The following is a 243,793-nucleotide window of genomic DNA, read 5'->3' as shown; positions in this document are numbered from 1 at the left end:
ACTGTTCCATGAAGTTGCACATAATTACAGAGTGAGCATCAACTGCTTTTAAAAGTTATTAATTCTGGGTTGGTCTTCCCTTTGGGGAAGTAGCAATTTATATAGCGTACATACAGCTTAGGGAGAAGAGAAATTGTCAATCATAACAAGAAGGAAGGTCTATGCTTTAGGTGGTTGAAGTCACTAGTGATGTATCCCAGGTTTTAATACTGGGGCCAGCACTGTTCACCATCTTCATTAATGACCTGGATGAAGGAGCAGAGTGCACTTTCAGCAGGTTCACAGATGATACAAAACTGGGAAAACTGTTTGATGTGCCAGATGGTGGTGCCACCACTCAGAGGGGCCTTGACACGCTGAAGAACAGGGCAGAGGGAAATCTCATCAACTTCAACAAGGGTAAAGGCAAAGTCTTACATCTGGGGAGGAATAACCCAAGGCACCAGTACATTCTGGAGGCCCACTGGCTGGAAAGTGGCTTTGCTGAGCAGGTTCTTGGAGTAGAAGTTATCCAGGAGGTGGATAACAAGATGACCATGAGACAACAATGTACCCTCATGGCAAACAAGGCCAGCAGTCTCCTGGGCTACATTAGTAAAAGCATTGTCAGCAGGTCAAGGGAGGCGATCCTTTTCTTCAGCACTGGCAAGGCCACATCTGGAGTACTGTGTCCAGTTCTGGACTACCCAATACAAGAAAGATATGGACTTACTGGAGCAAGTCCATCGCAGGGCCACAAAGATGATTAAGGGACTGGAGCATGTTTCATATAAGGGGAGGTTGAGAGAGCTGGGACTGTTCAGCCTGGAGAATAGAAGGCTCAGGGAGAACTCATCAAGGGAGGGAATGAAGAAGAAGCAGCCAGATTCTTCTCAGTAGTGCCCACTGGCAGGAAAAGAGGCAATGGACATGAATTAAGGATCATGAAATGCCACCTGAACACAAGAAAACACTCCTTTCTTGTGGGGTTGGTCAAGCACTGGAACAGATTGTCCAGAGAGGTTGTGGAGTCTCCATCCTTGCAGATATTCAAAGCCCAGCTGGACACCATCCTGGGCAACATACTTCAGCTGATTGTGGTTGAGCAGGGACATTGGACTACATGTTCTTAAAAAGTCCCTTCCAACCTCATCAATTCTGTGATTCTGTGATTCTATGAATTGATCCTATTATTTGATTAAAGTCTGTGTTGTGGGTTAACCCCAGTATATAGCTAAGCACCACACAGCTTCTCGGTCACTCTTCCCATGTTGGAATGGGGGAGAGAATCAGAAGGGTAAAAGTGAGAAACCTCATGGGTTGAGAGAAATACAGTTTAATAGGTAAGCAAAAGCTGCATGCACAAGCAAAGCAAAATAAGGAATTAATTTTCTGCTTTCCATTGGCAGGCAGGTGTTCAGCCAACTCCAAGGAAGCAGGGCTTCATCATGTGTAATGGTTATTTGGGAAGAAAACCAATATAACTCTGAATGTCTCACCTTCCTCCTTTATCCCAGCTTTTACTGCTGAGCATGACATCACATGGTATTGAACATCCCTTTGGTCAGTTGGGGTCAGCTGTCCCAGCTGTGTCCCCTCCCAACTTCTTGTGTACCCTCAGCCTCCTCACTGGTGGGGTTGTGTGAGAAACAGAAAAGTGTTTCATGCTGTGTAAGCACTGCTCAGCAATATCTAAAACATCCTTGTGTTTGCAACACTGGTTTGGTCACAAATCCACATAGCACCATGCATGCTACTATGAATTAACTCTCTCCCAGCCAAAACCAGGACAGTCTGTCTCCAAGGGTAGTGATGGAGAAATATAAAAAAGTATCTCTTTTTAACATTTGAGTTGTTGACTGCTTTGGAGATCAGATGACTTCCTTAATATCTAAAGTGATAATGATTCCTGTCACTCAAATCCCATCCTCAAGTTTTGCCCTTCCCAGTAGTGCCTGAAAGATATCAAAGACCACTAAGATGAAAATATGTTGAGATCAGAAAAAGTTCTTCCATACAGAAATGAAGATGTATGGGTAATTATTGGGAAATTACCCATATTACCCAATTATGCTTTTAATAGCTTTTCCCACATATGTACATGTAGAGATTTGAGCAAGGTGCGATTTGTAGATGAGAGGAATGCTAATGCAGTACTTCAAGAAACTTAGGACATACTCTGAAAGGCCATAGATGGTTCCTTCTAAGTGTTGGCAAGTCCTTTTAATTAAAATCTTGGGGACACTTATCTTGTATTAAAAAATCTGTAGCTGTTAGGACAGTGGAAATACTCTGCTGAAGGGGTATTAATAATAACAATAAGACTGACTTTACAAAGAATTTAAAATATTGATTTTGAGGTGTGAATTGTCCTTTTGTTTCAGTAGTTGTTAAATTAAGATGCCAGCTTTAAGAGCTGATTTCCTGACTGGTGTAAACCACCTAACAGCACACTATGACTATGAGGTGGTCTTGCCCTATCCTGTATCTTTCTTTTTTGCCATATGTTTTGCTTCAGTTGTTTTGATTGTGAGACTTCCGGCGAATAGGATTCATTTACTGATCTGACTGAGGCAATTGAAGGGACTAGTGGAAGAAGATGGCCAAGGACAGGACAGGGAAAGCAGAACTGTTCCTTTTGTTGGGAATGTGGTAATAGATTAGTTTAAACTGATAATGAAACCGCACCCTTGCTGTTCACTGCAAAACTTATTGTCAACACCCGTTTACTGGATCACTGCACTGTACAGTTAGATAAGTGACAGAGATACTGATTCATGACAAGCTTTGTGGCGTTTCCTGAACACTGACGTTACAAAACCCTGAGAAAAATTGTGTTAAGATCCTATAACTGATTCTGCATGAACCTCAGATGGCTGCCTGTTTGTGGCATTGTCACCCTTCCTCATCCTGTGCATTTGCCTTTATTTGCTCCTTCTGCAGCATAATTCAGATGTTCATCTGTCCCAGTCACAAGCCATGTGAAAGGAATAGTTGACATGCCACACATTGTTCATGACATAGTTCTCATCACTGCTCATCCTGTTTCTCTTCATTTGATTGCAGTTTTTCTAAAATGTAAGATTTCTGGGGAAAGAGTTGTGCTATTTTTTATATAAACACTTCTATCATTGCTTAAAAAACAAAAGGAAACAATCTTTATATACAAGTATTTGCATTGTCAGTATATGAGATCAGACTGATCTTTGACCCTCTAGATCCTTTTCTGCTTTCTTCCATTTTGTCTTTGACATCCTCCTCCTTCATTTTTATTTCAGCTGCTGTTCAGTTACTTTGCTACCTACTTCCAAATTTCAGTCTCCATCTGCTCTGCTTTTTCCAAGTTGCACTTGCAAGTCATGTCCCCACTCTTCTCTTTTTGTGAACTAAGTTTTGGTCTGGCTAACAATGACTTTTGTGTTTTTCATGGTGCTCTCTTACGACCTTTCGAAGGGGGAATTTAAAAGATATATTTTCTCAAATAACTAAATACTGGACTTTTTGGTGCTGAATGTTTCTATTATAGACAATGTTGGATAGCACTGTAAGTACTGTAATATAATGTCACAGGAGAGATCCAAAATCTAACGTATTTACCAGGTGGGAGAAAAAAAGCAATTTAAAAACATTCCCTAGAGAGTGAGGTTGAATCCTTCCAAAGACTTCAGTGTTATTCGTAATAATGGCAGGCTGAAGTTTGTATATACATTGTCCTCTGCTAATTCTATTCTCCTATATAAAGCAAGAGATTGAAATGGATATTCCAGTCATCTCTTGTGAAATCCATTTAAGAAAGATTGCTCTCATTTTCAGTTGGAATTATCCTTAGTTCCAGTAGGATACCCAGAAGGAGAAAATACCCAGTAGTTCTCTAAGGCTCAAAGCCAATGCTATGTGAATAAAAGATTTTAAATTATGTCCATTCTCCCTACAGAACTTCTGAGAAACAAGAAAATTTAGGTTCAAAATCATGTAACTTTTGCCCAGATTCGTGGGAACTTGCAGCCCAGACTTTGGACTGTGGTATTTCAGACCTTAAAGTGCAACCCTAGCAAATAACTTGTGTACGTCTCTGAGTGGAGAAATAGTTTGATTCAAGTGTTGCTTCTCCTCACCACAGCTATTTTTACAGAAACCCACAAAATTTTACTGGCTGGACTCGATGGCATGTGAATTCTGCTCTCCAATGGATGTGAAGAACAGCAGTTCTGGCAGTTTCTTTTCGTGACTAATGGCAAAAAAAAACCACCAAACAAAAAACCAGAGAAAGCGACCAGTGTGACACATAACTGCTACACTGGATTTTGTGATATCACTGAAATAGAGGCAGGGTACAGCTCAGCTGTTTGTAACCACAGAAACAGAAAATGTTATTTGGAAGGAAGGAGGAAGTACACCAAATCTACTATGTCTCAAACCTGACAGTGTCTCTTTAAAATGTTCTTAAACCTGTTTAACACACCCCTACTTTTCACCACTCCCTGGAAACAGGCACCTCTTATAGCAACTTGTAAATCAAGAAAAACCAAACCCAGCAATTTATTCTCCAGTGTGCGGTGGCTATTTACACACACCCAACCTGGCCATGTAATTAAGCTACAACATAGCTCGCTGACTTGGAACATTCTGCTTCAGCCTAAAATGAGATTAGCACTATGAGTTTAAAAGTTTCAAATATTCTGGAGCAGAATTGTGTATTTCAAAATGAAAATTAAGGAAACATAAAGAATTCACAGATTGTGTTTTAGGCACAATACTATGGAGGTTCTTGCTCACAGGTTCACAGAAGATGCCAAACCCCATTTATACTGGCTTGTCTGCAGCTCAGGGTTCTGAACAGAGTGATTACAGTTACTTACAAATAAAGCAGCTAAACCCCAAAATTCAAGTCTTAGTGTTGCTATAGCTAAAGGGTTCAAATCCAGAAAGATCTGATATATTCCTTCTAAAAATAGAAGGAATATTTCCTTTGTACCTGGGAATGAAAGGGACGGATCTGCCATGAAAGCACAATGATTTTTTAGTTTCTCTCTCTCCTCTCATCTTGCGATTTCTCTGTGGGTCAGAGTCCCACATGGTCAGATTATAGTTTCCTTGTCACACTTTTTGTGTAAGTGGTCACAATGCAGCAGTGGAACTGTTTTCTACAATGCATCACAGGACGTGCAGTTTGCTTGAGAATCAGATGAATTTTGATGTAGTATAGATGCAATAGTGCTGAGGCGGCAGAATAAGCTTTGTGACTTGAATTTTGGCTAGACACAGAGAAAAAAAAATTTGCATGCTTGCTTCCTTTTCCTTTTAATTTGGCAAGGAGTCATTGCTTTCTCCAGAGCAAAAATTTTATTTGAAATCCTGCCATTACATGGGATTTATCTGACGTTGTCTAGGTGTTTACAGTGTAGATGCCTACATCTGACTTGCCATCTTAGACTCCCTTTCAAGACAGTGGAGAGAAATAGTAACTTCCAGAGCCCAATACTCTGACCTACTTTAGTCATCTACATTAGAGTGAGATTACATTAGGGGTGTCTTGAGTGACAAATGTAGAGGTAGGAGCTTAGCTTTTGATGTAGCCTAGCTTTTTTGTTAAATAAGGCCTGTGATGGAAAGTCTCGCCCAGCTCTCAGGAAACAAGTGTTTGAAAATAGTTGTCACCAGTTTGGCTTCTCCTTTCATTGAGTAGAATTCAGATTATTTACTTAGACATTAATTGGCATTTAGTTTTCTCAGGCTAATAGCCTGCACAAGGATCCAGAGCAGCCCACACTTGAAATTACTGGGTGCTTCACAGTCTGCTCCTATAGCACCATGACAGGATCTGGAACTTCAGGAACTGATCTGGGACTCCATGATTACATCCAGATAATTATAATAATTCTGTTCTGACTCTTTCCCTTATAATATCACCCAAATTATTTTGAAATCATCCTGTTTTAAAGCCCAGCCTTGTTTTCACTGCACTTAGCAATTACAGCAACAAAACCAAATGAAAGCACCTTCAACACAATTCTTCATGTACTGAACATTAAGAGTCATGTAAAAGATTGTTTCTGCCAACATTCTTTCCAAAGTACTCACAGTTTTGAAAACAATTACTCAGAACAATATAATTTACTCAGAATAAAAGGGAAGGAGAAGTTGATATTTAAAATGTACTAACTTCCTCATCATTGTAACAGTCTATTGGCTGGTTTATATCAAAGGACAAGTATTTTGTAAAAGCAAGAAGAGAGTTCGGTTGTTTCTTCAGCTTCTTAGCCCATTAAGCCTTACTTGCAGATGTGTTAATTTAGGAAATGTATTCTCCTTTCTTTCACATAATTCTGTTTGTGATTGAAATCTGCACCTGAAATTTATTCCTTGGAATGTGTTTGGAAATACTTCCAAACTAGTTCTACTTCTGTGCATAAAGGAGGACAATGAGACAGCTGAATTCTTCTTCAGAGAAGCTGGGAGGGGAATGTGGAGGGAAGATGCCACTTCTGTGATACCATTTTCTATTTTACTCCTGCAGATCACCTATGTTTCAACACATAATAAATCTGCCTTGCAATTTTATCTGTTATTTGAACAGATGAACAATTTTATTTGACTGCAAAAGTATTTACGAGTAAGGAGAGGGTCTTAAACATGTGCTAACAAAATACAGTGCTCTCCATATTTACATATATACATACTCTCCATATTTGTCATGTAACTAGAGAAGAAATTCAGTCTGAAGAAACTGAAATGACAATGCTGAATGACTCTCAGCTGAGGGGCTGAATGACAGACCCTTCACTAAGGAGACTGGCTTACTTTAATACCTAAAGCATCAACATTCTACAATAATTTGATATCACCTTGATTGTATTGCTAATTGCTTACATCAACATCAATGAACAAGGAAATAATTTTAATGTAATTTTAGTTACATGCCTTATACAAATTTTGAACATAGGGGCATAACGTAGGAGTGGCAGTCGCTGGTCAGCCCAAAGGTCTATTTAGCCCATATTCTGTCTCCAACAGTGGCCAAAAGCAGATGTTCAGGGAAGAGTGGAAGAACTGAGAAGGCATATACGTTGCTTTCCCTGAGTGTTCTCCTGAGTCTATGTCAATTTGCATGTTAGGGCCTTTCTTAGCCAAATGTAGTTTCTCTTTATTTAGTAACCATCAATGGATTTCTCTTCCACAAGCTTGTCTTGTTTCTCATTGAACTGTTTTATGTATGGATACACACACATGCATATATAAGTATTTGTGTACATACATGCACGCACACACAAGTACACAAACTGTTGCATTTCTTAAACTATTGAAAACACAGCTTCCTGCAGCAAGGACCGCTTACATACATACTGTAGGAAGAAACACCTCTTTTTTTTCTATTTTTTTTTCCTTTTTTTTTTCTTTTTTTCTTTTTTTTCTTTTTTCTGGTTTTTTTTTTTTTTTTTTTTTTTTCTTTTTCTTCATACTGGCTTAATTTTGATGTCAGATAGCTCTTGTACCAGGGGAGAATTGAAATACACCCTTCTCATACTCTTTGTGATTTTTTAGACCACTTATACCTCCTTCCAGATATCCCTTCACTACACTAAAAAGGTTTTAGCTGATGCATTTGTTCCTTTTGTGGAGAAGTAATTTTGTATCTTTGATCATAATTTTTGCCCTTCTCTGAACTTTTTTAAGTTTAACTCCATCCTTTTGGAATCCCATTTTCGGCCTTTGTCTTATTTCTGCTGTTATTGATTTTGGAATGCATTTTCTAATAACTCTTCTACAGGAAGCTGTTCTGTGCTATCTGTACCACAGCCAGCATCTTCCAGGAATGGGGGAAAAACCTACCTTTGTTCCATGCTCATATTCAGCTTTGATGTGGGTAGAGAACAGGATCACAATCTGTTACACTTGGCTGGCATGCATAGCAGTTATGTGTGCTGATAACACTAGTGTGTAACCCACCTGTCAAATGAAGACTTCATTAAATAGGTGGGATATTGATTCACTGGAGGGTTTTTGATTGGTATAAAATTTCCGTATAGGTTTTCAGATGACAATCAAGTTCTCAGTCAACTAATTTGATCCAAATAGTAAAAGAAAGAATCCTTACTACAAGAGAAAAGGCTGCTTAGCCCTAGCAGATGATCCCAGTACAATACCAGGACAAGGAGAGAAACCCAATCTATCAGATAAGTGCAATTTGAAGTTCATCATTTTATGGGGCAGATACATCTCCTTATCTGCACCATAAGAAGAACAGCCTGGAGGAGTTGTCTTCTATGTATTTACTGTCCCCATGACCAATTAACTGCTAGAAGAATATTTCAGATAGGGAGCAGGAAGAAACTTTCCTCCCCTTAACTTCACCGTCTCTAACATCTTTTAACAAGATGGCTTTCCCTGAGATCAGCACTGTTGGTTCTTTACCAGAGCTCTCTCAGTGGAGGTTTTTAGGTGACAGGGATATTATAAAGTCTTTCTTATTCTTTAATGAAAAAAGCACATCTAATCATAATTCTCACACTCCCACTACTATTGGTCAGAACATGGTTTTCATTTCTTTAGCCACACATATGAATGCTCTTTGTTAATTCAGATGATGCTAACACATTAACAAACAAGCTATTTATCAATAACATAAGCTACAAAACTGGTTACAGCCATTCAGCTGGTACCACACAGATGTCGTTTGACTTAGCCAGATTTTCAGGACAATTTTCCATAGATTTTATCAGTAACTCTTTGTATTCTTTAGCTAGAGTAGTAATGGCAGTGGTGCAAGATCAAGATACAGAAGTTTAGCATACTATGGACCAGACTTTCAGGGACTTCTACAGGATATTTCAGTCATTTGCAGAGTAGAGAGGTATTCATATTGTGGGAATATCAGGCCCACTAACACCGAAGACTGTGTATCTCCATGAAATGTGCTGGCATCTGCTATGATTAATATTTTTTCTCTGCCAAACAATTTTAGAAAGGAAAGCAGAAAACACTGCTCAGCCATTTTCCATGGCAATTAGAAGCAGTGAAAAGGCTTAGACATTTTGCATACTATTTAAAGCATTTTTTCTTCCTTCTTTAGTTTATGAACTTTGCCACACCCTTTGGGAGAACAATGGACTGCCAAATACATCTGCATTGTCACTAAGGTTTTCTTAGCATTTCAAAAATGCATATGAAAAAGCTCTGAGAGTGCTCCTTCCTGTATTCAGAAGGGTGTGGTTAAACAACCAGCCTGCATACCTTACACTAACCAGCTGAAAGGTCTTCCCCAGGAATGGCAAACTGAAATAGCAGTAGGAAATGTAAGCTGGCCTGGCAAAAGTGAATCCGTAAAAGACAACGTTATCTCTGGTGCATTCTGGTGTTTCATATCAGACTTACTGAAATGTTGTACTCAAGTGAACAGCAACATAATCTAGTGAAAGTGGCTTTAAGTTGTTCTCCTCTGCATAGCAGCTGTTGCTACATGATATTACAAAATTACTCTTTACTTAATCACTCAATAAAATATATTAATATTAATAATTATGAAATGTATTAAAAGTATTAAAAATTCTGAAATGTAGAATATAAAAAGAAAAAGGAGAATTCCATGTATAATATCTAAATATTCACATAGGCAGTGGTGGGAATAATATCTGTATGTGATAGCAAAAACTCTCTTCAGTGAGTATATAAACTTTAAGGAGGTAGAAAAACTGGTAATTATGTTACCTCCCACAAAAAATATCTTGTAACTCAGTGGTTAAGGTAGTCTGCTGGTAAAAATGGGCTGCTGTCAAAAGAAGGAGTGATTTGAACTTGGGTTTAGTCATAGGCTAAGTAACTTTTCCAACTGGTAGGCTGTTGTTTTCTTGTTCTGTTGTTTGAAAGAGCTAGGCATGCTTGGAGATGAGTCGTGTGTGGATTAGGCAGAGGAATTCTGACATTTATGAGCACCAAGGGAGGAACAAAGTTGTTTAAAAGGACCCCAGGCACTTGGCACTGCCGGTAGTTGCTCTTTACAAGGCTGCCCAGGACATTGCTTATTTCCTGCATCATAGTCTGACCTAGGATGCCCATGGAGAAAGGAAGTTTCCATCTTACATCAGATCGGTAGTTTTGTTTATTTTGAGATGTCTGTCTAGGAGCAGAAGGACCAGAATCTTAAGGGAAAGTTACAGAAACCCCATGAGAGTCTAATGATAGAATAACTGGCCCGTGGAAAAAAAAATCATACTCCTTATTTCTCCCTGTCCTTCCTCTTGCAGTCATAAATGCTACTGGGATTCACACAACCATTTCAAATCTGGTCCTGAGTCACACATACCTCTTAGTAAGTGGGTACCCATAGGCAATAGGTTCCCGTGGATAATTATTTTGACCAGGGGTGAAAAGTACCTCTGTACATAGAGGTAACACAAGTCTCAAGCATTCCTTTTTTTTATGTAGGGCTGAACCAGGATTTAAGGGAGGAGTACTCCTTGTGTTAGTCACCTTCAAGAGGAAGGTGTCACCCTATGCATGAGCACCAGTTCCTTTTCTGTGTTAAGTAGTATTATATTTGCTGCACTGAGTTCTTTTTTCCTTTAATGACTCTTGTCCTTTTGACATAACCTGTTAGAAGTGCTGGCTACATATATAGGTGATCTTAGACCAAGCTTGAACAAGAAAAATGTGCTGGTGGCACAGATGTGCAACCCACCTCCCAAATAAATGTTACATTAACTAACTGTGTCTGCCTGCTAAATGCTGCCTGACAGCTGGCCATCATCCACTGCCAACACCTATCTGTATGTTTTAGAGTGGTTAGTTTCAGTCATCTTTTAACACCAGTTATGTTGAACACAATTCACTTCAGAAAAATCAGGTCCAATGAATAGGACCATACTACATAACTAAGGAGGATTAGGACCTGGGCTTGAGCTATATCCTCTGTTTGTCTTTGCCATTATCATGCACACTCCTTAACACAGTTTTGTTCCTGCCAATTAATTATCTCTGAAAAAAAGTCTGGGTCTCTCTAGTACAAGCCCCAGTCTGTTTCCAATAGGAGTGTGGATGAGGCCACACACGACTTTTTGGAAAGCTAGTTTAGTGATATAGATACAAACCACGCTGTGCCACTTGCCCTCAGGCCACAGATTGGGCTTTGATATGTTTAACTTAATAGGATAAGTGTAGCTGTTTTATCTGTATCCTGAAACTAAAAAGTTTGAACAACTATTTGAAAATTTGAACAGAACTTGCTAGAATGTCTTTAAATCTTTTGGATGCCCCCATAATAATAATAGTATCTGATAACCCGTGAAACAGTAGTTTACCAATCCTACCTGGAAGGTCTGAAGTATTAAAGGACCTTTCTTCTGGAAGACTAGGTATATGAAAAAAAAGTATGTAGTAATGTATTCCTCCCTTTGTGGGAGAAGTCACAGAATGGCATTTGTCTAAAAAGTTGCCTGCTGAGTCATTGCACATTCCCATCTCTTTCTTGTGAATCTACATAAAAGCTGAACAGGGCTAGGCTACATTATGCTATTTTCATATGACGACCATCTTATAAACCTTAATAAGGATGTGGAGGTAGCACAATATTTTTCAGTATGTTTTGTACTTAAGAATGGAAACTCAACAAAAATTGACAAGAAAATCATGTAGATAAAATGCATCTTACTAGCAATCAAGGGACATAGACTTTGTAAAAAAGTATAAACAAAAGCTAAGTACACAGAACGCGACCATCTTGTTCAGAGAACGGTGGGAATTGGGAAGTACAATAATGTATTGCCACTGTAGGGTGCTGCATGCATTTGACTTTAATAACACTGAATAAACCATTCAAATCTAAATGATGACATTTCTGAACTAGTTATGTTCACTTTTCTGCCAGTGCTACTCTATTTTAAAAGTCAACATCCCCTACTGGCAGTTTCTTAGGAGGCATTTTAAGAATTCTTTGGATGACAAATAAGCCTAAGCCTCCGTTGTTGATGAGGTATTTAAAATGAGCTTGCTAAAAATGGCCTCCAAAATATGCTGGCAGTCTAGGCAGCAAGAGATAGTGACCTCTGATTACTAATCAGCATTGTATCCCTATAGCTTGTTATTAATAAATTAAAGAGGAGTTAATGTAGGGAGAAATTCTAAGACATTTCTTATTTTCTCACAGAAATCATGTCAGGCCATGCACTCTGCTAATCAAGCTATATCAGAATGATTTTGGTGGAGTTATATTCCATTATATCTGCTGAGGATTTGACCATTTATGTTTGTATCTATTTTTCAGAGAAGTTCCTCTTTTTTCTTGTGAGAATGTCAAACAAAAGCAGAGTATTTGCCTAACTCCCAACAAGCAGACTACATAGATATTATGGTGGTATGTAGATATGAAATCAGTTACTGACATCACCAAATCACTCTACTGTTTGAACGAAAAAGAGAATTCCTTCAATTCTGTTAAATCAATAGTAAAGTATGGCCCAATGTGGTGAACTAGTAGATTAGGTAAATTACATCCCATGATTCAAAGTCGTTCATGGACAACACAGAGGCATATACACGCTTGTATTTTTTGCATTGCTCTTTTCTGACACTGCTGAAAAATCTGTGTCCAGAATGTTATCTGTTTGTGTTACAACTGGGGAATTTTCTTGTGAGCGAGAAGGGCGATAAGTGAGACATAATTCAAATTCTGATATAGTCTGAGCAATTAAATTTCACTGTATCTATATTTCTGACCTTTCTTCAGTTGAATCAGGATCTTAAACTAGAGAATGAAAACAAAACTGTTCTCTAATCCTGACTGCAGAACAGTTCACACAATCTGGGGATAGCTGGATTTGTGACACATCTTATTTGTTATCCTGAGAGCCAGAGGCAAAGTTTAAGTTCCTCTGAATTTCTTCAGAGTATGGGAAGTTTTTTCGTGGAAAATAGTTATGGGTCACTTTCACTGTATGCTTATGCTGAAAATGTTCAATTCATGTTACATGGCACTGTATCATATATTCTTTGTTCACCAGGTACAATACTTGTATGTGATACCATAGAGAAAATCAGACAGAATGATTAGCAGTAAGTCAGATTTGCTTTAACCTTCAAAAATACTTTAACTTTTTACTTTTTCCAGCTTTGAAATATTAAGTAATCAGCATAGCTAACATCAAAAATGCACCATCCATTGAATTTACTGGTTGTTGCAGATCAGTCAATAAAAGATAGATAGCCTGCTTTATTCTTGAGCTGAGGTCAGTACCATTGTTGGAATTTCTTATATGTATGTATTTTCTTGTAGATGGTCTACTCCATCATGCCAGCCGCTAAACACTTAGCAAGGACTGTCTTTGAATAAGCCTCTGTCTTATTCTGGGTAGTAATTAATATAATCTAGGACCTGGATTGTGAAAGAAAAGCACTTCAAAACAAAAAGGTACTCCTAGTCTTAAGTGTTATTATTACAAATCAAAGTTATGTGACCATTTCAATTCAAAGCATATGTAGATTTTTTAAAGCTAATTCCTATTGTGCATTGCTTATGAGGAAAGACATATGTTTTATTTGGGAGGCATGTGTGTTAAAATTGTAAAATCATAATATGTCTGCAAAGAGATGCATTCATAAAATCTTTTTGATTGTAAAAAGGTAAACATATTCAGTGTACCTGAACATGCCAGGACTTCTATAAGTATTTTTCACTTTCAGAAACCTGGAAGATGAGATGTACAAAGTTCAGAAAGGTTTGTTTGTTTGTATTCATTAATTCTGAAACTTGTGGTAGTTAGTAGTTTATACTTGGTATTTTCTTGTCTGCTGCTCTGCTTCATCAGCTGTATTTCATCAGATATAACCGACGTTTAGACAAAAACTTCATGTTACTAAGTACCAAGCCTATGAAGAGATAACCATCAACAAAAATAAGGACTAGAAATATGGCTAAGGAGACATTTACTAAGATAATTTGTGTCAGTTTGCTTTTCTGTGTTGAAAAAAATTCTTAATTTTCACAAAAGACAATAGGACTAAAGGTTACTCAGAATCTTGTATAACCACATCTTCCATATTTCGTTACAAAAGCTCCTCAAATATAAAATGTGTGGGCTTGTATAAAATACTTTAAAACCAGACTCTGTATCTTAAACAGAACCAGAGGGTCATATACAGCATTCCTATAAGGCAGTTTATGTTCCTCATTGCTGTATGTATTAATAGTAAGGCCGTTCTTAGCTCTTCTCTACAGAGAAACGTATTGCAGCCATTGTAAAGGAAAAAAAAAAAAAAAAGTGAAGGCAGTCTCTTCTTTCTGTTTATTACTGGCTGTACTGAAGGAGAATGCAAATGTGCACAGATAAGAGGGACTTGCAACAAGATCTCATGTGGGAGGGTTTTCCCCCACAGATCTTTTGCCTCTGCCCACATACTCAAACCTCGCAAATACTTAATGTGTATCAGATTCCAGTGTGTGTTCCTCACGTAACATTTTTGCAGAATATTCCTTTGATGAAATATGATGTTTCTTCATGTTTGCCTGTGTAAATATGTGAAACACTCCAGCTGAGAAGCAGCCCTATAACTCTGCAATGTATTTTTCTGTGGAAAATCCAAATGAGTGTAGTATATTTCTTCCAAAGAGTAATTGCTTGGTTTTCTGTTTCAAGGTCTGTAAAAGCATTTCATTTTGTGAAACCCAGCCCTACCACACTTGAAAGGTACAGCAAGCACAGATGTATAACAACTCACTGGTACTTTTAATTGATCTGGTATTTCTACAAGGTGCCACCCTTTTCCACACCTCCTACCTCCTCCTTAAGTGACTCAGCCTCTGAAGGAGAAGTCTCTTGAGTTTTCAGACAGCTGGATGGGGAACGACAGTTCAGCTCTCTGTTTGCTTTGATTGTACCTCACTTCCAGATATCTCCAGGTTGACTTATCACACAGCTGAGCCACGTTAGGACACTAACTTCTACCATACCTAGGTAAGGGTGTTTACTTCTATGTTTTTATATACCATGTAATGAAAGTCCTACTTTTTTAGATGTTTTGTGATTTTTTTAGTGTCCAGCTAAGGATCCCACTTCAAAGGATCTGATTTTCAAGAAGGGTAGAGAACTTGACTATGAAAACCCAGCTCTTAGGTGTTCAAATTCCCCAGACCTTTCTGAAATGTTCTCTTGGCCATACTATCTTAATTACTTTGTTACACACATTATATTTCTAATTGTAATTTATTTTAGTGCTATTTCTCTCATAACAAACTCACTGTTCAGACCACTTCTCATGAATAGCTGTTTTAATGTCATTTTTGCTCTTTGGTTAACTTTATTGTTTCTTTATTCTTTCCTTGGAATTTTTATCAACAATTAAAGAGTATTAAATTTTCATTTACTTGTATTTGCTTCAAGTATATGATTTTGAAAAAAAAAAATTAACAACAGTTTGTTTTTTAAGAACAAACTACTTGTGAAGTATCAAGAAATCATTTCCACCCTTTCTAAAGGTATAGCAAAAATACCGATTCTGCTTTGATACAATGACTTATCTGTACCATGAATGGAACCCTTGTATAAACAGGAAGCATTCTTCATTAAAAATATATCAAAAAGCAATCAGTTGAATAAAAGAATCTAAAATTATCACCCCATTTCTACACTCTATTATAAAAAAGTCCACCTTTTAAAACTGATCATATATTTCTAATTTGAAAACACATAGAAATTTGGGTTCTGACTTAGCAGCTGATTTTACGTTAGTGACAGTTCCAAAGCTTAATTTCTTTCAAAACAGAATCTCCTCCGCCCACGTCCTGAAAAACCAGTTCTGAGAGCTCTTTCTGCTACAAATAGATGAATGATTTTTGTCGTACATTCACGTGTTCTCTAGTCCTACCTTGCCTGTTCTAACCTTGACTGTTTTCTCTTTTACACACATACATGTTATTATTCTTTGTGAGGGTTGTTATCAATTCTGTGGCCTACACTGTATAGAAAAATGCTCATTTAAACACAAAGTATTTTAGAAGTTTATAAATGTATTATATGGCTATTGCTCTGATATGCAACTATTGAAAAAAAATCACTCTAGGAATATGTTTTTGTTACCCTTCAATGTCTGTAAAATAAACGTAGGTTTTTTTATGTGTAGTTTTCAGAAAAAGGACAAAAAGGCTAACTAATTGCTAAATAAACAGAATCATGTTACTTATAATTTTGAAGCATATAAATGATATTCCAGTGTTTATTTGTTAAGCTCTAAGTACACACTTGGTACTGTGCTGAGTTAGTAACACCATTGTTCTTTCTACCGCATGTCCTGACCTACAGTCTTGAGGTACTGCAGTGGACAATAGTGACAATTTTGGAGGAAAGAAAGTGCAGCATCAGTTATACATACAGATCTGCACCTGAGTGGGTCTTTAGGGCTATTATTTAGGAGCTCATATGCTTGACTAAAATAGCAAGTTTGGAAATGTGAAGGATAGTACAGCTTTTGGTGGCTCTAGCTGTGATGGTGATTTGAAAAACAGCCTTTACCTGCAATCACAAAGTGAAGCCATGTTTAGAGATAAAAATTCTTATTAGAGTTGAAGTATAGGTAGCCAGATCTGACAGCCCAGTCACAGCACTTCTGATATCTGAGGGGATAAATGATGGATGTAGAGAACAACAAAATTGGTATTAAATTCCAAACCAGAAAGATTTCACCTCACACAGTTATGAATGTCTAGAAGAACAACTGTAATGATATGTCTTCACAGTGCCTTATTTCTAAGGCTTGGAGATCTTTATCCTATATCAAGTCAGAATTACTGTAATCAGTTGCTTGTTCACAGATATTCAGATATATTCAACAGAAATGATGGGGAAAATAACAAAGTTTGCTGACCTGACATAAAAATTGTTAACTGAACGCAAGGAAATATAGTGTGCTTTGAAACTGTGATTAAGTAGGATCAAATGTACTTTCGTTTAAAATGTCATATTCTCCACATTCATCTCATATAAATGAAAGATAAGCCATGTAGTATAGAATTAACATTAACAGTTCCAATGGAGAATAAAATACCAAAAAACAAAACTAAAAAATAAAGCTGAAGTAAGCCTTCATTTTATTCTCTCACAAATAGTTATTCTACCCAAAATTTCTTCTGGACTGCAGTGAAAGCAAGCCAAGGTTAAAACACAAAGGATGTGGAAAATTAATTTCTTAACCTTTTATTAGATTTCTAATGGAATAATTCTAAAATTTGGAGCTCTGAGTACACTCAAGATAATAAATGTTCAGCTTACTTCAGAGCAGAATAGTCCTTCAAGGAGATGAAATTTTGGTGGAAAGTTTCATATTTGAGATAATGAAAGAACAAAGTATATGTTTATTTTCTTCTTCATATGGCAGATACTAGACTTTTTTGAAAAGCTGAAACTTTAAGGATGCATAGCAAACAGTAGTCAGCAAGCTGTGACTGTGTAGAGCCATATGTAAGAAACCTGTTTGTTCCAGCTGGCATTTTATGTGGACATGCTAAACTCAGTGGGTTCTCTACAGTCCAGGCTGCTTTAGCAATGCAGCACAAGTAGTTGGAAGATGGGAAAATTCTGACACTTTTTTGTTTTAAACTAGCTGTTCATCTACAACTTTTTGTATCACCCAGTTCATTAATAATAGTAGGAAGTTTGATATTTTAGGCATTCACATTTGGCCATGCTTTATATCAAAAAACTTCAGTATAAAAACCAGATGTTTTGACTTTTGAGAGGTGTACCTCACTTGACACTCCCTCGACACTCTCTCAACATCTACTATGTTGAATTACTTATTATACAGTGTGATGATATGCAGTACCTCTTAGCTGTGGAAAGAAATATTGTTTATTAAAAGCAAAATACATATAAACTGAATATTTATAAATAAGGTCTTAATCACTGTCATAGCTAGAAGCCAAAGAACAAAGACTTTTTTGCTTATAACTAGTTCAGTCTGATGTGGAAAACATGATTCTTACAGGAAATGTTTGTATTATTCTTATGTATTTTTTTAAATACAGCAATGCATATATGTGAAACATAATTACATAGAAAGCTAGAGCCAAAAACAGAAGAAGGAAGGCAAGAGGACTCTATGTTGGGAGAATGGGTGTGTTCAGTCCAGCTGAAAACTAGAAGGTCTAGTTTTGAGAATTTAAGGCAGGCCTGAGGTCTTCTGCTGATCAGTCACTGCAGGATGTGGAAAGGAGATGTAGAAGTGTGAATATGGCTATTTGTGACAAAAATAGAATTTGAGACCTGTGCTGTTTTCTGAATAACTTGCTAGCAGCTTGGAGGGGCATTTGACTTTCCCTGAAGTCATGTCTGAAGTTTTATCTTTGGGATTGTATTTGGATTTCCCCCCCAAAATGGGGGAGGGTCTGAATCCAGGATTGGCATGTCTTAAATCTTTTTGGGAACTGCTCATTGGACTGGCTGGGGCAGTTTTAATTTTCTTTTAAAGTTTCCTGACGCTGTTTTTAAAATCAAATTACACTGGAGCTGCATTCCTGTTTGTTTTTGTTTTGCATTCCAGCTGAGTTGTTTTGCTTCAGTGGTTGAGATCTTATTAAGAATGCCTGAACATAATTTACTACTATACTATACTATAGAAGCCTATAACTTTTCTTTCTCACAATTTCATTTACGAAGTTAAAAACTTTTTTTTTAATCTCCCTCTAACTATAGGCTGAAGATAAGCAGTTCATTGATCTGTGTGAATAATGTGACGGTTTTTAAACTAATGTGATCCTCACAATCTTCTGTTCATTCCTCTTTCCACATACACAGACACACACACACTTAGTTCACAACAGTGAAGACCAAGAAAAAAATGCTTTGATGAGTTGTATTCTGCCTGTTTATGCAAGATTCTTTTCATTTCTAAGATCTTGAAATTTAAATCTTACTCTGATGATTCTTGATTGTCTGTGCTAGAGATGAAAGTAGGATTTTTTTAAAAATTTGCATTTTAAATTTTAATGGATTAATCTTTGATATACAACTTGAAAGTTTGGAAGCAAGAAGTAAACCTTGAGGACAATATGGCAGTATTCTGTAAGACTAACATGCCTGGGTTTAAAATTTCAGAATGCCTGGCACATTTTCAGTGCTGACTATAAAAGGGAGTGTGCCTGTTTCTTATATTCATTTATGCATATTACTTTTGGGCTGGGAGACTAAGTAGTAGTTTATTCCAGATGCCATATACATGTGCAACAGAAGTATTCTTTTGCCCTAAAAACATTAGAAAATGACTATAGGACAAGAGACAAAACAGAGTTTTAATTAAATGATGGAGGATGAAAGAAACACACTTGCTGGACTTTCTTTTGTCATGCATGGATAAAACCAGGAGTTGCAAACCTGCTTTCCAGTTGATTTTCAGTGTCTCAGTGTCATTAATGTATTTGTAGTTGTTCTGTAGATTTTAAGACAAGCCTCAAAATGTATGGATTTTTTACTTTGGTGATAATTTATATTTCAGAACAAACATCTGAGGCTTTCTCATTTTATCAAAGTTGTATGTTACTTCCTTGACAGTTCTGTGAGAAATTTCAGATTCCATCATGCATCTATGGAAAGGAAGGCTATAGTATAACATGAAGTCTATATAGAAGTTTCCTGTAATTTTTAATAACAAATATTTAAATTGCAAAATGTGTATTTTTAGAAAGATATTCTAAGCCTTAGAATGACTGTATTTGGTTTAATTTCCACAAAAGAAGGCTCCATTTTCAAAGTTTTATGATCCAGTTCCCTTAGGAAATGGCTTTAAAAGTCTTTATTAGAAAATAAATCCAAGTTTCTTCTATATAAACTACTTCTTCTTCTCCAGATGAAGAACTGCCAGCACTCATTGCTTGTGAAATATACTGAAATATCAAGCTTCCTATTATCTTGGGACTGACTGAAATACAAACCAGTATCAGATGTCCAGCTGTTGCTAAGCTGAAAACATAAATAAATCAGAGTCTTCTCTATCATCTTGTGACAGTTCAGGAAGATTTATAGCACGATTAGTTATTATCTGAAACTGATTGCTCGATAACCTACCTGAACAGTTTCTAGGAAATTCAGTGCATATATGCTTAAAAAGATATTTTATAACCTATTGCAAAATAAATAAGGCTCACCACAGCCCTGAGCATATTTTTGTTGGGTGGGAACCATATCCAGCAGTCACATGTTTTCTACACACGCTGTGCCAATGCATGCTTGATACCAACATCTAAGGTTAAGAGAAAGGAGTGTGGGTCAGAGCCTTCCAGTCAACATTCCAGTCAACTTTAAACTCTTATAAACATCTGGAATTTCACAAATGGGTAAGATTTATGTAGACTTTTGGACTCCAATATTATTTTTGTATTTATATCTTTATTTTCTAAAAAAATCTGTGTTTACATCCAGATTTTGGTTTCCTGCTTTCTTTTCTTGGTAATCATAAACTTTTTAGCAGTTGTCTGTCAGAAAAAAGATAGAAAAGAAAAATCTGCTGTAAGTGCTATTCATTGTGGCATCCACTACTTTTATATGTTTCATTGTCAGTATGACTTTTAGTATTTTTTCTAAGCTTTTGCCAAAATTGTTGACCTTCTTCACCTTCCGTCAGTAAAGAAAGAGCCACAGGCTCCAGTCTCTCAATCCACTCTTTCTTAGGTGAATGACTATAGAACTGGGAATGTTTCTGATTTTTAACAACTGCTTCTGTCACAAAAACTGTTTTCCGGTGCTTCTGTAAATTTTAGAAGCCTGACCAGTGGAACTGGTTGGGAGCTTTCCAGTTTAACATTGTTTTCTTGGAAAATGCTGCTTTTCGAAAAGGAATCCATTTGCTAAAGAGGCTCAGTTTTGTCCACACTCAAGTCAATGATAGGTTTGCTTTTTTTTCACTCGAGGGGGAATTTTTTGTCATTGACATGTCATTATGTTCTGCTTGAGTCTTTCTCTAGGAAAGCTGATGATATTCAAAATCCAGTTTCAAAGCATAACATGAAATCTTTAGAGTGGCTCATCTCCCAAATAATTTTTTTTTTTTTTAAGTCAGCAGTCTTGAAGGCTCATTTTTTAACCTGATTTGGGATAAGGGAAGAAGACAGTGACTGGAAAACTGCGGCAGGGCAGAAGAACTGCCTCTGTCCTGGACCCCCCGAGTTAGCTGCAGGCCGCTGAAGCTGTGAGACCCGTCAGCAGGGCTGGGTGAGCCCATGTGCGCTCGAGGCGCTGCTCTGAGCCACAGGTTGATATCATCTTTCCATTAAGCTAATCACCTCACCCCATTCTTCATTACTCTGTCTTGTCCTCTGAAGGCTCTCACCACCCTATATGTTCTCAGGGAAGGAGCTCGCGACAAGGAAAATGAGGGACAAGCAGTGTGACAGGCAGAGATGCAGGGCAGTCATCACCACGTAGTCATCACCAGGGAGGGAAAAGTCACCACCATGCCTGAACTTCAGTTTGAAGAGGGCTGCAGCTAATGCTAAGTCATTCAACCCCATCAGACTAAACTTGCGCGAAGTGACCAAAGTGGCAAGCAAATTTAAATGGTCTTTGGGGCTGATTCCTAATCTCACCACCAACTTTGTCTTTTTTGTGTTTTCTTTTAGATTCCCACAGGACACTCCACTGAACAAAATGTCAGCTTTCAGCATACGAAAACAGTCTCCTAATCAAAGCGGTAATACTGAGTCTTATTCATTTTCTGATCTCAGAGCACTTAGAGGTTGAGGTGTAGCCTTCCCTTCTTTCTAAGCATTGCCATGCCCATTGTGCAGCTCCCTCGCAGTGCACACTGCCACTCCAGCGATGACAGGCTGGTTATTAAACTCAGACTAGGACCCACTTCAGCTGCAAAGCTAGCAGTGTTGTGCATAAGCTTTTGCTGGCAGACATTCAGGCCAAAACACCACACCGGGCATAGCATGGTGGGGCCAGGCAACCAGGCAGTGTGGTGCAAGGTGGCGGTTCCCTCTGCCGAGGCTTGTGGTTGCTCTGGAAACCCCACAGGAGCATGGTGGCTGGGAGTGGGCATAGAGGGCATCCATCGATCTCAGCAACATCTCTTTGACTTGCTCAAGGGAAATGAGGAGAAACTGAAGAAAACTAGAGTCAGGGAGTGGAGAAAAAAGCTATTTAATCATTGTCAGATGGGGTTGTTTATTCCTCTGGGGGACAAAGCTTGAGGAGGCCTGGAGTTTGCTTTCTATGCAGAGAAATGACCAGAGGCAAACTGGAAACACAGTAAAATTTTCCATTTCCTGGAACCTACAAAATACTTCTAAAGACTGAAAGGTTTTGACGTGCATGAAGATCTGGTTTATGTGGCACATGCCAGGCCTAGGTACACCAAAATGGGTACAGCAGCTTGGCTCTACCGTGTTAAGGACATTAACTTTTTATTGCCAAAATAAGAAAGGGATAAGCTCCGTCTGCCTTTGCTCATGTGACCTGAACTGTTGTATCACATCTATATTTAATTTTTTAATTGAAACTTGGGAGACAATTCATTAGACTGGAAATGAGTACTCTTCAGCAAACCCAAGGCCTCATGCTTTAGCAAATTGCTTGTTATGTTTCTTGAAAAGAAAACACAATATAGATTCCTTGGCTACAACCTTTATAGGCGATTTCCCAAAACCTTGTTTGCACTAAACAATTAAGAAAGCCATGATTTCTGTGAAACCCAAGTGATTTTTGGGTAGGTGATAACAGTTTTCCTAAAATGCTATTAGAAAAGGACAGGAATGCATATACTTGAACTCACATTTTTCCTACTTTCAAAAATTAACTTTTTTTTTTTTTAATGCAAATGATTGTACCAAACCAAACATATCTAAATATTTATGAAAATGGGAAGGTACAGCTTTTGCTATTGGATCTTCATTCAAATCCTTGTTTATTGAATGTTGCAAAATTTTTTTTCCATTTATGTCCACCCAAGTCCCTGTTACATCCTGGTCATCACTAGTATTATCAGTATATTCAAAACAGTAAATATTTAGGGCAAATGCACTTAGTATATTCTTGTTTGCTAATTACAACTATCTCCATTCTTGACAGTGACTATGAGACAATGCTGTTGTTTAAACTGATGGAGGTCCCTCCTCTTCTGTTTGCAAGAAGTGTTTATTTTAATAGATATTTTAATGAACCACTGGAGCTATGCAGGCGAGGCTGGGATGTCTTCATTTTTTTAAGGCTTTAAAGTCAGATTTTGATAAATATTTTTAAGAGAAAAACTAGCTCAGCAGTAAACAGGCTGATGTAGAAATCATGCAGTAAGGATAGATGACTTTTTGTTCTTAATCTGCTGTAATTGTCAGCACATTCTTACAGGTCTCACCTTTGATGTGCCTGTTCATTTCTTAATGGTCTCAAAGGACTGAATCTATGCTACTCAAAAAAGAAAGCCAAACTTTGGCATCAGGACCAAGAGACAGCAACACACATCTGTGCTATCACAGCCATGCTTCTTAAATGTTTGTCACTTCTCTAGCAGTTCAGTCTTGAAGATAGCTAGGCCAACACAGAGCCAGGGAACATTTGCAACTAGGCAAACAAGAATGATGAGTCCAATCCTTTAATTCCTTCACTGGCCTTCTTTTATTTGACAGTATGGACATATCTACAGTGAATTGCAACATGTAAGAGCGGATATAGTTTGGGTTACAGTCAGATATATGTTTGTAGACTGAATTTTTATCTCTGTACTGCAGTGTTTTTCTTTCATGAGAAAAATTTATTTAAAAAATCAGTCCTGGCCACTGTCACTTAAAATAGATGTTTTGGTGTTTTATTATGATTTGGTCTTTCACTCACTGTAGCTATTTGTCATTTTTCATGTTATCACTACAGCTGAAGTTCTTGTATTAAAACCAAGAACTACAGTTTCTTATAAATCACATCAGAATGCCAAAGCACAGCTCTGACAAATGATACAATACTGACTGCATGTATTTTCTGTGAAGTGTGGTCTTTCCATACACAATCTTTATGGTCAAATGTCCTTACTGCACACCAGATAGTGATGTCTCCTGAAATCTGTTGGTGTTGAACTCCTTTTGCTTGGATACTCAGAGACTGAGGAATTTATCGAGAAAATCATGAGGGTCCCTACAGGAAAACCCAAGAAACACAGTATTCTTCATCAGTCAGTTTGTTGATTAATTGGTTGCTATTGACAAAGGTTTTGCATATTTTATTTTTCAATTTCATTTTCTGGAAAAGTTTGGGGCAAGTATCACAATCAAAAAATGGACTTTCTATTTTGGCTCAACTTCTAGTCTTCCATTTTAAAAGGGAATGTAACAGCCGCTCACCTCAAACAGGATGATGATCTGAAACCTAGGTGGGAAGAAAAAGAACTGACAGTACAGGACAATGGTCATTGAATATTTTTGCTTGCTTCTGGGCCAAACTCCTCATAAAGGGAAACCAAAAGAGATGATAAACATTAGCTTTCTAATACAGTGAAGAATATATATTCTCACAAATCAAGTGAAGAGCCAATTGTTAGTTCCTTAATATACTAAATATCAGCATTCTTGGGCAAAGAAATTTTAGGTTGTTTTCATAAGTGAATAAGGCTTCCATGTTCATACAGTGTGTGAGTGTACGTCTGTCTGTCCCTCCAAATAACCTTTGAAACCATTCACCAATTTTAGTTAAATTTGATGTAAAGATATAGATCTTAAAGGTATTGCTTTTATTAAAAGTTCAGTAAAACTAGGTAGCTTGTTGAAAAGAGATTCTGTTCATTCAGTCACCGAGGAAGAAACTTCCGAGGGAGTCTGACCCTTTTGAGAAACCTGAAAATCCACACATGTTGGGCTGGATGTAGGTGGAAAACCACGTGATCATCTCAAGATTAACTTTCGTTCGGAATTTACATCCTGTCACACATCTGCAAATACAAAAACCACAGAAAACACCCCAGGAAACATGATTCATTAGTCTGACTTCCCTGGAATTACTGTTGTATGTATATTTCATAATTCCTTTCTCAGATCTCTGATATTTGTTTACATTAAAAATATATGAAGCTGTTTCATATTAAGAATGAAACTGAATTTAGTATGGTAAACAGGGCTTCTGCAGTACCTTCAAGGTTGAATGGATTAAGACACAAGCTTTTCAAGGAAACAGTCTGCACTAAACAGGATAGCTGAAGTTTCAGTCTGTGCTAAACTTTTACATATTTCAGCCTTTTTAATAGTACTTTGAGTATCCAAAGTTATCCCATACGTTCATTTTCAAGACATGTTTCCCTGCATTTGCAGATAATAAGAGCCCCTCTGTTGCAATTAAAAGCAGACAACAGACTACTCACGATATTAATAAACGAAGGACCCTTTTGCAAGATAACAGCTGGATAAAGAAGAGGCCTGAAGAGGAAAGGTAAGAAAGCTATGAAATACAATTTTTTCTGTATTTAGTTCAGTATGCTGTGTGCATTTTCTTGGAGTGTCTGCTTTTTCATGAATGATATCAACCAGAATGATATTAATTTAATCAAATAACTATTATTTGATTATCTTGATCCTTTTGGAAGTATTAGTTTGCTGGACTTTCACTGATGGTTTTCATTGGGACTTTTGAGGACTGAGCATTTAATGAGATATCAGGCTTCTCCTCTACAAGAAAAATCCCACATGTCATATATTTTGGTTTCAAGAATACAATTTGACTTTTTTTTTTTATGAACATGAAGATTATAAATCTTGGCAAGTTCTTTTAAGGAGCTTAAGTCAGAATAAGTAGAAATTTACTCTAATGCAAACTAGGACTTGTGTTACAGTAGAAATTCCACCTTGAGACCAGGTCCTCATTATTTCATCTGTGAACAGCATGTAGGAAGAGATAATTCTTACTCCAAAATGTCTAGAGTCATCTAATGCAGAGATCTGTAGCTGGTGTTGTTACAGTGGTAGTAGACAGCTAGGAAATCTGACCAAGGACAGAAATCTTTTGCCAAGAAACAACTTTCTATTTTTAATATTCAAATTTTAACTAATCACTGTCTTTTTTTTGCTTGAAGTGCTGATGAAAACTATGGAAGGGCTGTGCTTAGTCAATACAAATCCCAAGATAGCCTACACAGGTACAGTACAGTATCTGAACACCTTTCTAATGATATTGCCAAAGGAAACTAAGTATCCTTTTACTATATCCTGTTTATAGCAAGAGGTTGCTTTGTTCGATTTTAGTCTATACATGTTTCCACCGTTAATCTGATTCCAATGTCAATAATTGTTAAGTCAATCATTGCAATGGATGCAGTGTTGGTTCTGTTGACACCTGGTCTGAAATCCTGTATGATACTTCAGTTCAAGACATGTATTGTTTTATTGCTGATGAGTTTTTTAATAAAAACAGTGAATAAAGTGGCTTTTCTAACCTTTTTTTTAACAGTAACACAAATGAAAAAGAAGATCAGAAAGCCGTACTTGGACGATACAGGTCTGATACTACCTTGGACAGGTAGGGCTTTTTTCTGTATGTATTGTATTTTGTGATTCTCATATCTGTGAGAGATCTTAAAAATGAAAGCATGACTGAAAGAGGTGAGTTTTTAAAATTTTGTTATTTATTAAGTATCTAAGTAGAAGACTTTGAATGATTTTTGCATGAGTTGTCAATGAGAAAAATTGAAATGTGATTTGAGAAAACATTCTTTTGACACCCTGCTCTTTTTCTATATCAATTTCTGCGTATTCTTGCCCTGATAAATGTAAGTATCTCTGTACAGATGATAACCATTCCTCCCCAGTTTCCTGCTTTTCAAACTATAGATCAAAGTCCTACCTCCAGTAGTTAAGCACAACACAGCTAAACCCCTAGTTCTTTGCAAATCTTTGTTTCCACTTCATATCATGATCAGAACTGTATGCTTATCATGCTTGTGTTTGCAGATTCTTTCTGTGTTGCACCTTCAAAATTCAGCCCCCATTAACATCTGGTATCCACAACATGCTGAGGCTATGAGTACCAGCACTTAAATGCACACTGTGGAAAAAATGCACTTGATTTGTTGGATCTTGGCACTGTGTTATTTAGTTTGATGACCCTTACTTCTGTTGTAAGAAACAACAAAAAACTTGTTATATAAAATTTACCTTCTCCATAGAAGTCTGTAACAGGATAGGCTACAGAGCTGTGTGATATCACCCCTCCATCAGTTCTTCTTCAGGCCAGTGAATCCTGCTGCATTTGTTCACTGATCACGAGGAAGCCATTCTATAACTTCAGTTTATCTATTGCTTATCTCTGTATCTTTTCTGTTTCCACATTAGTCTTTTTGATCTCGGGGTCCAAATTTCCATGCAGGTGTTTAAGGTGGGTGCACACCTTGTATATATAGAGGAGTATAACAATGGCTTCTAGCTCATTTGCTATTCCTTCCCTCGTACTTCATAATATTGAATTTGCTCTTTTGAGTGCTGCTGAGAATTGAGCTTTCATTTTCATAACATTATCTATATAAATCAAAGACCTCTTTTCTGAGTGATAATAGCTAGTTCAGAGATCAATTGTTTTTCTTGGCAGGCATTACTTTGCATCTAAGAAAAGTGAATGTCATCTGCCATTTTAGAAATCTGACATCTTAGCAGATGACTTCTGAAAGCCTTGCCAGTCGGCATTTGTTTTGACTACCATGAGTTAGTGTAATTGGCAAGCAACATCATCTCACTCTCCTTCCTTCCAGATAATTCGTGAACATATGGAAAAACACAGGTCTTGTACAGATCCCTCCTTCCACTCTGAAAAACTGTCTTTTTTCAAACCTTTGTTTCTTACTTTTTAACCAGATATTAATGCATGAAAGGACCTTCTCAGTTACCACATAGGAGAATAGTTTATTTAAGAGCCCTTAAAGCAGATTTCTATGAAGCTCTTTGGAAATTCAAGTAGTATATATCAGCTATGTCACTCTTACCCACATGCTCATTGACTTCAAAACAATTTTTAAGGCTTGATTTTCATGCATAGAAGCCCTGATTACTAATTTGGAAGTCATAGGACAATTCCAGTTTCTACAGTGCTGCTGAACAACATAGTCCTTTTGTAGTCTATGTCTTTTTGTTTTATGCTGAGATACTGAGATATCTGAATCATTTTAGCTTGTAAGCTGGTGTTGTGTTTTCATATACACAAATATCTAACATAAAGGATTAATATGCAACAGATGAAAGAGAATATAAAGAAAATATTATGTACACTTCTGTTAACTAAAGCAGAATATGTCCATAAATGGAGTGAATAATGATGGTTCTACCTTAAAATCATCACAATGAGGAAGCTGCAGTCAAGTTGCTTATTTTTTCTCACTGATCACTGGTCTTCTTGAAGCTGTAATATAGCCATTCCAGGATTAATTTGTGCACACCCATTGCCAGCAGGCATCTCTGTAAGGGATGACCACGTGTTCTGCATCTCCTCAAACCTGCAACCTAAGGCATAAAAGGGTGTGGTGATGTATTTTCTCTTAGCACCTTTTTGTAGCCTGCAGTCAAATTTGGTACTTCTGCTTCCACTTTGAAGGATGTTCTCCACCAGGTACAATTCGCTTGTTTTCTTATAAATTATGTCTGGCAAGCATAAGTACAGAAGTCTCCAAGCTTAGAATAGACCTGTTTGCAGAACAGCTATATTGTTTAGTTGCCTGTGTGAAAAAGAAGCATTCATTTTTTTTCCTGTTCAAAGCTAAAAGGCAGAGTTGAAAATGGAGTATGTTCCAGGAATGTAGAAGTCTAAAGGACTGCTCCTAGTAGACCTTGGTATTGGAGATCTCTCAGAGCTGTTTACAGAATTTTTGTAAGTCATGCTGTCTATATGGAAAATAATTGTTGTCTGTGTAAGATGCTGTAAAATGGTAGTCTTCTATCCTGAAAAAGGTCTTTGGGAGTTACCTGTTTTCAAGCTAGATATTGGAACATCTTTCCACAATTCTGCTTTGCATCTCTTCTGGCCATGACTGTAATATTCCAAAAGACAAGGATTTAAAGAATCTGGATTTATCTGGATGGATGTCTCTTCAATATCTAGTTTTCAAAATGGCAAAATAGCCACTGAAATTTTAATTAAAAAAATACAAAATAAAATATTTGAGGAGTCTAGGAGTAATTTTGAATATAGGAGTAATTTTTTTTTAGTTGTATGTGTAAATGTGACAATGAAAACATACCTAAAAGCCATATTAAGTACAGCTTTTTGCTTCCTGGATACTGCCATATCCATGTTCAAAGAATGTATTGTTTGATACAAATTTTGCCTAACCCAGTATCTGTAAAATTTGAACACAGGTTTCAGTATTAAGGACCTGGGAGAGATGTTGCAAGTGACAACATGCAATTGCACCATTGGCTGCCAGCACAAGGAAATACCAAGCACTGTTACATTGTTAACAGAAATCCATAGCTTGGTGGCAGTAGGTGTACATATACTGGTACTGGCATGTAGATCTACACATCACAACCCAGACAACAATTGCACTGTGCAGACAATCACAGACATCCTTTCTGGATGGAAGGAAAAATTTTATTTATCCTTTTATTTCTCTCTTATTATTAGCAACTAACTAAATATTTGACAAAAGATGGGAGAAAATTTAAAAATCGGATAGTGATGATGAAAAAAATTACATTATTATTTTTCCAAGTACTAAATGCTACTAAGTCCAGAACAGCTTCCAGGAGGAATAAATCCTAGCTCCATTTACAGCAGTTAGACTTGAAGGGATGGGACCGAAGCAAACAAGACACTTTCTTTGTCCACTTTATTAATAATTTAATCCTTTGGAACAGTAGAAATTATTAGAAAATTAACTGAGAGCAAACCAGAAACCGCTGTTCAGTCATGGTATGAACCTGTTTTGCATTTCTTGAACACTGTATGTAGCATCTCACTTATGTGAAGGACTACGATAGAACCAGAAAAATTTAAAGAGGATGGTGAGAAAGGATGATCACAGGGATTGAATAGCTTTCACGTGCAGGATGTCTCAAGAGACAAAGATTCGTCAGCTTGGAAAAGAGTGATATAGGGAAAGTGAGTAAGGAAGGAATATTTGCTGTTTCTTGAGCTGTAAGAATGAGGAGATATTCTATAAAATGTTTAGGTAATGATTTCAAGAAAAAAAAAAAAAGAAAATAGAAAAAAGACAAGAAAAAGAGAAGAAAAGAAAAAAAAAAAAGAACATTTGTTTTCCCCTTAACATATGTATTGATTATATGAGTCACAACCACAGGATATTATGAAGACCAGAAACTTAAATTGCTTCAGAAAAACATTAGATGGGTTAATGGATCATTGATCTAAAGGTGTCTGTTGGAGACAGCATTCTGGGTGCAGAGAGAGGGTATTCTTTGACCACTGCTTATCAGAAGCTGAAAAGTTGTACAAGCAGAAGGTAACATACCTACCTTTCTTTCACTTTTTTCAAAGCTTCTGCTACATTGGGCAGCAGTGGAGTAGGATGCCAGAAGGACCCTTTAGGTTTTTAAAATAAGCAAATGCAGAACTACTTAAAGTATTGTGCTGAAATTTGAAAATAGGACACGAAACGTGAAAGAAATGCTGGTTCATCGGATCGTTGTGAATTAGAAGAAATTCTCATGTTTGCAAACCAAAGTAATGCTAGTAGCAAGTTTAGTGAGACCTCTAGTGATCTTTCGAGTAACTGTAACTGCCGGTCACAGTCACAAGCTCCCCGTGACATGAGATAGTTATTTGCACAATTAAACTTAAGATTTGAAAAAAGTCACAGAGCACATGCTGGTGCAGATTGTCTTACAGCTCCTTTGAAGGCTTTCCATTAAGTACAACAGTATTCTGTGATACTTGGCTGAAGGCAGGATACAAAATGTTTTGCACATAATATTGGATTATAGTTCTAGGATTAATTATTTTGTACCTTCAGTTTATAGATGTTTGTAGCTTCAGTACATAGATAGGAATAGATAACTAAAATTAGGTAATTTCTATATGTAAATGAAATGCTGCTCAAAATATATTTCAGCTGTTTTAACTAAATATTTAAAATAACCCTCTCAATTTAGTATTTGTAATCTACCTCACTGTACATCACTTTATATTTGAGCTTCTCGGAATCCCCTTGTCCTTACTAAAGGATATTCAATATATGGGAAGAAAGTTGAAATAAAATCAGTACTTAAGCTTTTTCAGCTACTATATCTACATGGTGCTTTCTGAGAAACATCAGAAGGGTTTTAGGCAACAACTGTAGAATCCGTAAAAGGCTTGAAAAATCACATGGTTGCTTCTTAGTGTAAATTTCATGGCTTAATAAAATTAATTCAAGCACAAATAAGTTCTTTGTTATGTGTTATTCCTGTAGGTCACTACCATGCTTTATCTGGGATTTTACATGAGTATTTTCAAATCACATTGATCTCTTAAAGCTGTAAAAAAGATAAGACTCTTGCATTTCGCAAGGGATGGTGAGGGAGAGGGAAGGGGAACAGTTTATGTACTGCTTGACTGAACATTCTTTTCTTTCTAGTATTCTCATCTAATTCAAAGGAGTTGTAATAAATTAACTGTTAACAATGAGACTTGATACAGTATGCCAATTAGTGTTTGAACATAACCTTTTAAAACAGTTCTTTACAGTGAGCTACTTAGACTCTTCAGATATTAATGCATTAAACTGATATTAATTCAGCTTCTGTTCTATACCTATCTTGATACTGGGGAATTTTTAATCTGTACACAGGGCAAAGCGATGCTCCATCTTTGAACTTTATTGAAAGTGTTTTTTTTAAAAAAAAAAAAAAAGGATCTAGAGTGTATATTATAAATAATTTCTGTGTTTCTGACAGAATTCCAACCAGAAGTGATACTGATAAAATAAATAAGTCCCCAACTCTGAATAATAAGCAAAGCAACAGGTATGAGTTTTGGAAACTTTATCATCTAAGTATTTTATATTATAATTTATCATGTATCACATATCATTTATCATGCATTATCATCTAAATATTATATATTATCATAACTTTTGATTACATGTACATACCAAGAAAGTATAGAGAAATTATTTGTGTCATATGGCCTAATACTAGGCTTCATTTCACCACCTGACATCTGGAATGCAGGCATCTATATCTAGGTTATCATAGATTCTCTTTATAGCCAGTGAGGAGAAAAAGGGTCTTTTGGAGGACATTTTATCTGATGTTTCTCAGGTATTTTCTTTAAAATAAGAGGAATTTTTCTTAAAAATGTCTATTTCTCCACATAGATTAAAAGAAAGACCAGCCCAGATTACACATTTACTCAGCATAGCAATTATTTAAGAAACACGGTATTTTACATTCAAAAAAGAAAGAATGAATGTTTTGAAAACAGTTCAGTGTGGGTATGTTCTAGAGGTCTACATTTCTCTGCATGAATTCTACCCAATATAATATGTATTTATGAGGAAAGACTACATGAAAAAATTCTAATTAAAGTTTCCACTGTAAAGTGCCATTGAACATTGCCAGTGGAAAACTTGAGTACCCAAACATAGAAAATACTTTTTTGATATACAGGCTAACTTATTTTTCCAGTGGAAAGCTTTTCTTTTGTCAGAAGGTCAATTTTTTTTTAAACCAGGTTGAAACCAATTTTTAATTTAAAATAAGTTAGCACAAAATTGGCATGTTATTAGAAAAGCTACTATGATTCAGAGATGGCCACTTTATATAGGTAATACGACTACACAAATCTGAACATTTATTTTCTAAGGAACATATAGCTCTTACCTAAATGAAAATTTTACTTAGAAAATGAAAGTCAGAAGAGCTCAGGCATTATATTTATAAATGTAAAGGGACAAATATATCACTTTGTGCCTTCATCAATGTCAGTAGTGTTCTATCAGTAATAAATTACACTGAATATGGTTGCTAGTGAAGACTGAGCACAGCAATTAAATGTCATTTTGTGGAGTGTTGAGATATTACTCTGAAGAGCAAATGAGTATCTCTGGCATTTAAAGTTCAAGTGAGGTCATTCTTTTAAATTATGATTTTGCACCATTATGTTGTAAATCACAGTGATGATGACACATGAAACATCACATAAATTGGATTTTATGTTAATTTGTCTGAAGATTATTTTTTAATAGATCCACCATGAATTCTGAGGTGGGATTTAAGTGAGACTTAAGTGGTATATACTTTTTCCTGCCAGAGATCAGTAAAATGATTTGTAAAGCTCTGTTCTTCAGTTATTCTCTTTACATTAAGAATTGAAGAGGACAAGACAATAACTTTTTTATAAACTTTATGAGAAAAATCACTGGCTTGGAATTTATATAGTTAGGTGTATGAGGAATACCAGCTTCTTTTGTAGGCATATCATAAAATAGAGTAGCATTCACATAACTGAATAAAAACCATAAGGTTTAAAGTATGAAAAATAAGGATATTAATATTTTAGTGATTGGAGACTGAAATGCAGGTACAGAAGTCAAGATTTTAAGAAATAAGAAATTACTTTGGATATAAAGTAAAAACACATCTGTCTTCTAAACATCGGAATCCCTTAAAGTGTCACAAATCTTGTATCCTTTGAGGTATTTCCAAAATTTCAGTTGGCATATATAAACATTTACTATACACAGTTGTATCATTCTGATAGTAGAAATACAATTTCTTTTCACTTTTTTTTTTCATTTAAAATGATACAGTTATTGAGGATTAATGAATTAAGTATATTTCCCTAACAGACAATCATGGACTCCTAATGCAGCATCCACAAACACTGCTGCGACTTCTCCAATCAAGAAAAAAAGGTATTTATTACCACCATTGCTTTGTTGCCAGAGGATAAATAGCACTCTGTTAAACCTCAGTAATGTATCACAATTGCATAAAAAAAACATTACCTACTTTCTCCTCTAGCACACTTTTAACTCCTCAGCAAGCTTCAAGAATTAAACTTTAACGTTCTCTGGCTTCTTCCATGGAGTACTGTATTGCAAGGCTGTCTCTGTAGAGCCATTTTTGTGAGTCCAGTGGACATAGCACAACAGATGCTAACTCTTCACTACAGCCCCTAACTCAGCGAATGTATGCCTTTTCAGTGTCTAAATTTAAAGCATTGTAGCTCACTGTAATTGCGACCAGCTGAAATCTCTGATGCTGAACTTGACCCTGTGCTGTTGCAGTACATATGAACCACACAGTTTTCTGCATGATATACAGCTAGCTTTAAACACTTGGATTTCAGATAGTATTATCTGGGCAAGAATAAAAACAGAGTGTAGAACCAAGAACTATGTTTTAAATTTAAAATATAGCACTGGTGATAGACATATTTTTATGCATCCTTCCCAGCCACAAATTCTATCTGTTTGTGATTTTCTCTTCCATATTTCATGTGTAAAAATTGTGATCAGCAGAATTATGAAAGTAGAAATTAAAATGTCATAATTTTCATATTAACAGCCCTGCTCGTTCAGTGGAAGTTTATGTTTTTTTCAGCCCAGTAGTTCTCTTCAGGCTCTATGAAGATGTGAAAGGCTATCACTGAATTATGAACCACTGTTTATGGTGAAATTGCTTTTTCCTCACAATTTCTGGAGCTATAGTTTTGGGGGGAGAAAAAAAAAAAAAAGAACTGAACGTGCTTGTGATTATGTGAACTCTAATACCAGCCTGAATGTGGTTTTTGGGTTGATACTGGACACCCTTTCCTTTGTGCATTCTATTTGGTTGTCCTTCCCATGAATGATCCATTTATTTGTACCATTCAGGTTGCAAAAAGAACACCTAGCATCAGAGAACACATTTTTCACAACAATAATTAAAATTACTATATTATTTCCAATTCCATTTAACTGTCTGGGAAAAAAAAAAAAAAAAAAAGGTCTAAAAAGTATCTGTGTGAAGTATTTCAAAATACTAGTAATTTAAGAAAAGTTCCAGGTATTTCTACATCACTTCTGACATTCTAACATTCGCAGTATGCTGTTCAGCCCCATAGCATGAAACTAATACTCAAAAATTTATCGGTTAACACTGTCAGGCAATCTTGGATGCCTCCCCCGGTTTCAAGTAGTAAGACCACAACAGAAACAGTGGAAATCAAACGGTAAGTACTGATTGTTAGTTGTTTCCTAGTGCTTGGCTAGAGCTGATTTTGGAAGTGAGCCAATAGGGCAATTCTTTGAGGGACTGAGTTTGATGAGTAAGATGGCATGGGAAGGGAAAACATTCCATACCTAAATACTTGTTTGGGCTCCTAGCAGCTTGATGCCCAGCATTAACTGAGGTCTGTGTGCATGAACTGCCAGAGACTTGAGGTTACATAAGTGCTCCCAAAGTTTTTCTACAATGCTTATATGCTTTCTTCATGGTTTTGCTTTGGAGTATTCCAGTTAGCTCTCCACAAGACAAATCTGCTATAGAGCGACTAGCCATAAGGGCAGGAACCTATTGGTGCTATTTGGTCTGACAGCCAGGGACTAACCCTAGGCCCTTTTGGTTAACAGTGTGGACAAAAACTCAAGATCTCCTTAGTCAGTTCTCAGTGAGGTGTCTAAGAAATAATTTAGAAGAAAATCTCAGACTAAAGTTACTTGCAGATGAATGTTTAATGTTTATTTCTAAAGTTGTGGTTGCTTTCTGGCAGGTCAGAAAGAGAACAGAGAACATTTCTTGTGCTCTCATCTAAAAGCAGACTATGGATGGTTTAAAATATTTATGAATGAACTTTCATGATATTCTTTGCTTAGGTCCCCTATTGGCTGCAGCATGGCCTTGTGCTTCCCTAGTTTTAATCTTGAAAATTTCCAACATGAGTCTCACGAATATCAATGATGAAAATTAAACAGAAATGAATGGGTACATTGCAATGTTAGGTATAATTCCTTGGTAGACCACTGCCTAGGGAGTTTATGGAATCTCTGTCACTGGAAGACTTTAAGATGAATCCTTAAAACCAAGTTTAGCAATTATTTTTAATCTAATTCTGTGTTTACTACTGTCCATCTCTTTGGCCAAGATTCGAAGTCACTCACCACCCAGCAGAAAGATAGCTTCTAGATGCTAAAGTTTATTTTCTTTTAAGTCAGTGCTTACTAGATATTTTTAATATGTCAACTGTGATTATTTTATCTGGCTTCATTTCAATAATCTCACTATGATCATGGTAATTTTGAAAGTATAGGATAGGATGCATCCTGTATATGACATTTGCTCAGCTTCCAACAAAAAGCTGGGATTCCTGTGTGCTTCTCAACACTAATTATCCAGTTACTCCTCTACTCTCATAGCTCAGAGAAGACTGAAATACAGGCTTATTCTTTCTGAAGTTTTCACAGCCCTTTCTGGATCATCTAACAACAATGTCACCAAGGACAGTTGGTTAAACAGTGACGTGCATTAAATAATTAATTTGTTTATCTTTTAAAAGTGTTTGAAAATGTGAAAGCTATTTCAAATTGTGAATATTGCTGCAACCAATAATAGTTGCCAAAGGAAAGCCTTCTACTCACCTGTGAGTTTCAGGAAATAGAGTGCTAATAATCACAGTTTTAAAAGGTCACTATCAGTCTTAAAGATGGGTGGAGCAAAGAGCTGTGTCTTTTCTTCAAATATGAGAATGGCTGATTGTTCTGCTATCCTCAGGAAGGGAGTTCAGCAATCATGGGTTTGTGGGGTTTTTTGGTCAGGGTTTATTATTTACTTACCTTTTCTGATTCTGAGACCTGATTCTAGCCTTCTATACTCAAGCATGACATGTAAACTTCTAGAGTGCTTTGCCTCAGGTCCAGGCTGATCAAGCACACTTTACAGAATGCTTAAAAAAATTGCAATTGAAACCAAGAATGTAAGCAGCTCACTGTAACTGAGTTTTTGGGTTGTGATTTGTGTGCTGAAAACAAAACAGTATTGATCAGAGTGATTGACTGGAGAATGTTAATTGAAGAATGATTGTCTTAGTAACATATAAAGAATATGATTAGAATTTAGTATTATGCTACTTGAGTTAAACAGGTTATGTTCCACATTAAGAAACCAAGAAAAATAACATCTTGGAAGGAAGGAAAACTAAAATTAATTGCTCTTGGCTGATCTGAAATCTTGCCAAGTGCTTCGTTACTAGCATTTTGCTACTTGGTTTCTGAAATGTTTATTCTTTTCTTTCTGTAGGACCACTTCAGAAAATTCAGAGGCTCCAACAATGTATGTTTTGCTTACTTTGCTTCTTAGTAGATTTAAAATTGCAACACACTCCTGTGCACAAACCTTGATTATTATTTTACATTTATTTATAATACAAAGCCTGTATAATTTACCTGGGAGGGTTTCTCCATAGTCAATGTCACAGAAGCGCATGAAGAAGACTTCCTTCCTTGCAGAATTGTAAATATTTTCACATAGCTTAGAACATTTCACTGGATATTTATTCAAATTAAAAAACCAACTGTAACTGCATAAAAAATTAAAAACTGCTTCACAATTTTAGTTCACAGTTGTATATGTTACTAATGCAAATACTCCTTTATATTAAATTGATGCTTTAAAGAGAGAGTGAAAAACAGAGCATGAGCAAAGTGAAGAAAAAAAAAGTAGCAAATTAAAAAGCTGTGCACATGCAATGGCTTGTAATAGAAGGTATTAACATAAGATGAATTGACGTAAAGTACTCTAAACTTATTTGAGTGTGCAAAGATTGCTCAAATTTTAGAAAATAAATTTATTAAAATAATTCATTAATTAAATGTACATTTCACATGGTCTAAATGAGGAAAAGGTTACTTAACAAACCTGTAATTTCATGGCTTATAATTAAGACAGCTACACAACTTGTCATGGTTTAGTTGCCATCCTAAAAGAAATATTCTCTAAAGAAGCATGTAACTCTCATTTCTCACTTTATTGCCTACCTTCTCCCTTTCTTATAATATCTTATAATTTCAGTATTCCTTTAGTAACCAATCTGACTGTTCACACAAATAAGTAAAAATAGGGAAGTGAAATTGATCACTTATTTAGCTTTTTAAAAATCAGTACTTTGTTAAATAAGTAAAATGTTAGTCTTTACTAAATAAGTAAGATTTATTTAGTAGGTATAGAAAAGTATTTTAAAGTTCCTTTATTACTAAAATAATTTTGAAACAGTGTAAGAACCACTTCATTACTATATCCATACTAGCAAAACATCTAGTCTTGGAATACTAATTTTCAAAAGTCTCAGTGGATGGAATAATCTAGTCAAGTAAAGCATTACATAACTATATATATTTTTTATATATATAACTTTATATATATATTTAAATAAAAAACCAGAAAATAGTTTCTCAAAGAAAATCCAAACTCACTCTAGTTACACTTGTAAGAATTATAATATCAACAATGATAACCCATTTAAATGATATAATGTGTTTCCAAATATCTTCTTGTGCCTTAAGTGTGTTTTTACCATTCTTATTGCAGGGTTGCCTTTTCATCAGAACAGGTGACCCCTCAGAAATCAAACGCTGATGTGGACAATCAAGATACAGCAAGGTAACATAAGCACATGTACTCAAAACAATGCTTTGATAAACATTGATAAATGTGATAAATGCTATATTAAGTACACAGTTTGTTTGATTTCCATATTTGATAGCTCATTTGGACACAGTGTGTGATAAATGGAGCACTTATCTAGTCCTACCAATTGACCCAAAATACAAACTTCAAGCTCCATCTCACTGACTTGCTAAGTTATCTCAGATGTTTAATTTTTTATTCCTTCAGTCCGTCTAGCCTTCATCTTTAAGAGCAGTATATAGATAGTTGCTGCAAATGTTTGGAAACAGATGAATTGGAGTTGTATGGATTATATAGTATATTTTCTTTGGTCTTCAATAAATTGTAGGAGAGGTAATATCTGCACACTACTATGTATATATATAAAAAACCTAAGTTGTACACTGCACTGTTAAAATTTTAAATAGTACAAACCCAACACATACCATTTACTGTGACAAAATTAGTATATCTAAACAGATGGACTTGTTCTTGTGGTATGAGTTAGATGGCATATGTACTAATGTATCTTGGAAAGTGTACAGGATACCATGAAAACTATTGGTGGAAAAGACATAGAATTTTTTTTTTTAACTGAAATTCCAGAAAATTGTAAGGTTCTCTACTGATGGAGATGTCACATTTTCCAAAACAATCAGCAATAACCATGCAAAAATTTGACTCTGTGACCTTGACCAGAATAAAATGCTTGAATATGCAATTAAAAAGTGAGTGAATTAGAAACAGATTTCTAGGTATGCACTGAGAATTACAGTAGCTCATTTTGCAGTTTTCACCTGGAAATATTAAATGGTGCAGACACTAAAATCAGTTTAAATCAGCTAATTTTATTTAATTAGATTCATAAAGTACAGTTTTCTGAGATCTGAAGCCACAGTCCATATTATTTTGAATCGTGCCCCTCTCCCCTAAAGCCCCCAGTATATAAAACCAGTACAAAGTAATTAAGAAAACATCCAAAAGATGTCTGACAGTGTAATCCCAAGGAAAAAGCAATGTTTCAGTGAAACATTTTCTTGCCAACAAATGTGGGAGATCTTGAAGTATTAAATGTCACTGTATTAACTAGGGAAGTCACAGCCATTCTTCACTCCTAAAGGCTTGTTAAGGTCTGTCTTAATCCCCACCCTCAATCAGTTCATATTCATCATCCCTTGGTGGTTCTCATTACCATATCAAGCTTTGTATTCCTGTCCCTCCATTGGCGGAGAGCTGGAGGAACATTTTACTGGTCTACAAGTTTCTATGGTAACATTGTGCTGCTACAGCTATTTCTGTCAGTATATAAACTATAAGTAGCCTGTAATCTTAGTGGGCAAAATTCAGCCCTCTCTGCTTCTGCTATAATTCCTTCACATTTGACTGGTGCTTCAGATGTCATCCATCTGCTGCTGCTGTATTAGCTTCACAAAACTACAGATTTTTGTTAAATTTGTGCTAACCAAAAATGCATTAAGCAGCTGTCAGCAGAAGTGCCTTTCTTCTATTAAAGATGTCATATAAATACTACACTTTTGGCAAAAATTGTGTCACACGGGAAGTAAACAGTACATGAAGAGTATTTCTAGTAACACCGACATTTATTAGAATATTTTATCTTACATCCTTTAATTTCCTGTATTTTTACTTAGAGTGGAAAGATTTTCAGGTCATGCTTTTTAAAGTCATACTTAATTGATTATTTGTCTTTTGTTCAGGATTCTGATAGGGATGTTAAAGGAATAATGAATTCATTTCAGTATAAAATAAGTGGAAAATGCCAGTTTGTTTTCTCTCAAACTGGTCAGTGATACAAGGAAAATCTTCTGGAAGGTATTTACCTGAAAAAGATGTCAGATACTATCTCTTTTGGCTAAAAGTGTAAGTTTCACTGTATACTGTTCCATGCAAGGCCTAACACTGATTCTGTTAAAGTAATTTTTGCATTGTTTTCAAGTACAACAGTTAGACGTGGCACCCATCTTAAAACACAGAGTATACAATAATATATCTGGAGGCATGGATATATGGCTCTCCAGTTTTTGGATATGATTAACAGAATGGAATAGGCATCTCATGATTAGTTAGGGCATCTATAGGTACCCTAGACAACATAAGTAGGCTAGGATCCAGCAAAAGTAAAGATAACCACTGTCTAATAATTGTGTATTTTTCAGAGCATAATAGGTCGCCATCAAATCAGGTCTCTTGGTATCTTACCAATGCAGCAACATATGAGCACTGCACTCTGGATCCATACAGAGACATTTTTTCTGATTTACTCAATGAGTCTTTTATTCATTGCTTGTCAAGTACTTTTTGTGTTCTCTTTCCATTTCAGTGGAAATGCAAGATTCTTGCTCTGTGTTTTTCTGTTACAGAATTGTAGCAAACATTAAATGCAGGTGTTTAAAAAACTGCGGTTTTTAAAGAACCATGTTCTGTGAGCAATCTTGTTAAATCACTTCAAACATCCAGAGGGTGTTTAACAGAGCTTTAGTCAATCTTTCATTAATGATTATAGTTAGGATGCAGAAACATGTGTTTCTATAAAATGCTTTTATATGGGATTCACTTGTATTCAACTACGCTGCTTCCTTGTATATGATCTATACAGAAAACAACAGTATTCGGCATGGAGAGCCACATTTACCATGGCAGTAACCAAGATATTACCACCAAAAGATGCAGAATAATCAAAAAAACATATTTTCAAGAGTTCATAAATTGTAGAAGTAATGAATTTATCTCTTAATTTGCATAGATACATCAGAATTTATTTTGGACATACTTGAGGAGAAGCTTTTGAGATAAGAGTAACAGGGGTTATACAAGAACTTAGAGATCTCACTCAGCTCTTAAAGCATCCCTATTGAGATTATCTACCAGTGAATGACTATGAGCCTGTAGGGGCACAGGCCATATTGTAGACACTTTTACATAAGCATGTCTTTTTGGTATGTCATCAACAGCAGAGTTAGGTTGAAGAAAATGTTTCAGCTGTGTATTTGTATGTATGTGGGTGAGAGAGTCATCTAAATTTCTAGAGAACAGAAACAAGGAACTAGAATATTTTTTTCTGACATAATTAAGCAGATACTATATTCTTGGCTCTTTAGCATTTTGTTTTCTATGAAGTACAGTACACTGTATAATAGTTCTGTACAGGATTTTCCTATATTGTAGAGGGTAATTCACTATAATTACTCCTGTCAGTAGCAAATTTAGACAATGCTGTAAATATGTTTGTATTATGCATCCTTTTAATTATATTCCTATTTGACCTGAGATGTGCTGCCAGTTTTCATTATAAAAGATCGTGAAAGAACAACACATTAATTACCTGTCCTTTAACTATCTGTTGTAACAAGGGCACATTTTTCCATGTCTATCAACATTTGGAAACTTTTAAGAGTGGAAAAAATTAAATACAGATTTTTTTCAAATTATTTTAAAAATATGAGTAAATTGGTATCAACTTGGAATTTTTCAAACCAATGGAATTAAAATCATCATGTCAGGTCTCCTAAACTAACACTTATTGATAAAACTTTTATTGCTCTAGAGCTGCAAAGAACACAAAACTGAGAGAACATGTAGGTGCATTTTGAGGCATTGGCCAATTATGTGTTCCTATTACATGAAAAAGAGAATTCTGGTCTATGGAGAGAGACAGGCAATTCCAAACAGCCACTAGAAACATCTTAGAGAATTATCTTAGGTTGGGCTAAGCTTAGATGACCAAAATTAGAAGGCATGACTCCCACATAAGGTATTCCTGTGTGACTTTTCCATTGTGATGTCTTTTTTATTTACCTTCATTTTTTAGTGATACCTTCAGGAGACCTCTAAAATGTTCTGGAGGACATTGGTGTCACTCAAATGTTGGAAGCAAGGATACTAAAACAGAACTCACGTAGGCATACTCATAATTCAGTAGCTGTAACTGCAGCCAGATCCTGCTTTGGCTACAATGACGATTTTTTCCTTATGGCAAATTGAAGTGGCTTTACACTTTCTAAATTGCTTTTGATAGTACAAATTAATACACAGTCATTTCTGATGGTGCATTTTTGCATTTCAGCAGAAGGTACTTCCTGGTGACCAGGGACCTTCTGCCTCCCAATTCTGACATATTCAGCATTCAGTGGAATGCTGGTTTACAGCTTTTCTGCATGTTGATATAAATGATTTGGTGTTGCAGAGCTTATGTGAAGAGATCCAAGCCCATTATTCCTAACTGAAAAGTTAATACTGTGTTTACAGGGTCATACATATCCTCCAAGCAAAACTGAATAAGTTTTTGTTCTTTTTCAGTGATCTTTCCTAGTCCACCTCCTATAAAACCTTCTGATCAACAGCTTCTTCCTCTGTATTTAACTCCAAAACCCCCTGGGCTAAGCATTACACTGGTTTTGGCACAGTATAAATTGGCTTTCACAGTTGACTGCAGACCTCTTCTGTTCCTTCATCCTCGGCTGTTATTGATGAAAGGTCTGAATGAGGGCTTCTGGCACTGATTAGTGAGCATAGCGGTGTGGAAGGAAATGCACCCTGCTTCAGAATAAATGCCACTCTCTTCTCAAAGTACTTCTTTATTCATTCTCAGTTATACATGACAAAGTCTGATATAGGGACTGTAAAGCAGTCACGGATGGCAGATCAAAATTCAGTCAGGCCCGTGATGTTAAGCTTTATCCAGTGAGATGCCTGACATACTTAATATACTCTAGACCCACTCTTTTAGTCCAGACTTGGAAGGTCCAGTTGGCAATCAGTTGTTTTTGTCTTCTTCTGTGCTGACATGACTAGATCAGAAATGCCTTAAGGTTTTAGCCAGACTTGGTTAGTGTGGTCTTTGCATATTCCGTCATGTCAGAAGAAGCAGCTGTTGATTAGAATGCTTTGTAGGAGGTCAACTGAGAGAGATCACTGAAGAAAGGACAATAGATGCAACTTGTTTGGTATCATGTTTAGGAATATTATATCTATCTTATAATACCATCTGTTAGAAACAGGGAGTCACCTTAGTAGTTTTTATAATCCTGCTCAGGGCTTTTAATGAGAAAACAGATGGAGACCTATTGTACTGTGTATGACTCCTTTAATAGGTGTGCCTCTGGATTGCTGATAGCTGATTGATTGATTCTGGATGATGACAGAGTGAGTAGATCTGAAACCTCACTGAGTATCCTGGGATTTGACAGGAAGTGCTCCACTGATTAAAGACATTACAGCAAGTCTTCTGAAATTTGTGTGGTCCTTCAGTTTTCTGGTCCATAAAACAACATCTACATATTGGTGCTTTGCTGATATACATGTATATATGTATATCAGCAAAGAGGGATGATGAAATTCTAGGTAAGAAGGCAAGAATGCTTTCAAGAATTAGGGAGTATCTTGAACTAGAAATTGGCTCAACAAGACTTTTACAGGTTAAGTAAACACTCACTGAATGACTAGGGAGTCGTGGGCAGATACTCTCCTGCTGGACACTTGAGGTTCAAGAGCATGACTGGGGTTTGTTTAAAATTTAGTTTCTCACTGTCTTTCCTATACCTGTCGAGGATCAACTTCAATTTGGCCTCAACATAAGGACAGTCAGAAAAATGTGATCAAACTTTTTAAAACCTATTTTTGTTGACTGTTTTCTTCATTGCCTTCAGAATTTGCAGATACAAACATTTTATCAAGCAATCAATGACATCACTAAAGCTCTTTTAGTTCACGTTTCCTGTTTCTATGCCATTTGAAACTTTATCTGAATGTTTTCAAGTCTAAAAAACCAACCAAACAAAAACTATTAGCTGTGCTTGAATGCCTGGATGAGATTCATTTGTGTTTTCCATTTTGATGGTGATCTGACTTGTCACCAGTTAAACCAGAATTACAGAACTATTATCCACCAAAAAAGTGAGATTCACAAACATATCTCACAGAGCAGAAGGGCTGAAAAGTATTAGATCTTTATCTCAAGTGAACTGAGTTAGAAATCAAATGCAGACTGAAAGTCAAACCAAAATGTAGACAACTCATTTCTCTGTTTCTATTTGTGTCTGAGAGGCATAAGGGTCTAAGATATGGCAGAATAAGAGTGGTTAAACTAAACCACAAATTTTGCATGCAGCCTGCCTTGACAGCTTTTTTTAAACCTATTTACTTATCTTCTTTGCTAGCCTTCTATTTGCTGGACTCTCTTCATTAGTTGTCAAATTTCTAATCCTATTTTACACAGGCAGCTAGAGGCAAAATAGTAGACAGCAGCCACAAAATTCATGGTTGATAAGTTTATAGTATGAGGCCCACAGTAGCTTGGTTGCACATAGGTTTTTCTGCCCTTCAGAGTGGGGCTTTCTTGTAGATTCATAGTGCTATTTTAAGCATTTTTCTGCAAGGGGATGTTAAAGGCAGAATGAACTTTTTTCCTGGAGGTGGTCACTTACAAAGAGAAAGGTAAATGAAGCAGTAGAATTGTCATCCATACTTTTGTGATGATAACAAGCACACCTAAGTCTTAATCTAAGTGTTAATGTTTTTATTTTATAATAAATTCATTAATTTTTTCAATACTTGATCCTTTTGTACAAAATGTGATACAAAATCCTCTGTATTGCTGTTCCAAGTGTTTTTATACAGAATACAAAAATATATATTTATTATCCTGAGTTAGCTGCTCCTAAAAAATTCCAGTCATGTCCTATGGCTGTATTAAAATATTTCATCTTCTTGAATTCATGAGCAAACTATATATTCTCCTCCTGACAGGCTGTCTGACCTACCTCATTCTCATCCATTTTGAAAAATACTCACCCTAGGCAGAATGTTCACAGTGATGTAATGGCTGTCTCTGAAAATACTATGCTTGGAGGTGGCATCCTTTGGAATGACCTATGAAAAATGTCAGCATCTATTGCAAGCCACCTACCATATTTGAAAGATATTTCCCCAGATTTGTCTAAACTGCTTGGTGTAGAAGTTTTATGCTGCTGTTTTCCATCATCATCTATGTTTTAAAAAATTGTTAACAAATTTAAGAAGTATGAATTCAGTTCAGCCAGCCTTGGACACTGAAATAGTTTATTTTTGCAAATGACAGTTATACCTGCAACTGGAAGGACTTCACTGCACCTGATATTCTGATATTCAAGGAGCTTCTTTAGTGTATGAATATATAGGTTAGTCTCTTCCCCACTTTAATATTTTACATCTCTTGTAGAAGTATTAGAAAAGGTATAAATCATATTGTGGATTTTTAGCATGCTAACAACTTTCAAATGAAACCTAAACTGAAATTCTGTTTAGGCTCTGTATATTCACTCTAATTTTTAATGTGAGACTGGGTTATATGGTGATATCAACACCGGTGCCCACTGTGTGCTATTGCTAAAGTAAATGTAGCTTTGTTAACAATGACAGATTAAAAAAATCAGCAGAAGTATGCCCTGAACCTAATCAGATAAATTCTGACATATCTACTATGTCACGTAGCTTGCCCTACTTTACATTTTATCCTTTTATAAATAACAGCTCTCAAACTTTAACTTTAATTGTTAATAACCTGAGCTATGTTTGAACCAGTAGCCTGAAGTTGCGTATCCCATGACCTCTCCTTTGCACTAGCCAGACACCTCAAGGCAAAGAACTTGCAAGGCATTAGCCCTGATTACTTGCTGCAGTAGTGTCAAGCAGATGTTTCATGAGGGTGGAAGCTCAAGAAGTGTTACCAGTGCAATAAATTATACATCTTCTACAGGTTATGTTTCACAGAAGTTTTGTTCCATAGGAACCATAAAGTGTAGCTGAACAGGACAGTCAGCATGTACTTTTGTGCTATTATCTGCAGCCACAACTGTTTCTGTTCACTTATTAGGACTCTTCAGTGTTGGCGTTCTATAAATCAGGCTACTAGCTGACAAGGAGTGCACATGCAGCATAGACTTTTATTACTTTTGTTACTATCCCTTTGGACTGCAAGTAGAATCTTCCTCTCAAGTCAGTCAGCGCATTGGGATACTCAAAGCACTAAAAATAATGTATGAGGAAGTAAAAAAATGCTGTTGGCTGCAAAGTCATGATGATTTAAAGTCTACAGAAGGGAACTAACTCATCTGTCCTTTGAGTTGGACCAAGGATTAATATGGGCCACATTTCTGAAGGAATGATTCTCAAATGCTTGGAAGTTTGTAAATCTCATGGTTTGGGTTTTTTTCATTATTTCCAAATAGGCAGTAGGTCAAGGTTGAACCATTTTAGATAACTCTTTTTTTGTTTGTTTGTTTGAAAACTCTGTGCAAAGTGAACAGAGCAATCTAAGGTAAAGCAAATCTGCAGTTACCTGGGAAGAATGTTAAAATACATGTGAAAATGTAAAAAGATCATGTTTTAATGCCAGAATCTTTCCTGCTGGTCTTGAGGGAATTTCTTCCTTCCCTGTTGGTAGAAAAATGTTACCTACAACAAGAACAAGTATATAAATGACATAACTTCCCAGTGTCCTACAATCAATTTCTTAGCATTATTAATTCAATTATGTAACATCTGTTACAAAAACACTAAAATATTTTAACATTTCTTACAAAGATTAAACCAAAAATTTCTAGTATTTGGGCCTTGTGGTGTAAGCATATTTTATAAGCATTATAGTTGGTTATTTTTATAGGAAGGTGTCTTTAATTTATCTGTTTCTGAAAGAGGAACTCCCCCAGGAATTATTAAAAAATATGAAACTGAAAATTGTAAAAAAGTGAATACAGTATTCTATATCTATACCGTGAGTAAAAATTTCAAACATCTGTTATACAGAGCTAAGTCTCATAAAAAGCATATTGGAATTTGGTTCTCCAAATGCTTATACTCCTTGAAAATCAGACATAGAAGTGTACTGGCCTACAGGACACAGCTTTGCTGCTGTATGGTGGTTTAACCCCAGAGAGTAGCTCAGCCCCACACAGGCGCTCTCACACTCCCTTCTGGTGGGATGGGGAAGAGAATTGAAAGAGTAAATGTGAGAAAACTCATGGGTTGAGTTACACACAGCACAAATCCAAAATAGCCCCATACTAGCTACTATGAAGAAAGTTATCTCTATCCCAGCCAAAACCAGCATATACTGTTTCAGCCTTTCTTTTGCTTCATGCTGTGAAAGTCAGCAGAAGTAAGAGAGGCTACTGATAACCCTGATGAGTAAACTGCATATAACCCCATGATTGCAGCCAGAACGAACAGGAGTCCCACATCCTCTGCTTTCTATGTTTTGGGTGAATACTCAACACTGAGGCCAATATATATGTGAGGGTTGCATAACACATAATGATCATAATTGAGGTAGCTGAAATTGCAAGGCTTCAGCAGGCTTTATAGAAGACTTGAGATGCATATTTTGAGTACCTCTAAGAACATAAAGGAATGGAGGATGCAGGAGATAAGAATAATAGTGTATATTTTACTCAAGCCAAACACATGCACAGCTGGAGATTTTTTCTTAATTAAATTGCAAAAAATATAAGCTAACAAAGTAACTACCTGAGGTCTTATTAGACTTATCATTTTAGTGTTGCTACGTCCAAGTACTGAGCAATTTGCCATCCCATTCATAAAGAAAAGGATATCTTTGGATAACCACAAGACTCCAGCTTCTGGAGGAAAAGCATAAAAAGTCTGAAATCTGGAATATAAAGAGAATTTTCAAAAGTACTTAATGTGTAGATCTATTAATGATTTGTATGGAATTCTAGCTAAATGACAGTAGATACTCCTTGCATCGAACTGGCTTTGTTTCATTCCTAAATAAATGGAGACGTTGATAATCTCATCAAAGGGAGCCCCAAAGCTGACAAATGTGACCAAGAAGAAATCTGGAAAGGCTGTCTTTATCTTTCACTGAGATATTGTTTCATGATAAAACTGTTCAGAATGAAATGTCAATAATGAGATGTATCGAACATTGTTGACTATCAGGTTATAGAACAGGTTCTACAGCTGGGGCACTGTCATGGCATCATGGTCATCACTCTTTTCCTGTTGCTTTCTTTTGAGGAGTCAGTTTTTCAATTTTTTTTGGTGAGTTAAGGTTAATAGGTGGCTACTTTTTAGGCAAAGTTGCTGAAAGTTTTTAAGTAGGGGAGTTTGCAGTTGGAAAATGCATTTTCATGGAAATTAAGTGTTTTATAGAAACATTAACACCAGTGCAATCCTTTGAAGGGAAATAAAGGCAGTCAAAACAATGCCCCATGTTTTGACTTGATCCTACTAAATGTTCGATTCAAAGAGTATAAAAGACATTGATTTACACTTTTATTTTTAATAGTTATGTTACATTAATATATATTATGTTTATTATGTTAGTATACATTATTAATTAGTATATATTAATATACTAATGTTTAATCTTAGGATATTGAAAAAATAAATTTACCAACAAGATCTAATTTAGGGAAGATTTTTTTTTCTTATATCAGATAATAATAGCAAATCACATCCTATCTCTTTTACGGAAGTTCAGGAATCAGTGGATGCAACCAGTTCTCGGCATCCCTCAGTTTAAATGTGAGATTTCTTGTGAGCAGGAAGAGTTTATTTGGGAAGAAGCTGGTCTAGATAGCCTACCAAATAGACTAATGGATTTTTTTGACTGATTTAGCTGGAAATACTTAGTCCATAATTACATTTTAGGTAAGAAATTGTTCATGCACATATCTGGAATACTTGGCTGATTGTATTATCTGGTAAAGATTTTTGCTATATCATAGCATGTTAGATGTCAGGCAGTATTTGAAGTTGGCCATGATGCATGTTCAGCAGGAATTATCTTTTTTGACATAAATATTAGGTATAACATGGTGTTTCCAAAATATAATTTGGTCCTCTTATTCCAGGAAGAGTGTGGGCTTATGTGCATATGGGGGGCATATGGCTGTGTCTATGAATATCTTTGAATTACTAAAATTATGTATGCTTTGAACTTTTCATCAGTTTAATTTTGTCTTTCATAAAGAACATGTCAATTATAATTTCCTTTAAAGTGAGTATTTAATTTGGCTAATTGACAGCTGGCTATACTAATTGTGATTTGATCTAGTTTTTGTTGTGTCTCTAAAGGAACCAAGATCTTGATAACCTCATCAAAGTGAATCCAAGTTCTTTCACAAGTGACAAGAAGTAAGTCTTCAAAGCCTCTCATGCCCTATGTTTCTAAGGCAGTGAGTAGTTTGTAACTATGAGAATGTCAGAAAGGTAATGTTGCAAATCTGTAAAATGTTTATAGATTAATAAGTAGCAGTCCTTATACAGAATGATGGATAGAAAAATACAGATTAATTAACTGGCATGTGCACTATCAGATGAACAAATAATATCTGTGGCAAGCTTCCATACATGCCTTATATGCTTCCCCAATAAAACCATTAAAGAAAAGTTTTAATATGGTTAGAGAAACAGAATTATACAAAATATTGTTGGACTCATGGATGACGAGTGTTGCCCCAAAACGGTGTAGCAAAGCATTTCAGTCAGCAAGGGCACTGATCCATAAAGAACAGCTTGAACTGACATTTTTGAACAGCACATCAGTTCAGTGTGTTTCAGGCCAAGTATCTTGCGGTCTGTACATAGCCCTTCAGCATACGAAAAGGGAGGAACTGCCAGGGTACTGTGATAGTAAGAGCTGTGTAATATTTGTCACACCTAACACTGAAATTCTACAGAAAACTTCAAGAACAGTACCGCACATAAATATTGCCAACATGTGTTCATCTATTTTACAGTAGACAACCTCACATATATGCATACATACATATACATATATGTACACTTAGCACTAAGCTATGTAGTAGTACACTTACACTGTAAGCTGAGTATGATTTTTTTGCAAATTTTCATTCACAGAGAATTTATCATGACAGAGTCCAAGACTTTGGGACACTACTGAATTTTAGGAGACATCCAAAGTTTTAAGATTAATAAATCTATTATAGATTGAAGTGACCAAGTTCACAGTTTCACAGAGCTAACAGCCTTTTGCTTTTGCTCCCTACTTCTACCTAAAGAGAATGAGGGGTTTTTTACATTAGTTAGAGTGCTTTTCATAGGTCATTCCGTTCTCTCATTCACTGAACCATTTTAAAATAATAAAAAAAAAAAAAAAAAAAAAACAACAGAGGAAAAAATAGCCACTAGTTTAAATGTATTTATGAAATTAAAAAAAATATTTCCTCATATGTAAACTTTGTGAGTCTTTGGATGCTTACATTTTCAGTATAAGTACAGGCATAATCAGTGCTTTAATTGTTAACTATGGTGACACAGGGAGGTAATTTCTTGTAATTCCAGAATCAAAAATATGTGGACATTTGGACATATTTTTAGGTGTCATCTTAAGAAGTACAAGTTTCTTATTTTAAATAAAAACTTTTTTTTTTTTTTTTTTTTTTTTTTTGCAAATTAATGATGCAAACAAGGATTAAGCTGCTTTGGAGCCTGTAAATTAATACTAAGTTCTTTGAAAGTTCATGATTCTCCTTCATTATCTTCACTGGCAAAGAACAATCTTAAACTACGGCATTGATGTGATTAAACAAGGCCTTTTTATTTTCTTGGTTGTATTAGATAATATTTTATATCTAATTGTACAGAACTTTACCTTGCTAGTGGAAAATTGTAAACATATTTTCTTATTATAAGTACTTATACGTATAATATAATATAAATAATATAATAAATAATATAATATAAATACTTATAATAATATAAGTATTTGCAAATTTTTAACATAAACTTAACTAACAATTTACTTTTTTCTTTGTAAATGTGTGCATAAATATATTTCTTTCTTTTACCTATATTTTCCCTCTCCCCAGATAGGGGGAATATTTTAACAGTTCTATTTGTCTGTTATTTCAGAGGAAAAGACCTTGAGGATTTTACTGGAATAAATACTGCTGGTCAGAAAAATAAGAGGCAAGGCTGTCATAACCTTTCTCTTATATACTTATAAAATATTTGTGGTTGGTTGGATACTAGTATTAATAGGTTCTATTCTGTAAAAATCATTAGAGGAGTAAAAAACTAATATTTTTATTTGATTGAAACTCTAGATAACTTTTTAAAATTCCTCATTAAATACAGGCTAGTAAGCATAAAAAATTCCGTGTGGAAGAAGGTAGTACTTGACTTTATCTTACTGGAACTCTAAACAGCCAGTGCATGACCACTCAAGTTCTTTAAATTAGTGTGAAATGATCTGTCAAACTAAAATTTGTCCTTTAAATACAAAAGAGGAGTATCATAAATAAATTTTTTAAAAATCCTTTTTTTTCTTAGTATCGTTATTCATTTTCAAATGAGAAACAGTGTGGCTTTTTCTTAATCTTAATTCTTCAATGGATAGCATTATTATTTTTAATTACAGACCATTTAATATAAAATATTAATGTAATTTTATACGAATATATTCTATAGATTGCATCTGTTAATATATGAAAATATGAATATGGGAAAATATATCAAATCAGCTTTTTCACAGCCAATGATTTACAAGTTACTAGTATAAATGTGGTCATATGGTCCTAGAGAATGTATACAACCCTAGACAACAGCAGTTATAAGAGGGATCTGGGCTGGATATAATGGCAAAGCAATTAACACACTTTGGTAGCCATTTCCATAGCTCATGGTGCTGATGCCTGCACCGAATGAAATTATATTATCAAGTTAAAATGATAGAGCCATAGTCAGTTTAGAAGATGTAGGCAGGCCGTTCGCCTGTAGCATGGCAACACAATGCAACACAGTGACCATGAACTGAAACGAGAGATTCAGACTGGATATTAGGAGGACTGTCCTGCAGTGGAGCAGGTTGCCTGGAGAGGTTGTGCCCTCTCTGTCCTTGGAGGTTTTCAAGACCCAACTAGAAAAAGCCCTGAGCAACCTGGTCTGACCTCAGATCTGCTTCTGCTTTGAGCAGCAATTTGATCTAGAGACCTCCCAAGGTCCCTGAATTCCAACCTGAATTATCTTACAATACTACAATGAAATTAGCATTTTTTAGTAGTTTATCATTCTTTTGTAGTGCCACACTGGAGAGAAACTGAAAAATATTGAAGTTTGAACTGATAACTCTTACTTCATAACTAACTAAATACTTATGATATGAAACAATTGTGATACATACTCAGTGTAGTTAGGAATCTTCCTTGTGAAATGCATATAATGTCTTCTTCTTAAACATAAATAACTCAACCCATTTAATATGTTTTGGCTGAATAAAAAAATTGATTAATTCTGAGGTCTTTCTCACTTTCACAGAGATGAGGACCTTGGTGGTCACACTGAAGTAAAGTCTGCTGATGACCAAAGTAAAAAGCGGTGAGATTCAATTCATAGTTCCCTCTAAAATTTAAAGAGCCAATATCAAGAGTTGTAGCTGTTTAGTGTGATACCAGAAAATGTGAATTCCTAATACAAGCAAGCAGAATTTTTATAACTTGATTAAGATATCTGTATTATTTCTAAAATGTGTCTGGTTAACCAAATATAACAATACAGATGCATGCATTTTGATAATAAGCAATGACTCAAACCTATAATCTCTTGTAGTGAATGAAAATGCCTGGTGACCAGATGCTCCTAAGTAGTTTTGTGCTTATCTAGGTGTTTTGTGAACTCGGCTGTTCAAAGCTTTCTCAAAGAAAATAAAGTAAATGCATTCATACTTTAAAAGTTTCACTGCTACTACATTTCATTATTTGCAAAAACTAAGATACATTTTGGTCAATTAAAGTGAAGTTAGTATTACATTTTTAGGTACCATTCTGATAATATCTTTCTGAGTCTTCCATTAGTTGTATATCTAAACGAAGAGAAAGAACTTAGCTATCTGTATACATAAGCAGTTTTTCTATCTTTTATTATAAAATATTTTTATCCTAGCAGTCCCATTTGACAGTCTGACCAGAGGTGAATATACTGAATATCTATGGTGAACGAGCTTCTCTTTTAGTTCTGAAAGGGGGCCTGCCAGATTAGGAGTCAAGCACAATAGAGGTTGCTGCTTCATGCAGCATGCTATGCATATAAAACAGTGACCAGCACTGAGCAAGGTTCATTTAGCAAAGCTTCAGACCTTGGCAAGCTCAATGAAATAAATCAAGCTGCAGCCCAAACATACAGAATTAAGGTTTATAACCATCAAGTTGTTTCAGAATATAACCTTTGGCAGAACCAAACAAGAGCAGCCTTTGTCTGAGCTGCTTTGTAAAATCATCAAAAACATTATTAGCACTTATTCCTGAAATCCTATAATTTGTCTGACAAGGTTTATTTTTATGTTTGGTTGCATGTCATGTTTGAGGCAGGGAAAACCACAGGAAACAAGGTTTCTTTTGCTTGAATCGTAATCCTGCTTTTTGAGATAAGAGTCTATGTATCTGTTTAGGTGGTTATTTCTAATAGAAACATAACTGTAATATATCTAAAAAAATAAAATTTGGAACAAATATCATAAAAACAAGAACAAAACATTATAGAATACTGCCAAGAAAATGCAGAATGTTATCAACCACCGAGACATTACTGCACAGTTGAAAACCTCAGTGGGAATTTTGAGGAAATTAGAGTTCAATTAAAGTTAGATGAAGTTTCTGATATGAATATATCTACCAGCAGAAACTAGAAGATTTCAAATTATAGGTCAGTAATTCCATTATTTTTCACAAGCAACAATTTAACAACAGTAAGAAAAAGATAAATTTCTTTTACCTACAGTTTCGAGCCCAAGATTCTACATTTATGGCTGTAAGTGTAACTGAAAGCTGCATAGATGAAAATTATTTCTAAAAACTGATTGTTTTCTTGTTGTGTGGTTTCTCTTTTTTTAGGATAACTGAGCAAGCATATGAAAATCATCCAAGGGCTCCAAATAATCTCCCAGAAACAAACTACTCCAGTGACAGTGAAAGAAAGACCAGGTACTGTGGACAATGAATTGAGAACCATAATGTCTAAAGTGCCATTTCTTGCAAAAAATTAAGAGAAACCATCTTTATGCAAGAAACTTCAGGGATGTTTAGAAACCTCCCACTGGTCTCTGGAATCATGCCAGCCTGTTCCAAATTCTGCTTCCAGGATCCCATGCACAGAAGCCCACAAAGCATAGCTCTAGTGCACAGAGCAGGGAGCACAAGACATGCCCTGTGTAGCTCTAGAGATATAGCTGAGGCATGAAATTTAGGAGAGCAGTTAAGACAGAATTCTTACATAGCCAACAGAGGAAAGGCATTTCCTGCATGTTAGATACACCATGCTCTCAGGAAGCTTATTTCTTTCCAAGGCTGTAAAGAAAACATTACACTTTTCACTCAATTGCTTTGTTAAATTCCTAAAACTGTATGGGATTAATCTGAACCCATGTATCATGTATCATGAACCCATGTCTTATCCCAGTCACTGAAACTGTAACATGGGTTTCTGGTTTTTTGACCAGGTACAAACTATTTTAAAAACCATTTCTCTTGCAATATTCTTGCTCTAGCTGGATTCTGTCTCTACAAGCACATGTACTGCAAATTTGAGTGAAAAATGTTATGTAGGGGTATTTAATAGAACTAAATAAACACCAGGTTTGTTGGTAACAGGAAATCATTGAAGAAAAGGAAACAATATATTTTTCTTCACAGTTAAAATGTATTTTCAAGAAATATGACAACAAAAAACATAATATATAATTCTCGAATAAAAGATATTTTGGGATTAGGAAAACCTCTATTCAGTACCAACTCACCCATCTATGTGGCTTAAGTACTAATGTAGACAGGATTTTTTAAAGACATAGTCCTATATGTAAGGTATTGCTGTATAGTGGTCGTGAACTGCCTGAGTCAAGGCTGATGACTTGGAAGGGACAGGAGAAATCTTTTCTTGAGCCTTACCAATAGGGAAAATAGCAGCCACACTCTGGTACTTTATGGGAATTATGGCCAATGTCCCAGTCCTTAAACTTATGCACACCTGAGCCTTGGTGTGTGTATGACTGGGCAGAGGGTCTTTGATCTCTCATTTTCTTACATTTGCTGTAGGAGGTTGGAGTACAGTAGAAATTTGTGTATTCTGAAACTCCTGCATGGTCTTGAAAGCCAAGCCCATAAATTGGCTGAGAATAAAAGCAAATCCAAACAGCAGACAATTTTAAGACTCAAAATTAATGTTCAACACAAAAATTAATTAGCATTTTGCAGACATACAGCTTCTGAGGTGTAATATTCTGATTATCTTTAAAAAATAAAATAGAGAACAATAATACAGGAATGGCAGGGCAAAGGATGTGCTTCAATATGCAGTGTTACTTTACACTTGACAAAATGTAAGCCCTACTTGAAGCTCTAATCCCAATTTAATTCATGAAAGTTTACTGAATGAATGGTCTTTGCAGGTTATTCTTTCAGGGTTTATCCAATAGGATCTACAGAGTATTTATTGTTAAGTAGTTTGCTGTATAAACAAGTCACACCATAGCAGGTAAAGGGGAGGGTGATATGAACTGAAAGAAGGGACTTGATGAGATATGCAGCTCTCAGGCTACATTCTAGCTCAATTTTAACTTAGTGCCTTCTCAAGCTGTCAGACTATGCATTTATTTGAAAAGTTTCTGAGTTTCCTCACACTGCAGTTGGAAAGACTAGAAACTGATGCTTTGGAAATATTTTTGCTGTAGCTTCATAGGTTTTTGTTCTATACAGTAAAATTATTTTTTTTAAGATAGGGTTATATATATATATTTGTGTATTTCAACCATAATATTGTAGCCAGTTATTAAGATCCAAGAGACACTGTTCTCTACACTAGGACACTAGGAAAATATTTTCTCTAGACAACTTTCTGAAAGATAAACAGTGTTATTTTCAGGCATGCTGCATCTAAATACCCATATTATGTTGAATGTGCAATGCACAGTACTCACTTTGCCCTGATTTCAACCTGCATTTAACTAGAGGATTTGAAATGTCAACCCAACTCAGCACTAGATTCTGTAGCTAAATACAATGAGTTAAATGGAATATTTGGGAAAAATAAGCTTAACAAAAAAAAAGAAGCACAGACAGGCCCTTACTTTATAGGAACAGAGAGGTGATATTCCTATGCCACTTTTCACTATAGGCAAGAAACTTTAGGCACTTACACCATCAATATACTCCACCCTGTGATGCGGCGTGCACGTGTCTAGCATGGTTGGGGCAAAAATAGCCAGAAAAACTCTTTCAAAAGGCAATCACTCAGCTTCAGTTTGCTTTCCTGCTTAGTAAGCTCACTTTCATCTTGTAAACGGAGTGCTGGGTGCTCATTTGAGGAGATGCTTTCTCTGTGGTGAGCAAACCCAGTTTGCTGCATTACTATCAAATAACAAGCATATTGTTATGCTCTATGAAATATAAATAAAACATTTATCATTTAAGGTTCTCATTAACTGTGCAATTTTAATAAATTTCTGGTGTTACATAGAAATTGAATAAGACATATATCGACATTACGAAAACCAGGTATGTAGAAAAGTGTATCTGGGCTGTGTAACACCTTACACATGCATGTTATCCGTCTGTTATACTTTCCCTGAAAAAAAGACATGTTCTTCAAATACATATGGTTATCAAAAGTTGCTCTTGACATTGCTAAACATTATTCAAGAGTGATACGAAACATGTAATAATTACCATATACCTTATGAATTTCTGGAGGAATAGGATAATTAAATCAGTTCAGAGATGTTCCAAACATGTAAGGCAATATGACTTCTTCAGCTGTCACATCCATGCTCATTTCCTTCCATGCAAACAAAACTAACAGTTACGCAACTAGAACTGAGACTGTTAAAAAAGGAAGTGACAGTTAAATTCAGTATATTCCTTCCTACTCTGATACGAGGAACAATACAGTTACTTTAGTGAACACAAATCACACATTGAACAGCCTGTATTTTAAAGACCCTCACTCTACTTTGAAGGGACATGTTGTAATTTTGTTTGGCTGTTTGACAGGTCTTTGAGGACTAGTGAAAGAAGGGGAAAAAAAGAAAAAAATGCAGCGTGTCACCATTTCCTGATATGTATCATTTAGGCTGGGATATCAGCGCAGGCAAACACAATACCATCATGCAGATTTTGCTCTATGGCCTTGTGGATTTAATTTTGAAATGTTGAAGAATCAGTCTAAGAACACTGTATTTCGAATTTATGCTTTTTTATTTGATATATTTTTCTTGATGGTTGTGAAAATACAGAAAAATAACTCATCACCAATTATGATGATTTTTTTTACAAGCATGTTACATTAGTTAAATTTACATCTTATCATCAGTGTAGTGAAACCTTTAAAAATAAAAAGTACCGTTTAATGATTGCTATGCACTCATTGCTTCACAGCAAATCATCATATCGTGCCTATGAAGAAATAACTGGAAATACTATCAAAACTGTTTACTCTACTTCTGACCGGTAAGTACACATTAATAACATTGTAGAGTATCAAAGGACACAGACATTTTGCATAAGCGTTCAAGTGTTCAGACAAAAGAGAGCAGTGGAAGTCACCATTAGGTTTGTCAGACAGCTTTTCATACAGAACTGCCTTTCAGTAGGATCTTGCCATCAAATCATTACCACAGCTCAGCAGCCTAATATTATGCTAGGCTTGTCACAGCTGACATTTTAAAATATCTATAGAAACAATAGACAATGCCTTAAGTGATAGAGTTGGCTTTGTGATTCTGTAGCTTTCTACCTCGGGCAGCTGCTTACTCTGCAAAATTTCCTTCCTTTGTGAGAATGGTGTCTGTAATGACCAACTTTATGTACGGATGTGGAAGAATAGGTTCACATGACAATGCAGCTAAAACCTCCATGTTTTCACACCAGTTAAGATATTCCCAAATATAAGAAGAATATTTGTTCAGTCAGTAATATCTTACCTCATGGAAAAAAAGAATTAAATGTGCCCACTATTTTCAGTTCAGATAATTTGGATAGTCCCATTACTTGAAAATACCTAATCAGAAAAATTTGTATCCTTTCCAACGTAAGTATATTAACTCCAAGAATGATTAAATATTAGTACAATGGTTTATCATTGAGTGGAAAGGAGCAAGACCAGTTGATTTTGTAGTGCAAAACCAACACCAACAGGTGTATCTAGAGACAGTACAGATTGATGTCACATAAGAACACAAAAAGAGCTGAGAAAATTTTAAAAAATATTATTGTTATGAATACCAGGTAGGCTGTTCTATACATGTGTCCACTATAACTTCCATGAAGGTAGGATTTCTGTCTGCAGTGCAGAAAATTAAAAATGTTTTCAGGCGCTTCCACAACCTGGAGGAGAATACTACGTCAGACTGATCAAATGATGGCAGTTTAAATTCAACTACCCATTTACTTCTGTGATTAAAACATTAAAATCATTACCCTCCACTTCATCCCCATTTAGTGTACATGCTCTCAGACATTCAGCAGCTTAATACAGTCTCATTGCTGTTTGAAATCATTCAGTTCACCAAAGACCATTCTTTTTTATCAAGATATTTTTGCTATTTGACAATTATGCTCAGCAATTTGCCCATCACAGGAGATATTACACCTGTCAACTAAAATGGAGGGAATATACACATGACATTTCTCCATTTATGGCCATTGTACAGTATACAAATGTCTTTCCCATGTAGTGCACTAAGTTATCAATTTTCTCCTTGAGATTTCAATGGTAGCTCTTTTTCTGACAGCTGATGTTATATTATATACACAGGAGTATAATTGGAAAAGATATATGTACGTACTGCAGGAAGCCCTTGGGCATAGATGCCAAAATGATCTTAGATGCCTTGCAAATTTGCTGTCATTCGACTTGCTTCAAGGTAAGAAGATTTCATCTGCTATTAAGAAATATAATTTGAATGTAATACCTGCATTATATTACACATATGATAAGAGTGTATTTAGGCCTTAGGCCTTCTCCACCTGGGAGAAGAGGAAGGCTTGCACACTGGAGAAGATTAATGTAGTCTCTCTCTCTCTCTTGCCCCTATACAATCCCTTCCTCTTTCTTTCCATCTCCCTCTTCTTCTACTCTCCCTCTCCCTGCCTCTTCTTCTCTCTTGCAACCACAAGGAGGATAAAGGATGCTGTGGAACATGTCCTGAATGTCCTACACATTTATAAGCCTTTAGTTATACATGCTTCCAGTCTGATATAGTGAATTATATCATACTTACACTTTCTTCATATTGTAAAATTTTATTCTATTTTTTTTAATGAAGTTTTGTAGATGTTCTTGATTAAGTGACATCTAAAACCATGGCTTGTGCAGAAGCCACACTCAAAGGCATTAGTAAGAGGTATTTAAGCCATAGAGGTGAAATAACTTTAGTTTTATGAAAGCACAGATTAAATTTTCCTTGCTTGTCATTCCAAAGCCTAAGCCTCAGCCTAAAATTCACTCCTAAACTTTTTTCAGGGTATGCCTACGAGTGCTCAGTCCTCTAGTATATTTTCCTTCTGCCTCATTTGTCTTAATACTGCTTGCATCTCCACACAGAGTTTGTTGTTCTAACAAACAATACTCGGCAAAATCACTGCATTAGCATAGCTCATTTTTCTGCCCAGTCTTGCATAGCTTTTACTTCTGATTCTGACAGCAGTTCTTTTACCTAGTTAATGCATGAAAAGTAACCCAAGGCAGAACACAGCTGTAAGGTTGTACTTCACATGTATGAAGTTACATATGCTTTTTGTCTCATATGGACTTTCTGAGCTCTGTGAGAACTAGAAATGCAATTTCTTCCATGGAAATCACTATGTAATACCTCCTCAATACTATTATTGCAAGTAAATGCAAGTTCTGGTTTGCTTCCATTCTGAAAAGACAGATCAACCCACATAAAGAGGAACGGGCTTTGTATGCATTTAGGAGTGTTAACATGTTGGTGTTGCCTGAATTATCTGTTAAATATTCAAGCTTATTTTTAAAATTATATTCCTTTTGCTACCTATTCCCAAGTGGAGACCTGTCTGGCCAGCAAAATTCAGCTTAAGTTTTGTGTAACTACACATTTATGAAAGCACTGGCAAAAAATTAAACATCTAATGTAGGTCTGTGGTTCATGCTTGTAGTTATGTATTTAGCTAAGTAGTGCAAATTCTCGTCATTAATATTCATTTAGCTCCTTACAAATACCCTGTAGATTTGCATGCAGATGACAGCAGTATAAGGTCTTTGTTTCCTTGTAAAGGTATACACCAAATGTTTAGTGAGTAAATAATCCAAATTGTAGCATTTTTTCTCTGTACAAAAATGCTAGCTAATCTTGCTGATCAAAGCTTTGAAAACGTGCCCATCCCTTTGCTGATTTATACAAGGAAACATTAAAAAAGTGAAGAGAGCAGACTGTTTTAAGAGTACCTTAATACTAACAGCTTATGTAGAAAAGATATAGAAAAAACATAGTTCTGGAAAACTGGGAAAAAAAAAAAAAGTTGTCTAGTACTCTAACATGTTATGCTAATCAATACGGAGTGCTCAGCTGCAATTACATACTAGCCCTAGTGAGCATGTGTAACATAAGACAATTGCATATTGTCTGGATCCTAGATCTAATCATTTATACTGCCTTTAAGTCCATGGTGCTGACATCACACAATTTCTTTATTCATTTAGCTGCAAAGTGATGTTCAGGGTAAGACTGTTAATTTTTAATTTTTATAATTAAGATTTTTCAGTCCAAATTTATCTGAATAGAGAGCCATTGTGAAAATTATGGAAAGGCTTACAGCCTTTCTGGGATGGCGGACAATGTGGTTACTGAATTGCACTGTAAAAGTAATGCTGATTTTCATTTATCAGAGGATAAAATATCCAAAGAAACCAGAACATGCTATTCTTTTATTAGATTAAAAAAAAAAAAAAAGATGATCTGGATGTAAAGATTCTGGTTTATAGATTGAGTTACTTTGCTCCTTGATCCATTGTAGGCTTTCCTTGTGATCCTGGGAATTCAACCTCTGTGTTTATCTGTGTATTTTCATATGTGGAATATGGGCGATGCTTCTCTAACTCAAAAAATAGATTTTTGAGATATTTGTGAAGGCAGCATCCAGATACTGCAATAATGGGAGATTAAGTAATATAAAATATTTAGAAATAAGCAGGTTTAGATTCTTTAAGATCTACTCTGAGTTGGATGATTAAATCTGATTATGTTTCTTTTACACAACGAAGAAAGAAAAGGATCTCAAAAGGGTGGCTCATCTTATTTTAGAATAAATTTCTAAGCTAAGACAGAGAAAGTACCCTTTGGAAATTTCTGAGGGAAGGAAGGGGTTGGTGAGTATAGCGAGAATGTGGGGAATGAGTTGAGACTTAGGTATCTGATTTTCAGATGCCTAAAGGTGAGATATTCAGATGTTTAATTTACTGTTCATTAAAAATACTCTTTCAGAGTTCAGATTTGATGATATTGCAGGACTCATAACCCCTGTTCAGTCTGGGATTGCTTACTTCCTAAAAGACAGCATACTGGGAATTAATATTAAAGGGTTTCGTTTTAATTTTTCTTGTTACTTTTACCTGTGTGTTGAAGTGTGAAGTATGTAAAAGACCACTGGAAGATCTGAAAGCAGGAGACAGCATTTGGATTTACAGACAAACTGTGCATTGTGAGCCTTGCTATTCCAAAGTTAAAGGTAAGATGCAAGATGTATTATACTGAATATAAGAAAAACGATGTAGAGAATGTCATTCAAATAACTTCAATATATTACAACAGAACTACTGCTTTTGCTCGTTTCTGCGTACTTAGACCTTTTCAAAGTATTTCATTCAGTAAGACTGGGCTGCTTAGGATGATATCCAACCTCAGGTTCTAGACACGATAATTAGCCTGTACCAGTGAGGGAGATTTCTTAAGGTCTCATTGTAATCTGTAAAGTCCTACCTGTGCAGTCAATGGAGACACCTACAGTGGGGCAACAGCTTCTTGTCCTGAAAGTGACAAGAATTGCAAGGCCATCTGAGAATCAGGTTGTGCTATTGAAATGAATAACCAGGGTTCAGAGGTATTTTCATCTAATGTAGTCATTTTGACCAATAAAGAGAACATACAAAATCTGTTAAATAATAATGAAAATATTATACTGTGAGTACCATTCTTACCTTTGTGAGGAGCATGGTGAGTAAACAAATATGCAAGGCAGTGAAGAATGATGTTTTTGCTTTATTAATTTTTCTAGAAGTTGCTAGATTTTTAAGTCTTCTCTGTTCACGGTAATTATTAATTCATAATACTATAAATAAGTACCTCTGTACCAAATAAAGTCAAATGGAAACGTAGATGAAATGCTCTGATAAGCTCATGTTCACCCGTGTACTTCTGAGATAGGATCATGTTAACTAATATTAAATTAATCAATTCGTTTTATTAAAATACTTTGTGTTATTATGCCATTGCAAAATTTTATCGGAAGAGTGAATTTTGTAATTAATCAGATTATAAAATTAATGTCATTATGACAGTTGTAAAGCTGTAGGAAGACATACCAAGGGTCTGTATATTAAGCATTATAAATTGACATCTCCTATTTCAGCAAATGACAAGATAGGACAATCAGACTTCAGTAGTTTTTCTAAAAAAATAAATTGATCTAGCGTATCCTTGTGTGACATTTAGAGAATACCATTTTGCTTGGCATTTCTGATCAATCTTTTCTCTCTTGCAGAAAAATGGATCTACTAATTCTGACATACAAAAAGCATGATAAAGAAGTTCCACTAGTGTTTAGTTAAGTGTATTGGCCTGTTAATTCAAACCACTATGGAAAATGATTTATTTTTATTGCTAGGAACAAACACTCTTAAATGCAGTCCTACTGCATGGTTCCCAAAGGAATTCATTTCATGAGAATTTAAATGCCTTTTCATACACACATTCCAGGAAGCAAAACAAGATATCATTCACATACTCATCAGTGAAACTGCTAAACTGTATGAAAAACTAATCATAATTTATTGACATTTTCTGAACAGCAGGACATACCTACACATATGTTTTGACGGGCTGTATTCTCTTTACTGAAAAAACATCTCCTCAGATATAAAGATCTGTTATCTTTATACAGCATGTATAGGATTAATCATCTCATCAAAGATTAGTCATTTAAAAGACAGCTATTAGGGTTTAAACTACTATTTTCATACAGAGTAAGGTGGGTTCACTCTATACCTTTGAGGAGAGACATCAATCTCCAGTGGAAGATTCTTCCCAAGTAACTTATATGATAACTTTAAGATGGAACAAGTCGTCTCTGGAAAATGCATCTCTATTACTGTAGAGGGATTCTAGAGAAAAATTGTTAAAGGGTTTTAATTAGAAGTATCCCACTCCATGTTTGTAATTCTGGTAAATATTGTATCACCATTTTCTTAAGAAGTGTACACTTAATAGTTGCCATGAAATCATGAAATACATACTTTGCATGACATTATGTTGTATTTATCTTTCCTACTTTATTAAGCTGACTATCTAAACACCTTGGATGGATTCATCTGGCCTAAATTTAAACATCTACAGTGTAGACATCTACTTCTAAGTTACTTGCCCTATTCTCTCTTTATAGTCATATAGAGAAGTAGACATTTTTAGGGAGTGATTCAATTGGTCAGATTGCAAACATTTATTTTACCTTGATGTTAACCATGCTGTGAACGTACATCTTACTTTCCATGGTTTGAAAAGGAACCTGGAGTGAATAGTTCAGATTTCTAGACATCTACATTAGGCCAGATAAACTCCTTCCTTTGAGACTACAGTGAAAGCATTTTTTCCCTTTTGGACAGCATATGCTTATTAAAGTATAGAAACTGAAAGAAGAGTTTGTGCTTTGTTATATGTTTCCACAACACTCAATAGTTACCTGCCTCATTTGCCTAAAATAATAAATAGTTCAGTAATTTACTGGACAAACAAAGGTGTTGACTACTGGTCTCTGCCATGAGATGTTTTAGATCGTGGTTATTCAGAACTGATTTTTATCCCTTACATCTCAGCTTAAAAGGACTTCTTGGATATGACCATGACAGTTAGAGTGCTCAGAGGCTGCTGGACCTGAGCAAGAGCTTAGAAGGGTGAAAAGTGCGAAAGCCATAGATTAATATTAGACTGTTGAATGGCTGTCCCAGCCAAATGTTCTCTCCTCGTCTCACTCTCAGTAGTGGAGACAGGAGGTATGGATGTCTGTGTAATTTAAACCATTGGGCCTGCAGCTGAATAATAACGTAATCTGTCTTGCCTGTCTTAAAGGATGCTCAGACTGAGATGCAAAGGAGCCAGGAAGCAGTAGATAGTTTGTTAATTTTATGAAAATTTCTTATGAATTAATGGCAGTAGCTTTAATAAACCTGTTATTATAGATATTTTTTCTGGTGTGTGCCTCTTGATGATGACATATTCTAGTTAAACTATACCTATTATTACCCTGTGCTTTACCAGCAAACAATGAGACCTGCCCAACAGGTAGAGAATAACAGTGGTGAAATTTTAATGTTGGGGTCACAAATTTGGTCCTATTCAGAGGCCAACAGTTATTGCTAAGGCTTAGTTACAGTGGAAGATGTTAGATGTTCATCTGAGCCAGCACATTATAATCCAGGATTTCCTAGTGCTTGAGGGGATGAGAGATTTTAGTTCACTCCACTAGAGACCAGGAGCAAACCCTGGATCCGAATATCTTCTACTTAAATGCTCACTGACAGAGAAGTAGCAATAAGAAACAACAAACAATAATTCTGTGCTCATTAATTCATCCTTGCTGAACAGTCCTGGTAATTTTGCCATGTGTTTTTTTGTTATTTTTTATTATATGTTGTAAGTTTGCTGAAAAGAAACACCGGTTTTGTGATGCTTGGTATTTACCATATAAAAGCTGGCATGGCAGTACTCATTAAAAAAAATCATATTAACATCTCAATACCAATGTATCAAAACTTAATTGTTTTTTGTCCTTTTTGCATATCATTAGCATGTGGTGTTTTGTTTCTCTTTGAGTAGTGCTTCCATGAAACAATCCAAATGAACAGTTTGCTGGCAGCTGTTTTAATGAACGCGTTATCTTCAATAATGCATTAAATTAGACTGAAAAGCTGTATTGAGAGATGATGTACTAAATTATGTGGGGTTTTGTGATTCATCAGGACCATTTTTCCAGTGTGTAATGGATACTTTATTTTACAAAGCTGGGGCATAGCTCTACAGGGGGGACATTCAAGCAATAAGAGGAAAGGAGTGAAATAATGCATATAATACATATTGATGCATTTAAATGTGTAGATGGCTTCAAAGCTACTGATATTTACAAGAACAAGGAATGTCACAAGAACAGCTCTGCTGTATTAATATATTTTGTTGTCCTGTATAGGTTCTTACAGAATGCTCAGTCTGAGCATCCCATCCCTAGCAGTGCTTGACACAAGGTGACAAACATCTGTAACATTGTCCTCTCATCCTCCTCCTCTTGAAATAAACATCTCTGTGAGTTTCACAGAATCACAGAATCATCTAGGTTGGAAAAGACCTTGAAGATCATCTACTCCAACCATTAACCTAACATTGCTTGCCAAGACGTGCTCTCCATTACTTTACAGAGCCTCCTTAGCTAGGCTTGTAAAGAACAGTTCAACATCAAAGGGGCCTTGCTTTTATTCAGTAGGTCAGCTCTATTCTTTGCTCCTTGTACGAAGATGTGTGTCATGTTGGGATAGTTTCATGTGTTCAGTTTATTTACTCACAACATATATAGGTCAGAACTCTACTTGCCTTCCTTGATATTTTAACATAACCCTGTCATTTAGAATGAAAAGTACCCACTTTCCTGGTTAGCTTTGCTTTCTGATCATACTTGCATGTTTCTCACTGTAGCTACTCTGTTACACCAGGAGGTGTTTTTAGCTTCCAGTGAAGTTGGTGTCAGACTAGCAGGGAGAAATGTAGCCTCCTTTTCTCCCTTCTGCTGCACCAAAACACCTTATTTTTCTTCACAGCAGCATAACAGCAGAGACATCCTTCATTCCATAAAGACAAAGGATAAAGACACTTAATACTTAGGCAGGTTTGATGTGCCGAAGTCTGAAATTGTTGACCAAAATAGCTCTGTTCGGCTGCTAAACAGATGCAAAATCACTGAGGTCTTAAACTCAGGAGATATTTCCTTCTTTGACTTCAAAGGTTTACTGTCCTGATTTGTGCTTTGCTTGGTCTGAGCAACTCAGCTCTAATCTCCTGCATCAGAAAAACTGGGACTTAGAAACATTCCTTGCATTTCGGGGAAAAGAATCTGCAGATATCCTCAAAACATGTTTGCCACACACTGCTAAGATCAGACCTCCTCAAAAATCTCCTGATAACTACCACCTTTTAAAATCATGGAGATTTGAACAGATCACTGGCCCAGAAAGTGGGAGGGCCAAGTTCAATTTCTCCCCCAGCATACCTATGTTTTAACCAAGTCATGTAACACAGTGGAACAGGCTGGTGTGTGGAATAAACTAGATGTTCCGGTTAACGTTTTTGCCGTGTTCCCTGACCTGTGCAGGGTGGATCCTTATGGTGCACAGGATAACTGTGCTGCCTGAACATTCACTGTGTGCCTCCTGACCCCTCAGGAATGACTACTGAATAGAAAACATAGAGACAGTCCTGGGAGGAAAGACCAGATCCTGGAATTCCTCCATCTCATCCGAGTGGTCTAATTCATAATTAAAAGCAGTCTGAATGATTCTCTGTTTACCTCTGTTAATGTCATGTTCCTTTCTAGCAACATTAGAGGAGTTGTCTGCACTCAGATTTTTCTGGAGTGAGTAGGATGGTGAGGGAGTGGAAGTTTGGGGGTTTTCATCTGAGAGTACTAGAAATGTCTTCATGTAATAATCTCTTCTAAGCCTTAGGATCTTCTTTGCCTTCCCAGTCTCTGAGCTCTTTTAGACAGAAACTCCTTCTGCCTGTGCAGTGCCCAGCACAGCAGTGGCCTCTGGGTGGTACTGCTGCACCTGTGTAAATGCCTCAAGAAGAATTCAGATTTCACCTCCCTTTCCAAGCAAGCCGCTTGTAAATGTACTATATTTCATGGAGTTTTTAAAACTGTGTCAGTTATAAACTGACAGCTACAGTCTCATAGCCTGTGCCAAGACTTAAAACTGGTTGGTTTCGTCCTGTTAGAGTCAATATCTGAGTATAATCATGCCAAAAGCACTTGTCTGAGTCTGAGTCTTGGCATTGCTGTGCAGTCACCAGACATCTGTTTAGGGAGCTTAGACAGCTATTGTGGTCAAAACAATGGGCAACCAACACTTTAAAACTACCTACTCAGAAAAAAAAAAAAAAGAAAAAAGAAACAGAATAATTTCTGGAAAGAAAATGAAAATTTTTCTGGCATTCAAGTAATTTTTCCTAATGGGGGTGGGGAAATAGTGTTCACATGTCAAAATACCCAAAAGAAGCAGAAAAAGGGAAAATACTAAGATGAAAGCATTATGCAAAGAAGCCAATTACGGACAAGTAGAATCAGTGATACTGAAAACTGGGGATAGGAAATTAAAAAGTAATAGTGTTGCCATAAATAATGGTGCTGTTGAAATCAATAGTCAAACTTGACTGTAAGATGAATACACCAGAAAACTTTGGTGTACATATCTTCTGGTTCCTCTAGGGAGTTTCCACCCATGGAACTTTTTGAATTATCTCCATATGTAGTTGAAATCTTGGAATTAAGAATGAGAAACCAGCTAACCCTACTTGTAGCATTATAATCTCAAACAGCCAAATATTTAAAATGCTAAGATTTGGAAAACCTACAGAAGTAAATGATTGAGAATGCATTTGAACACTGCTTTTGTCTGTTTATACAACTGATAACGCTTTTGAACATTGCTTTTATTCATTTACCAAAGTAACAGATAAGTAAAAGTAACAGTAAAGCCTTTTGTAGCAAAATATCAGTTTTCTCACGACAAAATTCTCCATGGGAGCAAGCCTACCAGTTTTGACATGAATGACATCTGTGGAAAGCTGAAGAAGGAAAGCAGGGAAGAAGCAGTATTTTTTCTGTCTCTTCCACTATAGTGTGAGACACCCCAGACACTCACTCAAAGCACATGTTTTGAGAACTCTGGTTTACGTTTTTTAACTCAGAGATCACCAGGGCTGTTCAAAAACTCCCCTGCCTTTGAATTCAGAATCAGGATCTCCTCAGTAGGGACATAAATGAAACAGGGCAGCAGAGGTAGCAGGGACTTTGCTTCTCATAATGAAATTGGAACAAATACAAGGAAAAGATCTAGCTGAAAAGAATATGCTCTTTGTGTAATACCACAATTCATACACCCTCCATTTCCAGTGAGCATATTCAAGAAACGCCTTTGCTGCACCACTTTTCTTCAACTTCCAGCTTGCCCCGGAATGGGCTGATGATAGAGCAGCTCTCCTCCAGCCTTGGAGAGGTGTCTGGCGCTGACTGTACACCTCCAGCATGGACAAAAGGGACCCAGAGGCAGAAAGATTGATAGAACCATGACTACCCAGACCCAGGAGACCTGGCATGGCAGGAGGAATGGCAAAGGCTTTTATGCCGGTCTAATGATCTTTTGCAGGAAAGGTCTCAGGTAGTCTGCAAGTTATATAGTATATGGAAGAGAGGGTCTGGAAAACAAGTTTGGATTTAGATTTTCTAACTGTACCTAAATTCCCCTCTAGGTATCTTTACCATTTATTGGATCTTTTGTGATTGAGTGGATTATAGACAGTACAAGGACAGGTTTTTGCATGCTAGACTTTTCTTTTAGATCCTGTCTGATGGGAAAAAAGAAATCACAAATATAAATTACAGGGGCATTTATGGATATTCAGCAAAGATTTTTGCTTGATCAAACTGAACTTGGATGAAAGTTCAGGTACTTATTTTTTCAAATCATTCCCAATCTGAAAATTACAAATGAACCCTCCATTATATTCACGTCATCATTAAATAAGGCATTTTTCCTGTGTCAGTGGCCACTCTTCCCTGAAGACAAATCAAGCTGAAATCTGGATTCTTGGCAAAATGTGTGTCATGCATTTTTAGCCTCCTGAAGAGAAGCTGTACTTCTGTCGTTATGATCTTCAGCATTTTATACTCAAAACAGCCTATCTGCTATTTCAAAACCCTTACTCTAACATGATCAGCTCGTTTATTAACAGCTTTGAACTTCACATCTCCCCCTCTACCTTTTCCTTTTTATTCATCAGTGGTAAGGTTCTGTGAACCAAATTATACTCTCTGATATACCTGTATACTGGAGACAATGCAAATGTTCAAGCTTCTTTGAAAGCATAATTAGTCTTTGTTCTCAATGAAGACTCATTAGAAAGAAACAACCCGTTCTGATTAGTAAGATTCAGACTGATGCTTTCTGCCTATAGGCAAGGAAAGGGAAGGGATTAATGCATTTGAAAGTCCTAGAGATTTGATATGGAATTGATGAGTCAAAATAACAATCCATTAAATTACAGCTGTCATGGATAGTTCTGTCTAGATGCATCTACAAACTAGGAGACCCTAAGCTTAATGCACAGACAGTATCTTTGGATACCATAAATACTGATATTCTGGAGCAACTGGGGCTCATGGAAAATTATGCCATTTTGGATTTGATCCTATAGAAAATATATTCTAATTGTGATTACACTGAACTTCAATTTAATATTAATTCAATAGGGAAAAAGCCAGATGGAATTATGGTAGTTTAAAAAAGGAAACTGTATAAAAAAGAGAAAGTCAATTAGCAGGAAATTAGCAACAGCTAGGAAGTCAAAATACTTGCAAGAGACATTGAGAATGAAGAATCCATGCTATAACTCCAGGAAAATGTTTAATTGCTCAAATATTTTAGGCCAAATTTATAAATTTAACAATAACAAATTGCTAGGACCAAGTAGTATCTGTGCAAAAACTCCACAGCAGCTCAAGTGTGACATTTGAACTTCTCACAGACATTCGAAGTAGGCTTGGTGCCAAACAAATTGGAAGCATCAGCTGGGACATCAGTCTTGAAAAAACATGAAAGCTGCTCCAGGGAACTACACTTCAGTTAGTCTGATTTTCTATCAAGGCAATTTGTACAAATTATAATAAATAACAGAATATAAAGTCATCTGGATATGTATGACTCCACACAGCTTTTTTAAAGCAAGGTATGCTCATGAATATATGAATATTTCTGAAGGAGCCAATACGTTTTTGGTTAAGCTGATTTCTTTAACTGAGTGTATTTGGATTTACAAGAATTTTTTGTCACAGCCTTTCCTTAACCTATCATGAAATAAGAAAACATGGAGTATTAATAGAAAGGAAACAATGGGTTCGAAAATTCCATTTTCATTATGAAGGGAGACAGGAAACAATGAGAGGTTCAGCCCGGATTCTGTGGGGGCAAGGCTATATAAATTAGGGCTTGTCAGCTTGGAAGAGAAGTGACTGAGTTTTATACAGTCATGAATGACAAAGAGAAGCTGAATAGAAAATGATTAATCATTCTGTCGTTCTCAGAAAACCAGAACTAAGGGACACCCAATTAAATTTCTAGGCAGCAGATTTAAAGTAGATAATAGGAAGTAGTTTTTCTTACAATACGTAATTAAATTGCAGTGCTAATTGCCACAGGGTGTTGTAGAGTCCTAATGTTTAAATGGTTTAAAAATAGGGCTTAGCAAATGTAATATTATTGCACATTGGTGGCTATCAAAAATAAACGGTCCAGATGTCCCGATTTGGTGATTTCTGAAAGCTGGAGAAAATCCCTCAATATTTTTCTTGTTTCTGAGATATTTTCCTTATGAAGCTACTATCACCCTTTGTTGAAGGCAAAATACCAGATTAGATGGACTTCTGCTGGCATAGTAGTGGCTCTGTTTTTATAAAACTACTTTCACAGTAATTTTTCAGACTGGAACTGCACTTTAAAACAATCTCACCAGACTTGGAGTATACTGTCCGTGCTCTGACCTTATTGTAACACATCTTTTGTATAACCCAGACTGGATTACCGCAATTAATTCTCTACTGGCTTGCCTGAAAGGCAGGTCCAGCCTGCAGCTATTGCAGAATAAAGCAACAGGCTTATTACCAGAGAAGAGCAGATGGGATTTGTAGACTTCCTGCTTCTTTGTTCTCTGCATTGGGAGCCTATTAGTAACTATACTGATTCAGAAATTTCTACTATAGGATGCCATGTAAATAGCATCCTATAGTAGATCTCTACTGATTTAGGGCATATAATTTCTCAGCTTTAGGAAACACAGGTTTCAAGGGCACGTTAGAACACTTGGGGTTGGTAGTAAACACATTTTATCAATTCATGGAACCATCAAGTCTTCGTTGTGATTTGGAAAGAGACCATGAAGTTCTGGGTTGATGAAACTCATCAGCTAGTGTTGGGATACTGAATGGAGCTCATTAACAATTTATTAGTAATGTCAACGCTGGGAGGAGAATAATTTGTGTTTAAAAAAAAGAAACAATGAGGTCAAATATTTTAATGACTAAGACATTCAAACCATCTTTGCAGAAGACTAGCAGGCCAGCATGAAGACCATGAGACAGTGTGTTCATGAACACACATTTTATCTGCCAGCATCGCTACATGAAGATACATTGTTAGTGAAATTCCATGTTAGTGAAATTATGTGTACATTTTAAATTGAGCAACAAATACAACATAGTGAAATGCATTTTTACCCTTTACTAGATTCACCTGTCTAGGAAATGCCTAGAAAAAAGGCAGGGTCTCTCACACTGACTCTGAGCGTGGTAGTTGAAGTGTGTGCAAGCTTAAGCTGTTTTCTACCCATACTGCTGGGTGGAAATTAGGCTCAAAGCAGTCCCACTCAGGGAAAGGCCAACCTTCTGGAGCATTTTCTTGGGGATGAGATGTAACGAGCCTGATCCTGCCTGTGATCAATTCATCTGAACTGCCTGGAAAAGCTTTTGTACCCATGCTAGGGCACTATGCTCAGTCCTAAGCTTTTTTCCTTCAGGAACTCAGTTCTGAAACAAGTGTGTGTGCATGCACAACATTTGCATAGGCGACACAAACAGCAGAGGGCAGTTGAAAAATTGCAACTGCTTTTACTCTTAACTGAGGACAAGCATTTCCATGGCGACTCTTAAGATCATGTGCCATGATGCTACATGCTCTAGCATGTCTCCTGATGTATCTCCAAACTGGTGTCTGCACTAGATTTTTTTAATGATACAATGTCCTGACCACACTGTCATGTTCCTGTTCTGGCAACTGAAAAAATCAAATGATACCTGTTTCCTGGGTTTTTGTTGGCCCATTAAATAACTTGGCTTGCCTGGTTCAAAAGGAAAAAGTTATTCCTCCATTTTGAATCTCTTTTGGCTATTTCCTCTGCCTCATTGCATCACCCAGCACTGATATTATCATAAACTTCTTGGCTTTTTTTCATTGTGTATTATTGATGTCTAACAAACTCAATATTATATATGCTGCAAATTACCTTTTTTATTACTTCACAATCTTACTGGATTAGCATACGTGTTTCTAAGAATTAAAGCTAGTACCATTATTAGTGATAACAAGCTGAGGCCTTTAGCCTGGGGCTAAACATGTAGAAACTCAATTCTTCTTTTACTTGTGGGAATAAAGATTACAGCTATCTATAGCAGTGAAAACTGGATTATGTTACTCACTCTGATGACGCATGGCAGAATTGGGGCCAGATGGTTTTTACACTCTCAACGTTTTTCCACTTCTTTCTTCCAAAGAGATGCAGGAGACCAAACAAAAGTTTTGGATTAAGTGCTATCCGGTTGCCATGTAGTACGCTGGGGGCCGTTACTTACTCTGTTCAGTGATAAAAGTTACATCACCTGTAAGACAATGCTTCTGTCTTCCTCTATCTTCCTTTTCAGCCATTCTTGTAGTACCAGTTTTTATTATTTGCACCGTAAGAGTGCTTAAAAGACTGACAAACAATAGTGCTGTTGTCCTGTGCATGTGCAGAAGAAAGTTTCCAGACTATAAACAAAAGAGAGAAAACTGTGATGGGCTGGATGATTTCAAAGTTGACTTATGCCCTGAACAGTGAATTAGTGTCTGTCCATCCTTACATAAGAAACCTGAGACAGCGACGAAGCACGGTGAAGGCAGTGGCAGCTGTTATTGTTACTACTACTCTGCCTAAAGCTGATACTCAAGAATTGGGTAGCGACTGACTGATTGCCATTATTAGCGGGTGGCCAAGCAATTTACAAGCTTCCCAGAGATTTGCTCCCTATTTCTTATCAGAGCTTTAGGAGACTTCAGGTCGGTAACTTGGGAGGTTGTCCCCTGTAGTTATAGCTAGGGGAAACGAACCCACCGAGGGTTGTGCGATGGCTGAGCCACCTCGGGTAACGCTGACTCACCTGCTAGGTGGGAGGAAGGCACACAAGCAATGGTTTCTTTCAATACGGGGCAACGAAGGACAATGTAAAAACGCCACCACCAGAGAACGTTATTCATCTCTCTCTCACAGACCGGAATGTTACAAACCCATCTGTGTATCTGGGCTGTGTTAAAGGAGGTCATTTCAATACGAGGGCATCTTTCATCTCAGGGGTTCTTACATTCATAAACAATTATGTAGCTATGTGTTTTCTACTATGCCTGGTTTACTCTTCTTGCTTCACCGGCAACGCATCTTCAAAAACACGTCGCTTCCCTCGCTACAAATCAAAACCCCTAGAATCAGCACGTTTGAAGCCCCCAAACGCCTGCTTTTGGCTGAATTCGTTCCTTTCAAGCCCAACAAAGCCTCTGTTTGCGATTCCCATTCCCATCACACTTTCAATCTGCATAATTATAACCCTGACACCACCAGGCTCTAATTACACGGCTCACGAGAGGAGCGGCGTCCTGGGCCACATCCAACCCGCGGGGGGGGGAAGGCACCTTTGTTTAAAGACCCGCGCGGAGGCAGCGCCGCCGCCCCCGGGGCTGCCCGCGGAGGTCCCCGCGGAGGCGGCCCCGCCGCCCTTCCCCTGGGCTGATGGCGGGGGAGCCGGGCGGCTCTTTGTTCCCGCCGTGTGCCTGTGCGCGGCGCTCCGGCTGCCGGAGTGGGAGGGGATCGCGCCCGCGTCCTCCGCGCCGCTGACGGGAGGCGCAGGAGCAGCGGCAGCGCAGGGCCGAGCCGGGTCGGGCCGGGCCAGGCCCCCAGCGCGGCGACCGGCGCCCCCGCCTCCCCGCCGCCCGCGGGGGCCGGGCGCTGCCCTCCGGCGGCGCGGCGGAGCAGGTGCCGGCGGCGGCGGGCCGGCAGGATGGAGGCTGCCTTGCTGAAACCGGCGATGATGGCGGAGGTGAAAGGGAGCGGCGCCGGCACCGCCGTCAGCGCCGAGCTGGAGGTGAAGAAGCTGCAGGAGCTGGTGCGGAAGCTGGAGAAGCAAAACGAGCAGCTACGGAGCCGCGCCGCCGCCGCGGTCGCCACCGGCCCGCCCAGCCCGCACCTGCTGCTGGCCCCGCCGCCGGCCCCCGCCGCGCTGCGCCCCGCCAGCCCCCCCGCCGTGGCGGGCGGTGGGGCCGCGCCCTGCATGCCCAGCCCGGTGCCCACCCTGCTCTGCGCCGCCGCGCTGGGCCCGCCGGAGCCCCTCGCCTACTTCAAGCCCTCGCCCGGCCTGGCGGCGACCGGCGGCGGCGGCGGGCAGGAGGCCGGCGGCGCTCCGGGGGCGGCGGCCACGGTGCTGGACGAGGTGGCGGTGCTGGAGCTGGAGGACGGCTGCTGCGGACAGGACGAGGATACATGGTACTTGCGGCTCGGCCCGGCCCCGCCCCGCCCTGGCGGTGCCCCCCGCGCCCCGCTGTCCCTCGCCCCCCGGTCCTCCGCCGGGCCGGCGGCTCCCGCCGCCCTCCGCAGCCCGCTGGTGCTCTCCGGTTCGCCTTAGCCCCCAAATCTACTCGATCTCCTTCTGCTTAAACTTAAACCTGTATCTTTATTTTGTTTTCTTTTTTCTAAAGTCATCAGTGCGGGGGTTGACCCAGCCGACGGAAGGGGCCCGTGGCCGGGCTGGGGTTCAGGTGGGGGCTTTACGCCCCCTGTCTCGCCCAGGGGGTCGCGCCCTCGGCGAGGGGTTTGTGCTTGTTTTCCCCTTTGAGAGAGATCGTCACTCTTTAATTTCAGGTCTCAGCCTGGTTTCAGCCTCATGTTTACATAAGGATTTAAAAATAGCGGAATTGTTCTGGGAAAGCCTTTATCTGAGCAGTGCTGCCTCCCCATCCTAAAATCTCTGCTCGATTGTCTCCCATCATCAGGGCTTTGGGAGGGATTTTGTCTTTTAGACATTGATTTAAATGGTTGGTTGTATATCTTAAGCGCCCACATAGTTCCAAAAGGCATGGCTGGGTGCTAGTAAACTGAATAAAACCAGAAATGAATAGCGAATGAATATAGCGGACAGTAAAATCGACCTAGAGGAATGATAACGCTCACTTAAAAACAAATAGAAGGGGAAATTACAGACTAGAGATGCAAATAAATAAGTAAGCCTGGTGCCTCAAAACTTGCCTTGGAAACGTGGATGAACATCATAGGGACACTCTGGAATACTATGGAAATCATTGGCTGCGTAATCATGTTAAACGTAATTGATACTCAATTGTTTCAAAGTGTCAGTAATAAAATGTATATTATCCATATTTAAATAACTGTTTTAAGTATCTATCAAAGCTTCACTGTAGTTTTTTTATGTGGTTAGTTTTTAAATCGAGCTGAAGTTTGCATCAGCTGAGAATAAAATACAGTAAAATGCAGCTGTGATACGTGTAAACATCCTTATTTTTGGTAGCAGAGAAAGGGTTTAAAAACTAATCCAAATATCATAAATATTTATTGAATGATGGCTGCGTGTACTTCGTGGTACAAATAAGGCCACGCTGCAGTTTCCAAAAATTGCTTTTTTGAGAATCATCAACAAATTGTACGGAAATTTTTGTCAGTGTGTTTCATTGTGTGCCGTTAGTCTGCGCAGGGCTGTTACGGGGTTGTTGATCCCGATTTGAATCAGATTTTACCTCGGTCCTAACCCCTAGCTTTCCTTCACATAAAGGAATAACGAATTTGTTTGATCCTAGCCTGTTTAAACAAAGTGTTTTCCCTGTGTGTATTTCAGGGCAATACAGTGTTATCTGATGTGCCTCAGTAGAGTTTCCTATTTGATTTGCCCCCTGGAAGCAATCCTAAATGCTTTTTGGGGGCCAAAACTTATCTTCATGTCACACACATATGTGTCCACAGGAGGAATTTGGTAACAGGGATTTCTTAACAGATCTATTCCTCTAAGAGTGAGTTGTTTTAGCTGTTGAACGTTTTTCGTTCAAGGCTATATGTCTGACGTTGTCCACGAAAGGTCAGCAGTGTGATGCCAACTGCTTGGGGCTTTTCTGTAATGTCAGTCTTTAAAGCAAACTGCTGTCTGGAAAGCCAAGGACCAGCAGCCTAGTTGTTGATTAGTAATTTTAGGTCTTAAATACCTTTGCTTTTTTTTTTTTTTTTTAATTGCAGTAGCAAACCCACCAGAATTGGCATCATTGCAGACAAGTCAGAACCTTTTTTTTGCTGTTCAGCTTTTTACACAGAGATCTGATCACTGAGAATTCATCAGTCAGATGTTTAGCTTTTGAAGCACTTCTGCAGGTTAACAGGAAAGCTGACAGCTTTTTTTCTTTCTTTTCGTTTTTCTCGGTATCATTTTTTAAATGTGTAGCCAGGCACTGCAGGAAGTCGGGGAAATGAGTCCTCTCCTCAGAGAAATTCAATAGTTGATCTCTGCTGGGATTGCCAAGAGAGATAGCAATTGCAGTGAGGATATTTATTCTTTGTGAGCTGGACAGAGAGTGCTGATTGACTTCAAAGGAAAAAAAAAAAAAAAAACCACACCAAAACATTGAGCAGACCCTGGAGAGCAGTTGCTCTCAGGGGACTTGGATAGCTGTTGAGCCAAAACCCTGAAGGTAAAAAGGCTGCTGCTACCTGTTAGTGGTCCCCTGAGGAGCTCAATCCTTTTTTTTTTTTTTCTTTTTTTGGTCTTGCCTTTTGCACCCCCTGTCTGCAAGGCCAGATTCCTTTGCAGCCCATGGAGTGTTTTTCTGGTGCCTGAGGATCTGCCTCTGACTGTCTGCAGCCCCTTGGATCAGAAGTGGTCAGGCCAGGGAGCTGCGAGCCGTCTCCAGCGGCCAAGAATAGTTCCCGGGAGATTTGTGCTCTCCCAGGTGAACCAACATCAGCTTGTGTCCGCTAATCTGCAAGGACAACAGCAGCCATGCAGATCCCAGCTTCAAGAATTTCCCTGTAAAATCTGCTTTGATACCTGGCTTCCTAATGTGCTTGACCATCTGATTAGTTGCCTACTCTTGTCTGAGAATAGCACATATACACTAACTTTTCTTGCATATTTTTTTCTTCTGGAGTTGAATATTGAAATTGGATTTTTATTGTTTCTCACCAAATGTTTTCTAATCTTTAAAAATCTGACTTGTATAACATTTGGTTCATCTGGGAGAAGATACTGTGTATGAAAATTAAATTATAATCAGCACTGACAACCTGATTGTTATATGTAAAAGAGTGAATAGATAACAATGAAATTGTGACTTAAATGTAAAATTAAATACTGAAATTATCTAAGCTCCAGTAAAGATAAATATAAAAGGGAAAACTGGTAGCATTTTTGGTGTGTCTATAGCACCTAAGGCATTTGAACTTTGGGCACTGCTGAAATTCAGACAGTGGTAATGATGAGATGCAAGATTTTTATGAGAAATATACTTCAACTTTGTTTTGACGTGCCAGATATGTAGAGTTCATATTTTGCCACCTATTTTTCTGAGGAGGGAAGAAGAAAACTAGTGTAAACTCTTCTACTTTGGAATATCTTTTGTTATTAGAATACCATATTGCAGGCCTTTGCACTGTTATAAATTATTAGTGGGCAGGAAAGTGAGAATATAAAAGTAAACTTTTAAGTATTACATATCTTGCTGATATTTTTGCGTATTTTGCTTAAGGTTGTACGTCTTGCCTACCAAGACTCTCACTCCTCAAGAGAAATCCCTGAGTCCTCTGCAGTGGTGCAGGCGTGTTCTGGATCATCCGAGTCCTGAGATAGAGGCTGCAAAACGTTCGCTATGCTTTAGATTGGAACAAGGTAATCTTATTCTTTGAATTCCTTTACTAGTAAGTCAGCATTTTTGGTCTGGCATTTCACTAGTGTTTGGTGATTTTCACAATTTAACAAGCTTTACAAATGACAGACAAGCAGTTTTTTCCAATGTACGCAAGTCTTCCTCCAATACATAAATGCTAACAATTGTTTGAATTTTTTTTTCTGATCATGCATTTTTAAAAGTCTTCTCCTCCTTTGTTATCCTTTTCTTCCCCTGCATAGCTTGTGTCTTTTAAACTTGGCAGTTTTCATCTATTGCTTAAAATAGTGTATCTCTTGGCAAGAAAACTCTGATGCTAACTTTACTCTTGGTATCTCTGTTGAGATTTGAAAAACAGTGCTTTTGGTTTTTTGTAAAGCCAAAATTATCATGGCGCTATAAAATTTTAAAGGTCTATTTGTCCACATCTAATGTAGTATCAGGACTTTGCTAAGTACAGGACAGACCAAGAAGAGCTGTAACTTCACTGCTAGCACTGCTTTGTTGGGCTCTCAGTCTCAAAGTACCAGGATCGATCTGATGACAGTTCAGTGCCAGTGAACTTGTAGAGTTATATCTGGGTGTGCCAAATGGTGTTCTAAATAAATATCAGCCAGCATTATTTTTACTTTTTCACCACCTAGGGTCCCATTAAGATTGTAATAAGTGTTGTTGAAGAAAGTGATTAAGGTAGGATATTACCTTAAGGTTTATAACTCACTAGGAAAGAAGAAGCAAATGAACAATATAGGAAGATGACAGGAGAAGGAAACAAAGCTAATGACAATATGAGCATATGGTTGTATAAGCTAGCTACAGCTGTCATTAAGAGAGATTGAGCATGTTCCTATACGCTTTGGAGGATATGGGTAGCTGTGGATTAGTCTTATACAAAATCAGGCTTTTAACTGAATCAGTCTCTGAAGGCATCTGTCCCTTTACATTGACTATAAAAGATCCTACAATGATTACTGTCCTAGCAATATTTAGTTGAGCTCATTTGCCTGAAGTTAGGTTGGCCAAACTGTGGTTCCTTTGTTGCTAATCATCCCACCTAGCTTTAGGGCAGAATTTGACTCGTGATTTGGACACCTAAGTTCAGGTGTCTGTAGCATGAGTGGGTGTCCGTGCTTGGCAGTCAGTGGGTGTTTTGTCCCATTGAGAAGAATCAGGGGAGCTGCTCAGGTGACAAGGTGTAGGTGTTGGCTGTAGAATGAAGTCAACAGCTCTCGAGTCCACTGACAGTAATGGGTGCTTGGCCCTCTGCTCCCATCTGGTCTCATCTGAAGGTATGTCTGTGTGGTGTAGGGCATCCCAGTCTGGAGCTGAATCTGGTGTAGAAGCTCCATTTAGGTTCCCCGTGTAGGCATCTAGTGCTATTTGAGATGGCCTCGGTTCCCCTGGTTTCCACTCAGGATGGACACAGACCTTCCTTAGGTCCCGTGTCTTATCTGTCATTCCTTTGATGATATCTTGGCCTCCCAAGGGCCTCTCAGATGGGCAAGTGCATCTAGGTATGGGCAACTTAATCAGGCCCATAATGTGAATATAGAAACAAGCCAGAGGAGTGCGTGACCTATTTTTTCTTTACAAGGTATTACTGAAATTTAATAGGCAAATTAAAGGTAAATTTATTCTTTCAAATTTAAATCACTCTATGGTTATCAGTTCAATTTCTCTCTGTGAAGAAGTCACAGCAAGTGACATATGTCACAGAGTTATGTTGCCAATGAGTTGCTTTGATCCATATGTTCTACTCGCGATTGGTTCATGAATTTCCTGGGCTCTGTAAAAAGTTTCTGAGAAATTATATACCATGTATAAAACTCATTATGGGAGCAGTATGTTCAAGAAGGGAATGGATTTGTGTTTCTACTGCAGCAATTCTATGCTAAAATTGTTTTCATTAGTAATTCAGTTAGACCTGATTAACTCTTATTTCTAAAGATTTTTTTATCGCCTATACCTTTTACAGATAAGACGTAATAAGCAAATGTCGTATATCTTACCCTAACTTTGTAGAAGTTGGTTTCACTATATTTATGTCTTCCTCAGTTTTGAAACCAGATGTGAGGTATTTCTAAGGATCTAATAATCCTGTCTTAAAAGTACAACAAACCTTCTGTAACCTGGCTTTCCTGGCTTTTGTTTTGCAGTGCACTCTGTCAGTAAGTATATGTGTATAAACACGTACACATAATTTTATCCTAATTTTAGAAGTGACTCACTAAGAATGGCATTTTTCCTTTCTGGTACTAAAGTTTCAAACATTGTACTTGTAAATTGGACAGTGTTTTCCTGTTTTAGCCATATGCCTTGCAAGGGCATTTTAGAGGGATTTTGAAATCTGTTGTGCCTCTTCTGTTTGGCACTGAGCCAATGGTGACACTGAAGTACTTGAGAATTATTAAATGTGTAGTCAAAAAACATTTATAATATACCAATGTGTGATTTCTGAAATGGCTTGTTTGTAGGTAGAATTTGCTTAGTAATTTTGTCCATGGTGCATTAGCCAAAAATTAATCCAGGTTAGATTGTCGTAGTTCTTTAGGCGCTATAGTGCACATAGAAATAAAAAGCTGTAAAAATTGATTTTTCTCTGCAAAGTCAGCATATCTGAATAAATGCATACAGAGCGGTGTGAGCCAAAAGAAGTAAATTTTGTCAGGCTATTTTTCTGAGTTTTAACTAATTCCTGTTCTCCTCTTCAGATTTTTAAATCTGTGCTCATTTATTCCTGCTCATGTAAATTTTCCTTATTACATTATCCTCTGATTTTCATAAAAGTATTAGTTGTCTGAAATATCCCAGCAGCAGGCTAGCTCATACCAAGGCTAAAGGTCTTGTGAGAGACTTCTGCCAAAGCAGTCCTAGGTAATGAAATAATACAATGACTTGTGGTCTTTCAGGCTGGAGGATCACTTGAATAATGCTATTCTACTTTTCACCTTGTTGTGCTCACCAGCCTGTTTATTTTTCTAGTGAAAATGACTGTTTTAAGTATTTCATGGTGGAAGTAAGATTTCATCTTGGCATAAATTTTTAAGGGTATAAGCACAGTGATGGTCCTCAGCAGGTGGTTCTTCTGTGAACCGCTGTGAGAACTTGGACCAGCTTCTCAACATTCCTTTGGTCTACCACTAAGTAGGTAAAACTTCTATTGTGTTTATAATGAACTAGGCTTGTTGCAAGTCCTGTTTCTGTGGATTAAGCATGCTAACTGTAAGGAGGATGAAAGTTAAATGTAACCTCCTATGATAAGATTTTTGTTTGGAATGGTTCCTGTTTTCCATGAGCAATTACAGTGTTGAGGTAATACTTGTGTTTTGTTTTTTCTTCCTCCATGGCCTGACCTGTATCACTTCTTTCTTTTTGCTCTTCTTCAGTCATCTTTTGTTTGAAACCTTTCTGGTTGGTTTTCTTTACAGTAGTTCTATCTACTGTACGGTCAGTTCCCTCTCCCTTTGGTTTTTAATCTTGCTGTCTATTTTATTTCTTCAGGTTATTCAAATCCACAGGGCCACATAACAGTCTTAAACAGTGTAGTGGAGCTTTTTCTGTATTTTCTTGGTAGTACTTGGAGATGTTGGGACATGTCAGTATTAAGCCCAGTGACCAGAGAGATGTGATGTGTAAACTTCCTGGCTGGTGCAGATGGGTATAAATCCTCTGAAATTGATGAAAGGGTGTTGATTGACACTCTGGCTAAAGATACCCTGTATAGATTCGCTTCTGTAAAATGCTCTGGAGGAGACAGGTGGATAAACTGAGGAGTTAAGAGGCTTACCAAGGAGTCTGTCTGTAGGAGCTCAGCTTTTATGCAGGGCTTCAAAGCGTATCTCATCCAATTCAGCTTTCCAGACAGAAAACTCCTCTTTCTTGGAGAATATAGATTCAGAGTTTGGCTTAGATGAGTTCTTATTCCGAAATGCTGCTTCGGATGCTTAAAAAGAGTAGGTAGCAGAAGTCTGTAGGTTTTGCAGTTAGCTGCAGTAATTTATAGTCTTAAGATTAAACTCTGCTTCGTTTCTTAAAATGAATAATGTACTTCAGGATTAATCCTGTTATGTCATCTGTGGATGGTAAAGTATGTTGTGAAACAGATCCATTGTAGTTTCTCTCCAATTGCTTATGATTTCACAAAACCAAAGAATCTTATCAGTGAAATTTTAGCCTTTATTGTGCTGGATTTCAGTGTCACATGTCAGTTATGTCCAAACATATACCCAGAAAAACTAGGGGGGGAAGAAAGAGATGTAATTTGACAGTACTATATTATCTTTACCTGTAAAAAAAAAAAAATCTTAGAGCTGGTAGGGCCCCAGGTAGAATATTTTACCTGTATATGTAACTTGTTGCTTACACAAAGAGGCCAGGTTCTGTCCTATTCTCCTAATTCACTTTCCCTTCCCAAGGTTTCATAATGAAGTCATTTACTTTGAAGTCTTTAAGATATAAAATACATTTCATCAACTGTTAAGAATTGCTGTCATAGGGAACTTTTACACTCTAGTCTGTTAACAGCAGAAGCAAACAGAAAATTCTGTAAATGGATGAAAGCTTTTATTTTGTATGCTTGAGCTGGATCCAGTGCTGCACCCAGTGCAGGGTGGGTTTTTTTTAATTCTAAAATGGATTTAAGTTTATTTCCTGGCCATTGATGCATCAGAGATGTATGTTATAGCACTGAGGACTGGATTAATAAGATTTAATACAACTTTCTCATCCTTATTTTTCATATGTAATGAAAATTAAAGTTTTATGTAAAATGCTTTTGGGGTAGCAAATGATAATGTGCTGAAGCTTGCAGATAATTGGATTGTTGTTGCCATCATAAATAATAAAATTTCTAAAGCTCTAGAAGGAATGAAAGAAGTGGCACGACTGATTTGATTTTTTTCTGCATATGTTTCTGATAATAAAAGGTGATGAGCAACTGTAATTCCTATCAGCATCTGAGCACCTTTTGGGGAATGCAGCATGTCAGAGGGCAGGATGCATAGCTGTCTTCTGCTGCAGTACAAACTTAGTGCTCGGAGCGCACATACACATGCACAGGAGTTATTTCCTATTAGCTTTATTTGATGTAACCTGTTGTAACAGCTGCATAACTCCAAGCAGTTCTTAGAGGATTTGCAAATGCTGATATCACTGGATTTTCTAACACAGCTGCTGAGGATGATTTGTATATTTCAACTGGGAAAAACTTGGGTTTGATAGTCTACTTGCATTTCAAACAGAATATTTCTCTCTACCACTGCAGCATTTCTACTTTGCGAGTAAACTTCAAGATAGAAATATTTGGTTGAAAACCCTTATGGCAGCAAATGCATAGAAGATCAGACACTTCACTTTTTATTCAAGTCACAGTTATCTCTTGCCTTTTTAATACAGCTCTTAGGTATGACTTCTACTTTTTATTAAATTAGAATATACATACCATTTAAGAATTTAGTTTTCTGTTTGTGGATTGATTGTGTGCAGCTCATAATTAAATATTTTCTTAGAATTGATTCCTGGTTGTCATTACACTTACAAGAAGATGCTGAATTCTGAAGTCTATGTAATGTGTGGTAGAGAGATGGTGTTGGATCTTACCTCAGTTGAGAAGATGCCCATCTCATTCTAGAATATAAGTGCTCTATTAACCCATGCTAACCACTGAGCTAGGATTATCAACTCATCATGAGTGGTTAAACAGCTAGAAACTATGAAATTTTATGTGAGGATTTCGGTAGACTTATTTAAAATAATAACATAAGTTTTCAATATAGGCTCAAAGTCTGTAATGCAGCATATGTCTAAAAGCAATAGTAGTAGCAACATCCCTGAGACCTAACGCTAAAATAAAATCAGTGTTATCTAGCAGAGTACTATCACTGGTTTTATTTCCAAATTATGCAGGTGCTTTCCTGGATAGAAATTAAAAAGAAACCTAGGTTTTATTAATGGACCTGGGGGCACTTGAAAACTTATCCTCTGAAGATATTTTTTTGATGGAAAAGAGGATCTTTTCAAAACTGGGCTGTTCTGGAAGCTCTCATTTCATTTTTGTTCCTGATAGTCTATGTGTCCTGCTCGTTGTTTGCTAGTCCCCAAATTATTGTTACAGCTTTTGTCTTACATGCTGACTTTCTTTCGCTGCCTATTTTTGATATCTGCAGAAGAGAGCTGGGAATAACATTTCAGAATGTAGGCGAGCCTCCCCCATGTGGTATATAGAGGTAGCGCTGCTCCTTTACTAAAATGTTTATTTCTGTGTTTTCACTTTAAGGGAGCACTTTGGTTCTTGCCTTAATATTATTGCATCTTTTGGAAAGCTTTTGTTCAGACTGTTTTATGTCATGACCCCTAAGTATCTTTTGGTTGGTTACCTCTGGTCCACAGTCCTGTAAATATGCCAGTCTTTCTGCTTGGCAGCAGACCTTGCATTTTAATATATTAGAAAAGTTGATTATCTGCACTTGCTTTACCAAGTGTTCCACATCCAGCATATCTCTGTTCAAATTTCATGGAAATACAACATTTACACCAGTAATTTGTATATGCACACACTGAAGGAGCTGACTGTTTCATGTGGCTCTGACTACCAGAATAGAGTTGGGTAGTGTCCTACTTGGTAAACTGGATGCTGTGACTTTGTTCTTACTGCCTTAAACACTGAAAATGGAGTTACAGGAAGTTAGTGCCATCTTTGTCTCTGTGAATTTGCTTTTACCTAGTCATCATGGAAAAATTCTTATAATAAAATAAAACTCTTTTGATTCTACCTGATATTGAAATACAGTCAGTAAGCTGTAATTTGAATACTTGAGGCATAGGCATTCACAGATTTGCTTGATCTTTTTTTATGTTTCAAGACAGAAGATAAATTCATACAGATGATAGAGACATAGGAGTTTATAAACATTAAATTCCTGAGCGTTTTATATAATTTTGCTTTCAAGAGCCTCCCCTCAAATACTGTTTTCTTGATTTTACTTCTAGAATGGGATATATTTGTAAAATTTATAATTACAGAAAACGTTTTCTTGTGGAATATTCACTTTTGGTGGGGTCACTAAGCCATTCTTAAAGTCTTTGAATGTGGCTTGATCAAACACTGTAAAAGAATACTTCATTAAAAGCTTCATGCTTCTGAGAAGTCTGAGGGAGAAAAGTAGTATTAGTATGCCTGTGGGACAAAAAATTGCTTTTGTCAGCAAAAAAAGCTGAAACCTAGGTAATTCTTGTTCTGAAAAGCATTTTCAGTAATTTAAAGATTACGTTTTTACTAATTTTAAAGAATCATAAGAAGATAAGCCACAGAATATACTTCAACATGTTCTTGAGTATTTTATTTTGATTGAAGTATTTGGCTATGAGATGTTACAGAAAACTGACGTGGTGTAACAACTGATTTTTAAAGTGACATTGAGCTGATATGTAGACATTATTTATTTATTTCATTGTTTTATTTATTTTATAAATGTTTAAAATTTATTTATTTTATTGTGTTACCACAATAAGAGTCATGTAAACCAAGACAAAAGAGGTATTGGATCACATTCACTGGTGAATTTGGACCACCGTCACCATTTCTACAATGTAAAGTACCCGTAAACTTAGTCCACACAGGTGGATGAGATTGAACGCACTTTGTAACACCAGGCAAATCTGTATGAAAACAGTACTTGGGGAGAGCTTTTTTCTTGAGAGCAGATGGCTGAGCATCATCAGCCCTGCGTGCCCCTCCCTACCTCAGAGGGTCATTGCAAATGCATTCTGACTTCGAACAAATAAGTTTTCCCACTTTTGGAAGGAAAGCCAGCTTCTCTTGTATTCACCTGTCTTCCACCATTATGTAGTACCAATGTTGATCTTCCTACCTGTGCTATATTAATTCAGGGTGAGATAACTTTTACCTTGAAATGCACATTTCTAAAAGGGTTACACGGAGGTAGAGGTGGCTAACTTTGGCGAAGGTGTCCTCATGCAGTCAGATAAATTCCACTAGAAGAGTTGATGAGTTGTATCCTCTGCTGCACAGAACAGAAGATCAGTTAATTTTTCTTCTCACTTAGTTTTGTCTGCAGCTGCTGGAAGACAGATTGTTTCTGACTAAGTATGATATGGATTTGTAACTAGAGAGCTGGTTTTGGTACTAAAGGATATGAATAGTTTCACCTAACTATAGTAATTTAAGTTAGATGCCTGGGAAAAACTAGCTGTCTGTTGACTGTGAAGAAGCCACAGGGCAATACATCAACCTGTCTTACTCCATTCTTAAGCAGTTGTCTGGAGATACTAATTTCTCTCCACTAGTTAGATAAAACTTTGGAGTACTTAACATCGGAAGGAGTTAGATGGCAGTATTCCTTTATACTTTTAACAAGGCTTGAATACACTCTTCATTCTGCAAGAATAGCCCTGATGTCTTTCATTCAGAGATGGTTTCTCATTGTTTCCTATTTCTTCAGTCATGGCACTTCAGACCTTGCTCATAATCATTTGTTTAAGTGCCTAAGTTCATTCTCCAGAATGGTGATACACAGAACACTTTGGGATTTTTTTGGTGTTTTCACATGCTAGTAGCTGATCCGAATCTTTATATGATAGGCACAAAAATGTTGTGCCATAGTCCATACACTGGTGAAATAGTTGGTGTAAATACTATAGTATGTGCCCATTAGTCTTAACTGAGATACATGGGATATTGCTTTGTGTTGCATCTGAATCACAGAGGAAAATCTGGGTGACTGAATCTCCCTTGGAAAGATTTTTTTGTGTCTCAGTAGTTACGAGAGGCAGACATGGAGCTGTTTCTGTTGTGTCTGACTGTAAGTACCTTGTCCTTGGGTCTCGGGCATTTGTTATGTGAATTCATAGAACATGCTATGTCCCAGATTTATTTCACCTAGTTTTAGGCATGTGTCTGGTATACCTAATTTAACAGCACAATCACTTTGGCTGTGATTACTTTGTCTTAACAAGGATCCTAAGTGTAATTTGACATGTTCTTTGGTCCTTGAGATAACTAGATGGGGCAGATGGGTATGATACAGGACCTGCACAACAGCCTCACTTAAACTGGACCAGCTGGAGCACCTCAAATGTCATTACAGTTTGGTTTTAGACAACTGAACCATGTCCCTGCTGTTTTGTGCTGAACGGTGGGCTCTTCTCCAGACTGTACGTGTTTAAGTGAAGCTGTGTAAGCATATGAGATGTGTTTAGAGTGGCCAAATCCAGTGGACTTCAAGACGCAAGGGAGAACAGCGATCTGTTTCTCCAGAGCTGAAGTTGGTGGAGTCTTAGACCCAGGAGATTCCTCCTCTCTGGTCCACTAGATGTGAGACTGTTGCAGTTCCCTGTTCCCATGTCCAGCCAGTTGTAAGACTGAGTCTTGCTAGCAGATCTCATACCCACACTTACAAATTTGCAGTCATGTGGGTCTCTCTGGTGCTGGCCCAGACCTATGGTCGCTCCAGTGTTGGGCCCCTGACCCACACTCCCTGGTAGCTGACCCCTAGATCCATTGTCCCTGTGGTATCCAGCCCCCAAACCTCTGGTCCTATTCACTGGCTAGTCTGACTTGATGTTTGTTGGCATCTCACATGCGTACTCATATGGACCTCTGTTAGCTGGCCTAGACCCAGAGTGCTCCAGTGTCAAGCCTGTAGCCCTATAGTTGCTTGGTAGCAGGTTCCCAGACCTCGTGTCCTGCTCGCTGGCTAGCATGGTTTGAAGCTTGCTGGAATCTCTCACACACACGTGTGCGTTTGTGCACTCACATGTGGCACAGAGAACACTCTCTGTGGAGGAAAATAGTTAGATTTCAGTAAGAAGTAGAAAGACACTGATCAAGTGCTGGGCTGGCTCACACCAGTGGCCTGACCAGCAGGTGTTTGCACATGGTTGGCCCTTCTCATCCCCCTTCTCTTACTTCCCATGTGTGTTCGTTACCCATTCATCATGATCTCTCACTTTCTTTGCCCTCGTCTCCTCCTGAATAAGCAACTTGTCCCTAATTCCCTTTCCCTGTTAGTCCCAGTTTTGCTAAATCTGTACCCAGATTTGTTATTTCTGTTACTTAGGTTGTCTCTACCTTACATGGTGTCACGTATCAGGTTACCAAGACACTGGTGGGCAAGACACCGCTCCCCAAAAGGTCCCTGGTGCTCCCTTGCAGCTGCCTGTGATGTTTGGCTGTTTCTCCAGTAACCCCCAGTTCAGCCCCCTGTGAGACCTGGCCATCCCTTGCTCACTGTCAGTCACTTTTAGCAGCTTCACAATCTGTTCCTTGTTACGATGAACACCATCTCGTATCCGGTCTGTAGTTCCTCGTGTTGCATCCAGTTACCTTCACTTCTGGACAAAGAGAACAAGCCATCTTCTGGCATACCTTCACACAAGCAGTATTTAAATTTTCATTATAGCCAATAGAAAGACAGGGCTAGGTTTGGTTGTCAGCACTGATGCATTTGAAATGCCTTGAGCAGAAGTCTAAATGGCGCAAGGTGCCTACATGTAGGCAGCTGAATTGAGCTGTAGATCTCCATTGACTGTAAGCAGAGCTTAGGTGCAAAACTTACTTGTGGACATTGTAGACACTCAGAGGAAACATCTGCGGGCTAGTAGTGAATGCCTGAAACAATCCTAAGAAAGAAGGTTGATTTCTTTTTCTTCTTAGGGATATGTGTTCGTGTCGTAACATTTTTTTAATAAACATTGGTTTTATTGGTAATGAAATTGCATTAATGTCTTCAATGATACATCTGCAATGATTATTGTGCAGGTGACTTTAATATGTAATCTGTTAATTTGAAGGAATTATTTTAAGAGTTTTGGAAGGAAAACTTGGAATTATTTTCAAACTAATTCTGGATGTAGCTTTAGGCTTTAGCTTTTAAATTATTAGCATGTTGGCATATGGCTCCCAGGATTTTTCATGCGTCCTACACTAGTATATATTCAATATTTTGTCCTTTCTATTTAGAGTTGCTTCTTACATACGAAGAAATTCAGTACGTGCTTTATATTGGAGCTATCATGTCACTGAAAAGTTACCAGCACACAAGAAAATAAGTCATGCAAGATAACTTGCACTTGCATATTTTTAGCACATGAACAGACTTTAGGCAGCATTTACTGCTTGCCACTTCTTTTAAAGTCACTTGAAAACCATGTAAAGATTTGTGTCAGAAATGAATGTAAGCTGTTAGGGCTAGGGGCTGTCATTTGTTTTATCCTTCAGGAGTGGCTCATATAATTACAGTTTCGTTGGGCTCAAGGTACTACCACAGTATAGCCTTAGTAAAAGAGCAGGATTGAGTATTAAGTCTTAAGAATTTGCATCTGACTGGTAGCATATCTTTTTTAAAAAATTTTAGAGTTATTTGGCACTTGATGTATTTGTGATTTTTGACTTCAGGCAGTTTTTTCTTCATAACATGTCTTAAGTCTGTTACAGGTGCAGGGAAGGACTTTGTAGCCTGCAGTGTGTGTGTGGTAGCAACTCAGTCATCTGTTGTGTTGTTGCCTGCAAATACAGAGGACTGGGCTTAGTGTCCTGACGCCTTAAGGTCCGTCCTTTCTAGAAGTCCACCATGTCCTTCAAGTAGCTCAGTGAAACACTAGCAAACCTTCTTAATGCTCTTTGTTCCTCCTTCCCAACCCACAGGAAAGGAAGGGGCAATTTGTAGGCCAGCACGAAATAGGGCAGGATGGAGTCATGGAGGGAATCATTGCTTCAGACTGTTCCTCCATGTCACCAGTTTTCTTTTTCGTCATTTCTGCTTCATGTGTAGCAGTTATACAGCCAACATTAAGAGTGCCTCATGGTTGTTTCTTAATGTCTTTTGAAACACTGGGTGTGAAGTACTTCACTGTAATCACAAATGGATCTTTATTTATAAATAAAAAAATAAATTTCAATTTGGAAGTAGGCACATATGTTCTTGTGTTGGACTTAGTCCAAAAAAGTTTTTGTTATTTTTGGTGTGTGTGGGAGCTGATAAATCTGAGATCATTACTTGGAAGAAACAAAATGGTTTTTGTGGAGAAGCTTAAAGAAATATTTCAAACTATGTTGTCCAAGCCCATTTCTGCTTCCTGTGGACATGACAGGTTCTGGTGGTGGAAACACTTAAAAGATACTGTAGAGTGCGTTTTACCCTGACAATACATGGGCAGAAGGATGTTGCAGTGGTGTAATAATGGTATTGATGGTGCTTCTGCAACTTGTGTGCCTTGACTCCTGTCTCTTGTGCCATTCCCTGTTGTACTGTACTCTTGGTTGATAATGTTATACACCTCTCTCCTTCTCTGTCACCTTATACCTATGTTACTTGTTTGCAAGGAGCAAGGATTGCCTTTTTGTTAAATGCTTGTACAATTCTTGCTGCAGTGTTAGATACCTCTGGGAGGTGCTCGCAAGGCAAAGTTTACTTAGGGAGTCTCTCTTGAGATGCCAGAAATCACCCCATGGGAGCTTAAATTTAGGAATATGCTCTGAGTTAGTGCCAGGAGAAATCAGTCTTTCTCTAAGGAGTCTGAAGAGACTAGTCTGCTTAGGCTAAAAATTGTCATCGCAGAAGCCCTGACCCCCATGACAGTAATGATAATGGTAGTGGTATCTATATCGAGCATCTATATTTTACCCATTTTCCTAGGAGTAACTGTTTGGTTAGTACTTCTTAATTTGACTCTAGGTTGGTGTTGAACCTTAATTCTACGCAAGGCTAAGTATTCTGAATACTTTATTATATTTGTCAGTCACGTAAACCTCTAGGAGAACTTTTCTTAATCCTAAAATTTCATCATTTTTTCCCTGTTTGGTGTTTTAGAAGTATGAAAAACCTATTTTACAGTATTTTTATTTTTGAAGGGTTTTGTATCTTTTTTCTACTTTGGGTAATAGTGTTAACACTTCTCATAATAAGCATATAACTGTGCCACCCGCTATATTTATCCAAAAGCCACAGGGGTCCTGGAGGGTAACTGCTGCGTTTGACCTTGTTTTGAGCTTTTCCAGTCTGATTCAATATAGGCAGCAGGTATGCTTATGCAAAGAAAAAGAAGTCTACCATCTTGCAACAGGGTGTCAGAATCAGAAACCGTGGACAGGCTCTCTTGCAAAACCCTCCTGCCAGAGGTTTAATGTGTGAATAAAGATGGCAAGTAGATACAGTCGTAGGGAGAACTATAATGTGTTTATGGGTGTTTCTTGGATGCAGGGGAAATTCAGGACTAACCAGTAAGGTTAGAAAAAAACACAGTTTAGGCTTAATGTTTGAATTATTTTATCTTTCTTGCATTATGATAAATTATCAAGAGAGTTATATCTCAACAGACACATATATTTGAATTTCACCTGGTAGGTAGTTATGGTCCTATACTGTTAGGAGAAGGATGGGAAATTGTCCTTCTATGAGTCTGTTATTTACAGAATGGATCCCTTACCCTTTATGCTTACCTTCCTTGGAGATGGTAAGGTACAAAAGAAAAAAGAATTATGTATGCTACCAGAAATTTTAAATTTAGGAAATGTAATTAGCTGTATTTTTCTTCCAGCCACCCTTCTCCTGAGCAAAAATTTTGGTCTTCGATGCAAACTGTTGCTAGCATATCTGGTCAGCAGTATAGCACATGTCCAGTTAGGAGAACTGTCATACATCCTGCATGGCATGTAGAAATGAAGTTCTCTTTTTATTAACTGGAGCAACACCCTAGCTACCTTCTCTGAAGTAGTGCACTAACCACTAGATAATAGTCTTTTTTTTTTTGTTTTGCTCTAGTCTAATGAATAGACTAAAGGAATAGGACGTCTACAGCAGAAGAGCATGAGAGCACCTACTGTAGTAGCTCAGGTCTGATCTGCAAGGAGACTTGAGCTAATACCTGTTCTTTAAATCAAGCAGAGAAGGGATGAGTAGTCTTGCTCCTCACCCTAGAGGAATCCCCTAAGCGTAGACTTACAGAGTGAAAGGGCGAAGGCACCCTTCATCTTCCTCAATTTTGTGGATGGCAGCTGAGCCCTTCTTGAAATCTCTATTAAAAAAATCTGGTTTATTCTCTAAAATAATCCTTTCAACATGGTTTGTTTCTTTTTTAAAATAAATTTGGTTACACTGTGGTTGAATGTTTGCCCTAATTAATAAATATTTGTGAAGAGTTTTAGTTGATGTGATTTTATTTTAATTTTTTTTCTGGAATGATGCTTTTACTATGGTCTCCTCCCATCTTTTGTTCAACTCCTGAGACCAAAGCTGCAGAAAGGGAGCCTGTCCTGCAGAGTTCTGTGGGAATCCTGTGATTGTAATGACTCAGCTCCTCTACTGAATGCACAGGAAGATAAATACGATGGCACTGATGATCTTAGACCTACCAGTACAAAGACACAAAGACCCAAGATATCACAAAGCAGCTGCTGTTCTCTAAGTGATGAAAACAGCATTTCCGAAAGAGTGGATGCACTGCTATCATTGGGGTTTTAAAACTGCTTTTGGCTGATTAAACTGGAGACGTCTAATGTACAGTTGCAGGAGATTAGGGAGATTTATTTCTGCACAAAAAAAGCCTGTTAGGTTAACTGGTTTGAAAATAGGACCCCTTCTCAGACTACAGTTAAGAAAATACAGGAGACCTGTACTTTTTTGCTATGTAGAAAGCAGGTTGCTGACAAGATAAAAGCTTCTCATGTTCTTAGTAGCCTTGAAGGGTACGCTTGTATACAGAGCATATACAGACACGCAAAAGACCTCTCACCCCTCCTTGCTGTGTTATCAAAATGTAAGTAGAACCTAAGAGTTGATCCTGTCACCGTGTTGATCCAAAACCTATTGAAATCACTGTAAGTCTGACTTCCTTGTGGTTTTTGCATTGTCCTTATGTTAGTTCCCTAAGGTATTTCACCTACTAATTGTATACTGTCCGGGATAAGTGTCAGAACTTTGAGAGGAGTCTGCTGCTTTATATTTGAGGTTAAAAAATGATAAGCTGAGATTCAGTATTTATTGGTTCCCATGTGACTGAAAATATAGTAAATTTATGCTCTTGATTTGGCTGGCAGTGATGAGTACAAATTGTTTAAAACTCTGGAGGTTGATTCCCCATAGTCAGAGATTTTGCTTGAGGAGGACTTTGCAATGCTTGCTTAGATGCCACTTAGAGCTACACATGGTATTGCACAAGTGTTGGGAAGGTCAGGTCTGTGCTGGAGATGTGAATGCAGCGTAGTTTTGTGCATGAAGAATGTGAAAACATGTGAATCCATGACCTGCTTTGACAGATGTCCCTGGTATGTACATGTTTGTTTGGAAAGTTTTCCTTGTATTGATACAAATTCTTTAGTTCATGGCAATGCTTGTAGACTGTTTTGTAAAGAATAACTTTCTTCAGAGATGTAAGAGTCATTTACAGGTCCTACTGTACTGTATTGGCAAAATACCCCTGCACCAGCAGGCTTACTTGGTCTTTATTAAGTAATTCAAAGAATCAAGTGGATGTGTGTTAGAGTGGTTTGGGGAAACAAGTATCTTTGAGCTGAGAGATGCCCAAGAAAAGCACCATTGTCATAAGTACTAGTTCAAGAAGTAATGTAACTGAGGACTGTCCAAAAATGAATTTACCTTCACCAGATTTTACTGCAACTGAAAAAGATTTTCACTGCACCTATGTGACTTGTACAATGGTGGATGAAGCCCTGCTGTGAATAGGGGACATGAAACTCCTTCTCCTTCCCCTTGGATGCTGAAGCAAACTCCACATGTAAGGGTAGTCCCAAGGGACAGAGCTGTGTGGCTAGGGAAGAGGAGGACCTGTAACAAGAGTCACATACCCAATATGGTGTACCAGATGGATTAGTAGATTGAAAGCCTGCTCTTGAATAATTGATAACCATGTCCAAAGAAGTGGCAGGCCAGATTTCGCTAAGTCAGCTTTACCACCAGATACTTTTTAGGATGCTTACTTAAGTGCACAGATTTATAATCATGGGTCCATATTACAAGAAAACCCTCTGCCCCAACATGCATTATTAAGCTTATATATGATACTAGGCTTTTCTCTTCATTGATCCAGAATCTTGGCTAGTGAGAGTGGTGAGTTAAGAGGGCACAGCATGCCCCAGGGGACATGCCCAAGGGGACATGTCCAGGAAGGGTTGTAGAACTACAGGTCCCCAGATCCTTTCTGTAAAGTGATTTGCAGAGTCTCTCAAAATATCAATTCTGATAACATCTCAAAGTAGAACAACCTATCTTGTGATTTGGTACTGGGACAACAAGTGCTGCTTCTGGGGCACAAGGAAATCTGCCTCCTCTCCTTGTTAAGGCAGTTTAATTTGCATTTTTGGTGAATATTTTGATTAGATTATGGGCGTGGCTTTAGACTTTAAACTTTCTTTGTTTGTTTACAGCAGACGTGAAACTGGTGACCTAAGGACACATTTTATACAGAAATAGGAAATATTAACTGGGTATATTCTGGTCAGCATATAGCTGTATATAACCTTTGCACAGGGACAACTGTAAAATACAAACCCTACGAACAACCTAATTTTGGGTGGGGTTGCCAAGACTGCACCTCCTTCCTCCTCCATGTCGTTGATCCCATTACAGTTAAAGGCACCTGTCTGAGAGATGATGACAGTATGGCAGTTTTGAGTCAGAGAAATCGGATTTAGGTCCTCCTATTTTTGATAATGCCATGCTTCACAGAACTGTGCTGTTAATAACCTAGCATGGGAGCTATCAAACTGCTGGTCACCAACACTTTACTGTGCCAGAGCTGCATCCTGGGCAGGCATCTCTGATGATGATGCTGCAAGTGTTGAATTATGGAGGTGGCTCCTGCAGCTGCATACTCTTTGCTGCTGCTTATCTGCAGACATTCCCTTGACTCTTTCAGACCTAGGGGGAATATGTCATACTGGTCTGCAGAGAAAATGTCCATGGGATTGAAAAGGTATGAGTTATATGGCAGACAAAGGTTATCAGGGCTCTGCAAGCAGTAGGCAGTCAAGAGATGTCCTGAGACCCAGGCACGCAATTTTTCAGACTGAGGAGAGGCTTCAGACCTGAGAGCCAGCATTTAAAGAAAAGGACAAAAATACAGTTTTCCATTCAAAATTTAGTTGGTTTTAGTATTTGTGGAGTATCGTGGCAAGTGGAGCATTGACAACAGTGCTGAGTGATTGCAAAATATGCTTCCCACAGTACCCTGCGGGATTTTGCTGTATCACACTGTCACTGAAATACAGACAAAACAGTTACCAAAGGTAATGAATTCAAGAAGGAAAATAAGGTTGGGATGAGTTTTACAATGCTTATGCAATGAGCATGGAAGTTCAGATTTTGCTTATGATGAAATTAGACGATAGGAATGTCTCTTTCTCAACTGCAAGGTAGAGTGTGTGTAATCAATGATAGGCCTGTGTTTTATAAAGGAAAATGTAAACTATTTCACAAATTGTGCCAACCAGAATGTTTTCCCTTTGGATTGACAGGCAGTGAGTAAAATGTGATTCATGCTGATCATGTTGCTCAAACAATATTAAAGTGGTATATGTGTCATGAATTCAGACACAGCTCTGCTTAAATCTAACATTTTGCCATGCAGTGGACTGCCACCACTCCTAAATTAGTATGGTGTGGAGCTTTCTGCAAGGTTATTTCAACTACTTGAGACCAGAGTAGTTATACCCACCAGGTTGTGTGCAGCTAGCTGCTGGTGAGGGTATGCTTGATTGTGGAAGAGACATTAATTTCTTGCCACAGTCATACCTTTCTCTAGGTAGATGCGCCGGCCACCTCAGAGCTTCTTCAGGGCTCTTGGACACTCTGCTCTGCTGTATGGTATAAACAAACCTAAAAGTCTCTTGTGGATCTGCTACATTTAGAATGAGATGATCTTAGACTGCTGTGGTCGAGTCTTCCTCTCGTCCCTTTACATGGGAATGTAGCCTGCTGCCTTTTTGGCAGGGACATATGTCCTGTTCTGACTTCATTTGTGCCTACAGGAATTGCTGCCCCTTCAGATCTACTAGCTGAGATGATTAGATGATGGCTTCCTTGCCCATTTCAGTCAATACATGCTGGATGACCCTAACGAGAGACCTGATAATTTACAGCCAGAACTGGCAGAGGCAGGACATCTATCCACCTAGCACAGCAAGAAGTGGAGAAAGATGTTTCTGTAGCCTTCTGTGCGTTCTCTGCACACCATGGTGATAGATCTTTACCCTCTGAGTGACGTTGTAAGGTGGTTACCATTTTGTTCCCTTTTTCATTGCTAATTGTTAAAATAGCATGAAAGTGCTGTTGTTTTTCTCTGCACTGTATATGTAAGCAAACAATCAGTGTCAGACACAGAGTTCATCTCACCTGCCTTTACACGCATCATGGAGGCTGTTCTATGACAAACATTTCTTTTGGAGGCAATGTTGGCTTCAGCAGCCTCACTTTCTTGCTGCTGTTTTCTGCTTCTCCACCTCTCCCTTAGATGCTCTGGTACAGCTGGGGTCCATCTTCCTGGTAAAGGGGATTGAGGAACTCTTCCTTGTTTAAAAAAATAAATTAACAAAAAGGTCTTTTTAATACAGATTGGATAATTGATCTGATTTTGCATGAAGTCTTGCAAGGACGGTTGTACTTGCTGGTACAGTGTACCAGTACAACCAAGAGGATGGCATGGGGAGGACTGGGGCAAAGCATTAGCCTGTACGAAGGTAGCAAGATTCCCTTTCAACTGGAACTGCTGCCGAGAAAGATGTTCAACAATTTTAATTGGATATCTACAGCTGTTTCAGTAGGATGGATGCAAGCATTGCAATGCTCTAGCGCTGCAAAAGAGTTGTCTTTTTCAGTTGCTTAGAAAAAGGGGAAAACTGAATACGAGAGGGATATTGAGGTGCTGGAGTGAGTGCAGAGGAGGGCTATGAAGCTGGTGAAGGGCCTGGAGAACAAATCCTATGAGGAGAGATTGAGGGAGCTGGGACTGTTCAGTTTGAGGAAGAGAAGTCTGAGGGGAGACCTCATCACTCTCTACAACTACCTGAAAGGACATTGCAGAGAGGTTGGTGCTGGTTTCGTCTCACAGGTGGTTAGTGACAGAACAAGGGGGAACGACTTTAAACTCCAACAGGGAAGGTTCAGACTGGACACTAGGAAAAAATTTTTCACAGAAAGAATGGTTAGACAGTGGAATAGGCTGCTCAGGGAGGTGGTGGAGTCACCATCCCTGGATGTGTTTAAGGCTCGTTTAGATGAGATGTTGGGGGATATGGTGTAGGGGAGAACTTTGTAGAGTAGGGCTGATGGTTGGACTCGATGATCCAAAGGGTCTTTTCCAACCTGAATGATTCTGTGAATGCAGTCTCTGAAATCTTGTTTTTCAGCTCTTTTTGTTGTTCTCTGTAATGAGTGCTGTCAGAGTGAGTTTCATTTTAATATATGCAGAGATCTGCATTGGAGCTAGTCACAGTGGGCTGCCTTTGTAGGCAGTGCAGACAAACAGGCATAGCTCATGTCCTTTTCAAGTGGAGGTGAGGTGAATCATGCCCTGTCCTTTCTCTTGGAGTATATTGTGTCCTGTGGTGAGTAGGTCACGGATCAACGTCTATACATAAGAGCATCTTCATTGTGTCTGTGATGCAGGATTGAGCATCTTAAAGGACCATAAATAGATACTGGAAGAGAGTGAGAATACGAGAAAATAGCATACATGCCTGCCTTGACACCCTCCAAGCTTTACTTCCAGTTCAGAGACTGAACCAGTTGTGAACTCTGATTTAGATGTGATTTATTAACCTTTGGTGGATTCCTCTTTGGTGAATTTGTGTAGTTTTCCCATGTAAATTTTTGCATTCACAATTCCCTTTGGTAAGAATTCCTTGTTTTGGAAGGCTCCTAATTCCTTATTTAGGCTCCTAAAATTAAGTGGGGTAAACACTCTCCTGAATGAATGAAATGCTAATAGTTTGGCAGAAGAATCTGGGGCTATGTGTTTTATTCCAGGTTACCTTATGTAGTCATACACGAGAATGAGTCTTCTGCTCAGAAAGGTATATCTTAATTCAAACTAGCTGAAATATGAGAGTTTGTATGCTTATTGATTCTGGTTAAGAATCCACCAAACAGAATGAAAATGCATCAGACTGGCAGTTTATATAAAATACCACTTGCTGAGTGTGGGAGCTGGGGAGGGAAGAGACATTTGGACCATAGGTCATGCCTAGGGCTTAATGCTTCAGCATAATATTTGGCCAGTTTCTCAAAAAAGGGAAGCTGGGAAGCCAAGTTTTACTACTGCCTCTGCTCAGGAAATGTGCTTTTGGTCCTGTGCATGCAAGGAAGAGTTGTGCACACAGAAGGAAAAATGAATGCTGAGACAATTACGTTTTTCACAAAACCTCTGTGTGTGTTTGTATAGCTTGTTCAGTAAAAAGTTTTCCTTAAAAAAAAAAAAAGGCACGTTAAAAAAAAAAAAACCCACCCAAAAAAAAACCCCCCAAAAAAACCCCAAGAAAGAACAGAAAACCCAACCCTCCAAAGCACATAGCTAAGGCACAATATCCTTTCTTGTCGTTTTGTAGGACGTTGTTCATACCCCTCAGTTCCATTTCCTTTCTAGTCTTTTGAATATTTTGATGTCATAAAATCATTTTTATGACGAAGTTGGGTCATGGAATGGTGGTTAGAGCCTCTCTGCCCTTCAGCACGTTGCAGCTCGAAGGCAGTGTGGTTATTTTTCCAGTGTGTAACGTGTTTGAAGACAATTTTCAGGTCAGCCTTTTACTGAATTACATTGAAATACAGTAGTTGTAGATCTGTCTTGAAAAATATATAAATCTTCCCTGCTCACACCAATAGGTAATCATTGGCACAACTGGAATATGTCAAAGTGTGTCATTCCTGAATCTTACTTAGTTCTACATTTTTGTCACCAGCTGCAGTATGTCAGACACCACTGCTGATTGCATTGCTTTGCTGTACTAGCTGAAAGTCCTAGAAACTACTGCAATTTAGATAGGCTTTCTGACTGCACCATTAAAAGGGGTCTATGCTGTTTTTGCTAGGGCAGCTCTTGAGGTATATGAATTGTTGCAGCTCTGTATACCAAATAGTGGTATACAATTCCAACATTCCAACTGAACTGCGTTCTCATTCTACACTAATATTAGATCCTTTTATATCAATAATTTTTCACAAAGGATTTGCTTCACGTGAATGGATTTTTCCAGGTACTCCCAGTTCTCACATACTCTTAAAACTGAGGTTGTCACATACTCTTAAACTAACACTGTTTTTCAGTTTTCTTAGGCTTAGAGAAAAGTGGGCTATCTTTGTTAATTTCCTCAGGTCCTCCTGATCTATCACTGTGTATCCATGTGATGGGTTGACCCTGGCTGGACACGAGGTGCCCACCAAATCACTCCTCCTCCTCAACTGAACAGGGGAGAGAAGATATAACAGAAGGCTTACGAGTCAAGATAAGGGCAGGGAGAGATCACTTACTAGTTACCGTCACAGGCAAGTCAGACTCAATTTGGGGAAAATTAATTTTATTTATTGCCTGTCAAAATAATAGATAATAGATAATGGATAATGAGGAATAAAACCAAATCTTCAAAGACCTTTCCCCCACCCCTCCTTCTTCCTGGGTTTAACTTTACTCCTGATTTTCTCTGCCTCCTCCCCCCAAGCAGCTCAGGGGGACAGGGAATGGGGGTTGCGGTCAGTTCATCACACGTTGTCTCTGCTGCTCCTTCCTCCTCAGGGAGGACTCCTCACACTCTTCCCCTGCTCCAGCGTGGAGTCCCTCCCATGGGAGACAGTCCTCCATGAACTTCTCCAATGTCAGTCCTTCCCATGGGATGCAGTTCTTCATGAACTGCTCCAGCATGGGTCCCCCGTGGGGTCACAAGTCCTGCCAGCAAACCCGCTCCAGCGTGGGCTCCTCTCTCCATGGGGCCACAGGGCCTGCCAGGAGCCTGCTCCAGCACGGGCTTCCCATGGGGTCACAGCCTCCTTTGGGCATCCACCTGCTCTGGTGTGGGCTTCTCCACGGGCTGCAGGTGGAGATCTGCTCCACCATTAACCTCCATGGGCTGCAGGGGCACAGCCTGCCTCACCATGGGCTGCACCACACGCTGCAGGGGAATCTCTGCTCTGGTGCCTGGAGCACCTCCTCCCCCTCCTTCTCCACTGACCTTGGTGTCTGCAGGGTTGTTGCTCTCAAATATTCTCACTCCTCTTTTCTGACTGCTGTTATGCAGCAGGTTTTTTTTCCCCCCTTCTTAAATATGTTATCCCAGAGATGCTACCACCATCATAGACACGCTGCTGGCCAAGGCTGAGTCTGTCAGTCTTGCAGCCGGCTGGCATTAGCTGTATCAGACATGGGGGAAGCTTCTAGCAGCTTCTCACAGAAGCCACCTCTGCAGCCTCCCTGCTACCAAAACCCTGCCACATAAACCCAATACAGTCCAAACTATAACAGCAGTTGTTTTCATTAGACATTTGAAGCTGAGCTTGATTGCTTTTTATTATTTTAAAGTAGCATGAGACAACTATTTAATCTTTTACTTTACATGGCAATTCTGTATATATTGACTCTTAAAACCATTGTAAAAACTTAGAATTCTGTAGAGAAATTACATTCTTGCAAAAGAACCAAATGAAGCCATTTCATTGCTATGTAGTTTCTTACTAACTGACCTAGAGCTTGAAGACATGGGATTTAATGTAGAAAACCAAAACCAAAGAAAAACATTGGCATATACTTGTTCAGTTGTTACAGTCTAATTATGGAGGTTCAAGGGTGAGTACACTAAATTGTATTTTGGAGACCCCTATTTACTGGCTCTTGAAAGGAGTCCCTTTGTACAATCCGCACTTAGGGAGTTTCTGTTATCATTGCAGTTTGGAAAGAGAGGGTGCTTTGCCTGTCTTGACCAAGAAATCAAGGGTCAGAAACAGCAGGCAAGCCCCTAGAGCATTTTATGAGCTGTGTGTGACAGTGTGGGTTCATAGTTTGGGCAATGACAGATTCAGTGTGACTGAAAATGTGCATTAAGCATATGAAGCGTGGCTCTGAGCTGATGGCAAAGTTTCTCCCACTAGTGAGATGGCTGAGGAAGCTACAGCTGTGGTTAGGAAACCATATGTGCTGGAACAAGCTGTTGAGATGACCACGGTTGATGGCTGTGAGAGTCTGGAACTAGGAGTGTGCTGCTTGAAAAGTCAAGAAGTTTGCTGTACAATAACATTCAACAAGATAGGAATGTGTACATGCCCCAGACTAACTTCTGGTTTTACAGGTAAAACTCAACTCTTACAGTTACTAGAGCAGAAAACATTGCTGGTTTGAAGCACTGGGTTCAAATAAACCCTGGAAGATGTTAGTACTTCTCTTTTGAGCACAGAAGCTGAACATCTCACCCCATGAGGTAGGCTTAAGGATTGTACGTACTTCTAAGGTCCTTGTGTTTGGGAGCTACTGAGGTACTTGAAAGACAGTATCTACTTAGGCTTTACTTTGAGAACTTAGCTACCTGAAGATCTGTTCCTGGGTGGGGACACCACAATGTTGACTGCAGTTGAGTTTCTAGCACCTCTCTTTTGCCTCAGATTGTTTCAAGTTCTTAGAGGACCTCTGAGTTTTCCAGGGACCTCAGTAAATCTCTTCAGGCTGGTGAGTAGTAGGAGCCCACACTTCCTTCTTGAGCAAGTGTCCCAACAACGTCACTATTCAGTGAGTAGTGGGAGCTGCCTTCATCTCCTCTTCTGCTGGCTGTCTTTTCAAGCATGTTAGACACTTACCTGTTCCCAGATGTACATCTGACTGCAGGAGTAGTTTTCAGGTTATGAATCACTGTTTTATAGGGACCAAAAGTGAAGGTTAAATACCTAGCTTTGGGAGGAAGATACTCGATATGCCTCACTGAGGTGATACCTCTTGGCTGGTTTAGACATTCTTATCTACGGTAAGGAGAGAGTTTTGAACTCCCTTCTTGCACTCTTAAAATTCTCCAGTGATTAACGAAATACTTCTGTTTCCCATGCAGGACTGTGCATTTCACTACTGAGACAGATATTTTGCTTTTAAGCATGAATGCTGTACAACTGCAGGTATGCAGAATGCACCAGGGAAGTGGTTTGTGTTTCCTGCTCTAAAGAAAGTCTGTCGGCAGGAAAGTGCTGTGCTAGATTGACAGTGTTGTAAATATTCCTCCAATGTTGGCTCAAAAAAGGGGTTTTGTTCAGTCTGTGTAATTAGTACCCATATTCAAATGTCTGCATATATGCAATTTAATTTATTTTTAGCTTGAGCTTAGAAAGTACTTTTGCCTCTGGCCTGAAGGCCTATATAAAACTTAAGTGTGTGGATAAGCAGGCTAGATAATGCCTCCTATAAATTAGTATGTTTATCAGTACTACAACACAATTATTTATGACTTTATTGTTTTCTGTCTCTATAGCAAAGAAATATTTTTTATTTGTGTTGCTTAGAGTGAAAGTAAGTTCCTGTTCTGGCAAACTGAGTTCACTGAGTTTCATCATGGAGTTATGAGAATAGAAGGTGTTTAAAATGTGCATGTACTTCTTCTGATTTCTTGGAAACCCTGATATCCTTAGCTAATATAATGTCCTAGGTATATCTAATTCATCAAGTAGAGGACCTGTACTTGATCTATCCCTGTTTACATCAGTGTAACCCCACAAATTTAAAACAACATAATAAGAATTTATGCTGGTTTTTACCTCATGTCCCAGCTTATGACCATTGCCATTAATTTAAATAGCAAATTTCATCTTCACTTTCAAAAACAAGCTTCTACATATGTTTAGAAATTGTGTACCTTATGTAGCTTAAATGAGAAATTGCTGTTAGTAAAGAAAATGCTTTAGATATGGTACAACATGCTGTGGTTTTTCAGGGTGCTTGGTTCCTTTTGAGCCACACAGCTCTGTAGATGTTCACATCACAGATGTTTCATGTGAAATTTTCCATCATTTTTTATCAAATGCTGATTATTCACAGGAGTCAGTATGGTGAATATCTGTGTTTATGTAGCTGCTTATATTTTTCTCTGTGAGTTACTATTCTCATCTATTTTAGCATTTTGATATCTCTAAGGAAGTTATAAAAACAAGATCTTAATTTTTAAACCTTCAGTTGTATTAGTAAATATTTTAAAGTTATGAACAGTCTCACTTGTTGCTGATTTTACTTTTTAAAGGAAAGGTTTTGCTTGGTTGCTTATGTAGTCATTTTGACAAGTCCTTTATAAAATATTGTGTAATGCAGTACATCATCACCAGTCTGCTTACTAAGAATTGATCAAAACCAAGGAAATAATACCCGAAAAGTTGGGCACTCCCAATCTAACTGTAGACTTTAACTGGGACAGTTTGTGCTTATTGTATTACAGAATAGTCTTTTCAACAATTTCATGCTTCAAGATGTCAAGCTGTTAATGCATTTAACTCTTTGCTGTCAATAAATCAAACTGATTTTTTGGCTCTTTTCTTTTGATGGTTCTTTAGATGCCCCTGCTTTCCTTTCCAGGGCTGATACTTTTTCCTCCTTCAGTGCGTCTTCAGTATAAGGTAGGCAGAGGAGGATTATTCATGTTTCTGTTCAACTGCAAAGGTTAGAAACTTCCTTTGTTTTTAAAGGGTACCTGAATTTCTTATTTCGTCTATGGGCAACTGGAGTTGGGGATTTAAGAAGAAGCTACAAATACTGTAAAATTCAGAGCTTAACAGCTGGGCTTTTAAAATAAAGATCTTAACAACATTGTCTCATCCATGCATACCATAGTGGTGTTTTATGATGCTAACCAGGGCAGTCTCAGAATTGGAGTGAAATAACTATCCTAAAATGTCTATCTGTTGCACAGTTTTTACATTAATTTGCATATTTGCCTAGATTGTAGCACTTGTTTCCCTCATACCTTTTTATGTTTTTAGCATTAGCACAAGACTTCAGTAAGTCTAATTTTGTTGTCTTTTTTAATACTGTAGAAGTACTCAATATGTACTTTGATATTTCCATTTGAAACCTAAGGAAAACAGTTTTCTATATTTGATCCTAAACAGTGGAGTTAATCATATGCCTAAGAAGTGTCAATCCTTTGACATTTAAACACTACGAAGTTTTATTTTAGGCACGGTAGCAAAAGTTAGATTTGGGGATATTTTACATTGGTATATTTAGAGATTTAGTATATAGAGACATTAGTGTAGAGTTTCCTGGCTTCTTCGTCCATCTTTCCTCGAGAACACATACTATTTGAAAGAGGAGTTTGAAATCTAGTTTGCCATAAATACTAATTATATTCTTCATGTGGGTTCTTGCTTTCATAGTCGCGATAACTGTTGCTTTGTGCTTAGTTGGCCAGCTCACAGTGGTTATTGTAGAGGGTAATGAATGATGTTTATTTGTGCTGTACAGTTGACCACATCTGGGGGTGAGAACATGCTGGCAGCTAATTGGCCTGGCAAATGATCAGGCTGCTACAAAACAGGATCTTGTGTTAGGCAGAAAAATAAAATTGCAAGGAACTGTCATCCTTTGCTCCTTACTGATGGTTTGTAGTGGAAATGACAAACATTATCTGTGGATATGATATCAAGATCTAGTCTATTGCATGCATTTCTTTCAATTAATGCCTCATCAACTTGCAGTTACTAATTTCTTGTGAGTTAATCTCATCTCCAGCAATTTCTGTTAATTACTAGTTTATAGAGTTGTATCCATCTGTGTTTGATCTCCTTTTTGCGTGCTTGACTTCCGAACTGATCACCTTAGTGAACATTAAGGACAAATAGCCCTGCTGGGAAGTCTTATGTTGTGTTGCTTGGCATCGAGAAATTTCCTAGAAGTGGTGCTGGTGCTGCTCGTGGTTAAGAACTCAGACCTTTAGGTTTCTGTAAGCTTGAAGGAACTAGAATCATCAAACATGAGGGTATTGCAATAATTCTTTGAGGAGACAGGCAAAGATCATAATTTGCATTTTTATATCTTACTAATGTGTAGTTTAACTCCTTTCCACAGAGACTGAGCCTTGCAGGTACCCACCTTCCCCAGCTGACTGCTTTGTGCCGGTGGTGGAACCAGGCAGTTGCCTTCACTCCAAGCTCAGTAGCACTGGTGGGAAGAGTAGAAAAGGCTGCCTATTTCCTTACAAACCCAGGAGTACCGCTGAGTGTGGGTCAAAGCAAAAAGGAGTAGGGGGGAAATAGCATCTTTTGGACTGGTGATGAACCGATTACTCCAAAAGGTTGCAAGGATGTGATTGACAGCCCAAGGACAAGATAGGCTTCCCTGCTGTTCCCATGGCCACACAGTGTTGATGTTGGCAAGAAGGAATAAAGTTTGTGTGTCCTGCTAAAACATTTTGGTGACAGTGAGGTTTTAAAATAGAGGGGGCCTGAGTATTACTGGAATATCTGTGAGTCTTTAAAATGACGGGATCAACAGGTCCAAATAACACAGTAGATTTGTGGTATTAACTAGCCATGTGATGGAGAATAGATTTTGAGGGCTTTTGGCCCTTCTAGTTTTGAAAACTGGTTTGCAGAATCTGACATTTCAAGAGTACACCTGCTAAACACCAAGGTTATGCCATTGATTTTTAAGCTAGGTATAGGCATGTTCCTAGCTCCCTTCCTTGTGTCACTGTACGTAACATCTGTCAGGACAAAATAGATTCTATCACAAATAAACATGTGATACTATCATTTGGTTTTCATCTGTACAAACTTTTCTTGTACCTGAATGGGTTGTCTGAAATTTACTTTTTTTAAGTTTTGCCTTTTCCTTCTACTTAAAGCAACTTTAATATTTAGTTATTTTCTGAAGAGCGTGTGGATATTATTTATTTTACCTTTTGAATGCATGTTAAAAAACAGGCAAACCAAAGGACAGTTATATTCATATTTTACTGGATGAACTAAGAAAATGTAAAATAAATAAGCCTTTAGCTTTCTTGCCTACTTTGAGCTCTGTGTGATGTTACTGAACAGACCAAATGCTTTGCAAGCTTATTGTAAGCAATATGTAGAAAAAGAGATGCCCTGTTGTATTATTTGGTTGATCCTCCAAAAAGAGTGGAAAAAAAAATTTGCATGCTTATGTAATCAGGAGTTTGATGCTGTCAAAAGAGAAGGGAAAATATGGTATCTTAAAAGCTTGCTATGGGATTACAGTTATTTTTAGCACTTGAAGGTTAAGCGTCTTTTACTGCTGTGTCTCTGAACTCCCATAACTGATAATTTTAACGCTAATTCAATTGTGTGATGATTGATTGCCATGAACAGGTCCTTGAAGAGCACTATAAATTTCATCTGTGTTTCTCTATTAACTGCAGTGGTTTTTACTTCCTCTGTTACTTTGTGTGTTGGCACCCAGCGATGTATGTGATGAATGTATACATAGAAAATAGTAAACAAGACATATTTGCTAGAAATCTTCTTGGAGCACACTTTTACATGTAGAAGGCTGTGCTGATCCTCTGTTTTGCTGCTGAATTTTGACCATTATTTTTCTTTTGCCATAAGTAAAAAATGTATAATGAACAGATTAAGATGAGATTATTTTTCTCTCTAACAGCACTATTCTATTTATAACGATAAATCTTTTTTTTCCCCCTCCTCCCTCGCATCTGTAACAGCTAGCCGATGGCGGAACCTCTTCTCTACACCTGTCTCCTTGGCTTTTCCCTATAGTCCTGTTGCGAGACTCACCCCATATACCAATGGCTTTAATAGTCCCAGCTTCTCTAAAACCTCCAGTAAAGCAATACTAACACCTGAACGGACAGGTAATGCTTATCTTTTTATTGATTTACAGTGCTTACAGAATTGCTTAATTTAATCTAATCTTGCTGGCATTTAACAGCAGTACACTGTTAGGATGATTGTATATAGCCTGTCATCTCGGAGGGAGATTTTTTTTTTAAATTACCTAAAATTTGGCAATTAACTAGCAGTGTAGGTTATCTTCTGTGTTACACAGCATGTTATAGGAAAGCTATGCTAATAAACAGAGCCTGTATTTCAGTAATAGTTTACCTGAGAGTACAGTTGCAACTGTGTCAGTTTAAACAGTCCCCAGCTTTGTCTGCCCTTCGCTGCTCATTTCTGCCCCACTGTGCCCCTTCCTTATGTCTACAGAAACATTTGTGCAGCTGTGTAATGAAGTTGCAGGGAGAATTCCTCTACAATAAAAATAGCCAGCAGAATCATGGCTGTTTTCAAGCTGGCATTGTTGCTACTATCCAAGATTTATTTTATGTTTGCCACTGATTTTCACGGGATGCAGGAGTTTTAGGAAAAATACAAACTTTCTATGGGCTCTAAATTGCAAAGAGTTGCATTTTTCTTTCTTCATTACAGGTATGAGGAGTCAATTTATATCTGTGACTTCTCTTAAGCTGCAGTGGTGGTGGAGAAAATAATCTTCTGGGGAAGAAGCATTAACATTTTATTGCTGGTGGAAGCAGGTGTGGTCTAAGGAAGTTAGCATCAGTGTCACACCGATCTGTGCATAATTTTGTTTACAATGCATGAAATCAGTGCAGAAAGCCCTGTTAGGGATATGGGTGAGATACATCTCCTGACTGAACACCTGGTGTAGGTGTCGATGTGAGTGAGATGTCTTAACTCCCCTATTCAATGGGATGTAGTTTAGTCCCTAAATGAAAGCATCTCATGCTATTTGAGATACCCCCAGCTATCTTGTCTAGCTCCCCACTGCTGCTCCAGAAGGGCACAGCTGTTACTACCTCTGCAAAACCTCGAGGACCATTGTAACTTGCAAATTTAAAAAAGCAAACACATTTACCCTTTACTGTCCCTCCAAAGCAATCTCCTGTGTGTATTTTTCTGTTGGAGGTAGAACAGCTGAATTTAGGATGAATTTTAGGTGGCTGCTTTGATCAGTGCTAGAGGATGCATACACATCTGTGGTAGAAGCACAGTTGATGAGCCATAGTCACAGCAGTTCTTGCCCTGCAGGCAGTGGGTGTCTGGTGGTCCAGAGGATATTAGAAAGTGATTTACTGTTTTATTTGAAGAATTTTTCTTTAAAGTTGAACAACAACTAGCTCATGCAACTAATTGTAATTTAGTTTATATTTTACTATCATGCAGGGAAGAATGTAGAATCCAGAGCCCTCTCTGAAAGGTAGCTCTGTGAAGGAGGTAATGCTTTCTCTGTTGTTGCATAATGTTCAGTCTTAATTGTTATTGTCATTGATTTATTTGATGTTCATAAACAATGTAAAAAAACCCAGTAAAATTTAGCTAAATGACTCTAGTATGGAATCTGAGCACTGAGCAGAAGTTGGTGACACATACACACTTGCTTTCCAGAACAGAGCAGTGAGAACCACAGTCCCATAAGAAGGATTCAAATGCAAATGTGTTTAGACTACACTAACTAATCTGAGCAGTATCAGAACTGTATTGGGTAAATTATTAATTGTCTGGGCTATGTAATGCTATTTTGGGAACAAGCAGAGGAATTCATGATCCATTACTACACTTACAACTTCTCACGAGTATCAAAGCCCTTTGCTAATTGTTGGTGGATTGCACTACACTTCTGAAAATTTTTGTCTGTTATACAGAAAATATTTTAAGCTACTGTAACATAAAGGGCAAATAGTTATGAATGAAAGATGGCCGGATGTATTCACAGACTAAAAGTTATGTTTTCTTACATAGGTTACATTTCTAGAAGTTCCCCTTTGAGCCCACAGTCATCAATAGACAGTGAACTGAGCACCTCGGAGCTGGAGGATGATTCCATCTCCATGGGATACAAGCTGCAGGACCTCACCGATGTTCAGATAATGGCTCGTCTACAGGAGGAGAGTAGGTGTCTTTTTTTTATTTTTCAAAGTAGTCTGAGGAAGATTTCCCATAACAGTCAAAACTATACCAGTCTGGTCTCAGTCAAATGGCTCTTTCTTAAAAGGTGTCACCTCTTGAGGGGCAGGTGGAAGAACTCTTCACCTACTTGGAGAAGGTGTGCACATTGTTGGGTTCAGGTTAATGGTACTGATTCTTTCAAAACTTGATGCTTATATTTTTCTGAATCCCAACTGGTAGCTCCATACTTGTTGAGTAGATGTAGATTTAGAAGATTTATAATGTATTACCACATTAATTAAAATAATTTTTGTGGAGGGAAGATGCTAAAGCATTTTTCTCATGCATACGTTTCATGAGAAAGGTAAAAATAAACAGGTCTCATGGATTTCTTTGCCTCTACTTTGATTTTCTTAATTGTCAGATGAATTTTGAAATTAATTCCCCTAAATTCTGAATTGGGGCATTTAAATTTAACATTTTGGTTTGAGAGTGGTGGTTATGCACAGATCTGAGCCCAAAAGCTTGTTTGACATAGATTATAGTTTGACTTGATTATAATTTTTGGAAAATGTCTTTATTCATCAGTAAAGGGCATTTGACTTGGAAGTCACTCAGTAAGTACAGTATCTTTCTCACTTCCTGCTAGTGCCAAGTGAGACATCAAGGAGGAAATGATGAGATGAAAAACCAAGAGAAATTCAGAGATGGTGGCTGAAGGAAAATGCCAAGTAATAAGTGATTAAATAAAATAAAAATAAAACGTGAAGAAAAAGTTAGAGCTGCGATCTGCTGCAGCAGCCAGACTGAGCAGGCTGGAGCGATCACTTGTCAGCAGTTGAACTTGCTGAGCATCTGGTAGCACTCGTTATGTGCAGCATAGGAATTAGCAAGTGTGAGACTTACCAAGATAGCTGAATTCTCAGCTGACAAATGTGTGTGGTCACAGCTCGGAAAATTTCTGATATTATATGAAAGTGATAAGAATTTAAAAAAAAAAAAAACAAACTATCAAAGGTACAAAGGATCGCATTACTTACATGACAACTGCCCTTGTCTCCTTCAGACTGAGGTTCCAAAAAAGACTTCAGGTACTTGGCGCTTTAAGGAATCAGGTCATTGGTAAACTGGAAGGAAAAACAGTTTTTCTTCTAATCTATGTCAGGTGTAATGTTTGTATCTCATCCTTGGAGGAGCAGCTGGTACAGAATGTTTGAGCACATGATAGTTATTGTCCACTTATTCCTGTAGAAAGTGGTAGTATTATACGTGCACAGAGGCACGCTCTCTGCATGGCCACAAATAGAAGCTCCCACTCGAATAGGAGGGCGGAAGCATATTAAGAAGTTTACATTATGAAGCAAAGACATCTGTCAAAGCTAAGGGCTTTTTGTAAATCTAGGAAAGTTGTTATGCGCAGCTATTGGCAGGGTTACACAGCTCCTGGAAATGTGATGTACATCCCCTTTTTCCCTGGCTACTGTCCAGCTGGGTAAAGGGAGGATGTACAAGGGATGGGGATGGTTCCCTCTCACTTGACCTGGAGCAAACATGCTCTTCTGGGGCAGTGCTAATAGTGGGATGTTTTGCAAAACCTGGTGTTCTGAGAAGGGTGTGGAAGGATGCGTGCCTGTCTAAAGCACAGCTGTGTTACCGCTAAGCCTTGTCCGTGACACTGGTTGCTAGCAGGAAATAATTCTGGTTCAGGGAAGTTGGAGAGCCAAAATAATTACATAGGTTATAAGTTTAGGAAATGTCATTGTCAGCATTTTCATTGCATGAATATAAAAGTTGAATAGCCATAACTTGGAAAATGAATAGAGTGAGTGTTAATTCCTTTAATTAAGTTTTTAAAAGTTAATACTTACATAGTCTTTCTGTTGGCAGAGAAATAGGTGCCTCCTGAAGGCAATTCATCTTATGTTGAAAGGTGTCTAAGACATCTCACAGGTACTGCCTTTTGGAGATGCCTGTATCCTTTTTAAATTTTATTAAAAAGGGATCCTGAGGAAGATAATTCAGGCTTAGATGCCTGAAAAGTAGACACCAAAAGATAGATCAGGGTAGATCCTACCTCAGATCTTCAGCCTGGTGATGTTGCAAATCCAATTCTTGCTGTAAATTTACGTCTGCTTACCTGCTTAGTTTTCAAGATTGAAGTACATGTTAAGAGATAATGACTTAGCAAAAGCTGAATCATCCTCTGTTTGGAATTTACAGGCCTTAGGCAAGATTATGCTTCGACTTCAGCATCTGTGTCAAGGCACAGTTCAAGCGTCTCTCTGCATGCAGGAAAGAAAGGGACGTGTGGTGACCAGGAATATGATCGCTATAGTCTTGAGGACGAGGAAGAGTTTGACCACCTCCCACCTCCGCAGCCACGGCTGACTCGCTGCTCACCCTTCCAGAGAGGGATTCCTCACTCACAGACTTTCTCCAGTATCCGGGACTGCAGGAGGAGCCCTACCTCCCCGCACTTCCCTTCAAATGCTTATCAGCAGCCCTACTACTCTCCTCAAGCCCAAACTCCAGAGCAGCAACCAAATAGAGTGAACGGAGGTGGGTTGCATGCTTTTCTGAGAAGTGGCCTTTTCTCTGTGCAAAGTGCCAGTGCCATTTTAAAGATCAAATTGTGTCAATAGAGTGAAGTGTGTTTAGTGTATGACATCTAGATCAATCTGTGAATGGTGACAAGCAACTTAAGCCTGTGCAAATGATCAAGGTATGTTATTGTTAAGTAATTTGCTACAAAATGTAATCTGTGACCTGGTCATGAAAGTTGTTGCTTTAGGCTAGTTTAAAGTGCTGCAAGGATGACCAAAAGTGAAGAAAGAAGAAAAAGGAAAGAGCATCTTTGCTCTTGGTTGGTTAGAAGAACTGATTGGGTTTTCAGGTTTGGCCTGTGCGTGTCCATTGTGGATATAGTAAAATACAAAATAGGGTTTTCAGATTTTCATTCCCTTTCTTGACTTTTCTGTTAATACAGCCATGCTGTGAATCTGTGATGAGTGCTTACAACAGGGGTTAACACTCTGCTCCTCTTCCAGGTCTGGTAGGGCAGACTGTTAAAGTAGTGGGAGATAATGTCACTCCCAAACTGTCCTGAGCCATTGCTGCTTTTTGCACTGCATTTGAGAAGTATTTCAGAGTCTCTGGCAGATTTGTGTCTCAGTGCTTATTCAAGACTTAAGTTTCCCTCCTTTGTTGCTACTGCCTTCCTTTCATTTCTTATTATGATCACAGTTTTCTTCCTCATGCTGCATCTGACTTTCCTATTCCTTCAGTCATTTCCCCAAGCTAATTCAAAACAGTTTTCAGTCAGGGTCTTGTTTGTAATGTTACAGGTTACAGCTCACCTTAGGGCAAGAAAATAGATGTGTTGTCCAAAACAACACAAAGCTGCTATTTGTAGAACCCTACAGGTATGCATGTTGCTTTCCTGACAAATAAGACATGATAGGTTGGTGCCAAAAGCACTTGCATTCAAGGTAAGACATGGGATGGAAGTATAATCGACAAGTGGCAGTATATAAAGAAGGCTGACGTTAACAGAGGGCAGAGTGACGTGGGTGTTTGTTGATACAGCATATGTGTCATATTAATTTCAATGTTATTTTTCTTGCTGGTGAGTTACAGGAATGGGACAGCACTGAAAGACTTGCAGAAATGTTGGGGAGATAGAAAGGAAGGTTATGGGGTATTTTTGATTCAGGAATAAGGGCAAGATGTGGTGCTGCAACCTTTTTATATAGCCCCCAAATGTTTTTCCAATGATTTTTTTTTTGTGTGTGTTCCGTGTCAGTGGAACTTAAGCATTGGATTCCCATATGGAAACCTCAGAAAGTACTTACAGAGCACTGAAAACACTAGACTAGTTGATTAACTAGGAAGCGTATAAATGTAAAAGGCCACCAATTTTACCACCTGGTTGCCTTTTTTCTCAAGAACTTTGAGGTGTTGAATAATCTGTTTGGTGTTGCTGAGATGGACACACGTGACTTCAGTTACCTGTTTGCTGGATGACAGACAGTCCTCTAACAGCCAGTATCACTATGTTTAGAGAGGAATTATCTCTTCAGCTTCTGCACCTTCAGCCTCTGAGTCATGTAGCACTGATACACTTAAGTGGCAAATACTGATGCTGAGAAACATTTTGCTTTGACTGTATTCTGTTGGCAGACAAGGAGTCAAGTGTTCACTGTATTGAGTATGTCTGAATAGTATTACGATAGCGTCATCTTATCGGCACTTCTCATCATCTTGGCAGCAATTTCTTTGTCTTTCAAAACTCCTACACATTGAAATGGAGGTAGACTGCAAAATAAGAATTTATCTGAAGCTCCGTGTGATGGATGGTGTCTTCCACACTGTTACAGTTTACCAAGACAAATGAGAAAGAGGGCTGTGATAGATGGAAGGACTAAACTGTTTAGTTACTGCTTTCAATATATGTGGAAAGCATCATCCATAATTAATCAAAATTGCACACAACACATGCTGTGCTGCTTGTGGCCATTTCAGCAGTCTTCCCAAATCTCTCTTCCACTCTCTTACCTCAGAGAGGTCACTTGTGTTCTTGTATGTGCAGTCAGCAGTCTGGCCCCTGGTTCATCTGATCATTCACAGAGCTCTCCATAAGAAAAGAGTAAGTGGCAAGTAACTGTTGAATTTTGGCACTCACTCTGGGGTGAATAAACAATGTTTAGCTTTGACACAGTGTCTCCCTAAAACTAGTCTATGTGTTTAGCTCAAGTACAATTTTTTGCCTTTAGGAACAAATGGTATGAGGGATGCTGTCCTACCTGCTTTTAGTGAAGTTTGCTTGGTATGGTGTACTAGTTGAGGTACTTATTCTAACTTTAACTATCTGTACTGTAACAAATACACTGATGGTGTGATAAACTTGGAAAACTTTAATAATTCTTTTAAGAGTATAATATTGGCTGCCTGATGAGGAGGGCCTACATTTAAATGCTGAGATGTGGGTGCCCGCATATGTATGAAGGGTCCAATTCAGCTGCCCACATACAAGCATGTAGTGCTATATGAGGTAGTTTGATGCACCCTGCTTGGCTTCACCATCACCCTGTTCAGCTGCCACAGACAACCCAGAGTCTCTCAAATGGCATGAGGTACCTGTGCGTAGGTACTGACTTGTGTACTAGGTTTTTAGTCTCTTTCCAATGGGCTGCTTGTTCTCCATCCACAGGATTGCATTTTAGGTAGCAGAGAGATTGTCTGGGGTTTCTGGCACCATAGTAAACTTCTGCCTGTGCTTGGGGTAAGAATACTCTCACAGATGTTTTCCAGCTGTGTTTGAGGCCATAATTTTGAACTCACACATTGTTCTTGCCAATGTATTGTAGCAAAGTGCTTCTCCTGCTATAATTTTGACACTCTGCCCTGTTTTAAATTGTTGTACATCTATTTTAAGATAAAATACCAAACATCTGTTTTAAAATACCACACCATCTAGCCCCCAATCTCGGGCTCAGGTTCTTTCTCTCGCCTTATCCCACCCGTGTCTGAGTGAATGGTAGCAGTCCCGTTTACTGCCAGGCCCCAACAGCTTGCTGTACTGAAAGGCTCCTGGTAAATGATAGCGTAAAGTGGCAGATGTGTGCAAATGTAAATATGTTAAAATGTGTTTAAGGTGGTGAACAGCTTTTGAGTATCTGTTGCAATTAGCTAAAGTGAGTCCGTCTAGTTAGTGTGTATTTTATAACTTAACAAAGCCTTTAATATGTTGACAATGGAAAGATGTGTATTTATACCTTTCTTCCCTTCCTCTAATTTAAAGTTCATGGTTAACAACTTAAAATGTTGCTAGCTCTATTAATATCAAGAATACTTTATATTTAGTCATTTTCATATAAGAAATACCACCAAATTTCATGTTTTATGTTGTCCATAAATGTACACTTTTTTACTGTGATGCAGAAATAATCTCTTTCATTTTAACGCTTTAAAAATTTTTTTTATTTCTGTTGGGTCACTTTATTCTTTTTGAATAGATGTTAATATTTATGCCCTTTGTTACTTCTGATTTTCTGGAACCAGATGTAACAGAACTATAGTCCTATGAAATCAACTAGAATAGTCAAAATCCAGGATAGACAAGATACTGAAAATGGGATTGATCTTGTGTTCAGGCCCACTTTCCAGATCTTGAGATAAACTTACTCATAAACTTTTATCCTGACACACCTTATTTCCTGTGCATTTTAAAGTGTCCATTTTTGTAATACCTGAAAATTGGAAACTTCGTATTTTGGACAAATTATTCCTGCTAAAGAAGGAGTTTATTATAATGCAGTAAGAAGGGGCAGCTATAAAATATATCCTTCATTGCGTAGCAGCGCAGGCAACCTTTTAATTTTAATGTATATTTTCCATTACATTTTTATGTTGATTTTTTTTTTAGCTTGGTTGATACCTTCATAAACAGGCCACAGATACCATTCACTTGAAAAAAATTGCTTTTCTTTTTCAGAAATTACTAGTTAAGTTACTTCATTTTGTACTCTTCTGGGGAATAACTTTTCTCAGGTGAAATGTTATGAACATCATTGGCTGTTGAAACACCCTTGCCTCATTTGGAAAGCTGCAAATGTGGTTGTTGGTTGGTTGGTTTTTTTAAGCAAACTCCAGGCAGATACAGAAGAGTAGCATTTCGGAGGCAGTAGGTTGGTGTTTAGATATCAGTTTAGTATAGACTAACATTGATTTGTGTGTTCGGAGAGGTGGGAAAAGGACTGTTACTGATTTACTGATGTACAGAGTGTTTTCCTGCTCATAACCTCTCTTGTTTGATAAGGAAGGGAGGAGTCACTGTAGGAAATTGTTGCAGACTTTATTAAAGAAAAGGAGAAAAAAAATCCTACTTTGAAGTTACATTGAGAATAGTGATAAGTGGAGAGAAGTCAAGAAGAATAATGGAAAAATCTGTGATTTGCTCAAACTATCTGTGGTGGGAAACATGCCTGTGAAGCCAGGGTGAAATGAAGTAATAATTCTGAATAAAATGGAAGTGTTCAACATTAGCAAAATGTAGGTGTTGACAGTCATGAAGAATGGTGTCTCTCGCTTAACTGAAAGACTTGCTTTTAGTTCTTAATCTTTATTTGTGTTTTTGCACACTGATGTCTCTGTTATATCAACCGATGATTCCACAGACCTTTAATCAGACCCTGGTGTATTTGGGAAGTCATAAATGTTATAACCGTAACAAGTGTAATGCAGATACCGAACTCAGGCCTTCAAAGATGAGGAAGAGAAATTAATCCCTTCAAGTGAAGTTGTAATTGAGTCTACAAGTTTTAGACTTCAGAACAAACTCTGAATACCTACATAACATAGAACATAGTGTTTAAAATATAAAAGCACAGATTTTTTTCTTTATGGTTTTTCCCCAGTTTATTTCTGCATACAATACAGACAAGACAGTTGAATTTACAGGGTTTGTGTGAAGGATTTAAATATGTGTAAGAAACGGCTAACATAGGTTAAACGGTGATATAGATTTCTCTGAGACACTAATAATTATGATTCATTGTATCACATTCCTTAATGATAGTGCACTTTTGGCGAGGCTTGTGAGTTCTTTTGTTCAAATAAAACATTGACAACACTTGCAGAGTATAACTTTCAATGAATGAATAAATGTGTTTTAAGAAACTTCACTGTAGAGTCAACTTAATCCCTCCTTGCAAGGAGAGCCTCACTGGATGAGGCGCTTTGACAGAGAGATAATGATACTTATCAAGAACCGCTACAGACCTCCCACTCTGGCAGCCCACCAAGTGCACATCTCTTCTGGGGCAGCTTTGCTCCAAGGGCAAGGTCTGTTTGCATGCTACGTGGACATTAATCTTCAGCCGGTGATAGTATTAGGTCAGGGAAGGAAAAAAAAACAAAGAGGTGGTGGAACAGGGATGGCAACCAGCGGTGCTGGGACCAGAAGACAGAAGGCAGGTGCTTCCTGTTCTGGTGTCCTGCCAGAAAGAAGCTGGGCCACCGATCCCAGGCTGACTTCAGAGAAGAAATGACTTCTGGGGAAGAACTTTCTGGAAGAAATCAGAACTGAAGCAGCTGGGTAAGAGGCAAGCTGCTGTCTTTACTGTAATTTTGTGGAATGTTTGACAAAATAAAGGACACTTTTGCCTGCTTTTTGACCCATTTCTCTAGTGAATATGATCTGTGCTGTGGGGTGGTCTTTTCATGCACATTTTCAGTTGAGGGCAGAAGACCCTGTATTTGGCAATTCCCAGTTTTTCATGTGCTTTAGGCAACAGGCAGTTCAGCATGGATGCCACATAGGGGAAGAACTGTAAACGTGCAGTAGGTGATTTTTGGTGTATCTTTCTGCTGCAGATATGTGAAACAAGGGCAATGTATGGCACCTAAAGAACACTCATGAAGTGACAAGCATGTGCGTATATGCATGAACTGTTCTGAGAAGGTGATAATAACCAGGAACTGATTATTAACTCCCTCGCATGACCTGTCCTCACATTTTCTTCACACTTTCAAATATCTCAATAATAGAATGCCTGTAGGTCATGCTATTACATCTCAAAGAAGGCTGGGGAAAGGAGAAGATACATCTGTGATGCTTTATACGGCTGCATCCTACTTAAACATTGTATTTGTTTCAGCCTAGGTTTATAGTTGAGACTCAGTAGTGGGTCACAATAACTATGGATGCTGTAGAAGGTGTAGGTCCTTTGGAGTTCCTCAGTGGTGTTAATATCCACATCTTTGTAACAGAACAAACTGTAAACCGATGTTTTTTTTAGGCTTGCCAGTGAACCACATCAGTGCAGAAGAGGCAGCAGAAACCCTAGCAAATTTCAACATTCATCATAAACAGGTTTATTTGGGCAAATTACTTCTCACCTGGGAATACATCTCAGCTCTACTCCTTCACTACTCCTGTCTGTTAATTTTCTCATCAGTCTTAGGAAAGTAAAGAGCTCTAGAAAGGGAAGGTTTGCTACTAGCAGCTTGGAAAAATATTTTTGTTTTCTTCTCATATTTTCAGCAAGTTTGTATCTAGTCACATCTCAGTGGCCTGAAATAATATTAAAATGACATAACTCCCACCTTCTGCTTCCATATATCAAGCTCACAAGAGCCAGCATTTCATTTGCAAACAAATCGTCTATAAGACTCTTTCCACTGTTCTTAGGAGATGAACAGGTGACAGAACAAACTTCAAGAGAGATGAAAGAGGATGCATCATCCAAGGAGATGAAAGCTGCAAAATGCCATCAAGACGAACGTTTCTGGGTTTTCCCCAAACACAAAACTGACCTGCTATTTTCATTGCTTTTCAGGGCCATTTATCTCAGCAGACACAAGGACCCATCAAAGAAGTAACACAGATGCTCGATGGATGAGAATGTGCAGGTGCAGCAGGAATCTGCTGCCTGAGGACTGAATGAATCAGCAGCAGATCAGACTGCTGGAAGGAGAAGGGACTAATGAACAGGAGGCAAAAGATGTGGCCACCCATGACATGGAGGAAATACAAGCTACTTCTGTACCTATTCTTCCTGCTATTGTGGCTGCATCCACTGGACAATTCAAGGCGCAGATCATGCCTGTTGTGGCTGATGCAGTCCTTGAGTGAAAGAGCATGTTGTAGAGTCCAAGGAATTCTGCTTATACAACGTGATATGTGGATAGTATTAGAAAAGCTATTTTATGCAGTCCCATCTTCCCTACCACCATCCTGCTGCTCAAACCTTTTTTGCCAAGTGCTGTAATACTGATTTAGGATTTCAGGACTAGGATTTTAAAGGGTATGCTAGGGCTCCAAAATTAACAGTAGCTACAGGAATCCCATATTCATGAATTTTCTGCCGCTCTGCGCCAAGGATTGCGTCATAGGAAGAAAGTTCCCTTTCCAGTTTGCAAAATCATGAGTATTTCAGAAATAGGGACATAAAGTAGCTGTATGAATGCCATTGTTTGCATCCCCAGGACAGTTTTGGAAGCCTGAAAACTTTTAACATTGTTATATCCGTCATATTAGTAGCACCTGACTGAACTGCAGTGGTAATCCCTTTGCTAATGTTCATTGCTGTACCACTGCCAGTGTCAGTGGTGAGTCAGTGAAGCACAACAACTCTAACTCTTTGAGGGATTACCCTCAAACTGTTTCTTTGTTAGGATTTGGCTGTACTGTAGTTTCCAGGAACTCAAACCTTGCATTTTCTTTTCCTGCACTGAACTCCTCCCTATCTTACCTCCCATACCTATTGTTTGATTTCAAAAATATGAAAATGTAGTGTATTTAATTCACAGGAATATTTAAACTATTTCCTAGACAACAATGGTTTTCTGTCAGATCATCTATGGTAACTGAAAGTCAGCCTTAGTTGAGAGGGAAGAGAAGAAGGTCTCATCATTACAGGACTAGTGTGAATGATATAGTGTGAATGGCAGGTAGAAACTAGTAATTGGGACTCAGGACATGAGGATATTAAAAATTCTGGACCTTTGAAGTACAAGGATATTTTGACTATTTGCAGGATTCTGCACTAGTTCTTTTTTATAACAGCTAGAGTTGTAGCTTTGCTGTGATACAGTTTGCTGGAGTTACATAGGCATCATGCATACTGAGGTTACTGTTAGTGACTACTAATACCTTGTGTAGATAAAACTGTATTGTCACTTCTTATTACTCATCAGTTGTTAGCAGCTTTAAGGATTGGAGGAGCTCATGGTGGTGCTAAATAGGTTATATGTTTATATGGACTGATAAACAGAGGTTCCTAAGTCAATTCATTGTTTCTGTGGACTGAACTTGCCCTGTGTGAGCTAGGAGGTCGACCCAAAACATCAACTCCAAGCCGTGTGTGATGTGTCATTCCTGTGCATAAATCCAAAATGTTAATCCTGAAATGCCCATTGGAGAGCAGTCTAGCTGCCTGTCAGAAAACAAGTATACCCCTGCTTTCTGTTGCACACATCTGCCAGGAGCTGGAACCTACGGCAGGGGCAGGAGCTGGTGGCCTCCATGGTGACAGCAGTACCAGGAGAAACATAGCCACCTCAGCAGGGCCCAACACTTGTGCTCCAGAACCTGGCCAAGAGGCCAACGTTAGTGGTGTTGTCAGTGACAATTTAATGAATGACTTGTTATTTCCTCACAGCGGTACTTTACTGAAGTCTGTCATGTCACAGGAGGCAATTCAGACCAGGTCATTCAGTGTGTGCCTTTCTGCCCTTGCCAGTCTCTTCTGGTTATACAGAATTGAGTTATCTCCCTTTGGCCCCATGGCAGAAGAGACCAAAAGAGCTTAACCCTAGATTACCTAATGCTGTTGTGGTTGGGAAGTCGTCTTGAGATGTCAGACTTGGTTTCGGCTTCTGTCTCCAAATCAACTAGTGTGAGTAGGGTTGCAGACATCTTCTGACCTCTTAGCTGTTGGACTCGCCCCAGAACCATTTGGGGCATTTACAGCTTTCTTTTTGTGAAAGGCCTTACAGGCCTGTTCTGAAGATACCCACCAAATCAGTCATCACAGGGTAGGAGGGAGAACCACCAGATTTGAAAATCCTGGTGCCAGTCCAGGGCTCCAAGCAACTGAACAGCATCAAGACGTAGCAGGTTTTGCGCATGGCCACCTGCAGAAACTTAACATGCTAATAAGGTTAGGTACTGAATGGAATTTTTTTGCATCTCACTGGCACATGAAAACAAGACTTTAGTCACTTAGGATGGATTCATCTCACCTGTCTCTGTACATCCGCAGTGTAGATGCCTGTGTCTGATTTTGTCACTGCAGCCTTGCTTTGTATTCACCGCAAAGAAACAGGCACATTTAGGGCATGACTCATCTGACCTACTTTACACACTTATGTGAAACTCATCCTTATTATGACACTTTAGTGTTTAAATCCTTGTGATTCTGAAAATGTAATGCCTATTGGTGTCTTCAAAATTGTTTGTGAATAACCGTGTTGTTACAGTAGTCAGAAGGGTTCAATTAGTAGGCTGTCAATAATGTATTCATATTCTTCCTGCAGAGCAAAACCTTTCTTTGTGTTGAAGTAATTTGTCTTAATTTTGATTTCCTACAGAAATTATTCAGAGGCTGCTTGTGTTTTTTGAAAATTCTGACATGACTATGGATGTTATCTTCTTTTGCTTCAGATAAACTTCGAAGAAGCATGCCTAACCTCGCTCGGATGCCAAGTACCCCCACCATTAACAGTAATGCTGGCTTTGCTAGTTCTCCAGTCACTGTGAGGAACAGTCAGAGCTTTGACTCCAATTTGCATGGAGCGAGTAATGGGATTTCAAGGATGCAGTCATGTAGTAAGTACCTGTGTTCTTTGGCTGCGTGAAAGGAATCAGTAGAGTGGTAAAATACATGTCCCAGTCACTGATCCTCTGCTTTATGAAAAATTAAAAGCAGACTGTACTCCTTTTGCACTAGATTTTAATATAGCTCAGGATTTTCAAAGTTTCTATTTTGGAAAGCAAAATCTGCCAATCTTGTTATGCGGTATTGAGTTTCATCCTTTTTCTTTTTTCTTTGCCCGTTGATCTTGTGTCAACTTTAAAACTAAAATGAAAATAATAATTAGTAGTATTGTAGAAGCACCGATAATACAATTAATTCATATAAGCTTACATTTTTAGTTTTGATACTAGAATTGATAACTGCTTTTCTTGGTAATTAATACAATGCTGGTTTTACAGTACACTGTATAAATACTATTTTAAAATACATGGTGACTAAAGTTAAGCCACTTTCTTCCAAGCAGATGTGGTAAACTGAGGGCTATATCCTTGAGTATAATATACTTACTGAGTGGGGGAATTAAAATAACTCTGTAATTAGTTAAATTTAGGTGACTTCTTGATGGGGGGGATGGATGTTTAATTGTTAATGTAGAACGTGAACAAGACAGGTCAAGATCCAAACTCATCTTTTCTAGCACAGTGGATGAAGTACTCTGAGAGGAACTGAAGTAAGTGGATTTCACTGGACACAGGCAGGAGAAAGGATTTAACTTCTGCCTCCCATGTCCTGTGAAATTTTGGAGGGAGAAGGCAAAACCTTTTCCTGTGGGTGTTTTCTTTCAAATTTAAGCAGAATTTACAAGTGTCTTCAAAACTATTAAATTGCATCTTTTCTGGTAAATATATTAGACTGCTGGATTTATTTTTTTATTTCTCTTGTATTTGAATAGGAGACTGGAAGTCTTGTTCAGGTTCCCACTTGAATTTGCATGGTGGTGCATTGAGAGTTTAATTTTATTTACTATTTTAGAAATATATATTTCTTTGTGTTTATATATATGTGGGTATAAAATGTGATTTTTCTGAAATAATTTTTTGAAAAACATTTCTAATAATTGGCTGTGCTGTGGTATTTAAGGAGCTGTGTTATAATAAGACTTCCATAGCAATATATTGCCAGCATTGTTTAATTGAATCACATATCAGTATTTTCTCCTGTGTCTTTAAATGATTTTAAGATGTCCTTTTTCAAGTCTTTGAAAAAAGATTGGCCTGTATGCGGTATGTTAGTTTGTGTGCTTCAGGCTTTTGAGAGTTTGCTTTTGATATGTGGACTCTGAACAGATGCGTGTCTGATGTACACCAGAGGGCAGGATTGTGTAGAAAATAAAGCTTCTGGAACCCATAGCATTGATTTAAAATGACAGTTTACGTAACATTGGCCTTGGAATATGCTGTTCTATTCAAGACCTTTTTATAGCCTTTTTATTGTTTTTATATATAAAGCTTAGACTTCTCTGATGTTTTATAATGCTTTAATGTGATGTTGCTTAAAGAACATGTGGTTATTGCAAGCAACCTCACAAAAATCTAAATGTTCTAACAGTAATTAATTTATACTTTTAGCAATTTCTCCTGTTTAAAGCTCTAATTGCATAGGTAGAATTAGTGTGCTTGTAATGGCTAATGAAACCTCTTTGAGGGGAGAAGGGATGAGTATGGGGTGGGATTTTTGTTCAGGATGGGAGTGGAACAGGGTATTTTTAGTTCAGTGCAGTGTTACTGGACACAGTACTGGATCCAGGGGGGTTTTCAGCAGTTTATAATTAGCAAGTAAATTGCATAATGATGTGTTTATCCCTATTCAGATCTATCTAAAAATGAGCATTACTAACCGGCCTCATCTATTGCATACTGAAATTGTTACTTCATTTTCTACCACTCTTTACAGTTCCATCACCAGGACAGCTTCAACACAGAGTTCACAGTGTGGGACATTTTCCAGTGTCTGTCAGACAGCCTCTCAAAGCTACTGCCTACGTAAGCCCAACTGTACAAGGTAGTAGTAGTAGTAGCAGTATTCCAGTGTCCAACAACTTGCAGTTATATTCTAACACTGGGATCCCAATGCCAAACAAGACTGCCAGTCAGGGGATTGTAGGGCGCAGTGCTCTTCCAAGACCATCGCTGGCCGTCAATGGGAGTGGCATACCCAGAAGTAAAATTGCACAGCCAGTTCGAAGGTAAGAGTTAAACAGGCCTCCTTCCCTATGTGGATGGCTTTGGTTTAGATTGTGTTGTGGTTTTTTTTCTCCTGAATATGAAGCTGGGCTATAAAACAGAAGAGTTTCTAGCTCCCAGTGCTGAGTCACTGAATGGTGAATATTTCTTTCCAGAGGTAGTGGTGGACAATGCTTGCTGGTAGTTCCTAGTAAACTATGATAACTGATAGCATGTAATCACGTATAAATAAGAATGGATTGCCGCCCATCAGTAAGAAATCAGAACAAATGGAAACCTCATAGCATTAACATATGTGGCTTGCCTTCTTACAGACTTGTGCCAGCTGCTATTTCAGTGTCACAGGATGAACAAATCTTAGAGTACTCACATAGAAAGAGTTGCATCCCTGTTGTAAATGGCAGTAGACTGTAAAAATGCAACTTGTGACAGTACGGCATTGTGAGGAAGGAAATATCCTGGATAGTACAGTCTTGGGTTGAACCAGCATCTTTTCAATTCCAGCTGGGACACAATAGCCAAACAGGGAATCCTGGAGTGTCACATACTTGCAATGAGCTATACTGTTAAGCAGATGCATTTTTTTGCATTTTTCCAAGAGAATTTAATCTCCAAATGATTTTTTGAGGGCAAGCAATAAAATAAGCTTGAGGAAAGAGACTCTGTTTTAATCACTTTATCACACCCGGCAGTTAAACTCTTAGCTGTATGTTCTGTGATTAATAGGTGATGAAGTTTCTCAAAGACAAACTTCTATCAGCTTGTGTCAACTCTTCCAACTATTTCGTTCCATCACATGCATCCCTCCTCTTGTGAGGGTCCACTGTGTGACCACCTGGTTTTCTGTTGGATGAACTGTGACTGTTAAGCTCTCACCATTTTTACACTTTCAACTACATACTGGCTAGATCCAGAATGAGTTCAATTGCTCACATTCTCTCTTTAGTTGAGTAACTTGGGGATTACACCGATGTGACTGACAACAGATTTTGACCAACCACAGTGAAACTTTGATAAAGAGCTGTCAGGTTTCTTCTTTGATGAAGGCTGTACCATGAGATTTCTGTTACAACCTCCTTTGCTCTCTGCTGGGACTTTCTCTGTTAAGAGTTCTTTTATACTAGAGGGTTTTCTTTCTTTTTTTTTTTTTTTTTCCTTTCCTCCACTTCATGTTCTTCTGCAGAGCTCTTAAATCTTTCATAGCAACATACGAGAAAGAGATGTTCTGGTCCATGAAGACCAGTCCCTTGCTATTTTGTAACTTTTCATACAACAGACAATATTAAAGAAAAATAAGAAGTTGCAGTGGGAGGGTGAGACACTGTACTCTCAACACTGTTTTTATTAGAAGCTGATTCAAATCACTAACAAAGCTATTTATAGTCCAGAAAGTCTGGGCTCCTGTCTTCTTGCCTTCAAATGTACCTTAGCAGCATCATATGTTGCCATAGAGCCAGACCAATGATCCTTGAAGACTGATAGTCTTTGCACTGTGGTAATGACAAGTTTATAGAACTCTAAAAGCACAGGCAGATTGGAGCTAAGCCTACAGTTCTTTAAGACCCTCATTTAATTTGAGACCCTCATTTAATTTTATTTATGCATGTGGAAAATAAGGGCAGTTTCAGTTCATACAGAATTTTCTTGGAAGGAGTTTAGCTGTCAGAAGCAGACTTTCTCACTATTGATTTTTGTCACTGTGATCATTTCTAAGGAATGGTATTTCTGATTATCAGTTCTAGAGTCTAGCTTCTTTCAGTATATGGAAAATTAAACAATGTTTTTAGTCATGACGTGATTAAAAAGTAGAATAGGTCTTTTGTTTTTTAAATAAATCCGACGTTCAGGGAGAAGTGCACATTCAGAGTAAAGCTGTGTCTTCATACCTATGGCCAGACTGTTAGGCAGCCAAGTTATTGGCATTTTATATACTTAAAATAGGTTGTTAGACACTTTATATAGGGCCTACATTCAGGAACTTCAGTTTTTACTGCATAGGATCAAACACAGGATGAGGGAGTGCTTTTGATAATTTGTGAAATAAAATTATAATAGCCAAGATAACCAGTTTGGCTAAATATCAACTACTTTTCTCCTTGCTGTCAGAGATTCATGTATCCACAAGCAGTATAAAGAAATTGTAACATCACAGTCCATCTCTTCTTAGTCTTACAAGTGAGGCAGCACCTTTTTTTGTTTCTGTTGAATGGATCCACAACCCTTGGCCCTCTCCAACTCCATGCTCAGGGCTTCTTGAAGCCCTTCCAGTCCTCCTCTTTCTATCTGTACACAGTGTGAGGCTCAGCAGGGGCAGCTTCCTGTAGGGCCAGGTGAGCCAGGAGCTGAGTGGGACAGCCAGGCTCCCCCACAGTGCCCAGCCAAGAGCAGCACTGATGGTGACTGGGGTCAGCCAATAGTCCCAGTCTCCAGACAAGTCCACAGTGATGAGGCAGGTCCCAGCTAAAGCCAGGAAGTCAGTCAGCAGCTCAGGGTCTGGATCATCCCAGGTACCAGGCACAGGCATGGCAGCAATGTAAGCACAGCTCCGGAGCCAAGGTGGGAGGCTTGCTTGCTCCTGCTGCCTTGCTCTGGAGCCAGTTGCTGCAATCCAGCTGGTGATGGAAAAGTAGAAAGGGACTTCAGATCCTTCAAAATTTTCTTATCTCAAACCAGGTGGCATCATACTGACAGATTGTGCTTGTTTGAAATGGTTTTCAGTGCTGGCATTTTCCTGTTCATTGTCCTGTAGCAGAGATTCAGCTCTGGATACGTAGCAGTATTCTTACACTTACTTTCAACTTAATTATTCTTTACTTTTGCCTTCTCCATTTTTTCTTGAAGATTGTTAAACATACTTTTCTCTTTTTCTTTCTGGAAAAAAAAAGAAATGAAAGCAGCATTTGCAGAAAATGCCAGAGGCACGTTGCGGTTTATGCCTCAAGTAACTGGATTTATATCAAAGATAAGTGATCCTGCAACAAAGTGGAGCTGGACAAAAGCAGCTTGGCTGAACCCAAGTTTAACCAACTTTTTTTACTTAAGTGCAATGTTTTTGCCACTAAAACAGCAGTTGCAGCAGAGAGGCTGCTCTGGTGACTGCTTTTACAGACTGCCTGCCTTACAACATACCACCACCTTTTTCCAGCCAAGGTCATTTGGAAGGGAGAGGGGGCATCAGTAACTCACAGAAAAAGCAGAGAACAAGGCTTGAGACCTGGTTTTATAAGAAACAGTTTCACAGAATTGAAACACTTCATTTTCAGCAAATTCTGGTGTAACTAAAATATGGTTGTGGCAAATTAGAGATAGCCTGCCTCATCACCAGTGAGTTGGCAGTCAGACCAAGTCAGATGATTGTTTTTCCTTTTTTTAATCTTATTTGAAACAGTTACCTCAGTAGTACCTAGAGAGTTTGTAAGATGGTCAGCAAGCATCTTATTATAAGTCCTCATTGATTACTGAGAGACATAGCCCAGGTGTGAGGGTGAGGGCCTGGAGGACGGCAAGTTCCCTGCAGGAGTGGTGGTGCTGGGACTGCCAGCTCTCTGACTTCAGCTGTGGGATGGAAACATGTCATCAGTTGTCTTGGGTAAAAGGGTCTGGAGCAGGACTTAGTAGAGTTCTTCAACTGATAAGATGCCAGAATTCTTCAGTGCCTGCATAGTGTTTTTATAAAAGTGCTGGTTTTTCATGAGCATGCTAAGCACAACAGCTTTTTTGGAGAATATTCCCCTTAGATCTCTGCTGTTCGTTGTGACAACAGTAGGTTTTTATCATCTTTCGGCCTGAAAAGCCAAATCTTCCCATTCAGAGGGGTCTCATGCATCATGACAGTTACTCACCAAACTCCTTTTTACAAAACTTTGACCCCGTTAAGACCAGTAACAGTAATGGGGTCTCACTGGAAGTGGCCTTAATTTCACCATAGATATTTACATTTGCATTAGCATGGAGCCAGAAATATACCAGTGATGTGTCTTAAGTAAGCCACAAAGCCAGTGTCACTGCAGAAGGAAATTATGTTTGTTACCTTGATCTTTCAGATGAAATATGACTTCCTTTGTCTTTTTTTGTCATTCGGTTCTTACAGTTTTCTTCAGCCTCCAAAGCCACTTTCATCACTCAGCACGATGCGGGATGGGAACTGGAGAGACGGCTGCTATTGATGAAGGATACCCATCAACGTTGGAAAATAAATGATGTGGATTTCATTACCCAGCTGGCTGGGTAACAATGATTTGGAAAAGGAGGGTCATACAGTATTATTTCCCCCAGGATTTTAATATGTAACCATCCATAATGCAATGTCATTTCTAAAAAATGAACATCTTCTCAAGTACTAAATATTGCACTTAATCAGTTACATGAACAGCTGCACTGTTATCAGACTAACAACGGCAGTGTTGGCATTTGGAACTGAAGAAAGTAGTATATATGTGCAAAGTACCAGAATATTTCCTTGGAAAGAACTAGGAGATAATGCTTTTGGACAGCTTGACTGTACTGAAATTCTAAGATAATTTATTCAGTGTAAAGGCATCATGCATTTTATTTTGGATTTGGGGGGACTTATGTATGTGCTTGAATTTTTTTCTAGTGTTTCCAGTACATTTTATTTTGTATACTTAAGTTCATTTAAACTTGCCTGAACCTTGAACAACAGAGAGATAATTTAACTTTTCTGTGCCATAAATAATATTTTTGGGGTAATGTACTTTTTTAGCGCTAGGAACACATCTTACAAAATCGTACCATTGGCAATACAAAGCAGTATATTTATGTTGCAGAAGCACACAAAAAGTAGCATTCACTGGAAATTGCCATCCAGCTGGGTCAGTGTGGTTTTGTTGGTCTTTCACCATTTGTTCAATTGTTAATTTATTGTCATAGTGTTTTGTATTTAAAATGGCAGCATAAGTCACATTGCACTTACAAAGATACAGTGATCTCTAAAACTACAGTTGATTTTCAGTACTTTATTACAAAGAATTAAATTGTAATGTTTTATTAACAGTTGCTTATGGAAAATGAGTTTTAATGCGAATAAATCTTTTTGATAGATCTTTTACAAAATCCAATTGCACTAATCAATGCTTTCTTATAATGGCATATGACTTAATATTTGATTACAACTGTGTATACTGCTGTTTTGGAATGTTTCAGAAATAAAGAATCTATTTCAGCAATAATGCTGTTCTTGAGTGTGCAATGTAACCATTGTCAGAATTTAGCAACTGACACTTACTTAGCTCCTGAAGTTTTTATTACTTAGCATTTTATAAAGATTATGCTGGATTTTTGCAAATAGCAACTAAGTTCATCTGAAAACTTCTGAATTGCTTTTTAAATTGTGTTATAAAGCCATAGTATGCATAGAGGACAAATATGTATTATTTTTAAATCGACCTTGATAAGATCTTAAGAACTTTTTTCAATTTAACGTTCAGATTCTGCAAGTGCAATGGGAAACAGAGATTTTATACCAAGTGAGTCTTTCACTGTGGCTCTGACTTTCCTCTTAATTTTGCTCAGAATTTGTTCAAGGACCTGCTTTTCTTAAAAGGGCAAGCCAAAATAAAAAACAAAAGAGAAGCATTTAGCAGTGAGTAAAATCTTCATTGCACTGAGAAGTGATTGTATAGTAGCGCAGCAGTATCCCTGCACAGCATAGCATTAACAGAGATAAACAATTCATTTTTCACACTTCAGTTCTTTAATCCAGTTAAAATCCATTTAAAAAAAAAAAAAAAAAAAACCAACTGTTGAAGAGAGTATCAAGAAATATTCCAAGGAAATTACCTCTGCCCAGGTAAGTATGTCAGCAGGAGTATGCCAAACTCATCTTCTTCATCAGAAACTTTTAATTGGAAGAAATTACTGCTGGTTAAAGCAGTCATTTGTGGACAATATCTGTGGTCTTGAATGGTTTATTTTTCTTACAGATCGATTGTGTCAGCCAGCTTGGGGGGTGCTTTGCTATTTGCCTGTGACAAGGAGGGCTGCAGAACCCCACCAAATTAAGTTCTCCTGGCTTCTGGTGATAGGGAACCAGTGGAATGTTTTTCATAAAAGATGGCTGGAGTCCAGTGGCGGAATGAGCTTCTGCTCATTTGTGACCGTACCAGCCCTGGTCGGAGCTGTCTCTTCACGCTGTTCCCTAGTGCCGGTTTTTTATCCCTGTTCCTCCATTATCTGGGACACCACAGCCTCACATTACTCTCGATTTTTGAAATAGGTTGAAAGTGTTGGAGGTAATACTGACTTGTACGCTGGAGGGCAGTATATACTTTGAAAATGTTTTCTTTTTAGTAGCTAAAGCTCTTCTATTTTCCAGGCTCTTGGTTTGAACCCAGTGCATATGTTTCTTCCCAGTGCTGTTTATGTATGATGACAGCATGATAAAGGAAGGTGCCCAACTGTTTGTGATTTGCATTTTTTAATTTTACACTACAAAATGTGTCATGAACTGAAGAGCCAAGCATTTTGGATATAATGAACTCTTTGAGAAGATGCAGTTGTTTTTCCCTTTTTATTTGTCCTGTTCCCTTGCAGTACATTCTTTTATCATGTCAGGATTTGGTAACCTTATAGCTTTGCTGTTTGAAGTGTTTTTGTCAAGTATCTGTCATGCTGGATGCCATCAAACTTTAGGAGGGAACCCAACATGTGAGCAGCTTGATCTCTTTTCTACACTCAAAGAATCAACATAATCAGTCAACCATGGGCTGTGGTACTGCTGCTGTTTGCCTGTAGGTGAGGGAGCTGGTTGTCTCCCCTGAGAGTAGGATGAAGGAACCAGATACTACTGCACAGTGCCCAGGGTGTCACATACTTCACCACAGCCTCACTGGGAGCAAAATGTGGAATGTGCAGCACAAAACCACTTCTGTCACGCTCGGTTTTGTGAGAGGCAGAATTTCCTCCAGGGCAATGGGAAACAGGAACACCGTGTGCAGTTATGTTTAAAAATACTCAAAGTTATTTTTCACAAAGTTTAATTTCTAAGTATACAGAGCATTTGAGAACTCTCTCTTTGCCCCCGCCCCCCGCCCCCCCCCCCCCTTTGCTCTGTCTCTCTCTTGGTCCACGACTGCAAATCCTACTGCTGTCTACTTGTTACTCTGCATCCCAAAACTGGCCTACCTCCTGTCCAAACTGTAGTCTTGTGCTCAGCTCTTGAGTTGATGGCTGAGTCATGACTCTCAACCTTTTTCTCTAAGGCTTTTTCCTGTCCTTTCTTGTCACTGGGGATAAAACCTCTACATTTCCAGTCATTCTGCCCCATAACTTGGGCACTGTCTATGATTTTCCTGCAACCTAATCTGGTTAAGTCAAAGTCCTGCATACTTTGAATAATAAATTGAAGATACACATTTACTTTTTCATCCCTACATATAGTGCATTCATTTATGACCTCACCCGAAGTCATCTTTGGCCTTGTAGTGGCTTCAGCATGTGCGATCTGTCCAAACTAAAATGATAAAAGATCATTTTCCTGTCTTACTGCTTTGACCATGTCACTGCTTTGACCACTTCTTGTGTATTGCTACAGCTTTCTTCCTCTCTGTGGAATACAGTTAAAAAGAGTTTTAAGCTAGTTGTACTCTTTTACAAAGCCGTGGACACGATCCCATCCCAGTAGTTTATCATGGAGTGTTGAAGTGGATTCCCGTATCTAAGTCCATGATGACAGCCTGTGCTGAGCCTGTTGCAAGCAAAGCACCTCCTAGCTCCCTTCCACGTTGTCCCTCACTGTGAGGGGAATTCCCCATAACCACAAGGGACTCGGTTTGTATTCACCCTCCAATCCTTCCTTAAAGGCTTTTCTTTGATGCAGTACCACTAAAAGCAGGACTACAATTAAACTGCCAGTCTCTTCTGACTGCTCTTGAGCCCATTAACAAATGCTGCCCTGTCATTTTTCCTTTCTCTGATTGGCGTTTTTTGCTATACCTAAATCATAAGTTGTTGGAGACATGGATTCCTGTTTTTTCCTTTTGTGTTTGTACAGCAGGAAGCCCAGGATCTCAGGCCCAACATTACAATGCCCGTATTCTTACACAAATACTAAAAATTAGCATCTTGCCATGGAAAACACTATTTAAACATCCACTCTGAATGATGGGTTAGGCTTCATAATTAAAAATAATTGAGAAATAACACACTCTCTCTCTTAAAAACAGATTTGTGGTGTTTAATCCTGAGGCATGACTTATCAATTCAGAAATTCTGGATAAAAAGGGAAGTGACTAAGTCCAGATGACTTTCCCTGTCATCATTGTGGTGAAAAGGGTATGTCCTGTCTGGTCTGGTTTGATTTTCTTTTTCCAAGATGATCAGAGTCACATTTCATTTGCAATCCCCCCTGCAGCCCATCTGTTCAGTCATCTTTTTCCTTCCGTCTACACTTCCAACTCTCGCTCTCCCCAGATTCCAACCTTTCTTGTGACCTCTGTCAGTGGTTACGCGTGCTGTTGTGGCTGGTGCATTTCCTTACCATCCACTGCAGATCCCACAGATACAAAAAAAATAGGTATGGGGATTCCTTTGGTCCCTAAATGTTGATTTTGGCATAATCCTTATAGCATATTCATGGCTGCACCACTGAAGGTTTGGCAATACCACACAGTTCATGTAGCAGTGCAGGACTCATTGCAGTAGCATATTTTAAGTATCCTGAGCCCATAAGGGGAAGGGGGAGAGGTGGAAGGTCAACAGTTTAGATGTCTTGGTATGAAACCTGTCGTAGCTGCTATTTTCCAAACAGTAGCTCTGTACATGTTTGAAGTGTTGTTATGATATATTTTTGCAGATCCAGCACTTTCTGGTCACGAAATGTGGCTCCCCAGTCCATTTGAGAGCATGTGTAAATAAGTGCCAATCTCTTTGCATGTGTTTCGTGCTCTATAATATTTTTAATAATCTGGGCATAGTAAGAGGCAAAACAGGGTATTCTGAGAATAACTTTAGCTGAAAACTACTATCTGGTTTCTGTGTCAGATTTAACTGTTGTTTACTTTACCAGGGAAAATCTGTCCTGAACCATTCATGTAGAGGCACATCCTTGTGGCTCTTTCATCTTGCACTGTGAGCTTTATAGTGCTCATATTGAGTGAGTGTAAGTATATTTTTGAGTGTGATCCTGACTTTAGCAGCTCTTATTCCTCAATAGAAGAAGCTGGGCTAGTGCAGTGATGATTATGACTACAAATAAATGAGATAGTTGAGAAGAAAATTTAATATTTTTTCTGAGATTGATAGGTACAGAGACAAACAGCATCCTAACCTCGATCTGGAAAGGTGAATGGCGCATTCTTACTTTGTTTTTTAAGGAAGTACTAAACACATTTCTTAATTAGTGCATTACCTTGAGCTGAGTATGAGATGATAGCAGGCTAGGTACATACGTACAAAAGCAACTGGTCATCTCGTTTTCCACTGATTCATGTGAAAAATGGATAGACATATAGATTGGGCTCTCTGAATCATGTTAAGAAGTTTGGGCAATGAATGGTGGTCGAACTTCAAACTTTCTGTAGAATAATAATTAAAAAGTTAATCTCTTCTATTGACAATCCATCTTGACTTTTTAGAGGTGGAGAGAAGCTTGGTACCTAAACCAGTCAAAAGACATGCACAATTCCCAGATGCAGCTATCAAAATTGTATGAAACTACAGGCAGATAAACAATAGACAATTCACAGACCATAAAGTGACTCTTAGCTGAAGAAAAATGTGACAAACACACAAAATGAAGGCGACTGTCACCGCCATCGCTCTCTCATTAGGTATTTGGTGATGCACTGTTGAATTCAGCCCTCTTAACATAGAGGGATTGCACGTCTGAAACTGATTGAGCCACATAAATTGTTCTTGTGTCTGGGCAGAAAAAACCCTCGTGGCTCCCACGCACAGAGTGGATTTGGCCATGCGGTGTGGAACTGCAGTGTGGATCCACCGCTCTGCAGCAGCCCTGTTGCTTCCCAAGAGGAGCGCAGTGCCTGCTGCACACATGGTACCCAGCTGCACAGCCATTGCTGTCCACTGCCCTCCGTGGAGGTACCAGAGAGCAGACGTTCCTTTGCTCACAAAAGTGGAGTGCTTAAAAGAAGCTAATTACTGGGGCAGAGTCCAAGTAGACCATGATATGAAACGTGTTGTTTTTGTTCTGTGAGCATAGCCAAAAGAAAATGTTTTGCCTCTTCAGACATGATCTTTCTGCTCTGTAGAGCTCCTTCCCTATGCTTATGCATTTAGTATTATATTTTGCTATTGTGACTATTTTTTGAGATAAAGAATGAAAACAATACTTCTTCTTTGTTAAAAAATGAAAATAATATTCCTCCTTTGTTTCTGCACACTTCACTTACTCCTTGCCCCAGAAATTTCTGTTGTTCCCATAGAAAAATAAAATATTATTCCTTTGTGCTTGTGTTCAGACCTATAGAAAGAATGAGCCTGCAGCCAAATTCCCAAACTGAGCTCTAGCAATACAGCCAACCTTCATACTTTGCAGTGTGCACACAGATGTTACTAAACAAGGTATATTATATGTATCCAAGACTGAACTTTTCAATAGTAGAAACAGCAGAAAACATGATGTGGATGTCAGCTACAATACACCTAAACTGAACTATTTGGAGCACTTTTTTGCAGTAAGAGAAAATAGAAAAGATACCACTATGTTTCTACAACTTTGCTTTTCAACCCTTCCTACAGGAGGTTTTAATAACTTCATGTTTGGATACCCTTGATAAGTGCTTTTTACTTTCTGATTATGAATTTCACTGAGCCAATAAAAATGTGTTGAATTCATTTCTGGCAAAATGTTTCATGACTACTGACCTCTTTAGGAGACTTATACTGGTTCTAAACCAGGTATTCCAATGCCAGCATCAGGGTAATCTATTTTCTTTACACAATGTTGCTAATATCCCATTCAGTTCCTTTAATATGTAAATAATTGAAGTGAAAATTCAAGAACTCAGAAGAAAAATCAATTTAGAAAAAGTGGGGTTTTTTTAAACCAAATAAAGTCATTAAAATGTGTTTTGATTTAATCCACGTTTTTCTAGTCAATCACTGACTGCACTGAATTATGCAACTCTGATTATATATATATATATACACAACACGATGAATTTTTCTGTATATGAGAGAAGGAAAAAAGCATCAGACAAAATGGTGTTGCTGTATCAATGACTTGCTATTCACTGGATCAGAATTCACATTAAATAGCCTACTTCTGCCTCCAAAAAAGGAACACTTTTAGCATCTGTTCTTTTCAATCAAAGTGAAATAGCATTGATGTTGTAAAACGGGCCCTATTCCTCTTAATTTACAGATGCAGCTACTTGGATGGATGCAGATGGGCTCAACTCCTTTTAGGTATGGTCTCAACTGGTTGATGTAAGTGAAGTCTGATCCAGAAGCTATGCTGAGTGTTAGTGGAGCTTATCTTGTTTCTCGAGATATCTTACTACTTTGGCTACAGTCTCATGCAGATGGAGATCTGCAGTTGGGTAGAAGGAGATCGTGCATCCGCCTTACCTAGTTCAGTACTATCAGCCTGGTAGCTGATAGCTGATAACAAATCCATGGCTTTGTTATCCAGTCCTACGATTTCTAAGCAAACTACTGAGTGATGCTCTTTGATAAAGAGCCAAGTGTAATTATGCATAGTCTTACAATATGGGCATGTTTTTCTGAAGCACTGAGTACTTGCAGGTTCCATGGCATCCAGCTCAAATGGTAAGAGCTTTAGCACCTCTGAGATTAGACACTGGGCAAATTTTCCTGATATTCTCTTACCCCGTTTAAAATGAGATTTCATGATTGTATTTTCACAGGGCAATATCTTAAAGTGCATTTTAGAAAGCAGTTTATACAACGGCATTGAGTGAAAATGGCTTGGTATAAAATTCATGGTCTGGACAGCCAATTTTGGATATCGTGTATTTTTGTGAAATTCCAAACTCAGTGCACAGAACATTCTGTTAAAAATAATGTTTTAGATTGTTTTGCATTGTCAATGATACATTATCCAAAGGAAAGAGGAAAAGTGCTATTTATTTGACAAGCTATTCCAGACAATTGGAGTGATAGTTTTCCCTGGCACTCCATTGCTTTCTACAGAATTGAGTGAAAATGCCAATATTCATTAAAAAGCTTCAGGTATTCATAAAAGTCCCAGTTACCTATACAATGCAGCAAAAACTACACCCAAGAGGCATTGACATAACGGAGGACTCCATCATGGTAAATCTTAGCACTATTCCCAAGAGTAGATTTACTGCATCCATACAGACTAAACCAACAGTTTTCTTAAGAAATTAATGTCTTGTTCCAAAATATAAATCACAGGTGTTTGTCAGATTTACATAAGCATACTTCCAAGAAAGAAATGGAGATGTGGAAATCTTGGAGCATTTCAGCAGTGGTTCAGAACATAAACTGCTGAAAAGAGTTTTGTTTCCTTCTGCATCGTTTTGTAGCTTCACTCAATATCCTGTCTACTTTATATCCTCACTGTGAACAATATATGATAAGATGAAAGGCAGTTTACATAAAAGCAGGCCACCTCCTTGAAGAGAACTTATAAAGTACATCTCCTGTATATTCCTTTAATCCTTTGTGAAGCAGTAAACTGCAGTTTTGCCCTCCGTTTTGAAACTTTTCCTTAGTTTCACAGAACAGATATGTTCGTTGTGAAATAGGATTTTTTTCCCTTTCCTCTGGGAGAAAACAGATACAGGGAAAACTGTCTCATGTCATCTGTTAGCCTGCTGACAAAATTACAAAAGCAGTGAAAATGAATGCATTTTTCTAAAAACCTCAGTACCACCACAAAACCCACCTGACATGTCAACACTTGTGTAACAGGATTAAATGTTTCTGCTGTGGTAGTGTCTGTCGGCTGGAAGAAAATTGGACTTTACGCAATAAAACCAAAAAGCCTTGTCCAAAGTAGCTGGCAGTGTAGATGAGGACATTGCCTGAGCTCAGTTTGTGCACCTTGTTGTATGAAAAAAGCTCTTTCAGCTGCAAGAGAATTGCAGAACCAATTCTGAGACAGGAGCAAATAGCCAGGACAGTAACTGGAAATCAGAAAACCTGGGTTGTCTTCCCCAAACATTTTCTGTAAGGCTGATCATTTTTATGTTCTTTCCTAATTGAATCTCTGCTTAATCAGTCCTTGCTTTAACAAACTTACCAGGTACTCATAGAACCTAGCATAACATAGTTATTGTTTAGGTTTTACAGGAACTACAGTGAAGCAAATAATTTCTGATGTATTGAACACAGGTAACTGTTTAGCAATGAAGAAAAGCAGTGCAATAATAGAACTTTCTAATTTAAATTGGAAAACAAATTTCTGTACAGATATATACTGTGGAGATGGGATTATTTTGTGTTATTGATGCATATAGTTAATGAGCAAAGGCTCTGTAACAAGTATAGGTGTCCATAAGAAAATATCTATGTACAATTTGCTAAGTTTTGTTCTTTATTCTGTAGGCTGATAAAGGCTTCATATCTTCATGTCACGGAACAAAATAGGACAAACATAAGTGGAAGGAAAGGGAATAAAAAGAAGTAGAAATAAAGCTAATTGATGGGAATAGTATTTCCATAGCAGGTAGTGATTTGTCACATGCACAGTCTGCATTTTCCTCACTAGCTTCAAATCCCAGCATAAGAAAGTGTGTTTAAAGCAACCCTTCTGTTCTCTCCCCTTTCCAGACCCTTTATGTTTTTCTGTTGTTGGGTGAAGTCCATGTTTCTGAAAAGAAATGGCTTTTTGATGTTCTGTAGCAACTTCATAGCTGCCAAAGTAGTTCTGGACAGGGAGAAAAGTCAAACTTTTCCGTATCACTATTCCCTGAAGAGTGAGAACCAGTATGGATGGGGCAGGAGCTTGATATTTTTTTACCTCACAAGCCATATTTTGGGCTGGCTTAGCTTTTTCATTGGCTTATTCTAAAATCTAATCAACAACTGTGAGCTAGTTTATTAGCCCTATGCTGTTTTCTTTGAGCTGTAAACAGAGAGCTACCTTAAAAGATCTCCAGAGACCTTAAAAATGCTATAAATCATACTATATATCTCACCTTTCTCTCACATATACTGATTCTTATCCTGAAGGACAGTGGACTTTCCTGGGATGTTCCAGAGACAAGATGATATAGGTATGATCAGAATTCAGGTAGCAGAAAATTTATGTCTAAAATGAGGAAAAATTAGTGTCCTTTAGTGTCCACTGTTATATATGCCAGCTGCTAATCCAGATCTCAAGATTGAGGGAAGGAGAGAGGATGGTAGAAAACTGAGACAACTGTGGTTCATCTGTGTTTATTATTATCATTATATTAAGGTGGTTCACAAAAGTAATAGTGAGCATCTGGGCTAGGTTCTGATGGTATATATTGGTTATTCATGCACTTTCCATCACAAACCAAACACTTCAGTATTTCTGTGTGTGTTCTTCCAATGACTAAATTAACATTCTGTTTTCTGATGTTCAGTGCAGTGTACTGCAGAATCAGGCCTGTTGTTCAGCTGCTGTGTACGTGGCATTAGTAAGGAGGTAAAACTGGGTCAAATAAAGAACAAGTCCCTGTCTTGAAGAGTAAGAGTCCGAAAAGCAAGGAGAAAACCAACATAATACTAAACAAAACAAACCATGTGTACTTTTATAGAGCAATTCAGATAAGTTTTAGATTGTATGTACTTGAAAGGGAAATGTCTCTGGCAACTTTCTTTGGCATCCTCTTTTTCTGGATTTACGACAGAAACTGGTCTTGAAGTATTAGTTCTGAGAACAAGGACTGTTAGAGTCAGCGACCACACGACTCTGACCATCCCTGAGCTGGTGTTGACTCCTTAAAGGGGGAAGAAAGAACAAGAGTGATAGCATGTATGATGACTTGAAAAACAGCAAAGGAAAAGGAATATGATGCTGTTATTTGATGTTTTAAAATCTTGTGATGTGCTTTTTTTCCTAGCGTGTGAACTTCTGTCCTGCCTGGGTTCTTAACCACTTCTAAGCAGTTCCAACCAGGAAGTTCTGTTCTTCGTCTAAATTTGCATCAGCAGAGACTGCATGAGCAGAGATTAATTCTAAGCCTGGTGAAAACCTATAAAAGAAAAACTCTTCATGAAGGAGTGTAGGAGCGGGTCTGATAGTGGAGGTGGGTGCCTACACAGTATGAAATGTGATGCCTACCTTTGACATTCCTGTCCCCCTACAAGGTAGTCCAAACTCTTGAGTAAAATAAGAAAGCATCCTAATTGCTGAAGGAGAGAGAAACACCTCAGAGGAGTGCTCCCATTACGGCTAGCTAATAAAAAATGTTAATTAAATCCTTCCCTTTTCTAGATGGTAGGTGCTTGAATTAAGGCTGCAACAGGAATGACTCTGCTCACTTGGGTTTCACAACCGCAAATCATCTAATGAGGTTTGACACCCACATATGTTCTTTGAAGCTATGTTTATGCTGCTAATTAAAAAGGGGCCATGAGCCAATCCCTGACCTCAAAGCCAAATGGCACAAACTGGCTCGTAGCTATGCAGCTGAGGGGTAGCTCCCTCTGGAACAAAATTTATCCCGAAGGGAGTTACCTGAAGCAGTCCAAAAGGGAGCCAGGGTGTGAACTAACATTTAAATACTGTGGGTGACTTATGGGCTTTCTCCTTAACCTAAATTCCTGGCTCTCATTTAGCAGTAAAGGTGTGCCTTGTAAGAACTGGGCAGGACCATCAGCCTTAAAAGATAGCCTCCTGTATATAGCTATCAATGGTTGTAATACTTCCTGAAGAAGCAGGAGACCTGGTTTCTAGGACATCACAGCTTGTGTCTCAAAGGAGTGCCACTGCCATGAGGTTTCCTCAACCTCTTCTATTAAACTGGACAGAAGTGACCTATTAGAAATTTCAGGGCAGAGAGACAACACAAGTTGCTGCATAACTTTGAATACTAGTAGTTAAGGGAAAGGAAACACTGTGTTGATTTGGTTTTGTTTGTTTGTTTTTCTCCTGGGACTATTTCCATGCTTTAGATTAAACTGTTCTTAAATATAGGAATTGCCATGCAGTTTAAATGCCTCCAGTTCCTTTATTTGCTCTATTTCTAAAAAATAAGCTTGGAAAAATCACCAAATATGCTACCATAAAGCAGTCATGACAAATGTAGGTACAAGATGTGTACAAGATGTAGATGCAGGCTGTGTATATTATCACAGAAAGGCTCATGTTCTGCAGGAGGAAAATCATCTAATAGCCTTTTTGACTGCTACTTTCCTGAAAGTGGCTGCAGCTGTTAGATGTACTCAGCATAGTAAACCTTTATGCAGATGTTAGTAACTAACATCAGCAGACAGAACCTGTGGTTTCTGTCTGTTGGTTTTTTTTTTTTTCTGGACATAGCTTACAAGAGTTGTAATTATTCTTTCAAAATGTGACCAAAAGAGGGAAGATCATGGAAGGGAAAATTAGCAGTCTTAAACCCTAGTATTAATTGCCCCAGTGTTTTGTTGCTGTACTTAAAGCCATGTACCAAATAAACATGTTCCTTTCTATTGCTCTGCAGATGAAAACTGGAATGTAATAGCCAAGGGCAAATACATTCATCCACAAATATTTTGCAAACACTTTTATGGAGTACTTCTTTAGAAGGGTTGTGCTGAGTTTTCAGAGGCTTTCAGTATGCACTGGTTTTGAAGAGTTTTCAGAAAAAAAATGTCTGCAGTTTCTGTGTCCTGGAAGAAATCAGGGAGCATTTTTCTACCTGAAATGATGCAGAGTCACCTCTGGATCCAAATCAGGCCTAATGTAATTGAGTTGTTGCTGATCACCAGTTTGTCATCTAGCATGATCCCAGTTCTCTCTTCTGAACAGAGCGCTGTGTCAGCTAAAATACCAGTTAAATGTTTCAACAGCAGAAAGAATAAAGGAACTGAGAAGGTTTTCTTTTTGTTCTCTGTGGTCTGACACTACCAGCATCAGGCACTGTAAGGACATCAGGAAACTTTCTGTTTCTGAAAAGTGGAAGTTTCATAAGTAGAAGAACATGAAATTAATGTTGCAACTTAAAATGGTATGCTGTGCAATACCATTCCTCAGTTTCTAGGGAATTCCTATTAGAATTAAATAAATAGAAACTGTATCTACATTGCCCACCATCCTAGAGCCTCCAGTGTCTGGGGTATCTTTCATAACTGGCTCAGCCTCTTTACTCCTGAGCAGGACTTTACATACCGCACAACATCACTGGAGTGACAATTACAAAGGTGGTTGTGGAAGGGCATTTCTGCCCAGTAGCGTCCTCCAATTGAACTGATAGCATTCAGTGTGGGTTTAAGCTTATTTAAAGCAGGAGTACTACTCTAGTTTTGTTCATTTGGCTTGGCTTGCTTTGCTTTGCTTTTATGACTCCATGTTGATTAAAATCTTTCCTGTTTTCTACAAGTTTACCCTCTTACCTCACCATTGACCTCTGTGTTTAGCTGAATGTCTGGGAAGTCATCTAGTCATGATTTGAAGTGCTCAGGACAGAGACAGATACAAAAATTCTTTCCTGATAAAGTTTTCTTTTGCTAGTAGCCCTCCTCACTGGTGAAAATACACGCTTTGCTTCTCACTTCAATAAAAGTCATTGACCATCATCTTGATCATCTAGGAAAAATAGTTCAGGGAGTTTTATATGCCATGTTAGTGATAAAGATAAGTTAATAAAAATTATCAGGTTTACCAAGTTTGGAATTTTACTGTAAATGCAGTCACTAGAAAGATGAAGAAAATAGGTGTCCAGCTCGATACAATTGATTGGATTTTCTCAGTGGCAAGAACTGGTAAACTGGGAACATCATGAATTGATCTGTGTTTGTCATATGGCATGTCCTAGCATCATCAAACATTCTTTGCAGTATTAAACTTCCGCAGTTCAAACCATTTTATCAGACGCACGCAAACTAGATTTGCCAGTAACACAGGAAACTACCCTAAGGATATGTTTTTGAACATTTATTCAGGAGGTATTTTGAATGCTGTTTCAGCTTTCATTCTTAGATATTGGCAGAAACATTATTGCTTTTGCTGCAGATGAGCAAGGCTCTTTAATCGTTCCAGATGCCAGGGAAATGAACACTGTGAAAATACAGTTGCAAAAATAGAGAGCTTGTACTCTGTAAAATGAACATTGAATAGATATTGTTTCACTACACACAGGGGATATGAAGTTCTGTTTTGAAGCCTCAGAAATGGCCCTACCTATCTGATTCTTTTAATAATAACTGCATTTGGAACCTGACTGAGAAAGCTCTTAAACAACACTGGTATCGATTCTATTTGGGAAAGCATGAAAATAGGTGCCTAAAATTAATTACAATGTATATTTAATTAAGAAGCACTTAATTGCAATCTCCAGATGGGCTGTTCTGAATCTGAAGAGCCAAAGAGCTCATGTGGTAATTTCCAGTTCTCAAATGTTTGAAAAATGCTACTTCTTAAAAACTGAGGACCATGTCTTTTACTGAGATACATCCAGTTAGTTCAGCAGACTTCAATGAAGCTGCTGTTCCGAGGATCTCATTCTGAGTGTCTTAATAGCCCTAAAATAAAATTTTACTTTCTAAGATGGAATTGGGACTCTGCATTAAGATACCTCTTTTTCTGTTTTTCTGTCCCAGCAAACCAAATGCTCATGCTGTGAGAGAGCCTCAGTGTACTATATTAACAGTGATTAGTTAAGCTTTTTAGTAGCCATTCAAGGGAGAACAGTGGCAGTTCTTGCCATTTTACAAAAGAGGTCAGAGGTACAGATGGTAATGTTCAAGTCTCATGCAAGTCTCATGACTTTCGAGCTTGTGCCAAGTTCTCTGCCTTCTGGAAAAGCTGCATTCACATCAGAGGTCACCATCAAACAATCACACAGTGTCTACCTGTGAGTCTCTACATAGGCCAAAAACCAATGCTCAAGAAATTTTCAGTCGTCTCTGGCAGGTGTGCTATATTAGCAGTACGGTTTTTTCAGCACTAAAAATAATTGTAGAGAATTTTTCTAACAGTCCCAAATTTTCTTTTGCAAATATCAGTTTGCTTAATCACATGCTGGCTTCATTTGGAGCTATAAAAAATGAATTTTGGAGTGTAAGTGTTACAACAGTGTGTAACTTCATTAGTGTAATGGAAAAAAGAGGCCACTGGCAGCTCCTGTGGCTTCTGTGTATGTGAGTGCACATGGCTCTAAATCTTCATTTCTCTTGGTGGCAAGACTGCAGATTTATACAAGCTAGGTCCTCATTATCATGCAGAGATGAGAAGGGCTGTAGAACTTTCGTATTTTTTTTCTCACACTAGCTCTTCTTTGTACAGTATATGTTGCTAGTTACATGATGGGGAGAAAACACATGACTGTGCATGTACAACCTAGCACAGATCGGTCTGTTTTGCTCCTCATTACTCTTACTGAACACAAAAAACCCCTAAATGGGGACATTTGCACAGCTATCTAAAATACTGGATATCTTCCCCCTTCCCTGAAGGAAACATAAATATATGAAAAGGTAAGTTCTAAAACTATTTTAAAACCCAGAACTGGAAACAGAAGTCTTTTTTTACTTGGATGCCAAGAACTTACTTTTTTTTTTTTTTTTTTGATATTGTGAGCTATGGAATCTAGCTTTCAAAATCATTATAGAAAATATACCACAAAATAAGATTTATATACTCTGAATGCATGCACAAGTCACCTACAATCTTGTTCATTTTATGGAACTTGTTTCTAAGAAAAATCTTTTGGACTAAAAGCAGATTATTGTTCTTTGTAAGAAAAAAAACTATTTTGTTGGCATATATTATTTCTTTTAAGTACCAGAACTGGGTATTCAGTAAATCACCATCCCCGATTTTAAGCGCATTTTGAAAGAAAGAGCAAGATTTTGCAAGTTATCTTTTCACAGCTCAAGGGGAAAGCTCCCTCCCTTCCTTTCACACCAGCTATTCTTGACTGCTAAATTGTCTTCCTGCTTCCTCTCTCTTAGATTTCATGTTTAAAGCTGCAGAAAGTTAAGATAAACAGGAGCTGTCACACTAACATGCAACTCGGTAATATCGCAAAGCTTTGTTGGGTTTGGGTTTTTTTACTAGGACTAGGACTACTAGTGCTGCACGATTTTTTTTTTTTTTTTTTAAATATAAGCAGCTGTCTGTGGATGCTTTAATTAAAATTTATTTGCTCACAAGAGATCTTTACAGCCTTACTCTTTAAGTAGATGGTTGTCATCATTTACAGTCAGACAAGATATACATGACTCTCCAATTTCATTACCTTTCTTAAAACTTACATTTATATGGTCTTTCAGACGATCCAAAAGCTGATATATATCTATGTATGTTACCACAGAAGAGTGAGCAGTCTGTTGTTGGCAAAGTATAAAGGAAAAAAGGCCTGGTTTTATGATCTGTGTCCCAGGATCTAAAATGTCTACTCAGAATAAACAGGAACTTTAAAGCTTTGTGTATGACACAGACTCCCCAGAGCTCTGGTAAACTGCACTGTATTTTGTTTGCCCAGAGGATGGGAGGGAGAGTAAACACTCACAAGTTTGAAAGTTTTGATTCTGAGATAATAGGGTACTTTACCACCTAACGCTTAAAGTACATATCTCCTTCCTCTTTGGAGAAGTAAACTCCTAGTGTAGGGAAAATAAAAGCTATAGGGTTTGTAGGATTGTGGTATTCCCCCAACCTTGATGATTCTACAAATGGTGAAATTTGCCTCAATGTATGTCTGCAGATCTTTCATACTCAGTGAAATAAATCACATTTCCTTTAGGACAGGGAGTAGCTCGTTCTTCTCATCAGAGAAGAATGAACTATATTGTTCCCAAAATAATATATACCCAAATGGTATCCAATTGGCTATAATGAAGCACATTTAGTCCTGAGCAGTAATAGCCAAAGTATACACATCTTTGAGGGCACCTAATAAGTGCTTCTCAATACTAAATACCACTAAGTGACACCCAAAAGCAGAAACACTGTGGTGTGTGATTCCTTATTTCCAGTGTAAGGAGTACTCCTATCAAAACTGCAGGAAAAGTGACTTGCTTTGGTTTATTTTTTTTTTTAAATCTTTAATAAAGCTTGTCTGCCCTCCTGTCAACTTATTGTTTTGAAGGGTGTTTTCTTTACTATGTTAAAGAGGACTCATTTTTTAATTCCAACAGTATCTTTCCTATTTACTTGCTATCACAAATGAATTTTCAGTGACTCTAGGATTGTTTGGGTACAAGTTCTCTTGCATCCTTACATTTTTGCTTTACTGCAAAACACTCCGCTAGTACATTCAGTGCACTTTCTTTCCCTTCTTTGAGAAAGAGATTTTCTTTAAAAACATCTTATGCATTCCTCTTTTCTTCTTAATCTTACTTTTCTTTCCTCTTGTCTTGTGCAGGTGACTTAGATTTGGAGCACCTGAGCACCACCACAGCTCTCTAGCTTTTCCAAAACTGGAGAGAAGTTGTAGCATGGTGCAGCAAGGAGGAGTGCAGGTTCCTGTGTCAGGTTTGTGCTCCTCTTTCCCAAACTCTGGTTCCATTGCTACCCCATGCGGTGGGGCTGTTCCCACTCCCTTTCCAAAGCCTCCCTCCTGAACATTAAATAATTTAATGCAAAACCTGTTGCAAACTATTCTAAAGCTCATATAACATTTCACAGCCCTGTGTTCATGCTGCTTCTTGTTACATCCCTTCCTGACAGGCATTTCTCTGTACTGAATACTGAATTTCAGGTTGAGGAAATCTATATTCAGCTGCAATCCTTAATTCAGGCATGTATGGCTGTGTTGTTTGTTGGTTGAGGGAGACAACCCAGACAGTCGAAAAGGTTCTTTAAATTAAATACTCATTTATTATTCGCATTAGCTTACTAAGGGTTTTACTCAGTCTCATTTGCCCTTGAAAGACTGTAAAACAATGGTAAATTGTTGTGGAAATGTTTTTGACTTTTGTGCCTCAGGTCTAATCTGATGCCCACAAAATCAAAGGAGATACTCTGTTTTCAGAAGGATTGCCAATTTGTTTAATTTTGGAGCAATGATCTAGCCACAGCAATGCCCTTTTTTATTCTGCTGGGCTGTGGTGCTGGAAAGCTCTCTCAGTGGGGATGCACTGAAAAGACCACCTGGGAAATTCAGCTAGAGCAAAACACAGCCACTTGCTGAATAGGGATCCTATAAGGGAGCGCCTAACGCTTAGCCAAAGCACAACACTCACAGCTCTGCTTAGCTCAATTCTTTCAAGTTTGGTCATGGGTGAAGAAAGAGTGGTTTACAAGAGTGCCCTTGGGAATCTGGGGTGTCTTTTGGATGGCCTGCTGCCTGTTCTCAGTGGGTACTGTTCAAAATGCTTGAATCCTGTTCTGGGCACAGGATTTGGGATAGTGGAACTCACTGATGGATCTGGCTCCTGTGCCTGTAACAGAATCAGAGGACCTACAGGTCTGCAGTACCATCATGGACTACTTTTAGTTTAACACAAGCAATGTCTTCTGCATTTGCAATGTCTTCTATATACATTGTGAAGCACTATTGGATGTGAGTAGCCTAGAGTTTACAAGACAGATGCAGGAAGATAGGAAATTAATTGGTGGAGATAACTTAGTGCTTATATCATTGCTTCCATGTCTTCTAAGGTTGCTTGAGTAATATTTGTTTTTATTAGTTTTAAGTATTTTATATGAAACAGTGGCTGAATCATACTTTGAGAAAGTAGCTTTCTTGTGCATGACTGCTAATACACAGAGCAAACTGCAACAGCACTGAAAAAAATGGACCCTTAGTTTAAATACAGTGCATCTGTACTTTTTAGCCCACCCATTCTGTTCTCCAGACCAGGTGTGAATCACTGCCTCAGCAGTTTGACCTAAATCTGTCAAGATGATCAGCTTGCTGGTGGAAATGCAAACTAGTTTTAGCAGTCGCCAGCAGTAACGTCTGAACTGCACTAGGGCACAAACTGTCTAGTCGATATGAGAAGGTTTTTCCAGCAGGGTATCCTGCTTTATTAAAATGAAATCTTTGTGGGTTATAGTTCGAATAAAAAAGGGACCTTTCTCTTTCATTTGATTTTTAATGTTTGCCTACTGAGTATGTCTGCTCTTTCATTGCTTTCCTGTATTCACAGTTTAGCACCAGCAAAAGCCTAAAACATTACAAACAAGTAGTAAAGCAAGAAAGGCGGTTTGGGTATTTGATTTAAGTGGAGATTAAAACTGGCAAGTGGAGCAACTGATAAAGAACAACCATGTCGTACACACTGCTTGATCCTGTTGGGCCCACTGCCTTCCCCACTCCTTCAGTGTCATTATAGGTGTGTCAATGTTTCTCTGCCATCTGTTCTTCACTGTTTCTGAAATATAAAAAATATTTCTTCCCAAAATATAATTTCTAAATGCATGATTTATTTAAGCTAACTTTAACCATCCAAAAGTTAGATATCTCCTCCAAGTCAGTCATACAGTATTTCCCTTTATCGAATATTTGGAGCAATTTTTCTTTTTTACCGAGACATTTATTCAGATCAGCTTCCATGTGGACATGTCAGTGTCTCTCTCCCTCCATTAAAGCAGAGAAGACCTAGACAACTAGATTAGACCTTGTGGGGAGAGAGATCATGCCTCCAGTCTAACAACATACACCTGTCATTTCCTAGGGCCTCTGGGACAGTTGCAAACACTGTTATCCACATGCTTTCAAGATTCCTGCCAGTGGAACATTAGCTTTTTTATTAAGTGAATTAAAATACTTTTGTTGTCAAAATTAACGTACATTTCATCCCAATGTTGCTTGTATTCCTAGTGACAACTATGAAATGTGAAAATAAGTGATCTGAGGTCATTTGATATGTGCCCATGGGAAACTTTAGAAAGATTTAAATGGCACTGGAAGATAAACTTTCTCTGTCTTCTCTGTACACATACTCACATATAATAATTATACTGCTTGTATAGTAAACATGTCTGAAGCACCACAACTGCTAAATTACTCTAGACAGATTAAAGCATATATGACAGACTGTAGCTAATCAAGTAACCACTGGAATTTGTGCAGAAATAAGGTGCTGATAGGCAACAGGGGAGGAATCCATCATGCTAATTAAGTAGTAGTAAGACATTGGTCCTCAGTTTTTTGATCTCATCAGGTTCTTGGTTTCAATGCTTTGCCAAATTATGATTTCAGGTTCTTGATTTCAGTGCTCACCAAATTACAATTCTTATCCTTAAATGTCAATTTGTCATCACTTACTGCTGTCCCTTTCCACTACACAAGTAGGCTCATCCATGGTTTCTGCTCTCCAATTGTTTACTTCTGACTCCTAGAGTTATATGAACCGCTTGTTTCCCCAGTAAAGTCACTCACACTCCATACGTTCCTAAACAGATGTAAATGGAACAGGTCTTACATTGATGTGTAGTGGCTTTACAAGGTAACAGTTGTACAAGAAGCAGAACTCTCTTAACAGACACAGAGAAGAAAATCAGGTTGACTGTCTTTTGTCCTTATTACAAAAAAAAAGTTTTCTGGGAATTGAGTTTTCATTTCTACCAGAATTCAGTACACAAAAAAATATAAATTACCGATTTCAGAATTTCGTAAAAGGAAGAGTCAGACAGTAGAGGAGTCTAAATTTTGTACTGAAGTTGGTAACACTCTGAGGAAATGATGCAAGATTTAATTTTCTGCTTTTTATACAGAAAGAGTTTTAAAAGATTTTCAGATCTTACCATGAAATTCAAGGCTTGACATTAATCATACTAGCTACCTCAGCCTGACAGCAGTACAATCGCTTTGTTTTTACTATAATATATGCAAAATAAACAGGGATACATCCATAAGAGGTTCCTGGCTTTAACTTGATCATTTTGCTTTATGTTAAAAGTATAATGCTTTTTTTTCTTGGATGTATTCCCATGAAAGTCAGGCATCTAACTACAGTATCTAAAATGTCATCTCCTTATGTAGTCAATAGAGGGAAGTACATATCAAGAAGGTCATTTAGTCTTTCTGAAATGCTTACTTATCTTCATTGACTATAGACAAGCATCAGATATTTACATTTCTGCCTCAGTTTTCTCACTTAGGAATTAATAACTACAGGTGATCAATCTTGGCTCTATTATTCAACATTCAGATTTTATGTTAAGTGACACGTTCTGACAAAGTGCTGGATCTAATGCAGACAAAGCATGTCCAGATGAGAAAGTGGAAAGTGTAGTGGCTATCATATGCTTTGAAAACTTGGAGAATTCAGAGGAACCAACATCAGATAGGACTTGGGAAAGAGAGTGTTTGCAGAAATACTCTACATTAAGTTGCTACAGATGAAAAAGACATTGATTAAAAGACTCTGAGAAAACGGAATCATTTTTAGGAAGCCAAGAAGCAAAATAAAGACAAATTCTCCATCATAAAACAGCTCCAGGGTGGGAAGATTGCCCTTGACATTTGACTTGGAGTAATGTAAAGCAATAGATTTTCCAGCAAGTTGGAGAAAGTGAGGGCTGAGTGATTTTTAGTGAAAAGACAGTGCTGGAATTTTAACTCTTCTCAAGAACACAGAGATACTCCATACACTGATTTATTTTTATTGTTAGTCAGATGGTATTCTGTGACATGACAGTACACCTTGTACTTGCCAAAATATTGGAGAAAGGTAATGCCTGAAGTCGTGATAAAAATATTTTAAAAAATCTCTAAATCGTGTTTGTAAGAAATTTTTGCATGAGGAAAAATATTTTTCTATCACAGAGGGCAATTAATAACATCTGTAAGAAGTATGACCAACACAGTACAGGGGTTTTTTTTGGTTTTGTTTTGGTTTTTTTTTAAAATGACTATGTCCCATGTCCAAGAGAAGATACCACAGGATACAAATTTACAGCTGACCGTACACGTAACATAATACTTCTAGCAGCTTTTGGTCTGGAAATGTGCTTTGTCACAGGCTAGAAATCCTTTGGATGCTCTATAGTGCTTGGAGCATTTTTAAAATCTTTATTAAACCCAAAGAGTAGGAGTATAGCACAGGCTTTGAGGTGACAACTCAGTCACTTCCTGGCTTTGGCAGAATCTCAAAGAGAGATTATCTGGATAAACAAATCATCCATCAAAAATCGACCTGGAAAGACAAACGCAGTGGGATCGTTCCAAGCCAGCTCTGGGCAGGGTGGCTGACAGTCTTGAGATCCCTAATCATAAGACCCTTCCAAAGAGCTGTCAGCACCATCCCTGCTAGACACAGGAACTTCTGTGTTGGTGTCAGCTCCTGCAGAGCTATTTGCAGGAGACTCACTGGGACTTTGCTGTATGTCCTTGTGAATGGTGCAGCACACTGCACACAGAGGACTAGACTATGATGCAAGGCTGTGGTCTGACAGCCTTAGTTAAAAGCCACGTCTAGGATCTCTGTACAGGTAACAGCTTGGAATAACCAAAGCTTTCTGAGGAGCAATCCAAAACAGCTGGCAGAGCTACCTCCTCTATTCTGTCCTAGTTTGAGTGACTTCATCTGCTTTCTTGAACTGTATTACTGCAGCTCTTTACAATTATCATTGATGCCTGAAAGTGGTATGAGCTCAGAATCAACCTTTCCATATTGCTTGGACAGACTCTGGTCTCTCTTGCATCTGATACACTCCAGACTTTGTTGCTGAATTTGCTCTGGTTTCTGGTTAACACCTCAGCTACAGCACTTAACTGTGCTCCCTCTGCTCTCTTTGCTTTTCTGTCCTCTACCACGAAATGACTCAAACCCTGCCCAATCCCCCTGGCAGTTGTGAGACCTACTACCAAGCTGTTCCTGAGCCTCCTCTAAAAGGGTGCAGGCACTCAGTAATTGTATGTTGGTGCCATCTCACTTCCACAGTAGATGTTGAAAGGTGAGGGGAGGGCTCAGTCATTACTGCTGAACAGAATAGGGCTGTTGAAGGACACTATGTCTAAGATGACCTATATTGCCTAATTCCTAGCTCATTCCCTCCCTTTATTTTGGACTGCTTCAACTAGCCATCTCCAAGACAAATCTCTAGGAGATTAGTCCTAAACCAGTTTGAGGTAAGCAAGCTGGTGCCACCCAGCCAAAGTGGCATGCTTTGTTGAGCAGTTTAGATGTAACCTCAGGGTCTGTGGTAATGGATCGACATCCTTTGTGAGCAGTGACACACTTCCCCAGATGGTCCTCTTAAAGGTAAGGTTTCATACACCACAGCTTATTTTCCCAGATAAAACTTAATAACTGTAATCATTTTGTTAGGCCTTACTGGCAACAACAAAAGGCTTCTAGAAGTCTCTTTACTAAACCAGATTTGAATATTCACCTAGAAACCTGGGAAAATAAACCTAGTTTGTCTGAACAAATACTTCTGCAGATGTGTGTGCTGAACCAAACAAATGAATAGGTTAATTAAACAGTGCTTTGTGGAAAGAGGAGGGGGGAAGGGAGGGATGGGAAGCAAAGAAGCAGAAACAGTGTACAGCTCCTTCCTTGAAGTACACAGCTACTAGTTTGAGTCCTCTTTCTAGCAAGACATTTAGAGCTCTGGTTACTTGCTTCTTACCTTTGGTTATATCTCACTCACTGTTGGACCATTCAGGTGTCAAGTCTAGAGCTCTATTGTATCTCCCAGTTTAGGATGAAGGATTAGGAAGTCTTTTAGCAGAGTTGCAGTTAAGTAATATTTTTGTTTGCATGAATTTTTAGATAAATATACAACATGAAATGAACATAAAACATATTTAAGCATGTTCATTGGTTCATTTCTCCAGGTTCCCCTCTTTGCCCTCTATGCCATCAAGGGGACATAATCTAATAGAGCTTTCATGCATGCAGATCTGTCTTGGAGAAGCTGACCTTCTTTGCTCAGCCTCCTGACCAAAACACTTAAAATATCAATCCTTAAGCACTATGTATGGGTCTTACTTCCAAATATTTGTAATCAGCCTACTACATAAACTGATTATCATGTGCTGAGGATAATAACTGTTTTCGACTAGTCTTTGAGGTGCCTTTCACTGGCAGGTCTCTCTTCAAATATCAAAACTGTTGTTAATAGAAAATTGTAAGTGGGTTTTTTTAAAGTATTAAGAACCTGGGATTTAGCTGTCTTATCTCTTGTAACAACTGCCTAATCATGACTATATCAAAGAAAAAAATGTCAAGCTGAATGACTCTTACCTTCTCTCCTGAAACTGGAGATACTGGCATTTGTCTATTGATGCCAAGCTCATAAGCATGTGGGACAACCATATTGGAGTCTATCTGAGGTTTACAGGGCTCAGTCTAGCTACAGTATAAATAGGAAAAGGTGGGAAGTTGGGGAAATTTGGTCAATTGTGATATGATTAGAGTGTATGACATGTCACTTTTCATTGGACATTGTGCTTCCTCCATCTCCTTTATTTTCTGATCACTGATTTCCATCATGTGCATAATGGTGCTTCAAGTCAATGGATTGTTGAAAACTCCATGACCATCAGATCATATTGCATATATTGTATTTATACTTCCACAAAATTCTGGCATCAACTTCTATCATCAGTAAAAACATTATAATTCTCCCTGTCTACTAAAACAAATACCTACAGGTGGCAACCTGTATTTAGTTGTTATATCCTGTAATTTAATTGTAGTAAACTTTTTCAAAGTCACTGCTAGATTATGACTAAGGGCGCACTAGCAGTAACTTGTTTATAACCAAACTTCACAAAATACAGCTTCTTAGTTAACTTAGTCAGAAAAGAAGTACATTTATTTTCTTGGCCAATCTAAACAAATTTATTCCTATGTTGCTCCAGGGGAACAATTTTTCCTGTGCCACTAAAAGGGGCTCTTTTGCTTGACTTGGCTTGTTCTTCTGGCATATACAACACATCTCGAAATTCCTCAATATCTCTGTTCAGCTGAGCCAATATAAAGCACTTCTGATTCTCCTCTTAAGTTTCTTCTTAGGTTTTTCAATCCTTAAATGACCTGTATGGTCTTTTTTATAAAAGTAAGAGTGCAAGAATAACCTTTTTTCTGTCCTTAAACCAAAATTCCATCTGGGTCTGAAAGTCCTTCTTGAACAGGCTGATGGGGCCACCCTCTGCTAACTGCTTTTGTTATTTTTTAAAAGTCTTATCCTTAGCCAGTACTCATCCTTTTTGTTCATACTCTGCATAGGCAATTGATGCTTAAAGATCCTTGCAAAGCTGTATAACTTCCCAAACCGGAAAGTATGGACTAGAAATCACTAAGGCTATGTCTAGATGACCAGGGCTAGAGTGCATCTAGGACTGAGGTGATGAAGATACAGAGCTTTTCCAGTTTACATTGAAATGAAAGCTAGGAATAAGGACTGAGCAGAAGTTACTGTGCTTAAACAAATTGTGATGTGAACATCTGGGAGTACATCACTGCCCATCCAGATGGTAAATTGGACAGAGCTTAGATGTCTTCCTTCCTTTGCCGTACAGGTTTTAAAATCTACAAAAGAAGCAGCAGACCTGAGCCAACCAAAGAGGAAAGCTGAGACATCCACTGCAGAAACTGTGGAAGCTGAAAACATTAAAACAGTGATGACTTAAAAGCTTATTTCTGCTGTCTTAACTCTGTATAGACTGTTGTCCATACAGATTTGCCATTTGCTCTCACAGATTTCTCCTATCTTTTCATTTTTCCACCTATCTAATTCCTCTCAGAACTCCACTGAAAAGATTTAAGCAACAAATAAAGACAATAATAATGCTAACTGAGCTAATGTTTGCTACTACCACATTGTTCGCTGTGCTTGTATGTTCTTCCTTTACCCCTCATCTGTCTTGCGTATGTATTTTCTGAGTTCTGTGGTCCTGAGACTTTCTCTGATTGTATACTTATACAACTGAGGTAAATTCTATGTTTCTTAATGGTTCTTATGGCACAGTGTGAGCTTCTATTAGGTGTGCATAGTATATGCATACCAAATATATGCATATCAACATCAAACTTTGAGGGAGAAAGAACAGAGCCAGAGATTGTGATGACAAGGGGAAAGCAGCAGTTTGCTATCTGTTGGACACCAGAAAGTTGCTTCTTTGATACAGTTTCTTGTGTTTGGATACACACTTAAGACTATCACTAACACATCTTCTATTTGAATACAGCTGCAAATATACTTTGGCCTTGAAAGACAGACTACAGAATAGTATTTTATATTTAAGTGTAAAGATATTTGCATCCTCCTTTGAAAATGAGTTCAAGATGTAGAGTGTCATTAAAAGATTGTAGTCTCATGCTGCATATAATATTTTTCACAATGTGTCTTGCATAGTGAACGATTTACCACAAGGAAGAGTACTGTACATAAAAAGTAAGTTGAAAGTTAGTTCATGCTGTCTGTTATATATATTTTATTTATCACATATGTAATGAAGACAGGGAGAAAGAACTTATGTTCAGCCTTTGAAAAATGTTCAAACTTCACATTGTACCATTGCAGTCGTTAGCAATGATTTCATTTGGACTCTACATTGGTCTTTTAAGTTTGGTGATTCTTTTTCTCTTACAGTTGAGTGTGATGATATTATAGCATAGGTATGTGTTAGAATCACTGAATTAAAGAGTAATTTAAATTGGAAGAGATCTCTTGATGTCCTTTGATACAACTCTCAGCTTGAAGCAGGGTCAGCTTAGATCAGGTTCCTCAGGATTTTGTCCAGTTGAGTTTTAAATATCTCCAGTTCTCTATATGAGAAAGGCACCTAAACTCTTATTTGGACTTTCTACATAATTTGTCCATTGCTCTGGCTGCTGATGTTGTTAGTGGCTGTGTTATGCCTTTGACTGAGAGGAATATTTCAGGTTTGTTCACACCCCATGTGTTGAAGAAAAGATGTCTGGCACAGGATAAGTAGGTCTTGCAGGACAAGGCAGACTCTCACTTCAGATGCTATCAGACAAGGCTGTTTTAACTGGGTGTCCTGGTTTAACCAGGATAGGGTTAAGTTTCCCCAGCAGTGGGGGGGGGAGCTCTAGCCGGGTTATTCAGATACCATGCGGACGTCACATCCTGGCAGGTCACATTTTTTTTCCTGGTGCGGAGCGTGGTGCACTCGTGGTTTTGTACATCGTGCTTCAAACTGCTGTATTTGGTAGCTATTTTGCTCTGTTCATTGCTATCACTATTACTGTTATTGTTATTGTTGTTATTTGTTGTGTTGCTATTGCACTGTTGTATTAAACCTTTCCTTATTTCAGTCTTGGGGCTTTGTATTTCACTCCCTTTGTGGGGGAGGGGCAGCGGCCGCGTGGTCTCAGACCCCGGCAGGGGCTAAACCACCACACTGGGACATTATCCTTTATCTCACTTTGTCAGGGAGGCAGCCACAGTCTGTTGTTGAGCAGTAATTTTTGAGGAGGGGAGCACTCTCTGATGACAGCATTATATTTTAGACTTGAGATGCTCAAAGTACCTCCAAAACTTTAAGGTAGGTATGGGAACATACGAAGTTCTTTGTGGGGAGCTCATTCCTGCCATGCAGCAGCAACACACCGTCATCAGTGCCTTTCTGCCATGGACAAGAAGTGGCCCTGTGGAGCTGTCCACCCCAAGCCCGTTTGGAGAGAGAAAGTTCCCTGACAGGTGACTCATAGGAAAAGTAAGCAAGACCTTTCTGTCAACTGTCCATGTCCATGCACTGCTGTGCTCTTGGCCTCTCTGAAACAGTAAGTGCATCTTCCCACTGTGCATGTAAGACACTAAAGGGATGCTTTCCACCACATTTCCCAGTGCTAAGACCTACAACTGTGTGAATCGGTAGAGGCATCGCTCCCTGATCCTGCAGATCATTGTTGATCAGTGAGGAGATTCATGAATACCATGATCACATGCCTGTCCACTTCTTCCTGGGGCCCTAACCACTGTGGTCACCACCATCTGGAGGCTACTCCTGTGGGATGTTGCACAGCTGGGCCCTGGGGTGTCTGAAGATGCTGAAACACAGACCTATCTCTTGGACTCTGGGACCTCTATATAGGGCTTGACCTGAGCACATGGAATCATGGGCATATTAAATAGTTACTTCTCCATTCAAGCTGTTGTGAGTATTTTGGAAATATATACTCAGTTTTCTGAATTTGAACTGGTGGAACCATGAGTTTTGATCTCCTCTTGACCCCATCTGGCACTTCTATAAGTGCTGTTTATCACCATTCTATTCAACAATGGACACAAAGGACAGCTGCCTCACAATCTAACACAGGAATGTTTTGTAGCATGTTGCCAAGGCTATTGCATGTTGTTTTAGTCTATAGCATGAGAATCAGGAAGGGCATGCAAGGCCATGAAGCCTGCAGGCTGAAGAAGCCAAATCTGCCAGGATTTATTTTTAAATTTCATATAGGAATTAAACCCTAGCATGCACTGTTTTCCAGTTCATGCTTGCAATTTTTTTTCACAAGGGATGTGTTTGGGCTCCTGCCCTTCCAACACCACCCCACAATGGGGTCTTGGGTGATAAATAACATGTATGTAGCCAGAAAGATCAAAGGACTAAGACCTGAATGTGAAACATGGGACATAGCAATGTGACAGTATAGACATGACACTCTCTGGAAATCTGCAATGGCCAGGACTCTATATTCAGTACTCTTCTAATAAGCACAGAAAACACAGACCCTGTCCCAAAATTGTCTGAGACAAGAGCTGAGAGAGTGGTATGAAAAGATGTGGAGATAGACCAGACCGTACAAAATATTATCCAGCATAACAAACATGCAATTTATTTCCCTATCATGTAAGAGACTGAGAAAAGTTTCCTAGTATTGGATTCAAAGACCAGCACACACAGAGAATCCTGTGTGAGACAGTCATGCAGAGACATTTTTGGAAGAAGACAAGTGAGCATTTCAAGCTACTATCAGTGCAGAATCACTGGCCAATAAATTAAAAATTTTGAGGTTTGCAAGGGCATGATATGTCCTGGCAGAAAAAGAGCAATTCACATGGAAAAGAAATAGTAACAACACATCAGTGATAAATTCAAGACAGAGGGAATAGAGAAGGACCGAGCTGTGAAGGACCAGGAAAATAAATGTTTGTGTTTATACCATGAAAAAGGAACATAAAACCAGTTTCCTGATTTTAAGTGGTTAACTTCAACATTTAGTGAATATTGGTCCAGAATACCCCAGCTCCCTTTATAAGAGGCATTAATACAGTGAATTGCTGTCAAAATCCAGCATCTAATACCAAAATGGTTAACTTATCTGCTTAAACCAACAAATAAATCATCCTACAAGAAGCTCTTTCAACTACTGTTTTTTGGAATAACTCCCAATAGTATTAAAGGCATGAGTTCTTTCAACTTAAGTCTTTTGGAAGGGTTCCCAATAAAGTTAATGACACAAAGTTCTTTCAACTGGTGTCTTTTGGAATGGGTCCCTGTAATATTAATGTCATTGCCTCAACTCATTCATCATTCAAACATCTCAGTAATTACACATTCATTTTCCTATATATTGAACTACCTTTCTTTGTCATAAAGTAACATTTTAGGTAATTAAACAGCATTTTGATCTAAACTATACTCAACATTAATACATGCAGTGTTTACAGCCAAACACAGAGAACTGAATTACTAAAACAGAAATTTCACTAAACCGGAAATACTGAAATTTTCAGATGCAGTATATACTTTAATTGAGCGACTCTATTATAGGATGAATTCAGGTATGCAGAAAGTAATGCAAAGAAGACTTGTTTCATAATTTACTCAGTAGAGCTGTCAAGCTAAATGACATAACAAAATGTTCTGACGTCTTTGTGTGGCTACATGGAAAAAGTCATAAAAAGGCAATTTATCTTTTAACCTTTTAAAAGTGACTATCTCTGAGATGCCTATATTGTTATGAGGTGTAATTATTCTTTGATGTACTTTTTCATGCTACAATGAAGTTGAGTCTTTTGGACTCATCCACACTGAGTTGGATCTGTGGGTTGCTGTGGACAATAGTAACTTGCCTCTACACTCTCTAAATTACACCTACTGAGAACAGACTGTTTCTCTATCTGGATCCCACTTCGGACTTTAATGAAATACCACCAACTGACCCAGGCCAAGTTTCTCCTAATAGTCCCCTGCCCCTTTCTTTTTTCTTTTTTTTTGAGGCTGCAAATGTCAGAACCTCAGAAATTTGAAACAAATGCGAAGGAAGACACGTGGATGGAAGTATACATCCAGGCTGTATGCCATATGTTTTTTGTTGTCTCTTCTGTTTCATCCTTTCTCACACAATTTCTGACCTCTAGGAAAAAGAAAAGGGAAGAAAATAAATTGTTGTTGTATATCCTGCTCAGAAATAAAATAGCAGCCTCAGATGTCTCTTAAATGGAGATAAAGAGAGAAACACCCTTTCTGTCAAATTTCTGAACTGTCAGAGAGTTCTCATATTGCAGACACAGGAATGCCAGCTTTGTGACAAGAAATCATCTGAATATAAACCTTTCTAGAAACAAGTGCTGTTGTCAGCACTTGGTTTCCTTGTCATGCCACAATGCCAGTTCTTTCTGTACAGCCTTTCCACCTCCTTCTTTCCTTCTTTCTTCCAGAAAGACTGAAAATGAATGTTTCCAATATAAGTGGAGAGTTGAAGGAAGAAGTCACCATGACATTATCCATGTAGGATTAGTTCTCACTCCACTGCTGACCTACAGAAAAGCCCACAAGGATATCATGGATGGGATCAGAAACTGAGACTTCTCCTTCCTAGTGCTAAGGGCGTAAAGGACTTGTGGAGGTGCAGTCACCTTCTCTGTTCCCTTCCAGAACCTCAATTGAAGACATCTTCTCCTGCACTGTTGCAGGCAAAACTTGTAAAGTCTAGCCTTTGTAAATTTAACTTGATTGAATTTATAGCCAATCAACATAAACTTTTAATTATAGATTTGGGTATTGAGAAACAAAGAAAATAAACCATTAAACAAACACGGGGAAAACACCTTCCCACCCCTTTCCCCAGGCTCAAAGTCAGTCAAGACAGCTCTCAACCCCTTCAGTGAAGCAACAGGTAGCACAGGAGGTTAGGATTAGTGCATAGTGGTTTCTTTCTGTTGCTCCTGGTTCTTGCTCTTACTCCTCTGCTCTGGGTTCCTCCACAGGCCACAGTTCCTTTAGGGGCTTACCTGCTTCTGCACAGAATTATCCGTGGGCTGCAGTCCTCTGGCAAGTAGTGCCTCTTCAAGAGTGCATCTCCATTCTCGCGCCCCTCAATGTCCCCTTCTGTGTACTTCTCTTGTATCTTCATGTGTCCCCTCCGTGTCTCCTTTCGTGTCTTCTCACATGCCTCCCTTGGGGCCAGCAGCAGCTACTGCCCTTTCTTATGTATGTCTGAGCAGAGACATCGTGTGCTCCTCTAACCAGCTGAGGTTTTGGCACAGGTTGGGTTGGTTGTTGAGCTGGCTGGAACTGGCTGTGATTGTACAGTATGGTTCATGGCCTCCTCCCACTCCTGTAGCCCCCTGCTACCCAAACCTTGCCAGTTATGTGTGCTATAGCTTCCCAGGATGGATTTTGGCCTAGCTCTGCTCTTGCGCGTGCACACACACACACACGCTTTTTCTTGGCAAAGCAATTCCCTGCTTATGCAGACCTCAGATATACCTATAGGCACTGAAGTCACCCAAAGTGGAATGAACAAACATCCAGAGATGGGACTTGCTTGTGAATGGAGCTCTTATGCTGTACTCATGTACATTTTATAACTGCCTTCTTTTGTCTTCTTCCTTGGAGTCCCTTGTATTCTGGGATCCTGTGGTTGAAAGGAAAGGGGGGAGCAGAAAATGCCCACCTCTCAATGCTCACTTGTCTGCATGGGACTTAAAAGAAGATGTACACACAGTGCTGGGACTGCTAGAGAGAAAAATTCTTTTGATGGGTTTGCATGCCCAGAGGGAAAAGGTTTTCAACCAACACATCTTGGTGAACCCTACTTACAGGTAAATAGCTTATCCAGCTCAAAATTTAATGTTTCATGTATCAGACAATCATCAGTGGCAAATATAGGAAAGAAAAATAATACACAAACAATAAGAGTATTATTAACCAAAAATTGAATAGCACTGTAGGAAACACACCTACAAAATAGTGTCTGTTTGGCACTGATGAAAGTTTCAACATTTCTACGATGAAGATGAGTTTTATTTCCATCTCCCAGGGTAAAAACTGAAATACTAAAAAGTTAAATGACATAATAATTTAATAAGTTCATAGCTCATTCAAGAATAAATACCTTGGAACATCTCCCATGTCTATACCTAATAAATGATCTGTCCTTAAAACATGAAAACTATTAAGCACCAAATACCAGACCCTTATCTGCTCTTGACAGGTATCACTTCACTATGTCAGACTTTAGAGCAGCTGAGCATCAATCTCTTTTTCTTCATGTCCTCTGTTTGAGGAAATACAGGCTCGATGGTCTGATTGTCAGTTGGTTGTCTGTTTTTACAAGCTATATGTAATTCAGTGGTGTGGACTTCTGAATAAGATATTTTATTAGTAGGAAGGGTTGGATTGTTTAGGAACATGGAAAAGACATGTAGGGCTTTTAACCTTGAGGTCATTGATTTGAGCTTGGTCCAGCCTGATAAGAAACGAAAAACATTAAGTCTGTATGTTCTCATGCAACTCTTCCAAACAAGCATTTCCTAAAGTATAAGAGGGAGGTCACTGCTGTTGTTTTTCCTTCTTTTTCCTGCTTTCTCCTCTAAGTTCAGACTTGAACACTCTGTCTGGTATGATGATCTGCTTCTGCTTTTAGAAGAAATGAAGCAGGGTTTTTAATGACATTTTTCTTCCATAGAAAGAATGTTTCTGCTTCCAACATACATATTGTATACGAATATTACTTTATAATTACCCAGTTGACTTCACTAAGATATTAAATGGAGTCTCAGCTAGATATTGTTCACTGTGAACAGCCTTTTGTCCAGGTCATATGTTCTGGATTTATTTCACATAGATACAGGCACCTACTCAAATCACATAATTTAAGGGAGGATTTCTCTAAATGCTATTATCTTGGAAGAGAGAAAAGCACCACCAGAATATGCCAGGGTTCTTATGTGTACCACCTTCTCTGTAATAACAATGCTTTTGTTCCATTTTGCTTCGTGCATTTTGAGAACGGGTGTAATTTGAGATTATGCTCAGGTGCAGAAAGACATTCTCAGTGTCAAATTAGAATGTTCACACTGGGATTTGAGATGTATTCAGCTGGATTTAAACTGAGTTTTGATTCCAAGATTCAAAATAGAAATTAAAGATGTCTACAATACACAGCTGACAGACCTTGAAAACATCTAATTCTGTTAGACCTGCAGTGCAGAGTTCCATGAGCACTGAAAATGCAGTATCCCATGTATCCTCACATTTCCCACTCTAGACCTGTGGGAACCTGAATTCCAGAATTTTCCTCTGATCAGGGCTGATTTACAGAGATTGGACTGGTTAATATACATGGAGAACACTAATTTCACTTGAAAACACACAAAGAAGAAGGTGGTGGCACTACCTAAAGACTCTTCGAGGCTGAAGAGGTCCAAGGGTTTGGGTCCTCTGTTCCTGGCAGTGCTGCCAGCTTCTTGTGCTTCAGGAAGCTTCCTCTCCCTTCACTGTGCAGTCCTTGGTTAGATATCAGTACAGGGATGAACCAATGCTGTGGCTTTCTTATTAGCTAAACACTTATTGCTCAGGGTCTCAGACTGTCTAAGATCCCTGTATAGTGAATGATGCTGCAGAGGTAACTGTCCTTATCTCTTCTACTGTTTTTCTGGATAAGATGTTTCATTTTTGACATCTATTGCTCTATGAATGTTGCTTCTCATTAACAGTAGGCCATTTTTTTTGGTATATGCCTAAGGGTATTTCATGGTTACTGCCACAGTGACTATATTATGTACACTCCTTGTTTCTGAAATAAATACTTTATACAGGTCCCATGTTAGAAAAACTGTTCTCCCTGCTGTTAGACCTTCTTCCACCAGAACTCACTACTACTTTGATCAGGGTCCTGCTTAATTTTGAACCTGTTTTTCCCAGCTGACACACAAAATATCAGTACTCAGGGTGACCAGCTACTCAAACTGCTTGTGAGCCCTAATCCAAAGAAAGTATTCGAGGAAAAGTTTGTTAGCAGTATCTAGGCCTTCAGTTCCATTTGTTTTCAAAGTCAGGAAGCAGCATAGACACAGTGCTGGTGTGAGTTGATGCTGATCTCTCTTAGTCCAAGTTATATCTCCATACTGCTCAGTTGCTCTGAAGCAGCTGAGTGTGTCTGCACTACTGTTTTCCTAAGACCATGCAAAAGCATTAGCTTTATACTCCATAAAAATGCCCGTAGCATTCAGCTGGCCTCCTTTTGTCATTTTAGCAGCTGAGTAGAGGGGAAAGAGAATGAGGAAGAGAAAACGTCCCTCAGTGCTCGAGCAGTCAAGTGAATGGTGTGTGTGTTACTTGCAACTGTTACCAACAATAGGGTACTGTTGATGTTACCGGAGTCTGTGATATTTTCAGAGATCTGAAAATGACATTTAATTTTCAGCAGCAGAAATACATCATTTGAATTGCACGTACTTTCCCATGTAGTAAATATTGCTGATATGAAGAGGAAATAATTAGCTTCTCATGGGATTTGCAACTGCTAATAGTTAGGCATTCAAATAATTTTTCTTGTGAGATTTCCAGCATTGGTGGTGCACTGCTGGCATTGTATGCAGCTGTGGGAAAACTGGGGTGGGCTTGAGTTGGGCATGGGAGAATGGCATTAAAAGCCCTGTCTGTGTAGCAGCCTTAAGCTATTTCATAACCCAGTTAGAGCACTACTTTAGACAATTGTAACCTGTGTCTGTACCTGTCATGGCTTGGTCACAGACACTGAAGCTATATTTGAGCCATATTTTAACCCTGATCACAGTACTGAGCAGTTATTGCATTATATAGCATTACTTCCATATGCATAAGCATTCAACTTTGTATAGGTAGGATAGCAAGTTGTTCAGACTGACTGCTGTTTATACTTGAGGTGATCTCATATGTATAGTGTATCAAATGTTATTTTTGTAAACGAGTCTTCATCCCCTCTATCCTCACATGGAAGCACAGTATTGAGTATACAATAAGTAAACTATTGCCAAATTACATTTTTCAGCTGGAACTGGCTGTCAACACTCACTTCTCAGAACTGCTAGTAGTAGCTCTCAGTCATAAAATAATCTCCACATACATGTAAGGGCATAGGAATGGTTCAGACAAAGAGCCTCTCTAGCACAGTACCCTGCCCTAGCAGTCTCCATATGTGGATATGGAGGGAAATGAAAAAACAGGACAAGCCGTTGCCAGTTCCTAATATCCTTTCTACGATGAACATATCAAAGCCATACAGAGTATTTATTCAAGGTTTCAGTAAACAATGACAGAAAGATGTTTTCTGTTAAGTTTGGTATTCCTTTACTAATATTTCCTAATATTCTACCTGTTTTTTTTAGCACCGAGTTGGTGCATTCCCAGTGTTATCTAGCCTAACCCCAAGATCTTTCCCCAGAATATATCAGCTCATTTTATATGTAGTCACCTTTTACATGTGATACTAGGTATGTTTTTCCAAATGGTGTCCCCCATGACTTCACATTTATCTGTGTTGAATTCCATCTGTTGTTTTACTGCTCAGTCACTTAAGGTGCTTCTGTGCTTCTTTACACTTTGCTTTTGCTTACACTACCTCGGATGACTTCATGTCATCCACAGGCTCCACCACCACACTGTTGGGTCTCTTTGCCAGGCTGTTTACGAATGCCTTGAACTGCACACACATGACCCAACTTGTGCTGGCTCTGAGCCTGTTACACTCCTTGTATTGAGGAGGTCACTCAAACCAATCAGACATCTGAAAGAGCGTTACGTGTAGGGAGAGACTATCTTCTAACTACTTGTTCCCTGTGAACTAGACCAATAGACATGCACTGCACTGTTCTTAATATAGAAGATTTAAATGCTTCCCATATACCCATATGCTTTTTTTAAAAAAATCATATTTACACATTACAGATTAATTTTTTCAGTGCTGAAATTTTCTTGAAAGGTTCCTGTCCACCCATAGCTGCTTGGTCCCACACTTCAACTTTTTCCAAAGCCACAATAGCTGTTTGGCAGGGGGTAGGGGTTGTTTTTTTTTTAACCCTAGACCATTGTAGAGACCTGGCACATTCCTGTGATGTTTTCTGAGCACAGTGTAGGGTGGAGAACTACAACTGAGAGTGGGAACAGGTGATAGAAGGGGATGGGACTTTTCAGGAATTAATTTTATTACCAAATAAAATGGAACATGTAACCAGTGCTCTAAGAAAAAGCTAGGCTAGATACCATTTCCTGGATAAGCTGTGCTTAAGTGACATTGACTTGAGGTTTCAGCATTCAGACGCTCAAAATTTCTTAGGCTGAGAGCTCTTGACTTTCAAGGGGTCGCAGAGGTTTTTAGTACATCAGCCTGATGTGCTGGCTCCCGTGTTGTGAGCTCCCTTTTTAATGTATGTGTCTCTTTGGTTTTCACCATCCCTTTATGAAATTCTGAACCAACAGAAATTTCCACAGAAATCTAGAAGTGACTCACTGGGCTGTAAGGGAAAGGTCTACAGCTTCCTGCCCTGAGCAGCAGTGCTGGATAGTTGCCTATGATTCATACTGGGCGTAGTCCCAAATTCATCAAAAGTATTGCTAGAATTCTAAAAAGTGGCAAGTCATTGTGGGTGCCTGGACCCTGCCAAAGGCAGAACTGAGGAAGCTGAGGCTCAGCTCGTGTTGAGTCAGCCTGACTTTGCTGTCATCAGTCGAGAAATCCTATTTTACACCAGCTGACAGGCTCATCACAGATATCAGATTGCAGACCCAAATGCAATAGGATTAGAAGCAATCACTGTAAATTAGTGCTCTGTGCAGGACAATCGGGGGCTCAGCAACGGATGTGCATAGGTAGCATGGAAAGAATTAGGCAGCAGAGACAAAAAGTAAAAACATCAGCTAGGCAAAACGATGATGGTAGCAAATTATCAAGATAATATATCTGCATATTACTGAGGTTTACTTTCGTTTGTTGAACAGCAGTTTGTTTTATAAAAAAGTTGTTTGACATGCAGACATATTCACTGTCTTGTTAGCTGATTTGGTTCTTTGCAGGGAGAGATTATTCTGTCTGCCTTTTTCAAATTCATTTTCTATTTAGTATGGAAACAGTCACCCTGGATCTGGGTTAATCCATCTTCTGGTTGGACATGATGAAGATCTGAATGAACTGAAAAAAAGACAAATTGCAGCAGACATGTAACAAGTCCCTCTTCTTTCTGTTAAACCTCTGTTAATAACGTGTGAAGGAGTGACAACAAAGAGCTTCTGTCCTCTTTATAAAAGACCCTTAAGGGCAGAGTCAGGCTGTAAGAAACTATTCTTTTGCTAATGATTGCTGAATTACTGAGAAAGCTCAGTGTTAAAAATCCACTACAAGGATCTTGTACATGGAAAGGAAGTATTTCCTTGGATGACTTTCTAATGACTGTCAAACATTTGCAGCCATCAGACAAAAGGAAGCATTGTAACGACAAGGCACAAGCAACCTAGTGCTAATGCTGTGGTTACATCTGTCAGCTGAGTAGCTGTGAGCTGTAAGCACTCGAGTGGACCCACAAACAAATTAAAAATTGACTTCGGATTTCGAATTTTCTTTACTTCACTCTTCCCACTTGTTTCTTTTCCCTTTTTTCAAGGGTAGCTTCACTGATCATGACTTTACTAGAAAGATTTTAGAGCCTTTCAACCGCACACGACTCTTCTTTTTTTCTCAGTTATATAAAAGTCCTTTTCATACCGGTAAAGTTGTTCACTTTTTCAAGATCTTTAGGTTTCTATGTCACTGCAACTCTTTCCTTAGGTCATATCATACCCATTAATATATATACTATATGTAAAACTTAGTGGCTTGAAAAAAACACAGCTATATAAATTTTCTATGTGACTCAAAGGTTTATGCCGTTTCCTGTGTTTTGACATGTTTTCCAGTGTATAGTTTACAAGTTGGAATTTAGTCCTAGGCACTTATTTTTTATACTGTCAGAAAAATCCACAAAAATCTGACCTCTCTCTTCTCAATGTAACTTTAATATTTTGGGTTTTTTCTCAAATACAAGGCAGAAAAAGAACAAAAGAGTTCAAGGTTCGATAATTACATCATATATAACAAAGCAACCTCATCATATAGTCCACAGCTGAGCTGTTGGCCAGCAGAGCAAATTCATAGAATCTCTTTAGTAGAGAGAAACAGGTTTATAATACAGCTAATTATGAAGCATTCACTGTAGAAAAAGTGAATATAGACTATATTCAGGGATATTTGCCTTGAAAAGCAACATGCCTAAAAGCACTAGGGAGTTTCAGTGAACATCAGATTATCTATGAGCACCTCACATATTGCTGTGATTAAAAGGGTTAATACAAGCCTTGAATTTATGGACTGTGAACTACAAAATTAGAGAGGATTTGCATCAGACACTAGAGAAATGATGAAGTTTTACCAGAGCTGAGATAATGTGTTTAATAATAAGGGTGATTAATCATAGCAGTAACATATCAAGGGATGTGATGATAGCTCCACAATTCAAAACATGTAAGAATATAGTATATAAGTATATAAGCATATAAGAAAAGTTGGGTTTACTAAAATATGTATCCTAGTTTTTAAAAAAAATTATTAACCTTCTTATGCAAGTCAAACCAGCATGTAATGCTTCTTGCATAGAAGTGGAACTGAATGCCAGCCCAGTACCTACTTTCCAGGTTTAAAGGGTACCTCTTACAGTTTTCAAAGAATCCAATAAGGGGTGAGATATATCTGACTTTATTATAGATGGCTAAAAATCAGGTATTTAAATCTGAGTTATCCATTCAAGCTTCCCAATATGATCAACAGCGAGAAATAAGCATCAGAAGGCGGCTGTTCATCTCACCTGAAAATTTACATCTAAGACAGATCAGATGAATTGCCCTCTGGAGGTGACTCTTCCTTTTACTGTGAAAGGAACCTGAAGGATTAGCTTCCAATTTTTAGGCAAGTTCATTAAGGCACATTAATCCCTTCAGAGGTGTAGATTCGGTAGAGTGAAGGGCTTCAAGATTTTACATCGTAAATATTTACTCTGCTTTAGCTTTTCTTGAAAGATATGAGATCTTATGCACTCATCAATAAGGAAGATACACAAAGATATATTTTCTCATAGTAACTTGCACTGATTGCTACCATTCACCTCCCATTGCAGCAGTATCTACATCACAAACCCACATTCATAATTTTCTTTCTCAGTGACACAGACACCGAGGATTAAAGGCTTGATTTAGATCCCATTAAAACAGGAGAGACTTGCATTGACTTTAATGGGATTTAGATTGAGTGCAGAGGAGGCTGAATGCTGAACTGCTGTCAGGTTTGAAGTACAGGGGGTATTAAAGGGCAAACTAATAATGCTTCTGTTAAATGTTAAGTACCCATTCTTCAGCGAGACTTGTCAAACTGGTCATTCAGTCTCATTCAGGATGACTAAAGTAACTCAGTAAGCAATAAACAAAATTATTAATATAATTGCTAGTTGTCTTCATGTCTTCTAATCTTTGTTACATTCTAGTAAAGTAAGACTGTTTAAGCCATGATGTGTTTACTACATGCTATTAACAATTTATTTTATAAGGTACTTTTTTTCATTTGATACTGTCAAGGAATGTCTGTCTTTTATTGATGCATTCTTTGACCATTTACAGGCCAATGAAAACACACAGAGCTACCAGTTATGGTACCTCAGTGACTCCTGTGGACTGTAAGCACCTATATATATGGAAGGTCCTTAGGTACCTGTACGAAATGAAGAGAAACCCATTTGGAGTTGGTAGGTGGCTATGCTCCACGGAGCAAATGAACAACATAGGGTTCAGTTCATTATGTGGCTGGAGGCAGGACATGGCTCTCATGAAATAGCTAGGAAGTGGGACCTTTGGTTTTCAAGTCCTTCTTTTTATAAAGATCTTTGGATCCATAGCTGATATTTGACATAATCGCTGCCAAAGTAAAGATGCAGGGACAGTCTTCATTTGTTGTTAAAGCAGACTGTGCAGGGACGAAGGTAAGAGGCAATGGGACAAACCGAAACATCAAGAAACATTTTTTTACTGTGAGGGTGACTGAGCACTGAAACAGGTTGCCCACAGTGGTTGTGGAATCTCCCCCATTGGAAATATTTAAAAGCCATCTGGACATGGTCCTGGGCAACTGGCTGTAGGTGGCCTTGCTTGAGCAGGGGTGGTAGACCAGGTGACCTCCAGAGTCCCTTCCAACCTCAACCATTCTGTGATTCTCTGATTCTGTGATGAAAGACAAAGTCTGTGAGGTAATGGGATGTCAACCAGGTCCCTGATTCTGAATCTTTGTGAGAAGAGACATTTGTGGAAGGAGGGCATCCTGGCTTCAGCTCTGTTCTGCTGGGACTGCTCAACCACATTTTATTAGTAAGTTATGGTATTACACCAGTGTTTGATGCATAGACCACAACACAAACTCCCCTGAGCAGTCCTTGTGTTCCTAATATACTGAACAAGATGTTTTCTTTCCTGTACTGCCTCTGGCTGCATGACTCTTGTGGTCCTTTCTGCACAGTGCTCCAGTTTCAACATGGAGAACAGAAGGCACACTCTTCTCTGGCTATGCTACGGTCTGTTGTTTCTCTCAGGCTAAGCTACTTCACATTATCTTCCTGTGTTATACTGCATATGAAGAGTATCTCACTGACTTTTCTGGGACTGATTTGTAGTGTGTTATCAGGTATTATTAGTACCTCCATCATACCTATAGGATGCTGATGTCCCTGAGCAATTAAGGTTATACCTTAGTTAAATTGGACCATGGTCTATTTGCCAGTTCTCTAGTGACAGACATGGTCCAGCACCCGAACTACTTAGGGCTAGCCCATCTCTAGAGATTTGTCTTGAAGAGAGCTAGTATGAGCAACCCAAAACATGTCAGGAAGGATAATAAATAGGCAACAATAAAAGGCTATCATGAAGGGGTCTAGTGTTTGACCCCACTCTCTGTTTCTCTCTACTTAGTAGTATAGATGTACCCATATTCTAGATTTAGACACATAAACTAGGCATGCCTGTAAGTGTTTGCTAGCATGGAGTGGTCTACATCCAGAGAGCTGAATTCCCTTAGCCTTCAACTAATGTGGCAGCATTATGTCTAGGTGAAGTTGGCCCTGGCCCATGCTAACATCTAGTAAGTGTTTGGAAGAATTCTGATTTGCATGGGGCAAAACTGTAATGAGAATCTACTAATATTTTACAATTTTACACCTACTCAGTATGGGTTTTAGTCCTATGCTTGGAGGACACAATGAACACCACCTATTCTTTTTGCGCTATTCCATTAATGTGAAAGTAAACACAAAATTGCTGCATATGGGACATGTTCTCAGTGAACCCATGCAGTTGATTTCTAGTCATGCTGCAATTAAATCCAGGTTATATAGACAGACCAGGATATCATTCAGACTTCCACACTGAATCTTGTCTGAATATTCAAAATTCTCTTAAATATTCCAGAATTAACTTTCCAGGCAGAATATGAAGCTGTGTAGAAGCAGCATGGGCAGTGACAACTTTGTGTGTTTTCAGGAATTCTGAGAGTAAAAATCCAGCATACTTCTCTGTTGGCTGCCTGGACCAGGCAAAAGTTGTGTAACATGTAGCCTGGGAAGTAATGGTCTTCGGCCTTGACGTAGGAATGCTAGCTGCTTGCCTGTGGACTGCTCTGTGACCTTATTGAGAGATCAGATGCCATTAGATAGGGCTTTGCTGGCTTTACCAATACTGACTTTACCAACATGGTGTTAAGAGTACAGTTTCCCTTGGCTGCAGGGGCTAAGTTTTCCCAGAGATTTCACATGGTGTTCTGGAGAGATATGCACACAATATATGTATTGACTATATTTGGGATTTGGGACTGAAAATACCCATTATATCATACTGCCAAATTAAGCTAATTATTCTATTTAATAGAGCCCAAAGAACCTGTATACTAAGAAGGCATAATGCTCTCCACAGTTCTTGTTAAAATTTAAACCACTAAATAAGTTTACTTAAAGAAAAATTCTAGGTTTGAAACTTAAGAAATGTTTTATTGTTTATTTTGGTTTAGAGTTGGAAAAAAGAGAATATATGATACTGGAAATTAAATTGAATTTAAATATTTTTGTAAAGGCCCAAGATATTGAAACCCCCAGACAAATTTTAGAAAATCTAAGTGCAGAAGTACAAATAGGCATGAATACAATGACAGAAATCCAAGAGTTGCTAGGCAATCTTTCACATGACATTCAGGTAGACTCAGTCTTATTTACAGTTCGTTTGAAGAAAAGAAAAGGACTTTGTCCATCAGCAATCTTAGATCTGTGGGTATCTCTGCCAAAGTTAACACTGATGTGTCTTTGCTATCCATGCCACACTAAAATTCTGAATTTAGAAGTAATTCCTAGCCTGCCTCACAAGTTGCAGCTTAGTGGATTTCTGCTCTTTTTCATATATAACAAGAAATACAAATAGAAATCCAAAATAATTTGATTTCTGAGTTAAATACTTCTGATGACTGACTTGCAGTGACCTTACCCTCCTCATTCTAAAAAAAGACTTGAATAGATACTATTTAGTCACAGAAAGCAAATCCATCTTTTCATGATGACTTTTGTAATGTGTTGATGAGGCATTCTCTTTCTTGTGAAGAAATAGATTTCATTGGGGTTTTTTCTTTACATTCAGGGCTTTGTATAATTTAGCAAGAAAAGGAAATCATGAATGCACTCAGTGCTCACGCTAGCTGGTGACTGCTCCATGTCAAATGCAGGCTTTGGAGTAGGAATGAGAATCCCACATTTGTGAGTGAGTGTCCTAATTGCTGGAGAAGAGGAATCAGTTTTCTGCTTGTTCTCCAGACTAATCAGTCTTGGCTGCATTTTAAATTTTTTTGTAGTGGCACAGATGAACAGCAGGGATGGATAATCTTTGCTTCTTGACACCAGCAGCCTGCAGCCCGATGTCTGGTACACTTTTTAGAGGTGAGAAAAGACAAACTGACATTTCAAAACAGTAGTCCCTCCCTGCTTTTTAGAAGGTACTATATCTGTTGAATTACTCTATAAAGGGCTGGAAAAGAATAATAGAGTGAATAACATTTTTTGAATAGTAAATACCCTTTTTTGCATAGCAAATATTGTGGGTTTGAATTTTAGAAGGAAGGTGTTCAAGACTGCTGTATTCTACATGGAGTTTATGCCTTAGAAGTGTGTTATGTGTGCACAGAGTCTACCTGTCAGACTGGGCTTCTTGGAAAACAAGCATAATTTAAAATCCTACTTATGTATAAATATGAGATATATGCTGAGCTGCTCAGCTGTGCCAAAATGGTAGCAATCTTTTGTGTGCTTAGAAGCAGTCTATCACAGGACATCCACAGGTACAGATGTGGAACTGTATCCAAAATGTCACTATGGATGTAGACTTGTTAGGTTGGTCAATAAGTGGCGGTGGGGAGATCTGTGTGACATGACCCAGAGACCTCAAGGAGGTTTCTCTCCACCCATCACAGTGAACACATCAACTATGGCACACAAAAAGAGACACCGGGGAGAGCAGACAGAGTGTAGAACATTTCACATTATTCTAGTCACCTGTGTTTAGGCAACTGAAAACCTCCACTTTCGACTTTAGCATGGCTAATACCTGATTAGAGTACCCATCAATGTTTTGTTCCTGATTTCTAGCATAGCTCAAAGTACTAAGTTATGCTATGTATACAAAACCATGGATCTAGATTTGGCTCTTAGTCCTTGGTCTTGTAAGGTATTTTCACCGCTTCTTAAGGCAAATGGTTTAAAACCCCCTGATTTTAATCCAATTATTCTCATGTATAAAATGATTCATGTTCTCAAGTCTTCCTACAACAAAACATAGGCCTAGTCTGACTTGTTCTTCCTCTTTAGATATTTCTTTTAAGTGTCCTAGATGATAGTTGACACTAGAACCAGGAATACAGACACATTGACATCAAAAGCAATTGTAATATGTATGTGGCAACAAGGGTGGGGGGCAGAGTGGAAGGAAGAGGAGCACTTTGAAGATGTCATGATAACTCAGGCATGTTTAGATTCAGTAAGTAGGTGTGCCTTTTTCTGTATCCTGCTCATGTGCAGACTAGGATGTTTGAAGAGAGGGAAAAATGAAATGTTATTTCCAGTAAAGGGGAGGAGACTTTACAATGGCAAAATCATTATGAAAAAACAAACAGTGGAGAGAACATTAGAATTTTTAGCCAGAGAATAACTGAAAAAAAATGTACATATTTGAAATAAAAAGGAAAATTTCTGCATTTAACTGTTTTCCAAAGCACTGGTGTTTATAATTTATTTGTAACTGAATTTTATAAAAGCTGTTACAATAAATATAAGGTTGGCACTGAACAATATTTTTTTTCCTCTATCAGTTTGGCTATTTGCCAGAAAGGTGATTTAAATTAATTGGAAATGTAAATTATATTTGCAAATACAAAAATTGGTTGGTTGTTATTTAGTTGGTAAGAGATAGATCAGGACCCTGATCATCTTGTGAGATTTTGGCAGAGGTATCTCACATGTGCCTCTGGTGTATCACAGAACCAAACCAAGGGGGACCAGTGAATAAGTCTCCCCCAAGCTTTGCCTAACATGAAGCCCTCATAGTCCTGATAAACTGAGACCCAAACCACTCATGGAGAAGGTGCACCAACAAGGGGTTGATAAAGAGTCTACGTCATGCCTGGTAAGTGTTTGGGAGAAGCCATTTCTCAAGTGGATCTCCACCACAAAATCAGCAGTGATGGTCAATAGGACACACCATTTAGTGACACATTTTTAGCAATAAGGCAGTGGCATGTTAAAGGCCAGGAACTGTGATTTTGCACAATGACAAAGCCCACCTGTAACTGTGGAGAGTTTCTTCCAGCTCTACTATCCTTCAAAACTTCCAAGCCCGCTGGCAGGTGAGGACAACCAGAAGTCACCACAATCACCGCTGAAGCAGTTGTGCACTTAGCTCCAGCAGTATGGATATCCAGTAGGACCACGAGGAGGAGACACAACTAGTTCAAGACCAGTTAGTGACTATAAGAGTAATTTTTAGTTTACAGATGTTTCCAGGACTTTATCCACACAAAAAGAAAGGAAAAAGTGATTCTACTTTTTTTGTGAAAGCTGAGGACTTATCCCATAATCCAGATCATGAAGCTGTAACTTCAATATATAACTCTTGTCTGAGACCATCTCAAATCCTGCCACTCATCTGGACTAAAATCTATGTTTGGAAATATCTGTATAATGTTTTTCTCCCAGGTGAATTAATATTGAAGTATTTAATAGAAAATGAAACAGTGTCAAGAAGAGACATTGAGAGAAAGTATCAGAATGCCCCAGGTATCTAGAGGTACATAAGGTATTTAAAATGTCAGAATGGATTTAAAATTATTTTTTCAACTATTGCATATATATATGTATATAAATTTGTGTGTTGGGGTGGTGGTTCTGGGACATAATTTGAAAAGAGTCCACTTTGGTTGGTGTCAGATCAACCTTTCCTAACTTTGCTCTTAAGTATTTTTAATTTGAGCTTGGGCTGAAGACATACTTTTGCTGGTCTGTTTCCCTCCAACTATTTGTTACTACCTTTATGTCATTTACTGCCCTGTATCCAGCCAGTAGAGTGATTTGTGAGTACACCCTAACTCATTTCAGGAAAAATTACTTGGACTGATTTCTTTAGTTTAAGCAGTTTACCTGGCTTGCTTTGTCTGAAGTGGATTAGGAAACACTGATATAAACTGTTCTTCTAGCAGAATTGTAGAAATGCTAAAATCTTCAGCAGTACCTTCCGTAGCAAGCCCTCACTCAAAGGCACAGGGCAGGGCAGTGATCTCTAGGGACAACTCCTCAAAGCACAAGAGGACCATCCAGATGTGGAGGAAACAGCAGGTGTGGCAGGCGGCCAGTTTGGCTGAACAGGGAACGTCTGACTAAGCTCAAACACAAAATGGAAATACACAGAAAGTGGAAGCAGGGAAGCAGGGATGGTCTAAGGAGAAATATGGAAAGCACTGCTTGAGCTCAAAGGGATGAAGTTAGGAAAGTCAAAGCCTGGCTGGAATTTAAACGGATGAGTGATAGGAAAGGCAACAAGAAGATCTTCTGTAAGTACATTGGAAGCAAAAGGAAGACCAGCAAAAATGTAGATCTAGTGCTGAATGGGATGGATGACTTTATGATGAAGAATGTAGAAAAGACAGATTGACTGTTATGCTTTGGTTCTTACTGGCAAAGTCAGCTTTCAGGCTTCCCAAATCTCTGTGGCAGAGTCTGGGGGAGAGAAATATTTCCCATAGTAGAGGGTGCTGGAATTAGAGATCACTTAAGAAAATTGGACATATACAAGACCATGGGACTGGACAGAACGCATTGAAGATTGCTGAGGGAGCTCGTTTATGTCATTGTGATGCTCCTCAGCATCATCTTTGAAAGGTGGTAGAGAGTGCGGGAGGTTGCTGAAGATGTGAAAAAGATAAATGCCATGTACATCTTCAGAAAGTGCAAAAAAGAGGATCTGGGAGACTACAGGCCAGTCAGTCTCTCCTCAGCCTTTGGGAAAGTTATGGAGCAAATCCTCCTGGAGACCATTTCCAGGCACATGGAGGACAAGAATGTGATTTACCAAGGGTAAATCATGCCTGACCAAGTCTGTTTGCCTTCTATGATAAAATGACTGGCTGTGTGGAGAAGGGGAGAAAAGTGGGTGTCCACGAGTCTTGAAAAAAGAGGAAGGGATTGCTGGAGGTACTGGCATGTAGACAAGAGGCATATAGAAAGGTTAAAAGAAATATGCATCATGTAACTTTTATAAAACCTATTAATGCTTTTTAAAAATACGTTAAATTATTTTATTGACAGATTTCATGTACCAGAAAAGATGAGGTGTTTTAGTTTGCTAAATTTATTATTTGGAGATGAGCAAGTGTTTATGTTTCACTTTATTCTCCATTTTTTGTATCAGCTAGTTGGTAAATCATCCTAGTAGTTAGTAACAATTATCACTATAGGTATTCTGTTTTAAGTATCTCAGAGTTTCTATATGTGCACATCCTTTTTTCAAAATAAAACTTTCCAGGTTTAACAAAAGTTGTGGGTTTAGGACTTTAACTGCTGAAGGCATACCTCACTATAGCTGGAGGTATGAGAAGGAAAATACAGATATCTTTCAGAAAATATTGCAACATTTTAAAATTGTAGTGCAAAATATTTTGTATTATTTTAAACTTACACCCATGTAAAAAAATCCCAACACATTTTGTGCTCCTCTTCAATGTAAAATTCAAGCTCCACACAAAAGCTCAGGTGCTGGGTTAGGCAAGATGTTGACACACTGGGGGAATGAGAGCTAAGGCTCACAGCTCTGTTGATATTAAGCAAATCACTCATCTTAGCAGCTGGAAGTCATCAGTGATATTCCTTGAACCAAATATGAACATCTACATCCGAGCTATTCCCCTTAAACTCTCTTCACTGCTAAAGTATAAATTTTATTGTTGGAGAATAGTAGGCCCCCTCTGGTCTTCTAGTACAGATCCCCAAAACAGGTAAAATGGACCTCAGTCTGAGGGAGCCTCTTCCTCTCCACTGACTAAAAAGCAAACCTAGTATGACTATCAAAAATGTAGGTATCTGTACTACAAACATCTAAAGTTAGTGGAGATGAATTCCACCTGGTGCATCTGATCTCTGTCACCATGCCAGTCTTCCAGGAAGCCCAGTGCTGAGAAAACAAGTTGGAATGAAAGGCTAACTGGAAGAACGCTAGTGTCACACATCAAAAGACAACTGGGATTTGTAACTCCTGAAATCACATTTGCAGAGCTGCTACAGCAAATGTGCGTGCTGGCAGCCTAGATATGTGGAGCCAAGAAAAACAACAGAATGATACTGAGCCCTTTCCTGGGATCAGACAGAAAGGTAAGTTGCAGACTTCAGATATGTGTCTAAGCATCTTAGCACAATCAGAATAAAACCAAAACCAATACTGTATGAGAGATTTTTCTTTCTTTTTTGTTGCTTCTTCTCATTGCCTCAAAGCAGGCAATAAATCTAGATAACACAGTTGCCATTTTTTTCTTACAGAGGTGAAAACGTGTTTTAAGCATGCACAAATAATGCATTTTATTAAAAAGATTACCAAGGACCACAACTACTTTTTAGTAGAAATAAAAATTGTTTTCATGTCTGACACTGGTCTTGTGTTACATCTTATGAAGATGTAACTGTTGAGTGCCATGGATTTGTGAGTTTATTTCCTCTGTCCTAGCACAACATTCCTATCTGTCTTTGTCTGCTTACATGATGGTGGTACTACTGTGTGGTGATGGGGGTCACTGCTTTCTGTACAAAGCAATGGCAAGTAGATCCTTTTGAGTTTCTTTGCTCCTGTTAAACCTGTGCTGGTCCACTGCCAGATGGTTGAAGTGGCAGGAGGCCTGATTCATCTGAGTGACAGCAGTTTCCATTCAGTCTGCATCTCTTAGTTGTATGCATAGTACTGTATCATTCCATATGATACACATACACAGTTACAAGAAATAATGCGAAAAGAAATATGAATGATAACTAGGACCTGCTTAGAAATATTTTACTAGATGTTGAAAAAGCTACAGTTCTCCAAAGAAGACAGAGGGTTGTATCTAAGAAAAGAAACGGTCTGGATGTAAGAGAAACCAGGGCAGAACAAATAAAAAAGAAGACATATTTATGAGTGATATCAGCAAGGAACATAGAAGCCAGCACATAAAGAAAATTAATGAAAGAAGATTAAGGAATGGAAGAGGAACCATCTGGGTTAAAGTATTTTCTGAGTAGATACAAACAAAACCAATGCTAAGAATAATAAAGGCTGGATGACCCTAACAGAATTGCAATGGCTGACACAGAAAAGGCAGAAGCATTCCATAAATAATTCAGCTCTGTATTATGGACTGGGGAGAAAAATTAATGATGTCTTCCTGTTGGGTGATGATGATTTAATATCCTCCAGTGGTACTAAGGATAGCTAGCAGGTGCAAGACATCACATGATTTTAAGATAGCAGTTCTAATAATCTTACAATCAAACTCTTGTCAAGATTAGTGTTGACATTAGTATAAAGAGTGTCTGGTGCTGATTTTCAAGAAGCCTTGGAATTTCCAGGGGACTGAAGAGAAGCTAACACTGTGCCATTATTTTAAAACAGAAAATGGAGAATAAAAACAGACCTGGATAATGCAGGTTTGGCATCCAGACCACAGTATTAGGCCAAATAATGGATGACTCTGCATACACTGATTAATAAATATTAAGAAAAGTTAATATCGTTACTTTCAATCAATGAAACCAAGAGAAATATATCTTTGCAAAGTTACTGAATATTTTGAATGAAGATTCTACTTTGGTTGGAAAAATGAGAAACTTCTAGTAGAGGTTTGACTTGGCACTGTGTGACATCTTCATTAACACACTACAGAAAAACAGGTCAACATAGCATGTATTACATTGATGAAAAACTGTTTATCTCCATACATAATTGTAAATAAGAGCGCATTTGTGACTTGTTTGATTAACTATGTTTTCCATGATATGCCAGAGGGACTATTTTTGGCTCTATGTCATTGCGCATTTTTACCAATGACTGGGGAAAGGGACATAACATTTTGTCTGACAAAATTTGGTGATGATACACAGCTAACAGGAGTGAAAAATTAAGAAGAGACAGGTCAGGGATAAAGAGTGTCCATGGACCCTTGGTAAGCAAGAATAGAAAAATGACATTTCTGCACAGCCAAATAGAGGGTCTAACATATAGGAACAAAAATATAAGCCATGAAAACAGGAGCGAGGACTTTCCTGTGAAGTAATGATTCTGAAGAGGGCATGTTATGACCCTTTATTGAGACCACATGAACACAAAAAGGCAAATGCTATCCTTGGGTATATACACTGGACAGGAGTGGAAGGTTAAGTCATTGCTGCATTTGGCAGAGAAGCAATTGCTACTGGAATAACGTGTCCGGTTTTAGTGCTCAGAATTCATGATGGATGTGAATAATTTGGAGAAGGGTCAAAGAAAAGCCATGGGAATATTAAAGACCTGGAAAGTCTCCAGGAGTTCAATCTACTTAGCTTATCAACATGATGACTCAAGGATAACTTGTCATGGTACACAAAAGCAGGACAAATAGCAAAGAGCAAGTTCCTCTGTCAAAAAGGTGAAGATAAAAATTCAAACAAGAAACAAAGAACTTTTTTTCTTAACAATCCATTAAATTAGTGGCTAAATTCACTCACCAAAGAAGTGTGTCACCACTGGCATTTCTCTAAAGACAAGTTTTGACTTTCAAGGGGACTACTTATCCTGAAGCAGAAATAGCCCTGTGAAACTCTGTGGACTCTGTCAGACTGGACAATGATATTTGAGCTCTTCTGCCCTTTATCAATGACTGTATGGATATGTCCATCCTTCACTGTGCTCTCTCTGAGAGAGCTGGTATCTGTATCTATATGGCATGCCATAGGAATGATGCTACCTTAGATCTGATAAGCAGTACAGCAGTGCTGTTCTGGTGATGAGCTCAGGCTAGTTAACCATGTCATGCACAAGGGCCAGTCAATCATCTGTGGTAACATGGCTATGCTGCTTCTTGTGGAGCTGGCTCTACACAACCAGGGTTGTGCAGCTGTTCAATGTATGTACCATTCAATACAGACCCTAAGCAAGTACGTTGTCACGTACTAAAAAAATGGTTGCAATAAAGTGTTTCTCTATTTAATGAAGGTAAAGTCATTACTGTAAGTTGCACTGTGGTACTTTAAACTGTTTTATGTATCCGGACACCAGTGATAGCTGAGACATTACAGGGTGTCTGGTTCCCTTAACGTATTAGCCACACTATGACATACTATTCCTGGATTTTTTAGCTGTTTTTTGACTCTGATGTGTGTGATGTTCCTACATGTATCATTTAATGAGAAACATTGAGCAGAGGGTTTATTGTGACATTATTTATACTGAGAAGAGGAAATAGATGACAAGAAAATGGATAACTCTCCTGTGAAAAACTGTGAAATAAAAAAAATCTAACAGAGACCTTTTCACACTTGGTCATAATTGTTTATCATCTCAGTCAGTAGATGAGTCATTGCACCGGAACCTCTCTCACTCTTTATTTACTCCAAATAAATATTTGCAACATGCAAGTAATTATTTGTATCAATGGATCTCATCCCTGGAATTTTTGAGACATTCTCTGATTCCATGATACCTGTGTGGGCTAGGGGTGCCTTAAACAAGGATTTCCTAGATATTATAGTCACTTGGAACTTTACAACATCTTCCTAAAAAGTTTTCCCCAAATAAACAACGTCAATACATAAATATGCAATGAAAACTCAGAATTAAAATTAGAGCTCTGTCACTAAATGCAAGTATAGAAACACTTTAATAATCTGAAAAATAAAAAGGAATTACAGAAAAAGTAGAGAGGCGAGAAGGCTGAGGATGGGTATAAAAAGAGTGAAAGCATATGTGGGTTAAATCAAGGTAGGCTAAGGGAATAATCTGCATCTAAATTTTAGGTGCCTCATGAATCAGTCTTCCTAAAGGAAGTGCTTCTGCCTCTGTCTACAGCAGTTTCGTTCAGAGCAGTAGGGTGGGTTTTGAAATAAATCCCTCAATTTTCCTCACTTGCTGTGATTTGGTTTGGTTCTTAGAGCAATTTCAGTAGTTTCAAAGTAGATTAGTTTTGGAAGAAACTAAATCCATCTCCATTTGAAGTGTCCTCCAGTGTCTGATGGGGATATTAGTGTGCTAACCTATGGAGTCCATACCAGTGCCCAACGCATATTTAACAGACATGTGGCAGTAGAATGCCACTGAGAAATCCTGTGGCACCCCAAAGTGGTTTTTGTGTTGTATTAAGGGCCATGTGCCATGACTACAAGGGCTACTGTGCCTTTTAAAACCTGAGGACCATGAGCTACAGGATATAATAATCTACATAGCAAACAGCTGCATCAGAAACTGTTCCCCCTGTCTTTTTTGTTCAAGAAAGTCTTTCTGTTGTAGTTTCAGCAACTGAGCAAGCTGCCCATGTGGCAGCCCTGAGAACAGATTTCCAAGTTCCCTTCCCTTCCCTGAACACAGCTCCTTTGAATGCTACTCAGTTCAGCGCTGCAGATCCTGTCCCTCACACACTAATAAGAAGCTATTTCTTCAGGCCCAGAACATCCAGTCAACTGTGCTCAAAGCAGTGGCTGTGACAAGGACACCAATTCTGCTTGTCTTCTACTTCAGAGAAAGGGACGTCCCAGAGGACAGATCTTTAAAAGAGGTGTCTTGCTGGGATAGCCACTGCAGTCATAGGATTAAGTTTCCATTTCTTCCTTATTGTGTCTTACAATCCAAACTCATGCAGGAAAGTAGTTTCAGCAGAAGCCACCACCACAGTATTACTTGGAAACAGCATGAACAGGAACAGAAAGAAGGGTCTTTGCAAGAGATCTTGTATATGTAATGGTGGCTGGGCATGATGTATTTGATTTACATGAGACAGAAGTAAAGACTGACTAACTTAGAGGTTAGACTTTGGCTTTTCCAAGACTTTTGACCTTGTCTCACATGATGTCCCTGTGAACACTGTGAAGAAGATGTATCTAAAAAGTAATCCCTGTAAGTTTTTTCTAAACTCACATAGTTTTAAAACCATCCTTAAATAGGAGCTATGTCTGTCAAGTTGGTAGATCATTTCAGGTAAGACTTTGCAAGGATCATTTGCAGACATGGTTCTGTTCAGTACTTTTACTATTGACTTGGACGGATGATACATAGTCTACACTTAATGAACTGCATATGAAACAGAATATGGAAGCACACTGGAAGATGATATTAGAATTAAAAACTGTCTCAATGAATCAGAGACCAGTAAGGTGGTCTGCAGTCAACAGTGTGAAACTTCGTAAAGGCTAGTGTACACTGCTAGAAGCAGGAAAGATCAGGGGGTGCTAACAGATCAATGTCTAAATATTATTTAATGTTTCTACCATTGTAAAAAGAGAAAAATCTCATTCTGGGACGTATTGAAAGGACAGTCATATGTACAATAAATATTTTTTAGATTGCCAGTTTGAGATAACTTTTAATATTTTTCAAATATTGTGTAGTAGTTTGTCAGCGTCTATTGTGTGCCTGTTACATCAAAATAAGTCACAATCTTAAGTACTTACATTGCAGTTGCAGCTGCAAATCTATAAACCTGTATTACATAGAAGTCTGGTGGTGTTTTTAATGTGGTGTATATTTTAAGGAATAATTTAAAAAGCATATTAGTATAAATGAGGTGAAGGAACTGACATGTCTTGTCAGGTAGGGAGCCTTGAAGAGAAAATTCTTAATCGAAGTGTACGATGTGCTCCCTCCTCTTGTTTAATTAGTCTTAAGGAATGCATCTGCTTATCTTCATTAACTGTACTTGACATCTGTATACATATGATATGCGTTTCACAACTTCCTTCCTGCTTTTCAAGAAGTCCAGCAAAATCAAAGGTTTCTGAACAACAGAATTATTACTTCAAGGTCACTCTAAATGCATACAAATCTTAATGGGATAAAATGGAGGAAAGTGTATATGTTATCACAAGTCTCACCTTACAAAGAAGATATTCTTTTGCTTCTTACCCTCCAAAGATGCACTAGGTTCATCTTAGGTTATAGAAAAAAATTATTCAGAAAAACTTGAGAGATCATGGATTCATATTTACTGTACAACAAGTTAATTCAATGAGAGACACAATCATAACTCAATCCCTGTTGAAGGATATAAAAGGGTAGACAGTCTACAGAAAGAAAACATGGAGACTTTGAATATTTTAAACTAAAAAGTAAACATACCCACCTAGTATTGTTAGCACTATACCTGACATGCATTTGCCCACAATAAACTAACTTAACCCAGCTAAACTAAACTAAACTAAACTAAACTAATAAAATAAAATAAATCACTCAGTGGAATTCAACTTGTTCATCTCTCATAAAATCAACATGTCAATTACAGCATAGTTCTCCCATGGTGTCCTTAAAAAAATTACAGCCATGAAGGGCCTTTTCTAAGAATGTCCTGTCAGTTCTCTTACAAATCTTTTCCTGGCAAACTTCCATTTACTTCACCTGTCCAGCTATCCCACAAGGAAGTCAGTTCTGGTGCATTGTAAGACAAGCTTTCCAAAATGTCCACTGACTCTTCTTGTCATAAATACATCTATTCTTACTCAATGCTGCATATCAAAACATCAGTTCTTCAGCTATAAGCCCCCAATACCTTTTTAGTCAAAGAAAAAGTGACTAATGAAAAGACTTGACCAACACTGAAATAGGAATATGTAAGGGCAAAAAGGGATCTCCACTTTTTTCTAATGCAGTAACCTACCTGTCTGACATTTGGCCATTCTCTGACAGTGGCAGCTTTTCTAGGTTCAGATAGGAATTACATACTTGATAGAATAGATTACATTTGAATCACAGAATTGTTGAAGTTGGCAGAGGCCTCTGGAGATCATCTACTCCAATGCCCCACTCCTACAGAGCCACCTACAGAGAAGGGTGCTCAGGGCTGTGCCCCATCAGGTTTTAGGTATCTCCAAGGATGGAGGCTCCACAGCCTCTCTGGGAAACTTGTTCCAGTTTTCCACTACAGAATGTTTTTCTTATAAATGAAATTTCCCATGTTTCAATTTGTGCCCATTGCCTCTGTTCACTGGGCATCACTGAAAGGTGCCTGGCTCTATTTTCTTTGCTCCTCCCCATCAGGTATTTATACACATTGATGAGATCTTCCCTGAGCCTTTCCTTCTCCAAGCTAAGCAGTCCCAGCTGTTTCAACCTCTCCTTATCAGTCAGATGCTCCTAAAGTGCATTTTAAGTAATGAAATACCTTAAAATCAATATTGCCAGTTCTTTGCTGATTCTTTCAAACAAATAAATCAAATCCAGTCAATTTCCAAGCCACCTTTTACTTCACAAACATCACTGGTTGGAAAATACTTTGTTTTCCATTGGGAATTCTGAAATTTCTGAATATAAGCAAACAACAAGCCTTTTTAAAAATTTTTTTTTTAATAAAGCCAATAAATGGTGATGATCTTGCAATAATTGTACAGTCTAATGGTTCAAACACTTAGTATTGCCTTAGTAAGTAGTTGTACATCACTTAGAATCCACCTGCATGGATGGAAGCAGACTGACACTAGCTCACTCTACCCAGGATTTGAGTTGGACAGAAGTTAGCCTGGTCTGCTCTGGAAGCAATGCAACTACCTTAGGCCGAGCCTGGTGCGCACTGAACTCTGCGGTTCCTGGGTTTCTACACTCAATCTTGTAGACATGCCTAATGCCTATTCAAAGTACTTGAGTACTATTTAATGGATTCCAGATCATAATAAATCTTTCTAACTATACAAATAGAAGATACACAGAGATTTAAAAGCCTTTTAAAACATATGTTTATAAAACTTCGTAAGAGTCAATAAAAAGAGGAATGATTTAGATCTACTTAACATTGACTTGACATATACTGAAAGAAACTCAGAGCATTAAGATACTGATTTTACATTTAAATTCTGCTTGTCATTCTGAAACACCCCCAAATACTCTACAAAATTACAAAGGATTTGGAAGACTCCCATTTTCTAGCATCGAAACGCAGTCATCTCCAGCGTGAGACAGAGCAGATGTCTCCAAGCAAAGTGTGAAACTGCAGAACAGGGCAGTATGCTCTTCTAAGCCATGCTGCAGTTGATGGGAAGAGAGAGGAAGAGGAAGCAGATTGTAATTATTTAAACTGGAATTTGGCCAAGAGCCCACGGCTGGCAATCCTGCTCTTTTGTAAGAGTGCCATGAAACGTGATTGTAGTCCAGATTTTACAACTCGTTGGAAAGACCGGAGTAATCGTGGTCAGCCCTTGAATAGTTGGAAAACTTGGTTATTTTTCTATGAAAGCTGTAAGCTCTTGAGTAGACAAAAGCACAGTGGAAGTCTCAGCAAATCATATATACTAGAAATTTCTGATATTTTTACTCCCAACTGTACCTTCTCTATTTTTTTTTTTTGCTTCTTTTATTGTGACCAACATTTTGTCTTATGTAAGTTATATATATTTCTGTGTGTATGTACATACACAGGTAAAAACACATAAATGCATAGATACGTTTATAAGTAGAGTATTTTAAATGCATTTGACTTGTATATTAAATATAACAATATCAGTGTGTTCTTTTTCAGTCAACTAAAAAATAATTTGTCAAATTCTCTTGCATGAATTACATACATATGTAAACAAACATCAAATGAGCTCACCTATTTGTGACACATTATTTTTCCTATGAAGACATTTCTAAGTGACATAGCTTAAGTATGAACACTTTTATAAAGATCAAATGCTTCCAAGATATTAAATAATGAGCTGCAAATATTAATATGCAAATATTACCATGTTCTTTGACTGTTCTTTAATATGAAATTTGGTTAAACAAATTTAACAAGAGAATTTTAGTAGTTAGTCCTAGAGGAAGTGTCTTCATAACCTATGGAGGTGGTTGAAACAGTCTATCAATTTCATGATTCATTTCACATTTCAAAGTCTGTTTCCATCTCTTATCAAAATATAAAGTTCTAAAATTTGGGGGCAAAAAAAGCTTTTCTGTTATCATAAAATGGTCATAAAAGGTACAAAATTCAAAGTTATGAAATATTTAAATTACCAGTGTGCATAGTGTATGATTTGTCAGTATTTCAAACTTTTATTATTATGAACCCATATCCAGTCAGAAAACAACAAAAATATTTCTGTCAGTACTCAGTGGCTTTTATTATTAATGCTATGAACAAAATTTTAAAATTTAATAGACTAGTCAAATAGTTAGGCAGGCATTCATAGTTGACATGTGTGACATACATAGTTTACATTACTCATACCACAGCACAAACTAATGTAGAATTGCTTCAAAATATATTAAAAAACCCTTAAAATTCAAAATATGAGATCAAAGTGATAGAACACATTAGAAGGTTTTTTTTAAAGACAGTGGGCTAGGGTTTTTTTCAGACCAATATGGTTTTGTAAAAATGCTTGATTTTATTGAAACAACTTTTTCAGACAAAATTAATGCAAAATATTCTGTATATCACACAATTTGTATTACATAATATGCAATATATTTTATTTCTACATGGAGAGGTATAAATATATAAATACATAGGTATACATATAAATATGCATCAAAAGTGTGTGTCTGGTTACTGCAGGTGTCAGGTATTCAAATACAGCAGAAGTGAACCTTTCACACTACATCTATGCTCGCAAGTTAAGAAGACTAATGGGGCCAAATTTGTAGGACATGCTACCTGCTGTATGTGTATTTCAGGGAAAAGCTTCCTATACCTTTGGCAAGCTCCAGTCTTGTCCTGTGAACATCCATTAGCAATTATGATACTTTTTCCAGTTTAGCTTAATCAAAAAAACAAATCCGGTTTGCGTGAGTTCTGACATCTCACTTGCAGCTCCAACTAAAACTTACCAAATCCACCATTATTTTTTTTTTTATTAGCTTGGCATGTTTCTCTCCTGCCCCTGCAAAGGCTGGGCAAACATTGAACCCATCCTTCTTCTGAAGATGTGAGCATCCTGGGGATTTGTCATTCTTTTTCCTAGTACCTTCAAATGAGAGCCGTTGTCTCCCCTGGTTTCACCATTCATCTGTTTTTTCAAGGTAACCAGACTTGTAACCCACTAACGCAAACTTTGGGAAATGAATGTTATGAAAAGGTAAAAGGGCAACAAATGCTTCCCTGCATCCAGCTCCCTCAAGAGCAGAACAAGTAGAAGCAAGTTTTGGAGAATGTGGTTTGTGAAGGTATGGTTACCTTAATTCCTTACCAGTGTTTCCTTTCAGGTTTTACTGGGTGTCAGGTTTTGACTCCCACTTTTTTCAGGGCACTCTTCTAGGAGGGCTACAGAGGATGGGAAGTTTCATGGCAACACTGAAGTTCTAACTGTAGATATCCACTGACGGGCATCATCTAGATATTAATGTGGTATTTTCTATGTCACTGTTCTGAAAATTTTGATGTGGCCTCACATCCCATAAAATATGTAGCCCCCTGCTGAGCTGTATGATCTAACTAGTTACCACATCACTACAGTAAAATTCCTTCCAGATACTACTTCCCACAATCAGGACATCTTTGGCTTGTCACTGAGATTTCATGGAGGTTTAGGATACTGATTACTGAGGCAAAATATAAATTTCTGAAGGTTTTACTTTTAATGATGATAGAATTTTCTTTCTAAGTGATAATTTTCAAGAGAAGGAAAGAGAAATGGGGGGTGTGGGGGGGTGTGGGGGTGTTTTTTCACTGGTGAGGGTGAGATTTGGTACCTCCTTCACAGCTAAATGAGATTACTTAGAAAGACTGACAAGACCAAATAGATGCCAGGGTTTTATTTAATGATAGCACTTTTAAGTTAGCAATTGCAAGCCAATAAACCATGTGACTACTGTTGCTATGTAATACAGTAATCTTACCACTGCTGACTGAGAAGAAAGATGACCAGCAGAACACAGAAGACTAATTTTGACTCATTTTTGTCTCCCTTGATCTTCTGATGTGGACAGCCGTTCAGCAACTTGGATTGAAATTTGAACAGAAGTGCACTGCATGTACGTGAAGAACTCTTGGGCCTTCTTGAGCAGACTACGAGAACACGATGGTCTGAGCAGCAGGCTGCAGGAAGGTGCAGTAAAAAGTGAACCCCTCTATAGACCAGACCCAGCCACAGGTTGCCAACTGGACCATCCTGCTCCAACACCAGAGTGCCCAATCTACCCATCTCAAGAGTTGTTTGAGTGAGTCAGTGTTTGAAGAATGTAAGCTACATGTTATCCATGTTGCTATCTAAGTTCTAGTGAGTTTAGAAAATTGACAAGCTGCAGTTAATCCCCTAAATGTAAGAGCCAAGACTGCAACAGATAAAACTGTGGATGAGACCAATAGTTAGAAAAATGAATTGTGACAAGGGAGTAAGTTAGCTGGACTGTGAAGACTCCTGTACGCCTACCTGTAGGATCTCAGAAGAAATATGCAAAAAATGCTTCTTTGTAATGAGTGGTTGGCAAAGACCATAGCATTACTGAGGACCAAGATGAGGGAAAGGAAGTGAAGAGTCACGACAGATATTGAGTAGAATATTTACTTAAAAGAGATCCCATCTCTACAGGGGCTTCTGTTCCAGGCATAGGAAAGTCAAAATTATGTGCTATAGGTCCTGAGACCATGAAAAAAGACAAATCTATATGGATGCAGCAGGCCACCAACTAAGCAGAAGGAAAACTAACTATCTGAAATAAAACAACAGTAGCAGCAAACACATTTTGGGATGTACAGATACTACAAGCATGTAAAGTTATATATTTGACCAGCTACAGCATACTCAGTCTGATACCGTTTTCCACTGCTTTAAGAAAAGGTAAATTGAAATAATGCACAAAATTACAGTCAGCATACAAAGGGATGATGATTTTTCATGAGGCATATTCCAGCATCGAGTGCATGCACTTCTGAATTAATGAACTAAAAGTCTGATGCCTTTTATTTGTGATGTCCCTAACACAGGAGGATTTGTGACTATATATGGGTGTGTAGAGAAGAGATTGCAACTGACATTTTGAGCAAAACCAAACAGAACAAAGATAGGCATGACTGATTGTTCCAACAAACATCAGACAATTTTGCAATGCATATGCAAGTCTGAACTCACTCCAGTTTTCAGCTATATAAAACTATCCCACTCATAAGCTTTGAGTTTTAGTTCTGAATTGCTTAAATCTTTTCTACATCATTAACAATTAAATGGGACCTCCTAGAAGAAAAAAGGTCAGACGTCTTTTTGCAATGAGTCAAAATTACAAATATTTTATTGGTAATTTAGTATGTTTACACTGCCTGAACCACAGAACTTGCTATTTAAGTGACCACAGAAAATGAAATATAGAAGTATTTTACACAGCCATACAGAACAATTAAAAAAAATCCTTTTAACATTATTTCAGTACATACAACATTCTCTTCCTAAGCCAACTGTGTTGATTTAAGAGCTGTTTTGGACAGTGAAATGCTACAACTCAGAGCAGATGCTCCATAACCATCAAATTTTGCATTTGATTCTCTGAGGTGTAGTACCAGTGTATCAGTTCAGCCCACCCAGTCTGAAATGTCCTCTCTTAACTCCAAGAGAGCTGTGTGCAGGCAGAATTCAGAGCAGCTGGGGAAGTAAAATCCAGCTACTACCTGAAGGCCAAAGCACAGGCCTGTGATGCAGTTTCTTACAAGCTTATTTTTTTCATCTCAAGCTATTCTGTGTCAACTCTTCAGGCCATTGGGACAGATGATTCATACTCTGTCACACCACTCTGGGCAACTACATTGAACTCTTATAAAAACACATGTGCCTCTCTGCAGTTCTGCTACCTGTGACCCCCTGTTTGAGGCTTGGAGGCTGTTTTACCCCATGAGCAGATTTTACCCTCTTTTCCTGACTTTTCTAAACAACTCTTTTGTCAAAAAAAAAAAAAAAAAAAAAGAGTATTTAGCTTTTAACTTTTTTTATTCAAGGTAGCAAACGTCAGCTAAGTTTTTTAGAGATATTGCTGTGTCCTAATTCTGCTCCAACTGAATTGAATGATTAAAACATTCATTGATTTCAGTAGATGGAGGAATAGGTCTGTGCTGAGGACTTTAGAAAATGCCTGTCTTCAGTATTAAGAGATTTGATCTTAGCTAGAACACAGATGCACTGGAGCTCTCCTGCGTATTCTTTTAACTGTATGAGAGCAGAAGTTTTGAAAATTTTTATTACAGGAAATGAGAGCTTCAGTAAAAATACTGCTTTGAGAAATACTGCAAAAAAGATAATATGTGTACTAATATGTATACATTAACTCCAAAAAGCAGGCAGTATGTACGGTCTTTATTTGCAAAACCTAAATATCTGACTTAGCAGGACTCGTCTTAACAAAGAATTAGTCCGGAAAAAATGAAAAATATGTTACACATTTGCCAATACAACAGCTATATTTTAAATAAAAATAATAATATACATGTACAATATTGTAATGATATAACTCGATGAAAATAACACTGATCAGTATCAAACTTAGGATTTAATTGATTATCCATCCTTAACAGATGAAATGTATTTCACAGAAATAGATGCAGGCAGGGTGAAGTGAAGTGATATTCATGGCTTACCATGAGAAAGTTACCATGAAAGTTAAGGTAAAAATGTAAATAACAAAACTTTAAATAGATTTATATTTATAAAACTTCAGCATTGTAGCAGTTGGGTGCATGTGCTGCAGAAAGGTGGTAACAGCAACCTAATGGTAGACAACAGCCACACTTGCACACATACTCACATACACATGCCCATGCTCAAATGCATGTGCATAGGTCCTTAGCTTGATTATACAAGCATACACTTACTAGCTTTTGATGGGGCAACACCAGGAATGGGGTTCACCTCTCCTGTTTTTAGCTGTCTGCAAGGTAGCTGCAGCTACCTAAAGTCAGATGAGATGAAACCCATCTAAGGTAACATCAGCTTAACATTTTAATGAAAACTGTTTTCATCCTGAGCATATTTAAGGCACTTTTTATTAAAAAATGTGAAGTTAATCAAGGCTGGAAAAAAAGGCAAAAATCCTTACATGTGAAATTTGGAAATTAAAAAAAAATTCCTGAGTTTTGATAAATATTTTTATTATAATAAAATACCATGCCTATTGAAAACATGTCTTTTATAAAAGCATGTTATATAACATTTTTTCTTGAAAAACTCATGCCTTAGTGCACAAAATATGTTATTAAGTCTTTGGGGACATCTGTAACAAATTAATAGGAAATGAAAAGCCAAAGAATGACCTGTCATGTATGTACAAAATGTGTATTGCTCCTGGCAACACACATCATGTTTACTACAGGCATCTTTATCTTTCTGTTTTCTCACAGGGTCCTGCCCATATTTTAATATTTATAATTAATTACGCTTCACTAAACTATTTACAGGAGCAGAAACTAATCACACATCTTCTTAAGCCCATAAATATGGAACTACAGAAGTAGAACATATTTTAAAACAGTATGAAGACAAGTGTGCTACATAGTACTGTTCTCTAGAAGAACAGTTTGTGCATTATTTTCTTTATGACTATTTAAATCTAAATGAAAATAGAAGTTCAAATTCTCCCTCTGTTTTTCTTGGTTACATTTTTCCACCTGCTATTTCTAAAGGATTTTGCCCCAAGACAGTATTTGGATTGCAAAAACAGTTGTAAATTGTTGCAAAAGTATTTTGAGTAAAGAACCATCAGGATTTTGAATGCCCACTGTTTACATGGGATACAATCAATTTATTTTCAGTTAAAAATAGCTAGTTTCCGATACTAGCCATCATTTGTATGGTTCTAGTAGTATTAATTTTTGCTTTTGGTGTTTTTCTCCCCTCCACTGTCATTAAACATGAATTACGTGGAAACAGTGAAATGGACCATACCCAAAGTGCTGCCAAATGCAGAGAACACACAAAGTGGTTACAAAATGGCATTTATAAAGGCCTTCGGAGGTTTCTTCTAACAATAAAAGGTAAAGACAGTTACCAGTGTGAAATGCACTTTTAACTTGACTGTATTCTTTAGTATTTTCATTAGCTACCTCTATAATACCCCCAATAAAAATGCTACTTTTTTACATTTAAACTTCTGTTACAAAGTATTTCATGTTTTATTTAAAAAAACCCTGCAATAGTGATGGTGGTTAATCTGCTTTATAAAGGATAATATATTGAGTTATACATAATAATGGCTTTGATCCAATTAGTGTTACATTATACGGCCTAGTAATTACTGTAACTTCAGTTCCTACAACTGTTAGAGCGAATACAAATGATCATTTAATGTGCAGGAAGTGGAGATCATTTGGAAGTGCTGATTCAGAAGTATTCAAGTGCTAACAATGACTTTCTACACTTTTCTTCATGTTCCATATATGACAATTTTATAAATGTCCTTGAGTTTGAATGTGACACAGTTTGGGGGCAATTATTTTTTTTATGGGTTTTTTTGTGCAAACACAAAACTAGATTTTTCTAAGCGTTACCATCTCGTTAAAAGTGATCGCCACTTTTACTTAAAAAGGCACCAGCATTAATTTAAGAGAATATACCTTTTATGCTTGTTTTATGAAGAGCTGTACTTGTTACTGGAGCGGAAATTATCATATCCATGATCATTAGCTTTGAACTTTAAACAGGACTGCCTTTCCTCCAGGGACAACAGATCTTTGGATTGGCACCAGCAACACAAGCATGACTGTTAAAATAAAAAGAATAAGTATTTTACATCATTTTGTTTTGCACACGTGGCAAAATGCACTGAAATACTGCTCTTCTTCAGCCATACTGTAACAAATGTCAGGTGTGCCATTTTGGCATTACAGTGTAAGCAAAGAAAGAAGGTTAAGCTCTGCATTGCTCAAGTGGCCACTAACTTCTGGGGTGCCCCTTTAGCAACCAACCTGAGCGCTGGAGGGCAGGAAGAGTTATACTGAGTTATGTATAATAATGGCCACACCAGGTACTGCTTTGAGTCTGGTCTGCAATTCTAAATGCATCTGAAAATAAAATTAGACTACTTGTTGTCCTTTGTCTCATAATCTTTCTTGGAAAAAAATGTAGGTACAGTAATCTATACTTTCTAAGCAAGATGTTGTTATTGATTTTTCTGCAGGGAAAAAAGGGATCTAAGAAGGAGAATGATGAAAACCTACATATATTTCAAACATTTACTAGATGTACTTGCAGACCTTTTGCTGATGCTACTGACTGGCCTTTGGGTGCTGGAAGTCCATCTGGGATCCTACACACCTGCTTGTTACCATGCTCAGGATCAGACCTCTTAGGTGCTCTCAGCTCCCATGACACTTTCAGGGAGCCAGTAATGAAAACAGGGAAGACAAGACTGACACTAAAGCATATATAATGTGTGCTGTTGCATTATGAGGGGAAAAACCCCAACAACACTAAGTGTAGAGCTGACTGGCTTCTGATGAAAAGACATATCCAGTAAGAAATTTGCACAGCTAGGGAATAAGCCTAGCAGGGGCCAATGGTTAAATGCTTTGCGACAAAAGAAAAACCTAAGAGTTTGCAGTAGGTACTGTAAGAACCCTGATACAGTGTCTGAAGACAGTAAGGGGCCACAAAAAAAGGTCTAAGGAGCAAATCTGGACATTTCTCTGAGAAGACATGAAGGCTGAAGGACTGCAATCCACATGCGATCCAGAGCCTCAAATCCTGCGAGAAGATTTAGTGCCCAGGACTATTCACTCAAACCAAGGCAAAACTATGAACAGGTCTGTCTCATAAAACGTTGGCAGTGGATGGGGATGAGTGGATACTTACACCATCTGCCTTACAGAACTGCTTGCTGATTTAAGCGCTCGGTCACAATGGGGGAACCTGGGGTCAGTGCCCTCCCCGTTGGGTTGCAGAGGATATGGCTACGTGAATCTCTGCAGCACGGTCTAAGTCTGCTTTGTCAGTGCTCTCCATGTGGCTGGATGCCAGCTCCAGTCAGGAAGTGATGTAGCACTGATTAGTATGGTGCCGAGAGGGCTTATTGTACAATCCTCTCTTTTGCTTTCTCTTTTTGTCCCTGTGAATCCTTAATTCATTTCTATGTAGCTTTGGCAGGAGAGGGAGAGAACACCTACCACAACCCAGTTGTTGTGGTATTACAGTAAAATGTAATGACCATTTAAAACACTTTGTGCATGTTATGGAATGAATTTTATTGCTGACATAATCTTTTAACAAGAGGAGCAGCTCCCAGCAGCCTCTTACCTTAAAGCAGTTTTGGAATCTTTTGCTCACCAAATACAGAGCTATCGGATTGATGCAGGAATTCAGTGAAGCCATGTTAATACCAATGTAGTCCATCACAAGAAAAAAGCTGTGTGGAAATTAAAGTAAGTGAGACACTTCTCATTTTCTCTGAAAAGGCTTAATAGAGGTTTACAACTATGAAAACTGGACTCAGCTTCACTCAATCAAGGCTAACTATTAAACATAATAGTAAAGGGGCCTATATCAACAGGATTAACTCATGGTGGTAACAATTGTTCTCAGTAATGAAGTTTGAATTAGTAGACCATTCTCATTAAAGTAATTTCAGAAGATCCAATCATCTTAACTTGTGGGAGGAAACATTCACAAGGTTTTCCTCAGATTTAATCCTAGCTGTTCTGTTGAAAAGAAAAACAGGGACAGAAATCCCCCCTCCACCCACATAACACCACAAGAGAGCAGGAGAGTCCCAAAAGGGATCAGAAGAAGACAGGCAAACAGGACAGAAGCCCTGTGTTCACGGGATTCCTCATAATTTCCTGGCTCTGCTACCAGAGTGAGACCAGTCTCCTGGATGAAGCAGAGAGAACTTCAGACACACAAAATAAGCTAGTTCATTAGGAAATCCAGCCACACTTATAGAGAATGTCAGCAGCACATGGGTATTTTATTTTTACAGTCTCACCTTAAAAGTTCACATCTGTTGGGGTCCTTCTGATCATAAATAGTGAGCTTCAGTATTCTGCTTAAGTGAAGCGGGAGCCAGCACAAGGCAAAAACAAGTACCAGACAGAATACGGTTTTGGCCACCTCACGTCTCTGAAAAAGTAAATTGGACAGAACAGTGTTACAGTTTCTGTCTCTCGTGATTGTTGTTATCAGAATATCCAAATATTTGATAAACTAGATAAAACCCCTGTCAAAATAGGACTTAGGACAACATCAGAATACCTTATTTCCTTGGAATATGTACTTTATCTATTCTGTTGGTTTAGATGTCTTGCACTGATTCTCTGTATCTCTAATTTTAAAAAGTATGAGTAATAATATGAAAAATCATGAACATGAAAGCAGTCATTTAAATTAAAATGAAGAACATATTTGTGGATGAAAACCTGGACACGTGCCAGCAATGTGCACTCGCAGCCCAGAAAGTCAGCCATACCCTGGACTGCATCAAGAGAAGTATGGCCAGCAGATCAAGGGAGGTTATTCTCCTCCTCTACTCTTCTGTTTTGAGATCCCACCCGGTGTGCTGTGCCCAGCTCTGGGGCCCCCAGCATAGGAAAGACATGGACCTGTTGGAGCAGGTCCAGAGGAGGGCCACAAACATGATCAGAGGGCTAGAACACCTCTCCTATGAAGAAAGGCTGAGAGAGTTGGGGTTGTTTAGCCTGTAGAAGAGAAGGCTCCAGGGAGACCTTATTTACCCCTTTACTTAAAAGGGGCCTAATAAGGAAGATGGGAACAAACTTTTTAGCAGGGCCTGTTGCAATAGGACAAGGGGTAATGACTTTAAACTAAAAGAGGATAGATTTAAACTAGATATAAGGAAGACATTTTTTACAGTGAAGGTGGTGAAACACTGGAACAGGTTGCCCAGGGAGGTGGTAGATGCCCCATCCCTGGAAACATTCAAGGTCAGGTTGGACGGGGCACTGAGCAACCTGATCTAGTTGAAGGTGTCCCCTGCTCATTGCAGGGGGGTTGGACTAGATGACCTTTAAACGTCCCTTTCAACCCAAACTATTCTATGATACTTGTCTCCTCAGTCACTTTCAAATACTAGTTTGTTTTCAATTGCATTTTCTTGTGCTTTGATCTCAGGTCTTATTTTAAATGCCCCATGAGATTTCAATTACAGCTTTATCAAGGTAAGAGGAAAGGATTACAAATATACTTTATAGTACAAATATAGTTTAATTCTAGTGACGTATGATGTTTGTGTCTGGTGCACTACTAACTTGGAATGTATTGTGAAATATTTTTTGTTCTGCTAACATATACTGCTAACCTCACTACAGTTCTGCATGAAATTAATTCAAAAGAATTAATAATTTTACAGCACCAGCTTTTAGAGTACAGCACAACCTCAGTTTTCACTACAAAATATTCATCTGTCATGACTGTAAAGAAGAAATAAAAACTAAAAGCTTGAAGGATTAACTCCAAACAAGAAAAAAACAGTTTTGCGATTGTCAGTTAAAATCTTAGGTTTCTGAGGGCTCTGATATATATATATACATATATATAAGTTCAGCAGCACCACTGTTAGGAAACTTCTCCTTAGTAGTAATCTTGAAGTTGTCATACATGAATGGAATAATTAAGTGGCAGTAAAGTCATTATTGTCATCCTCTCTACAGTCAGCAGATTTGTCAGGGATAACTTTTTACCTGTTTTAAGTGGTCATTTAAAGCAATCTGCATCCCACTTTTCTTTCGTAACATCTCACAGGTCATAAGTGTGTAGAAAAATGCTGTGATAGCCAGTGGCAAACAGAAGTAAAAGCTAAACAGCCACCAGTCTTTAGCTTGCTTGTAAAACTAGAAAGAAAACAAAAGAAAAAACATTGTTAGGAGTTGAGTGTTGAGCATTTTGGAAAGTATGTTATAGCTCATTGGTCAGTCTGTCCTGAAAAGCATCTCTATGAGATGTACATTACAGATGAGAAAACAGGACAAGACAATAATAAGCCCAAAGCCCACAAAAAGACAAGTTTCTGGATGCTCTTCTTCTAAGCAACATACTTCAGAAATTTGTCAGCATTTCATATGAACATTATATTCACCTGTGTTTCACATACACTTGTGCACATTACAATCCACACAACATTGAGAAGATCCAAGGAACTGTTCTGGAGAGCTGTGGTTTTATAAATGTTCGTGTCTTACCATCATAAAGGATGTTTTCTGCGTGGGGTGAAGCAGGCAGATTCTAAGATCCTTTCCTCTGTACTCCATTGTAATCATGTCAAATGCAATAGCTTCTGGAACAGCCAATATCACTGATATAACCCAAATCAGTACAATTTCAACAGCAGTCCACTTCGGTACTCCAATTCCTTTAATGCGACTCCAAGAAGCAACTGCTCGGTACCTGAAGCAAGAGCGCACATGTTTGCAAATTAAAAATATAAGAAAATCCACATGGTTTAACTGGCTTAAACTCAACTTACTAGTATTATATCAAACGAGTGGAAAGGCAAATTTGAGCCAAAGCTCATACTGAAAAGAAATTATAGAGTTTGATGAAAAATGGGTCTCACCTATCTATACTGAGGGCACACAAACTCAACACTGTGATGCCCACTGATGCCTTCTGAATGAAGGGTACTAATTTGCACATTTCGACACCGAAGGGCCAGTCCTCTGCAAGCAGCTGTGAAAAGAAAACAACAATTAGAAATGAAACATTTTTTAAGAATAATTCCCAAAGCTGCAACATGGACTTTTGTTTTGATTGTTTTTATTTTCCACCAAATCAAACTTAGTCAAGAAGAACCTTTTCACAAGGGAGTCTGCAAGGTGTGTGTCCTAAAAACTAGGTGGTAGCTTCACAGTCACTCCCTGGCTGGGCAAGGATATGCACAAAGGCTTAGTCCTGACTTCTCAAGCCCTGAAAATTCCACTCATTTTGCTTCTAACTTCACCACCCCCAGTGTTTCTGGTGAAAAATGACTGAGCGGGTGAGGATTTCCTTCATCTTTGTATTGGCTTTATATGTCTCGAGTGTTCATTGCTTTTCTTATATGTTCCAAGTAACTATTTACCAGAAATACAGAAAATTACTTGAGACTGATCAGAACAGGGACAAAGCCAACAACTGCATATCTGGGGAGGGGTTTATTTGAAGCTTGGTGTCTAAGCTCCCTCAGCTGAGAAGTCAGGCAACACTGGTGAGCAGTTTGTCCCACAGTTTTTAGCTGAACATCTGATAATGAAAGGAGGGATCCACTGAATGTTCGGGGACCCTAAACAGCTAGTTTGAACTAAATGGTTCACAGCAGGTAAAGACAGATCAGATAAATCCCACACCGAAGATCTTTATTGACCAGTGTTCCAATGATTCAGTATTACAATACTGAAAGGACTATCTGCACATTCAGCATACATAAGTGCTACGGAATATAAAGAAAACAGCACAATGAATTTTAGGTTGGTTCAATCGCACTTTGGGCCATACAGTTTAATGGAAATCTGTCACATCCCCAGCAATACATTTTGGCTGATTTAGGGGACAAGACTTCCTGGACACAGAAAGCACCTTCACCACAGCAGATGCTATGAACTGTTTGCCTGTAGCTTCAGTTTAGAAGCATTTAATGTTTGTACTCTGATGTGAACTACTCTAATGGCTCAAATGTATCACAGCAGCAGCCAAATCTTCCAGTTCCTCATAAAAACAAGACTCTCCAGAACAGAGGTTATGCCAAGAAATAGTTGCAATCGTTATATTACAAAAGTAAACTTTCTGAGTTTCTGTAATTAGTTACACTATCAAAGTTCATCTCTGTTTTTCATACCTTTCTTCAAATGAGGCCTTTTGGATCTGTTGCAGATAGAGGGCTACAAAATGGAAAAGGAGAAGAAAGAAGAATGATAACTGCCCAAAAGAAATGGAAATATCTTTCCCTGAGCTCAGGTCTCCCCAGACATCTTATTTAACAGTGATGTAGGAAAAGAATAAATAGATCATCATATATACAGATAATATATAGATAATAGATCATCATAGCATCCTGGCTTGTATGAGAAATAGCGTGGCCAGCAGAACTGGGGAAGTGATTGTTGCCCTGTACTGGGCACTGGTGAGGCCACACCTCGAATACTGTGTGGCCCATCACTACAAGACATTGAGGTGCTGGAGTGTGTCCAGAGAAGGGCAACGAAGCTGGTGAAGAGTCTAGAGAACAAGCTTTATGAAGAGTGGCTGAGGGAACTGGGGTTGTTTAACCTGGAGAAAAGGAGGCTGAGGGGAGACCTTATTGCTCTCTACAACTACCTGAAAAGAGATTGTAGTGAGGTGGGTGTCAGTCTTTTCTTCCAAGTAACAAGAGATAGGGCAAGAGGAAGTGCCCTCAAGTTCTGCCAGGGGAGGTTTAGATGGGATGTTAGAAAAAATTTCTTCACTGAAAGGGTTTTCAAGCACTGGAACAGGCTGCTCAGGGAAGTGGTCGAGTCACCATCCCTGGAAGTATTTAAAAGACATGCAGATGTGGCACTTAGGGACATGGTTTAGTGGTGGACTTGTCAGTGTTAGATTAAAGGTTGGCCTCGATCTTAAAGGTCTTTTCCAACCTAAATGATTCCATGATTCTATGATTGTATTGTATAGATTCTGCTAGGGACCAAAATGATTGTAGATAGCCACAGAGTTGCCTGCTCACGTTGGACTGGTTCAGCAAAGTCCTTAGGCACACCTACATGTGCATCTATGGATACAGACTTACGTGGTCCAAGACAGTTTCTGAAAAGCCCTAATATAATTTAAGTATCACACACAAAGGAAGTTAAGTACATTTCATGACCATGTGCTTTTGGAAATCCCTATGAAGTGTTTTCAGGTACCAGATACTTTCAGAAATATGCTTTAGTCCTGTACCGAAATTGGATCTTTGAAAGCCCAGCTTTGATCTATTTCTTAAATGATCTACTTAAGTAAGACAAAGAGTATAATGCTTCTGCAGAAATGAAGCAGAAAAACAAATTCTAAGGATTTAGGTTTCTTGAGAATTTTATGTAAAGTAATAAAGCAGAGGAAGCAGGGATGAGGCTGTAATAACCATAAAGTATATTTTACCTGCGTGATGTGGGAAAATAACTCAGTCTGTAATTAAAGTATTTTCAGTAAAGCCTCTCCCTGAGACTTCTTTTGAATTGCTGTAAGGCGTTGATAGTAACAAACTTCTATTAAAATTGCAATGTGAATAATTACAGGTGTTCTAAATGTACACTCTACTGAATCAGGTGACACCTAGACTAATTTAATTTATATCAGTCAGGCAGTGAACCTCCAGCCTACCACACCTAGTTGCTATAGGAATCAAGGACTGGGTAGCAAGTACATTGTATACTTGTTTATAGTATCTATTGTATATTGTGCATGTGTATATATTAAACCAGTGATGACTCATGAAAAAAGCACTTCAAAATTGAAATATGCTGTTCTTCTTTGAACTCAAATTCAGAAATTTGATAAAATTTCTGTTGGAAGATTCTGTTGAAGACTTTTAGCTACAACTAGCTGGTATATGTGCAAGACACTCCCTGTTTCTCTCCCCTAAAATCACAACTGTTCAGCCACACATCAGAGATTTCCCTGAACTAATGCTTATCTCTCAGGTGCAGACAGTCACACCTGTGCTCCAAGCTGACTGGATTTGAGCCAGCTCCAGTTTGGGAGCCATATGGCTGGATTATAATGGGGCTGCACACGAGTGAATGCGGTCTACTGAGAGAAAGGGTGCATTAGCTTGGGTTCAGCATAACACCAAAATATTACTTGCATTCAGCCAGCTTAAAATCAGGCGCAGAATGGACACACAGCTGTCTGCATTGGATTGGAAAAACATGCCCTTTATCTCTTGCAGCTGATGTATTGTGAAATTTGAGCATTTTAATGCATGAGTAATACGATTCTCTATCATGGTATTGCAAGTGGTTAATGATATGCTTTGCAGCAAAAGCTTGAAAACGTTAAGAAAGTAAAACAAAAAAAAGTAGAAAGTTTTAATTGCTGAACTATGCTTCCTTGTTGTTTCTGTTTGTCCTCCGTATTGCTGTCTCCTCAAAATACTGCCTTAAAGTACAGTGAAAATCCACTGTAAAGTATTCAGGAGCATCATATCTGTGGACAAAAGCAATGATTATTCTTAGTGAAGTACAGATGTAGTCTAATGCAATTTCATATGGGTAAAACGGTTTTCTTACGATTCATAATAGGGTATCTCTACAAAGCGTGCCATTTTACAATGATAAATGACTTGGAGTCCTGAGATACTGCCAAGTGGCAGCAAAGAGAAAAATAATGTTGCATTTTCAGCAGTAAAATGCCAAGAGAAGTCTACCACTGGCTGTATTCCGAATGACCTTTCCAATGTTTTAGTCACTTATTTTACATGGGCAAAGTTTTAACTGCTAAGCCACAGAAATGTGTTGGATGAAATGAAATAGCATGAAAGGAAAGGAAAAGAAACACAGTGCAGAATGAAGTGAAATAAATCATACTTAAAAGAACCAATGTATCTGATGCATTCCTAGCCAACACTTTCTCAGACCAGACACAGATCTGAGCCTAAACTGATGTGAAAGCTGCACAGCTATGAAAGTAGCCCCAAGAGATGTGACTCAGAGTCACACCTGTGAATTGCAATTCCTGCCCTGCTTCCTGTTGGTTGTGTAGGAAAAGATGTTCATAATCTGCTGCTGGAATATGCCAGCATGCGAGCAGATACACTGCTCTGGATGGCTCAGCTGCTGTGGCCACCAGCCAGAAGGCTGATGCCATGGCTCCAACCCTCTACTGTTGACTTTCTGCAGTCAGGCACAAAGAAGTAGCAAAGTGTGCACTTAATTACGTCAGTGTCCTAGTCCCAAGCAATGAATGCACACGGAAATGCAGAGCAGGAATTCGTACTTCCTCCTAGCTGTGCGTTCACAGCAAGTCTACTTCACAGGACGATAAGACTTGATTTTCATCATTACAAATTGAAGAGTTACATGGAAAATCAGACAGGCAACTGTACACCTAATTCAAAAGCAACCTTTTTCAATATATCTGTGAAATGACTGGCAGATTTTCACCTGATACTTTTGAGATGGGGAGGTCATGCAGACAAAGTATTTTTCGGTATTTCATAGGAGCAAGCATTTTTCAAAACAGGAAATTTGCCCAGGAAATTAAGCTTATGGTCAGGGATAAGTCAGAAAACACTACAAAACTTATTAATATTTAACAATAATTATGATGGCAGGGTGGGGATCTTCCCTCTAGACAAGAAAATAAATCTCCTACTTCCTAGTTGAGCTAAGAATGTTTTACTGATCCTTCCAATAAACAGTGTAAATCCTAATATGAGGCATGCGATTAGTTTCTTTTCCTGTGTCTTTATTGGCAACTTCTGCTTAGAAACTACATTTTTAAAAAAAATAATTAAAGTAATATCATACAGACATCTTGAAAATGACAGAAACCTGATAATGTCTTGTCAAAGTAAAAAATTTCTGAGATTTCACGACCCCAGTGAAAGGACTGCGTCAAAAGCAACCTTTAAGAAAGCCATGCTGCTGTTTGTTAGATTGGGAAGTATAAACACAGGGTGGAAGCAAAAAAATAAGATGAAAGCTTGTTTTGAAATTTGTCACATGCATCTTTTAAGTGGATGTATACATAACAAATGTATACATAATAAAAAAACTACTCTAAATTTACAAATCTATAGTGACATCACCTAATGTATTTCAGTTTAGAGTGCCATCATTAAAAGTATGTATGTGCACTTTTAACAACATACAGACATTTCCACTACCCCATATATTGGACTTTCAGAGTAGGTTGTTCCCATCTAACTACAGAATAAAGTTACAACCCCCCACTGCCTGTAGAATGTAGACAGGTTCCTCTGCTGGACAATTCAGATCCTTAAGTGCCTACAAACTGCATTGGTTGACCATAAAGGGTTCCTAAACAAAACAGACTTGTAGCTTAATATGGTCAGAGATCAACAAACTTTGTGCAAGAAATTCTGAGATGAACTTTGCAAGACCTCAGGTAAATGGTTCCGATGTGCAAAGAAAGGAAATAATGCATTTCTCCCAATAATATGGCTGTTATCTTTAACATCAAAAAGACCAAGGGCCAAGAACTGTAATATGGAATAGTAACAATGTTTTCTAAAGACAAGCAGCTTGACTTTTTTGGAAAGTTAGGAAAAGATCGGCTTTATCATGATGCATGCCCTCTAAGTACTTGCATTACAAGAGCTGGTAAGGTCATCACAAAGACATTTCCATGGAAATCCTGCCTTTTTTAGAGCACAGCTGGATTAACAAAGGGGCCAGTTTGCATCTGCATGGGATATGCAGTCCCTAATCTGGTCTTTCTTATATTTCCAGTGCTTGATAATGTTATATAGTGTTAACTACATTTTTAATGCATTAAAATACATTACTGAAAAAAAATCGTTACCTACAAAGCTGACTTTGGCCTTTGATCATTGGCTTGGATAAAGACCAGGTTTTGTTCCTTCCCTGGAAAATTTTTTTTCTCCACTCTTCCATTGTGCTCTGAGATAAAGGAACCTGTGACAGTATTTCCAGGTAAATATTCTTCCTCAGTCATTTGTGTCATAGCAAATTGATAGTCAAGAGTTCAGAAAGCCACACAAGAATGTGCTTGTTCCCCCTGTTAAAAATCCATTGGAACATGACAATAAATTTGATTTAATAAATTTAATAAATATTACAAAATGAGAGAGGAGATGTCTCTATATCAGAAGAGAATGCGTGTTATTATTTGATTATGATTTTTTAAAGTCTATGTTCCTATCTCATTATACATATATGCATGAGAGGCGGAGCTAACGTAAATTTGGAATTTCCAATCCTAATGTTGTTTTGGTGTCTTACACAGGGGATTTAACAACTTTATCGATTTGGGAAACTGAGTATAAGCCTTCCGGAACTGCAGATCTGTATTGTCAGGTGTACAAGCTGCCACTGTCTTTTCTTCCAAAGATTAAATGCAGAGGACATAAAAAGTTCACTGACCACCAACTCTATCCTTCTGTTCCTTTTTGCGGCCTCAAATTAACAAAGACATGCTTACTAGTCTGTTTAGTGAAGCAGTTGACCTGGCACAGGACCACCTTCACATCCAATTAGTAGCAACTTTGCAAAGTTTCTACGCTGCCACAACATTGCATACTGCAGAATGATTGTCTTGGACTTTTCTCTACTTCCCATTCTGCAGTTCTGCGGTAGGGCCAAAGCCAGACTGTTTACCAGGACCCTGAATGCCAAAAAGGTCTTCCAGGTTCTACATGCTGGAACTGAACACCCCTCAAATCCTCATTTCATACCCGGTTTCCTGACTGTGTGACAGAGTCCAATACTTCCCATTTTCTTCTGAATGTATTGATTGATATTCAAATCTATCAATTGCCATGGACTAATTAGCATTTTACACACTGAACTGCATTTGCCTCACAATCTAGATAACCCCTGCTTTTCTTTAGATATTCTCAATTTAAGAGCTGTAAATTTTAATTTGTGCATTTTTTTAGCTATTTACATATTCACTTAAATAGTCACAGGGGACATCTTTTGCAGTTATCACTTTTAATACCTAAGAAAATGCTGCTCCTAGTGTGAATTCTGAGTTCTCTCTTATGGGTCTGCCCGGAAAGCATTCAGAGACCCTTTCGCACTGTCTGCTACAAGCAGTGGTGAGTAAACTGCTGGCATTTTATTAACATGAGAAATTCTCTCACATTCTTTTTCACACAGCTGTCTAACTGAGGATCTAATAGAAATTGTGAAGATATGTTTCATCCAGTTTGAAATTGTTTCAAATTGCAAGTTACAACTGTTAAGTATACTTGATTTACAAACCAAGCCTCTGGTAGCCTTCGTTTTCCCCATGCTGCTGGGTGATTATGGCCAGCTTTTGATTGCATTACTGTATTCTCCCTCATAACGTTGCTCTGTGAGTGGAATTAAACGGGATGTAGAGTTGATGAAAAGTTATTATCAACTCAAATCTCACTCAGATTCTTAATTTTGATTAAATAAACACAATGTCTAAAGTTTGTTTGGGTTTTTTTAACTGACATTTAGTCAAAAGTCCTGTTTTTAAACAGCAAATAGTTCACCCGCTGTCGTAAATACAAATTTATCATGGGCTCTTCATTAAGATGGGTAGCAGTATGGGACATTTAGCACCTGAGAGCTATTGCTTAGTTCCTAGCGTTATCAATAGTACAATAAAAATCCTGGACTTGCAGTTGATATATTTATCGGTTTGCAATCTGACCTTTTATTCCTCCCGCTCCAACCTACTCATAATGATATACTTGATGACATTCAATCAAGATAAGTACTGTGGTATATTATTGCATGTTATCATTAATTTAATTTTGAAATAGTCTCATTGATATTGCAAAGTCTTGTACTGAGCAGCTGTTATTGATTTAATCTTTTTGATTTTTTTCTCAGGACAGATAAAAAAATATTTTTGTTCAGTATCTTTTTTTACAAAAATACAGTTTTCTCAAAACAGTTTAAAAGTGTTTTGATTCATGAATTCCACTCTCAGAATAGTACATGCCTCTCACAACAGCTATGATAAATGTATAGTATGGAAAATACTGAAACTCCAAATCAAAATTACTCTCGTGTAATACACATTATCCGGCTCATGAATTTAACACAGTTATGATGTTGCCTGCTTTGTAATACTTCAGTACTTGAAAAGGATAAAGATACAGGATTCTCCCACTTCAGCAGCTTCTGGGAGTAATCACTATGGATACAGAAGACTAAATTCAGAACCAGTCCCTTCAATGTGGTTTTCCAAAGCTGAAAGTAACAAACGCCAGTTTACAAACATGCATATGAAGTGAGGAGGAGGAACAGGTGAAGGCTCTCACGTTCACTCTATGCAGTAACTGATGGGTGCTCAGAGACCCAGGCTGTAAACAAGGCAGAAGATGCCTTGTTAGTTCCAGCATCCCTCCCAAGAGCGCTGAGTGTAACTAGAGGCTGGATTCAACTGCCCAAACAGTTTCTGAGGACAAATGGACTGCGCAAGCTGGGTAAACCAGGCAGGGGTTGTACTCCTTCCGTGGCAAGTCTTACCACGTCAAAGGGTAAAGAAGGTGCAAGAGCAGCAGCAGGGCTCACCCCCTCTCGGCTGCCCATGCTGCAACACTGGCCCACGGGGGAAAGGGTTCACAGCTCAAGAGAGCATCGTGCCTCACAATCGCTGGATGTATAAAACGAATATAAATTGCTCAGTTTGAATGAGCTTGGTTCCTCCTGAAAAAAGTCCCCATGCCGCTCGTGACTGTTCGGACCCACACGCCTAAGCCTGCCCCAGCTGTGCAGGAGGGGCCGAGTGGTGCCCACCCCACAGCAGAGGGTCTTCTGTGCCTCCCCCTCCATTCCTCGGGAGAAAGGAGGGAAGCCATGAACCCACTACGTATTTACCTATTTCATTTATCTCCTTTATCGCTAGGACAGCACCTGTTTCCCGGTGACCTTCAGAGTGGCCACCTCCAGCCGCATCCTTCTGCCCCATCCCCAGCCCGGCCCGCTGAGAAGGCTGGGACTAGAGCACAGAGGGGGTGCCATGTGGGACAACAAGGACAACATCTGCCCGGCATACCACCTTCCGGCAGGTTTTTAGCATTAAGTCTAGCCCCCGGGTGTCTCCCGGCCGCAAGCGGGGCGCGTTTTCCCCCAGCAGCCACGGAGGTGCCGGGTATCTGCCGGGGAGCCCCGACGAGAGCCCGCCGCCGCCCCGCGCCCGCCGCCGGACCCATCCCTGGCTCCCCCTCACCTTGTAGACGTTGATGGGGATGTCGATGATGATGTGAAGCAGGTCGCCCAGGGCCAGGCTGGCGATGAGGATGTTGGGGCCATTCCTCATGCACTTGTTCTTGTAGATGATCCGCAGCAGCGTGGAGTTGCCGATGATGCCCAGGACGAAGACGAGGCAAGACACCACCGTGTTGATGTACTTGAAAGTCTCCTTGATCTCCGTTTGCCCCGTGCACATGGGGGGCGAGGCCGAGCGCGGCCGCCCGCCAGCCGCCCCCCCGCCCTTGGGCAGCGCGGCCGGCCGGGAGGCGTTGGGCTCGGCGCCCCGCAGCGCGGGGGTCCCGGCTGTCGGGGGGGCGGCGGCGGCCGGCGCCGGCGGGCTCTGCCTGCCCGGGCCCGGCGGGCGCAGGGAGCCGTCGCCCTCTGCAGCGGCGCGGCAGCTGAGTAGCAGGAGGAGGAGGAGGGCGGGCAGCCGCCGCGGTCGGGCGGCGGGCATGGCGCGGCGCGGCGCGGCACGGCACGGCACGGCCGATCCTCCGCCGTCAGCGCCCGCCGCCGTCAGCGCCGACCTGCGCGGAGAGAGGGGACGGGGCGTCAGCTGCGGTGCGGGAGCACCGCGCCCCGCCGGGCGCCGACACCGCTCCCGCCGCCCGGGGACGGAGCCGAGGCGCTGCCCGCCGCCGGATGGGGACGGGGACGGGAGGCGGCGGCGGCAGAACAGCGCCGGGACGAAAACCTGCGCGGAGGCTGGGGAGAGAAGTCCCCTCCGGCCGGAGCTGCTCTGCCCCCCGCTCCTCTCCCCCTCACCTCGCCGAGCCGAGCCGAGGCGGTCCTCCCCGCCCGCCGCCTGCGGGGCTCTGCCTGCCGAGCGAGGGAAACGCGCTCCGCCGGTTGCCGCGCTGCGCGCTCCGCGCCCCGGCCGGCTGCTCCCTCCCGGGGCCGGCTGCCGCCGCTCGCCGGCAAACAGCCGGTAGTAGCCCCGGGCCGCCGAGGCGGGAGGAACGGGCGATAGCGGCAGGACCCGGCGGCCGTCAGCCGCGCACCAAACCCCGTGGCTAAAGCCGCTCCGGCGGGGCAGGGCCCCCCCCTTTTCTAAAACATTCAGCCGCATCTGGCCCATCAGTCACGGCCAGACCCCACCCGCGCCCTCCTCCCCCCCCGCCCCGCGGGGCCCAGCCCAGCCCCGCCGCCCCGCGGGGCCTCCCTGCAGCCGCGGTCCGGAGCCCCCCCCGCCCCGTCCGAAGTGCCGCGGTACCGCCCGGGCGACCCGCCCCGCGACCTGCCCCTTTTGCAGTCCGCCCGCCTCGTCTTGTAGCGGGTTGACTGTGGCGGCCTAGAGAAGTAATTCGGCGGGTTTTTGAAACAGTTTTGGTCAGATCAGAAGGGTTGTTACAAGAGGGTTTGGCGTTGTGAGAGGACGCCTGCGGGGAGGAAGAGGGCTTTTCTGCCCTGTCCTCTCCAAGACTCATTCCCAGTAGCCGGGTGCGGGGTTCTCCCTCTGCATTTCATTCCCCTCTCCTGACACCCCCTCGCACATCCCGAGCGGCACACAGGCAGGAGAAGGAGGTTAATGTCACGTTTTAAAGCCCTTCACAAACCGGGGTGTTTTGTATACTTTTCTTACACCAGAAATAGTATTTTGACTGTTCCGAAGCTGCAGTGACCCGGGCTGGTTATCTGGTTGCCGCTTTGGGCAGCCTTAGCAACGCGTCTGAGCCCAGCGAGCTCGTTCCAGTCGCTGCGCCCTTCAGTGAAGCGTAAGGAAGGGAGCAAAGAGATTTGTACAGGATTTTTGTGGACACTAAGAAAAGCCTCTGAAGGTTGGAAACAACTGCGTGTCTAACTAAAAAGAGTTGAAATTAAAACTGTTTTCCAGCATCTCTATGTACATCTCCCTGATCTAATTTTTTTTTTTTTTAATCATGCTGGAAGATCAATCATATGCAGAACGTGAACGTATAAACGCTTCATTACAGAAGTGACCCACTCAACCGACATCGTTGAGATACCTGCAGGGGAAAACACTGAAAACCAAATGTTTCTTTCAGACCTCTCCCCAGCATTGCTGGTCTGATCTAGCTCATCTTTCCAGCATCTCCTGCTAACATCTTCAGCTACAGCAGCAGACAGCCATTTCTTGTCCTCATTTAACTTCCTTTTCACATCTCCATCTTTGTTTAAAAGTCTGCTGTATCAAGCACCTTTCCTATTTAATCATTCCTGATCCATTTCCTAATTTAGCTGCCACATTCATTTTTCTTCCCCATTTTGCATTGCAGTATTTGTGAAATAAAGGCACCAGAGTCACTTTTAAACTGTATGAGGGTAGCTGGAGGTTGATTGCACTCTGGCTGGAAGACTGATCTTTTCAGGTTCAGGCTTTTTCAGACACTGTTTTGCAGCAGGATTCGTTTTGCAGCACCAGGGTCGATGGTCTCCCAATGACAAAAGTGTGAACATTGAATTAACCCTATAGTATTCTGAGCCCTGGGGACTTTTAAACAAAGTCTTTTCAGTTTTCACTTCTGCATTTGCTCAATTTCCAATCCATGAGTGAGCAATGTTTTGCTAAATACAGTATTGATTTTTATTAGAAACTCTTACCAAATAACATAGCATTAACTTTTATCTCGAAATGCTTCTTACTTGCAAGGTTCTTGCTAAATCTCAAAGGCTTGTATGGTGATCCTGACCATCAAGAAATAGATTGCAACTGCAATCTAGATTGAGATATATTTGCTGACATTTTTGATAGCACAACTTCACAAAATATGTTTGCTACTGTTTGGTAGCAACACCACTGCTGCCACTTAGTTCAACTTTTGAAGTTGTAGTAATAGCAATTTAGTTTCAGAAATTTTTAGCAAAACTTTTAGTATATACAGAACTCCAGGCAGCTGCTGATACCCGAAGCACATTACTCTGTAGTATTGCACAAAATGTGACAAAGCATCTAAGCTGTTTCTGACTGCCAGCAGTCTGCCTGGACCAGCTCTTTTCATAGTTACTCTTGGTTATGGTGAACAATCAATAATGAAAAAATTGACTGTTCATCAGAAATGATGGGATAGTCAAGGAAATACAGCTAGCTAAATTTACCACCCTTTTTTTTTTTTTTTTTCTACTCTGGTTTTTCAGAGATTAGTATATTTGAGAAATTAGAAAGAGCATATGCTGCAGTACAAGTCTGCTTTAATTAATGAAAAGTAAAGGAAAACACAGTTTCACATAAATTTATGTGGGGATTAAGATAATACTGTATTAAATACTGAGAGCATAGTGGATATCTTGGCAAATTAACTGTAGCTTAAATGAAGAAGCAACTAACCAGTTAAACTAGATTGCAACAAGAGAAAAGCATCTGTAAATATAATAGACCGGTGCCCCTTAAGTGGCGTCTGCTAATTAAGCTATGGAAGAAATGCCTTGCTGAACTGTATGGAATTCATTATATAAGATTATACCAACAGCTGCTAGTGTATCTGGCTTTTTTTTTTCCTAGAAAGCAGAAATATTCTTTGTGCTACAGAAAGTTCACTTTTGTACAAAACAGAGAAAGCTGGACCACTGTCCAAAAGATCCTTCAGACTGTCTGACACTCATTTTATTAGATGGTGCACTTCCACTGCATTCCACTCCATCGGCTATTAACAATTATATGAATTATAGCCAGTCACTATTTTAATTATGTCAGATGCAACGTTTCCATCAATGACTGATAATACTCTAGCTCCGACTTTTTTTTTTTTTTTTACTTTGGAGTGCCATACAGAAAGTAAATAGACTGGATAACTTGTAATCAACACCAGAATGATTTTAACAACACAAAGACTTTAAAGGTTATTCTGTTATATGTAGTATAAATCATGAGTAGTGGTCACAATTATGGCATCTGAAAACCCTTTCATTAACAAGCTCGTGAGACACACCACAGGATTGTATATTTTAACTCATGTTATGCTCATTGAATCAATGGGAATTTTGTCATGAGCTTGCAGGTACTCTTGCAATTCTCATTAATTTTCTGTTTACATTGTTCAGTAAGCATGTAGCCTCCGAAATCTGACCCATCAGGCTTGCTTTTCTTTTTATTGAGTCTGGTGGAAATTTGCTTACTAACTGGGTCAAGTCTGGGATGAATACAAAGAATAACACTGTCTCAGTGTGAGCCACGCGTTAGATGCATGAGGTGAATTAAAGTCAGAAAATAGTTTTCTGTGTTTTAGAAGTTACCACAGAAATATTACCACTGACAATTTTAAAGGAGTAAATGTGCTTTGAGAAATTAGGATATTGCAGTTTTGTAACTGCACACATTTATATACTGGGCAGATAATACAGAAGAAAACATTATCTGTCTCATTTTTTTCCCCTTAGTCTAAATTTATGCAAAAATATTAAATTCTTTTTAGTGTGATGTGTAACTATGCTTTGTCTCTTCTCCTACAAAGCTAAGCAACTTCTATAAATTATAGTGTTGGCTGTCAACTGCAGGATATTGACATTATACCTAATTCTTGAAACAGTGGAACAATATTTATCATAAAAGGTTATAATAAAAAAATAGCAGTAGATATCACAGTTGAAACATGAAGTTAGCAGATACCTGTTCTAATGTAGATTACATTGTAAATTATTCCATATTTTATCTTAAAACAGCAAGATGCAAAACAGTGAAAGACAATCAAATTTATACTAAGAAGACATTTGTCTGTCTCTTATAGTCCTTATTTATATGAGTTCAAGGATTTTTGTATGGAACAAAGTTCAAGCCTTTAAGTCAGACTGGTTGCTAACTGAAATTTTATTTTCCCATCTAACTCTAAGATTAAAAATAATAAGCCACTTAGTAAAACTTATTCCCCTCATCCTTTCTATTCAGCATCAGCAAAGGAAATCACAAGGTAAATTAAAATTCTGAAACTAATATAGCAGCGTATAATTAACTTGAGGTATAAAATACACTGAATCACTGTCTCTTAAGGGAAAAGCTACTAAAATGGGTTTGGGAATGTAGCTGCAGGTTTGAAAGAGCAGCATTTCTGAATTTTATGGAAATTAATAAAGTCACTTTTTTCCACACTACTTCAATAGAATAAAGGTGACCAAGTTTACTTTTAAATTCCAATTGTAGTAAGAGTTTGGATCAGAATCTCCCAGGAAGCCTAGATAAGTTAAGTTGTTAAAAAAAAAAGTACATTTTTCAGCTGCTGGGAAATGTATGCATTTGTACAAAGGAGGTGGTAACTGACCATACATTGTTTATGTTGTTGAACAGAAATCACTCCAGATGAGCCTTTCAAGTCTGAATTAAATTCATTTCCAGACAAAATGTCTGACCTCAACAAGAGATGCAGTGATTCACTCATCCATGCTTTTCTGCAAGTGTGGCCATGTAATACAAATACAGCATTCATCTGGATAGAAAGAACCCACAACCACATACCGATTTAAATTGTACTGATAAACTGTACACCAATAAAACCATTCAGTTAAAAATTGCTAGAGTAAAGAAATCCATACTATGAAATAAAAGAGGGCTGGGGAGAGATCTCAGGTGCTAGACAGCTGGTTGTCCACAGGTTCCTTGTTTGTTTCATGCTTGTCTCTGTTCAGGATGGTTCCAACTAACTCCAAATCAAATCTATTACTGTGGGGTCAGCCCTAAGTAATGGTGATGAAAGCCAGCTCTTGCCACGAGGCACCGAGGCTCCTTCTGGTCAGTAACATGGCTGCACTCCCTAACAACTAAAATAATCCCCGGAATTCTCTTCTCGGGTTGGAGAGGGAGACACTTCCATTTCTAAGGCAAGAGTTGTTTCCTTGAGGGGACTCAATGATCTTAAGGGTCCTTTCCAGCCTAAATGGTTCTGTGATTCTATGACTTTCACCAAACTGCACCGACAGAATGCAGTGATTATTTACCCAGAATGCAGTGATTATTTACCCAGGGAGATAAGCAAGAGATAATGTTCGGATGCCATATACCCTAAGAGGTAAGACTACTGTTTATGTGTATGACTGGAAGCTATTCAAATGCTCACAGAGACCTAGAAAAGGCTTTCTAACAGATTTACATCACATCCTTAGACTCTAAGTTTTTCTAAGACATAAAAAGATCTTATATGTGCAAACAGGTCTTTGCTGATCAGACCTTTGAAGAAGCTCTTCACTTTTATTTCAAACAAATGTTGGATTGTGGATGAAAAACAGTGCTTGGCCATTTTCTCACTTTTGGATGTTGGCCATGGAAATAGCTGGGTAGCTCGTCAGCTCTCAGTGCAGAGAAGGTTAGAGCACTCTCTTCTGCAGGTCAGCAAAGACTGAAGCTGGGATGATACTTTTTAGGAAGCTCCTAACATTTCTAGTCCCACTGGACACCACATTTTTGGTAGGAGGCATTTGGGAGGCCCAGATCTTATGAACTGAAACCACACCTTTTCAAATCAGTGCAGCTGCTTGCTGAGATGGCTACTTTAACTTCTCAAGGTACTGCTGAGGGATTTGTATTCTACATACACATTCTGTAGTTACTATAGATGCATGTCTTCTCAGGACCTCATCAAATACAGTCCTTAATATATTGAATACAGGCATGTGTTATTGTTATCTTGAACATTTTGCAGCAAAATCTCGCCTCCACCAATTAAGAAAATGTGGTCATGGAGTAACACGACTTCTTCCTTTATATGGTAAAGGCTCAAACTGTGAATGTCAGTTTTACATACATCTATATTTAGTGCTAGAGGATCATATGCTGTTAGCCAAGAGAAAACAGAAATTCTTTCTTCAGATGCTGTTTTGTTTATAGAAGGTGGCCTCTGGAAGAAGCCTCAAAAGCTGACTTTGCTATTGACATTGACAGGATGATTCTGTCTTCAATATCTTTCCTTCCATTCCAGACGTGTTTCACATTACTTTGACACACTGTGGAATCTGGCCTTAAAGGCCAAAGAGTGTTCTTTTGCTCAGGTGCATGGCCACTATTAAAATAATCCTTTAACATAAGTCATACAAGTATTGACTTGCAACCTGCAAGTCCTCTATAAAAGACAGACCACTCTGTTGCTACACAATGGACTCTTCTTTAGTTTGCTGTCCTTTCTTCTTCCAAGTACACTGGAATTGTTTTGTTTTGTTTTTCTGGAATCCATTTTGGTTTCTAAATGCTGTGATTTTGTGTGACATCTTCTCCTGCTGTCTCTGGTCCTTCAACCTCAGTTGAGTAAGTTTGGTAGCCACTACTCTTTACAGAATCACATAATGGTTGAAGTTGAAAGGGACTTCTGGAGGTCACCTGGTCCACCCCCCCACTCAATCAGGGCCACCTACAGCTGGTTGCCCAGAACTGTGTTCAGGCAGCTTTTGAATATCTCCAAGAATGGAAACTTCACAACCTCTGTGGGCAATCTGTGTCAGTGCTCAGTCACCCTCACAATAAAAAAATATTTCCTTATGTTCAGAGGGAAAATCCTGTGTTTCAGTTTGTGCCCATTGCCTCTTATCCTGTCAATGGACACCATGAAAAAGAGCCTGGCTCCATCTTCTTTGCACCATCCCTTCAGGTATTTACATACATTAATAAGATCCCACCTGAGCCTTCTCTTTGCTAGGATAAACAGTCTCAGCTCTCTCAACCTGTTCTCATAGAAGAGGTGCTCCAATCCCTTAGTCATCTTTGTGGCCCTTTGCTGGAATCTCTCCAGTAGCTCTGTATCTCTGTTGTATTGAGGAAGACAGAACTCTTGTACCCAGCTTGCACAGACCTGTGTTCCATGACACTTACTCCACCTGAAGCCATTAACAGAACATCATCTTGCTTGTTTCTGAGTCAACAGATCTACAATAAGCTACCGTAGATGCTCTAGTAACCTGGTCATGTATTTGTTCTCAGATCAAACCACCATTCTCTGAAGTGGACCTCTTTGCTCCTAACAGCAATCTATTTTTAATCTCCAGGAAATGGAGTATTCTTGTTTCAAGAGGAACTCTCCAAACCTACTTCCTGCTCAAAAATACATTTTGATTTCTCCAGGGAAAAGTTCTCCCTAACTTGTTTTTACCTCTCTCCCCATCCTTGACCTTTAGGTATAATTTTTTCATGACCTCCCCTTCATGACCCTTCCTTCTTTGCTTTGCTAGAGAAGAATACCTATATCTCTTTCCCTTAAGTTTCAAGGACAGCAAAATCATATTCCCCCCAACATCTCCCCAACAGCTACTTTCTTCACTTTTCCCTAGTCTTTTTGGCTTTTTCATCCAGACATTGAATCCAGCTTCTGGTATATCTCTTCCTGTAATATCTCATGTATTTCTGTAGCTTTGACTTCATCTTTCTGTAGAAGAACTTGAACTTTACTGGAAGCCACAGCTACAGAATACTGTTTCTTCTCAGAGAAACCCTCTGGTTCCTTCTCCAACTCTCCTGCTTCAAAGCTTCTGAATATGACATGGATGTATCACAAGGCCCAGAGAGACCTCCATATTCACAGATTCGCAGGCTAACAGTATGACCCAGATATCTGTTCTGACAAAACTGATATGCAAACGTTGCTGCTATCCTCTCACCTACCCTTCATAGATTGAATTTGCTGACCTTTCTTCTACTGTTTCATTTTTTACCTCTGGAAACTTGATCTTGTTCCTTTTCTGCTTTCAGAGGCTTATACTTCCCTTGAGTCCTTCATAAAGCGAGTATGTTCTTATGGACATATTTATAGTCTTTTCCCCATAATTGAGTAAGGGCTGTGATTCTGCAATAAGTGGGCAGAATATAGTGTCTTTAATTCTGTGCTGAAATTTCAGCTTTACGTTCCAGAAAGACTATACAAACAGGTGACAAGGTCTTAGAAACCTTGTTCCAAACTTAGCTGCAGTCTACATGAGTCTGTATTGCTCAAGACTCTTTGTAAGCAGGGAATAAATTCTCCAGGGTTTTTTAACTGTAGATACTGAGAATGTCCTATTCATAAAAATTCAGCATCTTGAAAAATGATAAGTAGATGTTGTGGTTTTCAAGGTTCTTCTGCCTTGCATCATTCTCACCATTCCCAGTTTGTATTGTTCATTTCTCATTCTGCACCATGCCAGCCTTCTGGTGGCCTACAAACCCAACTCTAGCACACCTTTGTCTTCTGTGATCTGCATAGCAGATAAAATGGTTCATGAATTTACTCATGTGCCCCATGTCCCTCTTCTTTGGTGTGTTTGACATTCATATGCAATTGTCTTTTAGAATGGGATCATGTAAAATGTGTAAAGTAACTGAACAGAGATTCAAAGCATTGTAACCTCATGTTATCTGGAGTGTGCTTTAACCTACTGAAAACTCAGTGTATGGCCATTTCTGCATTTTTTCATTTCTAGTCAGGACTGAAATTGTGCAATAACTATCTTTCACTTGGTTCCTCATCACTTATGTTTCTGATTAGCATTAGAGGAAGAAAATTAAATGACAATGAAGAAAAGCAAGTGCAAATATTGCAGCTTCCAAAAGGGTCATTCTAATTTGGGTGAAATGTCATAGAGGGTTTCATGATATCTCAGCCATTTCCTTTATTTCTGTTCATTGTCAGCAGAATGAACTTGCTCCTATTATGTTAAAAATAAAGTACCAAAGCTGTATTTTTAGATTAAATATAAGAGAATGATAACCCATTAGCCCATGTCCTCACTACAGATTTCTTGCCTGCCTACTCTAATGACGTGAATGAGGAACACTCCTTCCTCTATTTTAGACACAGTATGCCCTTGCAAACAAGACACTTTATTTTAGTGGGAATTTCCTGGTTATGTACAAGTTACATCCCTCAGACATGAATCCTGTACATTTAGATTGATGCAACCCTTCCTTTGAATCACTTGACTGAAATGCACATTTCTTTCATAGTTGTGTTATGCCAGAAGTCCAGATGCAAAGAGCAAAAAGCCATGAGAATTAGGGCAAAGAAGATAAGATGCCATAACATTTAAGAATGCAATTGCAATTTTGTCTGCTGTATGATAGTTTTTGTAGTAACATCCAATTTGCCAAAAGTGTCTTGTCAGTACAAATGTAACAATGTTAAAATTAATTCCTACTAAATTTAAAGCCCTTTTATGGACTGATAAGTGCAGAGGGACAGATGTACTGCTGTTTATTGATGGTATAAAGCAATTGGGGTTAGTTAATACTGTTCTACTTCAGACCAGCAATGAGCCTGCCAAGGTATCTCTGTGCTTACCCTCACTGTTAAAAAAAGATATAGTCCACCTCCTTTCTCATAATTTCTTTTGCAGTTGCTATTTTAAACAACCTCTTTACCCCATTTAACATTTTAAACCCCAGCAGGCTCAATAGGCGAAACATGAAACTGGTGTATGTATATATATATATATATATTTCTTGCATCTGGAATAAAAAGTAACGGAACAGCTAGAGAATTGGATACCTTTCCTAATTTTTTCATATTAGCTGCAAATGTGTAATCGGTGTTTCCTACCACATATCAGTGGCTGAGTGATTAATATGTTCTTAAGAATGTAAGTCAACCATCGTTTCTGAGGTCTTCATGTCCCACTTATTGCCTCCTCTTGACAGGTGATTTGCTTCAAGACCATGACAGTCTGCTAAGCACCATGAACAGCTATGGATCTAAACATTATTGTGCAAGAGCAAGATTTGGCAGGGTTTCTTATTAACTGATGGATGGGTTAAATTCTCCACTCTTCAGAGAAGCCCCACACAGCACTGTGGTTATGTCTGTGACAGCTAGCACTGGCCTAGATAATGCCTGGGTGTGCTATGGGGATAATGCATGATAAAGACTGTTCCAGTAAGAAATCTGGACACAGCCACCCTGTTTTGGTGTGTATGGAGTGGGGGGAAGAGGATTTAGATGTGTCCAAGTAAGTTGTGCCATGCCACTGATCGTTGTGTCCCTGGCTAATCCTATTTACTGATACAGACATATCCTGCAAGTTCCAGGGAGGCCTTGAAGACAGGGTTACAGTGGACCTTGGAGCTGCCTTCTGCACAGGGGGGAATGACATACAGCTAGTGAGCCACTCACCTCAAATGTAAGCAGACAGAGCTCTCACAGAGTCAGAGATGGATCCACTTGTAATGCAGATAGTGGAGAAGATAAGCAGCTGATGGAAAAGGGTCATCTGGCAAAACAATGTTTCAGCCTGAACTGTAAGGGAATTGGCAGCTGTGGAACAGGGAAGAAGAAAAGCCCATCCCTTTTTAAACCTAGATGGAGAGCTACCTAAATAGGTTAATGAGTCTTGGCAGGTTTGCCATAGGTTGTCTGTGGAGCCCTGCGTTGTGTCTCAAAGAGTATGATGCAAATGAGACCTTCAGCAATGCCTAGGCAATGGTGGATGGATTCTGGCTAAATGGAGCTCTGTTTTTCCTGATGTCCTTGTTTATCCACAAAAAGTGTGCTGGGGCTGTACTCTTGTGAGAGATGACTTGTAAAAACAGGCCCTGAAAGAAACAGGCCTGCGAGAAACAAGGACAGAGAAAAACAACATGAGAGTAATTTCTGATCTAGGCATATGCATGATAGATGCTAAACCTGAAGTAGCTTTTATAAGATTTCTTTGCATGAATGAAATCAGTTGCCTCTGAAGGTGATTAATTGCATCTGGACATCAGGGCATAAGATTGCTCAGAGGATTTGTCTTCTGGGCAATATACCATTCTCTCTCCTTTGAGTCTGGTAAGAGTATAGTGACTAGTTCAGATTTGATTTTCAAGATTCTAGATGTTTAAAACTAGATGAGGTGAAGCCCAGTGTCTGAGTTCTAGCTGGAAGAAGATTTAGGTTTGGATAAATAAGTTAAAAAGAGAAACTTTTTCCTGCATCTCTTTGTTGTGCTTCTTGAGTTTCCTCATCTTTCTCTGTGTCTTGTCACATAAATTTTACATCCACTCAAGGGCAGTTGATGTCATATTGCCTTTTTTATCATTTATTCCTCTTCTCAACATCTGTTTCCTAATGAACTAATTCTTCATGTGTAGCTTCAGTCACCATTTAAGCCACCAGTAAATTCAGATCACTTTTTCTAAACAATGGCTTGTTGCACATTCCATACAGTTTCCATTTCTGAAATCACAGTCAGACTGTAAGACATAGTTTGATTCAAATGGGTTAATATTCACGATCAAGAGGAAACGTTTCCTTTATCTCTATTTTGGGTATAAGGAACTAGCCAAAAGCTGAGACCAAAACAAACTTTTTCTTGGCATTGACTGAGATAATTTGGACCCAGTCCTACTCTTCTGGAAATCAATAATAGCACTCCCATTGGGCTTCTGGAGGGACAGGACAGGGTCCTTTATAATAAATATCTTCGGTGAATTCAATTATCTTAAAGTTAAAAACAGTGATACCAAAAGAAATAAATTAGCACCAGGGGTATATTTTTCTGGACAAAATCCAGGTTTAATAAATATGTCATGAGTAAAGGACACAGGATACTCTACATTAATGAACAGACTTTGACAGTCTAACATTTTTTGTACTTAATAAAAGGCAATGTTCTCTGATAAATGGAAATTTTCTATAATAGAGCATCAAAATGTTTAAAACTATTCACAATATCTGAAAATCTGAAACTGAAAATCATTATTGTACAAAAAGTAAGTTGAATGGATTTGATGGCCTATGCTGTCTGGCTGGGTGTGCACAAGTAACACTGAAGACAGATTTTGACCTGAGAACTTTAAATTATCATGCAAGTAGTTTGATAAATATGAGTGGCAAAATTTGGACTGTTTTAGTTCCAACTAATGTAGGAACTTAACTGAGTCATTTGTACTTAGAGTTTAGTTTTCCCAGAACCCCTAGATTCAATGGGAAAAGATAACATATGCAGAGTGAGATCTGGGCCATATGAAATCTGAAGGACCTATCTCTCCTATTAATAAGAAAGGAAACTTAGAGCAATAACGTTCTTAATTTACATGTCTCTTTCATCATAGCTTATTAGAAAACTAAGCAATATGAAAGCATGAGCTCATGCATTATTCTGCAGTTGTCAGTATTTTTAAGTTGTTAGAGTAGTCCCTGACATGGTTTGACTAGCAATAGCTATCTATATGATGTCAGAGCATTTGAGAGTACACCCGAGGGTCTGTTCCCAAGAGGTACTATGAATGATGCCACTCTTCTTTGGGAGGTGAAAACATTTCTCAGTAGAGACTCTTAACAAGACCAGTTGTCCTCAGAGCTGAAGAGCAAGCCCAAGCCTTTCTATTAGAATGTCTAGGCCCCACCAATGAAGTTAAATGGGTAGAATTTGTCTGAGGCAAGTGATTTATCTCCTCTCCTCTCCTCGATACATATGAATGCATTTCAGATAGGTTTACTTAGGATGAGTTCTCCAAATTCTGCAGGGGGACTATAGGAGTTTGCAATGATTATTACTTCAGACCTTTTTGCCTAGCATCGACTTAGGTGCCCAGTTTGAAAAATAGAGATAACTGATGACAACAAAGTCAGTGCTTGAAGTGCTTGGTCTTAAAATGGTTTCAGCCTCCAGAAAACTGGCTTGAAATCTGGACTTGGTTCCAAATGAAATACATTGTTGGCTCGGAATTAGTGTCCACTGGAGCTTTGTCAATATAATAAATTCACATTACTATTTGTCTGCATTTGACATAATGGGCAATGGGTTTCAAAGCACAACGTAAAAGAACAGGGCATCAAAAGCACGTGTTGAAAAAGCTTTTCTTATAACAATGGACAAACACAATAAATTCCAAAGGTTTGATCTGGGTAATTGCTCAGCCTCTCCTGAGTTTAAAATGGATGCTGCAAGTTGTGGGAGAAGAAATTATGTTACATGATTTCCAAAATGTCCCAATCTTGGGTGGACTGGAAAATACAGGGCCACAATAAGGGCTTTACATGTTTAGTACAAGTTGGCACATTTGGGCCTAGGTTTGGCTTGTGTCACAAACCAGCTCTTTTCTGATGTCTTCATAAACCTTACTTCTCATTCTAAAAGGTTCCTACCCTTGCTGCTCCACCTAATATTTTTATTTTCTCTTTGAAACAGGATAACCTATTCACTCTCACTCATCTGTAGCCACAGATGTGTACTTTTTACAGTCACTGACAATTATATTTTTTTCCAGAATGAATTCATAGTTCTGGATTTACCAAGATGCTCTCACCACTGGCATACTCATCTGCACAGGCATGCATATGTAATCCTTGTTTTGCATCTGAGTCTGAAATGTCTAGGAAAGATGGTTGTCTGCCCAGATCTGAGAAACAATGGCCCCAAGTCATAACATAAGCCTCTTTTCTGGGCCATGCATAAAGAAGACACAAGCAGAAGTCTGTTCTCCAGTTGAACAAAGGAAAATATTGAAACCCCAAATAGATACTCCTTACAATGTCGAAAAAATGACATAGAGAAACTACAAAGTGAGATCTGTTCACCTGCATACCCCAAAGATGCAGCTCCTTGTGTCTACTAGGCTGCTCAGCACCTTACTGAAGCAGCTCCTCATACAGACTAAGGAAAACTGAGAAAACAGAAGGCTTACACATTCTTCTCAGTAATAGACTGAGGAAGATGAGGGGAAATGTTCCCAACTGTTCTATTCTGTGAAAATAATGTTACCTCTAAAACATGTTATTGTTTTAAAAGTCTTATGTCCTATGTCTTATCAGTATGGAGAAAAAAAAGAATCTGATTAGAATCTACTCTTTTTCTGCAGTGCATGAGGAAAGAAGGGTAGAAGAAAGGAAAATAAAAGACTTCAGTCTTTTTTGTTTCTACATTCTCACTGCAGAGACTGTTTCAGATGTGGCAGAAAGTTAGCATTTCTTATCATCCCAAGAACATCTGACTACATCTGTATAAGTAAACTGAACATTCCCAGGGAACATCCCAGGCACAGGAATTTGGAGGTCCATGCTGTTAAAGTATGCTATAGTCCATAGCACAGCTCTAGTGGCTAGCTATCACCCTCCCAAACAATACCTGAGCATGCTTCTGGAGTTAGCAGGGGAAAGAGCTATTCCCAACAAACAGTTAGAGTATAGCTATTTTGTCTTGAAAACCGAGAGGTTAACTGTATGGATGTTGGCTGTCCCATGCTATTCAGCCTCAGTGCCATGGAATAGCTCGAGCCTACTTATTTCACTGTTATAGATTTGGCCTCAGTCCAGGGTCTAAAATTGAAAAGACTCTTCTTTGACTTGTCTTATCTATACAGATTAAGTAACATTGCAACAAGAAACTGCTGCTGACGTTCCACCATCTGACTGACACCGGCATTTGGCCATTCCCCTTTAAATGAAGAGCTATACATTTTTTGAACAAATGGAAATAGCAAAGAACTGGATGTCAAGATATGTAACATCTAAACCTGAAATAAGTGACTGCTGATACTGACTGCTACCTTATTTCTCTTAAGGACTTCAGAGTTTCTTGAAATAGAACATATATAATATCCATAAGCACGGATAGGTTAGGGAGAAGCACCACAGAGCAGCCTGGGACCATTGCCCTTGTGTCCTTCTGTCCCTGTGTGACTACTGCTTCATTTATGATTCCAAGAATTTCTTTTGAATGGGAGTCTTGAGGAGGAACCAATCTGTGTTTGAGATGGCATTGGGATAGCAGGACTTTGGAAGTCTGACTGACTTTTTGTGACATTATTTTGTCAAACTGATTGGTCCATCCCTTCCTTACCCACACCACGCTTGGATCCACCAGGGCTCTCAGTCACCCATTTGCATGAGCAACAGAATTCCACACCAACCAAAGAAGGGTCTATATGTGTATAGTGCCATTTAACATGTAATGATATTAATGCATTACTTTCTAAACAAAAATAGATGTTTTCAGAGGGAAATGAATGCTATAGCTTGATGGAAGAAGTTTATGAGCAGTTCTATCTGACCCAGGATAGATTTGTAGCAACTGCTGAGAGGTAATTACCCACTAGTATTAGCTAGAAAAGGGGATAAGCATTTTGCTTAAGGTTTTGCTGTCATCAGTTCACTTTAACTATGTAGTGACAGGAGGGAGGGAAAAATACTGGGAAGGAAATGATGAATTGGTGTTTTTGCAAAGCTTGACACATCACCGCTTTGGACTGGCTGAAAACTTAAATAAAATATTATGATTATCACAGTACAGTGTGGTTATTTTTAATAAAAAGAAAAAACTATGGGACATTTTTCACTTTTCCACTACAATTTTGGCCATCACATAGTTTGTTGTTTGCCTTGATTTATTACAGGTCTCTCTCTCTCTCCCTCTCTGTGCTTTTCTCAAAAAACGAAAGAAAAATGGAAAGAAAAGGGGAAGGAAAAACAAAAATATTTTTTTTCAACTATACATTAGTGCTTGTGAGTGACCATAAACATGATAACCTTAGGCATACGTTGTAGGTTTTCATCTCAAGCAACTGATTCCCAAAGTACAATGACAGGAATTCAAGTTAGTATGTAACAGGGCCTTTATTTCCCCAGAGATACAAGTGTGGAAGTCAAGGGAAATACAATGACGTTGTTAATGTTGTATTTATAACTGTTAGTAGTCCCACCCTCGGCTTCATTGTCTGAAGTGCTACTGCTATTTTCATAAAAAAGCACAGCAGGCAACTTCTATTTTATACAAATGATTTATTTCTACACATGCGAGGAAAAAGCGTTTTTATTGGCTGTTTGTGATCTATTAAAAGAATCTTGTCACGATGTTTTATGCTTTAAAACCCTTTGATAAGATAAGCTAGTTAATAATCGGACAGTCTTTTGAAGGTATAAGATTCCAGGCATTAATTTTCATCTCACAAAACATAATCTAACTTTAACCATTATTTCTGTACTGATAAATATTCTTATTAAAAATGGAAAAATTGATGTGAAAGTAAGTTCAACAAAGCCATCATGAAAATTTGCTGTTAATGCGATGAGTCAACTCCCGATTCCTAACATAATTCCAGATGCTTGAATCATGCCCTTCCAAACTCCTTTTTTAAAATTTATGTGGATCTTTTTTCTCTTTACATCTTTATTATTTTCTTATTTCTTTATGTTAATTTCTTTCTTCTACCATTCTTTTTGTTGTGTTCAACTATAATGGAAAGAGGACATACAGTTCCCATAAAATCTTTTGTCAACTGATTGCCCATTCCTCATTATAATTCGCAATACTTTTACAAAATAACTTATTTCATAAAAAAGGAATGAGATTATAGGAAACATAGTTAGACCCATCACTCAGAACGCCAACTGAATTGAACTCAAAATCAAACCAATCAAATCTGTAACTTTGTTTTTAAATGGTTACAGGGCATTATTTGCTGCTAGATTAGATGTGTCTGTCAGTATATTTTAAGAAATTACTATTTTCATGTATTTTTGGGGCAGTCAAAGTTAGGAAGTGTTTGAGAGAAACTCATGCCATGAGGTTGTCATGAAACACAACTTGATTAAGTTCAAATGACCTTTAAATAATCATTTGGACATTTGTTGGTTTATCCAAGCTTTCCAAAGTTTGCCCATGATTTTCTGTATGAAAACACGTCATTAAATACTTAACTAGTTCCCAAGTTTGAAGTGAATGCGGCCTGACAGAAACTTCACAAATCTTTGTAACGTGGTTTTACATATCCAACCAAAGTAACATTAAGTGAATTGAGTGAGTTAAGTGAATTAAGCAAATTGCGTGATTCAGCTGCTAATCAACTAAACCGGTTTTTGGGAAAGCAAGAGAACAGGGTTTTGATTTTAAGGTGTTTTGCAGATCAAGCAAGATATTTCCTTTACAAGACTGCTGAAAATAAAGGAAATCTGGTTCGATCTCAAAGGATTCCTGTGAACTCCAGTGAGATGAACTCATGTCAGTATTATGAAATATGGTTCACCCCTGAACTGATGTGTGAATGAAAGCTTTGAAGACTTCTTTGAGTGGTATCAGAAGACGAGTAGTTAAGAAATAACTAGGAAGTTGAAAAAAGGTGTCAAAGGTATTTTAGATTACACAGATAGAAGACAGAGACACAGACATCCCCGCAGATATCCAGGACTGAATACAAGAAGATCCTGTCTGAAAGGCAGTCGAAGAAATACTTTAATAAAAGAGCTTCTTAAGAGCTGTGGGCCAAAAAGGAGGATTATGTACTATAGGGTGAAGAATTCTTTGGACTTTTCTTATTCACCTGAAACACTAATCAACCCAAAAGGAAGGAGAATATGACTTTACCAGAGAATTAAGTTCTTAAGGAGAAGAGGAAATCTGAAACAGCTGCTGTGTCTGTCATTAACAGGTAAATCCCACTGCTCCAGAGACCTGGAGTGGTCACTTTCCAGATATCTTTGTGTGGATGTTCTTAGTGGCTTTGGTAAGGTTTCCGGGATGTTTAAGAGGGACCAAATCACAAAGATAGAAATGTTACATATATGTGGGAGATATTTAATATTTTATGTGAGTTTTGTCCTGTGTTATCATGCAGGAGTCTAAGTGGTCTGTGTTCTGCTGTGCCTTCCCTCACTCTCAATTATCAAAAATAGCAAATGCAAATGACTGAATTTTAGCAGGCTTATGTAGCAAAATGTATGGTAAATAGGATAAGCTGAAGAGCTACAATAATATGCAGCTTGAGATATCTTTTCATGCTAAATATTTGAACTTATGCTTATTCTGTATTCTGTTCCAGTTTTTTTTTTTTTTTATACTTACTCAGTTCCTTATCATCCTTCCTTTGAAAGTCTTAGCTCATAAGGCGTCATTTTTTTGACATTGGAAATCACACAATTGCAGAATCACAGAAAAGCTGGAAGGGTCCTCTGGAGGTCATCTGGTCTACCCCCCTGCTACAGCTGGTTGCCCAGGACCATGTCCAGACAACTTTTAAATATTTCCAAGGATGGAGACTCCACAACCTCCCTGAGCAACCTGTGCCAGGGCTCAGTCACTCTCACAGTAAAAAAATGTTTCCTGATGTTCAGATGGAACAGGTGGGGATTCAGCCTGGATTTCATGCTTGCAAGGTTTGGAGGCAGTTAAGGAGAAGTCTAAATGGCATGATGAAATCTCATCATATATGGTCGTGCCCTGTGCCCTGAGAATAAGGCTTCAATAAAAGACTTGTACCTTACAGAGAGGGTATTTTAGCCAATTCAGGAGTATGAAATTACTGTCTGAACTAGAATTATGATTAATCTCTTAGTATATGCAGATGTGTGGACAGAGTTGAATAGGTGGAAATTATACTGATCCTGGTAAAATACATTTATGCCATCACTGCGTAGGTAAGAACTTAATAGGTCCTTTTGGACACATGGTGCAGTGTCTCTGCAGCAGTAATCAATCTGCTGTCAGAGGAAAAGTTATACAGTCATAAGTGGTAGAGTTGGAAGATCTGATAGATCTTTTCTGTGCCCACTGAGATCACACTGCTTTTTACTTAATACATTTGCAGAAACCTTTTCTACCACCAGCAATAATGCCAGCATTCCCTTACCTTTTTACTGTTAAAATCGTGCTAAACGTGAGAAATAGCTGCCTGAATAAGTCTAGGGGACTTGATTATCCTCCATATTACTGATGATCTTTTAAGTATACAATTTTATAAATTCATTTATCATGCGAGATGATGTGTCAGCATGTTTCTTTCTGTTTCCACTTCTGAACCTATAAATATATTTGATTCAGCTGTGCCTTCTTTTTGTAGTAAGCTTTTTTTTTTTTTTTTTGTCCCCCTAGACTGTGGCTGAAATGCAGAAAGCAGCAAAAGAATTATGAGTCCAAAATAATTAGATATTGATAATTTCTTGGACAAGAAGAGCATGTTAGAACATTGTCTTAATAAAGTGCTGGTGATGCCATGTGCTCCATTCTTTATCCTTCAAAAGTGACTTGGGTTCTTTCCCCATGAATAACCTGTATGATTTCTTCTTTTCTCTCTCCGGTAACACAGGAGAGAAAGTAATGCCTTTATCTTCCCATAACAAATTCTGAATGCTTTCTTGTTCCAAATGTGTAATGTACATGATAACTTCAGAGGCTTCATATAAGTTTTTTCTCTCATCAAAGTACCACACAGGTGGAATTGATCTGCCAATATGCTGATCACTCTTTTCCTGACCCAGTAAAACAGTTAAACAAATACTCCAGTGGATTCCTGGCTGAACTTCCCTTGACTGAGGACAGTGTGCAGGGCTAAGTCCTTAGTTACATTATACTGACAAGCTCATTTTAAGGCATATAAACAAGTGATACTGTCTTAGCCAAAAAACAGCAATGAGACAAGCTAAAGAAGAAATTAACAGCTCATAATCTGATCCAAAATGTCTCTCGTCAGTGTAAAATACTAACTATTCTAGTGTTTTTAATTATATAATACTTATTGCTTTGAATAAGCAAGCCCCAAAAGACAGCAATAATCTAAAACCAGACCACAGAAGCATTTGGAGCAATTTTTGTGACAAGCTGTAATTTGTTCCAGGAGAGACAATATAATAGTAAATCATTCTAAATTTGAGTTGTTTTGATTTGTTTCTCTTAATTCCTTTTAAGACGATAAAGTATAATGCTTTCTTTTTTCTACCCATGCTAGTCTCACTTCCAAGGGACCCCTAAGAGAGGACTAGACTTCTATAAGCGATTAATTGTCTAACGAGAGTCAAGACCATGTCATGACTGGAGAAGAAAACAATGATGTTTTTATCCAACTTTCTTTCAAGGCTTTAAAGAAGAATTGATAGGAATTTGCCATCTCAATCCTGAGGTAAATTGCATAAGGTTTTTATGCTTTAGCCTGTCATGCACATTGCTTTTGTTATTGCACTGAAGGAGCAAAATTTACTGTCTATTGACCCCTCATAAAACAGTACAAAACAGACAAACTTGGGGCTTGATGAAACTAATTTTGAATTGCTTTTCTGTCTGATGTGTTTTCCAAGAAGGTATAGCCAACCAGTATGTCATAATCTAACTCTAAAGAGACTGATTTCCTGCTCATGAGTAGAAGCAGTTAGTAAAGTTTCTCAGGAAAGTGATTTTTATTAGAAAACTGTAGTTTAAACAAAAATCCTTTGCAGAAATGTGCTGCATTAGATTCATAAGAAAAGATTTCGCAAACCTAAGATAGAACCACTTTTGGCATGGGTTTGGTATGCAGCATGAGTGATTCTGTTTTGTACAAGATATTTAAACAAGGTCAGTTCATCTGCAGTTATCTTGGTCCTTTGAAATTACTACTTGGAAAAGAACTAATTTTGGAAGGCCAGGTCAGATAGGAGCTGTCTTCCTAGTGCTGTGTGACCATTTGTATCCTTATTTTGTAGGTATCTGCCATAAAGAGAAACGAAGCAAGGAAAAAGAGAAAAAACCCTGGTGTGGTTACAATGAGAGCTAGATCACATCTCAGGAATTACGCAGGTGATGGAGAGTTGAAGCTGAGGTGATGTGCATACAAATAAGACTACATTCAGGTACCACATAACTTGAAATATTCACATGTCTTAGAAAATTTGCTCTGTGACTTCCATAGTTCCAACTACACCCAGGTTTACTCTGTTTTTAACAGAGCTGAGCATGTGAGCCTAAATGAGTTGCAATTTGAAAAGTGAATATTTCTTTGCCTATCTTCTCTGATAGGCCTGATACAACTAAGGTGTTCTGGACATGTATAATACATGCTGACAGGTTTTTCTGCCACTTTCTTTAAAAGGGTAGCCCGTGGCTTTATGATGATGCCTTTTACACAACAACTCAATGGGCTTTTGCACCAGCTACCAGGACTTTTGCTGTGTTTAATTTTATCCAGGTACTGAGTGAACTGGGAACAGAAACGAGAAATTTAGCGTCTTCTCCTGATACTGTTTCTGACCATTTAGCTAGACCATAATGCTCATAGGGATGCTTTTCCTTTCTGACCTAAAGATTTGGCTGCACATAGTAGAAGTATGTTTTTATATATCACTTTTCTTGTAGGGGTCCAGATAGCAGAAGGAAAGATTTCAGCTCTGAGGAGCAGTATTCTGAATGCATGGAGACTTAATGGCACAATTAAGTGCCTTGATTCATTCTCTGCTTTGTTGACTAACTTAGAGCTCTTTTTAATAAGGACTCAAATAAAAAATTGGCATGTCAATTCCAGAATGTATTTTCCCTGCCTAGAGCTGAATTAGAGCTCCCTATCCAAAGCAGAGGGCAACCAGCTGTCAAATAGTATATACTTTGTAATAACACTGAGTATTTTTAAACAGTACTTTCATAAGAAATGTAAGATTTCTGTTTTTAACAGGTCTTTGAAATCTTCTGAATTCTAATAATGAACTTAAGATGTGTTAGAAATTGTTTTAGCCTGTCAGCTTAAGGTAATTATTCTTTTTAAATGTTAATTATCTGCAGGGATAACAATTTGAAAATAGTCCCAGAAGAGAAATGTTTTATACCTGTCAAATTACTGTAATTGTTTGGGGTTTTTTTTCTGTTTTGATTTTGTATTTTTAATTTTAAGTTGTCTCACAGATTGCCAGATCTTGCTTCAAGATGAACTGCAACTACTGTTACTATTATTATTCTTCCAAACAAGCCTAGACCCACCAGAAAAAACAAATTTAGACCAAAGGGGCTTTTCCTTTTGGGTGTGCTGCAACTTTACAGCCTTGTGAGTTTGAAAGTGATCTCACCAAAAGTATTAAAAAAAGGTATTTGGAAATTTTTTCCTATATAAAGGAAGATGGGATGTGGAGAGAAAGAGGGAGAGAAGAGGAGAGAGATGAAAGTTCCAAGGGAGTGAGGGAATATAATATGGAGTCCCATAGGAGACATGCTCATTTAATGTGAAAGTCTAAGGAGAAACATCTGAAAGCTCTGCAGTGTGGTCAGGTTTAAGGGAGAACTCTTGCAGATACCAGATCATAGAACTGTATTTCAAATACATACTGAATTAAATAACCTTATAAAGGAGTGTTCCCACCCAAATGAGCGAGCAATGTGTGCTCGTGGCCCAGAAAGCCAACTCTATCCTGGGCTACATCAAAAGAAGTGTGGCCAGCAGGTCAAGGGAGCTGATTCTGCCCCTCTACTCTGCTTTCATGAGACCCCACCTGGAGTACTGTGTTCAGCTCTGGGGCCTGTAACATAAGAAGGACATGGACCTGATTGAGTGGGTCCAGAGGAGGGCCATGAAGATGATCAGGGGGCTGGAGCACCTCCCTTATGAAGACAGGCTGGGAGAGTTGGAGTTGTTCAGCCTGGAGGAGAGAAGGCTTCAGGGAGACCTTATAGCAGCCTTTCAGTACTTAAAGGGAGGCCTACAGGAAAGCCAGAGAAGGACTTTATACAAAGGCATGTAGTGACAGGACAAGGGGCAATGGCTTTAAACTGAAAGAGGGTAGATTTAGATTAGATGTAAGGAAGAAGTTCATCACTATGAAGGTGGAGAGACACTGGAACGGATTGCCCAGAGAAGTTGTGGATGCCCCTTCCCTAGAAGTGTTCAAGGCCAGGTTGGATGAGGCTTTGAGCAACCTGATCTAGTGGAAGGTGTCCCTGCCCATGGCAGGGGGGTTGGAACTAGATGATCTTTAAGGTCCCTTCCAACCCAAAACATTCTATGATTCTATGATGACCTGCCAAGGTCCCTTCCCACCTGAATTATCCTGTGATCCTGTTGGGTACTTCCCAAATACCAACATCATGGTTACAGGTGAAATATGGTAAGGTACATATTTCAGAAAGTTCTCTGAGAATTTGACTAACAATTGATCTAAGTGCAAAAAAATACTGGGTCATGTATAATTTCTAGGATTTCCTTCCCCCTTTTCTCAGTAGGTGTTTTATTTTCAAACTTGCAAACAGACACATCCAGTGATTGGATTTTACACATCACAGATTACACCTTCTTCCACAATAACCTTCAGAAGAGCACAGACAAAGGAAATTAGTGTGTCCCTTGACCTGAGCACCATTTCTGGCTATTTTATGATCTAGTATAGATATAGCCTCTGGGCATAAGCATTCACTGCATGGTAGCATGCTTAGGCAAGGCCACTCATAGGTGGACTCTTGGCCCATGTGGTAGCCATACGAACATAGGGTATTCTGAAAGTGAAGCACATTCCCACGCTGCTTTAAGGTGTTTGTATCAAAGACAGATAGCCACAGCCGTAACACCAAAGGTTTTCTTACAAGATGAAACACTTGACAGCACTTAATTAGCTTTGTAAAAATCAGGCAAAAATACACGCTTATAGGGAAAAAGATGACCACATCCTTGGACCTTTGTGAAATCAAGCCATTAAATTATACCAACCTCTACATCACTGATTTACTATCTTTCTGTCAGACTGCCCTAGGAAAGCATATACCACTAAGTTAGTGCTCTGAAATACCTAGGAAATACATCTGTGGAAGAAGAGCAGAAGAATATACACAAAAGAAATCTGTAATTCTCAAAATTTTTGACAAGCAGGGCCCCTTTATGGCCTCATTTGTCTCTATGTGACCTTTGGCTGTCTAACTAGCTTTAATTGCTGGCTGTATTTGAAGCCCTGCTGGGCTGGAGAGTTAAGTGACAAATGTGGTAACTGGGTACCAGTATAAATATTCTCTCTCCTGTCCTAGATTACTTGAATTGCTGCTAACTATAGGTTAGCATGTTGTATTTTTATTGTTTTTCCTAAGAATTTTCATCTTTATGTATGTGGCTAATTTAATCCACTTATTTAATTAAAACAACTAAAACTATTATCGATGGTTGGAGAAAAACAGAATTAGATTGTTGCTCTTTCCTATCACATTAAGCAAAATAATGTAAGTCCCTTATTTTTAAAAGTCATATATTTATAAGTCATTCCCTGGTCACAGAAGCAGTAATGTCATCATGATGTCCCATGAACCATTGGTGCACCCTCATGATTTTCTTTCAAATAGAATGACACATGAAAGAAACAAGATTTTTTTAATAACAGCAGCATCCTTGTCAAATGTAATGGATGAGCAATTGCCATTTCATTTAGTCTGACTATGGAACTGGGCATAGTCACTCAGGAATGTGGTATTAAAGACATTTTTATGTGTTTCCATGTCTTGCTAAATAACGACATTTTGTCTCTCTAGGTTCAGCAGCCACTGTCTTTGCATCTTCCATGCATTTTTTTTTTAACCCTGCTGCAGATCTGACTTTTGACTTTGGATTAATAGTGCAGCTTTATCTTCCTGACTGTTGCTTATGTACTTCTGGTTTTCCTCTTGATAAAACAACAGCACAATGTAGATGTAGCATATTTCAAAAGAAAAGGAAAGTAAGAAGGGGAAGAAACTTATTCCTTCTAGAAAATTTTTGAGAAACTTTTCTTTCACTACAATTATGATTTAATTAATTCCCCAAAATATATTTATAAAACAAAAAAGAAATTGAATTATTGAATTCTGGTGTAGTATATTGAATTCAGGAATAGTATACTTGTACATATTACTCTAGTAAACACCATTTAAGTAGTCAGCTGAGCTGGGCTTATACTTTGCCCAAACTATGCCCAGCAACCAGGACTCACAGAGAATCCAGCCATCTATACACTAGAAAGTCAGTGAATGTAGTGTAACTCTCTTGCCTGGGTGTCTTGGAATGTTATTACTTGGCATGGCTTAAAAATACCACTTGAAAAGTAAAAAAAAAGTGTGATTTAGGGCCAGATTCACTGACACATTCCAGTTGCTTTGTGCTTGTCTGGTGATAGAAAACAGCAGTAAACTAACAAGCTAAAGTGGATTTATGATTGCTTTGCATATCTGACATGACATGGGGCTATTAGAGCATACCAGAGGGAGTGCTCTCTTCTTTAGCGATGGGCAGGAGATAAAGGAAAAGGGTGTTTGTTCTTGCTTATAATAGAATTCCTAGTGATATGAAATAAAATCATAAATCCAGTTTAGTCATATATTCATGGGATTTTAGTATTGATTAAATTGTCTTCCCCTGTTAATTATCGAAGGATATTAAGACAGCAGAAATGTCCTTGGAGAGTAAAATGGCAATGAAATGGAATAGCAAGAGATACAATAAATATTTGAAAGCTTTTTTAAGCAAAGACCTTGTGTGTATCACATGGTAAACTGCACTCAGTATGGGCTTCATATCCTTCCTGCTCACATAACGTTAACTGATCCAGCCTAAATGAAAGTCCATTGCTATCAAGAAGGAATGCCACCAATGTCATGCAGAGCAGATACATTCGAGTATGTCTGTCTGACATGTGACATAAAAGGTTTCACTGAGCCACAGCAGTGTGAATTGCGCAGTGGAGGGCCTTTGTCATCTCAATTGAGGAATGCCTTAAACGTTCAATTGGCCTTGGCATCTCTGACATGATGATAAGTGTGCACAAATATTTCACCAAGCACCAATTATTTAGAAAATGAAGTGCTTGTACATTTTGCCAGGCAATGAGTTTCTCATGGTTAGCTTCAGTGTGCTTACAGCAACAAATGCTGCCAGAATTCCCCCATTAAGGTTTTTCTTCACTGCATTTGGGAGTGTTTTCCTTGTGATGGTGTCACTGCTAATTGAGAAGCATAGATTTATGTATTAAGAGTTTCATAGTCTGAAGTATGGCTTTTGTGTGACACTTGCATGGTTCCCTAGGAAACAATCAAGTACTAGGACTCTGTCCAGATATGGAGATCTATTCTTCTGGCAGTCAGATGAAATGAATCTTCCAGCTGGGAGTGCATTAGATGATTGAAATGTTTCTCAAAGTAGAGGGGACTGGAAACAAGGACAAAGTCATTCTGTGAGGGGCCAAACTGAACTTGTGATTTATAGGAACCATTCATTTCTGTACTCAAGAAATCTATAAGCATGAATGATACCTGCTGTGTGAGAACTGTATTCAAAACAAGACGGAGAAGGTGGTGTGACTACATGTTCAGCTGTATTCACTTGAGTCACTCAGCTCCCTCTGTGTCTGTATGCTGATAGACACAAGGATATATTTCTGACATTGGTACTAGTCAAATCATTCCTGGCTGGATGGCATGCCCAGCTCTTCCCCCTGTTTGAGTAAGGGCTATGTACATGAGCAGATATCTCCAGACGAAATGCAGAGAAGTTGTATTTTTCTGGTGTCTGTCTCCACTAGTAACTAAAGTCAAACCAACTTTAAACCCTGAGACTCTAATTTGAGCATAGTTGTCCTTAATAAGGCCTCAGATGTTAGATTACAGTTTTTCTGGCATCTTACAAGAAAGTCTAATTCAACATTTAAAAAGCTAATTGTCAGATTGTTTCATGAAAACTGAGCAAGCTTAAAGTTTAGTTGACAAGTATTATTTAATCAACAGTTCTTGGAGGCAAAAATAAATACCTGTTATCTCCAATGAAAATATAAATAGAAATATTTCCAGGCCAATGCATTCTGCAATAGCTGAATGGTATGATGTACATAAACATCCACAGCATTTTTTGGCCTGTTTTTCAAGACCCTCTCTGTCTTGTCAGAATGTTCAGAGTGATATATCAGCAGTCTAAATTAGAATAGATTGCTGTTGCAGATCATAAAATTTAATTATGGTAGAACTTTAATCTGAGATAAACTTGAATGTCTCTGATGGGAAAATAAGTGACCACCAAAGCAGCCTGGCCACCCAAGCAAGGGCTGATGTGGTTTCAGATATGTTGTTGAAAGCCAGATGTAATGAAATATATTTTGAATTCTCCTTGTGTCAGATAAGCTTGTTGTGAAAAATATTTTCAGACTCAGATATTCTGCAGATATTCTACACATTTTCCAGATACCCTATCTATTGTGGCTCTGTCTTCAGCTTCCTCTCTCTTTCCCCTTGTAAACACATGCATCTTCATACAGTTTCTATCATTTACACATCAGTCTTGCCTTTCCTGTTCACTGAATTGTCACCATACCAACTTCAGTACTTTTTCCACTATATCTAGTAGAAAACTGACTACAAAAGAGCTACTTAAGTTTATACTGTTGGCCAATAGTATAGTTCTGCCTGTAAGTGTAGCATGTGTTGGCTTTTATGAGAAACATGTTCCATTATTTGGAAGATTTGTCATTTGCTTTTATGCTGCATATTAGCAAGCTACAAACAAAACAGTGTTGCAGCCCAAAGCTATAGCTATTTCAACTCTGCTCACAATTCTGAGAAATCATGTATTTCCTTCTTCCTGTTAAGCATATGCTATTTCATTTGTAATAGAAAATAAAGGATAAATTGCTGTCTGGATCCTTGGAGGAAGAGTGACTAAGTGGATCATGAAAGTGGTTAATCTTTGTGTGTGAAAAACTGGGTGGAGCAGATCTGAGATTCAAAGGAAGTGTAAATATGAAGTGCAATTCTGACCCAAGTACCTGGAAGAGCCATTGCCTTAAATTAAGAAGTGTGGATGTTCAATGGTGAATGTGGCCAAGCCATGCATAAATGAGCTTTCGAGGTGAAATTCAGAATATGGAAGATAAGGGTCCAGTCATACTTATCTCTTCTGAAGTGAATAATCCTGATCGTTTTCTGTTTTCTGTTCATGTGTATGAGGATTACTGGCAAGAATAAAGGCTTCTAGGACCATGTTTAACTCTGGTTTCAAGGCAGCAGAGATATTGACCATGCTGCATATTTTGATTGACAAGCCAACCACCTTTTTGCTGGAGCAAAATGACTTTAACATGATATACTGGGTATTGAACATTTTAAAACTGTAAATTATGACCTGTGAGACTCACTAGAAATCACAGGAGTAAAGCAGACAAAAAGGTTTTATTTATTGTAATTCTACATTTCATATGTCTGCTTTATTTTGAGTTTAGAGCATAACCTAAACACCACAGTTTTCTAAGTCTTTTTTTTTTTTTTTTTTTTTTTTTGCTAGAGAAGGGCTAAGCATTTCCTTGAGAATATCACCACAAGGCATACTACAATGCCATGTGTATATAAACTAGCTATTTATGAGCAGGATCTGGTTCTGGAAGCAGGATATACCTGTAGCATTCCGTCCAGCCTAATATACCTTTTTTCACCCTCCTCCCAGTAATGATTTCATATCAAAATGCAGTCACCGATTTGTAGCGAATGGACTCGTATATTGGAGAGATGGTGTTGCAAATTATGGCCTGAGTAAAGTCAGGGAGAAGTGTAGGAGAGGCACACATGCCTTGGAAAGGGAAGGGTAGACTGCAGGACTAAGGTCCCCTCTTCCCGCCTCTCAGTGTAAGGCACAGGCGTGGGCCTGCCACTCAGCCAATCGATATGTTCCAGGCCACAGACATAAAGAAGTTTACTCAAGTTCTTATTGAGTAAACCACATCATTCTGGGAACGCTTTTGTTTCCCTGAACCTCCCAGTGCTCACCCTGCGGCAAAGTAACTCACACCACACATAGCGTAGCGCTGCGCTTAATCTCACAATTGAGACCATGGAGGAAGAGAACACAGGAAACTTTTATTTTTCTACAGAACTGATACAGTACAGGCAGAGTCTGCACAATAATGCTTCATTTACTGCCCTTCTCCTGTTATTTACCTCTTGGTGACCTAGCAGAAGCAGAGGTCACTTAGCTGCATGGTAGCTCTGAGTTCTGAAGCAACTGTAGGAGACTGCCAATTATTCATTGTTTTCCCACAGTTTATCACGGCTCTGCAATATGAATCTCTGTAGTGTTCTGAGAGAAGGAGAGATTGTCTAGGGGAATTGCCATTTCCCTCCCTCATCATCACACAGACCAGCTCTTTTCACATCTGTAGCTACATAGCATTCATGTAGCAACCACTATGGAAGTATTCAGCGTATTTCTCACTGTTTTGTAATGCAGTTTAGCAATGTGAAATGACAGGGAAGAGCCAGCAAGCTGTAGCTGGGTAACTTTATATGAACCACCAGAAGGAGGGACTTTCCTTGCATAGTCTTTCCTTCACAGTACATATTGTATCTAACAGCCAGAAAGATTTTTATTTCAGCAAGCTTCTCATTTCATGCAAAAAGATAGTAAGAGACTCACTCATTCCCAATTCCTTCTGGAGTGTGCTGCAGTAAGGCATATAGAAAAGACAGACCTGATAAGAAAAAGTCTTCCAGGGCAGATTGTCACAATGCAAAATGGTTGCAGATTTTCTGCTTGCCTCAAAATCACCTTAAAACTGAATGATTAATGCTGATCAGAGGATTGTCATGATACCTGTGGGATGTACTGGTTCAGAACATTTATATTTCATATTATTGTCCAAAAAGTACGGCTCAGAAAATTTTAAAACAGTTTTTCTTTATAAAAACTTCTATAGGAAGTGATTATCTTTTGTTGGCTTTCTGAAGGAGGGGATGAATAAGTCAGGCTGACTAGGAAATCTTCTTCATAATTCAGTTTTCTTCTAATGTGTGTTTGGACTGAATGTTATCTGTAGATGACACATACTGTGCATTATCTGCCATCTGTATTTGTTCTGGCTGTTCCTCAAAGGACATCTGATGAGTCAGACTGTTTTTTTTCTGGTGGGCCCTTCACCTGCTAGACATGAGAATCTTAAACCTTCCGTGGTGGGGGAAACCACAGAACACCAGGCAAAGTAAGCTCTCTACCTTTTCATTTTCATCATTATGCACTTTGGTTTATGTTTATAGCTTTTCCATTTTGATTCCTGCTTTAGAGCACACCTTCATGCTTTGCAGTCCGTATTTGCCAAGAAAGAGCTACCACAGTCTTAAACACGACATAAGCTAAGTTTACATTGCCAAGAAAGCAACTTCTCAAGCCACCCCTTGATCTTGGCCCCAAGAGTGAGTATGTGCTTCTGTTTAGTGTGAACTAAGTAAGTCTCTCCACAGAAGACCTAGACATAGTTTGGGAGATACTTGGCTCCAGGGGTTGTTCCCTGTGTGGAGGTGCCTTGCTTGGCTTCTTCCAAGCCACATGTTCTTGTGTATTCTCCAGAAATCCACCAGCTCAGGAATCCTTGAAAGACTCTCATGCTCTCCAGGACATGTAACATGCACTTTCAGTTCCCCATTACGGAATGGTCATTGTGGTGGACTGAAATTCGGGCACTTGGAATGAAAGAATGGCAAAAGAGAGCAATTGTCAGGATCTTCTGAAGGTGAACTCTGTAAAATACCGTTATTTATTTTTATTTACTGTTTCGCATAGCCACTGATTTCACACTGAGAGCTGCTGACTGTATACTCTGGTCCCATGCCAGTGAAATGATTAGACACTAAGCAGCCCCATTCATTATAGTCTTATTAACATAAGTCTTTTTCCAGGTTGACATGAAAACATCTGGTCCTTTGCGTGGCTGACATGAAAACATCTGGTCCTCTGCATGGCTGAACACTGGATTTGGCTGGAGCCTTTAACAGAGCTCCACTGATTTAAACTTACATAGGACTTGAAATCACCTTGGAATAATTTTCATCAGGATCCTTTTATTTGGACTGTCATGTAAATTCTCGTTGCCTAGTCTTGACAACCTCACTTGGCAGGTAATCCTTTTGTGAATGTATGTTTCTTAGATCTGTGTCCTGCTCATTTTAAATACACTGAGCTTGATTCATCTCTCAGTGATATAAATATATCATTAATGTAAATACATTGCCTTCACTAGTCCTTTCTTGAATGCATTCTGGAACAAGCGAGTGCACTATCTAAGCTTCTGGTGGTTAATTCTACGGTATTTAATTTTTCAATCTCTAGCTTGTAAAAGTGAAGAAACAATAATAATAAAAATACTTATAGTGCCAGCTGTGTTTCAGGTGAAAAATGATTCCATTCAAATCCTCTTGATTATAAAGGCCTAGATGTTGATTAAGCCATTTAATTTTATTTGGCAGAAAGACAGAGGTAAGATAGCTCAGTCTTCCAAGGTTTAGGCTGTGTTACGTGAGTATACAACAGTATGAAAAATTGTGTAGACTAGTTATTTGCAATAGACCAAACATTTATTTGTCTCTCATGTAAGCATTTGTCTGGTTTTCAGGGTAGAAATGTAAGACCAAATCTGGCTCTTGCATTAGATTAAGAGAATGTAAAGTCCCTACCTAATAATATTAAACTTATCTATTGAGTTTCCAGCTCTTAAATTTGTTTGCTTTAAGCTGCATAGTTTAATTAACACATTAGATGCAATAAATGAGAGGTAAAAACTATTAATGATGTGAAAGAAATCAAAATAATTTTTACATTTGTACTTTTCAACTTGTACTCAATGCAACAAGGGCTCAGGGCTCTTTCTGTGTCTTTTGCATGTCATTCAAAGCTATTTTTTTCAGTACCATGATTATAAAGCAGAGTGGCTTCAAATATGTGTCATTGTACAGGGACATTAAAATGTGTAGCTTAGATATCACAGTTTAGATGTAAGAGGTAAGATGGCATTACAGGTATACTAAGGATGTCCTCTAGCATCAGTATTGGCTGGCACAAAGTTTGACTTCCAGGTTACATGGCATTGTAATGGTGATACTCCATCAACAATTCAGATGCACTGTAATCTCTCATATTAGTTAATTAATTGGTTTAATTTCAACTCCAGATTCAGTCACTGAAATATATGTGTCTAGAGTATAAAAATCTTCATGCAATGCAAGCTCCTACTGTAGTCAATGAAGTATAGGCAGTATTGAGCTTTTCAGCTCATCTAACATAGATATACAGCGTGTTGCTTGCTGACAGGTGATTAGCATAATTTTAGACTCAGAGAGGTATCCAGCTGCTGCTTCAGAAGAGCACAAGTGTCGCATATGTGCTCGCATACCTTGCCTGACTTGTGAAGATTTCTCAAATACCCAAAGGAGTCTCAGATGTAATACCTATCTTTAGCCAAATGAATCTCCCCCAGGATGTCTACTCTAGGATGAATCCAGTAGCTCTCCAGACTACATTTGGCATGATGCAGTTGTTTAAACATCTGTATTCAGTGCCATTTCAGACTCTCTACGGTCTCCCATGTATCTCCAGCTGCTTTTGTGGAAAATCACGGGTGTCCTTTTGGTCTTGAGTCACACTCATCAGATGTGTACACATATTTTAGTGTCCTTGGAATTTCAAATAGCACTTGATGCTTATTGGAAGGGTATTATGACTGTGTATTGGTCAAGGTCTTGACATAGTTTTCCAGGTTATTCTACTTGTCCTTTTTCTGCTACTTAGAAGGGTCCAGGTGTCATATAGGTCCTGTCTAATATCTGTCAGCCCTGTGTGGGATCTTAGCTACCCTTGGATGTTACATCTATGTTTAGGCAATTAAATTGAACACCATGTCTGTAATGTGAGATTAGATACATAGGTCACAGGTGCACTGTGATACACACCTGATTTTAAGTGCTTGAATATGAAATTAAATCCTACCCACAGACATGTTCGTATCAATTGTATGATGCTGAGAACTGCACAAACAGCAGTAAACCTTCTTCCAACCTATAGCACTGATTATGCCTTCAGTGTATATCTTCATTGAGATTTAGTCAAGGTGTTCTTGATGGCAAAGAATACTTAAGATTGTATTGTATATAGTGTTTGTAATAATATTGCTAAGCACTTCTTAGCTTCTTTCTGGTATTAGCTGGCGGAACAGAACAGGAGATTAATTATTAGAACCTTTAATGTCTCGTTGCCCTGCTTTTTAATGACTCATCTCAGTATGCATTATTTCCTGCATTTTGCTTCATGGTTCTTTAACTTTGCTGTTTGTTCTGTTTTGACTTGACCATTTGCAAGAAACACTGTCCCTGATAAGTAGTGTAATAGGACCCATTGCTCACTCTGAAATGTTTTATAAAAGAAAAAGTAATGAGTACAAATATTTACATAATGTGGTTAGCGTGACGCTAACTTGTTGATCTTCTGGTTGCACCTGAAGAACAAGTTTTTTTAATGTGACATGATTACAAATCTTAAACCAAGCCCTCTTCTCTAGTACATAAGAATAGGTCCTAATGAAACCCGTGGGAGTTATGTTCATGGATCCAAGTGTAAAATCTGGCTCCAGAATTTGGCAGTTAGCCTCTCATTTTAATGACACGTCTGGAAATTTGGTTTCATCATGGCAGTGGCGACAGCTTTGGCTCCTCATTTTACTTTTCTTTTGCATCCTCTTTGTGCAGTTTCTTTCATTTGTATTTCTGTAGAAAATATACTGAAAATTGGTCAGTGATTGCTAAGGAAACTGAGTCTACAAGTTTGAATTGAGCAATAAGAGTTTGGAGAACACAGATTATATCAATAAGGGAGCATGTGTAGGCAAAGAAAAAATTATTCTATGAATATAAATGGTTTCACTGGGCAACCGACATAAATAAGAGTTTATCTCATTGTTGATGGATTAAAATCTCATGTTTTCTCTTACTCTTGTGTGACATTATTCCTGTTTCATGCTATGACTAATTTTGAGATTAAGTGCCTGAATTAAATGCATGTGTAATTTTATGCAACTGAAAGAGAAATCAGAAAGGAAATATTCTTGGTACACTGGCGAACCCTACCTTAAATTAAATTGTTCATTGTGTAAGATCATTTATTTATTTTTTAATAGAACATGCTTCTACTGAAGCATCCAGGAATGTATTTTTCTGTGCTCCAGTATACCTGTATTAGTTTAAGTTTGTAAAGCAGTTAGGATGTACAGTTTCTGTAACTTGAGTCTATATGCATACATACACACATGCACCCATATTCCCCCATTTACACATATAGATATGTACAAAGGCTACATATGCACATAATTATATAATATGTGTGTTATGTATATTATGTATTGGAATTATAAATGTATTACATACGCAATTTGTTTTACCTTGACTGCTTTGAGCTGTACTGAAATTAAGCATCTAATCTAAAATGGGCATCTAGGTTTCTTTTACAGTCAGTGGAGACGTTATTTTCAGAGGATTTGTCCAAGATTATTTGCAAAAATTGTCCTTTGGATGTTCTCTACTGATGACAGAGGGAGCTTGCTTCATATCTAACATCTGTCTTGTACCTAATTAAAGTAAGCTGAGAAGGATCCTGTTCAAATGTACTTAATCAAAAAAATTGAGACCATTTTACCAATGTAGCTAAAAAAATGGTAAACATTCAATTTCTATGTAATAATATTTCCTGTGACAAAGATAATTCTGGTCTCATTCACATTACTGCGGTTGTTTGGTGCTCAGTCTGACTGTGCTTCTTATTTCTTCATAAGAAGAAGGATTAGTGGACATACTGGTGGGAACAGCAGAAGCTGCCAGAGCTTGTCTCCATCAGATCAGTCACTGCTGCAACTGAGTTAGTATTGGCTCCAGTATGATTTTTTTCAGAATTCGCTAGTTCAGACAGAGGCCAGATGCACACCAATGCTAGAGTTAAAAATAAGAATAAAAATTACCTTCATTGCACTGTGTGTTTTTTAAGAGATTGACACTGATGTGGATAATTTGACCTTTTCATATAAATGTCTCTTAGAAACCAGCGTTGGCATAGGTGTCCCTAGAGTCTTCTATGCCTGTGAAATAATATAAGCAAATTAATGTAAAGGAGAAGTCAGATAATTCCCTCACCTTCCCAGACTAAAACCAGAGACACAACAACCCCTGCTTTGTTATGAAATCTCCTTGTTGAAGTGTATTTAAGAGTTCCATTAGTATTCTGCACAGAGACTACTAAAGGAGTAAACTATTAAAATAGTGGTTTTGTTTGACATCAAAAATCAGTAATTTAAGAGATGCAACAGGGTACTTTTCCCTTCTGAGTAACCAACTTTCCCTAAAGCATAGTGAAGTTATTCAAATGTGATTGATAATTGTTTCAAAGGAGGAATAATATCTGTTGAGAATATGCTATTTTCCCAATACGCAGTGAACTTCTCACTCTTTTCCATTGTGGTCCCTTTAAAACATTTGTCTGAGCAGACTGACTGACATACTACTTTTTATAAAGCAGGAACAAAAGAAATTAAAAAGAAAGTTTAATTTCACACTTGGATTAACAGAGCAACAAATCACTGTTCATTTATTTTTTCCTGTTTCTGCCAGAACTATTGCTTAATTATTTTAAATTATCTGTGTTCTAGTCCACATTTCAAAGTATGGGGATAATTTCTTATACTTATGCATGCATAAACTTAAAAGAGCTGATAACTTCTTTCAAGATTTCTATCTATCTTTACTTTTCCCTTCATCAAATAAACATTGAGCCTCCAACTAATGGCTTCATTGTCTAAATTGTCTCTTAAAGAAAAGTCATTCCGGTGCGCATCAATCCTGCTAAAAAAAATGATGTCTGGATTTTTTTTTTGGTCTTCACTAACATTTGAACTTTCAAACAGTTTCTCATTTTGATTTGTGATGTGTAAGGTTCAGTGCTAAAGTTTTTGCTAACCAACATGCTTATATTTTTCAGATTCCAAGGGGAACATTGTATTATATATGACTTGTCAGAGCAGAGGTTAGAGATATCTTGAAATCCTTCCAATATCCTCTGTTAGGTTTCTAAATGTGAAAGAAAAATTATCAAAGTTTTAAGGGTATAAGTATAATGAGATCAAAATGATAATGTACAAAGGCAGTATATGGCACAGCTGGTCAGAGTGAACCTTTCCCATCATCCTCTTCTTTCATCATGTTGTTAGGCCCATTTTCAGGGAAAACATTGATGGTCAACCTGAAGGACACAATCATTAATAATCTATATATGTTATTCACCTAAACACACACATACAATCTTCAAATGTGTTTGTCTATATGTGTATGTGTGTTTGTGTATACATACATATACATAGATCATGTTCAAGACTCTCTAAGGAACCTGCAGGTGCACAAGTCCATGGGACCTGATGAGATGCATCCGTGGGTCCTGAGGGCACTGGTGGATGAAGTGGGTAAACACCTATCCATCATATTTGAGAAATCGTGGCAGTCTGGTGAAGTTCCCACTGACTGGAAAAGGGGAAACATAACTCACATTTTTAAAAAGGAAGACCCAGGGAACTACAGATCAATCAGTCTCACCTCTGTGCCCGGGAAGATCATGGAGCAGATTCTCCTGGAAACTATGCTAAGGCTTGTGTTAAATAAGGAGGTTATTGGTGACAGCCAACATGGCTTCACTAAGGGCAAATCATGCCTGACAAATTTGGTGGCCTTCTATGATGGGGTTACAGTGTTTGTGGATAAGGAAAGAGCAACTGATGTCATCTAACTGGACTTGTGCAGAACATTGGACACTGTCCCGCACGACATCCTTGTCTCTAAATTGGAGAGACAAGGATTTGATGGATGGACCATGCAGTGGATAAGGAATTAGCTGTACGGTCACACTCAAAGAGTTGCAGTCAATGACTCAATGTCCAAGTGGAGAGCAGTGACGAGTGGAGTTCCTCGGGGGTCGGTGTTGGGACCAGTGTTGTTTAACAGCTTTGTTAGAGACATGAACAGTGGGACTGAGTGCACTCTCAGCAAGTTTGCCAACAACACCAAGCTGACATGCTGGAGGGAAGGGATGTGCCATCCAGAGGGGCCTTGACAGGCTTGAGAGGTGGGCCTGTGCAAACCTCTTGAAGTTTAACAAGGCCAAGTGTAAGATCCTGCAAACGGCTCAGGGCAAGTTCTGGTATCAATACAGGCTGGGGGATGAAGGGATTGAGAGCAGCCCTGAGGATAAGGACTTGGGGGTATTGGTTGATGAGAATCTCAACATGAGCCGGCAATGTGTGTTTGCAGCCCAGAAAGCCAACTGTATCCTGAGCTACATGAAAAGAAGTGTGGCCAGCAGGTCAAGGGAGGTGATTCTTCCCCTCTACTCCACTCTTATGAGACCCCACCTGGAGTATCACTTTCAGCTCTGGGACCCCCAACATAAGACCTGTTGGAGCGAGTCCAGAGGGGAGCCACAAAGATGACCAGGGGGCTGCAGTACCTCTCCTATGAAGACAGGCTGAGAAAGTTGGAGATGTTCAGCCTGGAGAAGGGAAGGTGCTAGGG

General features: G+C 38.5%; 3 protein-coding genes across 6 annotated transcripts; 2 read left to right on the top strand and 1 right to left on the bottom strand.

Annotated features, from left to right (window-relative positions):
- Nucleotides 1-14,806: 14,806 nt before the first annotated feature.
- SCEL (sciellin) lies at nt 14,807-64,935 on the top strand. Its single transcript, XM_074860782.1, has 16 exons — nt 14,807-14,921; nt 21,572-21,642; nt 25,244-25,361; nt 26,002-26,064; nt 26,376-26,444; nt 31,805-31,873; nt 33,700-33,765; nt 35,001-35,066; nt 38,417-38,488; nt 49,592-49,651; nt 52,796-52,855; nt 54,367-54,456; nt 57,901-57,972; nt 59,279-59,387; nt 62,109-62,211; nt 63,244-64,935. Exons 2-16 carry the CDS (start codon nt 21,600-21,602, stop codon nt 63,258-63,260), a joined length of 1,077 nt encoding a protein of 358 aa, XP_074716883.1. The 5' UTR covers nt 14,807-14,921; nt 21,572-21,599; the 3' UTR covers nt 63,261-64,935.
- A 9,830-nt stretch (nt 64,936-74,765) lies between these two features.
- Nucleotides 74,766-129,306, top strand: SLAIN1 (SLAIN motif family member 1). Of its 2 annotated transcripts, XM_074859451.1 has the most exons (8): nt 74,766-75,353; nt 78,611-78,750; nt 107,412-107,561; nt 109,468-109,617; nt 111,835-112,173; nt 121,781-121,945; nt 123,828-124,119; nt 128,208-129,306. In XM_074859451.1, the coding sequence occupies exons 1-8, from the start codon at nt 74,872-74,874 to the stop codon at nt 128,281-128,283; spliced, it is 1,794 nt and encodes a 597-aa protein (XP_074715552.1). In that variant the 5' UTR covers nt 74,766-74,871; the 3' UTR covers nt 128,284-129,306. The 2 variants fall into 2 exon arrangements, with proteins under 2 accessions (XP_074715552.1, XP_074715553.1); XM_074859452.1 differs by lacking the exon at nt 107,412-107,561 and having other exon boundaries at nt 74,769-75,353.
- Nucleotides 129,307-184,043: 54,737 nt separating this feature from the next.
- Nucleotides 184,044-206,943, bottom strand: EDNRB (endothelin receptor type B). Of its 3 annotated transcripts, none has more exons than XM_074859450.1 (9): nt 206,669-206,943; nt 205,881-206,430; nt 196,588-196,700; nt 196,214-196,418; nt 195,716-195,865; nt 194,005-194,138; nt 193,317-193,425; nt 191,639-191,784; nt 184,044-184,149 (listed from the first exon to the last, which is right to left on the bottom strand). In XM_074859450.1, exons 2-8 carry the CDS (start codon nt 206,355-206,357, stop codon nt 191,653-191,655), a joined length of 1,320 nt encoding a protein of 439 aa, XP_074715551.1. In that variant the 5' UTR covers nt 206,358-206,430; nt 206,669-206,943; the 3' UTR covers nt 184,044-184,149; nt 191,639-191,652. The 3 variants fall into 3 exon arrangements, with proteins under 3 accessions (XP_074715551.1, XP_074715550.1, XP_074715549.1); XM_074859449.1 differs by lacking the exon at nt 184,044-184,149 and adding an exon at nt 185,204-187,144; XM_074859448.1 differs by lacking the exon at nt 184,044-184,149 and having other exon boundaries at nt 188,304-191,784; nt 206,669-206,942.
- Between the last annotated feature and the right edge of the window lie 36,850 nt (nt 206,944-243,793).

Source organism: Strix uralensis, chromosome 2, assembly GCF_047716275.1.
Source record: "Strix uralensis isolate ZFMK-TIS-50842 chromosome 2, bStrUra1, whole genome shotgun sequence".
In the NCBI taxonomy this organism is placed as follows: Eukaryota; Metazoa; Chordata; class Aves; order Strigiformes; family Strigidae; genus Strix; species Strix uralensis.
The sequence above is the reverse complement of the archived record's forward strand: the minus strand, read 5'-3'. Positions and strand labels throughout refer to the sequence as shown.

Bases quoted from the DNA above. Each gene is read 5' to 3' on its own strand.
- SCEL (XM_074860782.1), top strand. From the start codon at position 21,600: ATGTCAGCTTTCAGCATACGAAAACAGTCTCCTAATCAAAGCG. The intron at 26,445-31,804 runs GTAGGGCTTTTT...TGTTTCTGACAG, and splicing joins TCTGATACTACCTTGGACAG to AATTCCAACCAGAAGTGATA. The intron at 33,766-35,000 runs GTATTTATTACC...TAACACTGTCAG, and splicing joins TCTCCAATCAAGAAAAAAAG to GCAATCTTGGATGCCTCCCC.
- EDNRB (XM_074859450.1), bottom strand. From the start codon at position 206,357: ATGCCCGCCGCCCGACCGCGGCGGCTGCCCGCCCTCCTCCTCCTCCTG. The intron at 196,701-205,880 runs GTGAGGGGGAGC...TTCTTTTCACAG, and splicing joins TCCCCATCAACGTCTACAAG to CTGCTTGCAGAGGACTGGCC. The intron at 191,785-193,316 runs GTAAGAGGCTGC...TTATTTTAACAG, and splicing joins GATTCCAAAACTGCTTTAAG to TCATGCTTGTGTTGCTGGTG.
- SLAIN1 (XM_074859451.1), top strand. From the start codon at position 74,872: ATGGAGGCTGCCTTGCTGAAACCGGCGATGATGGCGGAGGTGAAAGGG. The intron at 109,618-111,834 runs GTAGGTGTCTTT...TGGAATTTACAG, and splicing joins GGCTCGTCTACAGGAGGAGA to GCCTTAGGCAAGATTATGCT. The intron at 121,946-123,827 runs GTAAGTACCTGT...CACTCTTTACAG, and splicing joins TTCAAGGATGCAGTCATGTA to TTCCATCACCAGGACAGCTT.